The sequence below is a fragment of the Anolis sagrei genome, chromosome 1, assembly GCF_037176765.1.
Source record: "Anolis sagrei isolate rAnoSag1 chromosome 1, rAnoSag1.mat, whole genome shotgun sequence".
Taxonomy (NCBI): Eukaryota; Metazoa; Chordata; class Lepidosauria; order Squamata; family Dactyloidae; genus Anolis; species Anolis sagrei.
Genome location: NC_090021.1, coordinates 339,118,477 through 339,406,834, shown reverse-complemented (window position 1 = coordinate 339,406,834; position 288,358 = coordinate 339,118,477). Strand labels below are relative to the sequence as shown.

At 43.2% G+C, this 288,358-nt stretch overlaps 2 protein-coding genes across 6 annotated transcripts; both read left to right on the top strand.

Moving 5' to 3' along the window:
* The first annotated feature begins 18,856 nt into the window (after positions 1-18,856).
* DDHD1 (DDHD domain containing 1) lies at positions 18,857-83,894 on the top strand. Of its 2 annotated transcripts, XM_060753129.2 has the most exons (13): positions 18,857-19,821; positions 33,615-33,788; positions 47,641-47,742; positions 50,438-50,566; positions 55,640-55,787; positions 59,651-59,757; positions 61,886-61,992; positions 64,303-64,565; positions 68,022-68,097; positions 69,632-69,781; positions 75,304-75,556; positions 79,683-79,877; positions 83,698-83,894. In XM_060753129.2, exons 1-13 carry the CDS (start codon positions 19,047-19,049, stop codon positions 83,880-83,882), a joined length of 2,664 nt encoding a protein of 887 aa, XP_060609112.2. In that variant the 5' UTR covers positions 18,857-19,046; the 3' UTR covers positions 83,883-83,894. The 2 variants fall into 2 exon arrangements, with proteins under 2 accessions (XP_060609112.2, XP_060609121.2); XM_060753138.2 differs by lacking the exon at positions 47,641-47,742 and having other exon boundaries at positions 18,858-19,821.
* A 34,376-nt stretch (positions 83,895-118,270) lies between these two features.
* Positions 118,271-284,929, top strand: FERMT2 (FERM domain containing kindlin 2). 4 transcript variants are annotated; one of them, XM_067463116.1, is made up of 17 exons: positions 118,271-118,340; positions 125,970-126,138; positions 169,986-170,219; positions 218,818-218,952; positions 237,088-237,120; positions 238,199-238,424; positions 238,520-238,622; positions 241,207-241,314; positions 245,184-245,318; positions 248,611-248,660; positions 252,889-253,013; positions 258,949-259,055; positions 261,031-261,252; positions 276,973-276,993; positions 280,415-280,539; positions 280,760-280,901; positions 283,058-284,929. In XM_067463116.1, exons 2-17 carry the CDS (start codon positions 125,982-125,984, stop codon positions 283,229-283,231), a joined length of 2,097 nt encoding a protein of 698 aa, XP_067319217.1. In that variant the 5' UTR covers positions 118,271-118,340; positions 125,970-125,981; the 3' UTR covers positions 283,232-284,929. The 4 variants fall into 4 exon arrangements, with proteins under 4 accessions (XP_067319217.1, XP_067319220.1, XP_067319219.1 ...); XM_067463119.1 differs by lacking the exon at positions 237,088-237,120; XM_067463118.1 differs by lacking the exon at positions 276,973-276,993.
* The last annotated feature ends 3,429 nt before the right edge of the window (positions 284,930-288,358 follow it).

Sequence of the window (288,358 nt, the reverse complement as noted above, 5' to 3'; positions counted from 1 at the left end):
TGGATGGATGGCATCCTTGAAGTGACTGGCTTGACTCTGAAGGAGCTGGGGGAGGTGACGGCCGACAGGGAGCTCTGGCGTGAGCTGGTCCATGAAGTCATAAAGAGTCGAAAACGACTGAACGAATGAACAACAACATGTGAACAATTCTATTTATTTTAGGACGCATCTACCTTCATGACCGCATTTCTGTATACGAACCCACACAATCTCTTCGTTCATCTGGTGAGACCCTGCTCATGATCCCACCTGCTTCACAGGTGCGTTTGGTGGGAACGAGGGACAGGGCCTTCTCGGTGGTGGCCCCACGGCTCTGGAACTCCCTCCCCAAAGACATCAGTCAGGCCCCAACATTGGCAATCTTTAGAAGGAGCTTGAAAATGTGGCCCGCCTCATGTTTTAAAATGTGTTGTGTTATTATTGTATTGTTTTGCTTTTTATGAGTTATTTATTGTTTTGCTGTTGTTGTTTTCATGATGTTATTGGGCTTGGCCTCTTGTAAGCCGCACCGAGTCCTGCGGGAGATGGTAGTGGGGTATAAGAAAAAATAAATATATGTATTTATTTATTAATTTACCACACTTTTATCCCACCTTTTCAGCCCGAAGGCAACTCAGGGCGGCAATTAGATGACAAACACAAATAAATACATCGTTTAAACAGGTTAAATCACATAATAAAATGCATATAAAAACAATTTAAAACTATAAAAATCAATGACTTCCGGGTTTAAATCCATGCCCATTTGCATTGTTAAGCCATTCCATATTCGTTCGCAATACTGAGTTATTATTGTTTATTATTTGCATTTTCGGTTTTGTTTTATTTCATGTAAATGTTGTTTTGGGCTTGGCCTCATGTAAGCCGCATCAAGTCCCCATTGGGGAGATGGAGCGGGGTACAAATAAAGTTTATTATTATTATTATTATCTGGTTACAATGAGGTTCCAAAAGCTTGATCGAAGAGCCAGGTTTTTACTCTTTTCCTAAAGGTCAGGAGGGAGGGGGCTGATCTAATATCCCCAGGAAGGGAGTTACAGAGTCGAGGGGCCACCACTGAGAAGGCCCTGTCCCTCGTCCTCGCCAAGCAAGCATGTGAGACAGGCGTGATCAAGAGCAGGTCCTCCCCAGATGATCTTAAATTCCTGGTAGGTTCGTAAGGGGAGACACATTCGGATAAGTAAGTTGGGCCAGAACCATTTAGGGCTTTATAGGCTAAAGCCAGCACTTTGAATTGTGCCCAGTAGCAAATTGGGAGTCAGTGGAGCTGGCGCAACAGTGGAGTCGTATGCTCCCTGAGCGCTGCTCCTGTTAGTAGCCTGGCTGCCAACTGCTGGACCGTTTGAAGCTTCCGAACAGTCTTCAAAGGCAACCCCACATAGAGCACGTTGCAGTAGTCTATACAGGATGTAACCAGAGCATGGACTACCGCGGCCAAGTCAGACTTCTCAAGTTACAGGAGCAGCTGACACACAAATTTTAACTGTGCAAATGCTCCCCTGGCCACCGCCAAAACCTGGGGTTCCAGACTCAGTGATGAGTCCAGGATCACTCCCAAGCTGCGAACCTGCATCTTCAGGGGGAGTGTCACCCCATCCAACACAGGCTGTAACCCTATGCCCTGTTCAGCCTTATGACTCCAATGCAATTCTATGATCACCTTCCAGCAGAAATTATAAATTGCAAAACAATTAAGTCATAGCATAGGTGAGGATGCTATGTTGTGGTGGTGGTGGTTGTTATTCTCCTGCCTCTTCCTGAAGATCAAAGATGGGGAAACACCTCCAGCAGAAACAAACCATAGGGTTATACTGGAAGACTTAGAAAATTCTAGAGATGTGTTATCTCAGCAATTAAATACAGCAATTTCTTCTTCTTTTTTCAGGGGGATCCTGTGCCCTTAACCACTGTGAAAATGGAGGGTCAAGTGCACATATTAAAATCCACCAATAAATACTTTTGAAACTGCAATTTTAATCTAGGTGGGCTTATTGCAAGAGAGCTGATTTAAATAGCATCTCAAGCAGATCATTCCACAATTTGTGGGCGGCTGAAGAAAGTGCCCATTGGACATAACAGTGGACATTGGCTCATCAAAATAAACATCCCCAGAGGAATTGAGTGCATGAGGTTGATTATACAGAGAATGTGATTATATGGAGAAAAAGAAGTACATTTTGTATTTTGCTTGGAAACTTATTGGCAGCCAGAGGAGCGATTTTAATATAGGTATAATATGCTCACTCCTGGATGCTCCCATAATCAATACTGCCCTTTGAATATGAAGCAAAGAACTGCCAAGCTTTTGCTTTGCACTGATGTTTCCTATTTAAACTGGTCATCAAAGGCTCGAAAGTGTCCAGAAAAGGGTGGCCAAAATGGTCAAAGGTCTGGACACTGCAAGTCCTTCTGAGGAGGGGTTTCAAGAGCTGGGTGTTATAATTACAAACCTTTAGGAGCAATTGAATTCAACTCACAAGGAAATCTTGGAAATTTCTTTAATGCTAGATTACTACTATATAGCAACATTACAAATTTTAAAAATGCAGCCCTTTGTTTATATATATATATATATATATATATATATTGAAAGAATAGCAAGCAAAAATAAAAAAACAAATACTAATAGTTCAGTGACTAACAGAAACTGTATTATTATTATTATTATTATTATTATTATTTACGTCTGGTTTGTCACTCCATAAGGAGAGTCAAAGCGACTAACATTAAAAGCACTACAATGCTGGACAGTGAAATCCCTGATAAAGAAATATGGTTTTGGAGAGGGTTTCCAACAAATAATAGAACAAATATACTCAGAAAACAGGACTAAAGTCAAAATTAACAATTTGAGTACTGAACTTTTTAGTATTAAGTAAGGAGTAAAGCAGGGTTCCCAGATACTATTTATATTAGTTATGGAATTATTAGCCTCTGTGATAAGGAAAGAGAAGGAGATACATGGAATGGGTGAGGACAACAAAATCAAAATCAGCTTATTTGCAGATGATATGATTTTGACTGTCAAGAATCCAGATAGGGTACTAAATTGGATAAATCTACATTTAAAACAATTTGAAAAAGCATCATTATCTTCTCCAAGGAGGGAAAAGACAAAGAAAAAATAATGGACCTAAAGCATTACAATGCAATTTAAAACATACATATATTAAAACAGTATTAAACATAATTAATATGAAAACAATTCAAATTAAATCCATAAATATATATATACTCTTATCCTCTTTCCCCACACCCGTGAATCCACCACCTATGACTTCCAACACTACTCGATATGAATTTAATACCTATTAAAAGCCTACCCTTATATCTGTTTTATATCCTTGAGACTGCTTTAGAAGTGTACATTTGTCTTCCTTTCCAAATAGCCAAATGCCAGGGTCTATTTTTTAGCAAATTCTTCATTGTTTCGTCCTCAAAATTATTAGTTATCTTGGCCATTTGGAAAGATTCGAATAGTTTTTCTCTCCAGTCCTTTATAAGAAACTCTTTTCCCCCTTCCAAGATTTTTCTATTGTTAATCCCGCAGCAACAAAGCCATATTGGCAAATTTCTTTGGAAAGAATCCTAAAAGACACATTTCTGGGTTTTTCTTAACTAGATGGGCCTTGAAAGGCCCTTCCAAAGCCATGATCTGTTGTGTGAGACTCGCTCAGACCTTCTGCAACCTCATACGTTTCCTGCAATGCATTTGACGGCATCTGGATCTCCTAGCTTTCCTTCCGCTTACGTCTGCCATCCCACGGACCTCTTCCTTTCTGAGCCAGAGCAATGGAGGCCGGTTGGGTGGCTGCCCACCTTTCTGCTGGAAAGCCCCAGGCAAAGCAGCACAGTCACTCATTCCTGCCCACAATGTAAGTGAGTCACACATACACACTCATAGAGGATTATTAATGTGTGGTAAAGAAGAAACAGAAATCTGCTCCAACTGGGAAGGTTAGTTGTGTAACCCCTTGGCGTCCAATGATTTTAGGGATGGTTGGGAAGATGGTCCTGAACATCCTTAAGGTTCATAAATGGAGTCAGATACTAAACCAAGCTCAGCTGTTTAACTATATAATGCTGGAGGGATTCTGACTTCCACCCCAAACAAAGAATTAAAACAATTTTGCATAGAATTCTTATCAAAACGTTAAGTAGAAGCAAGTGCGTGAAAAAGGCATATATATATATATATCGGTGGTTTCTCAACCTTCCTAATGCCGTGACCCCTTAGTACAGGTCCTCATGTTGTGGTGACCCCCAACCATAATATTATTTTCGTTGCTACTTCACAACTGTAATTTTGCTATGAATGGTAATCTAAATATCTGATATGCAGGATGTATTTTCAGTTGCTGGACCAAATTTGTCACAAATACCCAATACTCCCAAATTTGAATACTGGTGAGGTTGGGGGTGATTGATTTGGTCATTTGGTAATGCTAGAGTTGCTGGGATTTATAGTTCACCTAAAATCAAAGAGCCTTCTGAACTCCACCAATGATGGAACTGAATCAAACTGGGCACACAGAATTCCCATGACCAAGAGAAAATACTGGGAAGGTCTGGTGGACATTGACCTTTCTGAAGTTGTAGTTCACCTCCATCCAGAGATCACTGTGGACTCAAGCAATTATGGATCTGGATCAAAGTTGGCACAAATACTCAATATGCCCAAATGTGAACACTGGTAGAGTTTGGAGAAAATAGACCTTGCCATTTGGGAGTTGTAATTGTTGGGATTTATAGTTCACCCACAATAAAATAGCATTCTGAACCCCACTGATAGAATTGGACCAAACTTTCCACACAGAACCCCCATGACCAACAGAAAATACTATGTTTTCTGATGGTCTTTGGCGACCCCTCTGACACCCCCTCGCGACCCCCATGGGGGTCCCGACCCCCAGGTTGAGAAACACTGATATATATATATAGGCTTGGTTGATCAAGAAAAAAATTGGTTCTAAACTCGTTTCATATCTAGGGGGTGCCCGCATTTCGAATCTGAGAGGATTTCCAAAATTTCAGATTTCAAACTTTCGATGTTTACGAAATTTTGTAAATACACGAATCGATTCGTTAATGGTGGACGCGATTGCGCAATACGTGAAAAAAACCTCCAAACGGGACGGGGGAACTTCTGAAGCTTCCCTCTCCCTCTGTTGTTGACTGGTGGTGTGATAAAACTAACAACAACTATATTATATTATATTATATTATATTATATTATATTATATTATATTATATTATATTATATTATATTATTATATTATATTATTGTATATTATATTATATTATTATAATTGTATATTATTATATTATATTATAATGTATTATATTATATATATTATATTATATTATTGAATATTATATTATATTATTATATTGTTATTATAACAACAAAAATAGCTAGAAGCACTAAATTCAGTGTATCTATCAAGAACTTAAAGTCTGTAGCAAACTGCTGTGCAAAAAACATAATTTAGCAAATAATCTGAATTATCCTGGGAAATTGTTGCAATCCAAAGCAGGAAACGAGGCCCTAAGATAACTATCCACCACACTTGACTGTGAAAAAACAATGGTTTTTATTGAAGAAAAATGGTTACAAAATAAAGGAAAAATGCAAAGTCAAAAGCCACAGCAAAATCAGCAAACATGAATGTCTATGAACAAGATCAAAACCCAAAGCCACACTGTAAAATACTGGAACCTGTTAGCAATCCACTAACCGTACTTGGTGTCCTAGAAATCTTTCAAGACGATGGCCAGGGAAACTGGGAGAACTGCCAAGATCTTCATCAATCTAAAACGATGCCTGAACTGAGAAAATCAGCCCGGCGGAAGGCACTTAAAGCCGAGGAATTGGTTTCGTGAAACGCCTCCCTGCTTTGAAGCCGTTGTTTGTTTTTCTTTTAATCTGGAAGACCTTCGCAAGCTGAGTGATTTACTCCTGTCTTGCCAGATCTGGCCCCATCTGTTCTCATTAAGGTTCCCAGAAGGGAGTGAAAGGTCATGGCTTCCCTCTGAGACATTCTCATGAACACTGGTACTTTCATTTTCCAAATCTACAGAAGTTTCTTCCTCGCTAATTTCAGGAGCATTGACATCAGGAAGTACATTTTCATTAGCATCAGTAAATATATTTTCATTAGCATCAGGAGGTACAAACAGAGAATCAGGTTCAAACTCAGGCTGAACCCCAACAGAAATAATCTGGGACAACAGAACGTTCAAGCAAACTGCTTTCAAATCACAATGCTAGAAAACACAAGTGAACAAGGTGGAAGCAAGGAAAAGCGTTCTCAAAAAACTGTCCCAAGTCAGAATGAGATGTCCATCCAAAAACAATCCGAAGTCAGAATGGAGTCAGCACTTACAGGAATCCAGTCTTTAAAACCCTTTAAAATGGCTTGTCTTAACCCAGCTAAACATCTTCCTGGCCCAGCAGCTTAAAAACTTGTAAAACTTGTTAAAAAAAATTAATAACTTTCGTAATTATTTTTCGAAAATAATTACAAAAAATGGGGAAATTGTTTTGATTCTTAATTACTCCTCACACTATTCCTGCATGGCTCAATATTGGATCGAAGCTAAATTAAATACGAATTCATAACGAGTTTAGAAACTAATGAACACGATCAACCAAGCCTTATATATATTAGGTTCTTGTGGGGTTTTTTGGGCTATAGGGTCATGTTCTAGAGGCATTTCTCCTGACGTTTCGCCTGCATAGATGCAGGCGAAACGTCAGGAGAAATGCCTCTAGAACATGGCCCTATAGCCCGAAAAAATCCACAAGAACCTAGTGATTCCAGCCATGAAAGCCTTCGACAATATATATATATATATTAGCCATCCCCTGCCACACATTGCTGTGGCCCTCAATAATGCTTCATGAACAAGGCAAAGGATTTCTCCATCAGCCACTGCCTGAAATCTTTACATTAAAAAGTAATTGCCATGGATTGAACCCAGGACCTTAATTTGTTCATCTCGGATAGCTAAGGAGAAGTGAAGGTTCTTCAAGGAATAATGAAGCCAACCCATATTTTGGTGGAGGATAATAGCCATGCTCTACATTAATTTGGAGGAAAGGAGGGGATATTCTCTGGCATGACGCTAAGAGAGGCTTTGTGAGAATCACCCACGTGCCATTTACCGACAAGCGCTGGGATCATTGTGTGGGCCACGGCAAAATGTTCCTTCACCCACATATGCTCTATTCTGGATCTTTCGGAAGGGAGGAGGGACGAGGAGGAGGAATATCACCATGGAATCCGAGCAAAAAACTCTCTTTGGCAAAGGCAAGACAAATCCTTCCTACATATTATCAAATGGGCTGCCTATTTATTTATTTATTTATTTGCATTATTTCTACCCCGCTCATATCAACCCAACGGCGACCTATCTTGCTGCTGTCATAAAATCATAGAGCCGGAAGGGACCCTAAAGGGCATCCAGTCCATCCCGATTCTGCCAGGCAGGAAAACACAATTAGAGCACTCCTGACAGATTTATTTATTTATTATTTATTTACTTCATTTGTATACCGCTATTCTCAGCCCTTAGGCGACTCATAGCGGTTAACAACAATCAAGCAAAGCAAAACAAAGCAAAGTAATCAAAGCAAAAATTCAATGCAGCATCAACAAGGTATTTAAAAACAATTAACACAGAAGCAGACTAAACAATTAAACAGTAGTAAACATTCAAGTGGCGTCTCATAACTAGAATCATGATCCAAACTCGTCATCCGTAGTTCCATTTTCTGAATTCATTGCACTGCGTATTCAAACGCCTGTTCAAATAACCAGGTTTTCACTTTTCTCCGGAATACCATCAATGAGGGAGCCAATCTAATGTCCATGGGAAGGGCATTCCACAGCCGAGGCGCCACCACCGAGAAGGCCCTGTCTCTCGTCCCCGCCAGCCGTGCCTGTGTTGCAGGCGGGATCGAGAGCAGGGCCTCCCCAGAAGATCTCAAAGTCCTATTGTGTTCGTAGGTGGAGATGCGATCGGATAGGTAACTTGGGCCAGATGGCCATCCAGATTTCCAGAAAAGGAGACCACTGGACTTCAACGCAACATGTTCCATATTTGAACATCTTTCACCATCAGGAAGTTCTTCCTAATGTTTAGGTGGGATACCTCTTTCCAGCAATGTGAATCAATGGCTCCATTATAGAAATGATATTAACATTTCATAGATGAAAATCTAGACATCTGAGTTTAGTCTAGATTCAAGTAGTCATTAATGAAGAAAGAGGCACAAGTGGGGAGAGGCTGCTGCAGCAGTTTGCTTTTGCCTGAGGCAAGGTTCCCCTCATTTTCCCTTGCTGAGTTCATTGATTAAGCCTGTAATTGGAACTCTGGGTTGCTGTGAGTTTTTCAGGCTGTATGGAATATTGTGTCCAATTCTGGGTACCACAATTCAAGAGAGATATTGACAAGCTGGAATGTGTCCAGAGGAGGGTGACTAAAATGATCAAGGGTCTGGAGAATAAGCCGTATGAGGAGTGGCCTAAGGAGCTGGGCATGTTTAGCCTGAAGAAGAGAAGGCTGAGAGGAGACATGATAGCCATGTATAAATATGTGAGGGGAAGTCATAGGAAAGAGAGAGCATGCTTGTTTTCTGCTGCCCTGGAGACTAGGATACGGAGCAATGACTTCAAACTACAGGAAAGGAGATTCCACCTAAACATGAGGAAGAACTTCCTGACTGTGAGAGCTGTTCAGCAGTGGAACTCTCTGCCCTGGAGTGTGGTGGAGGCTCCTTCTTTGGAGGCTTTGAAGCAGAGGCTGGATGGCCATCTGTCAGGGGTGCTTTGAATGCAATTTTCCTGCTTCTTGGCAGAATGGGGTTGGACTGAATGGCCCACAAGGTCTCTTCCAATTCTATGATTCCATGATGCTATATGACATTGTCCATGTGCTTGTGGATTCCAGGTCGGTTCATCAAGAGCTCAGACGACACATGAGTACGTAATCACAAGAGACAAAGAGTAAAACCATAAAACAAGAAATCCTTAAACATGAATCTTCTAAGCAAGGCTTCCATGAGACAAGAGCAAGAACTTAGCAGGAATCTGAAACGATGCTTCATCTGACTATATTTCCCATGCTTGGAACTTTATATCCTCTCGTTAAGCTATTCCAAGCACTCAGAAATTGGTTTCATTTTCCCTGAATGCCTCTCATCTTTATCTGTTGAAGCCTGGCAGAACGCCGAAGGCCTTGGTCAAGCTGTCTGTTTTGGCTAATTTCCACCTTCCTGTCTATATGCTCATTAGTTTCTGCAGGTGCTGAGTTGTTTTCAAGCCCCAAATCCTGGGAACGCTCTGGGAGCAATTCAGAGAATAAACCATCATCTCTATACCCTGTAGGAACATTCTCGTGGGAAACTACACTTTGAACAGGTGTCATTCTCTGTCATTCTCTGCATCAATATCATTGACCAAACCATTGCCATCTGGAACCTCATTAACACCATTCCCCACATCCGAAGCACCTTGATCTTGAAACACAATCACAGGCTGAACTCCAACAGACCTCACTACCTCTGAGGATGCTTGCCATAGATGCAGGTGAAACGTCAGGAGAGAATGCCTCTAGAACATGGCCATACAGCCCGGAAAAACCTACAACAACCCAGACCTGTTATAAATAAATACCTGTGAAGTCTGCCTTCATACCTGTGGGCTCCAATATCAATTGTGGGAGTAAATCCACCTTAATTTCAAGGAGAATTATGCAAGTCAATGAACCTGTTTTTAGGGAGCATCTTGTGTAACTCCTTTGCCATTTGGGCTAAAAACCTGGAGCAGACTCACTGCCATCAGAGCCACAAGAAATAGCAATTTCACTTCCAAAGAGCTAGCCCACCTGTGTCAGAAGACAGAGCACTAAGGAACCCGAATTGCCTTTGATTCAGAAAATGCTCCCCTCCCACCCATTTTCTTGCATTCCTTTATGGGCCCAGAATGCCCTTTCTTGCTATTACCATATTGAGTCTGTACTTTTGGACCTCTCCTGCCCTCTCCTGGGTGGAATAAGAAAATAAACCACGAAAATGAGCAATATCTCTCACAAACAGGAGAACTCCAGACAGCAAACAATCAAGAGCTAGTTAACACTTCCCAAACTGAGCCCTCCAGGCAACAGAGATCAGGCTACCTCTACACACATACTCTCGCTGATTGAGGGCGCTTCCAGACAGCACTTAATCACAGGTTTTTTTGTTGTTCTGTTGCTCCCTGTTGGCCGTGGCCACCCCCAGCTCCTTCAAGGTCAATCCAGTCACTTCAAGGATGCCATCCATTCATCTTACAATACTGTTTCCCATGTTGTTCAGCATATACATGAAGCCGCTGGGGGAGATCATCCAGAGTTTCGGGGTGCGGTGTCATCTGTACGCAGATGATGTCCAACTCTGTCACTCCTTCCAACCCGTTACTAAGGGGGCTGTCCAGGTCCTGAACCGGTGCTTGGCCCCTGTGACAGTCTGGATGAGGGTGAACAAATTGAAATTGAATCCAGACAAGACAGAGGTCCTCCTGGTAAGTTGCAAGGCCGAACAGGGCATAGGGTTACAGCCTGTGTTGGACGGGGTCACACTCCCCCTGAAGACACAGGTTCGCAGCTTGGGAGTGATCCTGGACTCATCGCTGAGCCTGGAACCTCAGGTCTCGGCTGTGGCCAGGGGAGCATTTGCACAGTTAAAACTTGTGCGCCAGCTGCGCCCGTACCTTGGGAAGTCTGACTTGGCCATGGTAGTCCACACTCTAGTTACATTCCGTATAAACTACTACTCTACGTGGGGTTGCCTTTGAAGATGGTCCGAAAGCTTCAACTAGTCCAACAAATGGCAGCCAGGTTGTTTACAGGAGCAGCGCTCAGGGAGCATACAACCCCCTTGTTGCGCCAGCTCCACTGGCTGCCAGTTTGCTACTGGGCCCAATTCAAAGTCCTGGCTTTGGCCTATAAAGCTCTAAATGGTTCTGGCCCAACTTACCTGTCTGAACATATCTCCCTTATGAACCACTGAGGACTTTAAGATCATCTGGGGAGGCCCTGCTTTCGGTCCCGCCTTCATCGCAAGCACGTTTGGCGGGGACGAGAGACAGGGCCTTCTCAGTAGTGGCCCCTCAGCTATGGAATGCCCTCCTAGGGAGATCAGATCTGCTCCCTCCCTCTTGACGTATCGGAGGCAAGTTAAAACGTGGCTATTCGAGCAAGCGTTTACAAATACAGAGTAGCTAATACGGGAAATCGAATGACCTGACAATGGAATTGGACAATGCTTAAGAATAATGAGATGCTGATGATGTCGCTTTTATTGTTTTTATGATGTCTTATACTGCTCAATGTTTTTTATCATGTTTTATGTATACTGATTTGGAAGACAATGATGCTGGGGAAAGGGGAAGGCAAAAGGAAGAGGGGCCGACCAAGGGCAAGGTGGATGGATGGCATCCTTGAAGTGACTGGACTGACCTTGAAGGAGCTGGGGGTGGTGACGGCCGACAGGGAGCTCTGGCGTGGGCTGGTCCATGAGGTCACGAAGAGTCGGAGACAACTGAACAAATGAACAACATACTGATTTGTTGGAAACCGCCTTGAGTTGCCAATTGGCTGAGAAAGGTGGTATACAAATACAGTAAATAGATAAATAAATAAAATCCAGAATCGATCTCTACAGTCACCTATGGACCCACCACCAAGGCCATACGCTCGGAAGGCAATTTGACTCATGGGCCATGAGGGATCGCCAATGACGATGTGGGATCAGTATCCACAATTTCATTTATCCACATCCAACAACATTCACCCTCTCTAGGTTTTGTCTATGTTCTTGGGCCAAAGTCCTTCGTTTCAATAGGATTGGCTATTATCCATGATTCTGCTAATGCACACAACGTCTAGGAATACAATCTTTGCTGATACAAGGGTTATACAGTATGCGTTTTCTTGGGCAGACTACTATCATACGGGAAATTAAACAATTCCCACCAGTCCACCCAATGCCATTCACAATTGTCCTTAATAATGATCTTATTTTCCATAAATGCCTCTCCGAATAACCCTTCCCAAATTGTGTCATCCGATGTGAAAGTAATTTAATCTTCATGCCTCGTAGTTTGCCTCCTGCTCCTTGGCTTGTGGCCAAACTAAATTCCTCCGTCTGCTTACTTTCGCCTGTTTCCAGTAGATGGCAATCGCACATCGGAGACATTCATCTGAGTCTGACGGAAAATTCTCTTGGTAAGAATATAATACATTTATTATTATTATTATTATTATTATTATTATAGTATTTTAATCCTTGTAGCATGTATTTCAAGATATTTTGTATTTTGTGATGGTGTGTTTCAATGTGTGTTATGGTGTATATTTTGTGGTGATGTGAGGAATTATTATTATTATGATTTGAAACATAACAATGTCCAGTTCTGGGCACCACAATTCAAGAGAGATATTGACAAGCTGGAATGTGTCCAGAGGAGGGCGACTAAAATGATCAAGGGTCTGGAGAACAAGCCCTATGAGGAGCGGCTTAAGTAGCTGGGCATGTTTAGCCTGAAAAAGAGAAGGCTGAGAGGAGATATGATAGCCATGTATAAATATGTGAGAGGAAGCCACAGGGAGGAGGAGGGAGCAAGCTTGTTTACTGCTTCCTTAGAGACTAGGACGCAATGGAACAATGGCTTCAAACTACAAGAGAGGAGATTCCATCTGAACATGAAGAAGAACTTCCTGACTGTGAGAGCCGTTCAGCAGTGGAACTCTCTGCCCCGGGGTGTGGTGGAGGCTCCTTCTTTGGAAGCTTTTAAACAGAGGCTGTATGGCCATCTGTCAGGGGTGATTTGAATGCAATATTCCTGCTTCTTGGCAGAATGGGGTTAGACTAGATGGCCCAGAAGGTCTCTTCCAACTCTTTGATTCTATGATTCTAAGAAGTTACCCCTCATTCATTTCATATCAGACTGAGCCACAGCAAAGCATTGTCAGGTTTAGCTAGTAAATGTATATGTTTCTCAACCTGGGGATCGGGACCCCTTGGGGATGGTCGCAAGGGGTTGTCAGAGGGGTCACCAAAGACCATCAGAAAACACAGTATTTTCCGTTGGTCATGGGGGTTCTGTGTGGGAAGTTTGGCCCAATTCTATCGTTGGTGGGGTTCAGAACGCTCTTTGATTGTAGGTGAGCTATAAATCCCAGCAATTACAAATCCGAAATGCCAAGGTCTATTTTCCCTAAACTACACCAGTGTTCACATTTGGGCATATTAAGCATTTGTGCCAAGTTTGGTCCAGATCCATCATTGTTTGAGTCCACAGTGCTCTGTGGATGGAGGTGAACTACAACTCCCAAACAAAAGGTCAATGCCCACCAAATCCTTCCAGTATTTTCTGTTTGTCAGGGGAGTTCTAACGCCAAGATTGGTTCAGTTCCATCATTGGTGGAGTTCATAATGTCCTTTGATTGTTGTTGTTCATTCGTTCAGTCGTCTCCGACTCTTCGTGACCTCATGGACCAGTCCACGCCAGAGCTCCCTGTCGGCCGTCACCACCCCCAGCTCCTTCAAGGTCAGTCCAGTCACTTCAAGGATGCCATCCATCCATCTTGCCCTTGGTCGGCCCCTCTTCCTTTTTCCTTCCACCTTTCCCAGCATCATAGTCTTCTCTAGGCTTTGCTGTCTCCTCATGATGTGGCCAAAGGACTTCAGCTTTGTCTCTAGTCTCCTTCCCTCCAATGAGCAGCCGGGCTTTATTCCCTGGAGGATGGACTGGTTGGATCTTCTCGCAGTCCAAGGCACTCTCAGCACTTTCCTCCAACACCACAGCTCAAAAGCATCTCTCTTCCTTCGCTCAGCCTTCCCGAAGGTCCAGATCTCACATCCGTAGGTGACTACAGGGAAGACCATGGCTTTGACTAGGCAATGGATCTTTGTTGCCAGTCTGATGTCTCTGCTCTTCACTATTTTATCGAGACTGGACATTGCTCTCCTCCCAAGAAGGAAGCGTCTTCTGATTTCCTGGCCACAGTCTGCGTCTGCTGTCATCTTTGCACCTAGAAATACAAAGTCTCCACGTTTTCTCCCTCTATTTCCCAGTTGTCAAACATTCTTGTTGCCATAATCTTGGTTTTTTTGACGTTTAGCTGCAACCCGGCTTTTGCGCTTTCTTCTTTCACCTTGATTAGAAGGCTCCTCAGCTCCCCCTCGCTTTCGGCCATCAGAGTGGTGTCATCTGCATATCTGAGGTTGTTAATGTTTCTTCCAGCAATTTTCACCCCAGCTTTGCATTCGTCAAGCCCTGCACATCCTCGCATGATGTGTTCTGCATACAAGTTGAATAGGTTGGGTGAGAGGATGCAGCCTTGCCATACGCCTTTCCCAATCTTGAACCAGTCTCCTGTTCCGTGGTCAGTTCTGACTGTGGCTCCTTGGTCCTTGTACAGATTCCTCAGGAGAGAGGGAAGGTGGCTTGGGATGCCCATCCCACCAAGAACTTGCCACAATTTATTATGATCCACACAGTCAAAGGCTTTAGAATAGTCAGTGAAGCCGAAGTAGATGTTTTTCTGAAACTCCCTGCCTTTCTCCATTATCCAGCGGATATTGGCAATCTGGTCTCTCGTTCCTCTGCCTTTTCTAAACATCTGGCAACTCTCGCTCCATGTATTGCTGGAGTCTTCCTTGCAGGTGAACTATAAATCCCAGCAATTACAAATCCGAAATGCCAAGGTCTATTTTCCCCAAACTCCACCAGTGTTCACATTTGGGCATATTAAGCATTGTGCCAAGTTTTGTCCAGATCCATCATTGTTTGAGTCCACAGTGCTCTGTGGATGAAGGTGAACTACAACTCCCAAACGCAAGGTCAATGCCCACCAAATCCTTCCAGTATTTTCTGTTGGTCATGGGAGTTCTGTGTGGCCAAGTTTGGTTCAATTCCATCATTGGTGGAGTTCATAATGTCCTTTGATTGTAGGTGAACTATACATCCCAGAAACTACAACTCCCAAATGACAAAATCAATCCCCTCCCTCCAACCCCACCAGTATTCAAATTTGGACTTATTGCGTATTTGTGCCAAATTTGGTCCAGTTGAAATGGCAGGGAAACAGGTTTTGAGGAAAGGAGAGATAATTACCAAGAGACATCCTTTCTGGAGATAGAAAAGAACGACTTTATTTCCAGCTGGAGACTCTGGTGGGACTAGTGTCCCAGAAGCAAAACCCAGAGCCCCGATCAAGGTGCGGACTGCCCTTTTATAGATTTCAGAATCAAGCAGACAAAGAACATACTAGTACATACATCTTCATACAATCATCATCATCCCTACGTCATCTAAGCATCATAAGAATATCAGGTTCCAACCTCCAACATGCAAAAAGCATGTCTGTGTGTCTTGCTGAAAAGCAAGCATGGAATGTCCCCCTCCTTCTTGCTTGTGCTTACATTCATCCATCAAAGGGGCCCTCTGACTTGTCAAGAGGCTTCTTACTTAGAGGGGGCTTTCTCGTACCAGCCTGTGTCTTATCTCTCTTCTGGAATGCATACCCCCCTTCCTCTTCAGCCCCTTTTGGAGACAAGCAGCTTGCTTGCTGTTAGCATTCTTGCTACACAAAGGGAACTAGATTTTCCTATACATTTCAGTGCTTGGAAGGTACATATGATTTTATGCATAGATCAATCAATAAATATCTATATTTTCCCAATACCTCCTCATCACAGTGAATGAAAATACATCCTGTGTATCATTCACATGACAATTCAGAACAGTTGGAAAATCACAATTATGAAGTAGCAACGAAAACAATGTTATGGTTGGGGGTCACCACAAATGAGGAACTGTATTATGGGGTCATGGCATTAGGAAGGTAGAGAAACACTGGTATATAAGGAGAACAGCCTTGTTAAATTGCTTCAGCAAAAATATAATGTCCTGTGGCATCAAGGTAAAGGTGTTTTGCAAGGGAGTTGTAGTTTTGCAAGGTCTTGAGCCTTCTCTGCCAAAGAGGGCTGGGGGCCTCATTAAACTACAACTCCCAGGATTCCATGGCATTAGAGCCATGGGAGTTTAAAGTGGTGGCAAAGTGCATTCAATCTCAGGCACTCTAAGAGGTTTTGGACTTCAACTCCCAGAATCCTCAGCCAATTTGGCTAATGAGCAGGCCTTCTGGGAACTGAAGTCCAAATTCCCTGGATGAGCAGTGCTTGGGAAAAGTCACAAGGGGCGGGCCTCACTCAGACTCCAACCCGTCAGGTTCTTCCAGACTACAACTCCCAGAAGCCTCCATCATTTTGGCCAATGAGCAGGCCTTCTGGGAACTGAAGTCCAAATTCTCTGGACGAACAGAGTCACAATGGCGACTCTAGCCTGTCAGACACTTTTGGACTTCAACTCCCAGAAGCCTCAGCCGCCTTGGCCAATGAGCAGGTCTTCTGGGAAATGAAGTCCAAACTACCTAGCTCAGAGGTTGGAAACGTCACAAAGGGCGGGCCTCACTCATCCTCTTTCAGACTTCAACTCCCAGAAGCCTCGGCTGCTTTGTCCAATGGGGAAGGCTCCTGGGAGCTGAAGTCCAACCCCTCAGAATCCACCAGGGCGGGCCTGCCTCCAAGAGAAGAGCCTTTGAAACGTCACAAAAGGGTATGCCTCACTCCGACTTCAACTCCCAGAAGCCTCGGCCGCTTTGACCAATGAGGAGGGCTCTTGGGAGCTGAAGTCCAACCCCACAGAAGCCACCAGGGCGGGCCTGCCTCCAAACTACCTACAAGAGCAGAGCTTGGGAAACGTCACAAAGGGCGTGCCTTACTCAGTCTGTTTCGGACTTCAACTCCCAGAAGCCTCGGCGTCTTTGACCAATGAGGAGGGCTCCTGGGAGCTGAAGTCCAACCCCTCAGAAGCCACCAGGGCGGGCCTGCCTCCAAACCATGTGGAAGGCCAGAGCCTGAGAAACGTCACAAGGGGCGTGCCTCACTCGTCTTTCGGACTTCAACTCCCAGAAGCCTCGGACTCTTTGTCCAATGGGAAGGGCTCCTGGGAGCTGAAGTTCCACCCCTCAGAAGCCACCAGGGCGGGTCTCCCTCCAAACCACCTAGGCCAGAGCCTGAAAAACGTCACAAAGGGCGGGCCTCACTCCACCTCTTTCAGACTTCAACTCCCAGAAGCCTCGGCCGTTGTGGCCAATGAGGAGGGCTCTTGGGAGCTGAAGTCCAACCCCTCAGAAGCCACAAGGGCGGGCCTGCCTAAGAGAAGAGCTTTGGAAACGTCACAAAGGATATGCCTCACTCCGAATTCAACTCCCAAAAGCCTCGGCCGTTGTGGCCAATGAAGAGGGTTCCTGGGAGCTGAAGTCCAACCCCACAGAAGTCACCAGGGCGGGCCTGCCTCCAAACCATGTGGAAGGCCAGAGCCTGGGAAACGTCACAAAGGGCGAGCCTCACTCATCCTCTTTCGGACTTCAACTCCCAGAGGCCTTGGCCACTTTGGCCAATGAGGAGGGCTCCTGGGAGCTGAAGTCCAACCCCTGAGAAGCTACCAGGGCGGGCCTGCCTAAGAGAAGAGCTTTGGAAACGTCACAAAGGGCGGGCCTCACTCCTCTTTCGGACTTCAACTCCCAGAAGCATCAGTCACTTTGGCCAATGAGCAAGCCTTCTGGGAAGTGAAGTCCAAGCCCCGTGGACGATCAGAGCTTGGGAAACGCCAATGGGGAAGGCTCCTGGGAGCTGAAGTCCAACCCCTCAGAATCCACCAGGGCGGGCCTGCCTAGGAGAAGAGCTTGGGGAACGTCACAAAGGGCGGGCCTCACTCCGCCTCTTTCAGACTTCAACTCCCAGAAGCCTCTGCCGTTGTGGCCAATGGGGAGGGCTCCTGGGAGCTGAAGTCCAACCAGGGCGGGCCTGCCTCCAAACCACCTAGGCCAGAGCTTGGGAAACGTCACAAAGGGCGGGCCTCACTCATCCTCTTTCGGACTTCAACTCCCAGAAGCCTCGGCCGTTGTGGCCAATGAGGAGGGCTCTTGGGAGCTGAAGTCCAACCCCTCAGAATCCACCAGGGCGGGCCTGCCTAAGAGAAGAGCTTTAGAAACGTCACAAAGTGTATGCCTCTTACGGACTTCAACTCCCAGAAGCCTCGGCCGCTGTGGCCAATGAGGAGGGCTCCTGGGAGCTGAAGTCCAACCTGGGCGGGCATGCCTCCAAACTACCTACAAGAGCAGAGCTTGGGAAACGTCACAAAGGGCGTGCCTCACTCAGCCTCTTTCGGACTTCAACTCCCAGAAGCCTCGGCCGCTTTGTCCAATGGGTAAGGCTCCTGGGAGCTGAAGTCCAACCCCTCAGAAGCCACCAGGGCGGGCCTGCCTAAGAGAATAGCTTGGGAAACGTCACAAAGGGGGGGCCTTACTCCGCCTCTTTCGGACTTCAACTCCCAGAAGCCTCGACCGCTTTGTCCAATGAGGAGGGCTCCTGGGAGCTGAAGTCCAACCCCTCAGAAGCCACCAGGGCGGGCCTGCCTAAGAGAAGAGCTTGGGAAACGTCACAAAGGGCGGGCCTCACTCAGCCTCTTTCGGACTTCAACTCCCAGAAGCCTCAGCCGTTGTGTCCAATGAGAAGGGCTCCTGGGAGCTGAAGTCCCACCCCTCAGAAGCCACAAGGGCGGGCCTGCCTCCAAACTACCTACTTATCCTCTTTCGGACTTCAACTCCCAGAAGCCTCGGCCGTTGTGGCCAATGAGGAGGGCTCTTGGGAGCTGAAGTCCAACCCCTCAGACGCCACCAGGGCGGGCCTGCCTAAGAGAAGAGCTTGGGAAACGTCACAAAGGGCGGGCCTCACTCCTCCTCTTTCGGACTCCAACTCCCAGAAGCCTCGGCCGCTGTGGCCAATGGGGAAGGCTCCTGGGAGCTGAAGTCCATTCCCTCAGAAGCCCGCTTTCCTCCGCCTCCGGCTCCATCCGCCGGGGAGGCCGAGCCGGCCGGCTTCGGAGTGGCGCGTCGGCCTGCTCCTCCTTCCCTCCTGACTCAGTGGCGGCATGGAGGGCCCGGAGGAGGCCGGCTTGGAGGAGAAAGAGGCGGCGGCGGCGACTAGGCCTCAACCGGGCCTGAGGCTGCACTTGCCCCTCCCGCCTCCCTTGCCGCCTCCCCCGCTGCTCCTCTCCCGGCGCCGGGCCCCTCCGCACCGGCACTCGTCTTCCCCTCAGGGCCGGCCTCGCCGCCGGAGCCGCCACCTCCTCCTCATGGACGGCGGCGGCGGGGGAGGCCCTCACCACCATCTCTTCCCCGAAGACGACTTGGAGGACGACGAGGAGGACGACGACGAGGAGGACGGCGAGGACGACGAGGCCGATGGGGGAGGCCTGGCCAGCAGCGAGAGCGCAGAGAGTGGCGGCGGTGGAGGTTTCTCCTCCTCGGCGGAGCCTCGCAAGCGGGCCCGCGGCACGACTTCCTCGGCGGGCTCCTCGTCGTCGCTAGGCCCGGGCCGGTGCTGCTACGAGGTGGTCCGCGAGCTGGGCCCCGAGGAGGTGCGCTGGTTCTACCGCGAGGAGCGCAAGAGCTGGAAGCCCTTCATCGGGTATGACTCGCTCCGCATCGAGCGCGCCCACCGGGGCATCCTCCTCCGGGAAGGGAGAGCCCAAGGAGAGGCCCACGAAGGGAGGGAAGAAGGAGAAGGGGAAGCAGAAGGAGAAGGAGGAGCAGACACGGAGAAAGAAGGAGCAGGAGGGGAGGCCCCCGAGCCCGTCTGCGTCCGAGGAGGGCTCTACGAGGTGGACGTCGCCAACGCAGAGTGCTACCCCGTCTACTGGAACCGTAAGTCCAAGAAGACAGACACCACCAGGAAAATACATTGTTATTATCATTATTATTGTAGTTCCTTTGTGAAAATGTCATGAGGACTTTGTCAAAAGTCTACTGGAAATGCAAGTCCAGAAATACATAATAATAATAATAATAATAATAACAACAACAACAAAACATTATTATTATTATTATTATTATTATGTATTTATTATTATTATTATTATTATTATTATTATTATTATTATTATGTATTTCTGGACTTACATTTCCAGTAGACTTCTGACAAGTCCCCACAACATTTTCACAAAGAAACTACAGTAATAATAATAACAACAACACCAACATTATTATTATTATTATTATTATTATTACTGTAGTTTCTTTGTGAAAATGTCATGGGGACTTGTCAGAAGTCTACTGGAAATGTAAGCCCAGGAATACATAATAATAATAATAATAACAACATTATTATTATTTATTTATTTATTAATTTACTTTGCTTCTATACCGCTGTATCTCAAGCCCGAAGGCGACTCACAGCGGTTCACAAACAGTAAAAACAGTAGAAACAGCAGTGGTTCCATACAACATATAACAATTGACTTAACACATTATCCATAAATTACCAATAAGCAATTACAATGCACAATTATTACAAAAAACAACCGTACCCAATCTTCTCATCATCCAAGCGTAGTCCAGGTTCGTCGTCCATTGTTCCATTCCTATGTTCCATTACCAGATTGCACTAAATTACTCAAACGCCTGCACAAACATCCAGGTCTTCACCTTTTTGCGGAATACCATTAGAGATGGTGCTAGTCTAATGTCCGTAGGAAGGGCGTTCCGCAGCCGAGGAGCCACCACCGAGAAGGCCCTATCTCTCGTCCCCGCCAGCCGAGCTTGAGAAGCAGGCGGGATCGAGAGCAGGGTCTCCCCGGAAGATCTCAAACTACTCGTGGGTTCATAGGCAGAGATGCGGTCAGATAGGTAGCTTGGGAATACATTATTATTATTATCATTATTGTAGTTTCCTTGTGAAAATGTCATGGGGACTTGTCAAAAGTCTATTGGAAATGTAAGTCCAGGAATACATAATGATGATAATAACAACAACAACATAGTTTCTTTGTGAAACTGTAATTGGGAATCTTGTCAAATAATGATGATGATTATGTAGTTTACTAGGTTCTTGTAGGTTTTTTCGGGCTATATGGCCATGTTCTAGAGGCATTTCTCCTGACGTTTCGCCTGCATCGATGGCAAGCATCCTCAGAGGTAGTGAGGCCTGTTGGAACTAGGAAAAAGGGTTTATATATCTGTGGAATGACCAGGGTGGGAAAAGGACTTTTGCCTGCTGGAGCTAGGTGCGAATGTTTCAACTGACCACCTTGATTAACATATAATTATTATTATTATTATTATTATTATTTATTAAACTTTATTTGTACCCCGCTAGCATCTCCCGAAGGATTCGATGCGGTTTACACAGGCCGAGGCCTCAACACACAACACAACAATACAATCTAAGCAAATCAAACAATTAAAAACAGAATAAAGCAAAATAAACAACAGGCACAATACACTAAACACAATAAAACTGGGCCGGGCCAGAGCAATGGGTACAAGATTAAAAGTGCTGGTGTGACAGGAGGTGTATATAGGGCTTCCAAGGCAAGTGCGATGTGCGATGTGCAACAATCATTGGTTCTAGTAAAGTGCTTATGGGACTTGGTAGTGGAGATTTCCTAATCAGGGAAGGCGCATCGGAAAAGCCAGGTCTTCAAGTTCTTTCTGAAGACAGCCAATGTAGGGGCCTGTCTAAGGTCTTTGGGTTATTATTATTATTATTATTATTATTATTATTGTAGTTTCTTTGTGAAAATGTCATGGGGACTTGTCAAAAGTCTACTGGAAATATAATAATAATAATAATAATAATAATAATAATAAATAAAAATAAATGTGTGACCACATCTCCGTCTACAAACCCACGCGTTCTCTTCGGTCATCTGGAGAGGCCCTGCTCGTGATCCCACCAGCATCGCAGGCACGCTTGGTGGGGACGCGGGACAGCGCCTTTTCCATAGTGGCCCCCCAACTCTGGAACACCCTCCCCAAAAACCTTAGACAGGCCCCTTCATTGGCTATCTTCAGAAAGAACTTAAAAACCTGGCTTTTCCGATGCGCCTTCCCAGATTAGGAAATCTCCACCACCAAGTCCCATAAGCACTTTATCAGAACCAATGATTGCTGCACATCACACTTGCCCTGGAAGCCCTTTATACACCTCCTGTCACATCAGCACTTTTAACCTTGTACCCATTGCTCTGGCCCGGCCCAGTTTTATTGTGTTTAGTGTATTGCGCTTGTTGTTTATTTTGCTTTATTCTGTTTTTAATTGTTTGATTTGCTTAGATTGTATTGTTGTGTTGTGTGTTGAGGCTTCGGCCTGTGTAAGCCGCATCGAATCCTTCGGGAGATGCTAGCGGGGTACAAATAAAGTTTAATAATAATAATAATAATTATTATTATTATTATTATTATTATTATACTGGAAATGTAAGCCCAGGAATACATAATAATAATAATAATAATAATAATAATAATAATAATAATAATAACATTATTATTATTATTATTATTATTATTACTATTATTGTAGTTTCTTTGTGAAAATGTCACGGGGACTTTGTCAAAAGTCTACTGGAAATGTAAGTCGAGGAATACATAATAATAATAACAACAACATATTATTATTTACACAACAATACTACACAGCAAACAAGATCACGATGCTGTTTTTTGTATTTGATCACACGTCTGATACTTCCCTTTCTTTTTTGAATCACCATGCTTCTTCATCAAGCAAGAAAACTGCACAAAATACAGACCTGAGACAAAGAGGTAGAAGAAGCCAAAATAGACTTGAGTTCCTTTTACACTGTACAATTATAGCCTATACAAGAGGGCCTTCTGGGTGGTGGACCCTCGACTCTGGAATTCACTTCCCAGGGACATTAGACATGCCCCAACATTGGCAGTCTTTAGGAGGAGCTTGAAAACGTGGTTGCTCCAGTGTGCCTTCCCAGAATAAGGAGAACTCTCAGCAATATGCCCTCAAAATGCACTTTAATACTGACTTAGGATGGATTGCGTTCCCTCGTTTTTCTCTGGAAAATCCTATCCCAGTTACATTTTACCTGTTCACGTCAGCATATTCTCAAATTTAATCTATTACATCTGGTCCAGCCATTTTTAATATGTCATTATTGATTGTTGTTTTTGTTATTGGATTTATATGATTTGTATTTTATTGATTGTTTATTAATGTTGTGTTATTGATGTTTGTTTGATGTACTTCGGGCTTGGCCTAATGTAAGCCGCACCGAGTCCCTTGGGGAGATGGTAGCGGGGTACAAATAAAGTTTATTATTATTATTGTTATTATTATTATTTTGATCCTATTGTAACTCTCATGGCTGCATCCTGTGGAATTCTAGGATATGTAGCTTGAGAAATCTGTCAAAAAGTTCCAAATTGCTAGACTGCAGATCTCAGGATTGCCGGGGTAGTATTTTTTGTCAGTTTTCTTTGTTTGTGGGAAGCATGTTCTTTTGGGGCTTCCCCTCCTAGAATCCCCCCAGCCAGTTTAACTGGACTTGGGGGGGGGGGGTTTATTCTTGAGCTGTCGCTTCCAGAATCCCCCAGCCTGTGTAGATGAGCTTGTGGAATGTTCTTTTCGGATTGTGAGTTCCTTAGGCAAAGTAAACTCAGAGGTGATTTTGCCAATTCCTTGTTTTGAAACATCGCCTACAGTCCCTGATATTTGTTGGCAATCTTTCTGGGCAGGAGGAATGTTCTTTTTGGACTGCCACTCCCAGAATGCTGGCAGGGAGTGGCAGTCCAAAAACACACCTTTCCCCACTTGCTAAAAGTTCTAGCTTTCTGCGTTTGGAGAGAAAGGAATCATTGATATTCTTGGCAGTAAGTCACATTACATTCTTGGGAAGGGGGTCTGACTTCCCACCCAGTCAAAAGGTCTAGGACAATTTGGCTGAATATCCATCTGAAGCCAGGTCTTCCTGTGTGTAATAAATTCTGGAAAGGAAACAATTCTCTCCCTCGCCCCAAATACAACCCAAAATTTATAATATTGGGGGGGAGGGTACCATCTAAAATGCAATAGCTTTATTTATACAGGAGCTCCCGGTGGCACAGTGGGTTAAAGCACTGAGCTGCTGAGTTTGTTGATCGAAAGGTTGCAGGTTCGATTCCGGGGAGCGGCGTGAGCTTCCGCTGTCAGCCCTAGCTTCTGCCAACCTAGCAGTTCGAAAACATGCAAATGTGAGTAGATCAATAGGTACCACTCCGGCGGGAAGGTAACAGCGCTCCATGCAGTCATGCCGGCCACATGACCTTGGAGGTGTCTACGGACAACGCTGGCTCTTCGGCTTAGAAATGGAGATGAGCACCACACCCCAGAGTCAGACATGACTGGGCTTAATGTCAGGGGACTACCTTTACCTTATTTATACAACATAACAACATCAACTTCAAAATGGTTGTGTAATTTTTCTGAGTCACCAGACTTTTTCATCAGTTGAGAAACTGCACAAATTAAAGAGCTGACACAAAGAGTTGGAAGAAGCCAAAATAGACTTGTGTTCCTTTTACACTATACAATTATAGCCCTTTGATCCTACTGTAACTCTCATGGCTGCATCCTGTGGATTTTTGGATTTGTAGCTTGAGAAATCTGGCAGAAAATTCCAACTCGCTAGACTGCATATCCTGGATTTCATAGGATGGAACCATGGGTGTATTGTCGAAGGCTTTCACGGCCGGAATCACTGTGTCGTTGTAGGTTTTTTCGGGCTATATGGCCATGGAAAGAACCATGGGTGCTTTCACAGTAGATAAAAATAGTGCTATGATTAGGGTACCATTCTAAAAAAAATCATGGATTTGTAGTTTAGAGCACTTAAAATCCTATCAAAGACTGAGTCAATCTACCTGTAATGTTGCTCACCTCTTTTTCTACCACTTTTCATTTGGGTTAACATCATATTTAGTATATGTTCGAAACACAACAGCCTCAGTTTCATCATCTCGATTTCTAGTGAAAGTCCATTCTTTGTTTGCTGTAAGCCCATTCATTTGTCTTTTTAACAGTTCATGAGATCCACAGAATTTTCTAGCAACACATTTCAAATGAGTTGATTTTCCACCTGTCATTTTTCTTCATTGTACAACTTTTACAAACATGCATAGAAGTCTTTCCAATATGATATGAATTTTCCTCATTAGAATCATAGAATCAAAGAGTTGGAAGAGACCTCATGGGCCATCCAGTGCAACCCCATTCTGCCAAGAAGCAGGAATATTGCATTCAAATCACCTCTGACAGATGGCCATCCAGCCTCTGTTTAAAAGCTTCCAAAGAATGAGCCTCCACCACACTCCGGGGCAGAGAGTTCCACTGCTGAATGGCTCTCACAGTCAGGAAGTTCTTCCTCATGTTCAGATGGAATCTCCTCTCTTGTAGTTTGAAGCCATTGTTCCATTGCGTCCTAGTCTCCAGGGAAGCAGAAAACAAGCTTGCTCCCTCCTCCTCCCTGTGGCTTCCTCTCACATATTTATATATCTCCTCTCAACCTTCTCTTCTTCAGGCTAAACATGCCCAGCTCCTTAAGCCGCTCCTCATAAGGCTTGTTCTCCAGACCCTTGATCATTTGAGTCGCCCTCCTCTGGACACATTCCAGCTTGTCAAGATCTCTCTTGAATTGTGGTGCCCAGAATTGGACACAATATTCCAGGTGTGGAATATTAATGTTCCTTTTACTCTTTTCTCATCCAGTGGGTCCTCAACATCTGCTGGAGAAGTCCCATCATGTACAACGGGTGATAAAATGGTGTCCCTTATATAAAATGGCAAAATAAGCATTGCTTATTGGAACTTTAAGGCCCATTTCAAGCCGTGGATACAGAATCCATGCATACATGAGGGTCAACTATACATTACATACTTTTCATAAGTTTTTTTTTTACTCTGTTGTTGTTGTTTATACATTGAGAGACACATGCTCCTACACTTCAGTAGCACATATGTAGGGTCATACAGGTGTGGCAAAGTTCTTTGCTTGCTCATTTTCAAGTAAGGCAGCCCCATTTTCCTGTAACCTAGTTCCTTGTTCCTCAAACATTCATCATTAGGCACCTATACAAACTCTTAGCTAGATATTACACAAGGAAGTCTTGCTCAGTTTTCCAACACCCGCAGTTCTATTTTTGCAAGGAAAAAGGGAGTGGTAGCAGAGAGAGACAAAGTTCTGTTCTGTATGTACAGAACCAGATGTGCTTGGTCTCTTATTTGTTTTCCCTCCTTTATTACTTCCATCCTGTAGTTTTAAAGAGTTGATTGTGCTTTCCTTATCACTTTCTTATTACCATTGCCTGCTATGGCCCTTGAAGACGGCCCGGAAGCTTCAGCTGGTCCAGCGCGCGGCAGCCATGTTACTAACTGGAGCGGGTGGCAGGGAGCACACAATGCCCTTGTTGTCCCAGCTCCACTGGCTGCCGATTTGCTACCAGACCCAATTCAAGGTGCTGGTTTTGGCCTACAAAGCCCTAAACGGTTCCGGCCCAAAATACCTTTCTGACCGCATCTTGGCCTACGAGCCCACGAGGACCTTGAGATCGTCTGGGGAGGCCCTTCTCTCGATCCCGCCTGCATCACAGGCACGGCTGGCGGGGACGAGGGAGAGGGCCTTCTCGGTGGTGGCCCCCCGGCTGTGGAACACTCTCCCGGCACACATCAGACAGGCGCCCTCCCTCATGTCCTTTCGAAAAAGCCTTAAGACCTGGCTGTTCGAGAGGGCATTTAATTAAGTGCTAAGCAACAACATTACAGTAATGAGAACTGGAATGGTACAAGGAAGATGAGACTGGCTATGATTCTACTAAGAGATGAAGCGGATTTTTGTGTAGTCTGTATTTGTTGTATTGTTATATGTTGTTGATACTGGCCTTTGTAACTGTCTTTTATGTGTACTGTACACCGCCATGAGTCGCCCGTAAGGGCTGAGAATGGCGGTTAATAAGTGCATCAAATAAATAAATAAATAAATAATTTAGGCTCCATCTACAATGACCATTTAATGCCATTTGAAGCTACTTTCAAACAACAGTGGCCAGACAACAAATTCCTGTAAAAACACGCAAAAGGAAGCCCTTAATATGTATCAGTGCTCTGTGGTTTATGTAATCACCATCTGGGCCTCAAACTAGTGCCAGGATTCCCTAGATGAGTGGTTCTCAACCTGGGGTCCCAGATGTTTTTGGCCTACAACTCCCAGAAATCCCAGCCAGTTGACCAGCTGTTAGGATTTCTGGGAGTTGAAGGCCAAAAACATCTGGGGACCCCAGGTTGAGAACCACTGACCTAGATAATCATTTGCACGGTGTATTCATTTCCTTCAATACTGGTTTGAAAATACATTAAATAGTCAGTGTAGATGGGGGCATTAAAGTGAATTAGATGACCTTTTATTTGAATTCAAGCCATGATAGGCAATGCAGAATCTTGTCGGTCAACTAAGATCAGGGCAGTGTGAGCACCATGCTAGGTTAATATGCTGCTGAAATGGAGTTACTCCTCAGCCTCATAACATTTAAGATAGAATATTCTAGTATTTGCACGTGCAGTCATATTTGGTTTGCAACATGTTTAAGGTTTGTGAAAAGACAAGTTAGTGTCATCAATCATCATGACAGGAGGAAAGGTGTACTGTACCATAGAAGGCTGTGCTGAATCCAGACCCCTCCCTGCCTTGGAATATAGGAAGTTACTTAAGAATATCTTCCTTCTGGTCTCACTCATTCTAGTAGTGTCCCTGCACCCAAGGAGCTTTAGATCTGGTTTACGCCTGGCTTCTCTTACCTGTACCTTGACCATTCTTTCTTTGCCTCTTCAGCCAGAAGATCTTATCTATAAGAGCATTTTTGGTAGCAGGCAGTTCTGTTGGCAGATCTCTGAGATCAGGTGGCAGAGGAGGGTTCTTTTTGCTTGCAGAGGAGGCTTCTGCATAATCTTCGAAGCCAATAGTTAGCCTATTTTTTATATAGGAGTCCATTGCCCAGCAGAAACAAGTTTTGCTGTTTCCAAATCACTGTGGTTTTTACTTAACGGTTTGTTTTTTTTAGGGGGTGGTTCTTCCTTTATTGGGGGTGGAAGCAAATAGATATAACATGGCCATATTCAGTCATTCAGCCATCTATCCTGTTTATGTATAAAGTGGTAGTCAGAGTCTTACTATGTTTGAAAAGAGCCATGGGACTCTTTTCCCTTTCATCTCTGATAACCCACCAATGCCTTTTGTGCACCTGCCATTTCCATAGGAATTCACTAGCTTCATAATTTCCATTTCTAGATTGGCCTTTATTAAATAAATACAGTGAAGGAAGATGTGTAATGTGTGTGTTCCAAAAGTAGAGGTGTGTTCTTTATGGTGTGTGCAAAGTTCTGCATCCAAAATGAGCTGGGGTGGAGGTAGGCATCTGGTTTCTAAACTTGATTGCAACTGAGAATATGGCATATAATACTCTACCACACAGAAGCCAAAAGAGCATTCCCAAGTTCCTAGGGATACATTTTTGTGCCTTATACAGTTCTTTATTTCTACACATGTTGGTACTCTTGGTGCTCTTCCCTTGTATTCAATTGCCATACTTTCCCCTATTGTTTTGGGAAAATCTGTTTGGAAAACTTGGATCTTGGAAGCCAAATACATGAAGCATAAGTGAAGAGAGTTTCCAGATATTCTAAATTTAATTTTTTTGAGACAGAGCACATATAGCCTTGGCAGTCCCCTTGCTTCCACTCCCACTTATAATTCGGATCTAGATAGTTGAGAATGTGGAACACAGGATATCCTTTTAGCAACAGGATAGTTGATGCCTTGGGTATTTGGATGGCATGGGTACATGGAGAAAGGAAGGGATAAGACAAATTATTTAAAATCTTGCTGCTGTAGTGAGTAGGCGTGGAGATAAAGCCATGCTTATCTGAAGAAGGAAGTCACCAATTTCAACCTTTCCTGTCTTCTCCCTTCTCCTTCCTTCTTACCCCCCATTCCTTAGTGACTTTTGCCTTCTCATTAAATGCATGTGGCAGATGTTTGAAATGGGCACATATGCTGCTAACTGAGGGATTTCTGAGGCTGGAAGTAGAAATTCCCAGATGCCAGCATCAAAAGTGGAATTGTACCAAGAAGGAAGGCGAGCATGTGATCTTGAGAAGATTAAGGGTGTTGACAGAAAGCATCCCATCAGTAATGAAGTTGTAGTGACCTGCTTACCTCGTGTGGTCGTGTCAGTTTACTGGACTGAAATCACAGCTGGCTCTTTGCCCTTTGATACTCTGTGGTAAGGCCACAACAAAGCACCTGGAATCTTATTTCCTCACAGCCTTTTTTGCCTAGTGGAAGATTTTTCTCTTCCCACTTGCATATTCCTATAACCAGGTAAAATAATCTACACAATGCTCCCACACACCCACTCCAAAGTACATTTGTATGGTATCCTGAAGGCATAGATCCCAAAGATTGTATATCATGATGCCATTTGTTAGGGTTGCATAGCTTCCTTTTCCTTCAGTGCATTTGCAAGGTCTTACTTTGAGATTGGTTCCACATGCTTTCTTGCTGCCTAGTACAAATTGTTCTCTATGAACATAGCTCTTTTTAAAAAAAAAAAACTTTTGGTTTGAGTTTGCATGAATTAGTCACCTCATCTAGGTCTGTTGAGGACTTTTCTGAGAACACCTCTAATGCCTGACTCAGGCTGAGTGACTTGCTCAAAGTCACCCAAAGGGATTTCTATGGCTGAGCAGGGATTCAAACCTTGGTCTTCATAGTCTAGCTCTCAGACAACCACACTGACGCACGTCGCACACATTTACTTTATCAAAACATACATGGTCAAGAGCACACGGCCAGGAACCTGGAGAGGTGGAGTAACAACCCATCCATCTGAACATGAGGAAGAACTTCCTGACTGTGAGAGCCGTTCAGCAGTGGAACTCTCTGCCCCGGAGTGTGGGGGAGGCTCCTTTTTTGGAAGCTTTTAAACAGGGGCTGGATGGCCATCTGTCAGGGTGATTTGAGTGCAGTGTTCCTGCTTCTTGGCAGGGGGTTGGACTGGATGGCCCATGAGGTCTCTTCCAACTCTTTGATTCTATGATTCTATAGTTGGACAGTCACTGTGTACGAAGCAATAATTATATGTTTCAGCTACTACTTCTTGTTACTCCACCTCTCCAGGTTCATGGCCATGTGCTCTTGACCATGTATGTTTGGATAAAGTAAATGCGTGCGACGTGCGTCAGTGTAGTTGTTTGAGAGTTGGACTATGAAGACCAAGGTTTGAATCCCTGCTTAGCCATAGAAATCCCTTTGGGTGACTTTGAGCAAGTCACTCAGCCTCAGAGGAATTCAAACACAAACCCTCTCTGAAACAATCCTGCCAAGAAAACCTAATGATAGGTTCTCCTTAGGGTTGCCATAAGTTGGAAATGACTGGAAGGCACACTAAACAACAAATTAATTTTTTTCTCTGGTAAAGGATTCAACATAAAAACTCCTTCTGTTGATGGCAATTAGTGCATCAAAGAAGTATTGGCCTTGAATGAATTATTAAAGGAACAAGCTAATGGAGAGGAAATAATGGGCAGTTTGAGAGAATGAGGGAATTGTGACATTTCTCCAGACTAGAACGTACTTCCTGCTGTTCATGTTGTTTTGTGGTGACATTTATTTTGCCACCACAAATGTCACCTCATGTGCTGAGATGAAATCAATGGAATGGAATTGTTTTGTTGAAAGGGAAAAAAATGGGAGTTAGGTGAGATAGTAATATATGATGGAAGGTATAAAATGTGCAAAAGAAGATTGACTTTGGACATGTCTTAGCCGGTGGAATCCTCCTCTGAAGATCTCTACCCAAGCAACCCTTAAGCCAGTGGTTCTCAACCTGTGGGTTCCCAGATGTTTTGGCCTTCAGCTCCCAGAAATCCTAATAGCTGGTAAACTAACTGGGATTTCTGGGAGTTGTAGGACAAAACACCTGGGGACCCACAGATTGAGAATCACTGCCTTAAGCAGTCACAGTCTATTTAGGGCACATAGCAACATCATATTGCAATATTGCAGCTGTAACCTAACCTGTGGTCCGATCCATGTAACTTACAGTATGATTTTATTTTTGTATTTAGTGAGAGATGTACTGAAAAAATTCAAAAAATGAGTACCAGAGGTCCATAAGTACTGGCTGGTATTGCGTTTGACACCCTTTCTCCAAACGTGTGCAGGTCAAGTTGGAAATTAATATGTGATGTGTGCCTCCCACATCCAGATGTCCTATTTAATCCTGGGATTTCAAATTTGATAGGTTTTGTGCTTTTCTTGCTTGGTTGCCCATCTGTGGATATGATAAATGCAGCTCTCCCTTTGCTTTGACAAGTATTTCTAATACTGGCTACTCTTGTTCCATTTCAGAATATTTTTTGTCTTCTATGTCACATTATGATCTTTTATGTACTTCCATGCAAGAAGGGAAGTATGAAAGAGAAATTATTTTCTAGGTGAAACATGAAGGTTTTTCTCTTCTGGGTTTGGTATAAATTCTTGTTACTGGCACAGTCAATCCTTGTAAGTGGAGACTTCCCTTCAGGATAACAGAGCAAACTCAGCTACAAATGAAGTAAATGGAATTTTATCTCTTAATTAAGGTGCTTTTACAAAAATGTAGCAAGGTTCTTTCTAAACGTCCCATAATAGCTTCCCTAAAGCAGAGTTGGCAAGTGTGTGAGTCTGTGTGTGTTTCCCTAATTAGTTACTATTAAAGGATTTGCTGATAAGGAACCATAAGGTTGGTGGAAAGGAGAAGTTAATAATATATCTTTTTACATTTCGAAATTGAAATTTAGTATATTATGTATGCAATAGACAGGAAGAGTACTAAGGTTTTTCATCCTCAGTCTTTATTATTTTTCAAGGGCGGTTTCCAGGCGGAAAGTGGCAAAATGCCATGATAAACAAACAAAACAAAACAATAAATAAAACGGCATCAGTATAAATGTATAATGATTACTTCTTGAAATTAGGAAAACAATATATTTTGATGTGTATAAAACTGGAAAATGTGACCTATGCAGGTTGTACTAGTGACAGAAGGAATCACTATGTTTTATAAGTATATTCCAAGGTTTAAAAATTGCAAGATGTAATTTCAACCATGAAGTTAATTTATTTATTTATTTATTTATTTACGGCACTTATATGCCGCTCTTCTCACCCCGAAGGAGACTCAGAGCGGCTTACAATATATATTTTCATACAATATATTATATTATTAGCATAGTACAATATCAGTATATATTACTATATTGCACTATACCATTATTTTAATGCATAAGTTACATTTTAAAAGTGCATAACCAAGGCCATTAATGCATAAGTTACATTTTAAAAGTGCATAACCAAGGTCTTGTCTATCACTTCACAATAGAATTCCTAATCTTAGTTGAGGATGTGTGCAGAAGTGTTATGGTGATAGCTGTATTTGAGGCCTGCTTTAGTAGAACTGGATTTGGAAGACATGTGGATAAACTGTGTCTGCGCATTTGTTCAATATAGAGCTGTTTTTTTTAAGTTTTTGCTATTTTTACAGACATTAAAAACCCCACAAATTGTTTACATTTTAAAGAAGTTACTGACTGTAAAAAATAGACGGAAGTGATCTGTTCTTGAAATTTAACCAAATTACCTGGCCTACAAGGTAGCCAGTTCTGTTTTTCTGGGCAACTTCTAAATGGAATCAGATACTTTAGAAATGCAGAGCCAGCCATCACTATGCAAACAATCTATGGCAGTGGTTCTCAACCTTCCTAATGCCGTGACCCCTTAGTACAGGTCCTCATGTTGTGGTGACCCCCAACCATAATGTTATTTTCATTGCTACTTCATAACTATAATCTTGCTACTGTTATGAATTGTAATGTAAATATCTGATATGCAGGATGTATTTTCAGTCACTGGACCAAATTTGGCACAAATATTCGATACGCCCAAAATTTGAATACTGGTGGGGTTGGGGGTGATTGATTTTGTCATTTGGTAATGCTGGAGTTGCTGGGATTTATAGTTCACCTTAAATCAAAGAACCTTCTGAACTCCATCAATGATGGAATTGAATCAAACATGGCACACAGAATTCCCATGACCAAGAGAAAATATTGGGAAGGTCTGGTAGACATTGACCTTGAGTTTTTGGAGTTGTAGTTCACCTATATCCAGACTGTGGACTCAAGCAATGATGGATCTGGATCAAACTTGGCACAAATAGTCAATATGCCCAAATGTGAACACTGGTAGAGTTTGGAGAAAATAGACCTTGTCATTTGGGAGTTGTAGTTGATGGGATTTATAGTTCACTCACAATGAAATAGCATTCTGAACCCCACCAATGATAGAATTGTACCAAACTTTCCACACAGAACCCCCATGACCAACAGAAAATACTGTTTTCTGATGGTCTTTGGCAACCCCTCTGACACCCCCTCGCAACCCCCACAGGGGTCCCGACCCCCAGGTTGAGAAACAGTGATCTATGGCATGGCAGCCAGACCTACTGAAGTTCAGTTGTCTCACACATATAGCACATGTTGCCCAAAACCATTATTTTATAATTTCACTAACTACTGTGCTAGATCTAAAATCATTGCATTCTTTTTTTCTTTTTAGAATCTGAAAAGATTCCTGTGATGCGTGGGCAGTGGTTTATTGATGGCACTTGGCAGCCCTTGGAAGAAGAGGAAAGCAATCTGATAGAACAGGAACATCTGAGTTGTTTCAAGGGACAGCAGATGCAAGAGAATTTTGACATGGACGTCTCAAAACCTTTAGACGGAAAAGAGGGTAAGCTATTGTTGCACAAAGAGACCTTGTTGCATGTGTCTCCCCTTCTTATCACACTCCTAATATTTGTATGCATGATTGGTGTTTTCTGCATGAGTAGCCATCACTTTCTTTAGTCTCTTGGTTTTTTTTAGGAACACGAGAGTCTGCCTTTTTCTTTGTCAGACAGACGCTCCATTTAGGTCTTTATTGACTCTACTGGTTGACAGTAATTTTCCAGAATTTTAGACAGAAGTCTTTACTTTCTCTCACTGGAGATGGCAGGGATTGAACCTGGAAGCTTTTGTACACAAAACACGTGCTTTGCATCTGTGCTATGGCCAGAGCTACAGTAAATGTGCTTGCTCAAAAAAATCTGAATATCCCTTTCACAGGTTATTTCATTTTCACACATACATAAACACATAACCGTATTATTTTGTGGATTTTTCCACAAAAAATATGTACTTTTTGAAAATCCTTCAAAATGCCTTTTTAAAAGCTCTTGAGTTTTGATGAGGAGAGATTACAAATCATTTTTTTCTGTTCAATTTGGGTCCATTCTAGATTAATAGTATTTTTGCACTTACATTGTTTCCTTTGAAATGCTTTGTTGTAGAATGAAGCGCTATTTTAAAATATGTGCATCATGAGTCTTGTCATAGCCGTCCTTCAGGTTTGAATTACTGTATATACTCAAGTATAAGCCTAGTTTTTCAGTTCTTTTTTAGGCTGAAAAAGTCTCCCCCAGCTTATACTCGAGTCAGTGTTATTTATGATTTTACTTTGTTGTTGTGGTTGTTGTTGTTACATTTATTATTTTATTATTGTTGTTGTTATTAAATTATTTTATTCTATTTATTATTGTTACATTTATTATTATACTCTATTATTATTATTATCATTATTATTTTACTCTATTTATTATTATTAGAGGACCTGTAAGCATATTTACATTGAAGAAGGTTAGAATAGTGGTTTAATCAGAATTGGACAGTCATATCTTGAATTACAGTTTTATGTAAATATTCAAAAACATTTAACCTACTAATGCCTAAATTAATATAATTTTATTGGTATCTATTTTTATTTTGAAATTTACTAGTAGCTGCTGCATTTCCCACCCTCGGCTTATACTCAAGTCAATACATTTTCCCAGTTTTTTGTGGTAAAATTAGGTGCCTCGGCTTATATTTGGGTCGGCTTATACTTGTTTATATTCAGTTCACAGGTTTGGGTCGGGAGGTAGTTTAGTAAACTGTTGATTGCTTGAAATTTAATTACAACCAAATATTCCATGGAGCCAAGAGTGATATTGTGCTGCTAGCAGCTCAGCTTTTTATAGATGTCAAGATGATGTCATAGGTTAGCAAGGACAGACGTGAAGATTTTTCACCTTTAGTCCCTCAGTAGCCAAGAACAAGCCTGGCAGGAAGCCAAAGCTGATTCCACCAGCCACTTGCTATAATTGCAGCTGTTCACAGTGACAGAAATATTCAGGTTGAAATAATGCATTTCAGTTCTCATGCAATCAAATGTGTTGAATTAGCTATGTTGTTTGGGTCATCTGCATTTGTTATCAGCCGGTGTGGGTGATGAAGGTATCTTTTTTTTTGTTCTTCTAAGAACAAATCCATTATTAAAAGGTACAGAGCCATTATTTAACAATTTGGTTGATCAGATCTCTCTTGACAATTCAAATGCCCAGCTCCAGAAGATTGTGTTAAACCCTTTGAAAATCACTATAATTGAGTAATTTATTTTGTGCAATAGAATCATAGAATCAAAGAGTTGGAAGAGACCTCATGGGCCATCCAGTCCAACTCCATTCTGCCAAGAAGCAGGAATATTGCATTCAAATCACCCCTGACAGATGGCCATCCAGCTTCTGTTTAAAAGCTTCCAAAGAAGGAGCCTCCACCACGCTCCGGGGCAGAGAGTTCCACTGCTGAACGGCTCTCACAGTCAAGAAGTTCTTCCTCATGTTCAGATGGAATCTCCTTTCTTGTAGTTTGAAGCCATTGTTTCGCGTCCTAGTCTCCAGGGAAGCAGAAAACAAGCTTTCTCCCTCCTCCCTGTGACTTCCTCTCACATATTTATACATGGCTATCATGTCTCCTCTCAGCCTTCTTTTCCTCAGGCTAAACATGCCCAGCTCCTTAAGCCGCTCTTCATAGGGCTTGTTCTCCTGACCCTTGATCATTTGAGTCGCCCTCCTCTGGATACATTCCAGCTTGTCAATATCTCTCTTCAATTGTGGTGCCCAGAATTGGACACAATATTCCAGGTGTGGTCTAACCAAAGCAGAATAGAGGGGTAGCATTAATTCCCTAGATCTAGACACTATGCTCCTATTGATGCAGGCCAAAAGCAAGGAAATTGGATCATACCATCCAAGCATAGTGAAATCTAGATCCAGTGCAGGACATGACTTCAGGCAGGACAGTCAGCCTAGTGGCTGAAGATTATCTCCATAGTTAGATTTAGTTTTATTTATTTATTTATTTATTTATTTATTACTTGCACTTATTAACCGCCGCTCTCAGCCCTAGGGCGACTCGTGGCGGTGAACAACAACATAGAAAAGACAGTTTACAATAATCAGGACAGTACACAACATTCTACCTCTACATAACATATACTTATACTAAAAATCCGCTTCGTCATATCATGGGGTCATAATCAGTCTCATAGTCGTGGTCCATTCCGGTCATCATATCCAATGATATAGCACTCAGTTGAAGGCCAGCTCGAAAAGCCATGTTTTCAGGCTCTTACGAAAGGCCATAAGGGAGGGCGCCTGTCTAACTTCAGCAGGGAGGGCGTTCCACAGCCGGGGGGCCACCACCGAGAAGGCCCGCTCTCTCGTCCCCGCCAGACGTGCCTGTGAGGCAGGCGGGACCGAGAGAAGGGCCTCCCCAGATGATCTCAAGGTCCTCGTGGGCTCGTAGGCCGAGATGCGGTCTGCAAGGTATTTTGGGCCGGAACCGTTTAGGGCTTTGTAGGATAACACCAGCACCTTAAATTGGGCCCGGTAGCAAATCGGCAGCCAGTGGAGCTGGGACAGCAGGGGCGTTGTATGCTCCCTACGCCCTGCTCCTGTTAACAACATGGCTGCCGCGCGCTGGACTAGCTGGAGCTTCCGGGCCGTCTTCAAGGGCAGCCCCACGTAGAGAGCGTTGCAGTAGTCGAGGCGGGATGTGACCAAAGCGTGTACCACTGTGGTATTCGACTAGATGAATTCTTAAGTGGTAAAACAGTGTATATGTGTCTTTACAGTCTTGAATTTCATGAACCATCTGATATTGGATGACACCAGCAATGCCACAATAATCTTTTGGAAAAAGAGGAAAAATAAGATTTGCCACTATTTTTCTTAGTTAAAATTTACATAGTTTGTTCTTTTGGAATATTGTCTTTGGAGTTTGTCTTCATAGTTCCAAAACATTTATTGGGAAGCTAGATTGTTCCCAATGGGTCTTTTATTCTAGCAAGTCTTCTTGAGAGTGCAGTCCTACACGTGAACCGTGTTCAAGTTTTAGCAGCTCCCAAAGGAAAGCCAGAGCCAAGACTGCATACGGATACATGGGGCAATGATGCTACAAAAGTTATCTTCTCCTGTTAAGATACTTGTGTAAGAGTGTGAATGGAAATTCACATCTTGGAAATTCTATGCTGCAACATAGATTTTGGGAAGGAAGTATTGATTTGAATTCATGCAGTTGAAACACTTTGGCCAGATTTTGTCCTCAGTCAGTTGTTTATTTATTTATCTGGCTTTTCCTTCCAGAAAACCCAGTTTTACCCCAGCATTGAGTTTGTTAACCTGAAAATTCAGCTTAACTGTCTATTCTATCTTGTAGAAGTACCATAGTGCATGGGAATAGCATTGGGGAAAAGTTGGCTATAATATGCAGGTATCACCAACATTTTGTACCCACTTAAGTGTGGAAGTTAAGTGTTGATTTTAATTACTGTATTTCAATATGAAGTCAATATAATTTATATTATAATGTAATACAATATACTACTACTACTACTACTACTACTAATAATAATAATAATAATAATAATAATAATGTTATTATAATTATATGTTTTATATTAGATGTAATATTACTAATAATATTACAATATAATGGTATAGTACAATATAGTAATATATAATACTGATATTATACTATGCTAATAATATAATGTATTATATGTGTATATATTATATATATCTTGTAAGCCGCTCTGAGTCCTCTTTGGGGTGAGAAGGACGGCATATAAATGAATAAATAAAATAAGTATATAGCCATGTAGTGTTATTAGGGTTGATTATTTGGCATGCCTGCTACTAGTTAGATCTGTTCTCAAAGATCTTAGCACAGATCTTTCCTTAACCCTACCAGCGTGTTCAGGGTATGATGATAGAATTTATCAGAACAAACTACAATTGGTTTAGTACAGCTGTCTTATTTTTCTTTTTAAGTTAATTTCATAGTATTATAAAGCTATATTTATTTTTGAGAGGGCTATATTTTTTTCAAAAATTAATTGTAGCTTATTGGTGATTCATTTGAGTGGTCTTAACTGGAGATTCTAGGTGACCTCTAGGGTTGTTTTCTCATTTTATGTTGTTCATCTAATCGACCCTTTCTAGGAACTCCACTCCTTTTCCCCCTTCTGAATATTGAGAGGCAGGTAAATTTTGATTGGAGCCCAGATACGACAGGGAAACCATGCTTGGTAGTTCTCAAAGTTTGTCCGGCCTAAGAGTGAAGGAGCAGCAGCCTGCTAAATTTATTTCTGTATTTAGTCATTTATATTTGTACTTTAGTCAGGTTCCAATACTTGCATATGCATCCTGCCCATCTTAGATTCACACAACAGCAGCTTAACATATTAGTCCTCTGTTTAAATCACATTAATCTGTGCTTTGTAACATAATCTTGGAAGTTTCCATATTGTGGCTTGTAGTTATTCCAGCTCTTGGACTGGATATGCCACTCAGTACTAGTTGCATGATTAAGAGAGTCCTTTTTGCTCTGTTGTAGACTTTCAGTATGAATTGATCACTGTGGGAACTTAATCCTAGGCTTTTGGCCTGATCTAGTGTGATCCTTTGTTTATATTTCTGAGTTCTTTTCTCTTGTCCCTGTGCTGTCTGCGGAAGCAATAAAAGTGTATGCTATGAGAGCTTTGAAAGAATTGGCAATTAAGTAAATCAGTATTTTTCAGGTGCAGGTTGTCTACATTCATTTGCAATTGTTTATAAATCTTTTCTGAAAATGCCATGGTTGTGGATGCTGTGAAAAGTAATTGTCTCTTGCTTTTGAGAATTCACCTACTCCGATTATTATTGAGTTTTCAATTTTTGCTGTTTCATTGCATTACTCCTAAGCTATTTATACCCATGCAGAGCCATAAAACAATTTGGAACATCAGTTCATATATTGGCATTTTTCTGATGCATAGTCTCAGAGTTTTTTGGTAGTATATTTCCTGGTTTTAAGGTCCAGATAATTTGGTACACCTCTAGTATAAAATAATTTTAGAAGGTGTGCTATATTTATATGATATATTTATCATCCTTTTCTGGCTTTTATTGTCTGTGATTCTATGAAGTTTATAGGAAAATCATTGCCCAGATTTGAATGTTTGTGGTGAATACACATTTTTTTTCCTAAAAGCTGTTTAAAATGAGAATCAAAATTATGTGTGTGGCCTCAAAATTCAAAATGTTATATTTAAAGTTCATTGGCTCCGGCTGAGGAAGCTGTTGGAAATGTTGTTTAAAATAAGGTTGAATTTTCACCTGTGGTTTTAATAGCTTAAACTCACAGGGTCATTTTTACCTCTTTACACTCAGATTTTGAAAGCCAGACCTTTAGAGGCCAGACAAAAATAACCACTTTTATTTATTTCATGTATTTATTTTGCAATGTGTGTGTGTTAAGTGGTGTATGCTGTTTTATTTCTACATATCCTTCTATCATTTTGTGAAAAACAAAAAAAAAAATACTATAAACACCATATCTGAAAAACACAAAATAATCCTCAGAAAGAGATATTTTTTTCTACTTTTGAATGCTTGTACTGTCTTTCCTTTCTGTAGCTGAGGCAGCCAGCATGAAATCTTTATATTCAAATACTTGAAATACTATTCTTTTTACCTCAAAACTGGGTCAGCTTCCAGATTTTCTTTTTAAAGGCTGATTTTGCCAGCTTTTTAAAAAGTCCCACAAAGCCTACACAGGTTTTGTTAACATTCCATTTCACCCGCGCTTTAGTCTTCCTAATAATTTGCCTTGGAGTCTATTTCTGACCATGGCTCACATTTTTATCATTTAATATGGACTCTCTAACAGAAGGCATTTGAGGCAGAAGTGGAAGCTGCAAAAGAAACCAGCCTCTTCCTTTGGCTAACGCTGCGCTCTGGCATCTGTCCAATGCCTTCCATCCTTCTCTGATCTATGTTCTACTCATTGTAGACAATCTCTTTCCCTCTTTGTTGTAAAATACATTAGTCATCAGTACAGCTTATTGATCTCTGTATGGATTTCTCTAGCAAGCTTTTGTAAATCTACCTGCTTCCTATTATTGCAGAATGAGAGCACTTACATTTGGTTTTCTAAAAAAGTGATATATTTCAGTATCACACAATTTCTCTGGGTATTCAGTATACCGTGTTACTAGAGAGTTCCTCTCTGAATTTTCTGGTACCAGCTGAGGGTCCATTATCCAAAATGACCTGGGTTGTTTTCCATAAAGCTTGTCATCTCCACCACCTCCTTTCCCTTCTCCTTTTTCAAGCACCCAGGTTTCTTCTGTAGCATATAGGATTTTGGGGAGCTGCTGTTACCTAGTTTCAGTTCCTGCACAAAATTCTGAAAATACATACCTAGATTGTTCAGAAAAGAGAATAACAGCAGTCCCCAAGTGACAAACAGGTGTGTAAGTCCCCAAGTTTGTAAACTGATAGTTACAAACAGGGGTGGGACAACAGGAAGTGAGTGAAATCTATCCCTGGGAAGGGAAATTAACTCCTGGAAAAGTTAATATCATGGGAAAAAGGAGTCTCCACCGAAGCTTTATCACCAGTCCTTGTTTCCACAACAAGCCAATTTTTTCAAAATCCAGTTATCATAGGCACAGAAGGTAAGGTGCAATCTCTTAACAGGGGCACAGACAGCAAAACAAACACCACATGGGTGTTAACTCTTCCCTGTGCTATCCAAAGCACATTTATCACACACACACACAACTGGAGTTACACTTAAAATGTACCTGTTCTGACTTACAAACATATTCAGTTCTACAGAACCTCTCTTGTTCCTAACTTGGAGACTGTGTGTACATAATGATAAGATTACCAGCAGTGAGGGGAGAGTAAATGGAGAAATTGTTTTCTCTTGCAAAATGGGACAACATGCTGTCAGACAGGAGAAATAATGGATAGTAGGTTTAAAACAAAGAAAATGCCATCAGTTTACAGGACTGGGTGGCACAAGATGCTTAAGCGAATCATTAAAGGCACAGAACTCTGTGGAAGATTATTTATGGATGACTTTATAGAAGGCTATTAAGATATTTATGCTGTGACTAGGTTCAAACAATGTTGTTGTTTCCAAATAGAAAGAATTCTGGTCTGACGGGAGGAGGGCCATTCCTCATCCTTTCTATCTTATTAGTAGCAGAGCAACCTCATCCATTTCCAGAAAGGAATCTCTTAACTATGCATTGATTTTTATATGCTGGAGGCAGATTGCACAATAGAAATCCATTGCCCTCTCCCCAACCCCACTACGTTGTATGAGCAGCATTGTTAACAAAAGATAGAGCCCAGTTTGTTCAGTACTGTGTCTTGGAATTGTTCCTGAAAAGCTGCTGTAGGAATCTGGAGCCATGGCATAAATGCATTCCTGGCAGTCCACCCACAGCACAGTGGTCCAAAGATGCATGAAATACAAATAATCCTATTATTTGTGCTTATTATTTGCACTTAAATGTGATTTACACATCAATATTCTTTTTTATTGCTCATCAGGCTTATAGCTCACCTTTCTCCCAAATGTGGAATGTGACAGCTCATAAAACTAAATAAAAGAGGAGAAAGCAAGATCAAATATTAGAATTGAAAACACAATTTAAAATGTCCTCCTTAACAGACCCTGTCCCCAGCAGCAGGTGAATTATCTAAACGCTTCTTTAGAATTTAAAAAAAAAAAAGGTTGCCCTACATGGGATTTGAAATAGAAGTTTCTAGGCGCAGTGGTTCTCAACCTGGGGTCCCCAGATGTTTTTGGCCTACAACTCCCAGAAATCCTAACAGCTGATAAACTGGCTGAGATTTCTGGGAGTTGTAGGCCAAAAACATCTGGGGACCCCAGGTTGAGAACCACTATTCTAGAGTCATCCCAATATTTCAAGACAGCAACATAAACATAAGCTAGCAAACCATCACTCATGTGTCATTGTATATTTGCAAAGAAAAAAAATTAGAATATGGCATTAAAAAAAACTGCTAAGTGTGCCCATCCTTTCTGCCCCCACACAGTATATAGCTAAGATTCTGCTAAGTCTCTGTAAGTATATGTAGAAGTTTCTATGTGAAATCCGATTGAAAAGAACATGTTCTTAATTTTTTGATAGAACTTCATATATATATTATGTCATAAATTGACTAGTTTTAAGAAACCACGACAGCGGGACTTAATTCTTCAGTGTTTTAACCTCCCACAAAGGCAAAATGCTTTAATTTGGACTACAATTAGCAGATTTTTATCTATACAGTACCTAGATATTTCCTCAGATGTTCCTGGATTTCTTGAGGATTCAGTGATTCAGCGCTCTCTGCCAAAAAAAATATGCTAAACTTGGGGTGGGGGGGGAGCAGCTTGGATCTCAAGGAAAATTAGTTTTCTGTTGATGATGGAGTTGAAATTTTATTGCCTGTTTTTTATTGCCCTTTTTCCTTGGTGTCCACTTGGCCAAAAAAGGAGACTGGCTTTCACCTACATTGAGATCCCCCTGGAAGAACTGGGCTATAATGGAAACAATATATGGCACAAAATATAGATTTTTCGTTTGTCTGCTGATCCAGTTACCAGTGGCCTTTTCTCCTGGCCAGAGTGTGGGATGGAAGGGGAAATTAGCAATACCTCTTAGTGGGTTGTTGTAGATTTTCCAGGCTATATGGACCTACAACAACCCAGTGATTCCGGCCACGAAAGCCTTCGACAATACAATACCTCTTAGGTTATCGGGCATATTGAGGCCATGTTTTAGAGCTGCGCCTTACTATATTTCCAGTACAGTTGTGTGCTTAAGTCTCTGCAAACTAAGAGGTACCAGATGACTTTTCTCAAGGTACCAGATGACTTTTCTTTTTTATGGCTTTTAACATCTTTTGCCTGATTAAGAAGCCACTGAGCTTCAAAAGCTTGCATGATATGCTTTGTCCATTTTGCTTGGCCAAGAAAGGTAATAGCTTTTTTGTGAATTGTGTATTTTGTTGTATTTTTCTGCATGGCCAACACAGCTATATCTGAATAGGTTTCATGTCGACCCCTTTGGACATTCTTAGTTCTAGAGACTTATCCAATACAGAAATCTGGTTGCAGTATGAGAGATTCAGTAGTGATGTTCTTTAGGTCATCATGACTTAAAAGAATATTATAAGTTTTGTTACATTTTGAAAATTAATCTTGACTCTACTGACTTCTCGGGATTGTAGATGGTATAAATCCCAAATCAACTCTTTTTAGTGGAAGATTAAAATAAGGCATTTCCCTTTTCATGCTCTAAAAATGGTTTTCAATTTAGATTGGTAACATTATATAACATCGGTGCCAAAACTATTCATTTTAAATACTTCTGTGCCACTTTAAGGACCAAAATCTTCTCAGAACAGCATGCATACAGTAAAAACAAGTGAACAGATCTCCTATCATCATAAAGCTATGTTACAATAAACAATCTAGTATTGAAATAGAAGCTATAATGGATATGAAGATAGGAAAAAGTGCAAGCATTGCATTGTTGTCACTATATAACGTTAAGAAATTGTAAAAAACAGAGAAAGATGCAATAGACAACATGTTAACTGCAGCAAGATTACTGATAGCAAGGAACTGGAAAGGTAAAATAAATATACCAATTAAAAATGGTATAAAGAGCTATGGAAACTAGAAATAAACGATAAATTGACATGTAGGTTAACAGTCAGGAAAGGGGTATGGAAGGAAAACTACTTTGATGAAGTTTGGGGAAAATTTATTGAGAACGGCTTAAAAGAAGAAGATGGGAAATTACTTCCACAAGAAGAAATTATATTTTGGAAAGAGAATGTAAATTGAAGTGGCTCGGAAGGGGGGGGGGGGCAGAGGTGAACAAAAAAAAGTATGCAAGATATATATACATATATAGTTGATGCAATGAATTGAGAATCGAATATAAGAGTATTGAAAGTATTGATGTATTTTAAGAACACCAATAAAATATATTTTAAAATACCAATCTAGTATTGAAAACCATAAATCAGTTAAAAACTGTGCCCAGTCTCTTACCAGCAATACAAATTATTTACAAAGCCACACCACCTACTTAGCAAAAGGTCAAGGGTTTGTACAATGAAGATATTAAAAGTTCACATAAAATCCAAGGAACAAAAAAATACAACAACATTTACAATCGCATTTTATACCTCTACTTACTGTCTCCTGCTCTCTCCCACATAAAGTTCCCTAGATAGGTGCCAGAGGTTCCCACTCAGGATGCACAGTAGGATTTTTCTCAGACCCTGACTATCAAATGTGCCAAAAATGGCTGTAAATAAAGGAAACCTGAAATGCCTTACACTGCTTTGCATGGGCATATAACACATACAGTTGGTCCATGGTTTAAGTAACCACATATTCAACCAATCACGGCTTGAAAATATTCAGGGCTGTGGGGGGATTCAAAAAAGCAGACCTTGATTTTGCTGTGTACAGCTTACTATGTCATTATATATAATGGAATTTGAACATCCTTGGGTTTGGGTACCTACGAGGGGTCCTGGGACCAAATTTCAGCGGATACCAAGGGCTAACTGTATTCTTTGAAGTGGAAAGCTGCCTTGGAAAATGTTGTTGTGTGGCTTCATATCATTTCTGACTTATAGCCATTTCTGACTTACAACCTTATCACAGGGTTTCCTGGAGATGATAGTGCATGACTTGCCTAAGCTTACTCAGTGGGTTTCCATGGCTAAGAGGAGAAGTGAACCCTGGTCTCCAGAGGCATAGTCCAACATTCAAAGCATCATATCATGCTAGCTTACTGCTTAAAAGACATCTGCTCCTTTGTTCAGTCTGGCACCATTCACCCCACCCTGTTTGCAGATTCTCTATATCCTCTTTGAGTTTCCTGTGTTACCTTGAACAGTGGGAGTTTACGACAATATCATCAGGTCTGAAGTTTCAGTGCCAGAAATGCAGAACAATCCCTTCTTTGATAAGAATTTCCTACATAGTTATGTTAACCCTTGGGTTAAATGATGGGGGGAAATTCCCTTGGGTACTGGCTAAGGACGTCTTCCTACTGATCTCACTGCAACTGTTGGTGTAATGAGGAGGGGGCAATTTCCTTCTCCTGTGCACCTGTCTGTATCTACTCACAGAAACTGCTCTGATGGCATGTAGGAAGGTAAAAGGAAAACATATTTCCACTTGTATAACTTTGGATTTCATCTGTTGATTGCTACAGCAGAATTTTCTCAAAGGTTTTGGGTAATCTCAGACCAAACTAGAGTTTATGAGGAAAAGGTGATGTTCTGGCTTTTTCTCTGCCCCAGAAGTATGGTAAACCTAGAAATAAGAGCCGAGGGGAAATATTGCAATATAATATATTTTTACCCTTTTACAGAGGAAAATATTGGGAATATGAAGATTGGCTTATTATTCAGCAGTGATCTAATAGCCTGTTATAGTTGGAACTAAAACAGGGTGAGCAACTTCCAAGAGAGCTCTGGAATCCCCTTTCCTAAGTTTTGCGGAGTAGGTAATTCTTTTTTCCACCCCTGGAAATTTCTACATAGCTGTGATCTGGCAGGCAGGCAGAAATGGCCAATCACACGGTCCCTACTTTGTCTACCTCAAATCTAAAGATGAACTGCTGTATTGTGAAAAAGTCAGAATTGACCTGCCCATAGGAGATTCCATATGTGTCTGCGTGATTTACCTGCCTGGCTATGCCTTGTTTTGAAAGAGCTCAGAGTAATAACTAAAGCAGTTTTAAGGTATAGCTTCCTCTGCAAACAAGTAGCTCCGATGCCCTTCTGTTTCAGGACAATCATACTTATTTTTCCCAGTAACCAAGGTCAAGTTTGCAATGAGAGTTGCAAAGCATGCAGTTGCCCAGTGAACAATTGGAATATTGTTTGCAAGGCACAATTGAAGAAGGATGAATCTGTGAAGACCCGCTGAATGTTGTATCTTAAGAGGGTCACCCACGTGTGCATGGAAAACCTGTCACTCTTCTCCCTCTTCCATCATTAGGTTAGAGGGCTATTTATTTTTGCTCCCCTCCTCTTCTGCCTTTCCTGCAGCTTTATGCTCTTTGAAGACAGCAGAGTTCAGAACATGACACACAAAACAAAATATGTATTGTTGAAGGCTTTCATGGCTGGAATCACTAGGTTCTTGTGGGTTTTTTCGGGCTATAGGGCCATGTTCTAGAGGCATTTCTCCTGACGTTTCGCCTGCATCTATGGCAAGCATCCTCACTACCTCTGAGGATGCTTGCCATAGATGCAGGCGAAACGTCAGGAGAAATGCCTCTAGAACATGGCCCTATAGCCCGAAAAAACCCACAAGAACCTAGTAAAACAAAATATATTGGTTTTCCCAAATGCTAGTGTTATGTGTTGTATGTCTGGAGACAGGGAATGTGCCACCATGTTTCTCTCTCTCTCTCTGAATGATCATGTGGCTGTTCTAGGGTGTTTTGTTTGTAATGGTTCCATCTTTAAGTCTCAAATAGGCTTGACTCCCGACTGACCTTGGTGGTGCTTATTGTTCTCCTGTTTCTTAGGTGGGGCACCGCAGCTTCCTCTTGATCCCTAACTTCCCACTTGTGAGATACCACAGCATTCATTCACCTTGTGATGTCCCTTTCCACACTGAACAGCACTGGCATCTGCCTGTAAGGGTAAGGTAAGTCCATCAAACCGCAGACAGTGATTTCAAGGGGTGTCACTTTTTTTTTCTTCAGTCTCCTCATTGAATGGCTTGGAAGCTATACAATGAGTATTGGAAACTTCACAGTGGACTTGCAGTTGCCTTTACAGGGAAACTCCAGTGCTGTTCAGGAATGGAAGGCTTGTTATAGACAATGCATGCTGGGGTGTTTCTTTCTTTCTTTTGTGAGGGTCTGAACAGCAGGCAACGTCTGCTGATCCAGTCACCAGTGGCCTTTTCTCTTGGCCAGAGAGTGGGATGGAAGGGGAAATTAGCAATACCTCTTAGGTTACCGGGCATTTCGAGGCCATGTTTTAGAGCTGCACATTACTATATTTCCAGTACAGTTGTGTGCTTAAGTCTCTGCAAACTAAGAGGTACCAGATAAGTCTGTTTCTCTTCCTGTTGCATGCCTGTTATTTTTCTGTGCTTTGCATTTAATCTTATTTTCACCATTAAGCATTTCATGGAATCGTATTGTCAATGAAACTACTAACAATTGACTTTCCCACAAAGCCAATGCCATTTGTCTCACTAAAATTTATTTGCTGTGTTTTTTTTCTATTACTTTCTATATTCATCCTTTATTTTAACTAGTGTTATGCAAATTCTGTTGATGCCCCTTTTCAAAATTTCACTTTGAAGCTCAGTGTTTTTGCTTTTAGTTATCTACCATCTCCCTCCCTTCTCCCTCCATTCTCTGTTCAAATGGAGAGGATATAAAGAGAATGCAGAGGCTGCAGGGCTTAAACGCAAACGGTCCGAAGGTACAGTACTTGCAGATTTGTCTTCTTCTCTTCTTCTGTAGGAAGCTTTCCATTGTAGCTAGCATCTTTGGTGTAGTGTTGTAGATAAGTACACTGCTTCCCTCTGCATGATGCTTACAACTCTTCTCTTCCAAAGTTGGGAAAGGAGGACAAAAGCATTGTGGAGCGCCATGAAATCATCAGTGCATTGCCATAGAGGAAATCATAGGTTGACAATGCTCTAATAAACGTGTACTAACAATCCATTAGGAATCTAAAACACTCCCTATATGTCTTATATGTTAGAAATGAAATGATCCCATTCTCTTGGGAATGCAGGACTGCTTTTAGAAACTTGGTCAGATTATTTTGCTCAAATTGCTTTGTCACATTGTTGTGTCTCAACCCCTTATTTCACTTTTTTTTTTTTACATAGAGTAATGAAATGAGCTATCAAATGCCTTGTGTGCATAGTATGAGACAATTTTATTTTTTGAAACTATTTATATCCGCTCTCTCTGCCTGATGTCAACTTCCTTTTAGGACTATATTTTAAAAAGAATACATTAATGGACTTTTAAAAAGATAATAGTGTGGTATTTATTTATTTTTATTTATCGTGTCAGTGCAACCAGTCGATTATATTACATTTCTAACAGAACAAAGCAAAAAAAAAAAGAGACAAAATACAAAAATTGTGAGTTTGGTAGTTGATTAATAGTGTGGTGAAGGATAAAGACACTGAAGGGACAGAGAGGGATGGGTATTGGTTGTTGGTCTTGCCTTACTAATAGACTTTGCAAAGTTTATTTCATTTGTTTTGTTTTGTTGTTTAGTTCATGAATATAAATAGTTGCACCCTCTTTGTGTGAAAGAAACAAGGAGTAGAATAGCTAGAAATTGTGTAGTGATTTTTAAAAAAATCTCTCAAAGTAGATGTCAAGACCTTTCTATCCTTTATCAATTGGCAATCTAATGAGATAGAATTTTGTGCATTGTTGCCACTGCTTGGGCATGTTTATTCTTGTGGCAGCCCTGCATTTGTCTTGAATTGCCTGGCATGTCCCTGATTTATCCATTAAGAAGCCCCCTTGTGATTAACCTGTCAAAAGGCAGATACCTGCAATCATAGAATCATAGAGTTGGAAGAGACCTCATGGGCCATCCAGTCCAACCCCCTGCCAAGAAACAGAAAAAAGCATTCAAAGCACCCCTGACAGATGGCCATCCAGCCTCTGTTTAAAAGCTTCCAAAGAAGGAGCCTCTACCACACTCTGTGGCGGAGAGTTCCACTGCTGAATGGCTCTCACAGTCAGGAAGTTCTTCCTAATGTTCAGATGGAATCTCCAATTTCTTCCTCATAGTCTCTCTGCACCACACATATAAGTTTTGCAGTTCTTCTGCTGCACACTTGGTTGGATAGCCAGTCATTTCTACTTTGCTACAGCCATTATGTCTCCACTTGGTGGGCTTATTTACCTCCTTGCTGGATAACACATACATAATGCTCAGACTAGTTGCTTAGTACTAATACACTTGTCCTTTGCTTGACTGTGATGTGGTTACAAATCCTTATCATTCATACCATTTCCAGCACTTGGCCACATAATAAACAAAAAGTCCTAGCAGCACAAGACAAGCATTCATTTAGAAATCTAGAAATGCAAATGCAGGTTTGGAATGGAGAAGCAGCAGGCAGGAAAGAAGTTTCTCCATTTCTTAACTCCACATTTACCTCCCTCCAAAACCTTTTCCTGAAAAAGAGGAATGAGCCAGCAGAGAGTTGTTTGTGTGTAAATATCTGTAACATCTAGTTCAGCACTCCATTAAACACGGTCTAAGTGTTAGACCTTTATCAGCATGTTCTGAGACTTGTTCACACAAGGCTGCCTTTCCATGCTCCGTCTTCTCTGCTTTTGCTCCAGAACCCTTCCACATAAGCCTTTCCTGTCTGCTACACAGATGAGTCATCTTGTTTCACTCTGTTCTGCTATGGAATTACTGCACTAGGCTATAAATATTTCAAGCACCTTGATGAAGGTACCAGATTTTTTAGAAATGCAGTCAGCCATGTGCGTCAAAAGAGATTTCCTGATTCTGTACAGTAATGCTTCCTCCAGACATTTACTTGGGAAGGAAAAGAAGGGAAATATCTGAATAGATCCTCCCTGGTTCTAAATTATTAAATGCACACCCCTGCTGAATGTAGACATTTGCCTGTTTAAAATACATAGTCTGCCTCTTTTGCTGCGTATTCTGCAAGCTCTTTCTAGTTCTGTCCATGTAATAACTGGACAAAAAGAGAGAGAACAGTGTTGACATATCATTAACTACATAAACTTAACTGTCGATTTTAACAATGATGATGTAGGATTGTGTTGAAAGGGTGAAGTGCAACATGAGAAAATCAAGCCGAACAAGGAAGTTTGTCTCACCTTTCCGGTTTCTGAGATTTTATCAGTCAAATCAGTCATTCAATATCAAAGATGGATCAACATTACCAGACTTGTAAGGGACCTTAGACACCCACTCAGTGTCCTTTAAGCTAGGATCTTTCAAATTACACTTGCAGGCAGCATGCAGATACATAGAATACACACAGCCACATGCTTGCTTTTGTGTCTTTTCCCTTCCTGGCTTCTTAATCTTCCTGGCTTTGTGAGAGGTCCTGTGTCACCTTCCTTTAACTAAAGACAGTATTTTTTTTTTGCTGCAGCCATTCATAGTTTGAAGCTGAGTCGCAACCATGTCGACTGGCACAGTGTGGATGAAGTGTATCTCTACAGTGATGCAACAACTTCTAAAATTGCAAGGACTGTCACACAGAAGCTGGGTTTTTCCAAAGGTAAGACTATTTACATTTTTGTGCATTTGACAAAACATTCTCATCCCCACCCCCCCCCCCCACCCCCCACCCCCAGTTTTTATTCTGTGTAGGAAATACTAGTCTATAGAGAATTTAGAACTTGTAACAGGTGTTTTTATGGCTCCGACCCAGCTTACTTATCCAAACGTATCTCTCTCTACGTTCCACCTTGTAATTTAAGATCTACTGGGGAGGCCCTGCTCTCGGTCCCACCAGCGTCTCAAATGCGTCTGGTGGGGATGAGGGACAGGGCCTTCTCAGTGGTGACCCCCCGCTTGTGGAATTCGCTCCCCAGCGAGATTAGATCGGCGTCCTCCCTCCTTACTTTTAGGAAAAAACTAAAGGCGTGGTTTTGGAGCCAGGTCTTTGGTTAGTGGGCACAGCAGCACTTTCGGCACTGAATTCGGACAATAGGATTGTTTGAAAATTGGAAATGGCTTTATGACCTGTGATTATGTGATCTGTTCTATGTGGTTATGTAATTTTAATTAATATCACCGTTTAATTGTTATGTAATGGATTTTATATTGCTGTTTTATATTGTTGTTTTGATGCTGTTGGCATTGAATAGTTGCCTGTGTTAGCCGCCCTGAGTCCCCCCTCGGGGATGAGAAGGGCGGGGTAGAAATTGTCTAAATAAATAAATAATAATAATAATAATAAATTTTATACACTATATGAAAGCTGTTAAAATAGGAGTTGGTTCCCCACCCAAAAAATGGACAATAACTGCTCTGTTTTTACACAATTTTTGTAGTTAAGTGGATTATGAAGCCGGAGACAAAAGGGGAAGTGCTGTGTATTTGTTCTGTGTATTTGTGTGTCATTGTTATTCCATGGAGGCCCCGGTGGCGCAGTGGGTCAAACCAGTGGTTCCCAACCTTTAGCTCCCCAGATGTTTTGGCCTTGAACTCCCAGAAATCCTAACAGCTGGTAAACTGCTCAAATTTCTGGGAGTTGTAGGCCAAAACACTTGGAGACCCACAGGTTGAGAACCACTGGGTCAAACCCTTGTGCTGGCAGGACTGCTAACCAAAAGGTTGGTGGTTCGAATCTGGGGAGCGGGGTGAGCTCCCTTCTGTAAGCTCCAGCTTCCCATGTGGTGACATGAGAGAAACCTCCCACAGGATGGTAAAACATCCAGGTGCCCCATGGGCAACGTCTTTGCAGGCAGCCAATTCTCTCACACCAGAAGGGATTTTCAGTTTCTCAAGTCACTCCTTACTTGGAAAAAAACTGTTATTCCACTGTAGTAAAGGTGTTTAATGTATGCCTATCTGTGTATGTTGTAATCCATTCTGTTTCCCCTGGGGAGATAGAGTGGAATATAAATAAATAAAGTATTATTATTATGTGAATATAAATAAAATATTATTATTATGTGAACTGTGTGAAAGTTGGCACCAGGCTAATATTGTCCTGTTCTCTTGAAGCTGTCTTGAATCAAATCAGGACTTTCTTTTTCTTGTAAGTGTTATTTACCGGTGCTGTTACATATATTTTAGTTTTTTTAGACTGCAGTGTTATCATCTGTTTTGAAAGCATACTTTTGAATTATATAAAACCTATTTATAAGCCACCCTGAGGATCAACCTTGTTAGGAAGACAGGAAAAGAATGTTAAAAACAACAAGCGAGAAAAGCTTTGAAAGAAAAGTGACTGCTGCTTGCTAGTTCTAACCTCTAATACGAACTCTGGCATGCTGTTTCTTGGCTGTCTTTAAACCATTCCTGAGGTGGTGTGAAAAAGACAGAGGGCCCATCTACACTGCCATATAATGCAGTGCATTGTATAGTCAGTGTAGACTCGTATGCTTTTGTTTAGTGTAGTTTTGTCCAACTCACAGCCTGTGGAACACATGTGACCCAGGACAGCTATGAATGCTGCAACAAAAAAATGGTAAACTTTCTTATAACATTGTAAGATTTTATTTATTTATATGCATTTTATTTTGTAACTCGATTACACAGTTCTCAAGCGTGAACTTTGTAGATTACAATGGAACAGAATGAACTAATTAGAGCATTCTAATGTCTACAAATATCGGAGTATTATCCACAGTTCACATTGTATTTGGAAACATTTTGGCCAGAAAAACAAAAAAAAACTGTTAACCAATAAAGTAAAGAAGAAGAGGGTTCTGTTGCAATGTCATTCATCAGCTATCTTAATAATAAGAATAGTAATAATTTATTTGTTACCTGCTTCCTGACTGTGAGAGCCGTTCAGCCGTGGAACTCTCTGCCCCAGAGTGTGGTGGAGACTCCTTCTTTGGAAGCTTTTAAACAGAGGCTGGATGGCCATCTGTCAGGGGTGATTTGAATGCAATATTCCTGCTTCTTGGCAGGGGGTTGGACTGGATGGCCCATGAGGTCTCTTCCAACTCTTTGATTCTATGCTTCTCCTTGTGGCTCAAGATAGGGTTCAGCATGTTAAAACAAAACACTATTAAAATACATATAACAAATATACACAGATAAAATACAAAAATATGGAATGCTTCATGAAGTGTTAGTGTATTTTATGTGCGGCCCAGACAGTTCTTCTTCCAGTGTAGCCCAGGAGGACAAAATATTGTTATGGTTTTATTTGGATTGTTATATTTTACTTTGCTCTTAATTTAATTTTGTTTTTGCTTTAATGAATTGTTTTACTTTTATGTCTTGTAAGCCACCCTAAGTCCCTTCGGGGAGATGGTGACGGGCTATAAGAATAAAGTAGTAGTAGTAGTAGTAGTTGTTGTTATTCTTGTTGTTGTTGTTGTTGTTGTTGTTGTTATGAACTGTGGTTTTGGAGGAAAATTCGGAGAGTGCCTTGGACCACAAGAAGATAAAATAATAAGATCAAACCAGTCCATCCTCCAGGAAATAAAGCCCGACTGCTCACTGGAGGGAAAGATATTAGAGGCAAAGATGAAGTACTTTGGGCACATAATGAGAAGACAGGAAACTTGTTGAGGAAAAGGGAAGGAAAAAGGAAGAGGGGCTGACCAAGGGCAAGGTGGATGGATGGTATCCTTGAAGGGTCTGGCTTGATCTTGAAGGTGCTGGGGGTAGCCACGGGTGACAGGGAGCTCTGGCATGGACTGGTCCAGGAGGTTATGAAGAGTCAGAAGCGACTGAATAAATAAACAACAACAACAACATTATTATTATTATTATTATTATTATTATTATTATTTAATAGTTCACTTCAATAGCACATGACACTATAAAGACACACCTATGGTCTGGTCTGGTTTGGATAATTATATCTCACTTTAGTAAATGAAGTGTGCATCTACACTGTAGAATTAATGCAGAATGACACCAATTTAACTGCCCTAGCTCAAGGGCTATATAGACTCATGGGAGATGTAGTTTGTGAAGATCTTTAACCATCCCTGCCAAAGAGTGCTGGTGCCTTGCCAAACTATCACTCCTACAATTCCATAGAACTGAGCCATGATAATCAAAGTGGTCTCAAACTATGTATTGTTGAGAGCTTTCATGGCCAGAATCACTGGGTTGTTGTAAGTTTTTCAGACTGTATTGCCATGTTCCAGAAGCATTCTCTCCTGGCGTTTCGCCTACATCTATGTAGACATCCTCAGAGGTTGTCACAACCTCTGAGGATGGCTACCATAGATGCAGGCGAAACGCTAGGAGAGAATGCTTCTGGAACATGGCCATACAGCCTGAAAAACTTACAACAACCCGCTGGTCTAATTTTCCAATGTAGATACCCCTTAGTCATAAATGAGTAATTTGGCCAGACACACAGCCTCTTTGCTCCTCTCTTTGATTGCTCATTGTGTTGATCTGGAAGTCTGTAATTGACTTCCAACTACCCAGCCTCAGAGACAGAGATATTTGTCAGAAATATGTATGGCTGCGGGCAAGTAATGTACAATTCCTCATAGGAGCAAACAACAGACCAAAAGAATAGTTGGAACTTATTAGAAACCAGCTGTCCCCTGCCACACGTTGCTGTGGCCCAGTCTGTTGATCTGGAAAATAAAGTAATGAGAAAGTGTTGGTTTCTAATATATGTAATTTCTTTCTGCTTGTGGGTAAACAGTATTTCTTGCTGTTTCTTTGTCAGTGTTGATGTGGAGAGAGTCTGGTTTGCCTACTCTGGAACATGCAAGATATCATTGTCCTTCTTTAAGGGTCACTTTGAAATCTATGATACTATATCTATATCTATGATACTATATCTCTATGGCTGGATGGCTCTTTGTTAGGAGGGCTTTGATTACATTTTCTTGCCCTGATGAAGGGAGTTAGATTGGATAGCCTTAAGTATTTTCTTTTGGTCATGGGGGTTCTGTGTGTGAAGTTTGCCCCGATTCTGTCCTTCATGGGGTTCAGAATGCTCTTTGATTGTAAGTGAACTGTGAATCCCAGTGACTACAACTTCCAAATGTCAAGGTCTATTTCCCCCAAACTCCATCTGTGTTCGTATTTGGGCGTATTGAGTGCTTGTGCCAAGTTTGGTCCACAGTGCTCTCTGGATGTAGGTGAACTACAACTCCCAAAATCAAGGCCCATGCCCACCAAATACTTTCAGTATTTTCTGTTGGTCATGGGAGTTCTGTGTGCCAAGTTTGGTTCAATTCCATCGTTGGTGGAGTTCAGAATGCTCTTTGATTGTAGGTGAACTGTAAATCCCAGAAACTACAACTCCCAAATGACTAAATCATAATTTTTTGAGTGATGGTCACTCTTTGTCTTGTGAGACGTTTTGCTGCCAAATTTGGTGTGATTTCATTCATTGGTTCTTTTGATTTTAAGGTACTCATTATGCACAGAGCATTTATAGATAGATAGATAGATAGATAGGTTTAGTTTAATCTGCATGAAGATGTAAATGACCAGTTTTACTGAGTTAGCCATTCAAATAAATCACCCTTTTCTAATAAGAGGTCTGTAAGAGTGAATGTGTGTGTGAAAGGGAATGTTCAAAAGCATCTCTGCCTGGTGACTTGTGGAAGAGACTCCTTAGCACAGAAAATAAAGGGAGAGAGGCCTTTTGAGCCTGAATTAAGCCATGCATATTGCTTTTTTACAGCTTCAAGCAGTGGAACAAGGCTTCATAGAGGCTACGTTGAAGAAGCCACGCTAGAGGACAAGCCATCGCCAACGACTCACATTGTGTTTGTTGTGCATGGCATCGGACAAAAAATGGACCAAGGAAGGATTATCAAAAACACTGCCATGTAAGTTCTTCGTTTCACAAAATACAAACAATGCGACAGATTCTCCTTGCAAACAGGCAACTCCTAAAGGCCCATTGAAAAAGAAAAGGCTTCACCTAATTATGAGTCACTTTATGATGTAACTTTCTGGTCTTGAAAACCCCATTCATACTCATAGTGCACAAAAATAATTTCGCATTTTTAAAAATGTGTTTTTGATTATGTTGTTCTATCCTAAGGGAGTTTTAAGGAAGTGCAACCTCCTTGGTTTTGAAAATCCAACTTGATTTTACCCAGAAGATCCTGACTCTTTAATTTTTAGCATAGCCATGCCCATATCCTAAATGCGGCCTTTCCGCATGATTGCCACATCATCATCATCACATGACAACCTTCTGTTTCTGACAGGTTTAGGAGTTCTATAGTTCATTGGCTGAAATCTCTCTTGACATTTATTTAAGGACTTGGCAATCTGAAGCAGCTAAACAAGAGACTCACTTCATGACTCCACACAGTTAAGATCACTAATTCAAGAGCATGATTGACAAAGACATCTTGTCCTTAACGGTGGAACACTTAAGCCTGCAATTATGCAGTACTCTGTCTAGGCTGAGAATGAAAGCTCTGGTTTTAACTTATCTGTGGGGCTTGGGCAGAAGCTGTGAAATGGGGATAAAATTTAAACCTTCAGCAATGAATGTCTTTAGAATTCCTGACTGGAGGGACCTCCTCTCATTGCAGTCAAAGAATTTCCCCAGAGACATGGTATATAGACACAGTCCACAAAAGAGACTCCTTTAGATGCGGTCTTTTAATCCTGGCAGTCTCACATTTTTGTGCCTTTGGAAATTCTGTTTGGGATTGTTGTTATATGTATTCAAGCTAACTCAAACTATTTATTTATCGTATCAGGAGCAACCAGACAGTTGTATTACATTTTTAATACAACATAGGGTCTGTAGTTTGCTCTTCTCCACACTCGCAAGTCGTGGTTTCCGCCTTGTAGCCCCATTTCTTGAGGTTGGCTCTGCATCTCGTGGTGCCAGAGTGCAGTCTGTTCAGCGCCTTCCAAGTCATCCAGTTTTCTGTGTGCCCAGGGGGGGGAGTCTCTCATTTGGTATCAGCCATTGATTGAGGTTCTGGGTTTGAGCCTGCCACTTTTGGACTCTTGCTTGCTGAGGTGTTCCAGCGAGTGTCTCTGTAGATCTTAGAAAGCTATTTCTTGATATAAGGCGTTGGCGTGCTGGCTGATATCTGAACTAGGGTGGGCCGGAGATGTCACTGCCTTGGCCCTTTCACTATTGGCTGCTACTTCCCGGCGGATGTCAGGTGGTGCAATACCGGCTAGACAGTGTAATTTCTCCAGTGGAGTAGGAGACCCCATAATAATGCGGCATGTCTCATTAAGAGCCACATCCACTATTTTAGCATGGTGAAATGTCCTCTACACTGGGCATGCATACTCAGCAGCGGAGTAGCAAAGCACAAGGGCAGATGTCTTCACTGTGTCTGGTTGTGATCCCCAGGTTGTGCCAGTCAGCTTTCGCATGATATTGTTTCTAGCGCTCACTTTTTGCTTGATGTTCAGGCAGTGCTTCTTGTAGGTCAGGGCACGGTCCAGAGTGACTCCCAGGTATTTGGGTGCGCTGCAATGCTCCAGTGGGTTTCTTTCCCAGGTAATCCTCAGAGCTCGGGATGCTTCTCTGTTCTTAAGGTGGAAAGCACATGTCTGTGTTTTAGATGTATTAGGGATCAGCTGGTTTTCCCTGTAGTAGGCGGTAAGAGCACCTAGAGTTCAGAGAGCTTCTGTTCAACCATCTCAAAGTTCCCTGCTTGAGCGGTAATGGCACGATCATCAGCATAGATGAAGCTCTCTGTCCCTCAAACTTATTACAACTCTATCCTGTGTTTTCTTTATAAGATTTGTTCCAAGGAAGTTTGCCATTATCTTCCTCTAATGCTGTTTATTTATCATGTCAGAAGCGAATTGAGGGTACAGTTGCAATTGATTCAAAAACACAAACAAAGCTTACAAACTTGGCGTGATACTAAATGTCCTTTGACCAATAGCTGGCCACTTGGAATGCCTCTGGTGTCACAGTGAAAAGGTCCTCCATTGTGCATGTGGCTGGGCTCAGGCTGCATTGTAATAGGTGGTCTGTGGTTTGCTCTTCTCCACACTCACATGTTGTTGATTTCGTTTTGTGGCCCCATTTCTTAAGGTTTGGACATTCTGTTCATCTCCTTCCAAATTGCAGAGTCTTTTGTGTGCCCAGGAGGGAGTCTCATTCAGTATCAGCCATGGATTGAGGCTCTGGGTTTTCACCTGCCACTTTTGGACTCTCGCTTGCTGAGGTGTTCCTGCAATTATCTCTGTAGGTCTTAGAAAGCTATTTCTTGATTTAAGGCATTGGCATGCTGGCTGATATCTGAACAGGAATGGGCTGGAGATATTACTGCCTTGGTCCTTTCATTATTGGCTTCTACTTCTCAACGGATGTCTGATGGCGCATTATTGATAAACAGTATAATTTCTGTAGTGGTGTGGGGCGTAGACATCCTGTGATAATGTGGCATGTCTCATTAAGAGCCACATCTACTGTTTCAACGTGGTGAGATGTCCTCTAATGCTTAAAGGGTATGAATTCCTCAAGTGGGTGACTGTGGCCAAACAGGGATTCAGAATCCTTTCTCCTGAAGTCCAGTCCAACCTTCAAACTGCTATACTGTGCTGGCTCTTCGTCTGGAATGCAGTGGCCTAAATAAAATTCCTTGAAGACATTGTGCCCTCTACCCTGTGTCCTTCCTGATTAGAAAGAGTTGCAGAATCTACATATATTCAGTGGCCTTGTGTACAATGCATATTGGCTTTCCTCATGACTGTGTCATAGGCCACACCTGCTTGTAACAAACTAGTCATGGAAACAATGGTCACTGGTACCAAAGAAGCATGATGCAGTAAAGAAGGAAGAATGTGGAAGACCCAAGAGCGTTAGCATAGTTAGTCGTTTGAGTGTAGGACTACAGTTCTGGAAATCAGGATTGAGATTTCCACTTGGCCATGAAACCTACTAGGTGACCTTGACCAAGCCATACAGACCCAGCCTCAGAGGAAGGCAATAGTAAACTTCTTCTGAGCAAATCATGCAATGAAAAAAAATGTTATAAGATCGCCTTCTAGTTGCCATAGATCAGAAAGCACTTGAAGGCACAGAACAACAAGATTGGGGAAAAAACTGTTCTTTGTAGTGTCTTTACTTCTAAAATGGTCTCAATAATCAGAACGCACTCTTAAATCTGTTGTGGGAGGCTTTCATGGCCGAAATCACTGGGTTGCTGTGTGTTTTCCGGGTTGTATGACCATGTTCCAGAAGCATTCTCTCCTGACGTAGTCCATGCAGCTACATAGGGACCACCAAACGCAGCAGCATTGCCCAAACACGGATCAAGGAACATAAAAGGCACTGCAGACTAATTCAGCCGGAGAAGTCAGCCATAGCAGAGCACCCAATGAACCAACCTGGACACAGCATAGTGTTTAAGAACACAGCAACCAACAGGATTTTGAAGCTGCAAGGCCATTAAAGGCTAATTAAGGTGGCCATTTGCAACATTCACACCTGCCTCAAGTAGACAAGGGTTTATAGATCTGTGAACATTCCACAGATCTATAAACCTCACTTGCATAGTTTCCAACAGACCCCTCAACCTCTGAGGATGCCTGCCATAGATGTGGGCAAAACATCAGGAGAGAATGCTTTTGGAACATGGCCATACAACCCAGAAAACTCACAGCAACCTACTCTTAATGTACTGAGCATGCTTGAACAATTCAGCAAAGAGATAATTTATTCAAATGTATGCTGTTATCCCCAATTTTCTAGGATGCGAGATACTGCAAGGAAAATAGAAGATAAATATTTTTCCAACCATGCAACGCACGTTGAGTTCCTTCCAGTTGAATGGAGATCCAAACTTGCACTTGATGGAGGTACTTTTTTGGTTGAAGACATTTATTTGAGCTACCAGATCAACGATGCTTCTATTTGGAAAATAGTGATCTTCATCATATATCTGACGGTAGCTTATAGACTTCCTTCTTTCAAGTTGACTTTTCCATCTCACCTGCCAGGGGGCCTCTGTGTATTACTAAAGGCTTCCTGGTCATTTTCTGGGTTCTTCTCTCAGTTAGCATGGGGTCTTTTAGTGCTATCCATTGCACTAAACTTGGGGGACCGCTTCTCCTCCTATCACAAGCCCTGAGATCATCAGAAGAGGCCCTTCTCTCGGTCCCACCACTGTCACAAGTACGGTGGATGGGAACGAGAGAGAGGGGGCCTTCTCAGTGGTGGCCCCACAGCTCTGGAACGCCCTCCCCAAAGAGGTGTGTTCGGTCCCGTCTTTATTTGCCTGTCACTCCCAGGTTGAAACCTTTTTATGGAAGCAGGCTGTGATGAATCCCTTAGCTTGGCAGGCTAGCTTAGGCCTAAGAGAGTGGGCCTGGCGAAGCCACAACATCCTTAAGGAAGGCTAGTTCCGGTTTTGGCTAGATTCCTAAGGGAGATTTTTGTGGGAGTTACTTTCAGAGATTCATTTCCTGAAGTAATTTTCTGTGTGGAAACTTTAAGACTTGTAACCTGGAAGTTTTTAAGATCTCAAACGTAACCACAAGCTTTGTATGCCAGATTTTTACTGAAACCATCAAGCATTTGTACCTGAAATATCCAAATCTGTTCAAATAAAGTTCTTGTTATTTTTATCAACTTACATTAGCCTCAGTGTGAGTGGTAAAAGTGTTATTCAAGTCAGCTTTTTACCAGCCTCTAAGGAAACTGGAGTAACACAGAGAGTTACTAAACAACCTCTCAATAGTACCTCAGCCTGTTCTTTAGTAATATGGTGGCAGCGGAAACCTTTTAAAGAATCATCATTTTTAAAGTCTCAGTTCCAGTGGTTCCCAGTTCCTAACTGTTAAATAGACAGTTGGTCCAACAACTATTCTCCCTCTATAATTTTGATGAGCTAATCTGGAGTGGTGTCATAATTTGGTAGGCTGCTGTGTGGTCATTATAATTTTAGTAAAGCAGCATTGGGACTTTTATTATCGAATAGAGTTCCCTATTTTTCCCCACGGATCATTATAATTTGAAGGAGCAGCGGTGCGATTCGTTATAATTTGGTAGTACATCGGGCTGGATCGTTATGCAGGCCTTGCCCAACAACCCACAATAATCAGGCTATTTTGGTCAGGCGAGGCTCACACAGCCAAAAATTTGGAGCTTCAAGACTTTCTAGTACAATGTTTTTAGGGCAACCTCAGTAGCCTGAGGCCCTGGGATTTTCAATGATAATGATAAATGTTGTTATTTTAATACTTATTTTATATGGTTTTGGTAATGTGTTTATGCAGTGTGTTGGTTTATTGTTTATATGTTTGGGTTGCGGGATGATGTTGTGTTTTTGTATCATGTAGTTTTTGTTTTTCACCATTTGTTTGCTGCTTTGAGTCCTACCTGTGGGAGAAAAACAGGATATAAATAAATAACTAAATAACTAATAAGCACACAACACCTAACTGAGATTAAAAATAGGAGAGAAAGATTGGGAATAGTGGGCAGGTTCAATGTATTGTCGAATGTTTTCATGTTGTAGGTTTTTTCGGGTTATATGGCCATGGTCTAGAGGCATTCTCTCCTGACGTTTCGCCTGCATCTATGGCAAGCATCCTCACTACCTCTGAGGATGCTTGCCATAGATGCAGGTGAAACGTCAGGAGAGAATGCCTCTAGACCATGGCTATATAGCCCGAAAAAACCTACAACAACCCAGTGATCAGGTTGTCTGCCTGCCTTCTAGAATAGATGGTCTTTTGTTGCTGACCTTCTTCCTGAGCAAATAACTGGAGTTTTCCTGGATGGTAATTTAAAAACCACTTGGAGGTGGGGGGAGTAAATAACTTGCTTGACTTTTTATCTCAGCACTTGTGAGATTTCTTTGGTCCCAGAGTGGTTTGTTCCTAAGAATGTGTACTCATGCTATCTTGAACTGTTGGTTTTAAGCACGTTCTAAAGTTTTATCACACCTCAGTCAAACACTTGTGTCTCCTGTCTTTACCTTAGATACTGTTGACTCTATTACTCCAGATAAAGTCCGTGGCTTAAGAGATATGCTTAACAGCAGTGCAATGGACATAATGTATTACACAAGCCCCCTCTACAGAGACGAGGTATGTATGAGTCTTTAAGGGTGTGCTTTCAAGTATGGCCAGGCTGGGTGTCCTTATTTAAACATAGTGATGTTTCTAAATCTCAAAACAGGGATTGGTCTTCAGTTCTCTTGCGTAGGAAAAAAGCAAAACCTAGTTGGTCCTGTATACACTTTCGATTGCGAGGTTTTATTTTTTTTATTTATAAAATAAAAATAAATGATATATAAATAATAATATAAATATAAATAATATATAAAATAAAAAATAATAAAAAATAAAATAAAATATAGATAGACCCTGGGATTCAGAACCACAAGAGGCAGTTTCAAGAAGTAATTAGAGTAAAGCATATCTAGCTTTCACAATCCAACAGCCTCACGTGACTTGAGGCATCCTAAGAAACTCCATTTACATTATGCAAACTTCCCAGAGGTTTCAGGACAGCAGTCACAACTGCTATTCTGCTGACGCAGGAGTATTTTAAAACGTTGCTTAATGGAGCCAACGCAGGGGTCAAGAAAGTGGGCCAAGGAGCACTTTGTAGATCATGAGATCGCAGTGTTTTATTTTCCCCCAACTGAGAAGCAATTGTTGGTTGCAGCAAAGAAATGCACAGCGGACAATGAGTCTGCGGCTCTGAGCTACTCCTGCTGCCACCCGCTGGGCGATGCAGTATGCTGCCTCTTTTATTTCTGTGCCAGATTATTATTATCAACATCATTATTTATGTATAAAGCATCACCAGTGTACATGACATCGTACAAGTAAAACAAATGCAAGATCCTCCACTTAGGCAGAAAAAAATGAAATGCAAAGCTTCAAAATAGGAGATGCCTAGTTCAGTAGCAGTACATGTGATAACGATCTTGGAGTCCTCGTGGACAACAAGTTAAACATGAGCCAACAATGTCATGCAGCAGCTAAAAAGGTCAATGGGATTTTGGCCTGCATAAATAGGAGTCTAGATCCAGGAAAGTCATCCTACCTATGCTCTATACCAGGGGTCCTCAAACTTTTTAAACAGAGGGAGCATAGTGCCTAGATCTAGGGAAGTAATGCTACCCCTCTATTCCGCTTTGGTTAGACCACACCTGGAATATTGTGTCCAATTCTGGACACCAAAATTCAAGAGAGATATTGACAAGCTGGAATGTGTCCAGAGGAGGACGACTAAAATGATCAAGGATCTGGAGAACAAGCCCTATGAGGAGCGGCTTAAGGAGCTGGGCATGTTTAGCCTGAAGAAGAGAAGGCTGAGAGGAGATATGATATATATGTGAGAGAGAAGCCACAGGGAGGAGGGAGCAAGCTTGTTTTCTGCATCCCTGGACGCAAGGGAACAATGGCTTCAAACTTCAAGAGAGGAGATTCCATCTGAACATGAGGAAGAACTTCCTGACTGTGACAGCCATTCAGCAGTGGAACTCTCTGCCCCGGAGTGTGGTGGAGGCTCCTTCTTTGGAAGCTTTTAAACAGGCTGGATGGCCATCTGTCAGGGGTGCTTTGAATGCAACATTCCTGCTTCTTGGCAGAATGGGGTTGGACTGGATGGCCCAGGAGGTCTCTTCCAACTCTTTGATTCTATGATTCTAGGGCCAGGTCACAGTCTCTCAAACTGTTGGAGGGTCGGATTATAATTTGAAAAAAAACATGAATTCCTATTCACACTGCACATATCTTATTTGTAGTGCAAAAGACACTTAAAACAATACAATATTTAAAATGAAGAACAATTTTAACAAATATAAACTTATCAGTATTTCAATGAGAAGTGTGGGCCTGCTTTTGAGATAGGATTGTTGTTGTTGTTTGCTTTCGAGTCGTTTCAGACTTAGGTTGCCCCTGAGCGAGGGCAGGGTAAATGACCTTGGAGGGCTGCATCTGGCCCCCGGGCCTTAGTTTGAGGACCCTTGCTCTATACCCATGTTATGTCAGCTCTGCTGGCTGCCAGTTCGCTACCGAGCACATTTCAAAGCGTTCTCAAGCTCCTCAACAATATGCAAAATATCAGAAATGTGCTCCATGACATGCAAGTGTGGAGAAGAGCAAACCACAGACAGGTTACTACAACACAACCTGAGCCCTGCCACATGCACAATGGAGGACCTTCTTAAAGCAACAACAGAGGCACTCCAAGTGGCCAGCTTCTGGTCAAAGGACATTTAATAGAATGCCAAGTTTGCAAACTTTGTGGGGGTGTTTTGTTTGTTTGTTTGTTTGTTTTAAATACAATGCAACTCTTTGGTTCGCTCCTGACATGATAAATAAATCAGAAATGTGCTTTCTCTCAACCCTCTCTCCAATTCCCTCCATCTTTTTTTTGAACAGCTTGTAAAAGGGCTTCAACAGGAGCTGAACCGTTTGTACAGCCTTTTTTGTTCTCGGAATCCAGAGTTCACGGAAAAGGGAGGAAAAGTGTCCATCGTGTCACATTCCTTGGGGTGTGTCATCACCTACGACATTATGACAGGGTGGAATCCGGTCAGACTCTATGAACAGTTGCTTGAGAAGGAATACGATGACCTTGAGGATACGTGGATGAGCTACGAGGAGCAGCATTTGCTAGAAGAGTTCTACTTAACCAAACAACGGTAAAAGGGTTGTTGTTTTTTTAATGTAGTGTGTGTAAACATATATACGAAATCAGAACTTTCTGGAGCATTTTTTTTCCTGAAGTTCAAGCTTGAGCTTATGTACCTGTGTTGTCCTTTACAATTTCAGGGGATGGGCTGGGGATTTCCTTTGAGAGCAGATTAACTCCTGCAGCAGTTCATCTTTCCCAGTTTTCTGCATACACCAGGCATGGGCAACCTTCAGCTCTCCAGGTGTATTGGATTTCAACTCCTACATCTCCTACCAGCCATAGGCTGTCAGAAATTGTAGAAGCTGAAGTCCAAAACACCTGAAGGGCCAAAGTCTGCCCATGCCTGCCCTGAGCTATGAAACCTAGAATGGCCTCCTCATTGCTTCTGTCAGCAGGCAAATACTTTATTCTTTTTTCAAGGACTTTCAAGAACTGTGTTGTTTTAATTGTATTGAGTTTTTTTCAAGACTTCCTCTCATTAGAATAGAATAACTTTATTGTCATTGTGCATTGTACAACGAAATTAAATGCTTTCCCTAGCACACATCGCAAAACAATACCCATCTCTTCACATTCCCACCCCTCCACATCACCTCCCAATGTGACATCAATGCAAAGCCATGGAGTTCAATATAGTTACAGCTCTGGGATAAAAGCTGTCTCTCAGTCTGTGTGTTCTTGCCTTTGTCACCCTGTACCATCTACCAGATGGTGGTAATTCAAAAAAAGAGAAAGTGCTGGGTGAGATGGATCCTTAAAAATGCTCTGAGTTTTCTTTAGGCTATGGGACCTATACAGTTCTTCTGAAGAGGGGAGAGGACAACCCATGATTCTCTGTACAGAAGTGGTGACCCTTTGGAGCACCTTCCTATCCATAGCCACTGTGCAGTTACATAATAATAATAATAATCATCATCATCATCTTTATTCCTACCCCGCCATCATCTCCCCAATGGGGACTCGGAGCGGCTTACATGGGGCCAAGCCCAGACTACCAGCAACGCGCTCTACGTGGGGTTGCCTTTGAAAACTGTTCAGATACTTCAGTTAGTCCAACGGGCAGCAGCTAGGTTAATCACCGGAGCGTCATACAGGGAACATACCACCCCTCTGTTATGTCAGCTCCACTGGCTGCCGATCCAGTTCCGAGCACAATTCAAAGTGCTGGTTTTGACCTATAAAATCCTATACGGCTCTGGCCCAGCGTACCTGTTCGAACGTATCTCCTTCTATGTCCCACGTCGGAGTTTAAGATCTTCTGGGGAGGCTCTGCTCTCGGCCCCGCCTCTATCACAAGTGAGGCTGGTAGGGATGAGGGACAGGGCCTTCTCAGTGGTGGCCCCTCACCTGTGGAATTTCCCCGGGGAAATTAGGTCATCAACATCCCTCCTCTCCTTAAAAAGGAAGCTGAAAACATGGATATGGAACCAGGCCTTTGGGTAATCTGGCAGACTGACAAGGTAATGATGACCAGAATTTGGAAAGGACTATGGTAATGCTGAATGGACTTACAGATTTTAGAACTTGGTGAACGTTTGGCCACTAGAGTGGCTTTTTAGTTGTTACTGTATTAATTGATTGTTTTTAACTATTGTGGCTATTGCTGTTATGTATTTTATCTGTTGAATTGTTGGCATCAAATTGTGCCGGTTGTAAGCCGCCCTGAGTCCCCCCCTCTGGGGGTTGAGAAGGGCGGGGTAGAAGTGCCCGAAATAAATAAATAAATGAAATACATAATACATAATACAGCAATAATATCAAAGCATATACAACAGACAACAACAACATTATCAAAATGACATTAAAATAATAATAATAAAATAATAGTAATAATAAAATAAAATAAAAATTCCAATAGACACAATCACGATAGAGATGACAATGGGCGGGCCACATATTCTGAATAAAAGACAATTAACAGACTATGATGAGATAAAATAGGAGCAGGACGTTTAAATGGAACTCATAAAACACACAGAGTTGTGGGACAGAACATCCTATTTGAAGGGCACGAACTCCATAGCCGAAAACGTTGAGGGGGTGTAAAATATCATGCTGTGCATCACCTACTCGCCAAAGGCGCAGCGAAAAAGCCAGGTTTTGAGGTTCTTTTTAAATGTTTCCCGTGAAGGGGCTTTCCTGATCTCCCCAGGTAAAGAGTTCCAAAGTTGGGGGGCCACAGGAGAGAAGTCTCTCTCCCTTGTGCCCACAAGATGAGCTTGTGAGATTGGTAGAAGCGAAACCATGTACAAAACTTACCAAACCTTATACAGATTCAGTTAGTTTGGACACTCTCCCTGTAGCACATTTCAAGGTCCTGTAGCGTGATTCCACTGGAAAGTGGCCATAGAATCAAACTGGAGGACCAGGTCTGAGTTTGATTCGGGGGGGGGGGGGGGGTGCTGAGTCTGGGTGAAAGAGGGTCTACTCTAGCAAACCTTTTGTATCGTTACCCCAATATCCCCATACATATGGGATATATTGAGAATGGTGATCAGATCATGATATTAATAAACAAAACAGTTTAAATAATGTACCAGTAAGGCCTTTTCGCGGACCACCATGAGAATTTGGGGGGGGGGGGGGGCTGAAGCACCTACAGCCCCCCCCCCCCCCCCGCGGCTACATGCCTGTGGAGGACCTAGAAATGCCTCAGATTAGAAAACCAGCTATTTGTATTCATATTCACAATTTCACCACTTTTACTAGGATCCTGTGCACCTAACACTTCAAATGTGGTGGTATTGCTGTAATAATAATAATACAAGGGGTATTTTTAAGTAAGGTTCGTTGGAACATAAGTATACAATGAAAGTTTATTTCAAAAAAAGTAAATTTATTTTCTGAAAGTACATACTTCACTCTATTTTTCGACATAGTTGCCAAGTTTGTTCAAACACTTATCATACCTCTGAACCAATTTTAAAATACCCTCTCCATAAAAACTTGCCGCCTGCTCCGATAACCAAGAGTTCACTGTAATCAAAGAAGGGCGACCGGAGCGGTCCTCATCATGGACGTTGTCACGGCCATCTTTGAATTGTCGTACCCACTTACGCACTTTGCTTTCACTCATAACAGTCTCACCGTACACTTCACAAATCTGTCGATGAATTTCTGCAGCAGGCAGGTTCCTTGCTGACAAAAACCGTATCACTGAGCGAACCTCACATGCGGAGGGTGAGTTGATAGTCTTAAACATTTTTAAAGCACAGAACAGAACCGTACAGGTTAGCTACAGAGTGGAAACTGAGCACAGTTGTTCCCGAGCCATGCCGGTACATGACACACACGCTCGTTGCGGTATGCGCGGGAACTACTAGTGTCTACAACAAAACAGACCTTACTTAAAAAATACCCCTTGTAGTTGTTTTTGAATATTACACTAACGTATATAAAGAGCTCTTAAACAACCAGTGGGATATTTGTCATGCATGTGTACTTTTTAATTTTATTTTTTTAGATTGAAGGAAATAGAAGAGAGATTGCATGGACTGAAGACCTCCACCATAGCTAAGACGCCTGCCTTAAAATTTAAGGTATGATAGAAATGCCCTTTCTGGCTCATAGCTGAGTTTAGGAGCGAATGAGATTTCAGTTCTTTTCCAGGCTCTACCTTCACCTCAGTTACACAAATCTCATCCAGTTTAGACCTTCTCAGGGTTGGTCTTCCTCCTTTTCCTACTGCTTCTACCATACCATGCATTATTTTTTCTAGTGAGTGCCATCTTCTTATAGCCAATGTATGCAGCTGTAGTGGTTCAGCCTGCACTTGTTCCATTGTCTGAGGTTTCAGTGCCTAATGCCCAAGATCCTGGGGCCCACAGGGGTCTGGAAATGGGGATTTTGGGCAAGAGAGTGTTGTTAGTCATGATGAAGCTGAGGATTCTGAGATGGTCAAGTCTGCAATAGATGTGCCAGTACAGACAGAGAAAGAGGCTGACAGTCTTGTGTTCGGTTTCCCAAGGGAGTCAAGGTCGGAATGTGAAAAGAATGTTTTGTCGAAGGCTTTCATGGCCGGAATAACTGGGTTGTTATAGGTTTTTTTGGGTTGTATGGCCATGGTTTAGAGGCATTCTCTCCTGACGTTTCGCCTGCATCTATGGCAAGCACCCTCAGAGGTAGTGAGGTCTGTTGGAACTAGGACAAAGGGTTTATATATCTGTGGAATGACCAGGGTGGGACAAAGAACTCTTGTCTGCTGGAGCTAGGTGTGAATGTTTCAACTGACCACCTTGATTAGCATATAATGGCTTGACAGTGCCTAGAGCAAACTTTTGTTGAGAGGTGATTAGATGTCCTTCTTAGTTTCCTCTCTGTTGTTGTAATTTTAGAGTTTTTTAATACTTTTAGCCAGATTTTGTTCATTTTCATGGTTTCCTCCTGTTGAACTTGTCCACATGCTTGTGTATTTCAGTGGCTTCTCTGTGTAGTCTGACATGGTGGTTGTGAGAGTGGTCCAGCATTTCTGTGTTCTCAAATAAAATGCTGGAGGAAACCATGAAAGGTTTGCTCTAGGCACTCTCAAGTCATTATATGCTAATCAAGGTGGTCAGTTGAAACATTCACACCTAGCTCCAGCAGACAAGAGTTCTTTGCCCCCCTTGGTCATTCCACAGATATATAAACCCTTTTCCCTAGTTCCAACAGACCTCACTACCTCTGAGGGTGCTTGCCATAGATGCAGGTGAAACGTCAGGAGAGAATGCCTCTAGACCATGTCCATACAGCCTGAAAAAACCTACAACAACCCAAAGAATTTTTTAATTGGGGATGCCTCTTTCGATAGAAGGAGTCAGATTTGACAACAAAGACATCTGGCTGGGGAGAGGCGCCGCTCTCATAGATTAATTGACAAGAGGGTTCCTCCTGAGTCTTCTCAAGGGAAAAGGCATGGGTTTTTGACTATATATGAGGGCAACTGAGATTGTGTGCTCAGATTGTGTCTTCAGAGGAACCAATGTTTGGTTTAAACCTGCCTTGTGTTCAGGTTTCTTATGCCTTGGATTTACATTCATGTTGATATTCCTGTATTTTCACTGTGTATTAATATCAAACTAAATGTCTCCTTAGGTTGAAAACTTTTTCTGCATGGGATCTCCCTTAGCAGTGTTTTTGGCCTTGCGCGGCATCCGCCCGGGGAACAGCGGAAGTCAAGATCACATTCTTCCCAGAACTATTTGTAACCGGTTGCTAAACATTTTTCATCCAACAGACCCAGTGGTAAGTGTTAGTGAAGTAACCAACCTTCCCCTCATAGTACTGGCCTTACCTTGGGGCAAAATCGGCAGCAACGGAGTTGTAGGCAGACGAGTCCCATCCATCCAGGTGTTCTTCTCTCTGTACAAGCTGCAGAGGAGCAAAGGGATTGCTTTGACCGATGTAGCACAGTAGGTTAAACTGCTATCTGCAGGAAATCTGATGGAAGGTTGGCAGTTCGAAGCCGCGAGTGGGAGTAAGCTCCCAACTGTCAGCCCTGGCTTCTGCCAACCTCATAGTTCAAAAGCATGCAATGCAAATAGATCAATAGGTAAATTGGGAAGGCCTAATTGGTGGGAAAGTAAAAGGGTGCCCCATATAGATATGCAGACATGTTGGCCCCACAGTCAGAGATGTCTATGGGTGAAGACGTGGCTGTGGAGTCAGGCCTTCGATGAATGAGGACCCTGGATGGAAGTTGATGTAGATCCATCTTAATAGGACGACTGACCACTGTAGTTTTATATATAGTGTTTTTAAAGTTGTTTTTGTAATTGTGATATATGATATTTTAATGAGTGTATATGTTTTTTATGGCTGGAAACCGGGATGAGTCCCTCAATGAGGTTGAGAAGCTCGGTATAGAAAACTGTGAAATAAATAAATAAATATGGACAACAGCATGGAAAAATTGAACAAGAGTACCTCCCCATGGCCGGAATTGAATATTCCAGATGCCAGAGATGGAAAAAGGGGGAAGGCCTTTACCTTTGTCTGTGTTGTATGTCGTTGTTCACTGTGTGTAAAAGGTATTGAATGTGTGTTTCATATGTATATTGTAATCCACTCTGAGTCCCTCCAGGAAGATAAAGCAGAATATAAATAAAGTGTATTATTATTTATTATTACAAACTATTTCCCTTCATAAAAAATTGCTGGAAGAAACATTAACAACCTTCGATATGCAGATGATACCACTTTGATGGCTCAAAGCGAGGAGGAGCTGAGGAGCCTTCTTACCAAGGTGAAAGAAGAAACTGCAAAAGCTGGGTTGCAGCTAAACATAAAAAAACAAGATTATGGCAACAAGAATGATTGATAACTGGCAAATAGAGGGAGAAAACGTGGAGGCCGTGACAGACTTTGTATTTCTAGGTGCAAAGATTACTGCAGGTGCAGACTGCAGCCAGGAAATCAGGAGACGCTTACTTCTTGGGAGGAGAGCAATGACTAACCTTGATAAAATAGTAAAGAATAGAGACATCACACTGGCAAGGAAGATCCGCATAGTTAAAGCAATGGTATTCCCCATAGTCACCTACGGATGTGAGAGCTGGACTATAAGGAAGACTGAGTGAAGGAAGAGAGATGCTTTTGAACCGTGGTGTTGGAGGAAAGTTCTCAGACTGCCTTGGACCACCAGAAGATCAACCTGTCCATACTTCAGGAAATAAAGCCCGACTGCTCATTGGAGGGATGGATAGTAGAGGCCAAGGTGAAGTACATTGCCCACATCATGAGAAGAAAGAAAAGCTTAGAGAAGACAATGATGCTGGAGGAAAAGGAAGGAAAAAGGAAGAGGGGCCAACCAAGGGCAAGATGGATGGATGGGATCCTTGAAGTGACTGGGTTGACCTTGAAGGAGCTGGGGGTGGTGACGGTTGACAGGGAGCTCTGGCATGGGCTGGTCCATGAGGTCACGAACAGTCAGAAACGACTGAACGAATGAACAACAACATCTCCCTTCATAGAGAAATAAAGGGATTGCTCGGGCATGGGCAAACTTTGGCCCTTCAGGTGTTTTGGACTTCAGCTCTCACAATTCCTAACAACCAGCAGGGAGTTGAAGTCCATGCCTGGGATCATTGCAGAACCCACCTCCTTTCATTTTGGCCAGGATTCCAAGGGGGAATGTCACAGTGGATTGAACCACTGCTTGCATTGGCACTCAGATCTGGCCGTGCTTGGGATTATTGCTAGATAACAGGTTGTGGAATATGGTCCATGTATCTCATGCCAGAATGTCATAGTAGCTTGAGCCCTTTCTTGCAGGTGGGGCACCTTGTGGTTAGATTTTCCACCTCATGTGCACTCAGATCTGAAGTCCTGGCCTTGCTTGAGAGTTTTGCTAAATAACAGATTACGGAAGATGGTTAATGACCATATGCCTGAGGAGGTCACCCAGACCGCCTGTGTGGACACAGGGGTGTGCGAGCATGTCACATCATGTGGCAGAGCTGCCTCCTGTTGGGAGGAAGAGAGACCTATATGTAGGAGAGTTCACAGCCCATTCCTTCCTGTGATTGACAGTGAGTGGGACGTGAGGGTCAACATTTGGCCTTCCCATCCTGTTCCAGGTGGGAGGCTGCCTTTGGGATTTTCAAAATTGTAGCAGGAGTGCTGTGCATTTCTATTTTTGTTAGTTTGCTTGTCCATGATCTTTGTGAATGTGTGCATTTTTGGTTCTATTGCATGGTACCACCCAGTTAACACAGCCAGCTGCAAAGTGACAAAATTATGTGTCTCCTTTGCTCAGGAATAGAAAGGGTATTTATTTGTCGTGTCAGGGCAACCAGTCAATTATATTACATTTCTAACAGAACAAAACAAACAGACAGACAGACAAAACACAAAATTTGCAAGTTTGGTAGTTGATTAAATGTCCTTTGACCAGTATCTGGCCACTTGGAGTGCTTCTGGTGTTGCTGCAAGAAGGTCCTCCCTTGTGCATGTGGCAGGGCTCAGGTTGCATCGCAGCAGGTGGTCAGTGGTTTGCTCTTCTCCACACTCGCATGTCGTGGATTCCACTTTGTAGCCCCATTTCTTGAGGTTGGCTCTGCATCTTGTGCCAGAGCGCAGTCTGTTCAGCGCCTTCCAAGTCGTCCAATCTTCTGTGTGCCCAGGGGGGAGTCTCTCATTTGGTATCAGCCATGGATTGAGGTTCTGAGTTTGAGCCTGCCACTTTTGGACTCTCGCTTGCTGAGGTGTTCCAGCGAGTGTCTCTCTAGATCTTACAAAACTACTTCTAGATTTAAGTCGTTGACGTGCTGGCTGATACCCAAACAGGGGATGAGCTGGAGTGATGTCTCTGCCTTGGTCCTTTCACTATTGGCTGCTACTTCCCGGCGGATGTCAGGTTGTACAATACCAGCTAAGCAGTATAATTTCTCCAGTGGTGTAGGGCGCAGACACCCTGTGATAATGCGGCATGTCTCACTAAGAGCCACATTTACTGTTTTAGTGTGGTGAGATGTGTTCCACACTGGGCATGCATACTCAGCAGCAGAGTAGCATAGCGCAAGGCAGATGTCAGCAAGAGTGAAAGTAGTCTGTCTGCTCTAGAAATGGCGGTGTGTTTCTTCACGCCTTAGTTTTTCTTCCAAGACCTTCTTCTGATTCCTTGCCCTGCCCTTTTCCAGCTGTGTGGAAATTGGTTGCAGAATGTGGCAAATACTGAATAGTTCTGATGTTTTCCAAAGGCTGTTAGGTGTTTGGTGGAAAATTATGTTTCATAAAACTTCAAAGATAGTAAATGCAGTGTCATTAGCTCTTATGATTAGGAAAATTCTGTAGCAAAGTTTCTTTGGATTTTTCCGAATATTAGGTAGTGATTTTTAAAATGCCAAATATAGGTCTGTCTAGAAACATTTCCTTGGTCCATCCTCATTTTTAGTACACCAATGACTACAACAATAATTTGGGAAGCAAGGATCATCCGACCACTACGATTCCTTGTCTCTGTTGAATATGTCACCCGTACCTCATGAAGGTGGATCTGACCAGGGTGGTCCATGCCTTAGTCACCTCTAGACTGGATTACTGTAATGCACTCTATGTGGGGCTGCCCTTGAAAACGGCTCGGAAATTCCAGATGATCCAACGGGCAGCAGCCAGGTTGTTAACCGGGGCTCCTTACAGGGAGCGGTCAACCCTCCTGTTTAAGGAGCTCCACTGGCTGCCATTCATTTTCCGGACCCAATTCAAGGTGCAGGTTCTCACCTACAAAGCCCTGAACGGTTTGGGACCCGCCTACCTTCGTGACCACATCTCTGTATATGAACCCACATGATCTCTTTGATCATCTGGAGAGGCACTGCTCTCGCTCCTACCTGCATCGCAAGCGCGATTGGTGGGGACGAGAGAGAGGGCCTACTTCGGTGGTGGCCCCTCGACTCTGGAACTCACTTCCTAAGGACATCAGGCGTGCCCCAACTCTGGCAGTCTTTAGGAGGAGCTTGAAGATGTGGTTGTTCCAGTGTGCCTTCCCAAAATAATGATCCCATAGTACGTTGTCCTCCAAAGCACTTTATATTGTTTTAGGTCTGTTTGTATGTTTCCACCATCACTTTTTCGTCCATGTCCAGCATTATTTTTAATTTTAACTACATTTGGCCTACCCATAGATTTTAAAGTGTGCTGTCCTATTGATAATGCTTATGTTATTGCTTTATTGTTTTGTTGTTTTTAATTGCTTGTATTGTTGTTGTTATTGCTTGTATTGTTGTATTTTGGGCTCAGCCTCATGTAAGCCACACCGAGTCCCCTGGGGAGATGGTAGCGGGGTATAAATAAAGTGTTGTTATTGTTATTATTATTGTTGTTATTCTATGTCACGCTGAAAACCTGAACTATTAGTATAGGAAATAAGTTGTCGTGAGTTTTCTGGGCTGTATGTCCATGCTACAGAAGCATTCTCTCCTGACGTTTCGCCTGCATCTATGGCAGGCATCCTCAGAGGTTGTGAGGTCTATGTATTGTCGAAGGCTTTCATGGCTGGAATCACTCAGTTCTTGTGGGTTTTTTCAGGCTATATGGCCATGTTCTAGAGGCATTTCTCCTGACGTTTCGCCTGCATCTATGGCAAGCATCCTCAGAGGTGAGGTCCTCACCTCTGGACCTCACCTCTGAGGATGCTTGCCATAGATGCAGGCAAAACGTCAGGAGAAATGCCTCTAGAACATGGCCATATAGCCCGAAAAAACCCACAAGAACGGTTGTGAGGTCTGTTGGAAACTAGGAAAATGGGGTTTATATAATAATAATAATAATAATAATAATAATAATAATAATAATAATAATAATAATAATAATCTTTATTTCTACCCCGCCACCATCTCCCCGATGGGGACTCGGAGTAGCTTACATGGGGCCAAGCCCGTACAACATAATACAGCAATAAAATCAAAGCATATACAACAGACAACAACAATATTATCAAGATGACATTTTAAAAAGTAAAATAAAATAAACATTCCAATAAACGCAATCACAGTAGTGATGACAATGGAATGTCCGGGGAGGGAGAAAGAGACCTTGTCAGTTTGAGGTAGTTGTGAATGTTACAATTGGCCAGCTTGATTAGCATTTAATAGCCTAGCAGTTTCAAGGTTTGGCTGGGGGAATCTTTTGTTGGGAGGTGATTAGCTGTTTCCTAACTTCAAAAGGAGAGTGTAAGTATCTGTCTAGCAAGAAAGAATGGGGTAACATGAAATAAATTATTTTTTGCCTTATCATCTAAGACATCTTTCTGGTTTTTTTACTTGCAGGCCTATAGACTAGAACCTTTAATTCTGAAGCATTATAGCAACATTTCTCCTGTCCAGATCCACTGGTACAACACCACGAACCCTCTACCTTACGAACACATGAAGCCAAGTCTCCTCAACCCGGCAAAAGATTCTACCTCAGCCCCGGAGAGTGAAGCTCTCCCGACGTTACCCAGCCCCACGACGTCCCCTGTCATGGCACGGCGGCACTATGGGGAGTCCATTACAAACATAGGCAAAGCAAGTATAATGGGTAACTATATTTGAAACCTTGACAGCTTGTGTTTATATGTAGCTATCTTATCTCTCTTACTAGTTGAGCTCTCCAGTTATGTATGCATGTCCTCATGCTCTGAAAATATATGTACTGTATTTACTAGAATCTAACGCTCACCTTTTTTGGCTAAATTATCTTGCAAAAATTAAGGTGAGCATTAGATTTGGGTAATGTGGACATCTTAGTTCTGAGCCAAAGCAATAGGGAAAGCTGCTCCAGGAGCAGCTGGAGCTTCAGTTTGAGGAATGTCATCTCCAATTTAATGGCCTGGGCTCACAGCTATGTAATCCTGGGATTGTAGTTTGGTGAGGCATCCACGCTCTTTGGCGGGAAAGGCTCAAGGTCTTGCAAAACTACCGTCCCCATGATTCCATGGCATTGAACTAAGGCAGTTAAAGTGCATTCATTCTACAGCATAGATGCATTCCAAGGTTGCTTTTCCATTGCAGAAAGCTTTGGTGTTCCAACACAGATGTTTTTAAAGAAGGATTTTAAAGCAGAAAGCAGTTTTAATAGCCAAATTACAAAGAGTGCATTACATTTGGTAGCAAATACTTTTTTTCGTTTCAGTGTTTTGAAAATTGAGGTGCGCATTAGATTCAATGGCACATTAGACTCGAGTAAATACTTCTAGTCTATCACATCTGGTGTCTTCTTCTGTCAGGAGTGTTTTCATTGTACTCTCTCATCCTCAGAGGAAGCCAAAGGCAAACCACCTGTGAGCAGTTCTTGCTAGCTTTTTTTTTTTTTTTTTTTTTTTTGTCATGTCAGGAACAACTTGAGAAACTGCAAGTTGCTTCTGGTGTGGGAGAATTGGCCGTCTGCAAGGACATTGCCCAGGGGGGACACCTGGATGATTTGATGTTTTATCATCCTTGTGGGAGGCTTCTCTCATGTCCCCGCATGAGGAGCTGGAGCTGATAGAGGGAGCTCATCTGCCTCTCTGCGGATTCGAACCTGTGACCTGTCAGTCCTCAGTCCTGCCAGCACAGGGGTTTAACCCACTGCGCCACCGGGGGCTCCTTCTTGCCAGTGAAGCCCCATGATGGGGTCAGGATAAGTCAGAAACAACTTCAAGGCACACAACAATAACAAGTGAAAGTCTCAGAACAAAGAGGTTGTTCACCTGTTAGTCGCCATCTGTAAACTCACACACCCTCCCCAGTGTCTCGTCCTTGTTTATTCTTACTGTGTTTCCACAATGCATTTGGGAATTGGAAAGGCTTCTGCCAAAAATGGTTGCAAAGGCACAGACTACCCGCTGTGTGTGGGTTCACAGATGACCGCTTGAGAAAGCACAGGCACAGGTCACCTGCTGACCACATGAACATTCAACCTCTGGTGGTACAACCTGCCAGCTCAATGTGGGTTCTCAGGGTGGCATTCTACTGAAACAACATCAAACAGTTTAAAACAATTCCAGATTTAAAAACACAGTGGCGTAATTTACAGTGGGATGAAAGGGTGTTAAGTAAACAAAACCTCAGAAAAGACTAAAACAATGAAAACCTTGTACACATACACTTTAAGAAGCAACAAGATTCAGACCCAAAGCTTTTAATAGGGATATATTCAGTGTTTTCATTTTAATGTTGAATACCTGGAAATATAATGAGAGGAGAAAGTCAGAAATGACCCCCCAGTGCAGGTAGTTTGAAAGCATTCCAGCTATATTTTGTGGCTCCAGCTCCATCCACAGGAGGGCAGCAGAGTCAGAAAAAAGGCCAAGTTCCTTCTTACATTTGAGTTTTTAGATTTGTTAAAAGTGAAGGTTTCTTGCCATTTTTAGATATCTATACATAGAATCATAGAATCAAAGAGTTGGAAGAGACCTCATGGGCCATCCAGTCCAACCCCATTCTGCCAAGAAGCAGGAATATTGCATTCAAATCACCCCTGACAAATGGCCATCCAGCCTCTGTTTAAAAGCTTCCAAAGAAGGAGCCTCCACCACACTCCGGGGCAGAGAGTTCCACTGCTGAACGGCTCTCACAGTCAGGAAGTTCTTCCTAATGTTCAGATGGAATCTCCTCTCTTGTAGTTTGAAGCCATTGTCCCATTGCGTCCTAGTCTCCAAGGAAGCAGAAAACAAGCTTGCTCCCTCCTCCCTGTGGCTTCCTCTCACATATTTATACATGGCTATCATATCTCCTCTCAGCCTTCTCTTCTTCAGGCTAAACATGCCCAGTTCCCTAAGCCGCTCCTCATAGGGCTTGTTCTCCAGACCCTTGATCATTTTAGTTGCCCTCCTCTGGACACATTCCAGCTTGTCAACATCACAAGAGGTAGTTTACTCAGGTTGCTTAGTAATGCTGTTAGTACTGGAATGGATGGGGGAGAGATGGGAGAATATCCACACAGCCATTGGAGTTAATATTCAAAGCAAGAAAATGCAGCCAGCATCAAAGATTTATTTGGGTTGTTGTAGGTTTTTTCGGGCTATATGGCCATGGTCTAGAGGCATTCTCTCCTGACGTTTCGCCTGCATCTATGGCAAGCATCCTCAGAGGTCACTTACCTCTGAGGATGCTTGCCATAGATTCAGGCGAAATGTCAGGAGAGAATGCCTCTAGACCATGGCCATATAGCCCGAAAAAAACCTACTACAACAACCCAGTGGTTCTGGCCATGAAAACCTTCGACAAAATATTTATTTATTATTTATTTATTTTAAACATTTATATTTCACCCTTCTCACTCCGAAGGGGGACTCAGGGCGGAGCACAGCATATACACCATTTAAAACTGTCCTAGTCATCCACGTAAAATCATTGGCCTGGTCATCTTTCCTATTGCCACTTTATTGCCCTGTCCTGAAAGCTTGGTCCCACAGCCAAGTTTTTACCATCCTTCTAAAGGACAGGAGGGAGGGTGCCAACCTGATTTCATCAGGAAGGGAGTTCCATAGCTGGGGAGCAATCACCAAGAAGGCCCTGTCTCTCGTCCCCACCAATCGTGCCTGTGACAATGGCAGGACGGAAAGAAAGGCCTCCCTGGAGGATCTTAATCTCCACAATGGTTCATAGGGGGAGATGTGTTTGGACAGGTAATTTGGATCTTTTGGAGGGGCCCTGCTCTCGGTCCCACCTCCTTCGCAATCGCGATTGGTGGGAACAAGGGACAGGGCCTTCTCGTTGGTGGCCCCTCAGCTCTGGAACTCCCTCCCGATGGAGATTAGATCTGCCCCTTCCCTCCTGACTTTTAGAAAGCTGGTAAAAACATGACTTTGAAATACTGCATTTGCAGAATGATGACTGAGTCAATAACTGCAGACCACACAGGCGGATGGCGATGAATTTATGATTTATTCTGACGAACTGACCTTTTGTAAATTGTATAACTGTATTTTAATGTATTTATGTACTATTGTATTATGATGTTTACTGTGGTTTATCTTATTGCATTTTAACCCTCTGCTGTTAGACGGCCTGAGTCCCTCTTCGGAGGTCGAGAAGACTGGGTTACAAAAGCTCGAAATAAATAATAAATAAAATAAATTTGGGCCAGGGCCATTTAGGGCTTTATAGGCCAAAGCCAGCACTTTGAATTGTGCCTGGTAGCAAACTGGCAGCCACTCGAGCTGGCACAACATGGGAGTTGTATGCTCCCTGTACGCCGCCCCAGTTATTAACCTGGCTGCCTCTTGTTGGACTATTTGAAGCTTACGAGCAGTCTTCAAAGGCAACCCCACGTAGAGTGCGTTGCAGTAGTCTATCCTAGATGTAATGAGAGCGTGCACCACCGTGGCCAAGTCTGCCTTCCCAAGGTACAACCAATAATAAAAATAAGGTCAACCAGGAAGGTCCAAGGGCCATTTTTCACCTGCCTTGCGCTCAGGGCTCTGCACCACCCTTTTATAAAAAATTCATTGTTTTGGGGGGGGTTTTGGGTACAGCAAAAATGTGGGTGCTTTTTTCTGGAAAAGAATAATGCCTATTAGAGGTGCAGAAAAACAGTCTGGCAGGACCATCAAGAAACTACAAAGGCAATTGGAGTTCTTATTTTTAGCTCCAGTTGTGCATGGATCCTCATGTGGAGGTTCTATGAGCTGTTTCCGCTTGCAGAACTGCAATTCCTCTTGTGTGGTGCTTCCCAAATGCAGGTGCTGCCAGCATTGGCAAAGGTCTCGGAGGGATGCTCTTCTCGAGATTTGGGCGCGCCACTGCTCCCACTGCGCAGGGACTGGAACCAGGCAAAGAAGGGACCGAAGTAGAGGAGAAGAAGTCCACCGTGAACCAAACAACGATCGGGACGCAGACCTTCCCCCATAGCAGCTCCGGCTTCCTGGACCCAACATGTAAGCAAGCTGTTTGGTCTGGCAACCTCCACGTTGCCAGTCTTGGCTTTACCTTTCACTCTGAAAGAAGGACAGTTTAAGTCTTTCAACAGAGTTTGGATGCTCACTTCTCAGAAATACTTCAACTATAGAATCATAGAATCCAAGAGTTGGAAGAGACCTCATGGGCCATCCAGTCCAACCCCATTCTGCCAAGAAGCAGGAATATTGCATTCAAATCACCCCTGACAGATGGCCATCCAGCCTCTGTTTAAAAGCTTCCAAAGAAGGAGCCTCCACCACACTCTGGGGCAGAGAGTTCCACTGCTGAACGGCTCTCACAGTCAGGAAGTTCTTCCTCATGTCAGGAAGTTCTTCCTCATGTTCAAATGTAGTTTGAAGCCATTGTTCCATCACGTCCTAGTCTCCAGGGAAGCAGAAAACAAGCTTGCTCCCTCCTCCCTGTGGCTTCCTCTCACATATTTATACATGGCTATCATGTATAATGTAGAATGGGGGATGCCTGGCTCGAGAGCAGTACGTGTTGTCCATGAGGACTCCAAAGATCTTGGAGTCCTCATGGACAACAAGTTAAACATGAGCCAACAATGTGATGTGGCAGCAAAAAAAGCCAATGGGATTTTGGCCTGCATCAATAGGAGCATAGTGTCTAGATCTAGGAAAGTCATGCTCCCCATGCTCTATTCTGTTTTGGTTAGACCACATCTGGAATATTGTGTCCAATTCTGGGCACCACAATTCAAGAGAGATATTGACAAGCTGGAATGTGTCCAGAGGAGGGCGGCTAAAATGATCAAGGGTCTGGAGAACAAGCCCTATGAGGAGCGGCTTAAGGAGCTGGGCATGTTTAACCTGAAGAAGAGAAGGCTGAGAGGAGATATGATAGCCATGTATAAATATGTGAGAGGAAGCCACAGGGAGGAGGGAGCAAGCTTGTTTTCTGCTTCCTTGGAGACTAGGACGTGGAACAATGGCTTCAAACTACAAGAGAGGAGATTCCATCTGAACATTAGGAAGAACTTCCTGACTGTGAGAGCCGTTCAGCAGTGGAACTCTCTGCCCCGGAGTGTGGTGGAGGCTCCTTCTTTGGAAGCTTTTAAACAGAGGCTGGATGGCCATCTGTCAGGGATGACTTGAATGCAATATTCCTGCTTCTTGGCAGGAGATTGGACTGGATGGCCCATGAGGTCTCTTCCAACTCTTTGATTCTATGATTCTATATCTCCTCTCAGCCTTCTTTTCTTCATGCTAAACATGCCCATATACATTACTGGACTGGCCAGGGGTTGGACTAAATGGCCATTGAGGTCCCTTTTGACTCCATTTGCTGCCCTCACAACCATTTAAATGTTTTTCCAGCCATGAAACCCTCTTTTCTGAACAACAGTGATGGTCTTCTGAGGGTAAAATGCGTCATTTGGGTAGTAGAGGAGGCCTGAGGTCCATATGTTTGCTGGACTTTACCCAATTGCAATTATTTGACTCTTAAGAAAACAGGAGCTTGTTTTAGGAATCCCAACTTTATTAATCAACTGGGAAAGGGAAGGCCTGATTTGGAGCAGCTGGGAGGGGAGGGAGCGAGAGCATCTTTCTGAGATGTGTGGAAGGCCCTGAGGATAAAAAAAAAATGTACCTCTAAGACAGTAGTTCTCAACCTGTGGGTCCCCAGATGTTTTGGCCTTCAACTCCCAAAAATCCTAACAGCTGGTAAACTGGCTGGGATTTCTGGGAGCTGTAGCCCCAAAACACCTGGGGACCCACAGGTTGAGAACCACTGCACTAAGAAATTTATTTGTTTACCTATTTGTTGCATGTGTATGCTGTCTTTCTCCCATAGTAGTGACACAAAGCAGCTTCAAAAAAAATCCACATATCCTCAGGCAAACCCAGTTGGCTTCCAAAATGCCTGTAAAAGAGAGGAATTATAGTGGAATGGTAGGCTTTAGTTGCAGTTCATTTAGCCATTCTCTTGCCAAGATTTAGTAACTCTTGTTTTTATGACTTGCTAATTTTTCCATAGTCTCCAAATGACCACAAACTTAGGCCCTCCCTCCAGCCAGTAGACTATTAGGAATGGGGGAGATTATGTCCAAAACAGCTGAAGGTCCAACGTTTGCCCTTGACTGCTTGATAAAAAAAGGAATGTGGTAGAGTAGTGTTTCTCAACCTTCCTAATTCCACAACCCCTTAATACAGGTTCTCAAGTTGTGGTGACCCCCAACCATAACATTATTTTCGTTGCTACTTCATAACTGTAATTTTGCTACTGTTGTATTTTTGTTCACTGGACCAAATTTGGCACAAATATCCTGTATGGCCAAATTTGAATACTGGTGAGGTTGGGATTGATTTTGTTATTTGGGAGTTGCGGTTGCTGGGATTTATAGTTCACCAACTATCAAAGAGGATTCTGAACTTCACCAATGATACATTAAGTCAGCTGCATTAAGATCACTACTGACTAAAAGGTCATGAGTTCGAAGCAAGCCCGGGTCGGAGTGAGCTTCCGACCAATTTGTGTAGCTTGCTGTCGACCTTTGCAGCCCAAAAGACAGTTGCATCTGTCAAGTAGGAAATTTAGATACCGCTTATGCGGGGAGGCTAATTTACGAGGCCATAAAAATCTCCAGTAAGCATGCAAAGAATGAGGAAGTACTTCATCAGTGTCACCAATGGACGGTATAGCAACAGCTCCTCTGGTGGCCAGAATACCCTCATGAAAAAAAGCTGGAATGTTAAATAGCCTCTGTGTGTCTGCCTATATGTATTGTGTGTCTATGGCATTGAATGTTTGCCATGTATATGTTCCCTGTAATCCGCCCTGAGTCCCCTGCGGGGTGAGAAGGACGGAATATAAATACTGTAAATAAATAAATAGGGGAGATGGTGGACAGGTATAAAAATAAAACATACCACCCCCCGCTACACCAGCTCCACTGGCTGCCGGTCCATCTCTGAGCCCAATTCAAAGTGCTGGTTTTGACCTATAAATCTCTATATGGTTCTGGCCCAGCTTACTTGTCCGAACGCATCCACCCCTATGTCCCACCTCGTAATCTAAGATCATCCGGGGAGGCCCTGCTCTCGCTCCCGTCAACATCACAGATGCGCCTGGCGGGGACGAGAGACAGGGCCTTCTCGGCTGTGGCCCCCCCGCCTATGGAGGGGGGGGTAAGATCCACTCCCTCCTGGCTTTTAGAAAAGAAATAAAATCATGGTTTTGGGACCTACTGCCTTTGGGCAGTAGAAGTAAATGTATGCAGCATTTCGGAAAGACAATGACTGGAACGGCAATCCGATAGACGAGACTGTTTTATTGTTTTAATTATTGTTTTATTGCTCATGGATATATTTTTAAATTTAATTTATGTCTAACTGTAGTGTATAATTGTAATTAGGTTCTTGTGGGGTTTTTTGGGCTGTATGGCCATGTTCTAGAGGCATTTTCTCCTGATGTTTCACCTGCATCTATGGCAAGCATCCTCAGAGGTAGTGAAGATGCTTGCCATAGATGCAGGCGAAACGTCAGGAGAAAATGCCTCTAGAACATGGCCATACAGCCCAAAAAAACCCACAAGAACCTAGTGATTCCAGCCATGAAAGCCTTCGACAATAATTGTAATTGTTTGTACTGGCATTGAATTTTTGCCATTGCTTATGTGTAAACCGCTTTGAGTCCCCCTCGGGGTGAGAAAAGCGGTATACAAATACTGTAAATAAATAACATTATAATGCTGGCCACGGGTTTCCTCGCTGGGAATGGTATTGTTCATTTGCAAAGCCTTGGATGCTGACCTGTCCTTCTCTCTTCCCTCCGCAGTGGAGCTAGAGCACAGGATTGACTTTGAGCTCAGGGAAGGCCTGGTGGAGAGCCGGTACTGGTCTGCCGTCACCTCGCACACCGCTTACTGGTCTTCTATGGACATTGCCCTCTTCCTCCTCACCTTCATGTACAAGCAGGAGCAAGAGGAGGACGGCATCAAGCCCCACTTAGACTCTGTTTGATTTTAGCTTGGGGGGTGGGGGGGAGGGAGGGGAGGGGGAGGCGAGGGGGGAGGATGACACTTGGCCAGCGGCAGGCACGGAGCGGTCTGTTTCCGAGGCACGGTGGTTTCAGGTTTAAATGCATGTCTGGATCTCTTCCTTCTGAGATTGTTTGCTCTTCGAGGCGCGTTTCCAGTCCTCTGCCAGTTGAGGCCTTCTTGAAAGAACGGCTCTCGGTTCCCGCTCGGTCGGCGGCGGACGAACAGACCAGAGGCAGTTGTTTCGGCATCCACGGTAGGGTTGGCACTGTTACAAATTAACCACAACTATTGTTTAACCGAGTTAATTTTTTTGTCCAAGCGCAGAGGTTAGTCCTCCTGAACGGAATTTGTTTTCGTTCTAAGAAAAATCCCCACACTCCTAAAACAGCCATGTTCCATGATGACCTAGACGGCAAAATGGGTCTCACCTTTCTGACCAAAGTCTGCTCCTCCTGAGTCCATTGGGATTACTCCTCTCAGGAAGGCAGCAGGCTCAAACAAAGCGTGTGCTAACACCACAACACTCCACCAGATACTAAAACTGGAAAGCAGGCATGAAGCAAATACTTTGAGATACTGTAATTATAATTTATTTTTTACCTCCGACTCACTGTCGCTTTGTTTTACTCCAGTCCGTGTCCTTTTTTCTACGGTTCCTCTCTCCTCCGTTGTTTTTTGTTTTGTTCTGTTTTTCTCCCGTTTGGGGTCGAGAAGACGTACGTTAAAGAACCACATTTCTTTTCTACAGTGTTAAAAACAGCTTTATTCCTCAGACGACATATCTTTGTACTATTCCAAAAGGAGCTATGGACACTGTGGCACACTTTTCAGTATTTTTTCATTAAAAATAAACCTTTGTGGACTCACACAAATAACCTTTGTTGTTGTATGTATTTTTCTTCCAAGGCTGTGTTCCCTGGGAGACCTGGAGTTTTCTTCGTGAAGTGTAAAATAGCTGCATTGGAATTAATTTTCAGTGGGGACAGAAACTGAGTCTGGAATCTATTACTTACTTAGGCGATTCCTCGTTGGACGAGTAAGATGGTCTTCCATTATGGATTTCCTTGTGGGTCCGTATGTGGCTGTGGAGCCCTATTCTTGCTCTGCATCTTCTTCCGCAGTGAGGGCATTGGTTTCCAGGTGGAAGGTGGTCCCGGTCGGGGTTGGCTTGACGCACCTTCCTCCTGGCACGTTTCACTCTTTCACCCTCCACTCGTGCCTCCTCAAATTCTGCAGCACTGCTGGTCACAGCTGACCTCCAGCTGGAGTGCTCAAGGGCCAGGGCTTCCCAGTTCTCAGTGTCTATGCCAGAGTTTTTAAGGTTGGCTTTGAGCCCATCTTTAAATCTCTTTTCCTGTCCACCAACGTTCCGTTTTCCGTTCTTAAGTTCGGAGTAGAGCAACTGCTTTGGGAGACGGTGGTCAGGCATCCGGACAACGTGGCCGGCCCAGCAGAGTTGATGTTGGAGGACCATCGCTTCAATGCTGGTGGTCTTTGCTTCTTCCAGCACACTGACGTTTGTCCGCTTGTCTTCCCAGGAGATTTGCAGGATTTTCCGGAGGCAGCGCTGATGGAAACGTTCCAGGAGCTGCATGTGACGTCTGTAGACAGTCCACGTCTCACAGGCATATAGCAGGGTTGGGAGGACAATAGCTTTATAAACAAGCACCTTGGTATCCCTACGGATGTCCCGGTCCTCAAACACTCTCTGCTTCTGGAATCTATACTTCCTCAGTCATCCATCTATTCTATATAAATAAAATGTAATGTTCGTTTGTGGGATTAACAGAACTCAAAAACCACTGGACGAATTGATACCAAATGTGGACAGCACACACCTAGCAATGTATGTCTGTAAAGAAGACCGTTTTAATGCCACCGAATGCCACCAAATGTGAAGGTGCGAGTGGTAAAACACCCACTGCCACCTAATCTATGAGGGAAGCCAGGCAACGATCAATATCAACCTTGGAGCTATTTTATAAAGGGACTGTTAATTACAGAAGGCTTTATTTATTTGATAGCGTAGCGTTTACTTTCCTGGCTTGACTTTACTATTACAGGCTGTTCAACTTAGGAGAAACTGTATCAGGCAAGGCTTGAGGAGAACAGTAACAAGTTTATTTTAACAGGAGTTTAACATGTTTAACTGTTTCTTCTCAAGAGGCACAAATCTTGATGGTTACATTGGAAAGGTTTCATGAGTAATCTCAGGCACAGACTTCAAAATGTTTCACAGCAGGCACAGCAGGCTTAAACCCAGCCAAACCTTGATTCTTAATTTAGAATCAACAACCCCCTGTAGCTCTCCCACTACCGGGTCCTTCTCTGCAACTACTTTGGTCACCAATTGATTCCCTGAATCCCCACCCTGAGATTCAGTCTTTCCTATAGCACACCGGCTACAGACACATTCCCTGAATCTCCACCCAGAGACTCAGTCCTCTCAGTAGCTCACTGGCGTACTGACTGACTTTTTAAAACAGCTGCCTCCTGACGAGGCAATTGGCTCCGCCCCTGTTGCTATGGCAACTCAGCTAACGCCAAGCCACCCTCTCCAACAAAACATAATCCTCCATACTTACCATCCCTAAACTACTGTTTAAATTACACATAACCAAAGGAATAAAATTTACACATCATCACAATGTCCTTCACTCAAAAAAATTGGATTTTGTCATTTGGGAGTTGTAGTTGCTGGGATTTATAGTTCACCTACAATCAAACAGCATTCTGAACCCCACCAACGATGGAATTGAACCAAACTTGGCACACAGTTCTCCCATGACCAACAGAAAATACTGGAAGGGTTCAGTGGGCAGTGTCCTTTGGTTTTGGAGTTGTAGTTCACCTACATCCAGAGATCACTGTGGACTCAAAACAGTGATGGCTCTGGACCAAACTCTACATGAGTACTCAATTTGCCCAAATGTGAACACTGATGGAGTTTGGGGGAAATAGAATCTTGACATTTGGGAGTTGTAGTTGCTGGGATTTGTAGTTCACCTACAATCAAACAGCATTCTGAACCCCACCAACGATGGAATTGAACCAAACTTGGCACACAGTTTTCCCATGACCAACAGAAAATACTGGAAGGGTTCAGTGGGCAGTGTCCTTTGGTTTTGGAGTTGTAGTTCACCTACATCCAGAGATCACTGTGGACTCAAACAGTGATGGCTCTGGACCAAACTCTACATGAGTACTCAATATGCCCAAATGTGAACACTGGTGGAGTTTGGGGAAAATAGAATCTTGACATTTGGGAGTTGTAGTTGCTGGGATTTGTAGTTCACCTACAATCACAGAGCATTCTGAAGCCCGCCAACAATAGAATTGGGTCAAACCTCCCACACAGAACCTCCATGACCACCAGAGTGGGCCACAGCAACGCGTGGCAGGGGACGGCTAGTAATAATAATAACACTGTATTTATATTCCGCCCTATCTCCCCAAGGGGACTCAGGGAAGATTGCATACAGGGCAAACATTCAATGCCGTTATTGAATAAACAATACAGAGACAGACAGAACAGAAAGGAGGTATGTTGTGTCAACATCCAGCTTTTTGGCACCTTGGAGGTTGTGCTCAAATTCAGCTATGCGGGGGGGGGGGGGGGGGGAGGGTGCTGTCACTCCATCCTCTATGACATAGAGTCATCAGAACTTCTTCCTTTCTTTTGTTCACTGGGCATTTTCTGATCTTTTCTCCTTATGGTATCGTAAAATACTTCCCTCACTTGTTTTAGCGGTATCTAGTTTCCCTACTTACAGCTCAAGCTGCTTAGGTCAACAGTGAGCTGGGCTGGCAGTCGGGAGCTCACACCAACCTGGGGTTTTGAACTGGCAACCTTTCAGTTGGTTTTATTTTATTTATCGTGTCATCAGCAACCATACCATTGTATTACAATTCTACCAGAGCAAAACAAACACACAGATTAAAAAGAAAAAGAAAAAAAAGTTGGTAGATCTTATCATTGCTGGTGATTTTCCAGCTGTGCTAAAGCCCGGCCCAAATTGAATGCAGAAATGAGCAACACTGAACCCTCGGTGGTGCAATGGGTTAAACCCTTGTGCCGGCAGGGGCTGTGACCAAAAGGTCAGCGGTTCAAACCTGGGGAGTAGGGTGAGCTCCAGCCTGTCAGCCCCAGCTTCCCATTCAGGGACATGAGAGAAGCCCCCCACAGAATGGCAAAGCATCCTGGCATCCCCTGGGCAACACCCTTGCAGGTAGCCAATTCTCTCATGCCAGAAACAACTTGCACGAAAAAAAAGTTTAGGACTCAATGCAACTAGAAAAATACTGGGCTGTATGGCCACGTTCCAGCAGCATTCTCTCCTGACGTTTCACCCACATCTACGGCAGGCATCCTCAGAGATGGTTTTAAGGTTTAAGTTGTATCGATTATCAGATGCATTTTGGACATGTAGTGAGTAATGGCAGCACTGTCCCGAAGCTGGATATCTGACCCAAAAAGGGCTGCTTGGAGAGCTAATTCTTCCTTATTATGTGCTGGAATGTTAAATGCTGCTGCTTTGTTTTTCATCTCTCTGGAATGCAAGCAGGCATCTCGCTTTTCTATCCCGAGTCATGAAATGGACTTAGAAAACAGACTCCATTGAAATCCATTCGTGATCTCTGTTTATCTCTGAACTCTGCCCTTCAGAAGAGCGCTTTTTTGTGGGATGGGATGGAGAGCAAAACTATTGCACTGTGGAATTTTTTTTTTCAAAAATGCAATAGCAGCACTTGAATGTATTTTGCAAGATTGATTGGCAAGATGGATGGGAGAACTGGGGAAGACCCAAGTTGAAGAGGTGTATGTTCGCTAAAGAATCATAGAATCAAAGAGTTGGAAGAGCCCTGATGGGCCATCCAGTCCAACCCCATTCTGCCAAGAAGCAGGAATATTGCATTCAAATCACCCCTGACAGATGGCCATCCAGCCTCTGTTTAAAAGCTTCCAAAGAAGGAGCCTCCACCACACTCAGGGGCAGAGAGTTCCACTGCTGAACGGCCCTCACAGTCAGGAAGTTCTTCCTCGTGTTCAGATGGACTCTCCTCTCTTGTAGTTTGAAGCCATTGTTCCATTGCGTCCTCGTCTCCAGGGAAGCAGAAAACAAGCTTTCTCCCTCCTCCTCCCTGTGGCTTCCTCCCACATATTTATACATGGCTATCATATCTCCTCTCAGCCTTCTCTTCTTCAGGCTAAACATGCCCAGCTCCTTAAGCTGCTCCTCATAGGGCTTGTTCTCCAGACCTTTTATCATTTTAGTCGCCCTCCTCTGGACACATTCCAGCTTGTCAATATCTCTCTTGAATTGTGGTGCCCAGAATTGGACACAATATTCCAGGTGTGGTCTAACCAAAGCAGAATAGAGCATGGGGAGCATGACTTCCTTAGATCTAGACACTATGCTCCTATTGATGCAGGCCAAAATCCCATTGGCTTTTTTTGCCGCCACATCACATTGTTGGCTCATGTTTAACTTGTTGTCCATGAGGACTCCAAGATCTTTTTCACACGTACTGCTCTCGAGCCAGGCCTCGTCCCACATTCTGTCTCTTTGCATTTCGTTTTTCCTGCCAAAGTGGAGTATCTTGCATTTGTCCCTGTTGAACTTCATTTTGTTAGTTTTGTCCTTTCATCTCTCTAATCTGTCAAGATCGTTTTGAATCCTGCTCCTGTCCTCTGGAGTCTTGCCTCTCTCTCCCAATTTGGTGTCGTCTGCAAACTTGATGATCCTGCCTTCTAACCCTTCTATGGCTTTGTTGTTCCCAAAGGTCGACTCTGGCATCAGTTTTCAGTGCCAGGCCTTACTCTCCAGGGATGTGTTATTTCCCCAACTTTATTCTCCATCTTCATCTCTATAGTACTTCATCTTGTTGGTGGGAAGCTTTCCACCGGAGTGGACAGATGGCAAGCTATTTAACCTCAGCAGACTGAAAGCCAAAACCAAGGTTACAACAACATCTGTTATAGAACTCCAGTATGCTGATGACAACGTCATCTATGCACATTCAGAAGAAGACCTACAAGCTTTTCGGAAAGCCTGTAAAACCGTTCTCTTCCGACAAGCTTTCGATGGGTGAATAACTCGGGACTATGTCTGTTCTTGTTTTATTGTATTTTAAAGTTAATTGTATTGTTTTAATCTACTGCTGTAAACCGCTCCGAGCCAAATTAGGAGTAGTGGTATACAAGTCAAATAAATAAATAAATAAATAAATAAATAAGCCACTCTAAACACGATCACAGAAGCATACGAGAAGCTTGGCCTGTAATTGAACATCGAGAAAACCAGTGTGCTCTTCCAGCAGTCACCAACCAGTCCCTCTCCAATGGCAGAAATACAGCTTAATGGTGTAACATTAGAAAATGTTGACCATTTCCGCTCCCTTGGCAGCCACCTCTCCACAAAAGTCAACTTTGACATTGAAATACAACACCGCCTGAGCTCTGCGAGTGCAGCATTTTTCCAAATGAAGCAGAGAGTGTTTGAGGACCGGGATATCCGTAGGGAAACCAAGATGCTTGTTTACAAAGCTATAGTCCTCCCAACACTATTGATGTATTGTTATATTGATGTAGTTGCCTTGGTTACTGTTTTAAATGCTAATGTTGTGCACTTTGTATACTGACTGGGCTGTAAACCGCTCTGAGTCTCCTATGGGCTGAGAGAGAGCGGTATACAAATGAAGTAAATAAATAAATAAATAAATAAACACTGCTATACGCCTGCAAAACGTGGACTATCTACAGACGTCACATGCAACTCCTAGAATGATTCCCTCAGCGCTGCCTCCGGAAAATCCTGCAAATCTCTTGGGAAGACAAGCGGAGAAATGTCAGCGTGCTGGAAGAAGCAAAGACCACCAGCATTGAAGCGACGGTCCTCCACCATCAACTCCGCTGGACCGGCCACGTTGTCCGGATGCCTGACCACCGTCTCCCAAAGCAGTTGCTCTACTCCGAACTTAAGAACGGAAAAAGGAATGTTGGTGGACAGGAAAAGAGATTGAAAGATGGGCTCAAAGCCAACCTTAAAAACTCTGGCATAGACACTGAGAACTGGGAAGCTCTGGCCCTTGAGCGCTCCAGCTGGAGGTCAGCTGTGTCCAGCAGTGCTGCATCCCTCCCCTCCTTTTGTAAGAGCTTGAAGACCTGGTGGTCTCAACAAGCCTTTGAGAATGACCAGTTTGAGCCCAGCCCCAAACATTGTTGAATATGGTCTTATTCTTCCTACCTATTACCCCGGTCATCCCTCCAATAGGCCCTGGAAATGAGCAGCCACAGACCCGTACCTGCTATTGCTGTTAACCTATTATAGCACTGTATTTAATTCCCAGTCCCCTCATATTTTGCATTTGCACTAGCCTTGGTCCGGCCTGAGCTCCAACAGGTTCGTGTTTTGTGGACTCGCTGTTTCATGGGTTTTTGCCTCCCAGTTTATGAAACATAGAATCATAGAATCAAAGAGTTGGAAGAGACCTCATAGGCCATCCAGTCCAACCCCCTGCCAAGAAGCAGGAATGTTGCATTCAATTCACCCCTGACAGATGGCCATCCAGCCTCTGCTTAAAAGCTTCCAAAGAAGGAGCCTCCACCACACTCCGGGGCAGAGAGTTCCACTGCTGAACGGCTCTCACAGTCAGGAAGTTCTTCCTCATGTTCAGATGGAATCTCCTTTCTTGTAGTTTGAAGCCATTGTTCCGCGTCCTAGTCTCCAGGGAAGCAGAAAACAAGCTTGCTCCCTCCTCCCTGTGGCTTCCTCTCACATATTTATACATGGCTATCATATCCCCTCTCAGCCTTCTCTTCTTCAGGCTAAACATGCCCAGCTCCTTAAGCCGCTCCTCATAGGGCTTGTTCTCCAGACCCTTGATCATTTTAGTCGCCCTCCTCTGGACACATTCCTGGTTGTCAATATCTCTCTTGAATTGTGGTGCCCAGAACTGGACACAATATTCCAGGTGTGGTCTAACCAGAGCAGAATAGAGCATGGGGAGCATTACTTCCCTAGATCTAGACACTATGTTCCTATTGATGCAGGCCAAAATCCCATTGGCTTTTTTTGCCGCCACATCACATTGTTGGCTCATGTTTAACTTGTTTTCCACGAGGACTCCAAGATCTTTTTCACACGTACTGCTCTCGAGCCAGGCATCGTCCCCCATTCTGTCTCTTTGCATTTCGTTTTTCCTGCCAAAGTGGAGTATCTTGCATTTGTCACTGTTGAACTTCATTTTGTTAGTTTTGGCCATTCATCTCTCTAATCTGTCAAGATTGTTTTGAATCCTGCTCCTGTCCTCTGGAGTATTGGCTCTCCCTCCCAATTTGGTGTCGTCTGCAAACTTGATGATCCTGCCTTCTAACCCTTCATCTAAGTCATTGACTGTAATAAAGTCTTGACTGTAATAATTATGTGCCTTGAAGGATGGTGGCTTCTCCCTATTTTGATAGCCTTGTTTTGGAAGTTCTTTCTTTAGGGTAAGGTCCAAATAGCAGGGAGTGCCATATACCAGATTTTTATGTGAGCGAGTATGCCTCTCCTGGCTCCATTTTGACCTGCCTCCAAATCCTTCTGCTGAGCAGCATGTCATCCTCAGCTAGAGGACCGACCAGGGCTGCTTCGATGCTTTCCTCTGATCCGCTTTTGTATTTATATGGCCAGGAAAGCCGCCTGTTTTATCTCTGCCCTTTAATAGAAGGCAGTGAGTCACGAGGCCTCGCTCCAACCCGGGTTTGGGCCAGAGGAACGTTCAGTGCATTGTCTTAGGAGCTCCTGGGTTTTTAATTAACTAAGGGAACGGCGCTTTCTCTTCCTGCTTATCACCCCCTCCCAAAAAAAACAACCCTTCTGATTCACCTTTAAAATACATTATCTGGTCAAGATGTATTTCTGCATCTTTTGTGTTCCAGCATTCTCTGGTTAAGCAATTTCCCTCCACTTTCCCTCCCTGGTAAATATTTGCTTCCAAAAACTATGGCTCTCCTGTAAATCATTTTCTGGCATGTGATCCTTGATCTAAAGTTGTGTTGAACTTTGTGGGTTTGTTCTGGTTAGTTAAACAATTCAAAGGGGTGCATTGCAGGCATGGGACTGACTTCACCATTTGCAAAGATGGAATATCTGAGTGTCTTTTTTGTTTAGGTATAAGAGCAAGTTCTTGGTGGGATGGGCATACCAAGCCACCTTGTCTCTCTCTGAGGAATCTGTATAAGGACCAAGTAGCAACAGTCTCCAGCAAAGGATCAACAAGGCAGCAGGAGATGATGGGATCCCAGCTGAACTGTTTAAAATCTTAAAAGATGATGCTGTCAAGGTGATGCATGCCATATGCCAGCAAATATGGAAAACACAAGAATGGCCATCAGACTGGAAAAAATCCACTTATATCCCCATACCAAAAAAGGGAAATGCGAAAGACTGCTCCAACTTCCGTACAGTGGCCCTTATTTCTCATCATGCCAGTAAGGTAATGCTCAAGATCCTTCAAGGAAGATTCCAGCAATGCATGGAGCGAGAGTTGCCAGATGTTCAAGCTGGGTTTAGAAAAGGCAGAGGAACGAGAGACCAGATTGCCAATATCTGGATGCTGGATAATGGAGAAAGGCAGGGAGTTTCAGAAAAACATCTACTTCTGCTTCTTGACTATTCTAAAGCCTTTGACTGTATGGATCATCATAAATTGTGGCAAGTCCTTGGTGGGATGGGCATCCCAAGCCCCCTTCCCTCTCTCCTGAGGAATCTGTACAAGGACCAAGGAGCAACAGTCAGAACTGACCACGGAACAACAGACTGGTTCAAGATTGGGAAAGGCGTACGGCAAGGCTGCATCCTCTCACCCAACCTTTTTAACTTGTATGCAGAACACATCATGCGATGTGCAGGGCTTGAGGAATGCAAGGCTGGGGTGAAAATTGCTGGAAGAAACATCAACAACCTTAGATATGCAGATGATACCATTTTGATGGCCGAAAGTGAGGAGGAGCTGAGGAGCCTTCTAATCAAGGTGAAAGAAGAAAGCGCAAAAGCTGGGTTGCAGTTCAACATAAAAAAAACCAAGATTATGGCAACAAGAATGATTGACAACTGGGAGATAGAGGGAGAAACCGTAGAGGCCATGACAGACTTTGTATTTCTAGGTGCAAAGATTACTGCAGATGCAGACTGTGGCCAGGAAATCAGAAGACGCTTCCTTCTTGGGAGGAGAGCAATGTCCAGTCTTGATAAAATAGTGAAGAGTAGAGACATCAGACTGGCAACCAAGATCCATTGCCTAGTCAAAGCCATGGTTTTCCCTGTAGTCACCTACGGATGTGAGAGCTGGACCTTAGGGAAGGCTGAGCGAAGGAAGAGAGATGCTTTTGAGCTGTGGTGTTGGAGGAAAGTGCTGAGAGTGCCTTGGACTGCGAGAAGATCCAACCAGTCCATCCTCCAGGAAATAAAGCCCGACTGCTCACTGGAGGGAAAGATACTAGAGACAAAGTTGAAGTACTTTGGTCACATCATGAGGAGACAGGAAAGCCTAGAGAAGACAATGATGCTGGGGAAAGTGGAAGGCAAAAGGAAGAGGGGCCGACCAAGGGCAAGATGGATGGATGGCATCCTTGAAGTGACTGGACTGACCTTGAGGGAGCCGGGGGTGGTAACGGCCGACAGGGAGCTCTGGCGTGGGCTGGTCCATGAGGTCACAAAGAGTCAGAGATGAATGAACGAATGAACAACAACATGCCTTGCCTTTGTCCCAGTTCAGGTCCCAGGGTGACAAATAAATATTGGGCTTCCTTTTCCTTTTGTTCAGGGAGAACAGAAAACATATGGGGAAAGGAGAAGGACAAAACGTTGATAATAATACTCACATGCTGACTGTAATTCAGCCCATAATGTCAGTGGGGGTCAATTATTCTTTGCAATTAAGCATCAAAATTTCTTTGGCTTCTCCGTTATGGAATGTTTTCCCAACTGTCTCATGTGCTTCCAAGTGATATTCATCAACTTCGAAAGGGAAGGGAATCTCACGTCAGGCTGAGGAGCCCTTGCAAGCCTTTGGATAGAACATTCTAGGAAAGAGAATCACACTAATCTTCTAGTTGGATTGAGCATTTTTAAGGCTGCTTGCTTGTTTTAAGATCTTCAGAAGAGGGTTTTTTTTTCCCTCTTACCTTAGGGTACATCTGCACAATGACACTACTTTGACTGTCATGGTTTAATAGTCTGGAATCTTGGGAATTACGGTTTTGCAGGTCTTTAGCTGCTGTGACTCAATACTGTGGAATGCTGAGATCTATTTTGGTGAAGCTAGATGATCAAGGGTCTGGAGAACAAGCCCTATGAGGAGCGGCTTAAGGAGCTTGGCATGTTTAGCCTGAAGAAGAGAAGGCTGAGAGGAGATATGATAGCCATGTATAAATATGTGAGAGGAAGCCACAGGGAGGAGGGAGCAAGCTTGTTTTCTGCTGCCCTGGAAACTAGGACGAGGAACAATGGCTTCAAACTACAAGAAAGGAGATTCCACCTGAACACGAGTAAGAACTTCCTGACTGTGAGAGCCGTTCAGCAGTGGAACTCTCTGTCCTAGAGTGTGGTGGAGGCTCATTCTCTGGAACCTTTTAAACAGAGGCTGGATGGTCATCTGTCAGGGATGCTTTGAATGGAATATTCCTGCTTCTTGGCAGAATGGGGTCGGACTGAATGGCCCATGAGGTCTCTTCCTACTCTAGGATTCTTAAGGTCCGTGTGGGCTCATAGGGGAGGATGCGGTCACAAAGCTAGGCAGGTCCTGAATGCTTCTGGAACATGTCCATACAGCCCAAAAAACTTACAACAACCCAGTGATTCCAGCCATGAAAGCCTTCGATGATACATTAGAATCATAGAATAGAATCATAGAATCAAAGAGTTGGAAGAGACCTCATGGGCCATCCAGTCCAACCCCATTCTGCCAAGAAGCAGGAATATTGCATTCAAATCACCCCTGACAGATGGCCATCCAGCCTCTGTTTCAAAGCTTCCAAAGAAGGAGTCTCCACCACACTCCGGGGCAGAGAGTTCCACTGCTGAACGGCTCTCACAGTCAGGAAGTTCTTCCTCATGTTCAGATGGAATCTCCTCTCTTGTAGTTTGAAGCCATTGTTCCATTGCGTCCTAGTCTCCAGGGAAGCAGAAAACAAGCTTGCTCCCTCCTCTCTGTGGCTTCCTCTCACATATTTATACATGACTATCATATCCCCTCTCAGCCTTCTCTTCTTCAGGCTAAACATGCCCAGCTCTTTTAGCCGCTCCTCATAGGGCTTGTTCTCCAGACTTTTTATCATAAATTCCATTGGTTGGAATTTATTCTGCAATTTGGACGCATTGCTCCATTGTGTCCTCATCTTGGGAGCAGCAGAAAACAAGCTTATTCCTCTTCAATGTGCCATTCTCTCGTGTTCTTTCAGTCTCAAAGTCTTATTGGAGATGTGTATGGGCTTCCCATCTAAGCACTAACCCCTCCAGGTCCTGCTTAGCTCCTGAAATGGGAGATGTGGTGTGTGTTCCCAGTGGCAGGGTGATGCCTCGCTTCTGCTGACGCTCCCTTCTAATCTGGCTGTTTATTTTACTGCTTTTCCATGAATGCTACTCTTCTCTCCGGCCTGGAGGAAAGGAGGGAGTCTGCTCCTTCCTTGGCCATCCGTCATTGAGGCGTGTGGAATTCCAGGGCCCTCTGTGCATTGTTTTGCTCTGCCCAGCGCAAGAATGGCTTCCATATGGTCCCTGGGCTGCCACTCCTTGCTGCTGATGTGGAAAGCGTTCCTCCTTGCGGTTTACGAGCCTCCTTGGCAGAAAGCGGGCCTTTCGAAAAGCCCACATCGTTGTTGTCGCAGTTCACAGCTCAGCGCATGCTTTGTGGCAAATTCAGACAGAAGATAAGGAGTGTTAGGGAAGGGAAGTGGCGTCATGCGTTCCCTGCTCCTGGGAAAGTCAGCTTCTGTTATATCTCCCTCGAAACGTATGCGCTCCATGCAGCCAATATCCTCCTTGCCCCAATTATGTGAATGCTGCAACTTGAGTCATGATCCAATTGCCACAACATTTGCACAATATATTCCACTATGTTACACAATTTTCATTCCTGGGTTATAAATGCCATTTCCTAATTGGTTCTGTCGTAAAGATATGGGAAAAGTTTATTAAACTGCAAGAACTTTCTTTTTGTGGGAGGGACATCCTGCACCACATTTTTCAATCTCATAGAGTGTCAACCAATTCGACATAGTTTGTGGCAGCCACAAAAAGTAAGTTTCTGGAGTAGGACAACTACTTTCAAAGTACAGCACAATTAAAATAACAGGAAATAACACTCTCCTGGTGTTCTCGTCCTTGCCAAACTTTTTCTTTCCTAAAGAAAGAGAGCATACTCTGTGTCTCTGCTTCTCTAAAAATGGGGTGTATCTTAGAGTTGTGGGTGATATATATATATATATATATATATATATATATATATATAGGTAAAGGTAATCCCCTGACATTAAGTCCAGTCATGTCTGACTCTGGGGTGTGGTGCTCATCTCCATTTCTAAGCCGAAGAGCCAGCGTTGTCCGTAGACACCTCCAAGGTCATGTGGCCAGCATGACTGCATGGAGCGCCGTTACTTTCCCGCCGGAGCGGTACCTATTGATCTACTCACATTTGCATGTTTTCGAACTGCTAGGTTGGCAGAAGCTAGGGCTGACAGCGGAAGCTCACGCCGCTCCCCGGAATCGAATCTGTGACCTTTCGACTAACAAGCTCAGCAGTTCAGTGCTTTAACCCACTGCGCCACTGGGGGCTCCATATATATATATAGAGAGAGAGAGAGAGAGAGAGCCTTTGAATCTGCAAGGCTTCGGATACAGAATAGGGGATGCCTGGCTTGAAAGCAATATGTGTGAAAAACATCAGGAGAGAATGCTTCTGGAACATGGCCAGACAGCCTGGAAAATTCACAGCAACCCAGTGATTCCAGCCATGCAAGCCTTCGACAAGATATATACCTGGCCACCTTTATTTGGCAAGACATGAGGCTGAGCATTAGATTTACATTACTACAAGATGATAAGGAAAGAAGAGGTTTGGGTGTCTTCAGTCTCAAAAAGCTTGCTGTTTGACATAGAATCATAGAATCAAAGAGTTGGAAGAGACCTCCTGGGCCATCCAGTCCAACCCCATTCTGCCAAGAAGCAGGAATATTGCATTCAAATCACCCCTGACAGATGGCCATCCAGCCTCTGTTTCAAAGCCTCCAAAGAAGGAGCCTCCACCACACTCTAGGGCAGAGAGTTCCACTGCTGAACAGCTCTCACAGTCAGGAAGTCCTTCCTCATGTTCAGATGGAATCTCCTCTCTTGTAGTTTGAAGCCATTGTTCCATTGCATCCTAGTCTCCAAGGAAGCAGAAAACAAGCTTGCTCCCTCCTCCCTGTAGCTTCCTCTCACATCTTTATACATTGCTATCATGTCTCCTCTCAGCCTTCTCTTCTGCAGGCTAAACATGCCCAACTCTTTAAGCCGCTCCTCATAGGGCTTGTTCTCCAGACCCTGGATCATTTGAGTCGCCCTCCTCTGGACACATTCCAGCTTAGAGTCAACATCTCCCTTCAATTGTGGTGCCCAGAATTGGACACAGTATTCCAGATGTGGTCTAACCAAGGCAGAATAGAGCATGGGGAGCATGACTTCCCTGGATCCATGCACTAGACTCCGATTGATGCAGGCCAAAATCCCATTGGCTTTTTTAGCTGCTGCATGACATTGTTGGCTCATGTTCACCTTCCTCCTCACAAGAACTCCAAGATCTTTTTCACACGTCCTGCTCTCGAGCCAGGCCTCGTCCCCAATTTTGTCTCTTTGCATTTCCTTTTTTCTGCCTAAGTGGAGTGTCTTGCATTTGTCCCCGTTGAACTTCATTTTGTTAGTTTTGGTCCATCATCTCTCTAATCTGTCAAGATCGTTTTGAATTCTCCTCCTGTCCTCTGGAGTATTGGCTATCCCCCCAATTTGGTGTCGTCTGCAAACTTGGTGATCTGGACCCTCTTCTCCAGCCTTCAGACTGGGTTGAAGGAATCTCAGGGCAAGAGCGCCGCCTCTTTGTCCTGAACGCATTGTGCTCAATGACCTCACAAAAACCTTCCGAAATCTGTGGCGAAGCTAGGTACTGACAGACGAAGCCGCGTTTCCTGCTTCTGAGGTCTGTGGTCTAACCGCAAGGCTCTTGTTCCTTTTCAAGCCACCTCCTTGAACAGAATCGTTGTTTGTGTTGCTTCTCCGTTGGTGCCAAAGTCCTGGGCCACGGCAGGTCAAAAGCGGCACGTTCCTTTGCTTTCTCATTCAGGAAAAAAGAAAGCAGGTGATTCAGTGTGCAAGGCTTCCCAAAGTCGGCCTGATCCCATCAAGGTGAACGCACATTTGAATCTCACTGATTCATAGAATCATAGAATCAAAGAGTTGGAAGAGACCTCCTGGGCCATCCAGTCCAACCCCATTCTGCCAAGAAGCAGGAATATTGCATTCAAATCACCCCCGACAGATGGCCATCCAGCCTCTGTTTCAAAGCTTCCAAAGAAGGAGCCTCCACCACACTCCGGGGGAGAGAGTTCCACTGATGAATGGCTTTCACCTCTCAGCCTTCTCTTCTTCAGGCTAAACATGCCCAGCTCCTTAAGCCGCTCCTCATAGGGCTTGTTCTCCAGACCCTTGATCATTTTAGTCGCCCTCCTCTGGACACATTCCAGCTTGTCAATATCTCTCTTGAATTGTGGTGCCCAGAATTGGACACAATATTCCACAATATTCATCTCAAGACTCAGAAAAGTTGCTTTTCGGGGACTATCGTTTCTAGTTTAACAACAATACTGGAAAGTTTATGAGCATGAGTACATTTAAAGTAGATCAGTGTTTCTCAACCTTCCTCATGCCACGACCCCTTAATACAGGTCCTCATTTGTGGTGACCCCCAACCACAACATTATTTTCGTTGCTACTTCATAACTGTGATTTTGCTACTGTCATGAATTGTCATGTAAATATCTGACATACAGGATGGATTTTCATTCACTGGACCAAATTTGGCACAAATACCTGATATGCCCAAATTTGAATCCTGGTGGGGTTGGGAGGGAGTGATTTTGTCATTCGGGAGTTGTAGTTGCTGGGATTTATAGTCAACTTACAGTCAGTGGCTTCAAACTACAAGAAAGGAGATTCCATCTGAACATGAGGAAGAACTTCCTGACTGTGAGAGCCGTTCAGCAGTGGAACTCTCTGCCCTGGAGTATGGTGGAGGCTCCTTCTTTGGAGGCTTTTAAACAGAGGCTGGATGGCCATCTATCGGGGGTGCTTTGAATGAATATTCCTGCTTCTTGGCAGAATGGGGTTGGACTGGATCGCCCATGAGGTCTCTTCCAACTCTAGGATTCTATGACATTTGAGAGTTGTAGCTGCTGGGATTTATAGTTCACCTACAATCAAAGAGCATTATGAGCTCCACCAGCATTGAAATTGAATCAGTCTTGATACACAGAACTCCCATGACCAACAAAAAAGGGTTTGGTGGAAATTGACCTTGAGTTTTGGAGTTGTAGTTCACCTACATCCAGAGAGCTGTGGACTCAAACAATGATGGATCTGGACCAAACTTGGCACGAATATGCCCAAATGTGAACACTGGTGGGGTTTGGAGAAAACAGACCTTGATATTTGGGAGTTGTCGTTGCTGGGATTTATAGTTCACTTAAAATTAAAGAGCATTCTGGACTCCATCAACGATAGAATTGAACCAAACTTGGAACACAGAACTCCCATGTCCAACAGAAAATACTGGAAGGATTTGATGGACATTGGCCTTGAGTTTTGGAGTTGTAGTTCACCTACATCCAGAGAGCTGTGGACTCAAACAATGATGGATCTGGACCAGACTTGGTGCGAATATGCCCAAATGTGAACACTGGTGGGGATTGGAGGAAACAGACTTTGACATTTGGGAGTTGTCATTGCTGGGATTTATAGTTCACCTACAATCAAAGAGCATTCTGAACTCCACCAGCATTGAAATTGAATCAGTCTCGACACACAGAATTCCCATGACCAACAGAAAAGGGTTTGGTGGGAACTGACCTTGAGTTTTGGAGTTGTAGTTCACCTACATCCAGAGAGCTGTAGACTCAAACAATGATAGATCTGGACCAAACTTTGCACGAATACTCAATATGCCCAAATGTGAACAGTGGTGGGGTTTGGGGAAAATAGACCTTGACATATGGGAGTTGTCATTGCTGGGATTTATAGTTTACCTACAATCAAAGAGCATTCTGAACTCCACCAGCATTGAAATGGGAACCCCAAAATGTCCTTGTTTCCTCCTCTGCCTTCTGTGGGATTCTGTCAAGAAAAGGAACTTTCTCCAACTGTGGTTCGTTTCAGTGGGAAGGAGGAAAGCTGCGCATATTTTGGGCTCCCTGCCCTTGGCTTCTGAAACAGGCTTTTCACAAAGGAAAGTGCCAGTCACACAATGTGCCTTTGTCTCCCTCCTAATTCACTTATTTAGATTTATAACGGGTTGGTCACATTGCGAAGAAAGGGCCTTTTTGCTCGGGCGAAAATCCACAAGTGGAGGCATAATGCACAATCTCATGGAGAACATTTCTGTAGGAGGACGAATGGGAAAAACTTTGGAGTCACAATGAGCCCACAGCCGACCGGATCCGTGATCACACCATTATCAACTTCCCCTGCAAACTACACATCCCAGATTTCTGAAGAATTGGGAGGCGAGGTTCATAACATCTGGAGAAGCAAGGTTTGAGAATCACTTGCCTTGAGTTTCATAGAATCATAGAATCAAAGAGTTGGAAGAGACCTCATGGGCCATCCAGTCCAACCCCATTCTGCCAAGAAGCAGGAATATTGCATTCAAAGCACCCCTGACAGATGGCCATCCAGCCTCTGTTTAAAAGCTTCCAAAGAAGGAGCCTCCACCACACTCCGGGGCAGAGAGTTCCACTGCTGAACGGCTCTCACACTCAGGAAGTTCTTCCTCATGTTCAGATGGAATCTCCTCTCTTGTAGTTTGAAGCCATTGTTCCTTGTCCTAATCTCCATTGAAGCAGTAAACAAGCTTGCTCCCTCCTCCCTGTGGCTTCCTTTCACATATGTATACATGGTTATCATATCTCCTCTCAGCCTTCTCTTCTTCAGGCTAAACATGCCCAGCTCCTTAAGCCGCTCCTCATAGGACTTGTTCTCCAGACCCTTGATCATTTTAGTCGCCCTCCTCTGGACACATTCCAGCTTGTCAATATCTCTCTTGAATTGTGGTGCCCAGAATTCCGGCCATGAAACCTTCTATAATACAATTTATTTATTTTTTGTCGTGTCAGGAGCATCCTGTTGTGAGAGAATTGGCCATCTGCAAGGACATTGCCCAGGGGATGCCTGGATGATTTTTGATATTTTATCATCCTTGTGGGAGGCTTCTCTCATGTCCCCGCATGAGGAGCTGGAGCTGATAGAGGGAGCTCATCCGCCTCCCCCTGGATTCGAACCTGCGACCTGACCTGTCAGTCTTCAGTCCTGCCGGCACAGGGGTTTAACCCACTACACCACTGGGGTCTCTGTATAATACAATAAGAATGTGCTTTTAATTTCCCTAACTACAAAATCTGTTTGGCTTTCCCATAAGAATTGACTCACTCGAAGTAAAACATGGACTAAAGGGTGACAATTGTGCACTTCTGCGCGTTGCAACACTGACCAGCGGATTGTGCAAATGAACAGAGGCAGCCATAGGTAATTTTCAATGGTAAGCAAACAGTATTTTGGCGTGCGCCCCCCCCCCCAACCAATCACTGATATATATTTTCTGTTCGTCGTGGGAGTTCTGTGTGCCATATTTGGTTCAATTCCATCATTCCATCAAGAAGAGAAGGCTGAGAGGAGATATGATAGCCATGTATAAATATGTGAGAGGAAGCCACAGGGAGGAGGGAGCAAGCTTGTTTTCTGCTTCCTTGGAGACTAGGACGCAATGGAACAATGGCTTCAAACTACAAGAGAGGAGATTCCATCTGAACATGAGGAAGAACTTCCTGACTGTGAGAGCCGTTCAGCAGTGGAACTCTCTGCCCCGGAGTGTGGTGGAGGCTCCTTCTTTGGAAGCTTTTAAGCAGAGGCTGGATGGCCATTTGTCAGGGGTGATTTGAATGCAATATTCCTGCTTCTTGGCAGGGGGTTGGACTGGATGGCCCATGAGGTCTCTTCCAACTCTTTGATTCTATGATTCTATGATTGGTGGAGATCAGAATGCTCTTTGATTGTAGGTGAACTATACATCCCAGTAACTACAATTGCTGCATTTGCTCCCTTGCCTGGCCCGCTTTGGGTCCAGAGGCGTGCCTGAAGACCCCGCCATGTGCACCAAAAGTCACCTCTTCTCCTGACTTTCTCCTCAGCCATTGGGACCAAGAGAGAGAGAGAGAGAGAGAGAGAGAGAGAGAGAGAGGTGGAGATGCCCACCTTTCCTGAAGTTAGGCACAAAAACAAAGGAGGGAGCGGAGGTGGGAGATACCTCCAGCCGGAGGGGCTCTCTCTCTCTCTCTCTCTCTCCCTTGGTCCCAATGGTTGAAGAGAAAATCAGGAGAAGAGGCGACTTTTGGTGCGCACCCAGGGGTCTTCAGACATACCTCCAGACCCGAAGCGGACCAGGCGTGGCGACTCCGCCCCTTGGCTCACCCGCGGATTGGGGAGAGGAGAGGAGGCGAGTGGAGCACTGGGGGATCGGGAAAGGGAGCCGGTCATGGGGAAGGGGTCAAACGCGGAGAACAATTGAGTGCTGGCTTTGCTCGCGCACCCGGTGACTGGGTGGAGCAGGAACGAGAGGGGCTAGGCGAGGCTCAAGGGCCCGGCCCGTTTGGGAAGTGTTGGGGTTCAGCCTGAGTTTGAACTTGAACCTGATTCTCTGTTTGTTCCTCCTGATGCTAATGAAAGTATATTTACTGATGCTAATGGAAATGTACCTTTTGATGCCAATGCTCCTGAAATTAGTGAGGAAGAAACTGCTGTAGGTTTGGAAAATGCCAATGTTCCTGAAATTAGTGAGGAAGGAACTTCTGTAGATTTGGAAAATGAAAGTACCAGTGTTCATGAGAATGTTTCAGAGGGAAGCCTTGACCTTTCCCTCCTTTCTGCATCTGTTAACTGTAATGACAACAGAAGGGGCCAAATTTGGGAAGACAGAAGTAAATCACTCAGTTTGCGTCGATCCTCCCGAATTAAAGAATTAAAAACATTGGCTTCAAAACAGAAGGGCGGTTCACGGAACCCATTCTTGAGTTTTAATTGCAATACGCCGAGCTGACTGTCTCAGTTCAGGCATCGTTTCAGAATTGATGAAGACCTTGGCAGTTCTCCCGGTTCCCTGGCCATCGTTTGAGAAGATTTCTAGGATATCAAGTACGGTTAGTGGATTGCTAACAGGTTCCAGTATTTCACAGTGAGGCTTTTGGTTTTGCTTTGTCCATTTAAATTCATGTTTGCTGATTTTGCTGTGGCTTTTGACTTGCATTTTTCCTTTATTTTGTAACCATTTTTCTTCAATAAAAAAGGATTGTTTTTCACAGCCAAGTGTGGTGGATAGTTATCTTAGGGCCTCGTTCCCTGCTCTGGATTGCAACAGGAAGAGGCAAGAAAGCTGAGGCTCCCCCCGGACTGCTAGGGCTGTTGTGAGCTGAGGGGGCGCTCCTCAAGTGGCGGTCGAGGGGCATTTACAGAGGCGCCTCTGCGCCCCTGCAAAAAAAAAAAGTGTTCTGCAACCGCTTACTTCGCGTAATGGACGAGCCACCCCTGCAAATGAATGAGAAATAATACAGTGCACACCTGGATACATACTTCAGAAGGATTCCGCATGCAAATTCTGCTTCCATGCACAAAAATGTCCCAAGGTATGCACAACAGGATTCCAGCCACGCTTCTATTTCCTTTTTCAGTTTGGTGTTAAAGCGAGTCAATGCAGATGGATCCTCTGGGATTTTTAAACATACACACGTGTAGCACACACAATGCATTCTTCTACACTTTTTTGGAGCTCGCAGTTGTCTGTTAGCAGATTTATTGGAAATTCCACCCTAAAATGTGAAGGCAAGGCTGGAAACCCAGGCGACGTGCGTCACGAGCGGCAAAGGAGCCGTGAGCTCTTCCCATTTGTTTGCAAGGGCGGCTTGGGTTGGATAGGCCCGCATGGCCAAATAAGGTCCCAAAGCAAAAGGGTTCAGGAGTCGACATAAATTACATCAGCCAGGCTTGGCCTTGCTTAGGCTCAGCTACCGGGTTGACAAGCCTCGTGGCGCTCTGCCTTTTCTCTCGGCCAGCTTAGCAAGGAAGAAAAAAGTTTCAAAGTTTGTTGCCTAGTGTTATTGGTAACTTTGCCAAAATATGATTACGGGACGGAGAAGACTGGAAACCTTTAGCGGCTGTTAGGAATGGTGGGAGTTGAAGTCCAAAACACCCGGAGGGCCCAAGTTTGCCCATGCTTGCGAAATAAGAGCCTCATTGGGCTGCCTGAACATCAAGCAAAACATTGGCAAGCCAAGTAATTGTGTGGAATATAAACCCACCGAGACCATTATTGAATGTTGAGTCAACACAGAAGTACTTCCTTAGGCGATCCCTCGTAGTCCGAAGATGATGCCTCTTTAAATTCTACAGCACTGCCGGTCACAGCTGACTTCCAGTTAGAGCGCTCAAGGGCCAGAGCTTCCGAGTTCTCTCTTGGTGTCTATGCCCGAGTTTATAAGGTTGGCTTTGAGCCCATCTTTCAATCTCTTTTCCTTCCCACCAACATTCCTTTTTCCATTTTTGAGTCCAGAGTAGAGTAACTGCTTTGGGAGACGGTGGTCGGGTATCCGGACAACGTGTCCTGGCAGTGGGTCCGTAGGTGACTGTGGAGCCCTATTCTTGATTTGCCTCTTCTCCCACATTGAGGGCATCGGTTTCCAGACAGAAGACGGTCCTGCTCGGGGTTGGCTTGACGTACCTTCTCTTGGCACGTTTCTCTCTTTCGCCGTCCATTTGTGCCTCAACTTCTACAGCACTGCTGGTCACAGCTGACCCCCAACTGGAGCGCTCAAGGACCAGGGTTTCCCAGTTCTCAGTGTCTATGCTCGTAGTCTGAGGATGATGGTCCTCCAAGTGCAGTATCCTGGCGGTGGGTCCAACTGGAGCGCTCAAGGGCCAGGGCTTTCAGTGTCTATGCCAGAGTTTTTAAGGTTGGCTTGGTAAATATGTAATTTACCAAGGTTTCAACAGCACAGTAGTGGCACCGTGATGACACATTAGCTGCCATAGCGCCTTCCTATGAAATTCTGGGATTTGTAGTTTGTCAAGGCATTGGTTTCACAAAACTATAAACCCCAGGATTCTTTCGGATAAGGCCACAATAATCAAGATGGCATTGAACTGCTATAATTGCGTTGTGTGAAAGAGAAGGTAGCATAGAAGGTAAAAATACATTGTTTTAGTGCTATAATAAACCCATGGAAATACAAGTATTTTTCCAGCCCTCTTGTTACACTATACACTCTTAAACCTTGGAAAGCCTTTAAAGAGAGAGAAGGTCGAAGATCAAAGAGAAATTGGAGGCAAAAGAGAAGATCTTGTTTTAATGTTCTGGGCAGGGAAAAGTTATTAAAGGAACAAGGCTGAACTGTTATGATTTAATTTCCTGCCTGTAAAACACACGCAAGTCATATGTTAATCATGCAAGGCTACTAAAATCTTCTTTATTCCAGTTATGCTGTTTTGTAGAAGCCTTTTCGGCATATCAACTGTGCAAACACCAAACCTGCGGAAGGGAGACTCGGGTTCTTCTGCCAGAACTGGACACAGGGCTATTGCCGTGATCTAGACTCTGGATTCCTTTGGATGCAGCCCAAATAATCACATTGGTGTTTTCAGCTGCTGCATCAGACTGTTGGCTCATGCTCAACTTGCTGTCCACAAAGACCCCAAGGTCTCTTTCACATGGGACACTGTTGTGGAGCTCACTCATTCTGTATCTGCGCACTTCATTTTTTTTCCTGCCTAAGCGAAGTATCCCACATGTCTCCTTGTAGAAATCATGAAATTATTCCATCTGAACATGAGGAAGAACTTCCTGACTGGGAGAGCCATTCAGCAGTGGAACTCTCTGCCCTGGAGTGTGGTGGAGGCTCCTTCTTTGGAAGCTTTTAAACAGAGGCTGGATGGGTACTTTGAATGCAGTATTCCTGCTTCTTGGCAGAATGGGGCTGATCTGACCGGGGTGGTCCATGCTTTGGTCACCTCTAGATTGGACTACTGTAATGTGCTCTACATGGGGCTGCCCTTGAAAACGGCTCGGAAATTCCAACTGGTCCAATGGTCAGCGGCCAGGCTGTTAACTGGCGCTCCATACAGAGAGAAGTCAACCCTCCTGTTTAAGGAGCTCCATTGGCTGGCGTTCATCTTCCGGTCCCAATTCAAGGTGCAGGTGCTCACCTACAAAGCCCTAAATGGTTTGGGACCCGCCTACCTGTATGACCGCATCTCCATATATGAACCCACGCGTACCCTTCAGTCATCTGGAGAGGCCCTGCTCACGATCCCACCTGCGTCGCAAGCGCGTTTGGTGGGGACGAGGGACAGGGCCTTCTCTGTGGTGCCCCCCCCCCCACTCTGGAACTCTCTCCCCAAGGACATCATACAAGCCCCAACATTGGCAATCTTTAGGAAGAGCCTGAAGACCTGGCTGTTCCAGTTTGCCTTTCCAGATTAGGAAACTCCTGGCATCATGTCCCAAATGCACTTTGTTAGAGACCAGCATTGTCTGCACATTGCACCTACCTCCAAAAAACCTCTACATACCTCCTGGTGTCATTGTTGTTAGTGTTTTATTGTTGTTGCTTGATGTTTTATTATTTGTTTATGAGTTTTACTGTTATATTTGTATGTTGTTGTTGTTGTAGGCGGCGTTGGCCTTTGTAAGCCACATCGAATCCTTCAGGAGATTTTGCGGGGTATAAATAAAGTTAATAGTAATAATAATAATAATAATAATAATAATAATAATAATAATATAGTTTATTGATGAAAAAATCCAAGTCTAAATAAAGAATAAGCATTGCCAAGTTCCAAAGATTAAAGTTAAATGCAGAATATAGTTCCAAAGATCTTCAGGTAAAAGCAGGAGACACAATCCTATTGGCAAAGTTCAAACCAGAGTCCCAGGTACAGGCGATGAAACAAATGCAAGAAATTCCAAGCGTACTGCTTTCCAGGCTAAGATTATTCCATGAAGCTTTCAGGCTAATAAGCTACGTTGAACTGACATTTCCCTTGGTTTGCAAGAAGCCTAAATACCTTTCTTTGGTATTTGGATTTGGGACCCATCTACCTTCGTGACTGCATTTCTGTATACAAACCCACACGATCTCTTCGTTCATCTGGTGAGGCCCTGCTCACGATCCCACCTGTTTCAGGTGGGGACGAGGGACAGGGCCTTCTCTGTGGTGGCCCTGCAACTCTGGAACTCCCTCCCCAGGGACATCAGGCAAGCCCCAACATTGGCCGTCTTTAGAAGGAGCTTGAAAACATGGATGTTCCAGTGTGCCTTCCCAGAATAAGGAATCCTAGCAATATGTCCTCGATGCACTTTATGAGAGATTTAGAACTGTCTGCACGTCCACCTCTCCCAAAACATTCCTCTTTTCCCCTTTAAACTTCCCAGCTTTTAACTTTTAAAACTTTCACATTTGGCCCTGCCTTATGTTTTTAAAATGTGTCATTATTGTATTGTTTTGCTTTTTTGAGTTATTTATTGTTTGCTGTTGTTGTTTTTATGATGTTGTTGGGCTCGGCCGAGTCTTGCAGGAGATGGTAGCGGGATATAAGAACAATAAATAAATAATAAATTTCTAACATGAAAACATTACATGAAATCATTGCGATGACCTTTCACCGAGCTGGCTTCTCGTCTGCCGGCCAAGCGAGAACTCCGCCTGACCCGGAGATCAAGACGAGCCTGCCGGATCAGGTCACTGTCAAGGCTTTCAGTACTTTTAGTAACAGCGTGGGAAGGAGGCGAATGCCTCCCCACCTGTTCGCTATCTCCTTCGTTAAAATTCCTTTCACGTGGGAACCGCTGCGTTGATGTTGACTCTGCACTGTCTGTGGAAGCCGCAGGCCCAGAGATCTGAGGCACAGAAAAAGAGTCAGGAGGCACTGAAAAAGAGCCAGGAATCTGAATCCCATCATCCCATCATCACAGAACATCTCAGCCACAACAGGCCCATGAGGTCTCTTCCAACTCTATGATTCTATGATTCAGCCATCTTATTTATTTGTCGTGTCAGGGCAACCAGTCAATTATATTACATTTCTAACAGAACAAAGCAAACAGACAGACAAAATAAAAAATTTGTGAGTTTGGTAGTTGGTTAAATGTCCTTTGACCAGTATATGGCCACTTGGAGTGCCTCTGGTGTTGCTGCAAGAAGGTCCTCCATGGTGCATGTAGCGGGGCTCAGGGTGCATTGCAGCAGGTGGTCAGTGTTTTGCTCTTCTCCACATCCGCATGTCGAGGATTCCACTTTGCAGCCCCATTTCTGAAGGTTGGCTCTGCATCTTGTGGTGCCAGAGCGCAGTCTGTTCAGTGCTTTCCAGGTCGCCCAGTCCTCTGTGTGCCCAGGAGGGAGTCTCTCATTTGGTATCAGCCATTGGTTGAGGTTCTGGGTTTGAGCCTGCCACTTTTGGACTCTCGCTTGCTGAGGTGTTCCAGCGAGTGTCCCTGTAGATCTTAGAAAACTGTTTCTAGATTTAAGTCGTTGATGTGCTGGCTGATACCCAAACAAGGGATGAGCTGGGGATGTCACTGCCTTAGTCCTTTCACTATTGGCTGCTACTTCCCGGCGGATGTCAGGTGGTGCAATACCAGCTAGATAGTGTAATTTCTCCAGTGGTGTAGGGCACAGGCACCCCGTGATAATTCAGCCATCAAAGTGGTGTCATCTGAATATCTAAGATTGGTAATGTTTCTTCCAGCAATGTTCACCCCAGCCTTGCATTTGTCAAGCCCTGCGCATTGCATGATGTGTTCTGCATAATGTATGGCATTAAATCCCCAGGGCATCAATGCTGGAAAGGATATTTTGGGATAGATTATCTCCTGGGGGACATTTATCCCAGAGGAGACCTTGATCCTGTCCCACCCTTGCTGCTGCAATGTCCTTGTTGTGCTCTCCACCGCTCCACTTTTGGTTGTGATCCAGTCTCTGTATTGTTGCAGCTGCTGGGTGACCCTTCTGTGTTGAGTCTGTGGCTTCGCTAATTGCCAGGAATGGCTGGCCGTATTCCCTGTGTCGCAGGGGAAGCATTGGCAGGACTCCTTCCTCACAACAGACAGTTTACCTGCAGGGCTGAGTCTCAGGTCAGGTTTCCGCTGGGAAGCTTTGAACCACAGAAAAGAAAGTCACTTGTCGTTTGAATCTGCCAGAATCTGGTGCTCCTTTTTTTCAAATTCAGAATTCGAAAGGTAGTTCTGCAAAAATGGCAAAGCTGTCACAAGATGCTTCTTGCGTATTGACAAATAAACCCTCATCCAACTGCACATTCCTTTCCACACTTGGAGCCTTGGTTTAATCAAGCGTTGTTATGAGATGAGGAACTGTGCATGAGGACACTGAGGCCACGTGGACTTAGATCGGTTCGTTAACTGTTCTCCTGGGTCATTCATGTAAACTGTTGGGGTTCAGCCTGAGTTTGAACTTGAACCTGATTCTCTGTTTGTTCCTCCTGATGCTAATGAAAGTATATTTACTGATGCTAATGAAAATGTACCTCTTGATGCCAATGTTCCTGAAATTAGTGAGGAAGAAACTGCTGTAGGTTTGGAAAATGCCAATGTTCCTGAAATTAGTGAGGAAGGAACTTCTGTAGATTTGGAAAATGAAAGTACCAGTGTTCATGAGAATGTTTCAGAGGGAAGCCATGACCTTTCACTCCCTTCTGCACCTGGGAACTTCAATGAGAACAGAAGGGGCCAGATTTGGCAAGACAGAAGCAAATCACTCAGCTTGCGAAGGTCTTCCCGATTAAAAGAAATACAAATAACGGCTTCAAAGCAGAGGGGCGGTTCACGGACCAATTCTTCGGCTTTAAGTGCCTTCCGCCGGGCTGACTTTCTCAGTTCAGGCATCGTTTCAGATTGATGAAGACCTTGGCAGTTCTCCCGGTTTCCCTGGCCATGGTCTTGAAAGATTTCTAGGATATCAAGTACGGTTAGTGGATTGCTAACAGGTTCCAGTATTTTACAGTGTGGCTTTGGGTTTTGCTTTGTCCATTTAAATTCATGTTTGCTGATTTTGCTGTGGCTTTTGACTTTGCATTTTTCCTTTATTTTGTAACCATTTTTCTTCAATAAAAAATGATTGTTTTTCACAGTCAAGTGTGGTGGGTAGTTATCTTAGGGCCTCGTTCCCTGCTCTGGATTGCAACATAAACTATCAATCGTCACAGTGCCATTCTGTTGTTGGTTTTCTGACACAACCATTGTGGTGTTGTTGCTCATTCATTCATACATTTTAACATATGTATTTTAAATAATGTTTCATAACGAGGAGAGATAGGTATAACATGCAACAACACCGCCATCAATAATTTCACATAATTTCCAGGTAGGACCATTGCTTTTGGTTGTTTTACTTGCCCAGGGGATGCCCGGATGTTTTGATGTTTTACCACTTTTGTGGGAGGCTTCTCTCATGTCCCCATGTGGGGAGCTGTAGCTGACAGAGGGAGCTCATTCACTCTCTTCCCAGATTTGAATCTGTGACCTGTTGGTCTTCAGTCCTGCCCGCACAAGGGTTTAACCCATTGTGCCACCGATGATACTAAGCATAAAAATAATAACAAAAATAACATTATAAAATAATTAAAGTTGGGCTATATATTAAATTTTTTAAACTTCATCTATATCTAAATGCTCTGTGCATAATGAGTTCCTTAAAAACAAAAGAACCAATGAACGAAATCACACCAAATTTGGCAACAAAATGTCTCACAACACAAGGAGTGACCATCACTCAAAAAGTATGAATTTGTCATTTGGGAGTTGTAGTTGCTGGGATTTATAGTTCACCTACAATCAAAGAGCATTCTGAACTCCACCAACGAGGGAATTGAACCAAAATTGGCACCAGAATTCCCATGACTAACAGACAACACTAGAAGGGTTTGGTGGGTATTGACATTGAGTTTGGGAGTTGTAGTTCACCTACATCCAGAGAGCACTGTGGACTCAAACAATGATGGATCTGGATCAAAGTTGGCACAAGCACTCAATATGCCCAAATATGAACACAGATGGAGTTTGGGGGAAATAGACCTTGACATTTGGGAGTTGTAGTCACTGGGATTCACAGTTCACCAAAGAGCATTCTGAACCCCACGAACGACAGAATTGGGGCAAACTTCCCACACTAAACCCCCATGACCATCAGAAAGTACTTAAGACCATCCAATCCAACTCCCTTCATCAGGGCAAGAAAACGTAATCAAAGTCCTCCTGACAAAGAGCCATCCAGCCATAGATATAGATAGATAGATAGATAGATAGATAGATAGATAGATAGATATGATTCACACACAGAGAGATATAGTATCATAGATTTGAAAGGGACCCCTAAAGAAGGACAATTATATGTCGCATGTTCCATAGTAGGCAAACTAGACAATCACCACATCAACATTGGCATAGAAACAACAAGGAATACTGTTTACCCACAAGCATAAAGGGATTACAAATATTAGAAACCATTACTTTATTTTCCAGATCACCAGACTGGGCCACAGCAATGCGTGGCAGGGGATGGCTAGTATATTCTAAAGCACAAGGAAACCGAAGGACAAGGCAATCCCTTCATGGGCCCCTTGATCACTTATTATTCTTAGAATCATAGAATCAAAGAGTTGGAAGAGACCTCCTGGGCCATCCAGTCCAACCCCATTCTGCCAAGAAGCAGGAATGTTGCATTCAAATCACCCCTGACAAATGGCCATCCAGCCTCTGCTTAAAAGCTTCCAAAGAAGGAGCCTCCACCACACTCCGGGGCAGAGAGTTCCACTGCTGAACGGCTCTCACAGTCAGGAAGTTCTTCCTCATGTTCAGATGGAATCTCCTCTCTTGTAGTTTGAAGCCATTGTTCCATTGCGTCCTAGTCTCCAAGGAAGCAGAAAACAAGCTTGCTCCCTCCTCCCTGTGGCTTCCTCTCACATATTTATACATGGCTATCATATCCCCTCTCAGCCTTCTCTTCTTCAGGCTAAACATGCCCAGCTCGTTAAGCCGCTCCTCATAGGGCTTGTTCTCCAGACCCTTGATCATTTTAGTCGCTCTCCTCTGGACACATTCCAGCTTGTCGATATCTCTCTTGAATTGTGGTGCCCAGAACTGGACACAATATTCCAGATAATGTGGTCTAACCAAGGCAGAATAGAGGGGGTAGCATTACTTCCCTAGATCTAGACACTATGCTCCTATTGATGCAGGCCAAAATCCCATTGGCTTTTTTCTTCCTCTGTGTGTGTGTGTATATATATATATGTATAATAGATACACGCACATATAATTTAGAAGGTATGTCTTTGGCAGAGTCCACTGCGTTTGGTTGTTTTACTTGTACAATGCCATATACATTGATGGCAACAAATTAAAAAATGCAATAATGCTAGAAATCATAATATAGACCGGGCTATAAATTAAAATTTAAACCCTGCTATTATCACATGAAAGAACACCGGATTTGATTGTTTAACATATAGATGGATGGCCCTAAATAAATAATACAGGCTAATAAAAGCTGAGCTATAAATTAAAAAGGAAACACCAACTCTTCTGAGGCGAGAGGAAAACGGAGGACAAAGCAAGCTCCCCAGCGACCCTTTGTTTCCTTATTATTTCTTTGTTGTGTGCGTGTGTGTGTGCCTATATAAAAGTGGTAGGACTTGTTGAGTGGTTTTACTTGTACAGCGGAGGGTGCTATCTATCCATGCTAGGCCCCTTCCACACAGCTATCTAGCCATCTTTCTATCTATGCTAGGCCCCTTCCACAAAGCCATCAATCAATCAGTCAATCAATGCTAGGCCCCTTCCGCACATTCATTCATCTATCTATCTATCCTGGGCCTCTTCTGCACAGCCAGCTATTTATCTATCTATCTATCTATCTATCTATCTATCTATCTATCTATCTATCTACCTACCTACCTACCTAGCTACCGTATCTATCTATCTATCCTAGGCTCCTTCCACACAGATATCTATCTATCCATCAATCTACTGTATCTATCTCTACATCTATTTATCTACCTACCTACCTACCTACCTACTCTATCTATCTATCTATCTATCCATCCATCCATCTATCCTAGGCTCCTTCCACACAGATATCTATCTATCCATCTATCTATCTACTGTATATATCTCTACATCTACCTACCTACCTACCGTATCTATCCATCCATCTATCCTAGGCTCTTTCCACACATCCATCTATCTATCTATCTATCTATCTATCTATCTATCTATCTATCTATCTATCTAACTATCTCTATATCTACCACGTCTATCTATCTCTTCATCTATCTATCCATCCTAGGCCCCTTCCACACAGATATCTATCTATCTATCTATCTATCTATCTATCTATCTATCTATCTATCTATCTATCCACCCATCCATCTACCTCTACATCTATTTATCTATCTACCTGCCTACCGTATCTATCTATCCACCCATCTATCTTAGGCTACTTCTACACAGATATCTATCTATCCATCCATCCATGTACCGTATCTATCTCTACATCTATTTATCTATCTACCTACCTACCGTATCTATCTATCCATCCATCCATCCATCCATCTACCGTATCTAACTATCTCTACATCTATTTATCTATCTACCTGCCTACCAGATCTATCTATCCATCCATCTATCCTAGGCTCTTTCCACACATCTATCTATCTATCTATCTCTCTATCTACCGCGTCTATCTATCTCTCCATTCTAGGCCCCTTCTACACAGATATCTATCTATCCATCTATTTATCTCGACATCTATTTATCTATCTACCTGCCTACCGTATCTATCTATCCATCCATCTATCCTAGGCTCTTTCCACACATCTATCTATCTATCTATCTATCTATCTATCTATCTATCTATCTATCTCTCCATCTATCTATCCATCCTAGGCCCCTTACAATAGATAGATAGATATCTGTGTGGAAGGAGCCTAGGATAGATGGATGGATGGATGGATGGATGGATGGATAGATAGATACGGGAGGTAGGTAGGTAGATGTAGAGATAGATACAGTAGATAGATCGATGGATGGATAGATAGATATGGTAGGTAGGTAGATAGATAAATAGATGTAGAGAGAGATACGGTAGATGGATGGATGGATATCTGTGATGGATGGATATCTGGATGGATGGATATCTTCCACACATCTATCTATCTATCTCTCTATCTACCGCATCTATCTATCTCTCCATTCTAGGCCCCTTCTACACAGATATCTATCTATCTATCTATCTATCTCTACATCTATTTATCTACCCTATCTATCTATCTATCCATCCATCCATCTTATCTATCTATCTTATCTATCTATCCATCCATCCATCTATCTTATCTATCTATCTTATCTATCTATCCATCCATCCATCCATCTTATCTATCTTATCTATCTATCCATCCATCCATCTTATCTATCTATCTTATCTATCTATCCATCCATCTATCTTATCTATCTATCTATCTATCTATCTATCTTATCTTATCTATCTATCTACCTATCCATCTTTCTATCTACCTATGCATCTATCTACCTATCTATCTATCTTCAAAAAGGGGGAAAGAACAGACTGTGGAAACTATCGAGGTATCTCCCTTCTAACCTCCGCTGGGAAAATCCTCGCAAGAATCCTTGCAAACCGCCTTCTGCCCCTCTCAGAAGACACCCTCCCAGAATCTCAGAATGGCTTCCGCCCCTCCAGAGGAACCGTGGATATGATCTTCACTGCACGACAGCTCCAAGAAAAATGCAGAGAACAAAACCAACCTCTGTACATGGCATTCATCGACCTTGCCAAGGCATTCGACACAGTGAATCGCAGCGCTCTCTGGACCATCCTCCAAAAAATCGGGTGCCCAAGCAAATTTGTGAACATCCTGCGGCTCCTCCATGATGACATGATGGCAACAGTCTTGGACAGCAATGGCTCCCAAAGTGACCCATTTAAAGTGGAATCCGGTGTCAAACAGGGATGTGTTATTGCCCCAACTCTATTCTCCATCTTCATTGCTATGATACTTCACCTTGTTGATGGGAAGCTTCCCACCGGAGTGGAAATAATCTATCGGACAGATGGCAAGCTATTCAACCTCAGCAGACTGAAAGCCAAAACCAAGGTTACAACAACAGCTGTTATAGAACTCCAGTATGCTGATGACAATGTCGTCTGTGCGCATTCAGAAGAAGATCTACAAGCCACTCTAAACACCTTCGCAGATGCATACGAGAAGCTCGGCCTGTCGCTGAACATTGAGAAAACCAAAGTGCTGTTCCAGCAGTCACCAGCCAATCCCTCTCCAATGCCAGTGATACAGCTTAATGGTGTAACATTAGAAAATGTTGACCATTTCCGCTACCTTGGCAGTCACCTCTCCACCAGTCAACATCGACGCCGAAATACAACACCGCCTGAGCTCTGCAAGTGCAGCATTTTCCAGAATGAAGCAGAGAGTGTTTGAGGACCGGGACATCCATAGGGATACCAAGGTGCTTGTCTATAAAGCTATTGTCCTCCCAACCCTGCTCTATGCCTGTGAGACGTGGACTGTCTACAGACGTCACATGCAGCTCCTGGAACGTTTCCATCAGCGCTGCCTCCGGAAAATCCTGCAAATCTCCTGGGAAGACAAGCGGACAAACGTCAGCGTGCTGGAAGAAGCAAAGACCACCAGCATTGAAGCGATGGTCCTCCAACATCAACTCCGCTGGGCCGGCCACGTTGTCCGGATGCCTGACTACCGTCTCCCAAAGCAGTTGCTCTACTCTGAACTCAAGAAAGGAAAATGGAATGTTGTTGGGCAGGAAAAGAGATTGAAAGATGGGCTCAAACCCAACCTTAAAAACTCTGGCATAGACGCTGAGAACTGGGAAGCCCTGGCCCTTGAGCGCTCCAGCTGGAGGTCAGCTGTGACCAGCAGTGCTGCAGAATTTGAGGAGGCACGAGTGGAGGGCGAAAGAGAGAAACGTGCCAGGAGGAAGGCGCGTCAAGCCAACCCCGACCGGGACCACCTTCCACCTGGAAACCAATGCCCTCACTGCGGAAGAAGATGCAGAGCAAGAATAGGGCTCCACAGCCACATACGGACCCACAGGGAAATCCATAATGGAAGACCATCTTAGTCGTCCAACGAGGGATCGCCTAAGTAAGTAAGTAAAGTAAGATCCATCCATCTACCTATCCATCCATCCATCCATCTATCTACCTATCCATCTATCTATCTACCTACCTACATATCTATCTACCTATCCATCCATCCATCTATCGATCCATCCATCTACCTATCCATCCATCCATCCATCCATCCATCTATCTATCTATCTATCTATCTATCTATCTATCTACCCATCCATCCATCTATCTATCCATCTATCTACCTATCCATCCATCCATCTATCTATCGATTGATCCATCTATCCATCCATCTATCTATCTATCCATCCATCTACCTATCCATCTATCTATCTATCTACCTACCTATCCATCCATCCATCCATCCATCCATCTATCTATCTATCCATCTACCTATCTATCTATCTATCTATCTATCTATCTATCCATTCATCTATCTATCCATCCATCCATCCACCCACCCACCCACCCACCTACCTACCTACCTATCCATCTATTCATGCATCTATCTATCTACCTACCTACCTACCTACCTACCTACCTATCTATCTATCTATCTATCTATCTATCTATCTATCTATCTATCCATCCATCCATCTACCTATCCATCTATCTTAAGAGCAGAGACTGGGCAAGCTTGTGTTCCCCTCAGGGAAGTTTTCCCGCCCTTTCTTCCTTCCTTCCTTTCTTTCCTCCTCCTCCTCCCCCTCCCCTCTGAGGAAAGGCGCGGAGACCCGGATGTTCCCTCCCTCCCTCCCTTTCAGGCGGAGAGGAGGGAAAGGGGGAGGAGAAGAAGGAGGAGGAGAAGGGGAGGGAAAGAAGGAAAGAAAGAAAGGGAGGGAGGGAGGAGGGTCCCGCCTTCTTCTTCTCCTGCTTCTCCTTCCATTCAGCGCTTGGAGGGAGAAGCGAGAAGAGGTAATACAGCGGGAGAGGGAGATAGATTTGTGTGTTTGTGTGTCTGAGGGGAATGAGGCCTAGTGTGGAGTTGAAGGCCTTCCAGGCCTGGCCCAACTTGGGCCTTCCCTCCAGGGGGTTTGGACTCCAACTCCCACAATTCCTAACAGCCGATAGGCTGTTAGGAATTGTGGGAGTTGGAGTCCAAACCCCCTGGAGGGAAGGCCCAAGTTGGGCCAGGCCTGCTATGGACTCAATGAGAGGAATACACTCCTCCTTTTGCTCCTCCTTTGACTTTCTCTCCTTCTTCCAATTCATTTTGGGACCCTCTCCTTTTGCTTTCACTCTCTATTTGCTTTCCCTTTCCTTTCTCTCCTTCCAATTCATTTTAGGACCCTCTAAGATGGGAAACCTATTTGGGGTCTTCCCCCCCTTTTATGATATGGACAATATGGAAGCCTCCCCCACCCCTTTAATGAGTGGGATATGTTTGTTATTGACCTTGCTAGGTTGGGAATTGTATGTGAAGAATATAGGTTTTTTTTCTCCTCCATTGTTTTCCCCACTTTTATTTTAATTTCCTTCCTTCTAAACTGTGGAATATTGTTTCTGAGGGGATTCATTTCTGGACCCTCTCCTCACAACCTCTTGCCATACATGTAGGCGAAATGTCAGGAGAGAATGCTTCTAGAACGTGGCCAAACTAATTTCCCTTTACTTTTTCTCCTTCTAAACTGTGGGATGTTATTTGTGGGGGATTTATTTTAGGACCCTCTCCATTGCTTTCACTCTTCTTCCTCTGCTGGGAAAACTTAATTTCCTCACAACCTCTTGCCATAGATATAGGCGAAACGTCAGGAGAGAATGCTTCTAGGGCATGGCCATATATAGCCCAAAAAACCTACAACAACCCAAACTAATTCCCCTTTACTTTCTCGCCTTCTAAACTTTGTAATATTATTTGTGGGGGATTTAACATCTTGCCATAGATGTAGGCGAAACGTCAGGAGAGAATGCTTCTAGAACGTGGCCATACAACCCAAAAAACCTACAACAACCCAAGCTAATTTCCCTGTACTTTCTCTCCTTCCAATTCATTTTAGGGCCCTCTACTTTGAAAATGTAATGTCCTCACAACCTCTTGCCATAGATATAGGCGAAATGTCAGGAGAGAATGCTTCTAGAATGTGGCCATATAGCCCAAAAAACCTACAACAACCCAAACTAATTTCCCTTCACTTTCTCTCCTTCTAAACTGTGGAATATTATTTGTGGGGGATTTATTTTAGGAACCTCTCCTTTGCTTTCACTCTTCCTCTGCTGGGAAAACTTAATTTCCTCACAACCTCTTGCCATAAGATGCAGGCGAAACGTCAGGAGAGAATGCTTCTAGAATGTGGCCATATAGCCCAAAAAACCTACAACAACCCAAACTAATTTCCCTTTATTTTCTCTCCTTCTAAACTGTGGAGTATTATTTGTGGGAGGATTCATTTCAGGACCCTCTCCTCACAACCACTTGCCATAGATGTAGGCAAAACGTCAGAAGAGAATGCTTCTAGGAGGTGGCCATATAGCCCCAAAAACTTACAACAACCCAAACTAATTTCCCTTTACTTTCTCTCCTTCCAGTTCATTTTAGGACCCTCTACTTTGACTTTCACTCTTGCCATAGATGTAGGCGAAACGTCAGGAGAGAATGCTTCTAGGACGTGTCCATATAGCCCAAAAAACCTACAACAACCCAAACTAATTTACCTTTATTTTCTTTCTTTCTAAACGGTGGAATATTGTTTCTGAGGGGATTCATTTCAGGACCCTCTCCTCACAAGCTCTTGCCATAGATGTAGGCGAAACGTCAGAAGAGAATGCCATAGACATGGCCATAGAGCCCAAAAAATCCACAACAACCCAAACTAATTTCCCTTTACTTTCTCTCCCTCCAATTCATTTTAGGACCCTCTCTTTTTGCTTTCACTCTAAGATGGGAAACCTATTTGGGGTTTTCTCCCCTTTTAAGATATGGAATGTATGAAGACAATATGGAAGCCCCTGCCCCTTTCTTAAGTTTATTATTATCATCATTATCAATTATTGTAATGGTGAATATAGAAAATGCATTGGTTAGGCAGATATTATTCTATTATTATTATTATTATTATTATTATTATTATTATTCTGTTGTTATTATTATTATTGATGGAAGATCTTAAAAATGACTTGGATAGGCAGCTAATATTATTATTACTACTAATAGTCATGGAGGACCTAGAAAATGCTTCAGAGACACGGGTATTATTATTATTAGCAGATACTTTTGCTATTGACTATTTTAGGCTGGGAACTCTATGTGATGAATATGGGGGTTTCCCCTCTACTTTCCCCACTTCCCTTTTATTTTCTCTCCTTCTAAGCTGTGGGATATTGTTTGTGGGGGAATTCCTTTTAGGGCCCTCTCTTTTGCTTTCACTCTTTCTCAGCTGGTAAACCTATTTGGGGTCTCCACCATTTTAGCCTATGGAATGAAATGACCCCCCCCCCCCCCATTTACTTTGCACCCTTCCAGGCTGTGATGTGTATGTGAGGATTGGAGTCTCTCTTTCTTCAGCCATAGAATGCATGAGGGGAGTATCCCTTTCTAAGCGGTGGGATGCATGTGCAAACATTAGGGAATTGTGTGGGGGGAATATCGACGACGAATTGGATCACGACTTTAGTTATGAGATGCATTGTGTTGTTTACTGTTGTGTCAATATTGTATATTATGCTCTTATGATTTTAAATTGTATATCATTGATTGATTTTTATCCTTGTTGTAAACTGCGTTGAGTCGCCTGTTGGGCTGAGAAACTGCGGTATACAAGTAAAGTAAAGTAAATAAATAAATATGGGAATGAACTATCCCCCTCCCTCATTTTAGGCCAGGGTGCCCCCCCCCCTTACTTTCACTTTACTATCTCTCCTAAGTTGTGGAATATTATATATATAGCTTCATCTTGGGACTCCCCCCCCCCCCTTGCTTTCACTCTTTGTAATCTGAGAAAGCTTTTTGGGGTCCCGTTCCCCCCTTTAAGGTGCCCCCAGTGGCGCAGTGGGTTAAAGCACTGAGCTGCTGAGCTTCTTGACCGAAAGGTCGCAGGTTCGATTCCGGAGAGCGGCGTGAGCGTCCACTGTCAGCACTAGCTTCTGCCAACCTAGCAGTTCGAAAACATGCAAATGTGAGTAGGTACTGCTCCGGCGGGAAGGTAACGACGCTCCATGCAGTCATGCCGGCCACATGACCTTGGAGGTGTCTATGGACAACGCTGGCTCTTCGGCTTAGAAATGGAGATGAGCACCACACCCCAGAGTCAGACATGACTGGACTTAATGTCAGGGGACAACCTTTACCTTTAACCTCCCCCCTTTAAGCTATGTCCCCCTTTACTTCAGGATGTATGAAGGGAATATGGGTGCAGTGTGCGCAGTGTGTTTATGCTTTCTGAGCTGTGAACCGTTTGTGGGGATGGGGCTCCATACTTGCCCCCCCCCCTATAGTTAGTGGAATATATTGGGGGATATGGAAGATTTTAATTAGGCCTGGGCCAACTTGGGCCTTTTCTCCAGGTGTTTTGGACTTTAACTTCTACAATTCCTAACTGCTGGTAGGCTGTTAGGAATTGTGGGAGTTGAAGTCCAAAACACCTGGAGGGCCCAAGTTGGCCCATGTCTGCTTTTAACAGCTGATATTAATTATGATTATTGGAAAGCTATATAAATGCATGTCTGTTGAAGAACAGACATTACAATAATACTTTGATTGTTTACAAATTCCATTTTATGTCAGGTGTTGTCCTTGCACAGCAATGTGCCGCTCACGTTGTCAAACCGCGCTCGCTTAAAGTTTCTCTTGCAGTTTTATCAGCACGAGTCTTATCATAATAATCGTGATACTATTGATGCTTGAATACATGTTTTGGAAAATAAATGCAGCTTTACCTTCAGAATTATTATAAGCTGTTAAGGGTGTGCAGACATGTATATGCAGACATGCACATTTGTAGGAGCTTCTTTTTTCCACCTTGGCCTCTCTTTTCAGTTTTAGTTCACCTATTTCTACATTCGTTCCACCAGAAATTGAGGATTCAGTTTGTTTGCCCTGTTTAGTTTTCAGCAGCCCTAGTTTTCTGTTTGCTGCTCTTGTCGGAAGGCCACCCCTTTCATCATTATCTTGGAGAAGAACGTGTGTGTTACCCTTCTTTCTCTTTCCCTTTCTTTCTTTCGACTTGTGCTTCACATCTCTAACTGTTGAGTAGTATTATCCATGTTCCTTTTGGAAATGTTTCATGTTTGTATTTTGCTTTGTATTGTGGTTGTTATTGCATGTATTGATGTTTTGTGGGCTCGCCTCATGTAAGCCGCACCGAGTCCCTTGGGAGATGGTAGCAGGGTATAAATAAAGTGTTATTATTATTATTATTATTATTATTATTATTATTGTAGATCCTTAACTCCTGCACAGTTAGCTTAGGCATTTAAAATAACAGGGGAACTCTTAAGACAAAGAAAGGGGCCAAATATTGTACCCTAAAGGCACCAGATCCTGTCTGATCTTGGAAGCTACATAGAGTCAGCTTTTGGCTATATTTGGAATTTTTTTCTGTGTCAGGAGGGACTTGAGAAACTGCAAGTTGCTTCTGTTGTGAGAGAATTGGCAATCTGCAAGGACGTTACCCGGATGTGTTACCATCCTGTGAGAGGCTTCTCTCATGTCCCTGCATGGGAATCATAGAATCAAAGAGTTGGAAGAGACCTCATGGGCTCCTTGCCAAGAAGCAGTAATATTGCCTTCAAAGCACCCCTGACAGATGGCCATCCAGCCTCTGTTTAAAAGCTTCCAAAGAAGGAGCCTCCACCACACTCCGGGGCAGAGAGTTCCACTGCTGAACGGCTCTCACAGGAAGTTCTTCCTCCTGTTCAGATGGAATCTCCTTTCTTGCAGTTTGAAGCCACTGTTCCTTGTCCTAATCTCCATGGAAGCAGTAAACAAGCTAGAGCTGACAGATTGGAGCTCACCCTGCTCCCTGGATTTGAACTGCTGACCTTTTAGTCAGCAGTCCTGCCGGCACGAGGGTTTAACCCATTGCTCCATCAAGGGAGACTGCCTATGAATCCCAGGCATTGTAGACTTTATTTCAGGCGAAGGACCTGGTAAAAGGCCCTCTCAATACTCCTTGCCTAAGAAAAACCTACGGATGTGAGAGCTGGACCTTAGGGAAGGCTGAGCAAAGGAAGATAGATGCTTTTGAGCTGTGGTGTTGGAGGAAAGTTCTGAGAGTGCCTTGGACTGCGAGGAGATCCAACCAGTCCATTTCTCAGGAAATAAAGCCCGACTGCTCACTGGAGGGAAGGAGACTGGAGACAAAGTTGAAGTCCTTTGGCCACATCATGAGGAGACAGCAAAGCCTAGAGAAGATGATGCTGGGGAAAGTGGAAGGCAAAAGGAAGAGGGGCCGACCAAGGGCAAGATGGATGGATGGCATCCTTGAAGTGACTGGACTGACCTTGAAGGAGCTGGGGGTGGTGACGGCCGACAGGGAGCTTTGGCGTGGGCTGGTCCATGAGGTCACGAAGAGTCGGAGACGACTAAACGAATGAACAACAACAACAAGAAAAACCTATGGAATTCACAGAGTTACCATAAGTTGGCAGACAACTTGAAGACACATACACAATATCTATAGCTTTAAATAGTAACGGGTTACATCACTACCGAATATTCCTAGCCTTAGAAAACCGTATGAGATTCATGGCCCTGCCATTATTTGACAGATGACTGAAACACAGCCACACAATAGGAGGTGTGTCATGTCTCTCTTGAGTGTCCAGATGAAAAGTGATAGCATGGAAAGTGAATGTGTCCGTTTGTGAGAAAGAGAGAAATGTATTCTCGTGCTGTAAGAACACGTGAAGTGGAAGCACCAGCCGTAGCTTCTTTGCAAAATATCTTAGGCCGAGCTGGGGCGAGATTCATGGGCCTGCCATAAATTGACAGATGACTGAAACACAGTCACACAATAGGAGCTTGCATGCTGGTTGCAAGCTATTAACCCTATTACAGGGAAAACCAGCTGATCCCCAACCCATCTAAAACACAGACATGTGCCTTTCATCTCAAGAACAGAGAAGCATCCCGAGCTCTGAAGATCACTTGGGAAGGAATCCCACTGGAGCATTGCAGCGCACCCAAATACCTGGGAGTCACTCTGGACCGTGCTGACCTACAATAAGCACTGCCTGAACATCAAGAAAAAGTGGGTGCTAGAAACAATATCATACGAAAGCTGACTGGCACAACCTGGGGATCACAACCAGACATCTGCCCTTGCGCTGTGCTACTCCGCTGCTGAGTATGCATGCCCAGTGTGGAACACATCTCACCACGCTAAAACAGTGGATGTGGCTCTTAATGAGACATGCCGCATTATCACGGGGTGTCTGTGCCCTACACTACTGGAGAAATTACACTGCTTAGCCGGTATCGCACCACCTGACATCCGCCGGGAAGTGGCAGCCAATAGTGAAAGGACCAAGGCAGAGACATCTACAGCTCATCCCCTGTTTGGGTATCAGCCAGCACGTCAACGACTTAAATCCAGACAAAAGATCTACAGAGACACTCGCTGGAACACCTCAGCAAGTGAGAATCCAAAAGTGGCAGGCTCAAACCCAGAACCTCAACCCATGGCTGACACCAAATGAGAGACTCCCCCCTGGGCACACAGAGGACAGGGCGACTTGGAAGGCGCTGAACAGACTGCGCTCTGGCACCACGAGATGCAGAGCCAATCTTCAGAAATGGGGTTACAAAGTGGAATCCTCGACATGTGAGTGCGGAGAGGAGCAAACCACTGACCACCTGCTGCAATGCAACCTGAGCCCTGCCACATGCACAATGGAGGACCTTCTTGCGGCAACATCAGAATCACTCCAAGTGGCCAGATACTGGTCAAAGGACATTTAATCAACTACCAAACTCACACATTTTGTATTTTCTCTGTTTGCTTTGTTCTCTTAGAAATGTAATATAATTGACTGGCTGCCCTGACACGAAATAAATAAAAATAAACACAATAGAAGGTGTGTTATGTCTCCCTTGAGTGTCCAGATGAAAAGTGATAGCATGGAAGGTGTATGTGTCCGTTTGTGAGAGAGAAACGTATTCTGGTGCTGTCAGAACACGTGAAGTGGGAGCACCAGCCGTAGCCTCTTTGCAAAATATCTTAGGCCGAGCTGGGGCTAAATAAGGTTTCAGCTTGCATTCCCTTCAGGCCTGCGTAGTACTTGTTGTTCTTGGGCAGCTGGAAATTTGCAGTCCGGCGCTGCCCTCCCCCATTAACGGCCTCACAAAGTTCTTTGTAAACTGAGCTGAGTTGGGAGCTCTCGGCCTTACTGTGTCTTCTTTGCAAGTTGATTTTAGCAAGCTTGTTTGCCCTCCCTGGATTTTGCTTCTTCCTGCCGCCTGCTCCTTTTTCCTGCCCCCCCCCAAGCCAAACCACTGTGATTTTCTTCACTCCCTCAGTTGGGAAGCAAGGGGAAGGGCTTGCGCACTGTGAGCGTGTAGCTTCTGCTTAGCGGATGAATGCCATTTCCTCTGCTCCTTGCTTGCAGGAAGGAGCAACGATGGCTCTGGACGGTATTCGGATGCCAGATGGCTGCTACGCGGACGGGACGTGGGAGCTCAACGTCCATGTCACAGACATGAACAGGGATGTAACTCTGAGGGTCACCGGGGAAGTCCACATCGGTGGTGTCATGCTGAAATTGGTGGAAAAACTTGGTAAGTTGCAACCGTGAGGGGAAGGTGTGGCCCTTGTTGTTGCTTTGGTGCTTCTCTTGACTGCTGGAAGGCCAAGGGGAGGTGTGGGTGGGAGTAAATTGCATATTTGCCCTGTGCATGGGAATGGTTTCAGGAACTCAAAGCTATTTTTAAATGTTCCTTTTTGTTAGGGAACAGCAGTCCTCATCAGGCAGCCCGCTAACCCCACCAGGCCTGCTGAATTTCCTGGGCTTTCTCCTTTAGCAGCTTGACATCATTCCCCCTGTGACTTTCTCTGCTTTGTGGGATGACTGATCATGTCTCTTTAAAATACTGTATTTGAACTCAGATTTGTTTAGTTTCCATAGGGATGGCCAATAATAGGGAGTCATCTGAAACAGTGATGCAGCAAACCAGAGAGGGGTTGATTTTTTGATCGTTCATATTGAGACAGAAATGATATTTGTCTTTCCATTTGGTGTGTCTATTTTCACTAATTGTTACCAGAGCTTCTTTCTCATTTATATAAAACACTAGCGGTCCCCTGCCACGCGTTGCTGTGGCCCAGTCTGGTGATATAGAAAATAAAGTAATTAGAAAGTGCTGGTTTCTAATATATGTAATGTCTTGATGCTTGTGGGTAAACAATATTTCTTGATGTTTCTTTGACAGTGTTGACGTAGAGATTGTCTAGTTTGCCCACTCTGGAACATGCAACATATAATTGTCCATCTTTAGGAGTCCCTTTCAAATCTATAATACTTTGTGTGTGTGAATTATATATATCTATCTATATCTATGGCTGGATGTCTCTCTGTCAGGAGGGCTTTGATTATGTTTTCTTGCCCTGGTGAAGGGAGTTGGACTGGATGACCTTAAGTATTTCCTGTTGGTCAAGGTCTATTTCCCCCCAAACTCCATCTGTGTTCATATTTGGGCATATGGAATATTTGTGCCAAGTTTGGTCCAGATCCATCATTGTTTGAGTCCACAGTGCTCTCTGGATGTAGGTGAACTAAAACTCCCAAACTCAAGTCAATGCTCACCAAACCCTTCTAGTATTTTCTGTTGGTCAGGAGGGTCCTATTTGCCAAGTTTGGTTCAATTCCATCGTTGGTGGAGTTCAGGATGCTCTTTGATTATAGGTGAACTATAAATCCCAGCAACTACAACTCTCTAATGACAAAATCATAATTTTTTGAGTGATGGTCACTCTTTATGTTGTGAGACGTTTTGTTGCCAAATTTGGTGTGATTTCGTTCATTGGTTCTTTTGTTTTTAAGGTACTCATTATGCACAGAGCATTTATATATATATAGATGAACAGCTGGATTCATAAACTAATGATTTCATCACATAAATTCTTAAATCTAAGTGCTCCCCTCTTAACTTAACTTAGGCTAGTGTTTCTCAACCTGGGGGTTGGGACCCCTGGAGGGGTCATGAGGGGGTGTCAGAGGGGTCACCAAAGACCATCAGAAAACAGTATTTTCTGTTGGTCATGGGGGTTCTGTGTGGGAAATTGGGCCCAATTCAATCATTGGTAGGGTTCAGAATGCTCTTTGATGGTAGGTGAACTATAAATCCCAGCAACAACAACTCCCAAATGTCAAGTTCTGTTTCCCCCAAACTCCACCAGTGTTCTCATTTGGGTATACTGAGAATCTGTGCCATGTTTGGTCCAGATCTATCATTGTTTGAGTCCACAGTGCTCTCTGGATGTAGGTGAACTACAATTCCAAAACTCAAGGTCAATGCCACCAAACACTTCCAGTATTTCCTGTTGGTCATGGGAGTTCTGTGTGGCAAGTTTGGTTCAATTCCATCGTTGATGGAGTTCAGAATGCTCTTTGATTGTAGGTGAACTATAAATCCCAGCAACTACAACTCCCACGGGATAAAATCAACCCCCAACCCCACCAGTATTCAAATTTGGACTTATTGGGTATTTGTGCCAAATTTGGTCCAGTAAATGAACGTACATCCTTCATACCAGGTATTTACATTACGATTCACAACAGCAGCAAAATGACAGTAATTTTATGTTTGGGGGGTCACCAAAACATGAGGAAGTGTATTAAGGGGTCATGGCATTAGGAAGGTTGAGAACCACTGACTTAGGCGATCCCTCGTCATCCAAGTAGGATTGTCCCCTAAGGTCGGTGTACTGGCGGTCGGTCTGTAGGTGACTGTGGAGCCCTATTCTTGATCTGCATGTTCTCCCGCAGAGAGAGCATTGGTTTCTAGGTGGAAGGCAGTCCCGGTCGGGGTTGGCTTGACATGCCTTCCTCTTGGCACATTTCTCTGTTTCGCCCTCCATTTGTGCCTCTTCAAATTCTACAGCACTGCGGGTCACAGCTGACCTCCAGCTGGAGCGCTCAAGGGCCAGAGCTTCCCAGTTCTCAGTGTCTATGCCACAGTTTTTAAGGTTGGCTTTGAGCCCATCTTTAAATCTCTTTTCCTGCCCACCAACATTACGTTTTCCATTCTTGAGTTCGGAGTAGAGCAACTGCTTTGGGAGACGGTGGTCGGGCATCCAGACAACATGACCGGTACAGCATAGTTGATGGCGGAGGACCATCACTTTAATGCTGGTGGTCTTTGCTTCATCCAGGACGCTGACATTTGCCCGCTTGGCTTCCCAAGAGATTTGCAGGGTGTTTCGGAGGCAACGCTGATGGAATCGTTCTAGGAGTTGCATGTGATGTCTGTAGACAGTCCACGTTTCGCAAACGTAGAGCAGGGTTGGGAGGACAATAGCTTTATAAACAAGAACCTTGGTATCCCTACGGATGTCTCGGTCCTCAAACACTCTCTGCTTCATTCGGAAAAATGCTGCACCCGCAGAGTTCAGGCGGTGTTGTATTTCAGTGTCAATGTTGACTTTTGTGGAGAGGTGGCTGCCAAGGGAGCGGAAATGGCTCCCCCTTTATTCTGCCTTGGTCAGACTACACCTGGAATAGTGTCCAGTTCTGGGCACCGCAATTGAAGGGAGATGTTGACTGTAAGCTGGAATTTGTCCAGAGAAAGAGGGTGACTCAAATGATCAAGGGTCTGGAGAACAAGCCTTATGAGGAGCGGCTTCAAGAGCTGGGCATGTTTAGCCCGCAGAAGAGAAGGGTGAAAGGAGACAGGATGAGGGCCAGGGATCAAGAGGTGAGGGGAAGTCATAGGGAGGAAAGGAGCAGGCTTAGGAAAGGAGCTGCCCTGGAGACTAGGACACGGAACAATGGCTTCAAACTACAGGAAAAGAGATTCCACCTAAATGAGGAAGACCTTCCTAACTGTGTGAGTGAGTTGTTCAGCAGTGGAACTCTCTGCCCTGGAGTGTGGTGGAGGCTCCTTCTTTGGAGGCTTTTAAGCAGAGGCTGGATGGCCATCTGTCAGGGTGTTTTGAATGCGATTTTTCTTCTTCTTGGCAGAATGCAGTTGGACTGTATGGCCCACGATGTCTCTTCCAACTCTGTGATTCTATAAGTTTTTATTTAGAATTAGCTGTACCTGCCACGCGTTGCTGTGGCCAACCTTCCCTCCTTCTTCTCCTCCTTCTTTCTTTCTCTTCTTCCTTCTTTCCCTTTTTTCTCTCTCCTTCCTTCCTTCTCTTCCTCTTCCCTTCTCCCTCTTTTCTTTCCCTTCCTCTTTCTTTCCTTTCTTCCTTCTCTATGTATTTTTGGACTGCAACTCCCAGTAGTCCTCCTGATCAATTTATCTACTTATCTATATCTAATCTATCTGTCTGGAGGATTGCTGGGAGTTGCAGTCCAGAAATAGGAAATTGGAAATATGCAGGGATTGGGATGCTTTCAAAAAGATCCAAGGAGAAGAAAGCTTCCATATTGGAAGCAGTGCATTTGGATCCTTCTCCTCTCCTCAAGGGCCTGGTCTAGGGGATGCTGCGAGCTGTAGTCCAAAAGAGAGTGTGGATATGCTATTGTGTATTTTGTTTGCCAGGGGGAGTCGTTTTTGTGTATGCGCTGTAGCATCTTTTTGCTTTTTTGGCTTTTAAAATCCCTTCCACTGTGTTTTGTATGAATGATGGTTACTTGTTGGCCTGGGAGGTGTCCAAATTTGGTGTCAATTCATCCAGTAGTTTTTGACTTATGTTAATCTCACAAACAAACATTTCCTTTTTATGTATATAGATCACAGCAGAATATAGGTTCAAAACTGCCTAGGTAGTTTAATGGAAGTTGCTTGTTGAAATGCTAGAGCACAAAACGGTTAATGGAGAAGTCTAGTTTTCTTTTTGTTATCATTTTTTCTTGTAGAAGAATTTCTTTGCAGGGCAGGGTTGAATGTGGAGCCCAAAGTATAATAGTCCAGTGAAAGTTCGTACTCAGATACCGACTGACCGTATAAACTTGTCCTTATACCTTGGATAATGTACTCTACATGGACAAGTTTCACATATAAAGCTCCTTTTTTTATCCTTTTGTGACAAATCAAATGAAATTGAAGCCAGCATGTAGGGGTGCTCATCTTATGATTTATGAATTGTTTAGTTATCTTTTTGTAGCCATGTCAGGTGCTTTAGTTGTCTTGTCCCGTGCATGCAGAGTTCATATCTAATGGTAGCATTATATATATATATTTGTAAATGTGAATGTTTCCCCCTGACATTAAGTCTAGTTGTGTGCCACTCTGGGGGTTGATGCTCATCTCAAGAAGAGCTGGCATTGTCCATAGATGCCTCCAAGGTCATGTGGCTGGCATGATTGCATGGAGCGCCATAATCTTCCTGCTCAAGTGGTACATACTGATCTATTTATTTATTTATTTATTTATTTATTAACTTTATTTGTACCCCGCTACCATCTCCCCAAGGGACTCGGTGCGGCTTACATGTGGCCGGGCCCAAACACAACAACAAAAGCAATAAAACATTAATACAAGCAATTAAAAAACATAGACAATAAAATACACAACATTGTCAAAAAAGCAACACATAATTAAAACAGAGGGAAGGCCAAATGTAGAGTTAAAATTGGAAATAATGCTGAGCCATAAATGAAAGGTGATACTAGTGTTTGTGGAGGGCATACAAGCAGACTCAGGGAAATGTAAAGTGCTTTGGAGGACAAAGTGCTATGGGATTCATTATTCCGGGAAGGCACACTGGAAGAGCCACGTCTTCAAGCTCCTCCTGAAGACTGCCAGGGTTGGGGCCTGTCTGATGTCTTTAGGGAGTGAGTTCCAGAGTTGAGGGGCCACCACCGAAAAGGCCCTCTCCCTCGTCCCCACCAAACGCGCCTGCAATGCTGGTGGGATCAAGAGCAGGGCCTCTCCGGAAGATCGAAGGGATCGTGTGGGTTCGTATACAGAGATGCGATCACGTAGGTAGGCGGATCCCAAACCATTCAGGGCTTTATAGGTTGGCAGAAGCTGGGCCTAATAGTGGTAGCTTGCCCTGCTCCCCAAATGTGAACCTCCAGACTTTCGGTCAGCAAGTTCAACAGCTCAGCAGTTTAACTCAGTTTTTTTGTAGCTGCAAAATAAATAAATAAATAAAAATCAGAAAATCTTTCATATTTTTAAAGTTTGAAACACATTTTCCAAAAATATAGAATAATTTGCCCTATGGATGATTGTTCCTTTGTGTTTTGGCTCATGAAATGTTCTGTTTGCACAAACTTTGACAAAGTGCCAAATGGAAGATCTGTGCCTGGTCTTGCAACGAATATTAAGACAATTTTGCAAGAATGTCTTGTTGTTGTGTCTAGCTAAGTTTTAATTAAACCAGCCGTTCTGTATTTCATAACTTCTGGCATTTTGAAAGGGCCCCACACTCTTGGTGCTGGCTGCCTCTCTCATTTAGACAAGTCTTTTTGAGAACAATGCTGCTGTGACTTGTATCGCAGTCCCAAAAGTGATTACACCTGCAGGAATACTTCCTTCCAGTTCAGCAGTCTTTCTGCTTGAGCTCTCCTGTAAATCTTGGTGACCAATTGTTGCGGAAGTTATTAACTTCTTACTGTGTATTTCAAGGGCTGTCACCTGTATGTTATCCACTGTAAGTCACAGAGGGTGTTGATATTCTAGCTATCTTAGACCCATATTAATAAATGCAGAATACAGAAGGGATATCGCAAGACACCCCTTAAGTCAGTGGGTCTCAACCTGTGGGTCCCCAGGTGTTTTGGCCTACAACTCCCAGAAATCCCAACCAGTTTACCAGCTGTTAGGATTTCTGTGAGTTGAAGGCCAAAACATCTGGGGACCCACAGGTTGAGAATCCCAGGTTTAACTGAAGGTGGGAAACGTGGCCTTATAGATATTGATGGACTGCATCTCTCCTCATCCCTGACATCGGTGTTATGACTAGAGGCGATGGGGGTTGTAGTTCAGTAACATCTAGAGAGCTATACAATTCCCACTTCTATCTTACCGGGATTGTGGCGCAGCTGCATTCAGATCACTCTGACCAAAAGGTCATGAGTTCGAAGCCAGCCCGGGTTGGAGTGGGTTTCCAACCAATTGTGTAGCCTGTTGTCGACCTTTGCAACCCGAAAGACAGTTGCATCTGTCAAGTAGGAAAATTAGGTACCACCTTAAAGTGTGGGGAGGCTAAATTAACTAATTTATGAGGCCGTAAAAAAGACTCCAGCAAAGCACTCCAGCAAAAAAGCATGCGGGGAATGCGGAAGTACTTAATCAGTGTCGCAGATGGCCAATGAAAGCGACAGCTCCCCTGGCGGCCAGAAAAAGTTAAATAGCCTCTGTGTATGTCTGTATATGTTGTATGTTAAAATTGGCATTGAATGTTTGCCATATATGTGTACACTGTAATCCACCCTGAGTCCCCTGCGGGGTGAGAAGGGCGGAATATAAATGCTATAAATAAATAAATAAATAAATAAATAAATACTCGACCCTAATGATGATGATGATGATGATGATGATAATAATAATAATAATAATTATTATTATTATTATTATATACTGTATATACTGTATATAAGCCGACCCTAATATAAGTTGAGGCACCTAATTTTACCACAAAAACTGGAAATACATATTGACTCGTATAAGCCGAGGGTGGGAAATGGAGCAGCTATTGTTAAATTTCAAAATAAAAATGGATACCGATAAAATTACATTAATTGAGGCATCCGTAGGTTAAATATTTTTGAATATTTACATAAAATTATAATTTAAGAAAGGACTGTTCAACTCTGATTAAACCACTCTAACCTTCTTCATTGTAAATGTGTTTACGTCTCCTTCCAATAATCATAGAGTAAAATAATAAATGTCATAAAAATAATAGTAGACTAAAATAATGGAAATGTAATAATAACAGTAATAGTAGAGTAAAATTATAAATGTAATAATAACAATAATAGAGTAAATAATAAATGTGATAATACAATGTTTTAACTAGGAGACGCTAATGATTTGTGTTTTTATTGATCTTGTTATGGTTTTATATTATATCTTAATGTTTTTAAATGTATTTTATGGTGTTGTGGGCATTGAATTGTTGCCTCTGTAAACCGCCTTGAGTCACCGGCGGGCTGAGAAGGACGGTATACAAATAGAGTAAATAAATAATACAGTAAAATGGGTTGTTGTAGGTTTTTTCGGGCTCCTTAGGAGAGAATGCCTCTAGAACATGGCCATATAGCCCGAAAAAACCTACAACAACCCAGTGATTCTGGCCATGAAAGCCTTCGATAATACAATAGAGTAAAATTATAAATGTAATAATACTGATAAAGAGTAAAATAATAAATATAATAATAGAGTAAAATTAAATGTAATAATAAGAGTAAAATAATGTAATATAATAGTAAAATAGAGTTTTTTGGGGGTTTTTTTGTCGTGTCAGGAGCGACTTGAGAAACTGCAAGTCGCTTCTGGTGTGAGAGAATTGGCCGTCTGCAAGGACGTTGCCCAGGGGACGCCCAGATGATTTGATGTTTTTATCATCCTTGTGGAAGGCTTCTTTCATGTCCCCGCATGAGGAGCTGGAGCTGATAGAGGGAGCTCATCTGCCTCTCCCCGGATTTGAACCTGCGACCTGTCGGTCTTCAGTCCTGCCAGCACAGGGGTTTAACCCACTGCGCCACTGGGGGCTCGTAAAATAGAGTAAAATTATGTAAATGTAAATATAATAATAAATAGAGTAAAATAATAATTATAATAATAATAATAACAGAGTAAAATAATAACATTGACTTGACTATAAGCTGAGGGGAGCTTTTTCAACCTACAAAAGGGCTGAAAAACTCTGCTTATACTCAAGTATATGCAATAATTAGACATGATACCTGCTTGGAGTATATTGTGCTATAATGGAAGTCTCATATTCCTCCTGAATACAAAGTGTTTTGCATAGGAGCAGCGCTGCTTGATATGTAATGCATAGTGATCTTGCACCAATATTTTCTTCATTTTGAGAAGCATGCTGCACTACAATTCTAAAGTTGCTGTGTGAGCGAAACATGCTGATGTTTATACAGTTGATAATCTCGTTTTTCCTTCCTTAATAGATTTGAGGTTGGCTGGTACACTAGCTCACACAAAAAATCCATACCAACTCCCCAGCCTACCTCTGGAGCTATATAAATGCTTCATTTGTTGGCTGGCTGTACATGTAGGTCAGGGTTGGGACATTTGGAAAAAGAAAAATCCTTCCTGTACAGAGATTTTGTACTGATGTAATAAGGAAGGGATAGCAGATATAAATAAATACTTGCTTCAAGAGGAAGCTTGTGTTTCCATGCTGGACTCTCGGCCTTGACGTGGCTTTCAGACTGTTGAGAATCAGCTTCAATAATATATTTTGTGCTCAGGTTATGAAAAGAATGGCTTGAGATGATTGCAGGCCTCAGCACTTCACGTTTTTAGATGCTGAACAAGTTTAAGGGCAGAAATGCCACTGTCTCCTCCATAATGAATAAGTCAGTAAGAAACATTACTTTAAGTGGTACTGATGCAGATTGTTTTCGTATATAATTTACTCAAGTATAGGATAGAATATGCTAGAGAAAGCCAGTTGATAATACTTTCTGTGGGGCTGAGTTTAATTGCCTTTCACAGGATAAAAGTTTACTTAAAGTTCAAATGTATATCTTGGAAGCCATTATAACTGTCTTATAAACTCATTTTAGAATTGGTTTGATAAATTAGAATATGTTTGATAATTTGTTTGACAGATTAGAGAGATGATGGGCCAAAACTAACAAAATGAAGTTCAACAGTGACAAATGCAAGATACTCCACTTTGGCAGGAAAAACAAAATGCAAAGAGACAGAATGGGGGACAATGCCTGGCTCGAGAGCAGTACGTGTGAAAAAGATCTTGGAGTCCTCGTGGACAACAAGTTAAACATGAGCCAACAATGTGATGTGGCGGCAAAAAAAGCCAATGGGATTTTGGCCTGCATCAATAGGAGCATAGTGTCTAGGTCCAGGGAAGTAATGCTACCCCTCTATTCTGCTCTGGTTAGACCACACCTGGAATATTGTGTCCAATTCTGGGCACCACAATTTAAGAGAGATATTGACAAGCTGGAATGTGTCCAGAGGCGGGCGACTCAAATAATCAAGGGTCTGGAGAACAAGCCCTATGAGGAGCGGCTTAAGGAGCTGGGCATGTTTAGCCTGAAGAAGAGAAGGCTGAGAGGGGATATGATAGCCATGTATAAATATGTGAGAGGAAGCCACAGGGAGGAGGGAGCAAGCTTGTTTACTGCTTCCTTGGAGACTAGGACGCAATGGAACAATGGCTTCAAACTACAAGAGAAGAGATTCCATCTGAACATGAGGAAGAACTTCCTGTGAGAGCCGTTCAGCAGTGGAACTCTCTGCCCCGGAGTGTGGTGGTGGCTCCTTCTTTGGAAGCTTTTAAACAGAGGCTGGATGGCCATCTGTCAGGGGTGATTTGAATGCAATTTTCCTGCTTCTTGGCAGGGGGTTGGACTGGATGGCCCATGAGGTCTCTTCCAACTCTTTGATTCTATGATTCTATGAAACCAGAAAAATAGGTTATACAAAAGTACATCTTCATTGGATAGAAGGAAAACATTTCTACTTACTGGTACTTTTCTACCAAACTGGGCAACGGGTCATATCCTTGAGCTCTGTTTTGCACAGCTGGGCAACCCCCACAACCTGACCACTCATCACTTTAGTTTGCTATCACCCAGGAATTCAAAAAAACCTGTGGATTGTGACTGTGCCTCAAATAACACAAGAACAAGCACACGCCTGAGACTACAGGCTTTGTAGCAGTGCTGCAGCAAAGTTTTCCTCCCTCTAGGCTTTCTCCATGTAGGGAAAAGTAACAGTAGAGCAAAACGGCATGCAAACCTTGTGTCTGTACAGTCATTCTTGCTGATGATGCTTAGATCTTGGCATTTTTTGCTTGCCTCATTTTCTCTTCTTGGCAAAAAAGAGGTGCAGATGAAGCTCACTGCTGTTGCTCTTGTTTGGAGATAATACTAGACATTCCTTCACTTTCTGCTGACATTCATTGCTCAGCATTGGGTTGGGAGGAAAGAAATCACCAATGTTTGATTAGAAATAACAGGGGATTCCACCCACTCCATACTCTTTTTCTAAATACAGGGTAAACCAAAAGTCACAAAAAGGTCTGAAGTTTTAATAATTTATTTAAAGTTATCAGATTTAATTTTTTTACAAGCAACGTAAATTTCCCCATATATATATATACATATACTGTATATCAGGGGTCCTCAAACTTTTCAAACAGAAGGCCAGGTCACAGTCCCTCAAACTGTTGGAGGGCCGGATTATAATTTGAAAAAACCCAAAAAAATATGAATGAATTCTTATGCACATACGTATCTTATTTGTAGTGCAAATAACACTTCAATACAATAATTAAAATAAAGAACAATTTTAACAAATATAAACTTATTAGTATTTCAATGGGAAGTATGGACCTAGTTTTGGCTGATGGGATAGGATTGTTGTTGTGTGCTTTCAAGTCATTTCAGACTTAGGTTGACCCTGAGCGAGGGCCGGGTAAATGACCTTTGAGGGCCGCATCCGGCCTCCGGACCTAAGTTTGAAGTTGTAGGCCAAAACACATGGGGACCCATAGGTTGAGAACCACTGCTATAGAAGGAGGACCTACAGCAGTGGTTCTCAACCTTTGGATCCCCAGATGTTTTGGCATTCAACTTCCAGAAATCCTAACAGATGGTAAACTGGCTGGGATTTCTGGGAGTTGTAGGCCAAGACACCTGGGCAACCACTGAGAACCACTGACGTACAGAAAGGTATTTTGAGGCATCTTTGGGTGTTTTGCAGGTCAAATTAAGCACATGTGGGCCAGATGTTCCTGTCTTTTGCCTTAATATACTAGTGCAATTACCTATGTTTAATAGCCCTTACAATTTTGTCATTTAATGTCCCAATCTGTGATTTCTTGCTAGCAGCAGTGCCCTTAACTATATCACTGGTGGCACATTCTGTGTAAATATTGCAGAATTTTCTAGGAATGGAGGTTGCTCCAGGTTTTCTTAAATTTGCCTTTGTGTCAGAGAGTAAATGTTGAAGTTAACTATAGGGTCTATCAAAAAAAGCAAACCTTTATACAGTCTAGTTAATATTTGCTATATATGTGTTAAAGAAAGGGGAAATGCTGTGTCTTCTTTGACAGCACAACTTGTGTCTTGCAAATAATAATAATATAATAATGCTTCATTTGGGGATTGTGGCGCAGCTGGCTGAGAGTCAGCTGCATTAAGATCACTCTGACCAAAAGGTCATGAGTTTGAAGCCAGCCTGGGTTGGAGTGGGCTTCCAACCGATTTTGTAGCCTGCTGTCGACCTTTGCAACCCGAAAGACAGTTGCATCTGTCAAGTAGGAAAATTAGGTACCACCTCGTGTGGGGAGGCTAAATTAACTAATTTATGAGGCCATAAAAAAGACTCCAGCAAAAGCATTCCAGCGAGGAAGCATGCGGGGAATGCAGAAGTACTTCATCAGTGTCGCAGATGGACGATGAAAGCGACAGCTCCCCTGGCAGCCAGAAAAAGTTAAATAGCCTCTGCGTATGTCTGTGTATGTTGTATGTCAAATTGGCATTGAATGTTTGCCATATTTGTGTACATTGTAATCCGCCCTGAGTCCCCTGCGGGGTGAGAAGGGCGGAATATAAATACTGTAAGTAAGTAAGTAAATAAATAAATAAATTTGTATTCCGCCTTATCGCCCTGAGGGACTCAGGGTGGATTCCAGCATATATAGACACAAAGGCAAGCATTCAGTGCCAAGAAACAATGATACACAGATAAAGGTAAAGGCTTCCCCTTTCATCTCCAGCTCTGGGGGTGGTTCTCATTTCTATTTCTAAGCCGAAGAGCTGGTGTTGTTCGTAGGCACCTCCTAGGTCATGTGGCTGACATGACTGCACTTACGTTCCCACCGAGGCAGTACCTATTGACCTACTTACATTTGCATGTTTTTGAACTGCTAGGCTGGCAGAGTCCTGCAGATTCGAATTGCCAACCTTCTGGTTAGCAAGTTCAGCAGCTTGGCAGTTTAACCTGTTGTGCCACCGCAGCCCAAATTGGAGTAAGCCACTGACCCTGAGCTGTTTTGGTGGTGGGCTGCTAAACGGCATCCCTCCTGTTGTAATGTAACAAGAGTCAGGAAGAGGATTGTGAATTACTTCAAACCTCATTCGTTAGGAATATTGTGGAGAGCAGAGGTCACTCACTCTGGACATTGCCCTCGTATTGTAGAAGCTCTGAGAGCACAGTGATCTACACTCAGCAGTCACCCCCTTAGATCACAGGTTTATGTTATGGATCACAGTTTGTTTCTTTTGCCCCAGAGAGTAATGGTAAAAATCTACCCAGGGATATTCCTTTTTTGTCCTCTTAAACTGTTTTGGTTCATTTGGTTCTTTTTCAGCAATACATACCTATTGCATTAGATCATGTTTGGGTTGAAATCTTCTCCACAGTCCAGACTAAAACAGTGAACTTTATAACAGGTCACTGAATGTAGGCCAGATTATGAAACTGTATATGTGTTTTGGTTTTAATTCAATTTCTTAACAGAAAAAACACAACATTGCTTCTACATAATAACAACAACAACTGGGGACTCAGAGCAGATTACAGTATAAACAGATCCCGGCAAATATTAAATGGGTTGTTGTAGGTTTTTTCGGGCTATATGGCCATATTCTAGAGGCATTCTCTCCTGACGTTTCGCCTGCATCTATGGCTAGCATCCTCAGAGGTAGTGAGGTCTGTTGGAACTAGGAAAATGGGTTTATATATCTGTGAAATGACCAGGGTGGGACAAAGGACTCTTGCCTGCTGGAGCTAGGTGTGAATGTATTGTCGAAGGCTTTCATGGCTGGAATCACTAGGTTCTTGTGGGTTTTTTCGGGCTATAGAGCCATGTTCTAGAGGCATTTCTCCTGACGTTTCGCCTGGAAACGTCAGGAGAAATGCCTCTAGAACATGGCTCTATAGGCGAAACGTCAGGAGAAATGCCTCTAGAACATGGCTCTATAGCCCGAAAAAACCCACAAGAACCTAGGTGTGAATGTTTCAACTGATCCCCTTGATTAGCATTTGATTGCCTGGCAGTGCCTGGAGCAATCTTTTGTTGAGAGGTGATTAGATGTCCTTGTTTGTTTCCTCTCTGTTGTTGTGCTGTTCTAATTTTAGAGTTTTTTAATACTGTTAGCCAGATTTTGTTCATTTTCATGGTTTCCTCCTATTAAATGCCTTATTACAAAAACAGGATTGATGTAACTAACAATACAATTTCTCTCAGGAACATTAATCTCTAGACATAAATCTAAAATATGAACATATATATTTTTAAAAGAGGCTTTCCTCCCTCCCTTTTGTCTGCTTCTCTATAGTTAAACATTTGTGTTTTTTGAAAATTACATTAAACTTCATCCAACTGACCTTTGAAAACAAACATTTGTGAATGTAAATTCTCTGAAAAGCCGTAGCCTCAGAGTTGTGCTTTTGCTCATCCTGTTTACCAGATTTTTCTGAAAAGCTTTGCAATGCTAATATGTGTTTGGAGTAGAAGTCCTCTGTGTGCATCTTCTCATTTAGTTCTCTAAACAACCCAGTATTACGGATTTATTCAGTTTACTAGAAGCATGCATCTATTTTTTGGAAGCTTAGGTTGTAATGCAGCAAAGGAAAACATGTGGTAATTCAGATGTTGAATTGCAAAAACAACCCAGCTTCCCATCTTCCATCATCATCAGTGAATAGTGCTAAACTTGCAGTCCAACATTATCTGGAGGGCTGTATGAGTAGCTCTATTTGAAATGAAAGTAAAATTGGATACTTATCATAGCCTGCTTGTTGCTTATAAGAATATGGAGTTGCAAGTATCAGCACATTTCTAAGTGCTTTTTGTAAACACAGAATCATTTATTTATTTATTTATTTATTTGTTGCATTTGTTGACCGCCGTTCTTAGCCCTAGGGCGACTCACGGCAGTGTACAACATATAAAAGGCAATTTACAAAAGGCAGTAACAAAAAACAACATATCCACAATACAACAGTTATATAGTTACACTAAATAATCCGCTCCGTCTCATAGTAGAATCGTAACCAATCTCATAATCCATATTCCGTTCCAGTCGTCTTTACCAAATTATTGTAGCACTTAATTAAATGCCTTCTCAAATAGCCATGTCTTTAGGCTTTTACGGAAAGACATAAGGGAGGGCGCCTGTCTGATGTCTACAGGGAGAGTGTTCCACAGCCGGGGGGCCACCACCGAGAAGGCCCTCTCTCTCGTCCCCGCCAGGCGTGCCTGTGAGGAGGGCGGGATCGAGAGAAGGGCCTCCCCAGATGATCTCAAGGCCCTCGTGGGCTCATAGGCCAAGATGCGGTCCGAAAGGTATTTTGGGCCGGAACCGTTTAGGGCTTTGTAGGCCAACACCAGCACCTTAAATTGGGCCCGGTAGCAGATCGGCAGCCAGTGGAGCTGGAATAACAAGGGCGTTGTGTGCTCCCTGCGTCCCGCTCCAGTTAGTAACATGGCTGCCGCGCGCTGGACTAGCTGAAGCTTCTGGGCCGTCTTCAAGGGCAGCCCCACATAGAGAGCGTTGCAGTAGTCAAGGCGGGATGTGACCAGAGCGTGTACCACCATGGCTAAGTCAGACTTCCCGAGGTACGGGCGCAGCTGATGCACGAGCCTAAGCTGTGCAAATGCTCCCCTGGTCACCGCTGAAACCTGGGGATCCAGGCTCAATGATGAATCCAGGATCACACCCAAGCTGCGAACCTGCGCCTTCAAGGGGAGTGCGACCCCATCCAGCACAGGCTGTAACCCTATACCCAGTTCGGCCTTGCGACTGACCAGGAGTACCTCTGTCTTGTCTGGATTTAATTTCAGTTTGTTCGCCCTCATCCAGACCATTACAGCGGCCAGGCACCAGTTCAGGACCTCGACAGCCTCCTTAGTAGCAGGTGGGAAGGAGTGACAGAGTTGGACATCATCTGCGTACAGATGACACCGCACCGTTTAGACTGAACTTTTAAAGAGTCATCAAATGCGCCAACACATAATTCCCAGCAACTTGGGTAGGTTTTTCAAGTTTAGACTCAATAATAGACAGATTAATGGTTCCAGAGACATCAGAGCCTCTAGACACAATTCTCTTTCCATTATGCAGTGTCATCTGTGGAATAAAAGTGAGTAAAAGTGTGGCTGCAAATAGGTAAAGCATCTCAGTATATGGCTGGCTAAGCTGTCAGACAGTCAGTGTACTGGCTGCCTGTTCAGTATCTGATGATTATAGGGAGCAAAATCACATTGTAGCACTATTTGTGTGTCTGATCTGTTACCCTGTGTGATTTGCTTCCAGTGTCTTGGGCAGAATCCTAGCAAGTTTGTTTCCAGTGTAACCAATTGTGATATTATTGTATTTGCTGTTATCTTCACATTGTTTCCAACTTGGTAACCCACAGGAAACTGTATTGTAGGGTTTCTTGGGGATGGGAATGTGTGACGTGCCCAGGTTTACCCAGTAGTCTCAACGGGTTGTAGCTCAACACTCAAACTACACCATGCTGGCTTTCAACTGATTTTATCCTTGTTTAATGTAGTACCAATGTAGTTGTATGCCTTCATAGAATCAAATCAAAGAATAAAAGAGTTGGAAGAGACCTGATGGGCCATCCAGTCCAACCCCATTCTGCCAAGAAGCAGGAATATTGCATTCAAATCACCCCTGACAGATGGCCATCCAGCCTCTGTTTAAAAGCTTCCAAAGAAGGAGAATCCACCGCACTCCGGGGCAGAGAGTTCCACTGCTGAACGGTCAGGAAGTTCGTCCTCTTGTTCAGATGGAATCTCCTTTCTTGTAATTTGAAGCCATTGTTCCGTGTCCTAGTCTCCAGGGAAGCAGAAAACAAGCTTGCTCCCTCCTCCCTGTGATTTCCTCTCACATATTTATACGTGGCTATCATATCTCCTCTCAGCCTTCTCTTCTTCAGGCTAAACATGCCCAGCTCCTTAAGCCACTCCTCATAGGGCTTGTTCTCCAGACCCTTGATCATTTTATTTGCCCTCCTCTGGACACATTCCAGCTTGTCAATATTGAATTGTGGTGCCCAGAATTGGACACAATATTCCAGGTGTGGTCTAGCCAAAGCAGAATAGAGGGGTAGCATTAGTTCCCTAGATCTAGACACTAGGCTCCTATTGATGCAGGCCAAAATCCCATTGGCTTTTTTTGCCGCCACATCACATTCCTGGCTCATGTTTAACTTGTTGTCCACGAGGACTCCCAAGATTTTTTTCACCTGTACTGCTCTCGAGCCAGGCGTCCCCCATTCTGTATCTTTGCATTTTGCTTTTCCTGCCCAAGTGGAGTATCTTGCATTTGTCCCTGTTGAACTTCATTTTGTTAGCTTTGGCCCATCTCTCTAATCTGTCAAGATCGTTTTGAATCCTGCCCCTGTCCTCTGGAGTATTAGCTATTCCTCCCTCCCAATTTGGTGTCGTCTGCAAACTTGATGATCCTGCCTTCTAACCCTTCATCTAAGTTATTAATAAAGATGTTGAACATCTTTGAACATGTCATTTCTGACTTATGATAAGCCCAAGGCAACCTACCATGCGATTTTCTTGGCAAGATGTGTTCAGGAGGGGTTTGCCTTTGCCTGAGGCTGACAGAAAGTGACTGGGAATTCAAACCATGTTCAATGCTCAAACCAATCATGCCACAATCTGGTGCAGGCATGTTTGTATTTCATGATGAAGTGGTTACAGAGAGGAAAGTAATGTATTGTCGAAGGCTTTCATGGCCGGAATCACTCAGTTCTTGTGGGTTTTTTCGGGCTATATGGCCATGTTCTAGAGGCATTTCTCCTGACGTTTCGCCTGCATCTATGGCAGGCATCCTCAGAGGGTGAGGTCTGGAGCTGGGAAAAAAGAGGGTTTATATATCTGTGGAAAGACCAGGGTGAGACAAAAGGCTTTTGTAAGATGGGCTAGGTGTGAATCTTTTCAATGACCACCTTGATTAGCATACAATGGGCTGACTGTGCCTGGAGCAAACTCTTAATGAAAGGGGATTAGATGTCCCTGCCTGTTTTTCTCTCTGTTGTTTTAATTTTAGAATTTTTTAAAACTGGTAGCCAAATTTTGTTCATTTTCATGGTTTCTTCCTTTCTGTTGAAATTGTCCACATGTTTGTGGATTTCAATGGCTTCTCTGTGTAGCCTGACATGGTGGTTGTGAGAGTGGTGGACCACTCTCACAACCACCATGTCAGGCTACACAGAGAAGCCATTGAAATCCACAAACATGTGGACAATTTCAACAGAAAGGAAGAAACCATGAAAATGAACAAAATTTGGCTACCAGTTTTAAAAAATTCTAAAATTAAAACAACAGAGAGAAAAACAGGCAGGGACATCTAATCCCCTTTCATTAAGAGTTTGCTCCAGGCACAGTCAGCCCATTGTATGCTAATCAAGGTGGTCATTGAAAAGATTCACACCTAGCCCATCTTACAAAAGCCTTTTGTCTCACCCTGGTCTTTCCACAGATATATAAACCCTCTTTTTTCCCAGCTCCAGACCTCACCCTCTGAGGATGCCTGCCATAGATGCAGGCGAAACGTCAGGAGAAATGCCTCTAGAACATGGCCATATAGCCCGAAAAAACCCACAAGAACTGAGGAAAGTAATGCTCAAAAACCTCCATCCCACTTGGGTGCAAGATGGGAAAAGTGACAACAGCTTTTTTCTGTTCTGCTTTGATGGTTGTCATTGAGCTGCATTTCTTCCATCCTTTTTGGGGAGACGCGGAAAAAATAAGATGAGTAATTATTTTGTGCTGTTGGTGGTGCTTTAATCTTTAACATATCAGATGTTTATTTATTGAACACAATTCCTACAAACAGAATAAAGTGTATTCTTTCGGCGCCTCTTTGTTTTTGACACTTTGATGTGAAGACACTTTGTTCAAGTTATATTTTTAGGAAGAAGCTTCTGAAATCTTTGGCATGAGCATTCATTTCTGGTCCCTTTCTTCTCTCCGCCCCGCCTGCCTTTAATGGAACACTTCTGGAAGGTTATGAATAAAACACTAAGGAAGTGCAACATTATTGATTTACCAGTTTGAGGGCAATTGAGGTTTTACTGTAATGGAGGGGAATGTTTGCACATTCATTGACTTGCATTTGTAATGAACCCTTTTTAAACAATTATGATGAAAATTATATACAAAAACAATGTGGCATATAATGTTGGCATTGCAGTTTTCCCATTCAGTGACCATTTGTTTTCAGTGAATAATAACTTTGTTTTCTCTGTCACTTTTAGAAATATTCTTCCATCATCCATGCTCATCCTTCCTGCTCCTTTTTAATTTGAGATTTCAGCTCATGTCTAGTGATATTTATATACAGGGAGATCTGCTACCAAATTTGAGCCTGCTTTCTTATTTTCCTCTCTGTTGAAATGCAAGAGGCTTTTCAAATTCCATTCTGTAAACCATTTGTGAAGTTTAATAGGAGGTCGCCATTTGCAAGCCCCTACAATGTTTTGCCTCTAGGGCTTGCAAATGTAAACAATCAGTTCTTCACTTCAGAGGAAGTCTCACTGAATATAGCTGGTTTTACCTGTGAGTAAATATGCATAGAAGCATGTTACTCAGTGAGCTACTTATGTTATCAAGAATGTGGTTAGCCAACAGTTGTTACTATATATTAGACATGGGCAAACTTTCTAACTAGGAGGCTTTATGGTTGGCCAGAGTGGGGTGGATGGGTGGGTTTGGAGGGGGTTCTCTTCAAGTCCCCTCACTGCCCTTTCCTCCTCTTCCTCTACTCTTTCCAAGGCAGAAAGTGAATGAAAGACAGGAAATGTTTGGATCCCGAAAGGGTTGGTCTTGGTCAGGATGAGATGGTGGATGGGAGAGAAAAAGTGTATCCATGAGACCCCATATTGCCTACTTCTGATATGGAATCCTAGGGCTGGAAGAGATCTCCAATGGCGATCCAGTCCAACCCCTGCTATGCAGGGAGGCACAGTCAAAGCACTCATAATAGACAGCCTCTGCTTATTTTATTTATCGTGTCAGGGCAACCAGTCAATTATATTACATTTCTAACAGAACAAAGCAAAAAAACAGACAAAATACAACATTTGTGAGTTTGGTAGTTGATTAAATGTTCTTTGACCAGTATCTGGCCACTTGGAGTGCTTCTGGTGTTGTTGCAAGAAGGTCCTCCATTGTGCATGTGGCAGGGCTCAGGTTGCATTGCAGCAGGTGGTCAGTGGTTTGCTCTTCTCCACACTCGCATGTCGAGGATTCCACTTTGTGGCCCCATTTCTGAAGGTTGGCTCTGCATCTTGTGGTGCCAGAGCGCAATCTGTTCAGCGCCTTCCAAGTCGCCCAGTCCTCTGTGTGCCCAGAGGAGAGTCTCTAATTTGGTATCAACCATTAGTTGAGGTTCTGGGTTTGAGCCTGCCACTTTTGGACTCTCGCTTGCTGAGGTGTTCCAGCGAGTGTCTCTATAGATCTTAGCCTCTGCTGAAAAGCCTCCAGAGAAGGAGACTACCACACTCCCAGGCAGCCTAGGCCGCTCTCCAACAGCTCTTACTTTCAGGAAATTCTTCCTAATCTTCTCAGTTGAATCTCTTTCCCTGCCATTTGAAACCATTGCTCCCTTGTGCTCTGGTCTCTAGAGCAGCAGAAAATCATTTTCTCCCTCCTCTTCAATGGGATATCCTTTTAAATCTTGAAACACAATAATAACAACAACAACAACAACAACTATTTGTACCCCGCTACCATCTCCCCAAGGGACTCGGTGCGGCTTACATGAGGCCGAGCCCACAATACATCAATACAAGCAATAACAACAACAATAAAACAATTAAAATAAAACTCATAAACAGTTCTCATGTTCCCTCTCTACCTTCTCTTCTTCAAGCTAAACTTCATCCAGGAGGAAAGGAGGAAGGAAAAAGAGAAGGAAGAAAGGGTAGAAGAAAAGGATGAAAGGAAGAAAAGGTTGAAGGGTTGGAGGGAGGGAGGGAGGAAAGAGAAGGAAGGAAAGACAAAAAAGGAAGTAAGGAAGGAAAAAGAGGGAGAGAGGGAAGGAGGAAAGAGGGAAGAAAGGACAAAAGGGTGGAATGGAAGGAAGGAGGTAGGGAGAAAGAGGGAGGGAAGGCAGAAGGAAAGAGAAGGAAGTAAAGGGTAGGATGGTGAGAGAGGAGGACCTGAGAAAAGAGCCCAAGGGGCCACCCCCCAGACCTGGGTTTGCCCATAACTGCTGTATAATGTATAGCAGGCTTCCTCTACTTGGTGCCCCCAGATATATTGACTATAATGTTAACACATCTTGAAACTGGTATGTTGGATAAAGCAGTGTGCTGTGCCTTCAAGTCCCTATTATGGTGATCCCATGAATTTCACACCAGTTTCTTAAGCAAAGAAATCTCAGGTGGTTTTGCCAGTGCCTTCCTCTGAAATAGAGCCAGGTTTTTTTGGCTGCTTCCCATTGAACTATTAACCAGGACTAACCCTGCTTTGCTTCCCAGAACAGGAAGGATCCCATCTCTTTACTTACGGATATTGTGTTCGAGCAGTGGTTCTCAACCTTCCTAATGCCGTGACCCCTTAATACAGTTCCTCATGTGTTGGTGACCCCCAACCAGAACATTATTTCCGTTGGTACTTCGTAATTGTAATTTTGCTACTGTTATGAATCGTAATGTCAATATCTGATATGCAGGATGTATTCTCATTCACTGGACCACATTTGACACAAATAACCAATATGCCCAAATTTGAAAACTGGTGGGGTTGGTGGGGGGGGGGGGTGTAATTCATTTTGTCATTTGGGAGTTGTAGTTGCTGGGATGTATAGTTAACCTATAATCAAAGAGCATTCTGAACTCCACCAACAACGGAGCTGAACCAAATTTGGCACACAGAACTCCCAAGACCAAAAGAAAGTACTGGAAGGGTTTGTTGGGCATTGATCTTGAGTTTGGGAGTTGTAGTTCTTCTACATCCAGAGAGCACTGTGGACTCAAACAATGATGGATCTGGACCAAACTTGGCACGAATATGCCCAAATGCAAACACTGGTGGAGTTTGGGGAAAATAGACCTTGACATTTGGGAGTTGTAGTTGCTGGGATTTATAGCACTTTGAACCTAGCCCAAAATGGACCTGCAGCAAACTTGGCACACTACTGTCATGGCCAACATTAACTACTGGTGGGGTTGCGGGGGGGGGGGGGGGACACACACGGACGGACGGACTGTTTTTTAATTCAGGGAGTTGTCATTCACCAACACCAAAAAGGATGAGGAGAGGAGGAAAGATCTTCAGCCTTCTCTGCCAAAAGGGTTCCTAAGACCATCAAAAATATGTGTTTTCTGATGGTCTTTGGTGACCCCTCTGAAACCCCCTCATGACCCCCATAGGGGTCCCGACCCCCAGGTTGAGAAACACTGTGTTAGAGCAACTTGGTTCTTAATGTAAACTCCATGGAATGTTGTTCTCCCAAACCTTATTGCAACTTTATGCATATATTTAGTGGGCTACATCAGGATAAGTGAAAAATATAACCACCTAAACTTGGGCTAAACCATGTGGTTTGAGACACATATGTCTAATGTAAACATCCTCTTTAAGACAATGCCTTCTTCTTGAGGAAGCACACAAATCCAGGATGGCCAGAATGCGTAAGCAAAGTAACAAATGCTATATGATAGCAAGCACAAGTCTTTAAATAAGATGGATGACTCTATGTGCTAAATATCTGTGAACATTCTTTTCGAACAGGAAGTGACATGCACCAAGTTTGGCACTTGCCTCATTCAGTTGGCAGGATTTGCTGCAAAACAAATCTCCCTGTTGACTCGCCCTTGAGCAAAAAGAGTGCCTTTGCTGTGCAATATTTAAAGTGACTTGGATTTTTTTTCCCCTGTGGAAGGTCACTTTTAAATAGCACTGGTTAAGTCTGCCCTTTCCTTTTGGATGTTAGGGGGGTAGGACGATAATCCTGAAACTTGGCAATCATGGAGGATGGGTTGTGAGCACGAGCAAGCGATGACAGAATTAGATTTGCTTCAACTGCTGTGGATTCCTCTTGGAGATGAGCATAAAGAAGTGGATGGTCATGCCAGTGGTTCTCTCTGAACACTGGTGGAAACAGCAGAAGATACTCTGACGTCTTGTTTGCTTCTTGTTCCTGCTGTCCAGTTGCTTTGACTTTTCGCAAACCTAACCTTCCAAAAGCTCTGGTCTTCCACAGTCTGCTCAGGTCTTGAAAACTCAGTACTATTCATACCATACTTAACTGTAGATTGTGCTTTTGGAGAATGACAATTCAACCCATCTGGCTGTCTTAGTCTACATCTGCCCTCAGAATAAAGCATCCTCCCCCCCTAAAATGGCTAAATCCCATGGTTCCTCCCTGTTGGGGGTCCTTTCCTACAGATGCACTTTTATCCCTATCTCACCCAGGGTTTTAACTTTTTAAACATTTTACCTCACACATTTGGCCTGCTCTCCGTGTCTGGTTTTAATATGCTGTTTTATATCATTGATTTTGTTATTTTATATTTTGTTATGATATATTTTGTTACTGTGTGTTTATTATATTGTATTATTTTGGGCTTGGCCTCATATTAGCCGCACCGAGCCCCCTTTGGGGAGATGGTAGTGGGTTATAAATAAAGCATTTTATTTATTTATGTATTTATTTATTTATTTATTTATTTATTTATTTATTTCGGGCACTCAGGGCGGCTTACAACCGGCACAATTCGATGCCAACAATTCCAAAGATAAAATACATAACAGCAATAACCACAATAGCTAAAACATTCAATTAATACAATAACAACTAAAAAGCCAATCTAGTGGCCAACGTTCACCGAGTTCTAAAATCCATAAGTCCATTCAGCATTACCATAGTCCTTTCCAGATTCTGGTCGTCATTACCTTGTCAGTCTGCCAGATTACCCAAAGGCCTGGTCCCATATCCATGTTTTCAGCTTCCTTCTGAAGGAGAGGAGAGATGTTAATGACCTAATTTCCCCATGAAGTGAATTCCACAGGCTAGGGGCCACCACTGAGAAGGCCCTGTCCCTCGTCCCTACCAGCCTCACTTGTGATAGAGGCAGGGCTGAGAGCAGGGCCTCTCCAGAAGATCTTAAACTCCGAGGTGGGACATAGAAGGAGATATGTTATTATTGAAACCTTTATAACGTGTACCTGAAAATGAATCGCATTCAGTAGAGTTTTTGTGTCTTCAGCTTGCCTGCCAATAGAAGGAGATACGTTATTATTGAAACCTTTATAACGTGTACCTGAAAATGAATCTCATTCAGTAGAGTTTTTGTGTCTTTGGCTTGCCTGCCAATTTATGGTACTCCCATGAATTTCATAGTTTCCTTAAGCAAGAAATATTGAGGTGTTTTTGCTAGTTCCTTCCTTTGAAATATCACCTGCAGCCACTTGGTCTTCATTGGTAGTCTCCTATCCAAAGTACTAACCAGGGGGACTCTGCTTAGCTTTCAAGATTAGACTGGCACCTTTAGGTTATTTAGGCCACTGGTCCTTGGCTATTGAGAGCACCCGGTGGCACAGTGGGTTAAACTGCTGAGCTTGTTGACAAAAAGGTCACAGGTTCAAATCCGGGGAGCGGCCTGAGCTTCCTCTGTCAGCCCCAGCTTCTACCAACCTAGCAGTTTGAAAACATGGAAATGTGAGTTGATCAATAGGTACCGCTCCGGTGGGAAGGTAACGGCGCTCCATGCAGTCATGCTGGCTACATGACCTTGGAGGTGTCGACGGACAACGCCGGCTCTTCGGTTTAGAAATGGAGATGAGCACGACACCCCAGAGTCGGACACGACTGGATTTATTGTCATGAGAAAACCTTTACCTACTTTGGCTATTGACACAGCTGTTTAAAAATGCTTAGTCTTCAAGATATATAGGCCTCAGAGTTTATTTTCATGTAAGATGTCTGAATTGTACCATCCAGTATATCTTATGTTGCTTTGACTTCTGGGAGTGTTATTTCCATGTGGTCCATTGTCTATGTATATATTATTTTTTAAATCCCCTTGTACAGGAGTTGATTATAAATTGTATGATTTTAACTGTATTTGTGTTTAGATTGGCTGCAGTAATGCTGGAGCGGCCATGGAGACCGATGCAGGAGAGAGGGAAGTGGGAGGAGCTTAGAGGGGAGAGTTTGAAAAAAACGACAGTTAAAAATCAGTTAGGGTTTAGGTTTAGAGGAGTGAGCAATCCGGGTTTAGGTTCAGAGGAGTCAGGAGTTAGGTTCAGAGGAGTCAGGAGTTAGGAGTTGGGAGAGAAGGAAAGGAAAGGTGGCGGAGTGACTTGTGAAGCAAAGCTTTGAGGCTTTGAAAAGCTGGGTTTGGCTATTGGAAGTTTCTCAGGCTAGTGCAGCCGAATGGTGAAACCTAGCTGGTATTCTTTTAGTCTAAGGAGAGGCTAAAGAATAGTTTAATTAGTATTTGATCTAGGGAGGGTCAAATAAGGGAAACATCCCTGTATTGAAACTTTGTCTGAAACAAGTGCTCTACGTCAGAAAGATACTGTGTTACTTGAAAGAATGAACTGTTAAAGTTACAAGTATTATTCCAAGTGCAACAAGGAGAAGTTACATCTTGCAACCACACACTGTGTACTTAATAAAATTGTTAACTTTTATTTGAAGATTGCCTCAGCTCCGTCTATTCTGTTTCCAAAGTGCCATTTCTCACAATATTACAACTTACCTCACGTGGTTGCAGAAACGCAGAGAAAAGTAACCAAATAAATCTACATTCTTCTCTCCAGTCACGCTAGAGTATATACAGTGTAATTACTACTAAGTTATTACTTTCTTAATAAAGGAGGAGGTGCAGTTGAACAGCCTCCCTTCCAACTTGATGATAAATTTGGTTCCTAATCGGCAACCTCCATTGCAAATTGGCCAGTTCTTTTTAAAATTGGGAACTGGGGTAAAATCTCCTGAATACTGGTTCCTTTCAAATTGGTGGCAACAATAATTCATCCCTCCGCTCCCTTGCTTCTTTTCACCCCTGTTTATTGAATAGCTTTCTTGGCATGTTTTCATCTCAGCTGTTTATTCAAAGCCTTTTCTGGTAGATTAGACTGATGACTTGTTTAACATCACTTATATCATATTTATTTTGTATTTGGCCTTTCTGCTGAGAGAGAACTCAAGGCAGCTTACAATAATTTTAAAAAGATTAAGCTAAACCACTCATATCAAAACCTTATGATAATAATAAATTTAAAATCTGCTTCAAATCAATTTAAAATACATTTAAAACATATTTAAAACACACTTTGCTGCTGTCAACTTGAATCTGGGTTTTCTATATCCAGACATAATCTTTCATTCAGTGTAAACGTCCACCCCGGCTTTGTCTTGCTTGATTTTTTTCTGGTTGTGGTCAGTGGTTAGAATGAAATTAGACCGTATTATTACTGTGTTATGATCAGGGACTCCCCCCTCCCCATACACACATTATATTTATAGGAGTGGTTGTTTTCGAAAAGCCATTCTAATTCATTACATTAAAGTATTTCCTCCATTGCCTCTCAGTCCATAAGGGCCCACGAGGCAATGAAGAGATAAAAACCAAATAAAACAGTCTGTTGCAGCATAAAAAGGAAAGGAAAAAGATGAAGAAATCCAGTAGCATCTTTAAAGACCAGCTGGTTTATTTCAACATGAGCTTTCATGACTATCACCCACTTCAAAGAGCCACCAGTAGCGCAATAAATTAAACCCTTGTGCTGTCAGGACTACTGACGAAAAGATTGGCAGTTTGAATCCAGGGAGCAGACTGAGCTCCTGTCTGTCAGCTCCAGCTTCCCATGTGGGGACATGAGAGAAGCCTCCCACACTATGGGCTTCCCCTGGGCAATGTTCTTGCAGACTGCCAATTCTCACACACCAGATGAGACTTGTAGTTTCTTAAGTTGCTCCTGACACAGAAAAAAAAAACATTTCAGATACTCAGGTGGGGATGGAAGACATCCACAGATAAACAGGAGAACAAGAGATTGGTGTTTGGGGTCAAAGTGTGATAGCGTTACAAAGGCACAAATTGTGACCCTTGTACTCTCCAAAGTTCACGGAGTTGTGTGAAATGAAATCTGGCAACAGTGTTCCTTGGGTAGGAAAGCAATACAAAAGCAGTACTTAAGTGAGATCAAAGAATTATGTTAAAAACCAGTGAAGAGGGAAATGAGTAGTATTTTGCCTTGAATTTTTTTTAGTTAAATGATATGTTCCTGTACAATGGGTTGTTGTAGGGTTTTTTGGGCTATATGGCCATGGTCTAGAGGCATTCTCTCCTGACGTTTCGCCTGCATCTATGGCAAGCATCCTCGGCGGTAGTGAGGTCTGTTGGAACTAGGAAAAAAGGTTTATATATCTGTGGAATGACCAGGGTGAGACAAAGGACTCTTGTCTGCTGGAGCTAGGTTTGGATGTTTCAACTGACCACCTTGATTAGCATATTTATTTACATTATTTCTATCCCGCCCATTTCAGCCCGAAGGCGACTCAGGGCGGTATACACAGTTGGCACAATTCAATGCCGAAACAAAATACATACATTGATAAAGCAAAAACATTCAGTGCAATTAAACATAAACGACAGTGCATAATAATAATTTAAAAAGAAACTATGTCCTCTGTTCAAATCTTGATCCATTTACATTGTCTTGGCCGTTCCTGGGTCAATTTCCAACTCTAGTTTGTCTGTTTACTCCGGGGTTCTGAATGCTTGATCAAAGAGCCAAGTTTTTACTCTTTTTCGGAAAGTCGGGAGGGAGGAGGCTGATCTAATATCCCTGGGGAGGGAGTTCCACAGCCGGGGAGCCACCACAGAGAAGGCCCTGTCTTTCGTCCCCACCAGATGTGCCTGTGAAGCAGGTGGGATCGAGAACAGGGCCTCCCCAGACGATCTTAGGTTCCTGGGGGGTTCGTAGGGAGAGATGCGTTCAGATAGATAGACTGAGCCAGAACCATTTAGGGCTTTATAGGCGTTATAATGGCCGGACAGTGCCTGGAGCAAACTTTTGTTGAGAGGTGATTAGATGTCCTTGTTTGTTTCCTCTCTGTTGTTGTGCTGTTGTAATTTTAGAGTTTTTTTTTAATACTGGTAGCCAGATTTTGTTCATTTTCATGGTTTCCTCCTTTCTGTTGAAATTGTCCACATGCTTCTTGTGGATTTCAATGGCTTCTCTGTGTAGTCTGACATGGTGGTTGTGAGAGTGGTCCAGCACTTCTGTGTCCAGGTTGGTTCATCAGGTGCTTTGCTATAGCTGTACAACACCTTTGGGTTTAAAAAGATTGCCTCTCTGCCCCACTTACTTAGATTAATCAAAGAGATTGGACTAAACAATACACTGTTTTTGTTTGCTGTAAGACATGTATCATAACAGTCACTCTTTTCTTAACCTTTTCCCTTTAAATCATTAATAGTTACTACACAAACGTATGCGTATTTTGATAAAAGTCTAAATGTAGCCTTTTCCTTTCTTTTTTGGCAGACCATATGTCTATGTTTTGAAAATCTAATTTCAGACTATTCAGGAGTGATCTCAAACTGAACCAAAGAGGACAAAGGATATTATCAGGGAGAATTCCCACAGATATCAGTTGTCTCTTGTTATCAGCCCCGTTTGCACTTAGTTCTGTTTACTTCCCAAGTGGCCAGTTCTGATTATCTTTCTAACTTCCAATTAAGTGCCTCTGTAGAACCAAATAATCTTGTAGCCTTCCTTGTAGCAAGAAGGTCGAGGGTCAATCTCGATAGTCGCTGGAAGACATTGCTAGCAGCTGCATCTTTTTCAGTTCTCTGCAGTAAACATTCTCTGATTACTTTTCTATGCTCACTTGACAGTACAAAAGAAAAAAAAGTGTATGACTGCTGGCAATAACTTCCAAGTATCACTTAGTTTGCTTCTTTAAAAAATGGGACTGGGAGGCAATTGGTCTGGGAAGATTTCTGTCTCCAGAGCCATTTGAAATCTATTGCTTGTTATAGCAAAGGAAGGAAACTGTAGGGTTATAGTTAGACCATCCCAAATCAGCCGCTTCCTCTTCAGACTTGGTGTTATGATTTCTAAAAGAAGATCACTCACTTCTGCATCCATATATAATATCCCTTTACTGAAGTTTCTGTATTTCTTTTCTAGTTTGTTGTAACTGGGAACTGTTTCCAAAGCTCTAGCCACATCTCTATCTGTCTATCTACTGTATATACTCGAGTATAAGCCTAGTTTTTCAGCCATTTTTTTAGGCTGAAAAAGTCCCGCTTGGCTTATATTCGAGTCAACGTTATTTATTATTTTACCCTGTTAGAAATACATAATAAATGTATTGTTGTTGTTGTTATTACATTGATCATTATATTTTATTATTGTTTTTATTATATTTATTATTTTACTCTATTATTACTGTTATTACATTTCCATTATTTTATTCTATTATTATTATTATTATTATTAGTAGTAGTAGTAGTAGTATTACATTTGTTATTTTACTCTATTTTTATTGGAAGGTTATGCAAGCACGTTTACATTGAAGGAAGTTAGAATAATGGTTTAATCAGAGTTCCACAGTCTTATCTTAAATTATAGTTTTATGTAAATATTCAAAACATTTAAGCTACTGATGCCTCAATTAATGTAATTGTATTGTATCGATTTTTATTTTGAAATTTACCAGTAACTGCTGCATTTTCTGCTCTCGACTTATACTCGAGTCAGTACGTTTTTCCCAGTTTTTTGTGGTAAAATTTGGTGCCTCGGCTTATATTCGGGTCGGTTTATACTCGAGTATATACGGTATCTATCTATCTAGTGTTACTTCCATGAAGTTTAGTATGGAGGGCTTACAATGACATGATTGCCATCCAGACTCTGATTAGAAGCCTCCAAAGAAGGAGCCTCCACCATACTCCGGGGCAGAGAGTTCCACTGCTGAACAGCTCTCTCTCTCAGTCAGGAAATTCTTCCTCATGTTCAGGTGGAATTTCCTTCCCTATAGATTGAAACCATTGGTCTGCATCCTAGTCTCCAGAGCAGTAGAAAACAAGCCTGCTCCCTCCTCCTTATGACTTCCCCTCACATACTTATACATGGTCCTCATCATGTCTCCTCTCAGTGTTCTCTTCTTCAGGCTAAACATACCCAGCTCTTGAAGCCGCTCCTCATAGGGCTTGTTCTCCAGACCCTTGAGCATGCTTTGAATGCGATTTTCCTGCTACTTGGCAAAAAGACTTCCCAGAATGATTCTCAACTCAATGATTCTATGACATCATCGGTGAAGAGAAAAAGCTTAATGCATCCAGAGTTCAGTGTACCTGATAGGCAACAGCTATTTAGTCACATATGCAAAATAAAATAATTGTCAATATAAATAGTAGTTATGTGTCTTCACTTTTTCTTGCAAGATTTATTCAGAGGAAGCTTGCCATTGCCTTCCTCTAAAGCTGAGAAGGTATGACCTGTTCAGTAGAATTCTATGGCTTTGAACCATTATGTCCCAGACATGTTCAACCCAAACTATCACACCACACGGTCTTTCCCCAAAAATATACCACCAAAAATGTTTTCTTACAATAGGACCCTCCACCAGGCAATAGATATGAATTCTTCCTGATCTCATTGGCTATGTTGTGTGAAGAGCTGAAATTCAGCTCAAGTATCGCATTCCTGTTCAAAAAAAGGTTATCTAGCTTACAGGTATAATTGTACAGGATATCTCTGATACATAATACCTCCTTTCCTGGAAACTGTTATCAGTTGAACTGTAAGCCACCTAGCATAGTTTCATCTTTCTGCTTGGAGAATAGGATTCCACCAAGTGAAGATAGAAGTGATTGCAATGGAAAGGTAGTTGTAGTCCTCTATTCACGGCAGAGAGAGTTCATGGTAAGCCTGTTGAGGTTTTCCTCCTCAAACTTTTAAGGAGAGATGGTTGCAAACAGGAGTTAATTTGATAAGTATTTATTCTCAAATGGGTCATAGGCTTGTAATATACTTTAACCTTGTTGCCTTAAGGCAGGTAAAGGCAGTATGGAGTGAGATACCTCGGGGAGATAGGGAGGAATACAAATGAAGTTTTATTATTATTATGGAGTGAAAAACTCATACTTAAAATACTACAGAAAACCTGTTCAGAGACTTCTGCTCATGGATCTTAAAATACTTGTTCTGAGTTTTTAAAGACTTAATGTCTAAGACCTTAGCATCTAATCTAAGACCTTAGCATCGAATACAATTATGGTGTATGCATGTGGATGAGTAATATATTTCATGATGCAGCAGCTTTAAAAAGCCAACATGAGTCTAGGCTGCATTAATAGGAGTCTAGTGCCTAGATCAGTGTTTCTCAACCTGGGGGTCGGGACCCTTGAGGGGGTCGCAAGGGGGTGTCAGAGGGGTCGCCAAAGACTATCAGAAAACAGGACTTTCTGTTGGTCATGGGGGTTCTGTGCGGGAAGTTTGGCTCAATTCTACCGTTAGTAGGGTTCAGAATGTTCTTTGATTTTAGGTGAACTATAAATCCCAGCAACTACAACTCCCAAATGTCAAGGTCTATTTCCCCCAAACTCCACCAGTGTTCACATTTGGATGTATTGAGTATCCATGCCAAGTTTGGTCCAGATCCATCATTATTTGAGTCCACAGTGCTCTCTGGAGGTAGGTGAACTACAACTTCAAAGCTGAAGGTCAATGCCCACCAAACCCTTCCAGTAGTTTCTGTTGATCATGGGAGTCCTGTGTGCCACATTTGGTTCAATTCCATCGTTGGTGGAGTTCATAATGCTCTTTGATTGTAGGTGAACTATAAATCCCAGCAACAACTCCCAAATGACAAAATCGACCCCTCCCAACCCCACCAGTATTAAAATTTGGGCATATTGGATATTTGTGGCAAAAATGGTCCAGTGGTTGAAAATACATCCTGCATATCGGATATTTGCATGACGATTCATAACAGTAGCAAAATTGCAGTTATGAAGCAGCAATGGAAATAATTTTATGGTTGGGGGTCAGCACAAAATGAGGAGTTGTGTTAAGGGGTCGCAGAATTCGGAAGGTTGAGAAACAGTGGCCTAGATCGAGGTAAATAATGGTCCAGTTCTATTCTGTGTTGATCAGACCTCACAACGAATAATCCTGTGCCTGGGCAAACAGGTCAAGAAGGAGATGGAGAAGCTGGAAGGGGTTCAGAGAAGGGTCACCAAAATGGTCAAAAGTTTGAAAACCATAAATTCCTTGAAGGAATCGTTTGGGGAGCTAGGTATGTTAAGCTTGGAGAAGAGAAGGCTAAGAGGAGATGTGACAGCCTTAGGTTCTTGTGGGTTTTTTCGGGCTATAGAGCCATGTTCTAGAGGCATTTTTCCTGACGTTTCGCCTGCATCTATGGCAAGCTTCCTCAGAGGTTGTGAGGTCTGTTGGAAGTAGGAAAAATGGGTTTATATATCTGTGGAATGGCTGGGGTGGGGCAAGGAGCTCTTCCCTGCTGCAGTTAGGTGTGAATGTTTAGCTGATCACCTTCATTAGCATTTGAAGGCCTGCCTGAGCCTGGGAAAATCTGTTGCTGGGAGGTGTTAATCTGTGCCTGGTTTTTTCCTCTCTGTTGTTTAGCTGTTATAATTTTAGAGTTTTTTTTAATACTGGTAGCCAGATTTTGTTCATTTTCATGGTCTCTTCCTTTCTGTTGAAATTGTCCACATGCTTGTGGATTTCAATGGCTTCTCTGTGTAGTCTGACATGGTGGTTGTTGGAGTGGTCCAGCATTTCTGTGTTCTCAAATAATATGCTGTGTCCAGGTTGGTTCCTCAGGTGCTCTGCTATGGCTGACTTCTCTGGTTGAAGGAGTCTGCAGTGCCTTTCATGTTCCTTGATGCGTGTCTGGGCACTGCGTTTGGTGGTCCCTATGTAGACTTGTACACAGGATGCTTGCCATAGATGCAGGCGAAACGTCAGGAGAAATGCCTCTAGAACATGGCCCTATAGCCCGAAAAAACCCACAAGAACCTAGTGATTCCAGCCATGAAAGCCTTCGACAATACATTGTGATAGCCTTGTTTACATATTTGAAATTATGTCCCACCGAGAAGAGGGCAAGCTTGTTTTCTCCTGCTCTGGAGATTAGGACATGGGTCAATGGACATACTGCAGAAGACGTTTCACCTGAACATTAGGAAGAACTTCCTGTGAGATCTGTTTGGCAGTAGGATATGATGCCTCAGAATGTTGTGGAGACCCCTTCTCTGAAGATTTTAAATCAGGGGCTGAATGGTCGTTAGTTTGGAGGGCTTTGATTGTGTGTTCCTGTGTGGCAGAATGGGGTTGGGTTGGATGGCTCTTGAGGTCTCTTCCAACTTTATGATTCTGCTGATATTGGAAATTAGGTAAGGACTTAGAGGGAAAGGTTATGCAGATGAGGTATGCATAGCTTTGGTTTGAAGACACTTCACTTTGTAGAAATGGAAGAGCATTTCACACGGTCACATTCTTCATTGAACTGTAGCTTTGAAGGAGCTTTTGAGGACATGCTTGCAAAGGCAGCATTAAAGGAGTCTGGCATTGATGCCATTTGCAAAGTCATGATTGGCAATCATCACATCTGAATGTAAGGGAGAAGATCTCGTGCTTGTCAACAGATATGGAGTAATCCTTGTGGCAATCCTCCAGGAGCACTTTGCATCACTTGGTCTGAGTCACTAGAAATCAGGGGGCTCTGCTACAGAGGCATATTCACTTTACCTTACAGGACATCTTGATAATTGCTTAGGGCCTAAAAATGCCATGGAGATGTGAGATTAACGGGGAAGTGTCCTTTGGTGAGTATCCAGACATATATTTAAAACTACAGTGGTCAGTCGTCATACTAAAATCGGATATACACCGTCTTCCATCCAGATCATTGTCTCGTTCTTCGAAAGCCTGCCTCCATAACCACGACTTGCCTCCATAACCACCTATTTATTTATTTGAGTTTTTTCACTTTCATAAAATTCCTGGGCCCCTAATCCCTGCACATGTGGAGGGCTGACTATAATTTAAAAGATGTATTTAAAATTGAAGAGGTTAACCATCCTAACCTCTATCAGTTCTCTAAGCCTTTAGAAGAATCATAGAATCATAGAATCAAAGAGTTGGAAGAGACCTCATGGGCCATCCAGTCCAACCCCCTGCCAAGAAGCAGGAATATTGCATTCAAATCACCCCTGACAGATGGCCATCCAGCCTCTGCTTAAAAGCTTCCAAAGAAGGAGCCTCCACCACACTCCGGGGCAGAGAGTTCCACTGCTGAACGGCTCTCACAGTCAGGAAGTTCTTCCTAATGTTCAGATGGAATCTCCTCTTACTTAGTTGATTATACTCTACCAACGTTACTGTTGCATGTGTTGTTCCACCTTTTTCCTGAGTCTGGTAGGTTTCTCTGTTTGCAAACCTTCATCTGTTATCTGAGTTCACTGAAATTATAAATCATGTCGTGTGCCCTCCTGAAAGGAGTACTGGGAGGGAAATCTTTACTCTGTACCTTTGAGTCAACATGCCTTTTGATCAAGAACACTAACCTCGCTCACTTAGCAAGAGACTGAGCGGAATGTTTCTCTAGAAGTCCATGTTCCCTCTCCTTGTGCATAAGTTATGCAGCCATGGCTAACAGTATAATCTTTGCTGGTTTGTAGCTAAGCCTTTTTCCTTTTTGGTACTGTCAGCTGCTAGAGCGTTTTGAATAGTTGCCAGGTCTTGCCTGGTTTCTACCCTGTAACTCTTTGTAGGTACAGGAAAAGGCTTTTAAGCATCCATTTATTGGCCCAGTGCAGACATAGGACTGCTGATCTTCTAGCTGGTGGTTAAGAAATCACAAACCGGGGCTTTGGCTGAATTGCATTTCCCGCTTTCTTCCCTTAACTAGTTTAGTGTTACATCTTCAATTGTTATTTAAAATCAAAATTGGCACCAGGTTCACCAGCTCAGGTTAAGTTGTTTTTGCCATTGTTGTTGTTCATTCGTTCAGTCGTCTCCGACTCTTTGTGACCTCATGGACCAGCCCACGCCAGAGCTCCCTGTCGGCCGTCACCACCCCCAGCTCCTTCAAGGTCAGTCCAGTCACTTCAAGGATGCCATCCATCCATCTTGCCCTTGGTCGGCCCCTCTTCCTTTTTCCTTCCACTTTCCCCAGCTTAATTGTCTTCTCTAGGCTTTCCTGTCTCCTCATGATGTTGCCAAAGTACTTCAACTTTGTCTCTAGTCTCCTTCCCTCCAGTGAGCAGTCGGGCTTTCTTTCCTGGAGGATGGACTGGTTGGATCTTCTCGCAGTCCAAGGCACTCTCAGAACTTTCCTCCAACACCACAACTCAAAAGCATCTATCTTCCTTCGCTCAGCCTTCCCTAAGGTCCAGCTCTCACATCTGTAGGTAACTACAGGGAATACGATGGTGGCTAGAAATATTAAAGTTCTTTAAGAAAATTCAGTCCTAGAGATGCTGTTCTAACAAAGTGAACAACATTGGGAAAAATAGACATCTGTCAGCCTTTCATGGTGAAAGTTATTCCCCATTCTCCTGGAGCTGTTCCTTTGGATTGGATTAGCCTTTGGAAAAATGTAGGGATAATAGAGAACCGCAAAGGGAAGTGAGCATACTATGAGCGTATTTGCATTTTCAGGTTGAAATCAGCTCTGGATTTTATAGCCTACATAGGAGTTACTATTGTCTAACAGTATTGGAAGAGGCTGGGAATCAGCCATCAGTTAGAGGAGCCCCCGGCGGTGGTGCAGTGGGTTAAACCCCTGTGCCGGCAGGACTGAAGACCGACAGATCACAGGTTCGAATCCGAGGAGAGGTGGATGAGCTCCCTCTATCAGCTCCAGCTCCTCATATGGGGACATGAGAGAAGCCTCCCACAAGGATGATAAAAACATCAAAATCATCCGGGTGTCCCCTGGGCAACGTCCTTGCGGACAGCCAATTCTCTCACACCAGAAGCGACTTGCAGTTTCTCAAGTCGCTCCTGACACGACAAAAAAAAAAGCCATCTCATTGTTGTGGAACTGCAGATCCCACCATGCACCATTGGCTGTGGATGTTGGAGGTTGCAGTCCAACATTAGGAAGGCTACACAGCTTTCTTCTTGGCTATAGAAGATTGTCTTAGGGCAATCTAGCAATGTGGGGAGGACTACACTTGTGTGTGTGTGTGTGAAGAGCAACTTGAGAAACTGCAAGTCGCTTCTGGTGTGAGAGAATTGGCCGCCTGCAAGGACTACACTATATTCATCAGTCTTTGGTAAAACTGCTTACTGTATATTTTTATGGGTGAATTTTGTCTAAAGTAGTTTTCTAAAAGAGAAAATAGTTCAAATGTGCATTTTCTTTCATTGTTTTTCCAAAATTAAGGATTTTAAAAAATTATTACTCCCAGGATTGGGGGGAAAATGGTGAAAAAGTCCCCCGCTGAACTTTCCAGGGCTTTACATCTGTAGAGCGGTAGTGCATACACCTGTTGGTCAGTTGTTACTGTTTTGGTGAATGATGGAAGATTTATGGTGCAGTTATAATATGGATATTAAAAGGGAACAAATTAGAAAATTCAGATCAGAGAAAGTAAGAGGAAGGGACACAAAGTCTGGCAGTCACAACTGAGAGCGTGTCAGAGATACCGTATATACTCAAGTATAAGCCGACTCGAATATAAGCCGAGGCACCTAATTTTACCACAAAAAACTGGGAAAACATATTGACTCGAGTATAAGCTGAGGGTGGAAAATACAGCTGCTACGGGTAAATTTCAGAATAAAAATAAATACCAATAATTGAGGCTCCAGGAGGTGAAATGTTTTTGAATATTTACATAAAACTGTAATTTGAGATAAGACTGCCCAACTCTGATTAAATCATTATTTTAACCTTCTTCATTGTAAATATACTTGCACATCCCTCCAACAATAATGAGAATAAAATAATAAATGTAATAATAATAATATAATAATAATATAATAATGGAAATGCAATAATAACAGTAATAATAGAGCAAAATAATACATGTAAAAATAGAGTAAAATAATAAATGCAATAATAATAAATTATAATAAATGTAATAATAATAATAATAGGGTAAATACTGTAAATGTAATAATAATAAAAAAAGTAAAATAATATATGAAATAAAAAATAATACTAATTACAGAATAAAATAATAAATAACCTTGACTCGAGTATAAGCTGAGGGGAGCTTTTTCAGCCTAAAAAAGGGGCTGAAAAACTAGGCTTATACTCGAGTATATACAGTATATCTTTGGTCCACTGCAGACAGAAGTCTCACATAATCTTGGGTTTTGTTTTGATTTTTTAAAATGATTTTTTCCCCAAACTTCTCATGATGGTGGCAATGCCAGAGGGTATTATAATCTTTAATCAGTCACCAACAAGAAGCTGTTTAATAATGCAAATGGCTTCTTCTGTCTCTTAAGTCCACCCTGAACATTTTTTCAGAGTAGTGAAAGTTTGGACCAGAGTCCACTTTAATCATTCGACAGGATTTCGCTGAGAGCAGCCAAGACTTCGTTGCAAGCTGCATGCTTTTCTATATTTGGTTTTGTTTAATTTGATGATAGAATGCCTTGCTGTTTGGAACCATTGCTTCTTCTGCTCTCTATTCATATTAAATCAACAAAGTTTGCTTCTTTTTCTCCTTAAAGGCGAGGCGTTTTTTAATGATGCAGATGTAAATCTCTCTTAAATGTCAGATTCTGTAGATGTGTCATTTTCCTGTCCCCCCCCCCCCCCCCCCAACAACTCAGATTACGGATTTTTCAAACAGTTCTGAGAATGTTCTGTGCTGGGCATTCCAGTCTTATGACCTTAATTTATCTGCTGTGATATGCAAAGCCTTCATCATAACAGCTGCTGGTTTCCTTTGGTTGGTAAAAGGAGTACAGGGAAATCCTGTAACATTTGATCATAAAAGTACTCGTACTCCAAAAAAGCAGTGTTCTGTCACAAATGAGTGGGTATCTGCCTTCAAGTTATCCGTCGATTTATGGCAACTGATTGAATTTTATGGTGTCTTCATATTGCAAGGAATACTCAAAGGTGAATGTTCTTGTTATCCCGAAACATTGTCTGCAGATCTTGATGGTCTCCCATATATGTGCTAACCAAAGTTGAGCCTGCTTAGTTTCTAAGATTAGACAGATCTGATGTCTTTACAGCAGGGATGTCAAACTCGATTTTATTTATTGTGTCAGTGCAACCAGTCGATTATATTACATTTCTAACAGAACAAAGCAAAAAAAAAAAACCCAGACAAAATACAAAATTTGTGAGTTGGTAGTTGATTAAATGTCCTTTGACCAGTACCTGGCCACTTGGAGTGCCTCTGGTGTTGCTGCAAGGAGGTCCTCCCTTGTGCATGTGGCAGGGCTCAGGTTGCATTGCAGCAGGTGGTCAGTGGTTTGCTCTTCTCCACACTCACATGTTGTGGATTCCACTTTGTAGCCCCATTTCTTGAGGTTGGCTCTGCATCTCGTGGTGCCAGAGCGCAGTCTGTTCAGCACCTTTCAAGTCGCCCAGTCTTCTGTGTGCCCAGGGGGGAGTCTCTCATTTGGTATCTCCCATGGATTGAGGTTCTGGGTTTGAGCCTGCCACTTTTGGACTCTCATTGGCTGAGGTGTTCCAGCGAGTGTCTCTGTAGATCTTAGAAAACTATTTCTAGATTTAAGTCATTGACGTGCTGGCTGATACCAAAACAGGCGATGAGCTGGAGATGTCTCTGCCTTGGTTATTTCACTATTGGCTGCTACTTCCCAGCGAATGTCAGATGGTGCAATACCGGCTAAGCAGTGTAATTTCTCCAGTGGTGTAGGGCGCATACACCCCGTGATAATGCGGCATGTCTCATTAAGAACCATATCCACTGTTTTAGTGTGGTGAGATGTGTTCCACACTGGGCATGCATACTCAGCAGCATACTCTGCTGCTGAGTCAAACTTGATGGCCACATCTACCTTATGCTTTTTCATTGATGGCCACATTAGTCTTATGATTGTTTTCAAAGGGTCATTGAATCAATGGATGGAGAGTCCATGGATACAGAGGGCCAACTATAATTGTTTTACCTGGTGGCCTGTGCTCTTTAGTTTGTACCCAGTTTGGGTTCCCAGATGTTATTGAATGACAGCCCCATCACTTTTGATAGTCTGCCATGTGGACTGGGGATACTGGGAACTGCAACCCAATAGCACTTGTGGCTCTGTGGAAATTTATTATTGATTTATTTCATATACTTGTACCCCGCCCTTCTCACCCCTGAGGGGGGACTCAGGGCGGCCTCACAGCAAACACCATTTGGTGCCATCATAATGATAAGAACAAACAACAAATTCATTAAAACAAAACATTAAATAAACAGTTGTTAAAATGCGCCAATTCATTGCCACTTCGAAATTGCTTATGTCTTCTTCATACAAGCCGCTGTTCAATGGTCAAATGCAAGGTTCCACAGCCAAGTCTTGAGTTTTCTTCTAAAGGACAGGAGGGAGGTGGCCAGTCTGAGGAGGGAATTCCACAGACGGGGAGCCACTGTTGAGAAGGCCCTGTCTCTCGTCTCCACCAATCGACGGTGGTGGGATCGAGAACAGGGCCTCTCCAGATGATCTTAAACTTCGTGAGGATTCATAACAAGGAGATACATTCAAACATGTAGTCTGGGCCAGAACCATTTAGAGCTTTAAAGGTTAAAACCAGCACTTTGAATTGTGCTCGAAACCAGATTGGCAAGCAGTGGAGCTGGCGTAACAGAGGAGTTGTATGCTCCCTATATTCCGCTCCGGTGAGCAACCTTACTGCTGACCATTGAACTAATTGAAGTTTCCGGGCAGTCTTCAAAAGCAGCCCCACACAGAGGGCATTGCAGTAGTCTAATCGGGATGTAATGTGACTACTGCAATGCCCTCTACGTGGGGCTGCCTTTGAAGAATGCCCAGAAACTTCAATTAGTAGTCTAATCAGAATGTAACAAGAGCGTGAAGGAGCCCCCGGTGACGCAGTGGATTAAATCCCTATGCCGGCAGGACAAGTCCGACAGGTCACAGGTTCGAATCCTGGGAGAGGTGGATGAGCTCCCTCTACCAGCTCCAGCTCCTCATGCGGGGACATGAGAGAAGCCTCCCATAAGGATGATAAAAACATCAAATCATCCGGATGTCCCCTGGGCAACGTCCTTGCAGACGGCCAATTCTCTCACACCAGAAGCGACTTGCAGTTTCTCAAGTCTCTCCTGACACGACAAAAAAAAAAAAAAAAGAGTGTGGACCACCGTGGTCAAGTCAGACTTCTCAAGGTATGGGCGCAGCTAGTGCACAAGTTTTAATTGTGGTTCCAGGCTCAGCAATGAATCAGGATCACTCCCAAGCTGCGAACCTGCGTTTTCAGGAGGAGTGTTACCCCGGTCAGATACAGGCTGTAACCTAATTGTTTGGAAAGGTTAAAGGACTTTTAACCTCAGTTATCTTATCTATAAGCCTTGTATATCAATTGAAACCCTACTGTCCTGACTCAACAGAATAAACTGTGTCTTCCAGATTATCACAACTCCCATCATTTTTAGTCAGGAGGTCTCATGATGTAATGTTGAGGAATACAGGAGTTGCGGTCCAGCATCTGGAGGGACACATAAAAGGACATGGCCTGCCAGATTCAGCCTGCAGACCTTGAGTTTGGCACATGTGCTAATAATTAGGGTATTTAAGCCACTGCTTCTTGGCTAATGAATACATATCTTTTTAAAAAAAAAAACTGTTTGACAACATTCCAAAATCTGTGCTAGGTTTAAGGTGACTTCTGTGACCTTCACATACAAATCTAGGAAACATGCATAATTATTTGCTTGATTCTATTTTTGTTTATCAACTAAAATCAAATGCATGTTCCAAAGCACTGCAGGTCTTCTATATAGCCAGTCTTTGGCTTCCAAGATTCCAGCAGAACTATTCATGTATTTCCCAAGAACATATTCACACGCATCATGTTTAGAAACATCTTTCTGTAAGAAAAGCGAAATATCTCTTTAAGCTAGCCAAAAATTCTGTGTTCATGTGGTAGTGCAGTATACATTTAGCTTTGCTCCGGATCATAGTCATAAAATTGGAAAAGACCCAGAGAGTCATTCAGTCTAAACCTCTGCCATGTAGGAACATTCAGTCCAAGCACTCCTGGCAGATGGCCATCCATTCTCTGCTGAAAACTCTCCAGGGAAGGAGAATCACCCATAGTTCCAAGCAACCTATTCCACTGTCAAACACAGGCATGGGCAAACTGTATGTCCTTAGGAATTGTGGGAGTTGAAGTCCAAAACACCTGAAGAGCTGAATTTTGAATGCTGTCTAATATTCTGAAGAGATTATTGCCTTTGGGTTGCTGTAGGTTTTTCCGGGCTATATGGCCATGTTCTGGAGGCAAATTTTCTCCTGACGTTTCGCCTGCATCTATGGCAAGCATCCTCAGAGATAGTGAGGTCTGTTGGAAGTAGGAAAAATGGGTTTATATATCTGTGGAATGACCAGGGTGAGACAAAGGACTTTTGTTTGCTGGGGCTAGCTGTGAATGTTTCAGTTGATCACCTTGATTTGCATTCAATGGCTTGGAAGCGCTTGGGGGGAATCTTTTGTTGAGAGCGATTTTATGTGCCTGTTTGTTTCCCCTCTGTTGTTTTGCTGTTGTAATTTTTGAGTTTTTTAATACTGGTAGCCAGATTTTGGTCATTTTCATTGTTTCTTCCTTTCTGTTGAAATTGTCCACATGTTTGTGGATTTCAATGGCTTCTCTGTGTAGCCTGACATGGTGGTTGTGAGAGTGGTCCAGCACTACTGTGTTCTCAAATAATATGCTGTGTCCAGGTTGGTTCATCAGGTGCTCTGCTATGGCTGCTATGGCTTATTGCCTTTGCTTGCCATCGCTCCACTGTAAACGAATTAAGACTCCTTTGGAGACAATTATAAAAATCAGTCGTCTCCAGTTTTATCTCTGTTGGGAAAATTACCCCGCTCTTCACCCAGAATGGCTCAAGGAGTGACTCACAATGACCAGTCATGAGATTTCCTCTGCTCAATTTATGCTCTAAAGGCAAAGCACAAAAGATACATTTGAAAAAGATACCTGATAAATGTAATAAATAATGAGAAGAAGGAGGGAAGAAGGAATTGTGTGTGTGTGTCATGCGTCCTTTAAGAAGTAGCATGGATATATATGTATGTATATGAGTATTTTGTGTATTTTGGTCTTATAGCATCCCTAAGGGAAACCTGGGACAGTGTTTTCTTGGCAAAATTTGTCCAGAGGGGTTTGCCTTGGGCCTCCTCTGAGGCTTACTTGCTTACTTACTTACTGAGGCGATCCCTCGTAGTCTGAGGATGATGGTCCTCCAAGGTTCTGTCAGTGGGTCCGTAGGTGACTGGAGCCCAATTCTTGATCTGGGTCTTTTCCCGCAGTGAGGGCATTGGTTTCCAGGTGGAAGGCAGTCCTGGTCGGGGTTGGCTTGACGCACCTTCCTCTTGGCACGTTTCTCTTTCGTCCTCCATTCGTGCCTCTTCAAACTTCACAGCACTGCTGGTCACAGCTGACCTCCAGGGCTTCCCAGTTCTCAGTGTCTATGCCAGAGCTTTTAAGGTTGGCTATGAGCCCATCTTTAAATCTCTTTTCCTGTCCACCAACGTTCCATTTTCCGTTCTGAGTAGAGCAACTGCTTTGGGAGACGGTGGTCGGGCATCCGGACAATGTGGCCGGTCCAGCAGAGTTGATGGCAGAGGACCATCGTTTCAATGCTGGTGGTCTTTGCTTCTTCCAGGACGTTGACATTTGTCGGCTTGTCTTCCCAAAAGATTTGCAGGATTTTCCAGAGGCAGCACTGATGGTATTGTTCCAGGAGTTGCTTGTGACGTCTGTAGATAGTCCACGTCTCACAGGCGTATAGCAGGGTTGGGAGGACAATAGCTTTATAAACTGCGGATGTCCCGGTCCTCAAACACTCTCTGCTTCATTTGGAAAAAGGCTGCACTCGCAGAGCTCAGGCGGTGTTGAATTTCAATGTCAATGTTGACTTTTGTGGAGAGGTGGCTGCCAAGGTAGTGGAAATGGTCAACATTTTCTAATGTTGAGGCTGAGAGAGTGTGATTTGCTCAAGTGACCGAGTGGGCTTCCGTATCCATAGCCAACATAACACTGAATTTTAATAACATTTTGGGGCCCATTGAAACATTCCGTTGTTAATATGGCCCCATATTAACACCCATAAACAGTATCTAAAAGACACACTGTTAGGATTCTTTTAGTAATTGTAGACATTCAGTTCCGCTCCTTTCTGGTATAAGAATTGGGGAGGGAGGGTGACCCAGTGGTTGTGAAGCTCTCTTCCAGATGTTTTCCACCAGACCCTGTAAGACAAGCTTCCAACAAGCCTTATGTTGGTCTCTTTCTATTTTTCCCTGGGAGTATTTTTGTGCTGCTTAGTTATAAGTGTTTCTGAACTGTTTATTTCCCCTCTTTTCAATCATCATGGCATCCTTTGGTTCTTTGTTGGGAGAACTGCATTTGTTGTTGTTGTTCATTCGTTCAGTCGTCTCCGACTCTTCGTGACCTCATGGACCAGCCCACACCAGAGCTCCCTGTCAGCCGTCACTACCCCCAGCTCCTTCAAAGTCAGTCCAGTCACTTCAAGGATGCCATCCATCCATCTTGCCCTTGGTCGGCCCCTCTTCCTTTTCCTTCCACTTTCCCCAGCATCATTGTCTTCTCTAGGCTTTGCTGTCTCCTCATGATGTGGCCAAAGTACTTCAACTTTGTCTCTAGTATCCTTCCCTCCAATGAGCAGTCAGGCTTTCTTTCCTGGAGGATGGACTGGTTGGATCTTCTCGCAGTCCAAGGCACTCTCAGAACTTTCCTCCAACACCACAGTTCAAAAGCATCTATCTTCCTTCGCTCAGCCTTCCCTGCATTTACTAAGTGGGAATATCTCGATTCTGAAATGCCCTCCCAAAAAAAGTCATGGATGCTGGCTCTTTTCCATTATATACGAGTTCATAGTGTTTTTGTTTTTCTCGGCATTTTAAACTGCTTATGCTATTTGCCTACTTTTTATTACATCAATGTTTTGGAATAGGTTTTAACGTCATATTTAATTACGGCCCTTGAGATGTAATAATGGAAGTCTACTCCCCGTAGTTTAATATTGTTGTTTTCTTAAAAACTGGTGCTTCTTTTAAAAATGGAGTGGATTGAAGTTGTTGCACATTTGGCTTGGTTCCTAATCTTGTATCATTGCTTCCCCAGATGTCAAGAAAGATTGGTCTGACCACGCTTTGTGGTGGGAAAAGAAGAAAACCTGGCTCCTTAAAACTCACTGGACCTTGGATAAGTATGGAATACAGGCCGATGCGAAACTACAGTTCACCCCTCAGCACAAACTGCTCCGGCTCCAGCTTCCCAACATGAAGTACGTGAAGGTGAAAGTCAACTTCTCTGACAGAGTCTTCAAAGCTGTGTCTGACATCTGCAAGACCTTCAGTGAGTATCCGTTGCCTGCGGGGCAGCCAAGCAGAGCCTTTTCTTATGAGAAACATCCAGATTCAGTAGCTCTTGATATTTGCTCTGTAACCTTTCAAGTTATTTACAGCATCAGCCTTATAGCAAGGAAAGATTAGCCTATCTCCCTCTGGGGTAATTATTCAGCTTCTTAAACAGCCTGGTGTCACAAGGAGCAGTTGCAAAAATGTGGAAAAATAGGTTTCAATTAAACTAGCAACCAGTGGAAATGTGTGTGGAGTAGCAGTACAACTGCTTTATGTCTCTGCACTTATTCTTGCCTTTTGCTTCCAAGCATTGATAGTCTTTGACTTTTGATAATTGGAAACTTTGAGCCCTTCTAGATAGGCCCCATATCCCAGGATCTGATCCCAGGTTTTCTGCTTTAAACTAGATTATATTAGTCCGCACTGTCAGGGCTGGGCATGAAATGTACTCGCACTTAGTGCTGATGTGAAAGATATAAGATCCCCTGGTAAAATTAGGGGTGTTTCCAAGCAGGAAGCAAGGGGCTTTGATTTTTAATGTTGCTTCCCTTTGTTCTTTTTGCTGGTTTGTGATTTGTTTTGTCTTTATTCTTCGATGTGTTTACTTCTCTTGGTTGGGAACCAGCTTTTACTAACAGTTGACACTAACAGGTTTATGAGGCATTTTTGGTTGGGATTGCTATTGTGTAGGAAAGAGATCTATCTCCCTCACTACATTGCTCTGTTTCTGATTTAAAATAGTCCACTACCACATCACACCAGGCTGCTAATTAATGGACACCTGAATATCTTTTCTAACAAAGTTTTAAACCTGGAAATAGAAGAGATACCAATTTAATTGAAGTAATATATTACTCTTCTCTACTTTTTATTTATTTTTATTGTGCCCTGGCAAGAAGGTTTTACTTGCCAGAAGTCCAATTCTTTCTTCTGTGCTTTAGTGAATAGCATTGACCAGTGCTAGCTATCTATGCTTTGTGTCCTCACACTGCCACAGAGGCAGATTCTGGGCATATTTGGTAAGTGAATCTGCTTCCATGATGCCCTCAATTCTGTAGGGACAAGATGAGTGATCAACACATGGTCCAAGGTCCAAGAATGGCCCATGTAATGTTTAAAATGGAAGGAAAAAGGAAGACAGCCCGACCAAGGGCAAGATGGATGGGTGGCATCCATGAAGTGACTGGATTGACCTCGAAGGAGCTGGGGATGGTGACAGCCGACAGGGAGCTCTGGCATGGGGTGGTCCATGAGGTCACAAAGAGTTGGAAACAACTGAACGAATGAACAACAACAAAACAATATTTAAACTGAAATCTGCTGTAGCATTTCATTAGCAAGATTTTACACCAGTTCTACTCACAAGGTTGCTCTCTGCACCAGTGTTGATCCCACTCAAGTTTCCAACAAAGTAAGAAACAGCTGTTCACAGTAGTCTTGTATGAAAATCAATAACAATCGGCATCAACATTAGGTGTTCTTGAAAGATACTTAACAAACTAGTGTGTTATTTCTGAGAGTTGGTGGCCCAGACAGTCGAAGGGCCGAAGTTTGAGGGTGCCTGCCCTAAAAGGACCAGATCTTGTCTGATCTTCGAAGCAAAACTGAAGTATTATTATTATTATTATTATTATGTTTATTTATACCCCACTTTTTCTCTCCACACGGAGACTCAAAGCAGCTACTTGCCTAAGAAAACCCTATAAAATTCATAGGGTCACTGTAAGTCGACAAAAAGCAACAAATAGCGCAACAGATTAATTTTGCTGTGAGCAAGAAAAATGGATTACATTTTTTAAAAGAAAGAGGCACCTTTCAAACTCTTTTCTAGAGGCTATAGTTGCAGATAAGATTAAAACTGTAATAGAATGACATTTGAAATTTCCATCATGCCCTTATTTCGGATGTTGCCATTTTTTCAGCCAAGCATCCTGATTTAATCTTATAGGATTAGAGCCCTCCCCTTTTCTTGTCTATTTCTATACTTGGGGTCTTCTGATAGTTGCTGTCAGCATCACACGGGCTTCCTTATTCAAAGCCAGTTCTAAAAGGAAATCTAAATTGGAGCCCGCAACCGGAATCTGCAACTTGATCTTTGTCATGATACATCTTTCGCTTTATGAAATAAAAATGTTTTACTTTTGGCTGACCTATTTTTGTCAAGAGGCAGGAAGTCATCTATTATTTGGTCAAGTCTGAGAGCAATATTTCCAAATTAGAAATCTTCCTTGCACTTTTGATCTTTCTAAAAAAAAATCCCGGAGTAATTTAATAATAAAAGTTACGCAACAGTATGTTGTGTAACTTGATGTAAAAAAAAAACAAAACTATCCATTCAATACACTTGAAAGTATTGTTCATTGTCAAAGCTGAAATACTGTAATACAAACACAAACTCTGACAAGTAGTACAAAATTGCATTTTATTAAAACGCTTATTTCAGGCTCTTTAGTTTCTTCTGATTTTAACACTTAACAGGACTAAATAAATCCACTCCAAATAAAAATGTCTTAAAACTTTCTAGTTTTCATTTGAGAAAAGTGCATGAATGGCCAAAGGAGGGAAGTGGTTTTGAAGACCTGGAATGTATCCAGAGGAGGGCGACTAAAATGATCAAGGGTCTGGAGAACAAGCCCTATGAGGAGCGGCTTAAGGAGCTGGGCGTGTTTAGCCTGAAGAAGAGAAGGCTGAGAGGAGATATGATAGCCATGTATGAGAGGAAGCCACAGGGAGGAGGGAGCAAGCTTGTTTTCTGCTTCCTTGGAGACTAGGACGCGGAACAATGGCTTCAAACTACAAGAGAGGAGATTCCATCTGAACATGAGGAAGAACTTCCTGACTGCGAGAGCCGTTCAGCAGAGGAACTCTCTGCCCCGGAGTGTGGTGGAGGCTCCTTCTTTGGAAGCTTTTAAACAGAGGCTGGATGGCCATATGTCAGGGGTGATTAGAATGCAATATTCCTGCTTCTTGGCAGAATGGGGTTGGACTGGATGGCCCATGAGGTCTCTTCCAACTCTTTGATTCTACGAGTCTATGACCCTAAGCATAACATGAAAGCCATGTATACATATGTGAGGGGAAGTCATATGGAGGAGGAAGGAGACAAGGCCCTGGAGACAAGGATGCAATGGAGCAATGGCTTCAAACTACAGAAAAGAACATGAAGAAGAACTTCCTTAATGTGAGAGCTGTTCAGCAGTGAAACTCCCTGCCTCGGAGTGTGGTGGAGGCTCCTTCTTTGGAGGCTTTTAAGCAGACTTTGGATGGCCATATGCTGGGGGTGCTTTGAATGCAATGTTCCTGCTTCTTGGTGGATTGGGGTTGAACTGGATGGCCCACAAGGTCTTTTCCAGCTCTATGATTCTAGGATTCTAACCCTTTCACTGTTGTGAATGCAACTCAATGGTGCCATTACTCAGATGCAACCAGTTGAGCTGGGATAGTCATGAGACACATTGTAGAAGGGTGGATTGTGAACTTTAAATAGATTTTTCTGAGGCCCTTCTCTGAATACCCTCTCATGGGAGGTGAAGCATATGGTGTCAGAAGCTTTCTTTGGTGTTGATGCCATGTCTGCCCTTCCCTAAGCCACGGAAGGCCATGGCAAACCCCCACTGGACAAATCTTGCCAAGATAATCCCACGATAAGGTTGCCATAACTCAGAAATTATTTGAAGGCGGCGCAACAACAAAGAAGTTCACCTTGTCCCTTTGCCATGCAAAATATTCACTTTGTTGACCCTTTCATTTTATCAGCAGTTAGATTTGAGAATGGCTTCCATAGGCTGCTGTGTTTGCATTCATTTCCATAATATTATGTCTTATTATTTCAATCATGCATGACTTGAAAAATAAAATATCAGAAAAGCAAAATGAGATTCTTATCTGTTGAAGGAATAGGTGGTCAGGGGTCAGGGGAGCTTTTGCACAATTAAAACTTGTGCGCCAGCTGTGCCCGTACCTTGGGAAGTCTGACTTGGCCACGGTGGTCCATGCTCTGGTTACATCCAATTTAGATTACTGCAACGCTTTCTACGTGGGGTTGCCTCTGAAGACTGCCCGGAAGCTCCAACTAGTCCAACGAGCGGCAGCCAGATTACTAACAGGAGCGGGATACAGGGAGCATACTACTCCTCTGTTGCGCCAGCTCCACTGGCTGCCAGTTAGCTTCCGAGCACAATTCAAAGTGCTGGTGTTAACCTATAAATCCCTAAACGACTCCGGCCCAGTTTACCTGTCCAAACGGATTCTCCCCTATGAACCATCAAGATTGTTAAGATCGTCTGGAGGGGCCCTGCTCTCGATCCCACAAGCCTCGCAGGTGCGCCTGGTGGGGACGAGGGACAGGGCCTTCTCAGTGGTGGCCCCTCGGCTCTGGAACTTCCTCCCACTGGAGATTAGAACTGCCCCTTCTCTTCTGACTTTTAGAAAACAGGTGAAAACCTGGCTCTAGAAACTGGCATTTGACGAGTGAGTCAATAACTCGTGGCTATATGGATGGATGGTGATGAACAACGATTTTATTATGTCGACTTGGCCATTGTAATTATATGATTGTATTTTTGGTATTTTAATGTGTTAGTGTATTATGGAATGTGATGTTTCTAAACGATTGCTTGTGATATTATTGTTGGAAACCAGCCTGAGTCCCTCCACGGAGGTAAGAAGACAGGTATACAAAAGTTATAAATAGATAGATAGATAGATAGATAGATAGATAGATAGATAGATAGATACATGCCTTAAGATAAGACATAACCAGTGCAGACTTCAGGGTATGAATGGGATAATGTCCATGTGACTTGACTTGTTGGAAAACCTGGATTTGTCAAAGAAAGGGGAATTATAGCGTTTGTCAGCAGTCAGACGATAAAAACAGCCTTGTTTAGTAATCCAGTACACATTTGACAGGAGAGGGATAGGGTCCAAAAAGCCAACACCTGTGCATAATTGGAGATTTTAACCCTTTGCTCCCTGCCTTTTTCTTGCCCATCCCTGCAGTGTGATAGGCTTTCATGACTCTTCTGAAACACTGCTTTGTCGAAGGACGTGAGAAAGTCCCAAATGTAGAAAATAGATGTTGCTTGGACCAGAAATAGTTTCCCAGCTGTTTAAATCAAATACTTTTCCAGCCCTGCCTCTGAGGCTGTTCCTGTTGAGGACAGAGGCCGTAACAAACAAGGGAGATGTTGAAATGAGCCCAAGGTGTCTGTGAGAGATATTCACACACTTGCATCCAGATAATATTTTGGGATGCAACATCCAGAATTTTGGCAAGAAAGGTGCTAGGTGAAAATGCACTTAGCAGTGTTATGATTTGGCAAGAGAAGAAGCAAGTTCCTCAGAGGTTATCATTCTTGGGTGTTTCTTGTGTCCTTGGAGAACTGGCTTGGTGAAAGGTTGAGGGGATAGATTTCAGATCCTGTTACATCCTGTTTTGTAAAATTCCTTTATTCACTTATTCTTCATATGTCATCAAGGCTAAAATCTGTTCTGTGAGGAAAAACCTTTATGAAAAATATGTAATGTACACTTAATTCAAGGATGGGAAGCCTCGACGGTCCAGCAAATAAAGCTGGATGGCCTTTCCCATTGTTATCTATATCAGTGGTTCTCCACCTGTGGCCCGTGGACTACCAGTGGTCCACAAGAACAAAAATATGACCAGCGGCCTCACTAATAATACACCGTTTCCACAAAACCACGCATCAATGAGAGCAACTAGTCTTTTGAAACCCACTTATAGTGTCGAGGCAATGGATGTTGAGTGGGAGAGGCTGGCTATCCATGAAAGATTACTTCCACCACATCAGCTCTAGATTATTAAATATGGTTTTCTGTGTGTGAGCCGATGCTGATTACTAGATAACATATGCTCTGCATCAGAAACTAGAGCTGATATGGGTCTATCCAATGATTTTTTCTGAATCGGCACCTCAATTTTTTTTTCCATGTCAGGAGCAACTTGAGAAACTGCAGGTCGCTTCTGGTGTGAGAGAATTGGCCATCTGCAAGGACGTTGCCCAGGGAACGGCCGGATATTTTGATGTGTTACCATCCTTGTGTATAAATATGTGAGAGGAAGCCACAGGGAGGAGGGAGCAAGCTTGTTTTCTGCTTCCTTGGAGACTAGGACGCGGAACAATGGCTTCAAACTACAAGAGAGGAGATTCCATCTGAATATGAGGAAGAACTTCCTGACTGTGAGAGCTGTTCAGCAGTGGAACTCTCTGCCTCGGAGTGTGGTGGAGGCTCCTTCTTTGGAAGCTTTTAAACAGAGGCTGGATGGCCATCTGTCAGGGGTGATTTGAATACAACATTCCTGCTTCTTGGCAGGGGGTTGGACTGGATGGCCCAGGAGGTCTCTTTCAACTCTTTGATTCTATGATTCTGTGATTTGTAGGAAGCTTTTTTCATGTCCCTGCATGGGGAGCTGGAGCTGACAGAAGGAGCTCATCCACGCTCTCCCAGATTTGAACCTGCGACCTATTGGTCTTCAATCCTGCCAGCACAAGGGTTTAACCAAAAAACCAAACTGGATCTAAAGTTGACCAAAAACTGAATCATAACCCTTTTAGTACTAATGTTGGAGAGTGGTCCTGGTCAAAGTGGTTCCTGGTCGAAAAAAGGTTGGGAACTACTGATCTGTATTGGTTGTGGCTGAGACCTGAAGAGTTGTGTGATTTTTGCTCCTGGTATAAATATAACTTTCTTCAGAGAAAACTAGATTCCTTTATTATTATTATTATTTTGGGAAAGTAATCTGAATAATTTTTTTGAGAGAAAGGGAAAGGAGGTCATTGCCACTATTTCACCTGCTCTTTGATGCTTTTTGTGTTCCTGTGTCAATTCCTTGGATGGCTAGAGGGAAAAGATGCGTAATGAAAGGGCTGTTACTCTGTGAGTAGGAATAAATAGATGTCACCAATTGTATAGTCTTGGCCCCTAGTTTTTAAAAAGTAGGAAAGTGAACTCCTGGAAGTATTATGGGAAAATACATATTTTAAAAAAGTTGAACTATTACTCTGTTATAGGCATAATTCATAATTCAGTTCCAGGAGAAAGTAGCAGATTTTCTTGGGCTCTCCAGTACAAATTCTGGGCACCACAATTGAAGAGAGATATTGACAAGCTGGAATGTGTCCCGAGGAGGGTGACTAAAATGATCAAGGGTCTAGAGAACAAGCCCTATGAGGAGCGGCTTAAGGAGCTGGGCATGTTTAGCCTGAAGAAGAGAAGGCTGAGAGTCGACATGATAACCATGGATAAATATGTGAGAGGAAGTCACAGGGAGGAGGGAGCAAGCTTGTTTTCTGCTTCCCTGGAGACTAGGATGCGGAACAATGGCTTCAAACTACAAGAAAGGAGATTCCATCTGAACATGAGGAAAAACTTCCTGACTGTGAGAGCTGTTCAGCAGTGGAACTCTCTGCCCTGGAGTGTGGTGGAGGCTCCTTCTTTGGAAGCTTTTAAACAGAGGCTGGATGGCCATCTTTCAGGTGTTCTATGAATGCAATATTCCTGCTTCTTGGCAGAATGGGGTTGGACTGGAAGGCCCATGAGGTCTCTTCTAACTCAGTGATTCCTAGATTCTTTGAAAGCATGCAAGGGCCAAGATTTTAATCATAGAATCATAGAATCAAAGAGTTGGAGGAGACCTCATGGGCCATCCAGTCCAACCCCATTCTGCCAAGAAGCAGGAACATTGCGCTCAAATCACCCCTGACAGATGGCCATCCAGCCCCTATTTAAAAGCTTCCAAAGAAGGAGCCTCCACCACACTCCGGGGCAGAGAGTTCCACTGCTGAACGGCTCTCACAGTCAGGAAGTTCTTCCTCATGTTCAGATGGAATCTCCTCTCTTGTAGTTTGAAGCCATTTCTCCATTGCGTCCTAGTCTCCAAGGAAGCAGAAAACAAGCTTGCTCCCTCCTCCCTGTGGCTTCCTCTCACATATTTATTAGGCCTGTTTGATCAAGAAAAAATTTGTTTCTAAAATCGATTTGCAATTGGGGTGTTTTTTTGTTTCGATATTTAAAATATTTACAAAACTTTCCAAAAAAATGTTTTGTTATTTACGAAATTTCGTAAATATTTACAAAACATTTTAGAAACAAATTTTTTCTTGATCAAACAGGCCTAAGATAAACTGAAACTCCATTTGCCTAGTTTCCAACAGACCTCTGAGGATGCCTGCCATAGATGTGGGCAAAATGTCAGGAGAGAATGCTTCTGGAACATGGTCATACATACAGCCCTGAAAACTCACAGGCAAAAGAGCCTGAAAACTCACAGCAAGAGCGCCATCCGATCAGCTCCGGCTCCTGCTCCCTCCTCCTCCTCCTCCTCCCAGCTGTGTTGCTCGCGCCGCCCCTTCACCCCGCCCGCCCCATTTACTGCTGGGGTGCTTGGGAGCGCCGGATTGGCTCCCAGGCACCAGCAGCACAGCAGCCTCCATCCCATTAACGAGACGAGCTGAAGCTCGTAAAAAAAATGGGGCTGCTGTTTCGATATTTTTAAACCCTTCTGGGTTTGAAAATATGTTTTGAAATCGCGTCGGATATGGTAAAAATAATGATTAAATTACAAAATAACGAATTAACGAACTAAAACGGACAGGCCTAATATTTATACATGGCTATCATATCTCTTCTCAGCCTTCTCTTCTTTAGGCTGAACATGCCCAGCTCCTTAAGCCGCTCCTCATAGGGCTTGATCTCTAGACACTTGATCATTTTAGCCACCCTCCTCTGGACACATTCCAGCTTGTCCTTTTGATGTCACACCTTTATCCTCTTATCTGCTACAACATTGTGGTGGTTTGTGGTCTGGTGATGGTCCGTGAGGCATCAGATCCCAGCCCTTGGCAAATGTCCAGGGGAGGAGGAAAGAGCTCTATTAGGCACTGGTTAGGAAGAAAACCCCGCAATTGCCATTTCCCTGCATCCTATAGCCAGGCCAATGCTATAGTAATGTATGAGTTGCTTTGCTATGAGCCTTAGCATAACTTTTGAGATGGTTTTTCCAGATGTCATTCCCCCTCTTCCCAAAAAAGCTTGGTTTTTTAAAACCCTCTTGTCTTCGCTCAGCAGGCTCCTTTCTAGCAAAGAACGGCAGGAAATACTAGCTAATAGTTTCCCACTGGGATTAAGACTCCTCCTAGTGTGTTGGCCCAGTTCCCACATGCTTCACCAGAGAGGACCTCCCTCCCTCTCTCTTTCCTTAAGTGGGAGAAGAATAGGGACCCTTTATAAAATGAGTGTGTGGAATTGGAAAAGCAGAAAGTGATCGCTTTCTCATTGTGCTTGGTGCTTAGTCTCACCCTTTATTTGCACCATAATCATAGCCTTCAGTTGCAGTTACTAGGACTTGTGGTCTATTGTCTGCCGTTGAGTATTGCTTTTATTGCTCTGAAACAGGGAAACAGAACACCATGAAATTTATGAATGGAGTGGCTTTCTAATTTTAACAATAGCATTATAGAATGAATCATGCTGATGGCAAGTAATCAAGGAGATGGTGCTCGAGTGCCATATTTTCCTTCTGTGTTTTTCTGTTTGTTCCCCGCCATTAAGTGATGTTCCAGACTTCCGCCCCTTAAAGCTGAATTTGTAATGCGTTTATGGGCTTGAATGTTTCCCAGGTTGACAGTATTTCTGAGCAGTGCAAAAAAAATTCCTCCCGCCTCTTTATTGTTACGATTGTAGGACTGAGTGGTATAGAATTTGAGTGATATTTATTTATCGTGTCATCCGCAACCAGAACATTGTATTACATTTCTAACAGAACAAAACAAACAAACAGATTAAAAAAGCACAAATTTTGCAAACTTGGTAGTTGATTAAATGTCCCTTGACCAGTATCTGGCCACTTGGATTGCCTCTGGTGTTGCCGCAAGAAGGTCCTCCATCGTGCATGTAGCAGGGTTCAGGTTGCATTGAAGCAGGTGGTCTGTGGTTTGCTCTTCTCCACACTCGCATGTCGTGGATTCAACTTTGTAACCCCATTTCTTAAGATTGGCTCTGCATCTCGTGGTGCCAGAGCGCAGTCTGTTTAGTTCCCTCCAAGTCGCTCAGTCTTCTGTGTGCCCAGGGGGGAGTTTCTCATCTGGTATCACCCACGGATTGAGGTGCTGGGTTTGAGCCTGCCACTTTTGGACTCTCGCTTGCTGAGGTGTTCCAGCGAGTGTCTCTGTAGATCTAAGAAAACTATTTCTAGATTTAAGTCGTTGATGTGCTGGCTGATACCCAAACAGGGGATGAGCTGGAGATGTCTCTGCCTTGGTCCTTTCACTATTGGCTGCTACTTCCCGGCGGATGTCAGGTGGTGCAATACCGGCTAAGCTCTGTAATTTCTCCAGTGGTGTAGGGCACAGACACCCCGTGATAATGCGGCATGTCTCATTAAGAGCCACATCCACTGTTTTAGCGTGGTGAGATGTGTTCCACACTGGGCATGCATACTCAGCAGCAGAGTAGCACAGCGCAAGGGCAGATGTCTTCACTGTATCTGGTTGTGATCCCCAGGTTGTGCCAGTCAGCTTTCGTATTATATTGTTTCTAGCGCCCACTTTTTGCTTGATGTTCAGGCAGTGCTTCTTGTAGGTCAGGACACGGTCCAGAGTGACTCCCAGGTATTTGGGTGTGCTGCAATGCTCCAGTGGGATTCCTTCCCAGGTCATCCTCAGAACTCAGGATGCATGTCTCGGGATGCTGGTCCAAAAGCAAGGCGCTGGCTGTTGGAGCTGATTTATCTAAACTGCAAAGGTGAAATACGCCAACATTTGTATCTTTCCTCCTTTGCATCTCTCTCTTTACTCTTTTCCTTGTATGTCAGAGCCCTCCTAGGACAGCCCATTTTGAACTAAAATCTCCTTTGCTACAAATCTGATAACCAAAACCACCTTGTTTGCATTTTTAAAAACCCATGAAATCCTTCTCGTGAACTTATTGGGCCATAATCATTTACAAGACAGCCGTCTGAACCACAGTTTCCTCTTTCGTCCTGAGAGAAAGGATGTTTATTCTTAGCAGCAGCTGTTGCAGGACTTCAGAGAATCTGAATAGTTGTGAGATGCATTGCTTTGTGGAACCCAGAGTAAAAATAGGATGATGGGCTGCTTGTCTTTGGGGTGAAGAGGAATGCCTTTGTGGGCTTTTCCATAGCATAAAGAAAAGGGTGTGTCTCTGTCCTTCACCAGAATAGACAGTTGTCATTGAAAAACAAGGGGTGCACAGGGTTCATTGTCATGATGCTGAGAGCAGCTGCCAGTGGCATGCCTTGTTGGGATCTCAGTGTTGCCAAAAGGGAGGGAGAGGCACACATCAACATCAAGGCATTCTTATCACTTTGAAACAAGTGCGCACACACCAAGATAGCATATAGCTAGGGGCCTTTATCACCTGGCATAGGGCCGCTGCTTGGCTTGAGCAGCCACCTAATCTGCCTTTGTCAGCCTAAGTGACTTCCTTGGTTGGCTGGTTGATTGATTATTATTTGCTGAGTTGTGTTTATGTTCTGCTTCTTTGCCAACGAACTCCAGGTAGAGTGCATGGTTCTCCCTTCTTTATCTTCATGACAGTCCTGCAAAGTAGATAAAACTGAAAATGAAAATAAATGGCACAGCATCGCCCAGTAGGTTTCACAGTTTCAAACAGAACTAGAACATGGACTCCTGAAATCCCAGGCTACTGCTTTTAGTGTTCTTGCCATACATCAAGGGAACCACTGACCGCATAGGGAAGCTGATGAGGAAACACAATATAGAAACCATCTACAGACCCACCATGAAAATCCAACAAATTCTGCGTTCAGCAAAGGACAAGAGGGATCCTCTCACCTTTGCAGGAGTCTACCGTATACCATGCAGCTGTGGACAAGTCTACATAGGGACCACCAAACGCAACAGCATTGCCCAGACACGCATCAAGGAACATGAAAGGCACTGCAGACTCCTTCAACCAGAGAAGTCAGCCATAGCAGAGCACCTGATGAACCAACCTATACACAGCATTTTATTTGAGAACACAGAAATAATGCTGGACCACTCTCACAACCACCATGTCAGGCTACACAGAGAAGCCATTGAAATCAACAAGCATGTGGACAATTTCAACAGAAAGGCGGAAACCATGAAAATGAATGGCTACCAATATTTTAAAAAAACTCTAAAATTACAACAGCAAAACAACAGAGAGTAAACAATCAGGCACATCTAATCACCTCTCTACAAAAGATTCCCCCAGGCACTGCCAAGCCATCAAATGCTAATTAAGGTAGTCAGTTGAAACATTCACACCTAGCTCCAGCAGACAAGAGTCCTTTGTCTCACCCTGGTCATTCCACAGATATATAAACCCTTTTTTTCCTTGTTCCAACAGACCTCACTACCTCTGAGGATGCTTGCCATAGATGCAGGCGAAACGTCAGGAGAGAATGCCTCTAGACCATGGCCATATAGCCCAAAAAAACCTACAACAACCTAGTGATTCCGGCCATGAAAGCCTTCGACAATGCTACTGCTTTTAACTATTATGTTATGTCTCGATCTTTTTTGCACTGCAGAGAATGTTGGAAAATTGTAGAAATGAGATGATTTTCTAGTATTAAAACAATATCTGTAAACTGAGAAAATAATTCTTGTTTTGACCAGTGAAATCTAATGTTGTTAGATATCTGTGTTTATGCACATTTCTGGAAGCTTTGAAAGTATGCAAACAGATAAATTAATGAAAGTATGTGAAGCAGATAAATGATCTCATGCCAAACTGTGAAATGCACCAGTAATCCTCTGTGACAAAATGTTTAAGTGGGGCAAAACAGGCAGAGTTCTGCCAACATACTGCTTCAGCCTCCTCTAAAGGAGTGTGTTGTAAACCTATGCAATTACAGCCTTCTTTGATACAAGTGTTTTTTGAAGGGGTAGAGCATGGCAGCCTCAATATAGCTGTTAGGCTGCATATCCCTTGTAATACAGAAGGCTCACACACCAGAACACTGGTTGCTTTGTTAGTCAGTGAAAGCTGGAGACTGTAGAAGCCTGGATTATATAGTGTACTCTAGACAAAGGCCACTGGTTGATGCATTTTTATTAGCAAGGCTCTGGAACTTGAACGTTTGGGGGCTAGAAGTTGCTTTATTCATTTATTAATGGAGGGTGGCGGCAGCAGGGAGCAAAGTGTTTTGATCTTTCCATTTAAGGAGAGAAGGAAAAGAAGATCTCTTCTTGGCGATACAAAGGTCTCTCATCACTGGGTGCAAGAGAACTCCTTGTTCCTCAGTAGTTCAATAGCCCATAGCAGACTCTTGGAGTGTTTCTTGGACGAGCCTTTTGGTGCCCATCAACTAGAACAGTGCTGAGCAGAAGAATGACGGGTGTAACTCCCTCCTTTCCACACCATTAGCTTTGTTAGCAAAAGTTGACTGGAATTACAATGGGACAAATTCGGGATTGCATCTAGCACCCCTGAAGGAGATGATATGATTTTTTTGTCGTGTCAGGAGCAACTTGAGAAACTGCAAGTCGCTTCTGGTATGAGAGAATTGGCCATCTGCAAGGACATTGCCCAGGGGACGCCTGGATGATTTGATACTTTTATCATCCTTGTGGGAGGCTTCTCTCATGTCCCCACATGAGGAGCTGGAGTTGATAGAGGGAGCTCATCCGCCTCTCCCCAGATTCAAACCTGCGACCTGTCGGTCTTCAGTCCTGCCGGCACAGGGGTTTAACACACTGCGCCACCAGTGACTCCTGATGACATGATGAAATGATTTGATGGACCTTTTCTCTAAATGAAGGAGTCCCCAGTGGCACAGTGGGTTAAAGCGCTGAGCTGCTGAACTTGCTGACCGACAGCTCGCAGGTTCAAATCCAGGGAGCGGCGTGAACCCTTGCTATTAGCCGCAGCTTTTACCAATCTAGCAGTTACAAAACATGCAAATGTGAGTAGATCAATAGGTACCACTCCGGTGGGAAGGCAATAGCACTCCATGAAGTCATGCTGACCATGTGACCTTGGAGGTGTCTTCGGACAATGCTGGCTCTTCAGCTTAGAAATGAAGATGAGCACCAACCCTCAGAGTTGGACACGACTGTACTTAATGTCAGGGGAAAACATTCTCTGAATGGCACTGATCGGAAGTGGGGGAAAGTGCGTCCTGTGGACCACACAGGGGCCTCTCCAGGGTCGGTTTTGTGGATTTGCAAATATATATGGGTTCCAAATTCCTCCAAATGTATTGTAAGGGATGTATGGTTCATTTTACCATGTTTGGAGGACTGCCTTGAATTGCCGATAAGGCTCAGAAAGGCAGTATACAAGTATAGTAAATAAATCCCACAGTGCTAAAATATTTTTGAAAAGGTTTTTACAAATTTTATTTTGCCTCCAAATGGTTCAAAAGAGGGTGTAGGAGGTGGATTCCCACCACATTTCACAGGACCTCAGGCCAGATTAGGTCCAGGAAAGGCCTTTTTTGAAATCCCAAAATATGATGAAAATCATAGAATCAAAGAGTTGGAAGAGACCTCATGGGCCATCCAGTCCAACCCCCTTCCAAGAAGCAGGAATATTGCATTCAAATCACCCCTGACAGATGGCCATCCAGCCTCTGTTTAAAAGCTTCCAAAGAAGGAGCCTCCGCCACACTCCGGGGCAGAGAGTTCCACTGCTGAACGGCTCTCTCTCTCATGTTCAGGTGGAATCTCCTTTCTTGTAGTTTGAAGCCATTGTTCCGCATCCTAGTCTCCAGGGAAGCAGAAAACAAGGTTGCTCCCTCCGTATACCCTCAAAAGGTGTTTGGGGCATTTTAATTTAGTTTTTCTTTTTTGCAAGAACAGATGAAGCCCTCCAAGATATTCTCAGACTTTATCTAAGAAGTTCCCCCAGGCTACCACAGTTGCCCACCCTTGGCAAAGGGGAAAATATGGGGCAATGCCTGGCCCATTTCTCTCTAGTCTGGCCTTGTTTTCTATTATTTATTTATTTCAGGCACTTCTACCCCGCCCTTCTCACCCCGGGGGAGGGGGGGGGGGCTCAGACCGGCTTACAAAGGCACAATTTGATGCCGGCATCAATACAACTAGGTGGGCAATTCCTATTTTCCCAGTCAGAGATAGTAATATTTGTGTTGTGTTTGGAGGATACCAAACTTTTTTACTTTGCTTAAAAGTAAAAAAATATGACATTCTTTCTTCAAGGCTGTCATCAAAAAGAGAGAGACAGCTTGAAGACACACAGCAAAAACTAATAATATAGATGCCAACTTAACATTGGGAGAATGGTTTTAATCAGGCGTACAGATTTTATTCTCCAGCGCAAGTTGTGTACCTTATAATTGTTGGGTTTTGTGATGGCCACAATTGCAGCTGTCTTATCTGTGAAGAATTGTGTCAAGTTTCCCTTTACATTATATAATGCCTTTATGCCAGTCCACGTGGTCAGATCAACACACAATGTTTGGCACAAGGAAACCTGCCTGACAGATAATAATGGTGTCTCCACAGGGACTAATTTTCTAATATTGTCTTCTAACTATAAATATAATCTGGCAATAAAGTCAGTTTCTCAGGCAAGTTGTGGGAACTCCATTGCTGGGTTTTTAAGAAGCTACTTCTTTACAAGCATAGTTTGAAACCAAAATACCTAAATTTCATACATTGCAATAAAAAGACATCTATTTAGCACTTGAATTTCTAACTCTTGATAGATATTTATACTATATACACTTACAAAACTAGAATATTTACTACCTTCAGAATATTTGTGCTAACAGAACTTTGCCTTGCCTCTTTGATCAGCAATGGTGGCATAGGTCTTAATTTTTACGGAAATCCAGCTGGGAGAAAGTGACGTTGAATAAATAGTCTTAATTAATCTTATTGATATTTGACCATTCTTCCAAAGCAGAAGCCAAAATGGCTCATGAAAGGAACAAACACAAATCCAATAACAGTTTAAAAGAGAACAATTCTATGCTAAAACAGTATAGAGTTTTTTAAAAGGTATGCGAGAGTAATAAATAAATAAATGCAGGAGACAGCCCACTAAGAAGCCACCTTGAAAAAAAAAATACATATGAAAGGTATGCTTAAACAAATTGATAGTTTAATGGTTTTCATCGATAGTTATATATTATTTTAGATATGTGATGTATTTTACATTTATGTGAGGCATTGAATTTTGCCATTTACTGTGCTGTGAACCGCGTTATTATTATTATTATTATTATTATTATTATTATTATTATTAATGCACTTGTATACCGCTAATATCTCAGCCTAAATCGGCGACTCATTGCGGTTTACAACATTTAAAAAACAATATTCAGTTAAAAGCATAAAACACATATACAGTACAAATTATTGGGCCACCAATAACAATCCTATGCATCTCATAACTGGAATCGTAATCCAAAATTCATCGTCCGTGTATAACCAATCCTTAGTCATCACAATTCGTTACAACGGATTAACCGAATGCTTGTTTAAACATCCATGTCTTCAATCTTTTCCGAAACACCATCAGCGAAGGGGCTGATCGTACCTCTATGGGGAGGGTGTTCCAAAGCCGGGGGGCCACCACCGAGAAGGCCCTATCTCTCGTCCCCGCCAGCCGAGCTTGAGAAGCAGGCGGGATCGAGAGCAGGGTCTCCCCGGAAGATCTCAAACTCCTGGTGGGTTCATAGGCAGAGATGCAGTCAGATAGGTAGCTTGGGCCGTTGGGTCCCCCCAGGGGCGAGAAAAGCAATAGAAATAAATAAATAAATGTGTGTGTATCGATTGTGTGGTTTAATAATTGGTTTAATGTTTAGATGTTTTATTATTTTAATTTATATGTTTATTTTATTGTATGTTCTGTATATGTGGTAATGAATTATTGCCAATTTGTAAGCTGCTCTGAGTCTCCTTCGGGGTCAGAAGCGTGGGGGTATAACTATAGTGCGTGTGTGTGTCTGTCTATATGTCTGCCTCTCTCTCTCTCTCTCTCTCTCTCTCTCTCTCTCTATCTGCCTACTGGCATAAGGAAAGTAGAGAGGAACTTACTTAGGCAATCCCTCGTTTTCCAAGGAGGATTGTCTTCCAGTATTCTTGCGGGTCCGTATGTGGCTGTGGAGCCCTATTCTTGACCTGCATCTTCTTCCGCAGTGAGAGCATTGGTTTCCAGGTGGAAGGCAGTCTCGGTCGGGGTTGGCTTGACGTTCCTCTTGGCACGCTTCTCCCTTTTGCCCTCCATTCGTGCCTCTTCAAATTCTGCAGCACTGCTGGTCACAGCTGACCTCCAGCGGGAGCGCTCAAGGGCCAGGGCTTCCCAGTTTTCAGTGTCTATGCCAGAGTTTTTAAAGTTGGCTTTGAGCCCATCTTTAAATCTCTTTTCCTGTCCACCAACATTCCGTTTTCCATTCTTGAGTTCGAAGTAGAGCAACTGCTTTGGGAGACGGTGGTCGGGCATCCGGAAAACGTGGCCGGTCCAGCGGAGTTGATGGCGGAGCACCATCGCTTCAGTGCTGGTGGTCTTTGCTTCTTCCATCATGCTGACATTTGTCTGCCTGTCTTCCCAAGAGATTTGCAGGATTTTCCGGAGGCAGCGCTGATGGAATCATTCCAGGAGTTGCATGTGACATCTGTAGACAGTCCACGTCTCACAGGCATATAGCAGGTTTGGGAGGACAATAGCTCTATAAACAAGCGCCTTGGTATCCCTACAGATGTCCTGATCCTCAAACACTCTCTGCTTCATTTGGAAAAATGCTGCGCTCGCAGAGCTCAGGCGGTGTTGTATTTTTCAACTCTAATCTCTTATAGAAAGGAATTTTAGATGGTAGAAGTAGTCCCTGGGAAGACCACACCAAGAGAGTCTGTGATCATATCAGCATCGAGAAAAATCCCTCCTGTTTTAAGATTATGACAAGTTTGTCTTATGATATATGATACGTCAGAGAGCCCAAATGTATTTCGTCTGCTATATGATTTTGTTTTGCTGAAGGTGCTTTTATATTGGTGTCTTTTCAAGTTGTTTCTTACCTCTAAGGACTATATCATGGCAAGATTTGTTAATGGTTGAGGGGCTTGACATGGCCTTTCTCTTAGGTCGAGAGAGTTCCACTTATTTATTTATTTATTTACAGTATTTATATTCTGCCCTTCTCACCCCTCAGTGGACTCAGGGCGGATTACAATGAAAACCTATATGGCAAACATTCGAATGCCAATTTTGACATACAACGTATACAGACATACACAGAGGCTATTTAACTTTTTCTGGCCGCCAGGGGAGCTGTCGCTTTGATCGTCCATCTGCGACACTGATGAAGTACTTCCGCATTCCCCGCATGCTTTTTGCTGGAGTGCTTTGCTGGAGTCTTTTTTTATGGCCTCATAAATCTGTTAATTTAGCCTCCTCACACAAGGTGGTACCTAATTTTCCTACTTGACAGATGCAACTGTCTTTTGGGTTGCAAAGGTCGACAACAGGCTACACAATTGGTTGGAAGCTCACTCCAACCCAGGCTGGCTTCGAACTCATGACCTTTTGGTCAGAGTGATCTTAATGCAGCTGACACTCAGCCAGCTGCGCCCCAATCCCCGTTCTCTGGATGCCACTTTTTCAAGGGCATCCAGAGAACGGTTTCTATGGCAGAATGGGGATTTCAACACAGATTTTCCAGAGTCCTAGGTCAGCATTGAAATCATTATACTCTACTGGCTCTCTTATGTATACCAGACACTATATAAACATATAATGGTATCTTGATTAGATGGCGATTCAAGCAATGGGATGCATTATCCAAGGCATTCACTGCAAAGTCTGTTGCTTCCTTTGTTTGGGAGGTCTCTGGCATACAGATGGTTGTTGGTCAGCTGCCTTCTGATTTTTTTTAATCGTGTCAGAAGCAGATTGAAAATATATTGCAAGTCACCTCTGGTGTGAGATAACTGACTGTCTGCAAGGAAGTTGCCCAGAGGACGGTTGTGGGAGACTTCTCTCATGTCCCTACATGGGTAGCTGGGGCTGACAGATGGGATCTCACTCCACCTTGTGTGACTGGAGCAGAACATACAACTCTGCATCTGTATGCTTGTCTGCAATGCCCTACCTTATGTACAGAGGAAGAGTTGTTGGAGGCTACAGACAGTGCTGTTGCTGTTGCCCAGTTTTGGTCAAAAGATATTTAGCCACTTGTGCTCCTTCTATTTTTTATCAGTTTTATACTTATTTATGCAATGCTTTTGATACAAAATAAATAAATCTTGTGGATTCGAACCACCAACCTTCAGGTCAGCAGTTCAGCCGGCACAAGGATTTAACCCATTGCGCAACCGTGGCTTCTTTTCTGGAATAAATGTGTGCAAATCACTTCATGAGAATCCTTAGATGGCAGCAGCAAAGCAATACGATGTGATGGTTTGAGCCCTTATGTTGAGTCCTTTCAGGTCTTAGTCGAAAAATGTGGGCAGAATTTTCTCCTTTGGGGAAAGGAAGTCTCTATTTTTTGAAGTGAGCCAGTTTACAATTCTGATAACAATACACTTGGTTAGTATATTGGCAACCTGGTTTCAAAAGCATGGGCAAACACTAAGACCATTGGACTGCCATGAGCATAGCCTGAATGGAGAGAAATGAGATAAAACTGAAGCAGCCAAATGCAACAGCAGCAGCTACAACAATGATGTCAACAAGTGTGATGGTGATGACAATTGCAGTGATATTCTATGATAGATTAAATTAATGTTTGGGTTCCTCAAGAAATTTTATATTGCAAAGTGTGGCTCAACAGAAAGGAGGAAACCATGAAAATGAACAAAATCTGGCTACCAGTATTAAAAAACTCTAAAATTACAAGAGCACAACAACAGAGAGGAAACAAACAAGGACATCTAATCACCTCTCAACAAAAGTTTGCTCTAGGCAATGTCAGGCCATTATATGCTAATCAAGGTGGTCAGTTGAAACATTCACACCTAGCTCTAGCAGACAAGAGCCCTTTGTCTCACCCTGGTCATTCCACAGATATATAAACCCTTTTTCCTAGTTCCAACAGACCTCACTACCTCTGAGGATGCTTGCCATAGATGCAGGCGAAACGTCAGGAGAGAATGCCTGTAGACCATGGCCATATAGCCCGAAAAAACCTACAACAAACCAGTGATTCCGACCATGAAAGCCTTCGACAATACAAAGTGTGGTATGTTGGTGTCTTACACACAGATTTGATAACTTTACTCAGTGAATGTAAAATTAACTATATCATTGATGGTCAAGTAGTATGAATATCATTCCCAAAGACTTCCGGAGTCTTTAATTTAAGAAATTGATAATATTTTATTGGTGTATTATGGAAAACACTGAAAAAAAACATCCTTTGTGGTGGACATCTCCTGCAAAGGTTGCTGCTATCTAGTCTATAGGTCTGTTTTGCACACTTTTTTTTAAAAGGAAGGGTTCATTCAGGACAGAATGTCCTCTGGCACTTATAGTCCTATCTAAAAATTTCCACCCCGGTGGCTGCCAGAAAATCATTCACTTTAAAGAGATGATTTGTGCTCATGGTTCTAAACATTAGGTGACAAATTAGTCTTTATTTTGATAGATGCAAAAATAGTGTGGGGAGCAGACAGGAAAAATTCCTAGCCTCTTATACGTGGTGACATGATAATATGAAACTGCCTAAAAGATAATTTGAAACAGGTTACTTTTGTGCAGTCTTTCAAATTTAGAATATTTTAATGGCAGGTTGAGGAAAGGGGGGAAATAAAATATGCAAGCATTCCTAAAGTGTCCAGCTTCTGCTTTGGCTCTAGCACAAGCGGCTGCTGTCTCTATGGCCAGATATTTTTAAAATATTTTTAACACAGAGCTGATAAACAATGAAATTGGACTGTAGTGGGGAGCACCTGGCTGAAGAAAGAAATATAGAGGTCTAGAGAGGAAAAATGTAAAATTGGGAAATTCAGGAAAGTTTACTCCATTTTCCTGAAGATTCCACTTGATTGGATGAAGGGGAAGGAGAGAAAATCTCAAATTTTCAGATATTTAAATTACTCATTTTAAGTGAAACTGTATGTATACTGTACCTCCTGCCACTCAGTCAGGGATTTTGGATTACCAACACTAAATTTTGTTGTTGTTGTTTTACTGACACAAAAACATAGTATGTCACACAGCAAACAGGATCTATATGCTGGATTTCGTATCACAAAATCACAAGTCGAACACTTCCCAAGTGTCTAAGACTGTGTGATGTATTTTCGAATGATGTGTGCAGATCCAAGTCAGGTGGCCTTTTGCAGTTGACAGATCGTGATTTTGTCAATGTTTACTGTTTTCAAATGCCAGCTGAGGTCTTTTGGCCCATGTTTATTGTTTCAAAATGCCGGCTGAGATCTTTTGGCGTGGCACCCAGTGTGTCGATGACCACTGGGACCACCTGGACTGATTTATGTCAGAGCCTTTGCAGTTCGATTTTGAGGTTCTGATCACAGCTGAGTTTTTCCTGTTGTTTTTTCTCAATGTGACTGTCATTTTTCTTTTCCACTATTGTGATGTCTGGCGTATTGTGTTCCAAAACTTTGTCAGTCTGGATTCAAAAGTCCCACAGGATTTTTGAGTGTTTAGTTTCTACTGTCTTTACTACTGGCAGGTGGTACTTGTGACATAAGTTCCAATGAACCATTTGTTGTTGTTGTTTATTTTTATCCCTCTCTTCTCCTATGAATGGGACTCAAAGCGGCAAATAAATAAATAATAAATAAATAAGGCAACTACATAGTACAGGAAACCATAATACCACCCGCCCAACATATAAGCAGTAAATCAAAACATTGCATAAACCACAAGTTACAGAAATATAAATAAACATAACAATAATGACATATATCATTATCATTAAAATTCCTGCACCTCAGGGCACTGAGGTTGTCTTGACAAGTTAGAACTTTAAACATTAAACTAAATGACTCAGATCTCCAAGTCTTTGGCCATGTGAGTCTTGTCTGGCTGAGATATCTTCTATTGTGTGTTGTCGTGGAAGACCTGCTTCCATAAAAAGGTCTTCCACCTGGGAGCGGAAGGCCAATAACGAAGGGGCCGAACATACCTCTTTGGGGAGGGAGTTGAAGAGCTGTGGGACCACCACCGAGAAAGCCCTCTCTCTCGCTACCATCAACCGTACTTGTGATGGTGGTGGGACCAAGAGGAGGGCCTCTCCTGATGACCTCAGGGATTGTGTGGGCTGGTTGGAGGAGATGTGGTCCCTCAAATAAGCTGGGCCAGCACCTTTATAGGCTATGACCAGCACCTTGAATTACACCCAGAAACAAACTGGTGGATATATTAGGTGTCCCCATACATTATTATGTTGCCATGCCTTGGATCCTCATTGTGATGAAATGCTGTCTCTATACACATAATGAATAGCAGCTGACCTGATTTAAATATGGCTGTGCTGATGTGTAACTGCCAATATATGTTGTGTGTCTGTTTTCCCTACACATCAGGCCTGCACATATCGAATCTAGCCACAACAAAAAGAAAGCCAGCTATAAAAGGAGATCTGCTTTAAATTGGGTGTTTCTTGCCCAGAATGGGAATGTTCCTGTAGCACTTTGGTTTTCCTGTCTTTGGCTTGCGTATCAAGGGCCTTGGCTGCTCTGATAATCCTTGGGGTGCTTCCCTTAAAACAATTCCGCTTCTCTCGTGTCTGCCGTCTGCAGACACAAAAGTCATGATCCATTTGTTGCCTTTGTTCCAGAGTCTTCACAGATCAAAGTTTAAATGTCATTTGGATAGTAGGTCACACTTGCGTATGTCCTTGCCACAATTTAGGATTAAATATACCTTTAATTAGTCATGGCTATAAATACGACAATAGGTGCATTGTTCCCAGAGAGAATGCCATTCAGAATAGAATGAGATTACTTGCTTCTGAATGGAATTTTTAGCTCCTTTGGACAGGAGCTGTCTTCATAGACTTGTCAGCAGCCTATGATACTGTGAACCACCGCCTCCTCCTGAGAAAAATGTATAATATCACAAAGGACTACCACCTCACCTGCCTCATAGGAAACCTGCTACAAAACAGGAGCTTTTTTGTTGAGTTTCAGGGCCAGAGAAGCAGATGGCGGAAACAGAAGAACGGCCTGCCTCAGGGATGCGTGCATGCTCCATCAGTGTTCAACATCTACACAAATGACCAGCCACTGCCAGAATCATAGAATCATAGAATCAAAGAGTTGGAAGAGACCTCATGGGCCATCCAGTCCAACCCCCTGCCAAGAAGCAGGAATATTGCATTCAAATCACCCCTGACAGATGGCCATCCAGCCTCTGCTTAAAAGCTTCCAAAGAAGGAGCCTCCACCACACTCCAGGGCAGAGAGTTCCACTGCTGAACGGCTCTCACAGTCAGGAAGTTCTTGCTAATGTTCAGATGGAATCTCCTCTCTTGTAGTTTGAAGCCATTGCTCCATTGCATCCTAGTCTCCAGGGCAGCAGAAAGCAAGCTTGCTCCCTCCTCCCGATGACTTCCTCTCACATCTTTCTACATGGCTATCATGTCTCCTCTCAGCCTTCTCTTCATCAGGCTATACACGCCCAACTCTTAAAGCTGCTCCTCATAGGGTTTGTTCTCCAGACACTTGATCCTTTGAGTCGCCCTCCTCTGTACGCATTCCTGCTTGTCAATTGCAGTGCCCAGAATTAGACCCAGTGTGGTTCCAGGTGTGATCTGACCAAGGCAGAATAGAGGGGTAGCATGATTTCCATGGATCTAGATACTAAACTCCTATTTATGAAAGCCAAAATCCCATTGGCTTTTTTAGCTGCCACATGGCATTGTTGGCTCATGTTCCCTTTCATCCCCATGAGGATTCCAGGCTCTTTTTCACACATACTGCTGTCGAGCCAGGCATCGTCCCCCATTCTGTACCTTTGCATTTCATTTGTTCTGCCCGAGTATCTTGCATTTTTCCCTGTTGAGCTTCATTTGCCATGTACATTTCTGAAAATCTTCCCTGGAAGTCAAATGCAGTTGAACTGAAATACGTGATGGGAAAGACAGTTGGATGGTGGGTTCTAAGTCTGGTTTAAATCTTGCGTTATTCAAATAAACAAAGCTTTATTCTGTTCATATTTTATTGAAGTATTTGTAAATATTTCAAAATATGAAAACAGAGTAGCATGCAGTTTCTCCACATTTTTAAAGATAGCAGTAGAGGCGCCAAAATTACTACCTCATTAATTTTGCTCACTTCAAAGGGGTAGGAAGACTGTGTGGATAGTTACCTAAGTTAGTTTTGATAATTTGATTAGTTGAATTAATTAATTAGAGTTTTATTGTCAGATTTGAGTTATCATGGTATGCATCCTACTTTGTCATTTTGACTTGTATTTGTTCATCCATGAAAAATTCTTCATTTTGGAAAATTTTCCACCCTGTGTTCATAGAATCAAAGAGTTGGAAGAGACCTCATGGGCCATCTAGTCCAACCCCCTGCCAAGAAGCAGGAATATTGCATTCAAATCACCTCTGACAGATGGCCATCCAGCCTCTGTTTAAAAGCTTCCAAAGAAGGAGCCTCCACCACAATCCGGGGCAGAGAGTTCCACTGCTGAACGGCTCTCACAGTCAGGAAGCAGATAACAAATAAATTATTACTATTCTTATTATTAAGATAACTGATGAATGACATTGCAACACAACCCTCTTCTTCTTTACTTTATTGGTTAACAGTTTTTTTTTGTTTCTTCTGGCCAAAATGTTTACAAAGCTTCCAAAGAAGGAGCCTCCACCACAATCCGGGGCAGAGAGTTCCACTGCTGAACGGCTCTCACAGTCAGGAAGTTCTTCCTCGTGTTCAGATGGAATCTCCTCTCTTGTAGTTTGAAGCCATTGTCCCATTGCGTCCTAGTCTCCAGGGAAGCAGAAAACAAGCTTGCTCCCTCCTCCCTGTGGCTTCCTCTCACATATTTATACATGGCTCTCATATCTCCTCTCATCCTTCTCTTCTTCAGGCTAAACATGCCCAGCTCCTTAAGCCGCTCCTCATAGGGCTTGTTCTCCAGACTCTTGATCATTTTAGTCGCCCTCCTCTGGACACATTCCAGCCTGTCAATATCTCTCTTGAATTGTGGTGCCCAGAATTGGACACAGTATTCCAGGTGTGGTCTAACCAAAGCGGAATAGAGGGGTAGCATGACTTCCCTAGATTACTAATAGCAGACCTAATGAAACCATGCATTAAGAGTCTAAAAATATTAAATAATAAATAAATAGGTGACCTTTAAGGTATCACAGGATTCTTTGGCGTTTGAAAACTGCAGAGACTTTTCCATTCTTTGGTGACTAATAATCTCTTAACCTGCATATTTTCCATCTGTATTTGAATTGTTTTCAAACCAATGCAGAACATTCTTTAAAAAATGTATAGTCTTTCCATGTAGACTATTAGATTTTTGGCAGAGGAAGCAATTTCATGGCTTGCAGAGTCTTCTTTCCCCTCCTTTTCTTCTTTCTGACTGTTTTTATGTCTTCAGTATGTTGGGATAGTTCCAATTAGTCCTGCTTCCCAAAAGCTCATTGGCATTGCAACAAATCCTCCCCTGGAAAAAAAGATGCCTTTGCAAATTGCTGCTTCAGCTTTGATGAGAATAGGGAAGCTGAGCCTTGCTTCAAATGTATATTTTAAACACCTGCCAAATGCATATATCTGGAGTGAAACATGCAAACGACATTCTTCTGTGGTGTATAATGCTGGTTAAACTGATGGAGGACAAATTAACCTTCTCCCAGTTCTAATAAAAAGTAGGTTCTTGTAGCATGAATTGCATTGTAAATGTCAAACGCGACTTCAGTATAAACACATGTAAAATGATGTATGTTGGGGCAAAACATCTTAAATCCTCAGAAAGACTGAATGGGTCTGAATTGGAGAAAGGACTTAAACATGTGAAGCTGAAAGAAAACGCTGATCCCTTTGTGCAGCAGCTGTGCAATACCATGAATCCCATATTAAACATAGTTATGAAAAGAATAAAGACAGCCAGGGTCCTAATGCCTTTGCCCAGTTTTTTGGGATTGTCACATATTAAAGATTTGCTGTTGTTGTTCATTCGTTCAGTCGTCTCCGACTCTACGTGACCTCATGGACCAGCCCACGCCAGAGCTCCCTGTCGGCCGTCACCACCCCCAGCTCCTTCAAGGTCAGTCCAGTCACTTCAAGGATGCCATCCATCCATCTTGCCCTTGGTCGGCCCCTCTTCCTTTTGCCTTCCACTTTCCCCAGCATAATTGTCTTCTCTAGGCTTTGCTGTCTCCTCATGATGTGGCCAAAGGACTTCCACTTTGTCTCTAGTCTCCTTCCCTCCAGTGAGCAGCCAGGCTTTATTTCCTGAGGATGGACTGGTTGGATCTTCTCGCAGTCCAAGGCACTCTCAGAACTTTCCTACAACACCACAGCTCAAAAGCATCTCTCTTCCTTCGCTCAGCCTTCCCTAAGGTCCCGCTCTCATATCCGTAGGTTACTACAGGGAATACCATGGCTCTATTAAAGATTACATACACTTATACCTGCATTATGCTTAAAATTAATTTTTGGAACTGGAAAAGGACCAACCAAATTATGGTATTTATACGAAACTAATGTGCCATCAAGCCAAATGTGCACCTCAATTTTCAAAACCCTGAAACAAAAAAAATGCTGCCAAATGTCATGCGGAGCGGCCCAAAGTGCGCGCATTACGGTTGCTGCCTGCTTAGGATTCCTTCTTTTAAAACAAAAGTGTTCAAACACCAAAGTTTCCAGCAATGGAAAAGAAACCCCTTGGGATGCATTTATGCTGTAGAATGAATCCACTTTAACTGCCTTGACTTAATGTTATGAAATCATGTAATTTTCCAAGGTCTTTATCTTTCTCTGCCAAAGAATGCTGATTCTTCACCAAGCTACAAATCCCAGGATTGCATAGCATTGAGCCATGACAGTTAAATTAAAGATGACGGCCCTCAAAGAGGAGCTCCAGGTACCCCTGAAGCACTACAATTACCGTATTACGCGAATCTAGTGCACACCCTAATTTCAGTAAGGTAATTAAGCCAAAAAAGGCGAGCATTAGATTTGAATAAATACGTTAATCATGGGGCTGGAGCAGTTTGCCTAAAATGATTATGCATGCCAAGAGTACTGATACATGTGCAGCATTGCTGCTCTTCATTTAAGGGGCCAAGGAGAATGAGGTGCTTTGTGGCAGGAACAAGTTCCTGTATTGTCGAAGGCTTTCATGGCTGGAATCATTGGGTTGTTGTGGGTTTTTTCAGGCTATATGGCCATGTTCTAGAGGCATTTTCTCCTGACGTTTCGCCTGCATCTATGGCAAGCATCCTCAGAGGTAGTGAAGTCTGTTGGAACTAGGAAAGTGGGTTTAGATATCTGTGAAATGACTATGGTGGGACAAAGGACTGTTGTCTGTTGGAGCTAGGTGTGAATATTTCAGCTGACTAGCTTGATTAGCATTTGATGGCCTGGCAGTGCCAACAGAAAGGAGGAAACCATGAAAATGAACAAAATCTAGCTACCAGTATTAAAAAAAACCTCTAAAATTACAACAGCAAAACAACAGAGGGGAAACAATCAGGCACATCTAATCACCTCTCAACAAAAGATTGCCCCAGGCACTGCCAGGCCATCAAATGCTAATCAAGGTGGCCAGTTGCTAATCAAGGTGACCAAAACAATCAAACCTCATCTGTGATCTTTTGTTGGTGTTTGGTCATATTCAGAATATGTGGTTGTTTTAAATCCCTATTTCCCTCAAAGATTGGCTTATTTTTAATTCACTTGCATAAAACTTTAATTCAGGTGGAGCATTGTCAGTTTCCAGTAGTTATCAAATTCGAGCTGTGAGTCTCGTCTGAGGTTTCTTTGTTTTTAATGGGGATGTGTAACAGTTTTTTTATAGTTAATGATTCACTGGAGCCAGACAGCAGTGAGAAATATCCCCAGATCTTTGTTGCATTTCATTTTTAATGGAATTGATTCTGTTCTGATGTGGTTTCCCCAAATATTCCTGTGAACTAAAGCTTCTCTGTGTGGCCATGCAGGTTTTGTTATTGGAAGCGATGGCTTCCCGGCACCCAAATATTGAAATACTTTTCTGAACTAGTAGAAGAGAAGGAAGTAACAATCCCAGCAGCTGGTATTTTGTCCTTCTCATTTAAAAAAGAAACTTTTGGAAACACAGAAAAAGTGTTTTCTTTAGGAAAAGTGAACGTGTCCCATCTATAGAGTAATATTTTGTTTTTTCATCAATAGGTACTGGATACAAATACTCTTCATATCTAAACTATGGATGGAATTGACATAATTTGGAGGGTTATACTGTTCATTTACAAGTCTCTTCTGCTGTTTTTCTCCTCTGCATGTGTTGTCACTTATTAGGCATGCGAAAAATGTGTCAGTATAATCCTTAAGAGCATGTGTTGTGCATTTCAGTATTTAGCTAGCTATGCTCATTGGAGATTAGCTCATTAGAAAGTCTTTGTTTGGTATGTTATGTATAGAAACTTGTGACTCCATCGTTTATTTGCAAGATAAGGAATACAATATTTGTATTACGATCCCTGTGTATTAAAGATTTACGTCTCTCTGTACTGAAAAGTGTGGGATTTTTACGTATGATTAACTCAAGGTGAACAGAAGATGGTACTCCCTCGGAAATATTGTGGGGTTACCAGCGAACTTGGTGGCCAGGACAGTTTATTCTGCCTGTTCTAGCTACAGTGAATCTTGGCGATCCAAATATGTAAAATCAGTCCTACTCCAATGTCAGATAATTCCAAGAATTTGAATTAATCATGTCGGATCCAAATGCTGGGTATCTTCGTTATTACTTGCACTACATCCAAACAGCTGAGGAAAGTATCATAGAATCGTAGAATCAAGAGTTGGAAGAGACCTCATGGGCCATCCAGTCCAACTGCCTGCCAAGAAGCAGGAATATTGCATTCAAATCACCCCTCACAGATGGCCATCCAGCCTCTGTTTAAAAGCTTCCAAAGAAGGAGCCTCCACCACACTCCGGGGCTGAACGGCTCTCACAGTCAGGAAGTTCTTCCTCATGTTCAGATGGAATCTCCTCTCTTGTAGTTTGAAGTCATTGTTCCATTGCATCCTAGTCTCCAGGGAAGCAGAAAACAAGCTTGCTCCCTCCTCCCTGTGGCTTCCTTTCACATATTTATACATGGCTATCATGTCTCCTCTCATCCTTCTCTTCTTCAGGCTAAACATGCCCAGCTCCTTAAGCCGCTCCTCATAGGGCTTGTTCTCCAGACCCTTGATCATTTTAGTCACCCTTCTCTGGACACATTCCAGCTTGTCAATATCTCTCTTCAATTGTAGTGCCCAGAATTGGACACACTATTCCAGGTGTGGTCTAACCAAAGCAGAATAGAGCATGTGGAGCATGGCTTCCCTAGATCTAGACACTATGCTCCTCTTGATGCAGGCCAAAATCCCATTGGCTTTTTTTTTTGCCGCCATATCACATTGTTGGCTCATGTTTAACTTGTTGTCCACGAGGACTCCAAGATCTTTTTCACACGTACTGCTCTCGAGCCAGGCATTGTCCCCCATTCTGTATCTTTGCATTTCGTTTTTTCTGCCAAAGTGGAGTATCTTGCATTTGTCCCTGTTGAACTTCATTTTGTTAGTTTTGGCCCATCTCTCTAATCTGTCAAGATCGTTTTGAATTCTGCTCCTGTCCTCTGGAGTATTGGCTATCCCTCCCAATTTGGTGTCGTTTGCAAAGAGATGCTTTTCTTGAGTGACTCCTGTTTCCTGGCTTGTGAGGCATAGACTTGGAAAGGAGTCATTAAAGGCACATAAATGAGTCTTTTTCTCTTACTGGACAGGATGTTTGATCTATTTCTTAGTTTTGACCACAAAAGCCAAACCTTTAGTCCAACATTATTATTAGGCAATGAGGTATATCAGAGTGGTATACGAAGAGTTACTGTATGAAAGTATGAAAATATATGAAAGTATGAGAAGCTCTTGTGTATGTCTCAAGGCCAAATAACCGTAAAAAGGTGTTAAAATATTACAAACATCATGATGGGACCCCCAAGCATCATACACACACAGAAGTAATGATCAAAGGCAGCTGAGAAAACAGGCGGCACATGAAATCCAAAGATACGAAAATGAGAGATAGGCAAACCAAGGCTGCAGAGACCACAATGCAGTGAAATGAGGTCTGGAGTGAAAATAAAACAGACGAAGATTCATTTTGAAAATATTAGCAGATGGTGATGAAAATATTGTGCAGATAGGCAGATTATTTTCTCAGCTGTGTGATGTGCATCAACATCTGAAACATGCTTCCCCATTAAATGATTGAAGGAGGGAGTTCATTTTGGTCAATCCAGAGGCTTTGTGTTTGCTTTCATCTGTTCCATGTGGAGGAGATTCACTTTCCTCTCCAGGAAAAGAACTAGTGGTAGCTGAGGGAACATCTATGGTCAAAAACTCTTGGGAAATTGCTTCCCTTCTGTGGCTAACTTGAGTTGCCTTTGCTTCCAATACCAGGCATTGAGTCCACCCAGATGTTGCAGTAAGAACTCTACTTCCCATCAGGCAGAATTCAGCTGAAGGATCAGGATTCATAGAGGACGCTCTGTGTCCTATATTGTGATTCTATGGTGACTTCAGTGGAAGCTTACTATAGAGTAGGCATGGGCAAACTCTGGCCCTCCAGGTGTTTTGGACTTCAACTCCCACAAGTCCTAACAGCTTGTTGACTGTTAGGAATTGTGGGAGTTGAAGTCCAAAACACCTGGAGGGCCAGAGTTTGCCCACACCTTCTATATACTTGGCCATGGTGGTCCATGCTCTCGTCACATCTAGGTTAGATTACCTCAACTCCCTCTAAGTGGGGTTGCCTTTGAAGACTGCTCGGAAGCTTCAAATAGTCCAGCGAGAGGCAGCCAGGTTAATAACTGGAGCGGCGTTCTTACTTACTTACTTACTTAGGCGATCCCTCGTTGGACGAGTAAGATGGTCTTCCATCATGGGTTTCCTTGTGGGTCCGCATGTGGCTGTGGAGCCCTATTCTTGCTCTGCATCTTCTTCCGCAGTGAGGGCATTGGTTTCCAGGTGGAAGGCGGTCCCGGTCGGGGTTGGCTTGACGCGCCTTCCTCCTGGCACGTTTCTCTCTTTCACCCTCCACTCGTGCCTCCTCGAATTCTGCAGCACTGCTGGTCACAGCTGACCTCCAGCTGGAGCGCTCAAGGGCCAGGGCCTCCCAGTTCTCAGTGTCTATGCCAGAGTTTTTAAGGTTGGCTTTGAGCCCATCTTTAAATCTCTTTTCCTGTCCACCAACATTCCGTTTTCCGTTCTTGAGTTCGGAGTAGAGCAACTGCTTTGGGAGACGGTGGTCAGGCATCCGGACAACGTGGCCTGTCCAGCGGAGTTGATGTTGGAGGACCATTGCTTCGATGCTGGTGGTCTTTGCTTCCTCTAGCACGCTGACGTTTGTCCGCTTGTCTTCCCAGGAGATTTGCAGGATTTTCCGGAGGCAGCGCTGATGGAATCGTTCCAGGAGCTGCATGTGACGTCTGTAGACAGTCCACGTCTCACAGGCATATAGCAGGGTTGGGAGGACAATAGCTTTATAGACAAGCACCTTGGTCTCCCTACGGATGTCCCGGTCCTCAAACACTCTCTGCTTCATTCTGGAAAATGCTGCACTGGCAGAGCTCAGGCGGTGTTGTATTTCGGCGTCGATGTTGACTTTGGTGGAGAGGTGGCTGCCAAGGTAGCGGAAATGGTCGACATTTTCTAATGTTACGCCATTAAGCTGTATCTCTGGCATTGGAGAGGGGGCGGCTGGTGACTGCTGGAACAGCACTTTGGTTTTCTCGATGTTCAGTGACAGGCCAAGCTTGGTGTATGCTTCTGCAAAGGTGTTGAGAGTGGCTTGTAGATCTTCTTCTGTATGCGCACAGACGACATTGTCATCAGCATACTGGAGTTCTATAACAGATGTTGTTGTGACCTTGGTTTTGGCTTTCAGTCTGCTGAGGTTAAATAGCTTGCCGTCTGTCCGATAGATGATTTCCACTCCGGTGGGAAGCTTCCCATCAACAAGGTGTAGTATCATGGCGATGAAGATGGAGAATAAAGTTGGGGCAATAACACATCCCTGTTTGACACCCGATTCCACCTTAAATGGGTCACTTTGGGAGCCATTGCTATCCAAGACTGTTGCCATCATGTCATCGTGGAGGAGCCGCAGGATGTTCACAAATTTGCTTGGGCACCCGATTTTTTGGAGGATGGTCCAGAGAGCGCTGCGATTCACTGTGTCGAATGCCTTTGCAAGGTCGATGAATGCCATGTACAGAGGTTGGTTTTGTTCCCTGCATTTTTCTTGGAGTTGTCGTGCAGTGAAGATCATGTCCACAGTTCCTCTGGAGGGGCGGAAGCCGTTCTGGGATTCTGGGAGGGTGTCTTCTGAGAGGGGCAGAAGGCGGGATGTTTCACTAGATCATTCCTGATGGCCTTTGAAGCGGCGTTCAGGGAGCACACAACTCCCATGTTACGCCAGCTCCACTGGCTGCCCATTTGCTACCGGACACAATTCAAAGTGCTGGCTTTCTCCTGTAAAGCCCTAAACGGCCCCAGCCCAATTTACCTGTCCGAACACATATACCCATATGAACCACCGTGGAGATTAAGATCTTCTGGGGAGGCCCTGCTCTTAGTCCCACCACCATCACAGGCTCCACTGGCTGCCGTTTATTTTCCGAGCCCAATTTAAGATGAGGAGGAACAAGCTGAAGATCAATCCCAACAAGACAGAGGTCCTCCTGGTCGATCGCAAACCTGATTGGGGTATAGGGTGGCCACCTGTGTTGGACAGGGTTACACTTCCCCTGAAGCCACAGGTCCGCAGTTTGGGAGTCCTCTTGGATTCATCGCTTACGCTTGAGGCTCAGGCATCGTCGGTGTCCGGGAGGGCTTTTGCACAATTGAGACTCGTGCACCAACTGCAACCATACCTCGTAAACGCTGATCTGGCCAGGGTGGTCCATGCCTTGGTCACCTCTAGATTGGACTACAGTAATGCACTCTACATGGGGCTGCCCTTGAAAACGGCTAAGAAATTTCAACTGGTCCAACGGGCAGCAGCTAGGATGTTAACTGGGGCTCCTTACAGAGAGAGGTCAACCCTCCTGTTCAAGGAGCTCCACTGCTGTTCATTCGTTCAGTCATCTCCGACTCTTCGTGACCTCATGGACCAGCCCACGCCAGAGCTCCCTATCGGCCGTTACCACCCCCAACTCCCTCAAGGTCAGTCCAGTCACTTCAAGGATGCCATCCATCCATCTTGCCCTTGGTCAGCCCCTCTTCCTTTTGCCTTCCACTTTCCCCAGCATAATTGTCTTCTCTAGGCTTTCCTGTCTCCTCATGATGTGGCCAAAGTACTTCAACTTTGTCTCTAGTATCTTTCCCTCCAGTGAGCTGTCGGGCTTTATTTCCTGGAGGATGGACTGGTTGGATCTTCTCGCAGTCCAAGGCACTCTCAGCACTTTCCTCCAGCACCACAGCTCAAAAGCATCGATCTTCCTTCGCTCAGCCTTCCCTAAGGTCCAGCTCTCACATCCGTAGGTGACTACAGGGAATACCATGGCTTTGACTAGGCAGATCTTTGTTGCCAGTCTGATGTCTCTACTCTTGACTATTTTATCGAGATTGGACATTGCTCTCCTCCCAAGAAGGAAGCGTCTTCTGATTTCCTGGCTACAGTCTGCATCTGCAGTAATCTTTGCGCCTAGAAATACAAAATCTGTCACGGCCTCCACATCTTCTCCCTCTATTTTCCAGTTGTCAATCATTCTTGTTGCCATAATCTTGGTTTTTTTGACGTTTAGCTGCAACCCGGCTTTTGCGCTTTCTTCTTTCACCTTGATTAGAAGGCTCCTCAGCTCCTCCTTGCTTTCGGCCATCAGAGTGGTGTCATCTGCATATCTGAGGTTGTTAATGTTTCTTCCAGCAATTTTCACCCCAGCTTTGCATTCATCCAGCCCCACACATCGCATGATGTGTTCTGCATACAAGTTAAAAAGGTTGGGTGAGAGGATGCAGCCTTGCCGTACGCCTTTCCCAATCTTGAACCAGCCAGCTCCACTGGCTGCCGTTTATTTTCCGAGCCCAATTTAAGGTGCAGGTGCTTACCTACAAAGCCCTAAATGGTTTGGGACCATCCTACCCGCATCTCCGTTTATGAACCCACGCGCTCACTTCATTCATCCGGAGAGGCCCTGCTCGTGATTCCGCCTGTGTCGCAGGCGCGGCTGTTGGGGGCACGAGACAGGGCCTTTTCTGTGGTGGCCCTCCGACTCTGGAACTCCCTCCCCAAAGATCTTAGACAGGCCCCTATGTTGGCAGTCTTTAGAAAGAACTTGAAGACCTGGCTGTTCCGATGTGCCTTTCCAGAATAGGAAAACTCCAACAACAAGTCCCAGAAGCACTTTATTAGAAATTAAGATTGCTGGCACACTGCACTTACCCTATAATCCTTACATATCACCTGTCACATCAGCACTTTTAATCTGTACCCATACACTGGCCTGGCCCAGTTTTATTGTGTCCTGGTGTATTGTTTATTGCTTGTTGTTTAATATTGCTTTACTGTTTTAATTTGCTTTAGGTTGTGTATTGTTACGTTGTGTTTTGAGGCCTTGGCCTTTGTAAGCCGCATCGAGTCCTTCGGGAGATGCTAGCGGGGTACAAATAAAGTTAATAATAATAATAATAATAATTTTGTGGGGACAAGAGACAGGGCCTTCTCGGTAATTGCCCCTCGGCTATGGAACTCCCTTCCCAATGACATCAGGTCAGCCCCCTCCCTCTTGTCCTTTAGAAGGATAATAAAAACATGGCTGTGGGACCGAGCCTTTGGGACTGTGCAATGAGGCAGCGATAGGAACCCTTAGTATGCCAACCAAATTTGATATGGCTGTTGAGACAGTTTTAACTAGTTGATTTTAACGTCGAGATATGTGATTTTAATGCTTTTGTATGTGTATGGTCTAATGTTTCGGCATTGAATGTTTGCCGTTTATATGTTGTGCTCCGCCCTGAGTCCCCATTGGGGTAAGAAGGGCAGAATATAAATGCAATCAATAAATAAATATAGAATCATAGAATCAAAGAGTTGGAAGAGACCTCATGGACCATCCAGTCCAACCCCATTCTGCCAAGAAGCAGGAATATTGCATTCAAATCACCCCTGACAGATGGCCATCCAGCCTCTGTTTAAAAGCTTCCAAAGAAGGAGCCTCCACCACACTCCGGGGCAGAGAGTTCCACTGCTGAACGGCTCTCACAGTCAGGAAGTTCTTCCTCATGTTCAGATGGAATCTCCTCTCTTGTAGTTTGAAGCCATTATTCCATTGCGTCCTAGTCTCCAAGGAAGCAGAAAACAAGCTTGCTCCCTCCTCCCTGTGGCTTCCTCTCACATATTTATACATGGCTATCATGTCTCCTCTCAGCCTTCTCTTCTTCAGGCTAAACATGCCCAGCTCCTTAAGCCGCTCCTCATAGGGCTTGTTCTCCAGACCCTTGATCATTTTAGTCGCCCTCCTTTGGACACATTTCAGCTTGTCAATATCTCTCTTGAATTGTGGTGTCACGCTAAAGGTCCTACAAAGATATTTTCTGAGATTCCTGTGTGTATTGTATTACACTGTGTTGTGCTGTGTTGTATTTTGGGGTTTTCAGTTCTGCAGGAGCTCAATGCCCTTAACTTCATGATATTGAATTCCTGCAGGGGAGACTTTAGTTGTGTCCTAAAATTAAAACACTTCCTGAGAGATTTATAAACTTCATTGCAGTCTATGAAAATGACATGGAAGAAAATTAAACTTTAACAAAAGTTCTTCAGTTAGTGAATCATAGAATCATAAAATCAAAGAGTTGGAAGAGACCTCATGGGCCATCCAGTCCAACCCCATTCTGCCAAGAAGCATCAATATTGCATTCAAATCACCCCTGACAGATGGTCATCCAGCCCCTGTTTAAAAGCTTCCAAAGAAGGGGCCTCCACCACACTCCGGGGCAGAGAGTTCCACTGCTGAACGGCTCTCACAGTCAGGAAGTTCTTCCTCATGTTCAGATGGAATCTCCTCTCTTGTAGTTTGAAGCCATTGCTCCACTGCGTCCTAGTCTCCAGGGAAGCAGAAAACAAGCTTGCTCCCTCCTCCCTGTGGCTTCCTCTCACATATTTATACATGGCTATCATATCTCCTCTCAGCCTTCTCTTCTTCAGGCTAAACATGCCCAGCTCCTTAAGCCGCTCCTCATAGGGCTTGTTCTCCAGACCCTTGATCATTTTAGTCGCCCTCCTCTGGACACATTCCAGCTTGTCAATATCTCTCTTGAATTGTGGTGTCACGCTAAAGGTCCTACAAAGATATTTTCTGAGATTCCTGTGTGTATTGTATTACACTGTGTTGTGCTGTGTTGTATTTTGGGGTTTTCACTTCTGCAGGAGCTCAATGCCCTTAACTTCATGATATTGAATTCCTGCAGGGGCGACTTTAGTTGTGTCCTAAAATTAAAACACTTCCTGAGAGATTTGTAAACTTCATTGCAGTCTATGAAAATGACATGGAAGAAAATTAAACTTTAACAAAAGGGAGGGGGTTAGCTTTTCATTCAAGTTCTTCAGTTAGTGAACGATGTGAGGATGCTAGCATTATTTAAAACTTGCTTCTGAAGGAATGCGCTTTCTCTGTTTTTGTTCTTGAAGTTAAATCTCACAAACCTTTTAGAGTCTGTTCACTTCCCCAGAGTTAGTCATTGCAGCTGAAATGGTATTTCTCTCACTCGCTGGTCCAAGTGCCTTCTGGTCAAAAGATGTTTGTACAGTTGGTTTTAAAAAGAGCAAACCTATCTTCAGAACCCTACTTTTGCTGCAGCCCATAATCATGCATGCAACCTGTATTGTATGTCTTTGCATTCAGCTGCTAGAGTAATTGGAAAGTGGGGCATGCGTTGCCATCTGGTTGTCTTTAAATCCCTGGAATGTCTCTGCTTTAGCTACAGAAACTAAACAGCAGACATGCCAAGTCCATCTCTTTATTCAAAACATGTTTTGGGAACCTTTTTGGAAAGCTTTATGAATCATACGTGTGGGAGCCGGAATGGGGGAGTTGATTCCTCTCATTTTATTGAGTGGTTATAAAGGGCTTCAGTAAAGCATGCAATATGAACCAGTTGGGGCTTCTTTATTCCCATGGATTAGAGCACCGTCGCAACACAGAGCTCTTCTCAGAAGAACCCAAGGCTTGAACATCCTCCAGCATTATGATCCAACCTGTTTGCATTGCAAGAGCTTGGAAAGGTTATTTTTGAGTGTCCCTCTTTCCTTAGTATGGTTATAAATGGCATTCTACCACTTGCAATAGTTGGCTGAGTATAATCTGAAGATGGCATGGCATAAATAGCTCAAGCTGCATGGAAAAACCACATTGAAAAGCATAAGGAAATAAAGGACCTTCTGGATTAAGTTTGTGCCAAAGGAGAGATTCAAAATGAGATTTTCCTGACTTACTAATCAGTCTCCTAACCAATAAACTCAGTACAACTCGCCTATCTTCAGCAATATCCTCTTCAATTTACTGTGGAAACAGAGAATGATGGTCAGTAGTGAACTCTGTTGAAACAAAGGCTTTCACTGAAGGTTACTATACATTTGCTATAGACCCTCTCTAGGATTTTGCTTGGCCCTCCAATGTGGTAGAGAAATCACACTGGCAATGAAGATCTGCATAGTCAAAGCCATGGTCTTCCCCGTAGTAACCTATGGATGTGAGAGCTGACCCATAAGGAAGGCTGAGAGAAGGAAGATAGATGCTTTTGAACTGTCGTGTTGAAGGAAAAATCTGAGAGTGCCTTGGACCGCGAGAAGATCCAACTAGTCCGTCCTTCAAGAAATAAAGCCCACCAATCTTTGAAGGGAAGGAGATGACAGCCAAAGATGAAGTACTTTGGCCACATAATGAGAAGACAGGAAAGCTTAGAGAAGACAATGATGCTGGAGAAAATGGAAGGAAAAAGGAAGAGGGGCTGACCAAGGGCAAGGTGGATGGATGGTATCCTTGAAGTGACTGGCTTGACTCTGAAGGAGCTGGGGGTGGTGATGGCTGACAGGCTCTACTACTTCAACCAGAGAAGTCAGACATATCAGAGCACCTGATGAACCAACCTGGACACAGCATATTATTTGAGAACACAAAAATGCTGAACCACTCTAACAACTACAATGTCAGACTACACAGAGAAGCCATTGATATCCACAAGCACGTGGACAATTTCAACAGAAAGGAGGAAACCATTAAAATGAACAAAATCTGGCTACCAGTATTAAAAAACTCTAAAATTACAACAGCAAAACAACAGAGGGAAAATAATCAGGGACATCTAATCACCTCTCAACAAAAGATTGCCCCAGGCACTGCCAGGCCATCAAATGCTAATCAAGGTGGTCAGTTGAAACATTCACACCTAGCTCCAACAGACAAGTGTTCTTTGTCCCACCCTGGTCATTCCACAGATATAAAAACCCATTTTCCTAGTTCCAACAGACCTCACTACCTCTGAGGATGCTTGCCATAGATGCAGGCGAAACGTCAGGAGAGAATGCCTCTAGAACAATGGTTGGCTCGTTTAACTAGCGATGGGATTCCAGTATAACAACTGAAATATAGTTCATATAAGAAATATCTTTCAGTAGTCTGAGCAAACAGAGGTGATGATAATAAGGGTGGTGACTACATGTGGACAAATATTATTTTGAGGAAAATGAGAGCATATGTTTTCATTTCAAAGAGATAAGCGCAACCTCCTCTGATAACTCTAGCAGGAGCCTACATTTGAAAGGCCAATAAAAGACCACCCCCTCCCTCAATTTTGGCCTCCTTTCAGAAGCCTAGTTTGGCTTCCGTCCCAATTCCTGACAGCCTCATTCTGTCACTTTAATAAAAATGGAAACCTTTCTTGCCCTAGAAATGAACACTGGCTTCCTTGTAGTAAGGGCTACTGACTGGCGGTAAGCTATAAATAAGACAGTCATGAATACGTTAGATGAGAAACCATAGTAATGGAAATATACGCCTGAACAAAAGGAGCTTCAGGGATATTGTGGAATATGCATGTCATAGAGAAAGTAGATGGGGAAATGTCTCCGTTTCATATTAGAGTCTTCCAAGGAAGTGAGGTGATGGGAAAAAAGGGGGGGGTGGAGAGGGGGGGGGAATGCAGAGCACATTACTATGGTATTCATTATGACATGCTGTAACAGTGGCCACTTATATGGATGGCTTCCACAAGAATTTAAGACAAATCCTTGGACCTTGGCAGTGACAATTAATCATAGAAACTGCATATTATGCCTTATACTGGAAGCAGCATGAATCCCACAATCAGTTGTTGTAGAACGTGATCCTGTCTTGTAGGCTTCCTAGATGCAAATGTTTGTCTGCTGGGTTCTTAGTGTAGTTCTTCATAAGTGGGTTTATGTTCTTAATCTATGCTGTTTGTGTGCAAGTGGTGATTTATCCACATCAGAAACCACATCAGAAGTTGTCAAGCCGTGTAGATGCTCTGCCCATTTCCAACCTTAACCCACCATTTGTCTTGACAAACCCCATATGTGTTATCTCTACCCATACCTGGTGTAGATTTTCTTGTTGTTGTTGTTCATTCGTTCAGTCGTCTCCAACTCTTCGTGACCTCATGGACCAGCCCACAGCAGAGCTCCCTGTCGGCCGTCACCACCCCCAGCTCGTTCAAGGTCAGTCCAGTCACTTCAAGGATGCCAGCCATCCATCTTGCCCTTGGTTGGCCCCTCTTCCTTTTACCTTCCACTTTCCACATCATAATTGTCTTCTCTAGAATTTCCTGTCTCCTCATGATGTGGCTAATGTACTTCAACTTTGTCTCTAATATCCTTCCCGCCAATGACCTGTTGGACTTTATTTCCTGGAGGATGGACTGGTTGGATCTTCTCGCAGTCCAAGGCACTCTCAGCACTTTCCTCCAGCACCACAGTTCAAAAGCATCTCTCTTCCTTCGCTCAGCCTGTGGTCCAGCTCTCACATCCGTAGGTGACTATGGGGAATACCATTGCTTTAACTATATGTAGAGTATTTATTTTCCAACAGCAATGAGGGGGAAAAGGAAGAGTCCTGAGGCCAGGAATTGTGAGAGTTGAAGTCCAAAACACCTGGAGGGCCAAAGTTTGCCCATGCTAGGTCTAGAGTCCGGATGATGGAAGAGGGTGACTTATGTGACTCTTCTTGGAAGTCTGTGATGTACTTCACACACTGCTCTGCTTCAGTTTACTGGCCCCATGTTCAGGACGATGGGTGACAGACAAACAAAGGCAGATATATCACTCCGAGAGGAGACATTTTAAAAACCAATGCAGAAATGTGCTTGCTGTTCTGCTGTCAACCTCACATGGTGCGTTACAAGATTCCATATGAGTTCGGATGTTTACATAAAACAGCACAGACCTCCTTGGCTGCAACAGGATGGCCCTTGCCTGTGTGGCTGCGGTTCCTATATTAAGAGTGTAGGCCCTGGGTACAGAGGCTTCCCGACTATTATGAGACTAAAACTGAAATCATTCCTTTGCATTTGGCTGTGCTGGCTTAGGAACCTGGAGTCCGAAATGCCTCACATTCCTCATCCAGTGTTGCCTGATATTCTGGGCCACAGGTCCTCCTTCCACAGATTCCATGTGTTTCAGAGCACTCTGGGAGCCTATGGCCACCGCTGTATATATCTAGCAATCTTTCTGTTTGGGGATTTTGGCTCAAGGAAATAATTAGTAGCTTTGGTTGGACCACACCTGGAATATTGTGTCCAATTCTAGGCACCACAATTCAAGAGAGATATTGACAAGCTGGAATGTGTCCAGAGGAGGGCGACTAAAATGATCAAGGGTCTGGAGAACAGCCCTATGAGGAGCGGCTTAAGGAGCTGGGCATGTTTAGCCTGCAGAAGAGAAGGCTGAGAGGAGATATGATAGCCATGTATAAATATGTGAGAGGAAGCCACAGGGAGGAGGGAGCAAGCTTGTTTTCTACTTCCTTGGAGACTAGGACGCGGAACAATGGCTTCAAAATACAAGAGAGGAAATTCCATCTGAACATGAGGAAGAACTTCCTGACTGTGAGAGCCGTTCAGCAGTGGAACTCTCTGCCCCGGAGTGTGGTGGAGGCTCCTTCTTTGGAAGCTTTTAAACAGAGGCTGGATGGCCATCTGTCAGGGGTGATTTGAATGCAATATTCCTGCTTCTTGGCAGAATGGGGTTGGACTGGATGGCCCAGGAGGTCTCTTCCAACTCTAGGATTCTAGGATTCTTGTACTTGTTGGTAAATCAGGCTCTAATAACAATGAGTGTGTTGGAGTGCAGAATGCCTCATGTTTGGCTGCTCCTTATTTAAACTTATCCTTAGAGGTAGATGTGGGGATGTTTTAGTATTTTTAATGTATCTCTCTCATGAGTTAAGGCTCTTAGAGTCCAAGATAAGCTCATCATAACACTATCTCCTGATGGTTTTTCAATTACATTTATAGAAACCCTATGAAGTTTATGAGGTCCAGTAGTCAAAATGTGTTCACGCACACATATATACACGTGAATCTCTGCTTGTCCTTTCTCAGATTAACCCAGAAGAAATCACATTTAGGAGTTTTACATGGTTCAAACTGGACATTATGTTTCACACTACCTAAAATCCATTAAGAAGGGAATTCAGGGTTGTGTTCCATCAATGAAAGAACAAGATTATCTGACGATAGTGAGACCGCAGACGGGTGGATTGCATCAACGGAAAAATTTCACCTCCTTTTTTTGCAAAACATTCCCTGTGCTCCTATTAGGGTTATCTTAGGTGAAATTAGAGTTATCTCAGGTGAAGTTGTGTAAGAAAATGCTGGTATGACACTGCAGAAGATAATGTAAGAGAGAGAAAAAAGAAAGAGCTCTCTTGGCTTGGAAAGTTGATAGGCCTTTACAACCTTGGCTCATTATCGTGGTCAGAATAATGCACCCAGTATGTAATCAAGCAAAGAGCCCTGGAAGTGAGATTTGTCCTAGTTGATGAAACCAGGTTTCTGCAACCTATTACTGTAGTCTCCCTAATCATCATAAATTGGCTCAGCCTATTGCAGATTCTTCCACATCAATTAGTTACGCGAGTGGAGAAAATCCAAGTGCCTACCTTGGGAGAGTGACGCCTTGCTGAAATGAAGGGAAATTTCCTTTGTCATTTGATGCTTACTCCATTGAAGCACTTAGCCAACAAATCAATCTTTCCAACAATGACAATGGTTCCTTTAGGGATGGACAAAATGCAGCCTAAGGACCACTTCAAGAGACCCCCCAGAACTCAAGGTTTTGACATTTAGAAAATCACCTCCAAATGCTCCTGTGTTTGAAAGAGTGTGTTCTGGAACGGGGGTTCCAGGGGCTCCAAATTTGTGTTTTGCACTGAGTGTTTGTTCATAGTCCTAAGTTGCAGGGACTTTGCAGATAGGTGGCTTCCTTTGGCTGCATTCATAGGGCAAGCCACCTGCCAATTATAGTTAGGATCCCTGGTCCCGCCCCCTTTTTGCCTTTTGTAGGGAAGGGGCCATTTTTCAGTTAGTCACAACAAGGGAAGCCAAGGCAGAGGATGCGTACAGACGTTCCTCCTGTGCAAAGGCTTCGTCTTTTAAGACTTCCTGGAGAAGAACAGATTAAAGGCCTCTACAGATTCCCAAATGGTTCCAGGGAACAGCTTCACAGCCCTGAGGACCTCCAGAGGGAATAACAGCTCTTCATCTTCAGCTAAGTGATTTCAAGTCTGGTGGTACATCTGTTCGGTTCTGAGACGCAGTTCAGCCAGTAGCAGACTCAAACCGGTCAGGTTTAAGTTCACAGCAGCCTGGGAGGAGTTTTAAAGGGGAATTTTTTCTGTTAAACAAAGTTTCTTGAAGATAGTGCCTGTTTCCTGTAAACAAGACTGCAAGAGCCAATACACTATTTAGAAAACTTACCATTCCTGCTTGTTCATTAATAAAGACTGTTGTATTTAAGCTTAAGTCTCCTAAAGCCTGTTTAATAGGGAAAATTCCTTTAAAGGTTCTTTCTCGGGCCCCCGGGCTTCCCGCTGGATGCAAGCCTTGCATGCTCTCTTAGAAGCATTTAATTTCAGCTCCAGCGGCGACAGAACGGAGTGAAAAGGGGCTTAATCCAATAATGAACATCCTTAGGAGTTTTTTGACTGTGTGTGTCTTTCCTGTGTTTGGAATAACTGGTCTGGTCCTTTATTTTCCTGGTGCTACCCATATAACAGATATTTGTGACTCGTGTGTCTTGATGAGCGCAGGCGGCTTTCTGGGCATGGCATGGACGCTTCCTGCCACCACAACACAGCATGGTTGTTATGTTATATCCATCTCCACAGGCTGAAGGAACAAGACAACCATACAAGGAGATGCACATATATACACGGCAGTGATTTTTCCTTCATCCTTGGGTGTACATTTGCCAATTACACGCCTTTGCTAAAATACCACTTTGTACTCTGCGTTTATTCCATTGCCAATGAAAGTGAGAAAGGATTTGCTCACCTCGTATCCTCAGTGCGATGAAACATCCTCTTTTCTTTCTTTCTTTTTTCTACAATGGTATAAAAATTCAATGGATGGGAAATATATTTTTTTCCATGAGATGGAGGAAATCAACTAACTTTAATTACTTCTGCAGAAGTCATAATTCCATGGGAATTCTTCTCTAAATATCATTTCAGTCTGCTTTCCAGAGTGAGTGAGGCTCACTAATAATAATAGATTGCCAATCTTGTGGGTGTTTGGCAATATTGTGTGTGGCAATAGTTTGCAATATTGTGTGTGTGTGAATTTCATAGGGTTTTTTTAAGGCAAGCAAACCCCAGAGATGGTTTGTTTATTTATTTATTTAACTTGTATATCGCTACTCCCAATTTGGCTCGGGGCGGTTTACAGAAATAGATTAAAAACAATACAATTAGCTTTAAAACAACCATAACAATAACAATAGGTAGCAAGGACAGACGTAGCCCGGGTTGTTCATCCATCAAAAGCTTGCCGGAAAAGAAAAGTTTTACAGGCTTTCCAAAAATCAAATAAGTCTCGAATGGTTCGAGTTTCAACCGGCAAGGCATTCCAGAAATAAGGGGCTACGATCGAGAAGGCTCTATGCCTAGTAGATGACAAATGATAGGTCTAGATGTTAGGGACTGCAAGCAAATTTTGGTCTTCAGACCGGAGTAATCTCTGGGGTTGGTAGGGGGATAAGCGGGCCCTCAGGTACGCCAGCCCCAGACCATATAAGGCCTTAAAGGTTAGTACCAGCACCTTGAAAGTGACCCGGTACTCAATCAGTAGCCAGTGCAGCTGTTGGATAATTTTCCAGTTCCTTCCTCTGGAATATAGGGTATTAGTGCTTGATAATTGTGGAGATTTCCCATTCAAGTCCTTGAGTAAGAAAGGAGAAGTGGAGTTAATTGCTGGAATATTCTTTTTCTTTTGTGACTACTTGATGTTCACAGGAGGGTAGCGAGATAAATAGTGTTCATTAATATCTATCTTCTATCTATAAATCTTCTATACGCATAATAAAAGTGAAAATATGTATGTGTGTCTGTGGCTGGAGTGTCCACTTACACAGACAAGCTCCTGCTCCACAAACAGCTATAGTTATGGTGTCTTATTGATCTTGTTATGGTTTTATATTATATGTTAATGTTTTTATAGTGTTGTTGGGCATTGAATTGTTGCTTCTGTAAACCGCCTTGAGTCGCCTGCGGGCTGAGAAGGGCGATATACAAATATAATAAATAAATAAATAAATAAATAAATAGTTCCTATCACTCAGGAGACACCAAAGGCCCTCCCTCCAATGACATTGCAGGTTATAGTGAGCATCCGGAACATGTCCAAGAGCCATGCAAGTGTCCTCCACCAACACCATACTGCCCACCACCCCCGTGAAGACTTTCATACGGGGACAAGTTCTTATGTGTTTCCTCCACCACAGATATCCCAGTGTTTCTGACTCCATTGGTGTGGAATTTGCATGACCCCACCCACTGCCTCTCCCATAACCCTTTCCTATTGTTTTTATTAAACTGCTGTCTCTTGTTATTAGTCATGGTGGGCATACTGCTTTACATATCAGAGAATAATAATAATAATAATAATAATAATAATAATAATAATAATTGTCGAAGGCTTTCATGGCTGGAATCACTAGGTTCTTGCGGGTTTTTTCGGGCTATAGGGCCATGTTCTAGAGGCATTTCTCCTGACGTTTCACCTGCATCTATGGCAAGCATCCTCAGAGGTAGTGAGGTCTGTTGGAAATAGGACAATGGGTTTATATATCTGTGGAATGGCTGGGGTGGGGCAAAGAGCTCTTCTCTGCTAGAGGTAGGTGTGAATGTTTCAGCTGACCACCTTCATTAGCATTTGAAGGCCTGCCTGAGCCTGGGAAAACCTTTTGTTGAGAGGTGTTGAGATATGCCTGGTTGTTTCATCTCTGCTGTTATGCTGTTGTAATTTTAGAGTTTTTAATACTGGTAGCCAGATTTTGTTCATTTTCATGGTCTCTTCCTTTCTGTTGAAATTGTCCACATGCTTCTTGTGGATTTCAATGGCTTCTCTGTGTAGTCTGACCTGGTGGTTGTTGGTGTGGTCCAGCATTTCTGTGTTCTCAAATAATATGCTGTGTCCAGGCTGGTTCATCAGGTGCTCTGCTATGGCTGACTTCTCTGGTTGAAGGAGTCTGCAGTGCCTTTCATGTTCCTTGATTCGTGTTTGGGCGCTGCGTTTGTATTATGTGTATTATGGTAAAAATGGCTATTAGGATGAGGATGAAATGGAAGTCTGAGGTCGTCCCAGAACAGCAAACACGGAATGAAAGATTTAATATGTCAAAAGGGTTCTGGCTGCAGTGGTTTAGGAAACACTCTCACTGAAGCAATGGATATGCGGAGAAGGACTGGAGGAGAGAGACATGCCTTAAAACAGAGCTCTCAGGGAAGCCGTTCCAGGTGGATGCATTCCAAATTAATCTGTGCCTCTGGCTGGGATCTGGCACTTCTTTAAAAACGAAGATTAAGCAGAAAGCCAGGCAACTCTTCTTCTCGTTCCTCTTTTGCTGCCAATGGAATTCTGGATTTCTGTTTCAAATCCCTTCTGATTTGAATTTAAACAAGCAAAAACAAAGTGTGGTGGCGCATGGAAGGCAGAGAAAGCTAGTGTGGCATGCAGCTTCCACGGCACACTTATTTCTTAATACTATTTGTATGCTATTCAAAGGAAGCATGCAAATACCAGGTAGATATGATAACAGAATCAGCAGAGTGGGGAAGTCGAGGAGGTGGGGAACGCCACCCATAAAGGTTAAAGGCATTCATGGTGTAATGGTTCATCCCGAGTCGTCCTGCATTTTCCTTGTGGTTCTGCCTCTGCCCCCAATTCAAACTGGAGAAGAGTATTGAAAAGAAGCAAGGGAGCGGAGGGATGATTTACTGTTGCCACCAATTTGAAAGGAACCAGTATTCAGGAGATTTTACCCCAGTTCCCAATTTTAAAAGAACTGGCCAATTTGCAATGGAGGTTGCCGATTAGGAACCAAATTTACCATCAAGTTGGAAGGGAGGCTGTTCAATTGCACCTCCTCCTTTATTAAGAAAGTAATAACTTAGTAGTAATTACACTGTATATACTGTAGCGTGACTGGAGAGAAGAATGTAGTTTTGTTTGGTTACTTTTCCCTGCGTTTCTGCCACCACGTGAGGTAAGTTGTAATATTTTGAGAAATGGCACTTTGGACACAGAATAGACGGAGCTGAGGCAATCTTCAAATAAAAGTTAACAATTTTATTAAGTACACAGCGTGTGGTTGCAAGACGTAACTTTTCCTTGTTGCACTTGGAATAATACTTGTAACTTTAACAGTTCATTCTTTCAAGTAACACAGTATCTTTCTGACGTAGAGCACTTGTTTCAGACAAAGTTTCAATACAGGGATGTTTCCCTTGTTTGATCCTCCCTAGATCAAATACTAAGTAAACTATTCTTTAGCCTCTCCTTAGACTAAAAGAATACCAGCTCTGTTTCACCATTCGGCTGCACTAGCCTGAGAAACTTCCAATAGCCAAACTCAGCTTTTCAAAGCCTCAAAGCTTTGCTTCACAAGTCACTCCACCACCTTTCCTTTCCTTCTCTCCCAACTCCAAACTCCTCACTCCTCTGAACCTAACTCCTCTAAACCTAAACCCTAACTGATTTTTAACTGTCGTTTTTTTCAAACTCTCCCCTCTAAGCTCCTCCCACTTCCCTCTCTCCTGCATCGGTCTCCATGGCAACGCACATGGAGGACTCCTCTGACTTAGGCCGCTCCAGCATTACTGCAGCCAATCTAAACACAAATACAGTTAAAATCATACAATTTATAATCAACTCCTGTACAAGTATAGTTCCCATTAATATGGATACCTTTTGTCAGGATCTTGTCCTCAGTCCTTTTTATCTTGCCATATACCCCATTTATTTATTTATGCTATTATATCCTGCCTTTCTCAGCCCGAAATCGACTCAAGGCAGTTTACAATGGAAAAAACCATTAAAAACATAAATCAAGCATCTTCTTAGTAAACTCATTTTCCAGTCGCACCATCTAAGCCAATGATGGACAACGAATTCACTATGACAACTGACCATTGTTATTATGTGATTGCATTTTGCTGTTATAACTTTTTAATTGAATATATTATATGATGTTTTTAATGATTGTTTTGTGATTTTATTGCTGGAAACCGGCCCGAGTCCCCCGATAGAGGGGAGAAGACCGGTATACAAAATTGCTAAATAAATAAATTCCGTAGTTCCATACTTACCTATTACGCTGCATTTGTGAAAGCTTGTGCATATCCAATGTGGGTTCTGTATTACACGGTGCTATAATATTTATCAGCTATCAAGTTATGGTAATAATAATAATAATAATAATAATAATAATAATAATAATAATAAATAGAGCAAAATAATAAGAGTAAAAATGTAAATTTAATATTAATAATTATAATATAATATTATAATTATAATAAAAACAGTAATAATAATAAAACAGTAAAAATAATAAATGTAGTAGTAGTAATAATAATAACAATAGGAAAAACTCAGCTGTTATTAGGACCTCATAATTGAACTGCAGAAATTCTGTCATAAACCAGTACAGGTGGTCCCAGTGGTCATTGGCATACTGGGTGCAGTGCCAAAAGATCTCAGTCGCCTTTTGAAAACAATAAACATTGACATAAACATTTACCGGCTGTTAGGAATTGTGGGAGTTGAAGTCCAGAACACCTGAAGGGCCAGAGCTTGCCCATGCCTGCTTTATATAACTTTTGTCAACAAGGGTTTATCTCTCCACTCCTTTTAATTCTTGGTAGTAACTACTCCCAAAATGTAATTTGCTTTTGTTCTTTCCTAGACATCAGACATCCAGAGGAGCTCTCCCTCTTGAGGAAGCCTAGAGACCCAACGAAGAAGAAAAAGAAAAAGCTGGACGATCAGTATGAAGACGAGACGCTGGAGCTGGAAGGGCCGCTCATCACCCCAGGATCAGGTGGAGCCCATATTATGCCTTTAATGGGCTAAGAGGGTGGGGTTCCGGAAGGGAAAGGCGAAAGTGACACTGAGAGAAGGGAGAGAGATCTCAAAAGTGAAACTGGAGTAGATGCTAACAGGAATGATGTCCTGTCACACCTAATCTCTTGATGGCTGTGGAGGAAATGGCATTGCTACTCAAGCACCCGAGAGCCGTATAATATTTAGTAATGATAGCATTTGGCTTCTATTCCCCCGGCTTCGCAGTTAAGACCATGGCACTGTGTCAAGAGCTCCTTTGAACACTGAGCCTGATGCGTGTTGTCATCTGGCCTTCTACTAAGACTCTTAGATGAATTGGTTAAGACTCAGTGTGTCAAACATGGGGACACATCTGTGTGTACATTCCTCACCCACCCATCCCCATCTGTGTATCACTTCTTTGCTTAAAAGAGTGGGTGATAACTTCTTTATGTGCAAAAATGCTTTTTATCAGTTCTGAATAATGGGGCAACTGTCTTTACAAGCATTTAAATGACTCATAGAAAACTTCCCTCTTTTGAGTTCATCTTTCTTATTTAATTGCAAATTGCACTTTTTCCCATATATTAAAAATAGCTTTGTAATCTTTGCCTTCTTTGCATGCCTACACATACGGTTTCTGCTGTGGTTGGTTTCGAAACTAGACATTAGAGTGTATACTTCAAAATATATCAGGCATTGAGCATGAAAATGGAGCACTTCCAAGCCTTGCAGATATTTTGAGAACTATTTGGGATATAGCCACCCTGTTGTTTGCTTGTGAAGTCTACAATAGTAAAGGAAGTTATTTGTGTGTGTGATGGCCATAAGTCACCATTCTGTTGTCTAGACGCTTCAGAATTTGACAGCCTTGTGCCTGTGTTGTGTGTGTGTTTATATGTGAAGGAGACAGAAAGCACATTTCTCTGGGAAGCTCCAGCTTTCTCTTTGAAAAAATCGAGTCTTTGTTTTTGGTAAAAGACTCCTACTCTGCCTTCTCTTGTTTTTTGAGCAAATGTATTTTCCCCAAGTCTCATCTGTTTGCTTTTTGTGAAATTAATGGGGTTAAACAGTGAGATTTCAGAAGAATCTTGTGTTTTTGAGGCCAAGCTATACCTCTGCCTTGTACATAAACATTAGTCTGTCATCGTGATCCATTTGCCATTGGGAAGTGGCCGTTCCCCTCATTTGCTCATTGGACACCCTGTCTCACGCATGTCCAAAATATCTATTTACAGCATTTATATTCCTCCCTTCTCACCCCGAAGGGGACTCAGGGTGGATCACAGAACACATACACGGCATACATTCAATGCTGTTAAACAGAACAGACAACAAATAGAGGTATTATGCTGACCCTTTGGCGTCTGGAGGTTGTGCCTGATTCCGGCCACAGGGGGGTGCTGTCACTCCATCCTCTATGACGAAACAGGTTAAAACCAGAAGGGAATGAATTCCATCAAGAATCCCCGTAACAGCAAAAGACGCACTAATATTGGGCTTCCCAAAACTATAGGTAACAACTGGCCATTGCCACGCTAGAACATCCTAAATTACATTACTATTAATATTTTGTAAGTTAAACTGAATTGATTCTTATCCTGTGAAATTCCTTTGCTTTCATGATATTTCCTATACTATTATACGTTTCTATCCATCTTATTGAACCACTTACCCTTTAATTAGCTCACATATCGGCCTCCTCCCCCCTCCAGAATTAGTTGGTTGTTGCTTGATGCTTGTTTGTTATTGTTCTGCTTTTAATTGCATATTGCCTGGGCTTGGCCCCATGTAAGCTGCCCCGAGTCCCCTCGGGGAGATGGAGGTGGCGTAGAAAAATAAACTTCTTGGGTTGTTGTAGATTTTTTCAGGCTATCGCCATGTTCTAGAGCAGGGGTCCTCAAACTAAGGCCCGGGGGCTGGATACGGCCCTCCAAGGACATTTACCCGGCCCTCGCTCAGGTCAAACTATGTCTGAAATGACTTAAAAGCTCACAACAACAACAATCCTATCTCATCAGCCAAAAGCCGACCCACACTTCTCATTGAAATACTAGTAAGTTTATATTTGTAAAAATTGTTCTTCATTTTAATTATTGCATTCTTTTAAAGTGTTTTTGCACTAAAAATAAGATATATGCACTGTGCATAGGGATTCATTCCTGTTTTTTCAAATTATAATCCGGCCCTCCAACAGTTTGAGGAACTGTGACCTGGCCCTCTGTTTAAAAAGTTTGAGAACCCCTGTTCTAGAGGCATTCTCTCCTGATGTTTCGCCTGCATCTATGGCAAGCATCCTCAGAGGTAGTGAGGTCTTTTCCTAGTTCCAACAGACCTCACTACCTCTGAGGATGCTTGCCATAGATGCAGGCGAAACGTCAGGAGAGCATGCCTCTAGACAATGGCCATATAGCCAGAAAAAACCTACAACAACCCAGTGATTCTGGCCATGAAAGTCTTCGACAATACAAACTACTACTACCACTTCTCCTCCTCCTCCTCCTCCTCCTCCTCCTCCTTCTTCTTGGAAAAGGTACCAGACGCAGCAAAAGTATATGCTACTCAAGACCTTGATACCATCAATGCTATGTTAAATTTGATTTGATATGGTTTATTTATTTGTTTGTTTGTTTGTTTGTTTGTCTGTCATTTCAGGAGCGAACCAAACTGTTGTATTGCATTCAAACAAACAAAACCATTGTATTACATGTCTAACAGAACAAAACAAACAAACAGATAAAAAAAACCACAAAGTTTGCAAATGTGGCATTCTATTAAATACCCTTTGACCAGTAGCTGGCCACTTGGAGTGACTCTGGTGTTGCTATAAGAAGGTCCTCCCTTGTGCATGTGGCAGCGCTCAGGTTGCATTGCAGCAGGTGGTCAGTGGTTTGCTCTTCTCCACACTTGCATGTTGTGGATTCCACTTTGTAGTCCCCTTTCCTAAGGTTGGCTCTGCATCTCATGGTGTCAGAGTGCATGATATGATGCATTACAGAAAACCAGTGTCACACATTGTGACGTTGTTTTGGCGCAATAGTTGTGCTTTATCACTTGCCAACACAGTAGCTGTTAGGGCCATGCCTATATCTAGTACAAGGAATCAGTTGGGAGTTCTTGGAAAAACTCTCAGCTTGGATCCGTCCGTCCTGCCAAAACTTCCCCTCTAATTTTAGGGGGTCTTGGCTTGAGAAGGAATGGCATCTCAGCAGCAGGAAGTACTAGATGGCGTCCAAGGCTTGGAAGTGCAGAAAGGGCATATTGGATCTGGTCTCAAGGACCCTCCTTGGAGACCTCTCTGACCAGATCATTTTACCTGTGAAAACATGCCTGGTAGTTTAATGTCTAGCACGTCTTTTCCTGTCTGTCTCCTTTCTGAAAGGCCAGTCTCCTCTTTCCAAATGTCAACAAGAGGTGTCATGTACCTACCCATCTAATACATTCTGGCTCCCTATTGATGCTTGTTGTGGGTAACCAAATGTGTGAGTCTGCTGTTGTAAACCTTCTTTCCAGAGAGTTCTCACTGTCAAAATCAGTTGAAAAGATCTCGGCCATAAGCAAGTTTCAAGTGTTATTGTTTCCCAAATATTTCCCAGTGTTTTCTGAATGTACATATTTAAAGACCTGTGGGATAAGGGCCGCGCATAGTTTCCTGAAAGCTTGATCTTAAAATATTCTCTCTCCCCCCCCCCTTGCTGTTTTCAGTCTTTTATAGTGTTTGTGTGCACATGCATGCCTTCATCCCTGTCAACTTATGGCAACCCCATGGGTTTTGTAGGGTTTTTAAGTCTCTTCTACTGTGTTTTTCAGTGTTTTTATGAGTGATGGTCACTTGTTGGCCTGATAGGTGTATTGTGTCCAAATTTGGTGTCAATTCTTCCAGTGGTTTTTGATTTATGTTAATTCCACAAACGAACATTACATGTTTATTTATATACTAGCCGTCCCCGGTCACGCGTTGCTGTGGCCCACATGGGGGTTCTGTGTGGGAGGTTTGGCCCAATTCTATCGTTGGTGGGGTTCAGAATGCTCTGTGATTGTAGGTGAACTATAAATCCCAGCAACTACAACTCCCAAATGACAAAATCATTTTTTTTTGAGTGAAGGACATACATTGGGTTGTTAGGTGTCTTGTGTCCAAATTTGGTGTCAGTTCATCCAGTGGTTTTTGAGTTATGTTAATCCCACAAACGAACATTATGTTTTTATTTATATAGATTAGTGTATTTTATGTAAATTTCTGTCATAGAATCATAGAGTTGGAAGTTATCACAAGGAAGACACATTCAAAGCCCTCCCGAAAGATGGTCATAGAATCATAGAATCAAAGAGTTGTAAGAGACCTCATGGGCCATCTAGTCCAACCCACTGCCAAGAAGCAGGAATATTGCATTCAAATCACCCCTGACAGATGGCCATCCAGCCTCTGTTTTGCTCAAAAACTACCTGAGAGGGAGATTGAGCTGGACTCTGAGGAAGCAGCATAATCTACTGCCAAATAGCTCTTATAGTTAGGAAGTTTTTCCTGATGTTCAGATTATATAATTGTGGAAGAGCTGGTTATAAATAAATACTGTATTTATTTATTTACTTCTAATGCATATCATGCCGTTCTGTTTGGGTCATCTATCACATAAGACCTATCCAGAAAATATGAACTAGCATTATTTTTTCAGAATGCTTGCAATATAAGCCCTACCCCCAAAATAAACCCCACTTTAGATCGTCAGCCAGACGGATGCATTTATCGGTAGTATATTTGTTGCAACATGCAATGAACATATTAAATTATAAAATAATAATGTTCATATATAATTGAATATAAATAGATAATATTATTGACATAATTGTCACGACAGTGTTTTAAAAGAAGATGGCATAACTGTATTTAATAGATGTAGATTTTTGTACATGCATAAATGTACAAAATGTGAAAAAATAAGACATCCCCTGAAAATAAGTCATAATACACCCAGTGGTGCAATGGGTTAAACCAGCTGAGCTGCTAAACTTGCTGACCAAAAAGTCGGCAGTTCGAATCTAGGGAGCGGGGTAAGCTGCCACTGTTAGCCACAGCTTCTGCCAACCTAGCAGTTTGAAAGTATTCTAATGTGAGTAGATAAATAGAAACTGCTCCTGCAGGAAGGTAAGGATGTTCCATGCAGTCATGCTGGCCATATGACCTTGGAGGCATCTGTGGACAACGCTGGCTCTTTGGCTTAGACATTGAGATGAGCACCACCACCCCCAATAGTTGGACACGACTAGACTTCATGTCAGGGAAAACCTTTACCTTTACTTTACTACATTTTTTTGAACAAAATTAATATGGCCATGTGTAATTTTCAGGGGAATACGGGTATTACAATTTGCTTTCCTTAGTTTGAGACAGGCCACATGGTTTTGGTATAACATGATGTTTCACAGAGTTGTCCTGCTATAGACATTAGTGCAATCCTTCTCAACTTTCTGTTACTACAATTCGTAGATTCTTGCTGTAAAAAGCATTAAAGATTTGGCAGAGGAGAATAACAAATGTTTTTTCTGCAACTTACCTCTGGAACGCTCTCTCCTCCTGGTTTTCCAGAGTATTCCATATACAGTCTCATGTTCGTATAAACATTTCATTTAAAGATAGTAATTTGGCCGCCCGTGCTAACCAAAGACATTTGCCCATGATTCATTTCCAAAAAATGTTCTTGACATTTGTTTTGCATTTTGTGAGTGAGTACCAACTCAAAACTTAAAACTATACTTTTTTCTGGCTTGTGTGGCTAAGTGGTTTAGGAGCTTCCTGGTGAAGCTTGCAATCAGTTCAAATCCTGGAAGGGCTTTTCCTTTCCAGGCAGGGACTGTGGCCTTTTAATGGAGCACCTGCCCTGAACACTCCACCTATTAGCCTGAATGCCATAAAAATTATCACATTACTTCCAGTGTGCCCAAACTAGACAGTGGTGCACAAGCTCTGATCTAGGTGGGTTGAATGAAAAGTAATGCCTCCACCTTCATTACTTGGGTTTGGATGGGAATATTTTAATAAATCAAACACAGAAATAATCCTTAGCATGTGCTCTTTAACTACCACTATTCACTTTTCCACATAATCACCAGACAATTGGATACATTTCTGGAGAGGGCAAATTACAACTAGGTACAACGCAGAAGTTTATGCATTTATTTATTTACTATGTTTATATACTGCCTTTCTCACCCCTGGGGGGCAGGGGGACTTTACAACATACTAATGGCAAAAATTAAATGCCAACATAAATGTAGACAGAAAATGTAACAAAACACTGACATATAACTATACATTAAAATTATTAAAACCATTAAACATAAAGAACATTTAAGCATGAAGGCACAGCATTAAAAACATCCTGATATAAATATGAAAATCACATGATCCAAATAACGTATGTATGTATATTGTGCAAAGAAAGGGAATGAACATTGTGGCTTCTTTAACTTTCTGCCCAAGAAATCTTTACATGACCCTGAGTGTATGCGTATATAAAATAGGTATAAAAATCAAACATTTACTGATAACAAATCAACCTTTTGCAAGACTTGCTGAACAGGCTATTTTTTCTTTTTTTATGAAGTACAGCTGAAGCATTTTCTGTAGAGCAGTGTGGTTCCCAGCCTGTGGTCCATGGACCACCAGTGGTCCGCAAGTACTAAAATATGGTCCGCGGCCTTACCATTACTACACCGTTGCAATGAGAGTGACCGGTCTCACGAAACACTCTTATAGTGCCGAGGCTTATGAAATATGGTTTGGGCGAGCAGATGGCGACTACTGGATGACGTATCTTCTGTATGAGAAACTAGAGCTGATGTTTGATGACCTGGATGTTTGTGCAGGCGTTTGAGTAACTGTAGTGCAATTCAGGTAATTTGAACATAGGAACGGAACAATGGACGACGAATTTGGATCACGTTTTGGATGATGAGGCGATCGGGGGTGGGTTTTTTGTGATAACTGTATTGATGTTGTTAATTGCTAGTAATAGAATTGTATAGTTTAATTGTCATGATATATTGATTGCTGTTGTTTTTAGTGTCTTGTTGTTTACTGTCTGGAAACCGCTGTGAGTCGCCCTCGGGCTTGAGATACGGTGGTATACAAGAATAGTAAATAAATAAATAAATGTGGTCTATCCAATTCAATGTATTGTCGAAGGCTTTCATGGCCGGAATCCCTGGGTTTTTGTAGGTTTTTCTGGGCTGTATGGCCATGTTCTAGAGGCATTTTCTCCTGACGTTTCACCTGCATCCTCAGAGGTAGTGAGGTGAGGATGCTTGCCATAGATGCAGGCGAAACGTCAGGAGAAAATGTCTCTAGAACATGGCCATATAGCCTGGAAAACCTACAACAACCCAACTATCCAATTCAGTTTTCTGAATCAGCACCCCAAATAACCAAATCAAATCTAAAGTTGACCAAAAATTGATTTGTAACCCTTTTGGTACTAATGTTGGAGAGTGGTCTCTGGTCAAGTGGTCTCTGATCAACAAAAGGTTGGAAACAGGTGCTGTAGAGTCTACTGTAAGCAATGCAGGTTGTTTCTAATAGATTTGTTTAATGTCTAGGTAGTGTTCAGAATCCTTTTCCTGCTGCCAAATTTTCCATGACCTTAACATTGATCTAAGGGGACCTCATTTGGGGTTGGGACCCACAGGTTAAGAAACAGTAGATAATTATTTGTACAATTTGAGTCGCCTGCAGTTTGTGGAAGTGCGTGATTGTTGTTCTGGGCTGATCCCACTGCACATAACTTTGAAGCAGGGACAATATGGAGAAGACACTTATCAGCTGGGAGCGGATGTGTCAGTTTGAGGACGGGGAAGAATCTTGGCTGTTTTTTAAGAGATGAAAAATAATTGCTACTACTGGAACTGAAAAAAAAAACAGAATTAAAATTAATGGCCATGTCCTTGCAGACCACACAAGAATTCTAGCGCTTGTTGCCTGTCCTCCCCGCCTTAATATGTTCTAATCAAATGTTCCGAATGCTGTTTACTAAGTGTGTTTCTGGTTCTGTTTGATTGTTTGGCCATGCCTGGAATTCTTTGACCTCCTTGATGATAATATGAGGGTTTTAAGTGCAGAGATAACCAGTGGCCCAGGATTTCCCAACTCCATATCGCTAGAGGTCCTTGCAAGGATCCTTCTGTCCAAGGGCCGCCCTGTACCCTCCTCCTACTCCCTCCTTCAGTTTTCCTGTTTACTGTGGCTTTTTCTAGCTGTTCTGCCCCAAGGATTGGATCAGCTGATTTTGAGAAGGGAGTAACCCAGCAGTTAGGCTTTGCCCTCGGTCTTCTCTTGCCCTTGGCTTTCCTCCACAAAAAAAAACAGAATTGTAAATAAATTGTCAAGAGCGCCTTTGCCCTTTTGTCAAAGAATATGAGAGGCAAAAAAGAAGCCTCTTTCCCCACAATTGTTGTGAAATGTGAAGTGCATGGAAGGATTTCGTGATAAGCATGTCTTGAGTTCGGCTTGCGCAGTGGCAATAAGGTTTATCTCAACTGAGTTCCAGTAAGGGCCACTTTTAGTTCTTAGTTAAGGAATTATTTGACAAAAATTAGCTCTAGCAGTGATGATGATGGAATTCAGTCATGGAAAAAACACCTAGACAGAAGGACCTGCATCAATAGGAGCATAGTGTCTAGGTCCAGGGAAGTAATGCTACCTCTCTATTCTGCTTTGGTTAGACCACACCTGGAATATTGTGTCCAATTCTGGGCACCACAATTCAAGAGAGATATTGACAAGCTGGAATGTGTCCAGAGGAGGGCGACTCAAATGATCAAGGGTCTGGAGAACAAGCCCTATGAGGAGCGGCTTAAGGAGCTGGGCATGTTTAGCCTGAAAAAGAGAAGGCTGAGAGGAGATATGATAGCCATGGATCAAGAGGTGAGGGAAAGTCATAGGGAGGAGGGAGCAAGCTTGTTTTCTGCTTCCCTGGAGACTAGGACGCAATGGAACAATGGCTTCAAACTACAAGAAAGGAGATTCCATCTGAACATAAGGAACTTCCTGACTGTGAGAGCCGTTCAGCAGTGGAACTCTCTGCCCCGGAGCGTGGTGGAGGCTCCTTCTTTGGAAGCTTTTAAACAGAGGCTGGATGGCCATCTGTCAGGGGTGATTTGAATGCAATATTCCTGCTTCTTGGCAGGGGGTTGGACTGGATGGCCCAGGAGGTCTCTTCCAACTCTTTGATTCTATGACCTTGTTCTAGAAGAGGCATGGACAAACTTCAGCCCTCCTGGTGTTTTGGACTTCAACACCCACAATTCCTAATAGGTAGGGCCAAGGTTGGAGGTCCAAGGTTGGCCCATGCCTTTGACCTCCTTGATGAGGTTGGCCCATGCCTGTTCTAGAAGAATGCATTGTTTTTCCCTCCAAAAATGTTTACTCCATGTATCTATCTGCTTTTTAGACCCTTGAAGAATTGCACATGAATGTTCAAAACTTTTCTGTCATGGTTGGACCTTCAGGGAATGCAAAGGCAGGTTTCATGCCTGAACATTTCATTTTGTCACAAGTCATCACGCACTGCTCCTTCTCTATATCCCTCTCACGAAATAAATGCAGGTATAATTCAAGGCTGCATGGTGGATTGGTTTATATTTGTTATTAATGTGCATTGCAAAAATATAATGCTGAAGCAGCTGGCTTCCTTTCATTCCAATGCACTTTGTTTGCTGGTAGTTGTATTCCAGTTGTCATTGTCCTTCAGGCCCCACGGCTATCAAGCATCTGTCCTGACACAAGCATAAATCTGAATTCTGCTTAAAATTCAGCTGTTGTAGAAAAAGGTGGTTTTTTTTATTCCTCTGAATGAAAAAGTACATAATTTCTCTATCTTGACATTGCTATTGAGAGTAGGAGATTGAGAACAGCATAAAAAGGGAGAGTTAAATGTAAGTCAGTCTTTTCTGATGGTAAAATAACAAAAATGGCAGGCAGGTCGGCTAAGCCAAATGCTTTTCAGGCTGGTAATGAGTATTGATTTATGTGCAAAATTGATTTAAGCTGCCTGTATTGTTTTGTATGCATATGCTCATACACCAAACACCACTTACGGATGCACAAGTTCTTTTCATTATGATGAATTCTTCTTGAGTGCTGAATTTTATTCTTTCCTGACAGTACAAATCTGTCTTTCAGAACGTCTGTTTATCCACCCATCGCTCCCTTTTGTAGTTGTCCTCCTCCATGTCTAAGCGGGACACAGTAATGGCTTTTTTCCCAACACTGCATAATAAAGAGATTTGAGACATATTAATATTTCTGCAGAAATATCAAATAATAATTATAATTTAGAAGAAATGGGAGCGTATTTAACTTTTGATAACTAAATTGAATTTTAGCTAGTCTCTAAAATCCTCTGTTTTCATAGAATCATGGAATCACAGAATCCTAGAGTTGGAAGAGACCTCATGGGCCATCCAGTCCAACCCCATTCTGCCAAGAAGCAGGAATATTGCATTCAAATCACCTCTGACAGATGGCCATCCAGCCTCTGTTTAAAAGCTTCCAAAGAAGGAGCCTCCACCACACTCTGGGGCAGAGAGTTCCACTGCTGAATGGCTCTCACAGTCAGGAAATTCTTCCTCATATTCAGACGGAATCTCCTTTCTTTTTGTTCCACTGATCAACAAACACTGAGCCATAAATGGGCTCCCAGTGACCATTGCTTTCATAGTGGGTATGCTTAGCATGGGGCTTTCAGAAAGTTATCTTAAGCCTGGCATCCTATCATCCATGGTAACTTTGGCTCTTTAAAGAGAATGAGGGATTGCAAAGCTCTCATTGATGTTGTATGCTGGATGTTCATGAATGTATACAATTGGGAAGTAGCATGGAGGACCACCAAGTCCAAACGCCTACTCAATGCAGGATCTACAACTAGAGCAGTGGCTCTCAAACTGGTCCTCCAGGTGTTTCAGGGTTCAATTCCCAACTGGACTGACTGTCGGATTTGCAGAGCTGAGGGTCCAAAGCTTATGGAGAAACAAAGATTGGAAAACACTTCTCTGGATCATCAATCCTCTAGGTGATGTGGGCTTCAACGTCCAGAAGTTCATGCCAGCTTGGACATCAATTGGAAATTCTGGGAGATGAAGTCCAAAACACCTGGAAGACCAAAGTTTGGGAATCACTGACTTAGGGAATCCCTGGCAAAAAGCTGCTTAGCCTCTTTTGGGAGACCTCCAGTGAAGGAGAAGCCACCACCTCTCTGGGCCATTGATCCTGTTGCCAAATTGCTCTCACTCTCAATAAGTTTTTTCTGAAGTTTGGCTGAAGTTACCTTCCCATAATATGGAACCATTGTTGTTGTTCATTCGTTCAGTCGTTTTGGACTCTTCGTGACTTCATGGACCAGCACACGCCAGAGCTCCCTGTCGGTTGTCACCACCCCCAGCTCCTTCAAGGTCAATCCAGTCACTTCAAGGATGCCATCCACCCATCTTGCCGTTGGTCGGCCCCTCTTCCTTTTTCCTTCCATTTTTCCCAGCATAATTGTCTTCTCTAAGCTTTCCTTTCTTCTCATGATGTGGCCAAAGTACTTCATCTTGGCCTCTACTATTCTTCTCTCCAATGAGCAGTCGGGCTTTATTTCTTGAAATATGGACTGGTTGGATCTTCTCGCTGTCCAAGGCACTCTCAGCACTTTCCTCCAACACCACAGCTCAAAAGCATCTCTCTTCCTTCGCTCAGCCTTCCCTATGGTCCAGCTCTCACATCCGTAGGTGACTATGGGGAATATACCATTGCTTTAACTATGCGGATCTTCGTTGCCAGCGTGATGTCTCTACTCTTCACTATTTTATTGAGACTGGTCCTTGCTCTCCTCCCCAGAAGTAAGCATCTCCTGATTTCCTGTCTGCGGTCTGCGTCTGCAGTAATCTTTGCACCTAGAAATACAAAGTCTGTCACTGCATCCATGTTTTCTCCCTCTATTTCCCAGTTGTCAATCAATCTTGTTGCCATAATCTTGTTGTTTTTTTTTATGTTGCACTGCAACCCAGCTTTTGCGCTTTCTTCTTTCACCTTGATTAGAAGGTTCCTCAGCTCCTCCTCACTTTCGGCCATCAAAGTGGTGTCATCTGCATATCTAAAGTTGTTAATGTTTCTTCCAGCAATTTTCACCCCAGCCTTGCATTCCTCAAGCCCCGCACATCACATGATGTGTTCTGAATACAAGTTGAATAGGTTGGGTAAGAGTATGCAGCCTTGCCATACGCCTTTCCCAATCCTGAACCAGTTTGTTGTTCCGTGGTCAGTTCTTACTGTTGCTACTTGGTCCTTATACAGATTCCTCAGGAGAGCCATTAGACCAGTGGTTCTCAACCTGTGGGTCCCCAGGTGTTTTGGACTACAACTCTCAGAAATCCCAGCCAGTTTACCAGCTGTTAGGATTTCTGGGAGTTGAAGGCCAAAAACATCTGGGGACCCCAGGTTGAGAACCACTGCATTAGACCTAGCTTTACCCTCTGAGGGAGTAGGGAACAACCCTAGAGGTGTTTAAAGAGTTGCATCATGCCACTCCCCAGTCTTTTCTACCCATGCACAACTCCTTCAACCACTCCTCCATCCTTGAGTGATAGTACTTCTTTGCACCATCCACTTAATTGTCTCGTTTTGTTGTTGTGGGTCTTCAAATCAAACCCAAGGCAAAGGAATCACAGGGCTTTCTTGGCAAATGTATTCAGAGGAGTTTGCCTTTTCCTCCCTTTGAGGCTGAGAGAGTGTGACTTGCCCAAGATCACCCAATGGGTTTCCGTGGCCATGCAGGGATTAGGCACCTCGTCCACTCCAGCACGATGGACCATAATTGGCTTCCTAATGGTTGCCTTGTGGGGCTGATTAGGTTTGCATGTAAAAATGGAGCTTCTTAGTCATTTTAGACTAAGTAGAATGCGGATGGATGATTAGCAAATGGAGTCGAGGGGCACCCAGAGGTTAACTGCATATAAATTATATTTCAGCACCATTTAATGATATGTGCAAGAAGTCAGCTGTCTAGATTTTTTTTGCTTTGTGCTTTTAATAAGCCCCCTGGATTCTCTTCTGCAAACAGAATAGTTTTCTTTATTTAAGAAAGGTTTAACGATAGTATTAGTCTTGGAATGGTCTCTCTGGACAACATGTTAGAGGAAAACAGCGGGCTGCTTTCCGCACCGGCTTAATTCTGGATGCATTGAAATTTGGCATGCTATCGACTCGAATGGAAGCAAAACAAATACGTCTGGATCCCTGGCTTCCAAACCACTACCACCTTATAGTAATTCAACACAGAATGGTAATAGTGAGGCCAAATATTCTAAAACTCTTAAGAATGAGAGCACGCCTCGCAAACAGCCCTGGGTGGCAAGAGGTTGTAAGAAACTCACCGCAAAGCAGTTGTGCAATTAAGGACTCTATTTCTGCGCTATTTTAAGAAATGTGGGTTTTGAGGCCGTGGAGCCACACGCTCCGCTGAGACCCAGCCGGCCTGTTTATTTCTGGAAGTTCAGCCAAGAGATGGAAAATGTTTTGTTTCAGATGTTCATTTTTCTCATGCTGTGACTTTATCGATTTGATTTTGTGCAGAGAGTTTGGGGTAAATATACAGCGTTCATATCATGAAGTGAAAAGTCATGTTTGGGTTGGTTCTCTCCACTTGCTTTACCAGACTGGTCGATCATTTCGATAATGCTCTTCCAAATTAGGATGCAATTTTGGTTCTCTTTATTAGATTTGAAGGAAGATACATAGCTCTTAGGATCAGGCATCCCTCACACATGGTTGTTTTTGTTTTGTTCTGTTTTTTAATGTCATTGAGCGACTTGAGAAACTGCAAGTTGCTTCTGGTGTGAGAGAATTGGCCGTCTGCAAGAACGTTGCCCAGGGGATGCATGGATGTTTTACCATCCTTTGGGAGGCTTCTCTCATATTTTACCATCCTGTGGGAGGCTTCTCTCATATTTTACCATCCTGTGGGAGGCTTCTCTCATATTTTACCATCCTGTAGGAGGCTTCTCTCATATTTTATCATACTGTGGGAGGCTTCTCTCTTTTTTTACCATCCTGTGGGGGGCTTCTCTAATATTTTGCCATCCTGTGGGAGGCTTCTCTCATATTTTACCATCCTGTGGGAGACTTCTCTCATATTTTACCATCCTGTGGGAGGCTTCTCTCATATTTTACCATCCTGTGGGAGGCTTCTCTCATATTTTACCATCCTGTGGGAGGCTTCTCTCATATTTTACCATCCTGTGGAGGGCTTCTCTCATATTTTACCATCCCGTGGGGGGCTTCTCTCATATTTTACCATCCTGTGGAGGGCTTCTCTCATATTTTACCATCCTGTGGGGGGCTTCTCTCATATTTTACCATCCTGTGGGAGGCTTCTTTCATGACCCTGTATGGAGTCTTTTTTGTCTAAATGCACTTAATTGTTTTTGCTTTTGTATTGTATTGATGGCATCGAATTGTGCCGATATGTAGACCACCCTGAGTCGCCTGCGGGCTGATATGGGAGTGAAATAAATAAATAAATAAAATACCCCACTCCCTGGATTCAAACAACTGGCACAAAGGTTTAACCCATTGTGCTACTGGAGGCTCCTTCACACATGGTGACTTGGAAGGAACCCAAAGGTCTATGGAGCCCCAATGAAAGAAGTAATTAGTGCAGTCATCTTTGGATGAGTTATGCATCAGACCCAATAGAACTGAATTTTGATCTTCATTGTTCTAATTGCTATGCTTGTTATGTTAAAAAGGAAGAGTCATCTGTCCAGCTAGGATGTTGTTTCTTTGCAGAATTCTTTCTGCTGTGCTAACTTGTTATTGCTTTAATGTGGAAGCTAGCCATTGCACACAACTCCCTGTGAGAAACTGGATTTCAATACATAGCAAAATGACTCTATTTAGGCAATCCCTCGTTGTCCAAGTAGGATAGTCTTCCAAGATCAGTGTACTGGTGGGTCCGTAGGTGTCTGTGGAGCCCTATTCTTGACCTGCATCTTCTCCCGCAGTGAGGGCATTAGTTTCCAGGTGGAAGGCAGTCCTGGACAAGGTTGGCTTGACGTGTCTTCCCCTTGGCACATTTCTCTCTTTCGCCCTCCATTCATGCCTCTTCAAATTCTACAGCACTGCTGGTCACAGCTGGCCTCCAGCTGGAGCACTCAAGGACCAGGGCTTCCCAGTTCTCAGTGTCTATGCCAAAGTTTTTAAGGTTGGCTTTGAGCCCATCTTTAAATCTCTTTTCCTGTCCACCAACATTCTGTAAACCTTATGCAAGCAATAATAAGATGTGTTACTCTATACGATTTATAAATGGAGAAATAAACTTGTACATGGATGGTCACTCGAAAAGCTGTAGATATAGGTAAGCAATTCATCTTCACCAGAAGTCAGTCAAAAAACTCTCTGAGCAAATTTTTAATTATACATGCCATTGGCGGACTCTTGTATTAATATGTATTATGTTGTGGACCCATTGTGTGGGTCTAATCCTCTGCTAATGGATTAGAATTTGTGGCTACAATTCATTCCGCAGATTCAATTTCCTTATCACAAGGATCACAATCTATAGATCCCTTACCGTGTTTCCAGTAAGGTTGAAATATTCTGTGGCTGATTTGGGGGAATTGCAGTTTCTAATGTCAGATTGGTGTCCATTACTCCTCTTACGTAGAGGCTATCCTATTTGTCTAATGTAGAGGAGCATGACTGGTATAGGATGGCATGTATCTCATATTGGAGGAGGAGTGAGTAAATAAATCTGCAATGTTGTGAATGATGCTATTTGCCCCTGGAAAATTCCTCCTAGAGTAGTTGCGGGAACAGAGTTGGCTTCTGGATTTGTGGCTTGGCTTTGTCCTTGCATTACCATCTACATTATGTATTACGTTGTAAATGGGTAAGATTAGGAGGCTGTCTGTAGGGAAATAAAGGGCTGCATGCCAGAGATTGTGAGATAACTCTCTTAACTCTTAAGAATTAGTTGTTGTCCATTGAAAATGTGATTTTTCTTCTTTTCCCTCTTCCCTTTTGTGCTGCAACGTAACTGGTTACTCCTTTGAAAACTTTCATTGAAGTGTTGCAATCTTTAATCTTTGGATCGAATTAAGATGCCCAGACTCCAAGGCCTTCCAAAAAGCATGGGATACCTATGTACATACAAATGTGGCAAATGGAAAATGCTGTGTAAGACTCTTTCAATGAAATCTGTGTTTTCCTACATGAGAAAACATGTTCCTTAAAAATGTATTCTTGGTGTCTTAACTCCAGTAAAAATCAAGGATATAGGCAAACTCTCTTCTAGCCAATTCTGGAGGAACTGTGTAGCATTAGGTACACGCTTCCACATATGATGGAGCTGACTCAATATTATGAAATTTAGCCAAAAAAAAGTTATTTAGGGGAAAATATTTTTAATAGGTCAAATTGCAAAAAAATACCCTTTTGAATAAAAAAGAATAAAACTTCTCTCCATATTTCATGTAGCATTAAATCATAACAATCAGTTAATACATTATTTTGGTTTTATATTCAAAACTGGAAAAAATGGACTATTCCTCTCTCTCTCTCTCTCTCTCTATGTATATATATATATGAAATCGTATTTAGGAAAAAGTTGACATCTGTGGTACAAGATAATTGAAATATTCAGTCAAAACAATGTTTCTTTTCATCATGGTTTCCTTTTATTAAATTGACCAATAAAGATGGGAAGCTTCCATTCTGCGACCGTACCTTGGGAAGTCTGACTTGGCCACGGTAGTCCACGCTCTGGTTACATCCCGCCTTGATTACTGCAACGCTCTCTACGTGGGGTTGCCTTTGAAGACGGCTCGGAAGCTCCAACTAGTCCAACGGGCGGCAGCCATGGTACTAACAGGAGCAGGGCGCAGGGAGCATACAACTCCTCTGCTGTACCAGCTCCACTGGCTGCCGATTAGCTACCGGGCCCAATTCAAAGTGCTGGCATTGGCCTTTAAAGCCCTAAACGGTTCTGGCCCAACATATCTATCCGAACGTATCTCGGCCTATCAGCCCACCAGGACCCTAAGATCTTCGGGAGAGGCCCTTCTCTCCATCCCGCCTGCTTCACAGGTGCGGCTGGCGGGAACGAGAGACAGGGCCTTTTCTGTGGTGGCCCCGCGGCTTTGGAATGCCCTCCCTATAGAGATAAGATCAGCCTCCTCGCTGATAGTATTTCGGAAAAAACTCAAGACATGGATGTTTGAGCAAGCATTTGGCTAATCCGATGCGATGAAATCTCTGATCAAGGACTGGCAATCACAGACAACGAAATTGGATTATGATTTTAATTTAAGAGATGCATTGGTTCTGTATTGGTGGCCCAATACTGTGTATTGTATATGTATGTGTTTTATATTTTTAATTGGAATATTGTTGTTTTTAAATGTTGTAAACCGCAATGAGTCGCCGTTTTAGGCTGAGATATTAGCGGTATATAAGTGTACTAAATAAATTAAAATAAAATAAATAAAAATAAATTCTACTACAGTCGTATTTGGTCCTATGCTTTTGTTGAATGTTGAATTTATAATCATTTTATCATGCTGCAAACTAATTGACCAAAGATTTCATTAAATCTTGAAAAATCTTACTTTTGGGGAGAATAATATGCAATTCTTGGTGGATTTCAGGTTTGTTCTCTTTTTTAAAAAGAGTTATATTAACAATGTCATATGGTTTGTTTGTATTGGTTTGTTGAATTTATATCTCCCAATATTATAACAAGTTAATTCAGACATTTTCTACAAGACGTTTTATTCAGATGCCCCTCTCCCCATGTTTAGATTTCTGCTAATTTGTGTTATTATGCATTACCTACCGACTGTTAGGAATTGTGAGAGTTGCAGTCCAAAACACCCGGAGGGAGGGCCGAAGTTGGCCTATGCCGGCTATATAAAAACTGGATAGTACATTAAATAAATGACATAAAACAGGTAACTTGCCACAAAAAGCACATGCCATATTGCTTTATTTCATCCTTTGCTGCTCTGTCTCTCTGCCCGTTTTTTTCTCCCACCGATTCACTCTTTATTTCTATTTCCTTACTGGCCTTACCTTCTCACTTCCTTTCTTTCCTCTCTGTAGGCTCTGATGTTCTTTACATTGGTCCAGTCAAAGGTGAGCCCTGTCTGGGTAGGACTTTCTCTCTTCCTTTGTGATTTTCTTTTCTTTTTTTTTCTGTTTCTTTTCTTTTATTTATTTATTTTGCTTGCTTTCCTTCCTTTCTCATCTCTATGGAGCTAAAAGTCTTCTTGCAGCAGAGCCTTTTTTCATACCTTTTCCCTGCTCCTTCTCCCACATTGGCATTCTCTAGGCATTCATCGCAAAGGGCAAGCCCTGAGCCTTAAGTTCCAATTTGGCAAGTATTTAATCTGAAGCGATGTTGGAATACACATAAAGTTTATTTGGACATTTTGTCTGAAGTGCGGGATTAAAAGAGCATATTTTGTGCATTCTTGCATTCTGCATGCCTGACGTAATGTGCAGAGTTCATTCCTGGAAATCTCTGCAATCCAGTGGCAATTTGGAGATGCAGATGTCTCCTTTATGTGTTGTTTAAAACAGAAATCTGATGTTTCTGTTTCTCTGCTGAATCAGATGAAATCTGGAGGGGCTGTGGTAGCACAGTGGGTTAAACCACTAGCTGCAGAAAACTTGTTGACCAGAAGATTAGCAGTTCAAAGCTGTGGGTCAGGGTGAGCTCCCGCTGTTATCCCTAGCTCTTGCCAACCTAGCAGTTTGAAAACATGTAATGTGAGTAGATCAATAGGTACTGCCTCGGCAGGAAGGTAAAAGCATGCAGCCATGCTGGCAAACACAACCAGGAAGGTCTACCAACAACAGGCTCCTTGGCATGGGAAAATGGAACAAGAGCACCTCCCCATGTCCAGAGTTGAGCATTGCCTCCAGATGCCGGAGATGGAAAGGGAAACCTTTGCCTTTGTTTGTGTATTGTATGTCATTGTTTCTGTATATATGTGTATACTGTACTCTGCTCTGAGTCCCCTTGGGGAGATAGAGCGGAATATAAATAAAGTGTATTGTTATTATTATTATTATTATTATTATTATTATCCTTGTCTTGGTCACCATTCCCTAAAAATGCTGAGTTGTGGGACTCCATAATTTGAAAAACCTCATTCTGTCTCCAGTGAACCAAACTTCTATTCTAACCCTGTGTTTCTCTCCTCTTTAGGGAGCATTTATTCAAGCCCAGGGCTTTACAGCAAAACCATGACCCCAACCTACGATTCTCACGATGGGAGCCCCTTGTCTCCCACCTCGGCGTGGTTCGGGGACAGCGCTTTGTCAGAAGGGAATCCAGGCATCCTTGCCGTCAGCCAGCCCATCACGTCCCCAGAAATCTTAGCCAAGATGTATAAGCCACAGACGCTTCTGGACAAGGCCAAGATCAACCAAGGGTAGGCCTTCTTGAGAGTTTATTTTAGCAGCTTGACGTTTTAAACAATGTTGTTCTGCAATGGCTGAGCCAGCTCTCGCTGCTTTGTGTTGGTAGGTGGCTCGATTCTTCCAGGTCCCTCATGGAGCAAGATGTGAAGGAGAACGAAGCCTTGCTTCTCCGGTTCAAGTACCACAGCTTCTTTGATTTGAATCCTAAGGTATATATTATCTGTAGTGGTGCGTGATAGAATATGATCTTTGTATTTTGCATGTATCGCAAATTCTTATCAGAGTAGTTCAGCAACAATAGCCAAAGTGCATTACACTTCTTAATAATGCATAGACCTGAACTGGAAACAGAATGTGCTGTACATCTTATAGGCACATCTGGTTTGTGTTTAGGCCGTTGAAGGCGGTAGATAATAACATCTTAGAAATGATGCTGCAAAGGCTCCTAGCCCAGCCTCCCTCCTCTGCAGTGTAGGAATGATGCCCACAAACTTCCTTTTAAAGCAGATTTGGGCAAACTTGGGCCCTTCAGGTGTTTTGGACTTCAACCCCTACAATTCCTGACAGGAGCCCCCAGTGGCGCAGTGGGTTAAACCCCTGTGCCGGCAGGACTTAAGACCGACAGGTTGCAGGTTCGAATCCGGGGAGAGGCGGATGAGCTCCCTCTATCAGCTCCAGCTCCTCATGCGGGGACATGAGAGAAGCCTCCCACAAGGAGGGAGATCAGGCACCACTTATTTATTTGTTTGTTTGTTTCATATACTTATACCCCACCTGTCTTGCCCCTGAGGGGGGACTCAGGCCTTCCTTCTCACCGCTCCCACCTATGCTAATGAAGTATGTGATACAGCAATAGAAAAGGTATCCCCCAGGAAATTTGTACAGGCAGTTCCCACCGCAAGAAATCTGATGAGATTTCACAAAGTTATATAATGTATAATAAATAAGTCTCCTCTTGTTGATTTCTGACAGCCGCTACTCTGAAAAAGGCTGCTAGTCATAGTTAAAATAAAAATGCTAACTGAATAACAACAACAACAACTTTATTTTTATACCCTGCCTCCATCTCCCTGGAAGGACTCACACCTGGAATATTGTGTCCAATTCTGGCCACCACAATTGAAGAGAGATATTGACAAGCTGGAATGTGTCCAGAGGAGGGTGACTAAAATGATCAAGGGTCTGGAGAACAAGCCCTATGAGGAGAGGCTTAAAGAGCTGGGCATGTTTCTTGGCAGGGCGTTGGACTGGATGGCCCATGAGGTCTCTTCCAACTCTATGATTCTATGTTTAGCCTGAAGAAGAGGAGGCTGAGAGGAGATATGATAGCCATGTATAAATATGTGAGAGGAAGTCACAGGGAGGGGGGAGGAAGCTTGTTTTCTGCTTCCCTGGAGACTAGGACACAATGGAGCAATGGCTTCAAACTACAAGAAAGGAGATTCCATCTGAACATTAGGAAGAACTTCCTGACTGTGAGAGCCGTTCAGCAGTGGAACTCTCTGCCCCAGAGTGTGGTGGAGGCTCCTTCTTTGGAAACTTTTAAACAGAGGCTGGATGGCCATCTGTTAGGTCTGCTTTGAATGGAATTTTCCTGCTTCTTGGCAGAATGGGGTTGGACTGGATGGCCCAGGAGGTCTCTTCCAACTCTTTGATTCTATGATTCTAGGGTGGCTAACAAAGGGACAAGGCCGAAAAACACAGATTAAAACATAGCACAATAAGATAAAATCAAAATAAAATTAACATATCACAACAACTCAACATATTTTTATTTATTTATTTCCAGCATTTCTACCCCGTCCTTCTCAGCCCCTAGGGGGGGACTCAACATAACATAATAGCAATCCCACATCACAGTATCACATCACTGTGCTTCAAACATTGAGCATATCAACTTTTAAAACCAGAAAAGCTGGCACAAGAATTGAATGTGTGTTCCTCCATGCCAGGGAGTGGAGTAGATGGCCATTGTGGTCTCATCTAACAAATGTTACATATGTGGCTTAAAAACAGTACCCAAGATTTTCCCAGGCTCAGCCAGGCCTTCAAATGCTAATGAAGGTGGTCAGTTGAAACATTCACACCTAGCTCCAGCAGGGAAGAGCTCTTTGCCCCACGCCAGCCATTCCACAGATATATAAACCCATTGTCCTAATTCCAACAGACCTCACTACCTCTGAGGATGCTTGCCATAGATGCAGGCGAAATGTCAGGAGAGAATGCCTCTAGAACATGGCCCTATAGCCTGAAAAAACCCACAAGAACCAAGTACCCAAGATTGTCATGTGGGAGGACGGACCTACTCATGTTTGCATTCTGTAAATAAAGAATAGCTGTAAATCAACCATCACCACAAAAAGTTGGAATACTTTAATTCCAAGAAACTTAAAATGTAATTTTTGGGGCGGGAAGTACCATAACAACTCAACATTGATGCACACAGCTTAACTGAGAACAAGATTTGTAACCACAAGATTGGGAAACAAGTAGTTGGGCGAAGAGATTTGTCTTGAGTTGTCTTTGTATTGTAGTAGTGAAACTCAAGACTCGACTATTGAGATTCTTAGATGTCATATCTCCAAGTGGGCAAGAAGCTTCGTATCTCACAGGCTTGGCCCTTCTGGGCAATTGAACAAATGCTGTTATTTCAAAATTGGCACAGTGTTTGCCCAGGGAGCAGAAATCGAGGCTTTCAACAGGCTTACAAGATAATTTGTCTGGGGTCATTTCTCAATTACAAAAAGGTCTTTGGCAGGATTCTGTACCAACGCTTTGATTATGTCCTGACAGTACGATGCCATCAGAATCAACCAGCTGTATGAACAGTCCAAATGGGCTATTCTCTTGGAAGAAATAGAATGCACAGAGGAGGAGATGATGATGTTTGCAGCATTACAGGTAAGCGGTGCGTCCCAATCTCTTTTTAACTTGTTGGTTTCACTATCATAATAGATCTTTTGCCCCCGGAAACTGCTGGAGTCTTTGACAAACAGAATTTTGTGTTGCCTCAAAGTTTCTTAGAAGCTAGAATAGTTTGTTCAGACAAGTCTTGGCTTGCTTCCCATTTCTGCAGAATGCGCCTGGACCTTTTTAGGTAATTTAAAACAGAGTAGACTCCTTGCTATGTCTCGTGCTAAAAGCTTTCATTTTCAGATACAAGTCTGTATACATCTTTACTTTTTGTTGGCTTTTCAACAAATTGTGAGTGCATCAGGCACTGTGAACTCCAAGAATCTGACTCTCTGGTTCTCTTAAGTAGCTGGTGATAATCTCAGAGTTTCTCAGAAATGCCTTTCTTTCTCTTCTTTCTGCTATTTTCCTGGGAAAGGAGAGCAGAGTGTAAAGTGCCAAACTTGGTGCACCTATAAACACTATACTTATACATCGCAGTTTTTCTATGATATACGGTGTCCCTAACATCTCCCTTCATTTTTAAACAATGCTTATTTCATCCCAGCAGTTAAAGATCTCATACCGACCTACCTTTGCTATTCCTCAATTAATTTTTTTTATTATCATTCCTGGTTTCAGGTGTCGATATAGAACAGTGAGCAGAAATCTTGCTTACTCAAATGCCTTCTTCATAGTCACAAAGTGATGATTCTGAGACATTTTGAAAACTATTTTTCTTTTCATGGTATAATAGGCATTTTTTTTATTCAACTGTGTAGTCCAGCCTTTGATTGTGCCTGTACCTGATCTCACTGGGGATGCTGGGCCTGTTAGGCAGTCAGGGGATTCTAGGCCTGCAGACCAGCAAGAGAATCAGGAGATTTTAAGCCCTGCGTATGAGAGCTCTCTGACCAAAGGAGGCCACATTCCAGAGAGGTAGTTCCCTAGAGATGCAAGGTCAGAGGCAGAAATGAGCTCAGGAGAAGAAGCTGCAAGGGAGGAAGATGCAACTCCAGGTGGACAGGCTAATGAGCAGCAGTTAGATAGGAGATTGATGTTCTGTCGACATAGAGTTTCTCATGAGGCAGTTTGAAGGTCAAGTCACTTATCAGCTTTTGAAGGGAAACGACATGGGTTTCTGTCTATATTAGAGACACCAGCAATCATTTCCTCAGTCCAGCCAGCGTTGATTTTGGAGTATAGAACTCTTGCCTATTTGAGTCTTTCAAGAGATCTCTTTAATGTATTGTCAAAGGCTTTTATGGCCGGAATCACTGGGTTGTTGTCGGTTTTTTCAGGCTGTATGGCCATGGTCTAGAGACATTCTCTCCTGACGTTTCGTCTGCATCTATGGCAAGCATCCTCAGAGGTAGTGAGGTCTGTTGGAACTAGGAAAAGGGTTTATATATCTGTGGAATGACCAGGGTGAGGCAAGTGAGTCTGCTGGAGCTAAGTGTGAATGTTTCAACTCTGAGGATGCTTGTCATAGATGCAGGCGAAACGTCAGGAGAGAATGCCTCTGGATCATGGCCATAGAGCCTGAAAAAACCTACAACAACCCAAGAGATCTTTTGTTTGAGGTTTTCTTGTGTTCATGTTTCATGTCTCAAACTCCTGAGGTCTGTTCCTGTGTCACATGTTTGGATTTATCCTGCTTTTGTATTCCTAGTTTTTGATCCATTTCATGAACTCTGACCTTTGAGGATTATTCCTGTTTTTTGGACATTAATTGTTACACTATTTTGCCGGATTGCTTTTTATATATATTCTTCAATAAACTACTTTGTTATTTTACCTTGGACTGGATTGTATAATTAAGTACAAAGGTGATTTCCAGCCTTGGAGTGCAACAGTGGGATGTTTTTTTTTATATTTTACCAGAGATAATTACATAGTTGGTTGCTTCCTTGTCCTTTCACTCAGAACCTCTCATATAATTAGAGCTATTGATCAGGAAAAATTGAGGAATGTGGGAAGATTTGTCATTGTGAAGATTGCCTTCTGCAGCTCTTTCTGGTCAATATATCTAACATAAATCACAATACCATTATCTGCTGAGAGAAGGATTCGTATATCATGGAAATAAGCCTTTCATGTTAATATAAAGGAGCCTAGCTATTCAGGCCCACTTCTCCATTTTAGCATGATTTCTCTGAGATGAGAAAAAGCAACCAGAAGTGGATTGTTGTGCCATAATGTCCTCTGAAACATGTAAACCAAGAAAAATGTCTGCACCTGTACCACAATCTCCATCTTCTGCATATAAAATACATTTGGTCATTTGGGCCCGGTCCTGTTCAACATCTTTATTAATGACTTAGATGAAGGGTTAGAAGGCATGATCATCAAGTTTGCAGATGACACCAAATTGGGAGAGATAGCCAATACTCCAGAGGACAGGAGCAGGATTCAAAACGATCTTGACAGATTAGAGAGATGAAGGGCCAAAACTAGCAAAATGAAGTTCAACAGGGACAAATGCAAGATACTCCACTTTAGCAGGAAAAACGAAATGCAGAGATACAGAATGGGGGACAATGCCTGGCTCGAGAGCAGTACATGTGAAAAAGATCTTGGAGTCCTCGTGGACAGGAAGGTAAACATGAGCCAACAATGTGATGTGGCGGCAAAAAAAGCCAATGGGATTTTGGCCTGCATCAATAGGAGCCTAGTGTCTAGATCTAGGGAAGTCATGCTCCCCATGCTCTATTCTGCTCTGGTTAGACCACACCTGGAATATTGTGTCCAATTCTGGGCACCACAATTCAAGAGAGATATTGACAAGCTGGAATGTGTCCAGAGGAGGGCGACTCAAATGATCAAGGGTCTGGAGAACAAGCCCTATGAGGAGCGGCTTAAGGAACTGGGCATGTTTAGCCTGAAGAAGAGAAGGCTGAGAGGAGATATGATAGCCATGTATAAATATGTGAGAGGAAGCTACAGGGAGGAGGGAGCAAGCTTGTTTTCTGCTTCCTTGGAGACTAGACGCGGAACAATGGCTTCAAACTACAAGAGAGGAGATTTCATCTGAACATGAGGAAGAACTTCCTGACTGTGAGAGCCGTTCAGCAGTGGAACTCTCTGCCCCGGAGTGTGGTGGAGGCTCCTTCTTTGGAAGCTTTTAAACAGAGGCTGGATGGCCATCTGTCAGGGGTGATTTGAATGCAATATTCCTGCTTCTTGGCAGAATGGATGGCCCATGAGGTCTCTTCCAACTCTTTGATTCTATGATTCTATGATTTGGTCATTTATGATATAACGCTAACAGTGCTCGCAGTTATGCCGACCACATGACCTTGGAGGCATATACGGGCAACACCGGCTCTTCGGCTTAGAAATGGAGATGAGCACCAACCCCCAGAGTCGGACCCGACTGGACTTAATATCAGGGGAAAACCTTTATCTATGATATAACTCAGAGGCCTGTGGGCTTCCAGGTTCTGTTGAATTAAGGTTCCCATCATCCTTGTCCTTTGGTCCTAGTAGATGGAGCTAAAGGGGTTTGGACCCCAGTAAGCATATACAGGCTTTTAAAAATAAAGTCAAAACAGTAAAATTCATTAAAAGACCCTGTACAAATCCTAAAAATAGCACCACATAACACTGAAATCTTATCGCAGACTTTTTGTAGGCTTTGTATTCAGAAGAAATTCAACATAGGCTTAATCACTCCAACACCAAGCCGTGCTTCATTCCAAAGCACCTCCCTTACTTTCCTTTTATTCCACATTAAATGGGGAGATGTTTTGGCCATTGAACTGGAATACACATTATCTATCTTTAGTAAATGTAGTTCAACTCATAATGCTATTTGTTTGGGTCTTTTTTTTCCCTTTTGTTAGTGACCCTCCTGGTTTTCAATTACTTTCTTTCAGTACCACATCAATAAGCTATCAATCATGTCATCAGAAAATCACTTAAACAACAGCGACAAAGAAGTGGATGAAGTGGATGCTGCGCTTTCCGACCTGGAGATTACCCTTGAAGGCGGGAAGACCTCCACGATTCTGGTAAGACCTGAAAGTGGGAATGCAGGCTTGCCCTGAAGAGACAGTCCTCTATCAAAGTGGTGAGGTGAACAGTGTGGAAGGATGTATCAATTAGGCAATAGTGAATCTGGCAAGTGGATGAGCTCAGTTCTAAAAGGAACTGGGGGATTGACCAGGATCGATGCTACTAGAAAAGGAGAGAGGTAGTTACTGTCAAAATGCTCACTCCCTATTGCTAGGTAGTTCCAAATGATGCCCTTCGCAGGTGCAGCTAAGCTATTTGTGTGTGTTCACAGGTGACCTTTCAAAGAACCACAGTTACGACAAACAACCTTTTCTTTTGTATTGTCGAAGGCTTTCATGGCCGGAATCACTGGGTTGTTGTAGGATTTTTGGGCTATATGGCCATGTTCTAAAGGCATTCTCTCCTGACGTTTCGCCTGCATCTATGGCAAGCATCCTCAGAGGTAGTGAGGTCTGTTGGAACGAGGAAAATGGGTTTATATATCTGTGGAATGTCCAGGATGGGAGAAAGAACTCTTGTCTGTTGGAGCTAGGTATGAATGTTTCAACTGGCCACCTTGATGAGCATTTGATGGCACCAACAAGCCACACCAAACAATTGTCAGACCATCAAATGCTAATCAAGGTGGTCAGTTGAGACATTCCCACCTAGCTCCAGCAGACAAGAGTCCTTTGTCCCACCCTGGTCATTCCACAGATATATAAACCCTTTTTCCTAGTTCCAACAGACCTCACTACCTCTGAGGATGCTTGCCATAGATGCAGGTGAAACGTCAGGAGAGAATGCCTTTAGAACATGGCCATATAGCCCGAAAAAACCTACAACAACCCAACCTTTTCTTTTCTTTTCAGGGTGATAGGCCATTGTGGAAGTGCAGTCCTTAGTGATGTTAGACTGATCTCAACCAAACATCATGGCTCCTCTTATTATTTTAAAGAGGATCTTATCCAGAGAGTTGACAGAGTAATGGATTCAGTGTTGAGCTTACTGGCCTCTTTCCTTGCCTTACTATCTACTGAGCGAATAGATGCAATACCACTATCTGTCTATAGTGCAGATGTTCAACACTGAGCAGGCAGCATATCCCTTTAGCAAGCTATTATAGTGACCCGAAGTGCCGTTTGCATAATGGTTACATTTTATGCTTATTTTAGTTAAGAAAAAGTATGCAACCATTATGTGAAGAAAAAAATGAGTATTCGATTTGCTGATTTCTGTTGTTGTCCTTTTATCTGGTAAAGGAGGAAGAGGAGGGTGATTCCAAGCCCCAAATTGTTGTGTTCATTATACCATGCAACAATCATGCAAGAAATGCTAGAAGCCAATTTTTTAACTTGAAAACAGAGGGGTGCGACTGTTACGTGGTAGCGACTATTAGGCGATGAAATGCAGTAATTTATTGAGGATCTCTCATTTCATCCCAGTGATACAAAAGTAAAGACTCAGCTGAGCAATTTGTGGCAGAATTCACACTTGTCTCAGAAATGAGACCAGACCAGGCATGGACACTGATGGCCACTCAATGTACCTACTGTGCTTGGGAGAGGGCCAATCATGCTTCATCTGCCAATCCTTCAGCTCTCAGGCCTGCAAAAATAGGGAGATCCACCTAAAGGCCCTGTTATACACATATGAGCAGGCTTTTCAGGGCTTTTGTGTTTCTGCCAGGGCTCAGACAGAATGAACCCTGGCATTTCTCTTGATGTGAGTGAAACCTATGGCCCTCCTGGGCAAGACTCATTGCAGACGTTGAGGACTCCTCTGCTAGAAATGTGTGCATATTTGGACAGATGGAGAAAGGAAAATATCTGTTGGCTAAGCAAAGCAAAGCTCTGTGTGTGACTCAGTGGCATTCCTTTCTCTGCCTGTGATGCAAGGGGCGCTGAAATCTGCATCCATTCAGCTCTGCAGTCCCAGAGGTTGCCCTCATTAGTTAGCCATGGCAGGACCCTCCTGGTCTGGACTTCTGGTTTCTCTGCAACTGAAAGCGAACACGAAACATTTGTTGCCAAATGGGTTAGAGCTCAAAACACGGCTGCAGTCCTTCATTGCAAGCAAAATTCATTTTTTAAGATAGACGTGAGGAAAGTGTGACTCTCCTGATGTTGGAGACCAACCCCTACCATCCCTCAACATTGAGTATGTCAGCTAGGACTAATAGGAATTGCTGTCTAAGAACAGCTGGAAGACCACACGCCTCCTTTAAGAGTGCCTCTTTTTTAGAGGGGTTGTGACAGACATTAATTTGATTTATTGTGTACTTTATTCAGTGTGTTTGCACCCTACCTTCCTCAGGGATTCAGGGTGGCTCACCAGACTCGCCTAAAAACATGTCTGAGTTAATGGTAATGTATAGTTAAACTAATTGGACAATTAAAATAGCAGCTGAATTTTAAAATACTTTTAAAACATAGCAGAGGTGGTCATGCAGTAATCTTATTCTCCCCATTAAGACTTCAACACCCAATCTGTCACCAAAAGCTTGTTTGATTGAAAAAGCCTCTATCAGCAAAAGGAAAACAGACTTCTTTCAAGGGAAGTTCCACAATATGGGAGCAGCCACAGAAAGGCCTGATTTTGTGTTGCTATGAAAGAGAAGCAAGAGAAGGTCACCTTATAAATATGGAAGTATGTACTGTAAGGCAAAAGCCATGGTATTCCCTGTAGTAACCTACGGATGTGAGAGCTGGACCGTAGGGAAGGCTGAGCGAAGGAAGAGAGATGCTTTTGAACTGTGGTGCTGGAGGAAAGTGCTGAGAGTGCCTTGGACTGTGAGAAGATCCAACCAGTCCATCCTCCAGGAAATAAAGACCGACTGCTCATTGGAGGGAAGGAGACTAGAGACAAAGTTGAAGTACTTTGGCCACATCATGAGGAGACAGGAAAGCCTAGAGAAGACAATTATGCTGGGGAAAGTGGAAGGTAAAAGGAAGAGGGGCCGACCAAGGGCAAGATGGATGGATGGCATCCTTGAAGTGACTGGACTGACCTTGAAGGAGCTGGGGGTGGTGACGGCCGACAGGGAGCTCTGGCGTGGGCTGGTCCATGAGGTCACGAAGAGTCGGAGACGACCGAACGAATGAACAACAACAACACTGTAAGGCAAAGGAGTCTGCTTCAGTTTGGAAAGAGTTTTCTCCTCCTTTACACGGGCTACATATTTTGGGGGCAAGTTTGCAACTATATTAACCCCCTTGAATTGTTCCCAAAGAAATTTTGAACCCCCCTGCTTCTTTCAGTTCTTGATTCTGGTGGATGAAATGTTAACAGCTGCCCTCTTTTCCACAGGGAGACATCACTTCCATCCCAGAGCTGGCGGACTACATTAAAGTATTCAAGTAAGTATACCTGGAAATGCTGAAGATGGGTGGCAAAAAAGAATGATATACGAGGGGTATTTTTTAAGTAAGGTCTGTTTGAACATAAGTACACAATGGAAGTTTATTTCAAAAAAGTAAATTTATTTTCAGAAAGTACATACTTCACTCTATTTTTCGACATAGTTGCCAAGTTTGTTCAAACACTTATCATACCTCTGAACCAATTTTAAAATACCCTCTTCATAAAAACTTGCCGCCTGCTCCGATAACCAAGAGTTCACTGTAATCAAAGAAGGGCGACCGGAGCAGTCCTCATCATGGACGTTGTCACGGCCATCTTTGAAGTGTCGTACCCACTTACGTACTTTGCTTTCACTCATAACGGTATTACCGTACACTTCAGAAATCTGCCAATGAATTTCTGCAGCAGGCAGGTTCCTTGCTGACAAAAACCGTCTCACTGAGCGAACCTCACATGCGGAGGGTGAGTTGATAGTCTTAAACATTTTTAAAGTACAGAACAGAACTTTACAGGTTAGCTACAGAGTGGAAACTGAGCACAGTTGTTCCCGAGGCATGCCGGTACACGACGCATGCGTTCGTTGCGGTATGTGCGCGAACTACTAGTGTCTACAACAAAAACGGACCTTACTTAAAAAATACCCCTCGTATCTTAAATGAATTCTGGTATTAGTCATTTTGAAGCCATTTTAATATAATTGTATCATGGTTGCTTTTAGAGTATATGTTGTAGTCTTTTACTCCTGTTTTAGTTTACTATGTCTTAATTGGTTTTTTATTATTTTCACCCCAATGCTTAATTCTTTGTTGTAAATTTACTGGGCATTATCTTGAATTATTTTGATGTGTTTGTATTCATTTTAGGCATTGAATGTTTGCCTTTTGTTTAGTGTCTGTAAACTACCTTGAGTCCCTTCGGGGAGAGAGGGCAGTCTAGAAATAAAATATTATTATTATTATTATTATTATTATTATTATTATCATCATCATCATCATCATTATACTGACACAAAAATACAATCTATCACAGCAAACAAGATCTATATGCTGGATTTCGTATCACAAATGGCCAATCAAATAGCTTAAGACATGTACAGGCAAACTTGGTCCATCCAAGTGTTTTGGACTTCCACAATTCCTAACAGACTGTAGGGCTGTTAGGAATTGTGGGAGTTGAAGTCCAAAACACCAAGTTTGCCCATGCTTGGTTTAAGAAGAACTTGATTAACAAGATTGTTTTGAGATGTTTCTTCAGGTAATGAAAGATTAGCTCAGGTCCTCTCCTTCCTCAAATGTCAATTGGGGGATCAAAAATATTTCCAGATTTCTGTTCCCTTGATAAGCCTCCTTGTCTATCCTAAAATTAGTGTGTTACATAGTTTGAAAATATTGCTTAAGTGCCTTTCATGGGCTTCAAGGCCACAGAGATGGATCGTAAACATGACTCCAGACAATCTGCTCTGAGGTGCCAAAAAATACCAGCTTTAGGCTAGATGTGCTATTCCTTATTCAGATTTATTTTGATATTTTTGTTTAAAAAAAGACTTTTTATTTAAGGAAAAAAGAAAAGAACAGAGCATTATCTTGGATCAGAAAATGTGGAAACTGGAAACAGTTGTGTCTGGGCTTTGACTAATGCTTTGGCAGCCTTCACTGTCTATTGCAAAGTAATGGCCCCAAAGCTTAAGGCTATGACAGGCATTCTTGAGTCAGTACAGATCCAGCAGGAAGGAAAGGTAGAGCAGCTGTTGCAAAGGAATGGCCTAGAAGACTGGGCCTGGTTGTCAGAGCCATAGACAATTCACTAAAAAGCCCCCTAAAAAGTCCCTTTGCCATGTATTCTAGGAAACCATTTCTCTCCTCTTCTTATACTGTATTATGAGAGGAAGGAGGGGCAGGTTTGGCTTCCCGCTTGTTCCCGGCCACTTCCTTTTCCTATTCAATTGCATTACGCCATCTGAAACGTGCCAGTTTGAAAGTGGAAAAGAATGGTGTGAAGGGGATGTCAGATAAGGACAGGAACCGGAGTCTGATTTCCAGCCCTCTATGAAATGAGGAAGAATATAGAGTGTATTAGATTCCATTTGGGAAACTGAGGCCACCACCTTCTTTCTCTTTAAGGCAGTCTCAAAGGTCTCTTTGCATACTCATTCTTTTTCAGGGCCTTTAAGGGGAAAGGTATGCAATCAGGCATGGGCAAACTTCAATAGGTTGTTGTGTCCAGAGGAGGGTGACTAAAATGATCAAGGGCCTGGAGAACAAGCCCTATGAAGAGCAGCTTAAAGAGCTGGGCATGTTTAGCCTGAAGAAGAGAAGGCTGAGAGAAGATAAGATTGCCATGTATAAATATGTGAGAGGAAGTCACAGGGAGGAGGGAGCAAGCTTGTTTTCTGCTTCCCTGGAGACTAGGACACGGAATAATGGCTTCAAACTACAAGAAAGGAAATTCCATCCGAACATGAGGAAGAACTTCCTGAATGTGAGAGCTGTTCAGCAGTGGAACTCTCTGCCTCAGAGTATGGTGGAGGCTCCTTCTTTGGAAGCTTTTAAACAGAGGCTGGCTGGCCATCTGTTAGGGATGCTTTGAATGCAATATTCCTGCTTCTTGGCAGGGGGTTGGACTGGATGGCCCATGAGGTCTCTTCCAACTCTGTGATTCTATGATTCTAAGGCATGGGGATTGTGTGCCATGAGAATGCTATTTGATTGTAGATGAACTATAAATCCCAGCAACAACAACTCCCAAATGTCAAGGTCTATTTTCCCCAAACTCCACCAGTGTTCACATTTGGGCATATTGAGTATTTGTGCCAAGTTTGGTCCAGATCTCATTCTTTGAGTCTGCAATGCTCTCTGGATGTAAGTGAACTGCAACACCAAAACTCAAGGTCTGGATGGCCCATGGTGTCTCTATGGTCTCTATGATTCTAGGAGTTGTGGGCGTTGAAGTCCAAAACATCTAGAGGGCTGAAGTTTGCCTGTGCCTAGTACACACTGTCCAAGAGTTAAAACAGAAAATAAGCTGCAAAACCTTCATGAATATTCTGTTGACTCATAAGCACAATAAGCCTTCCACCTCTTGTAAACACCAAGCTTCCTGTCCTCCAAGGAAAACTTCTCTGTATTGATTTATTGCTCCAACAAGAGTTTTGGAGCTCATTCTAGGATCTTGCAGCCATTGGTTTACTTATTTATTAAAAAAATAATATTTTCATTAACATATAAAGAGAATGTGTGTGTGTGTGTGTGTGTATAAGCTGTCCCCTGCCACACGTTGCTGTGGCCCAGTTTGGTGACCTGGCTTGGGCCCTCCTAAGTTGGTTTCTCATATATGTAATTTCTTTATGCCTGTGGGTAAATAATCTTGTTGTTTCTTGTCGTTTCTTTGCCAGTGTTGATGTGGATATTGTCTGGTTTGCCTATTCTGGAGCATGCAACATATAATTGTCCTTCTATAGGGGTCCCTTTCAACTCTATGCTACTATATCTGTGTGTGTGTGAATCATATCTATATCTATGGCTGGATGGCTCTTTGTCAGGAGGGTTTTGATTATGTATAATTGCTCTGGTGAAGGATATTGGACTGGATGGCCTTAAGTATTTTCTGTTGGTCATGGGGGTTCTGTCTGGGAAGTTTGGATCTATTCTGTCGTTTGTGGGGGTCAGAATGCTCTTTGATTGTAGGTGAACTATAAATCCCAGTAACTACAACTCCCAAATGACAAAATCAATTTTTGAGTGATGGTCACTCCTAAGGGTCAGTAGGTGTCTTGTGTCCAAATTTGGTTTCAATTTGCTCAGTGGTTTTTGAGTTATGTTAATCCCACAAATGTACATGACATTTTTATTGATTGAGAGAGAGAGAGAGATACACACACATGCACGTATGTCATAGGGAGAAGGGAGCAAGCTTGTTTTTGCTGTCCTGGAAACTAGGATGAGGAACAATGGTTTCAAACTACAGGAAAGGAGATTGAACATGAGAAAGAACTTCCTAATTGTGAGAGCTGTTCAGCAGTGGAACTCCCTGCCCTGGAGTGTGGGGTGGCTCCTTTGGAGGCTTTTAAACAGAGGCTGAATTTCCAGGGGTGCTTTGAATGCTGTTTTCCTGCTTCTTGGCAGAATGGGGTTGGACTGGACGAGGTCTCTTCCAATTCTATGATTCTATATACGGTATATATTGAGTGAAGGGGAGTGTAGCTAATCCTCCCAATCTTCTTCACAGGCCGAAGAAGTTGACCCTGAAGGGTTACAAACAGTATTGGTGCACCTTCAAAGATACCTCCATCTCCTGTTACAAGAGCAAAGAGGAATCCAACGGCACTCCGGCTCACCAGATGAACTTGAGAGGTAAGCTTTTATATGGGAAGCAGTCACCGTTAATTGATCCTTTTTGGCTTTGTTTTCATTCTGCAGACCTTGGGTGATGTGGTAGAGGTGCCCTCATGCTGACTACCATAAGATGGGCAGGAGGACACCCTGTAGTCCAGCATAAGATCCATGGGGGAAGCTTTCGCAAATGCCAGATGATAAGAATTTACTTGTTTTTGGAATAGAAGATATTGCAGATGGCATTTCTTTATGTGATAGAGAATGTGTGTAACAATACTCTCTCCCTCCACATCCCTGGTGATACATTGGATTCCTTTGTAGGTTTAATTTACTAACAAAACTCCGTAACCTACGTATCATAGGTTGCGGTGAGTTTTCCGGACTGTCTAGCCATGTTCCAGAAGCATTCTCTCCTGACGTTTCGCCCACATCTATAGCAGGCATCTTCAGAGGTTGAGGGGTCTGTTGGAAACTAGGAAAATGGGGTTTATATATCTGTGGGATGATGTCCAGGATGGGAGAAATAACTCTTGTCTGCTTGAGGCATGTGTGAATGTTGCAATTAGCCACCTTGATTAGCATTGAATAGCTTTGCAGCTTCAGAAGGAGCTGCAGAGGATCCAACTTCTTGTCAAGCCAGCATTTGGATGGGAAGATATCTCTAAATTAAAACCCATTTATGTTTGAATGCTCACCTTAATTATGTATGTATATTTGGTTGGGATGTGTGTATTATAATACTGTATTATAATGGCATACAATATACTATTAATAATAATAATATGGTATTATAATTATATTAAATGTAATATTACTAATAATATTACTGTATAATGTTTTAGTACAATGTAATATATAATATTAATATTTTCCTATGGTAATAATATGACATATTGTATTTACTTTTTATTTGTAAGTCACTCTGAGTCCCCTTCGGAGTGAGAAGGGCAGCATATAAATGTCATAAATAAATAAATAAAATAAACTAGGTTGTTGTAGGTTTTTTCGGGCTGTATAGCCATGGTCTAGAGGCTTTTCTTCTGACGTTGCGCCTGCATCTATGGCAAGCATCCTCAGAGGTAGTGAGGTCTGTTGGAACTAGGAAAAAGGGTTTATATATCTGTGGAATGACCAGGGTGGGACAAAGGAGTCTTGTCTTCTGGAGCTAGGTGTGAATGTTTCAGCTGACCACCTTGATTAGCATATAATGGCCTGACATTGCCTAGAGCAAACTTTTGTTGAGAGGTGATTAGATGTCCTTGTTTGTTTCCTCTCTGTTGTTGTGCTGTTGTAATTTTAGAGTTTTTTAATACTGGTCGCCAGATTTTGTTCATTATCATGGTTTCCTCCTTTCTGTTGAAATTGTCCACATGCTTGTGTATTTCAATGGCTTCTCTGTGTAGTCTGACATGGTGGTTGTTGGTGTGGTCCAGCATTTCTGTGTTCTCAAATAATATGCTGTGTCCAGGTTGGTTCATGAGGTGCTCTGCTATGGCTGATTTCTCTGGTTGAAGGAGTCTGCAGTGCCTTTCATGTTCCTTGATCCGTGTCTGGTCAATGCTGCGTTTGGTGGTCCCTATGTAGACTTGACCCACCAAGAAAATCCAACAAATGCTACGTTCAGCAAAGGACAAGAGGGATCCTCTCACTTCTGCAGGAGTCTCCCGTGTACCATGCAGCTGTGGACAAGTCTACAGAGGGACCACCAAACGCAGCATTGGCCAAATAAACAAGGACATCTAATCACCTCTCAACAAAAGTTTGCTCTAGGCAATGTCAGGCCATTATATGCTAATCAAGGTGGTCAGTTGAAACATTCACACCTAGCTCCAGCAGACAAGAGCCCTTTGTCCCACCCTGGTCATTCCACAGATGTATAAACCCTTTTTCCTAGTTCCAACAGACCTCACTACCTCTGAGGATGCTTGCCATAGATGCAGGCGAAATGTCAGGAGAGAATACCTCTAGAACATGGTCATATAGCCCGAAAAAACCTACAACAACCCAGTGATTCCGGCCATGAAAGCCTTCGACAATACAAATAAAATAAACTTGGCTGCTTCCTGCCTGGGGGAATCCTTTGTTGGGAGGTGCTAGCTGACCCTGATTGTGCAACAGACAAGAGTTCTTTCTCCCACCCTGGATATTTCACCGATATAGGTAGGTTTTCCCCTGACACGACTGGACTTAGTCGTGTCTGACTCTGGGGGTTGGTGCTTATCTCGATTTCTAAGCCAAAGAGCCGGCGTTGTCCGTAGACACCTCCAAGGTCATGTGACCTGCTTGACTGCATGGAACGCCATTACCTTCCCGCCAGAGCGGTACCTATTGATCTACTCACAGAAGCTGAGGCTGACAGCAGATTCAAACCTGCAACTTTTTGGTCAACAAGTTTAGCAGCTCAGCGGTTTAACCCACTGTGCCACCGAGGGCCCCACAGATATATAAACCTTAATTGCCTAGTTTCCAACAGACCTCCTTCTCTTCTAGTTTCCCCTTCTTTATTCTGCCGTATTCAAAATAGGATCGGCAAGGAATTTAAGCTGCATCTGACATTCTCGAAGGCTGTTCAGCATTTAAATATCCCATTTTGCCGGTTGTGAAGTGACAGCCGCTCCTCCTCGCACCCTTTCTTCTTCCTCCCTCCCGTCCGTGCCTCTGAGGCAGAAGTGTGGAGGCTGCCAGATGACCTCAGCTTCTAGCCATGAGGATGTGAGCCGGGGAAGGGAAGGAAGCATGGAATGCCTTTTTGGGAGCTTTTTGAAACAGAGCTGCTGCTGACTGGGTTTGCAAAGAATTCCTTCTGCAGGAGGAGCTGAAACAGGGCTGAAAGGGCTTCCAAGAAAATCGAGTTCCCTTTCAATTTAACGGCACGGTTCTTGCTTTCTCCAGAGGTCTGCTCTCAAAAGCTTTGGCCATGTTTATTCACACCACACAAGAGAGATTTCTTTCCCCTCCCATTTCGGTAGCCATCGAAAAGGCTGAATTAGATCAGGAAGATGCGTCAAGCGGAAGAGAAACAGAACAGTTGTGTTGCATTATCTTTGTTTTTCTTGGGGATTCTGTCAGATGAAACCATTAAACCGAGCCCACTGAAACAACTAAATCGCACAATGTGTTTAGAATCCCAACAGCTTTGGCGAGACGACATATCTGTGCTTGTCTGGTTTGAATAATTTATGCAAAAGTATGTCTCGTTGATTTAATTGGAATCAGGCTGTTAGGAGCATAAAGATAAACTTTATCCAAGTGAACTTTGTTAGGCGAGTGGGCTTATTAACAAAAGACCCTCCTCATAAATGCACAGCAGAGTAACTTACCACCAGCAGCATGACACAAAACCAGTAAACCAAAAGGGATAAAAAGAACAAAAAATACCCACACCAATGTTATCTCTTCCTTAGGAGGCTTTTATTTATATAAATAAACATGTAATGTTCAATGTATAGTCGAAGGCTTTCATGGCCGGAATCACTGGGTTGTTGTAGGTTTTTTCAGGTTATATGGCCATGGTCTAGAGGCATTCTCTCCTGACGTTTTGCCTGCATCTATGGCAAGCATCCTCAGAGGTAGCGAGGTCTGTTGGAACTAGGAAAAAGGGTTTATATATCTGTGGAATGACCAGAGTGAGACAAAGGACTCTTGTCTGCCGGAGCTAGGTGTGAATGTTTCAACTGACCACCTTGATTAGCATATAATGGCTTGACAGTGCCTGGAGCAATCTTTTGTTGAGAGGTGATTAGATGTCCTTGTTTGTTTCCTCTCTGTTGTTGTGCTGTTGTAATTTTAGAGTTTTTTAGTACTGGTAGCTAGATATTGTTCATTTTCATGGTTTCTTCCTTTCTGTTGAAATTGTCCACATGCTTGTGTATTTCAATGGCTTCTCTGTGTAGTCTGACATGGTGGTTGTGAGAGTGGTCCAGCATTTCTGTGTTCTCAAATAACATGCTACCTCTGAGGATGCTTGCCATAGATGCAGGCGAAACGTCAGGAAAGAATACCTCTAGACCATGGCCATATAGCCCGAAAAAACCTACAACAATCCAATGTAATGTTCGTTTGTGGGAGTAACATAACTCAAAAACCACTGGACAAATTGACACCAAATTTAGACACAATACACCTATCAGGTCAAGTGCCCATCACTCATAAAACACTGAACAACAGAAAGGACTTAAAAACAAAAAAAAAATACATTACAACGCATGCGCAAACCCACATATATACACCTATAGACAAATACACACATATACACACACAAAACACATATACACAGACTGGGACAGCAATGCATGGCAGGGGACAGCTAGTAGCAAAATAATATGGTTGCACTATTTACAAGAACAAGGTTTCTTTAACACAAATAAAGTTCTTTATACTTCCTTCTTTGCTTCCACGCTGGGCTTCTTTCTCATGCAGATAAAAAGCTTCACTCTCACAGAGCCTCCTCTCACACTAGACTTACACAGGAGATTCATACCATAGCCTTTTACACACAGTAGCCTTCACACTGGAGCTTTACACACAATCTGGGGCTTCTCTCATAGAAGCCTTCTCACACCAGGCCTCTCACACACTGAGGCCTACCTCACACTGAGGCCTAATAACACTGAGGCGTGCTAAGCTACCGGCACACCTACTTATATTGAATTGCAGCTTTTGCAGAGTCATTGAATCCATTTAACCCTTTCGGTGTTTGACTCACATTTTTGTAATTCAAGATACCTAGTTAATTTTTAATATTTCCGACAAACTTTACCTACAGTCTCTAAAATAGTGTTCAAACAAATGCAGTTCTATGGTCATATAAAGTGTGTATGCATATGCTCTTGTACGCATGGGTTGGCTGTTAGTAATTGGGAGTTGAAGTCCAAAACACTTGGAGAGCTGAAGTTTGCCCATGCTTGCTGTAAACCCCCAGAAACATGTGGCTGACCATACAAATAACATTACAGACGAGGAGGGCAGTCCATTTCCTACCTAGACCTTGTAGCTCTTCACAACTGCTGCTTTTCCATTCCACCCAAAATCCATTCCATTTGCTGCCTCTGTGTCCAGATGGAGGTCATTGCATCCTTGAAGTCCCTCATTCTGAGGAGTGTCTTAAAGAAGTGCAAAATCTAGGACAACCCCTTACGAACCACTGAGGACTTTAAGATCATCTGGGGAGGCCCTGCTCTCGGTCCCGCCTTCGTCACAAGCACGTTTGGCAGGGACGAGAGACAGGGCCTTCTCTGTGGTGGCCCCTCGGCTATGGAACGCCCTCCCTAGGGATATCAGATCTGCTCCCTCCCTCCCTTAAAGAAACCGCCTTGGGTCTGTTTAGCCTGCAGAAGGGAAGGTTAGGAGGAGGCATAAATATGTGAAAGGATGTCCTATCTATCTATCTATCTATCTATCTATCTATCTATCTATTTACTGTATTTGTATACTGCCTTTCTCAGCCAATTGCAACTCAAGGCGGTTTCCAACAAATCAGTATACATAAAACATAATAGATAAAAAACATTAAACAGTATAAGACATCACAAAAGCAATAAAAACAACATCATCAGCGTCTCGTTATTCTCAAGCATTGTCCAATTCCATTGTCGGGTCATTCGATTTCCTATATTAGCTACTCTCTAGTTGTAAACGCTTGCTCAAATAGCCACGTTTTAACTTGCCTCCGAAACATCAAGAGGGAGGGAGCAGATCTGATCTCCTTAGGGAGGGCGTTCCATAGCTGAGGGGCCACCACGGAGAAGGCCCTGTCCCTCGTCCCCGCCAAATGTGCTTGTGACGAAGGCAGGACCGAGAGCAGGGCCTCCCCAGATGATCCTAAAGTACTCAGAGGTTCGTAAGGGGTTGTCCTAGATTTCCTAGCGATACTGGAACAATTGCAATCTATACAGCACAGCTAAAGATTTATGCGAAGGATAAAATTCCTCATGTATTTTTTTTTTCATCACAGGATGTGAAGTGACTCCTGATGTCAACATCTCGGGCCAGAAGTTCAACATAAAACTCTTGATTCCAGTTGCTGAGGGCATGAATGAAATTTGGCTCCGCTGTGATAACGTAAGTTGATTGAATTCTGGCTCTACACATGTTCAGTGGCGCAGAGAGACATGCACTTGGTCACTGCATTTCTCTCCTGAGGTCTTCACAAACCTGAAACTACCTGTGCACATTTTATTGTGAAGCAAAAGCGAGGAAGTGGAATGGAGGGCAGTTGCAAAAATAAGTTGGGAGGCTCTGTTTTGGTTCATGGCACTCTTAGCTTTCATTAAATCATAGAATCAAAGACTTAATAGAATTGGAAGAGACCACATGGGCAATCTAGTCCAACCCTCTGCCAAGCCAGAAAAGCACAATCAAAGTACTCCTGACAGATGGCCATCCAGCATCGGTCTGGATGAGGGCGAACAAATTGAAATTGAATCCAGACAAGACAGAGGTACTCCTGGTCAGTTGCAAGGCCGAACAGGGCATAGGGTTACAGCCTGTGTTGGATGGGGCCGCACTCCCCCTGAAGACGCAGGTTCGCAGCTTGGGTGTGACCCTGGACTCATCGCTGAGCCTGGAACCCCAGGTTTCAGCGGTGACCAGAGGAGCGTTTGCACAGCTAAAGCTTGTGCGCCAGCTGCGCCCGTATCTTGGAAAGTCTGACTTGGCCATGGTAGTCCACGCTCTGGTTACATCCCGTTTAGACTACTGCAACGCTCTCTACGTGGGGCTGCCTTTGAAGACAGCTCGGAAGCTCCAACTAGTCCAACGCTCAGCAGCCATGATTTTAACAGGAGCGGAGCGCAGGGAGCATACAACCCCCCTGTTGCGCCAACTCCACTGGCTACCGATCTGCTACCGGGCTGAATTCAAAGTGCTGGCGTTGGCCTTTAAAGCCCTAAACGGTTCCAGCCCAAGCTACCTATCTGACCGCATCTCTGCCTATGAACCCACCAGGACTTTGAGATCTTCCGGGGAGACCCTGCTCTCGATCCCGCCTGCTTCTCAAGCTCGGCTGGCGGGGACGAGAGATAGGGCCTTCTCGGTGGTGGCTCCTCGGCTGTGGAACGCCCTTCCTACGGACATTAGACTAGCACCATCTCTAATGGTATTCCGCAAAAAGGTGAAGACCTGGCTGTTTGAGTAGGCGTTTGAATAATTAGTGCAATGATTGGTTAATGAACACTGGAATGGAACAATGGATGACGAATCTGGAACATGTTTTTGATGACGAGACGACAGTGAATGGGTATTGTAGTAACTGTTTATTAATTGTGTAATGTGTTAGGTTGTTAACTGTTTCTATACTGTAGCACTGAATTTTTGCTGTTCGTATTTGTTGTGAACCGCTGTGAGTTGCCTTCGGGCTGAGAACAGCGGTATAGAAGTAAGGTAAATAAATAAATAAATAAATAAAAGTTTCCAAGGAAGGAGCTTCCACCAGGCTCCGAGGCAGAGAGTTCCCCTGCTTAGAGTGAGGAAGTTCTTCCTAATGTTCAGGTTGAATCTCCTTTCCTGTAATTTGAACCCATGGCTCCATTGGAGCCTAGTTTCCAGGACAGCAGAAGGGAAGCCTGCTCCCTCCTCCTTATGGCATTAGAAATAACATTGACTAATAATTGAAGAGGATCCTGTTAGTTCTGTAAGGGTATTGTACTATTTTTGTCCCTTTTAACTTTTTTTGTGAAAAGAAATAAAAATTTCACAATGGAATATGTGGGAGTTAAAGTGACTGCATACATAGCTTGCCCAGACTCACAGTCATTTGCGCTATGTGAGCATTTTATATGTCTCCCATGTGTTGCAATATATTCAGGTTTTGTGTTTTATGGAATTATTGACAATAGGATACAGCAGGCATGGGCAAACTTGGGCCCTCCCTCCAGGTGTTTTGGACTCCAACTCCCACAATTCCTAACAGCCGGTAGGCTGTTAGGAATTGTGGGAGTTGGAGTCCAAAACACCTGGAGGGAGAGCCCAAGTTTGCCCCTGCGTGGGGTGAAGTAAAACAAATCCCACGGAGTTACTCATATTTTCCAATTTGCAGGAAAAGCAGTATGCGCACTGGATGGCAGCTTGCCGGCTGGCCTCCAAGGGCAAGACCATGGCCGACAGCTCCTACAACTTGGAAGTCCAGAACATCTTGTCCTTCCTGAAGATGCAGCACCTGAACCCCGACCCTCAGATCATCAGCGAGCAGGTCACAACGGACATCAACCCTGAGTGTTTGGTTTCCCCGAGGTACCTGAAGAAGTATAAGAACAAGCAGGTAATGAGCTGGGAGCCGAATTTTGGGTGGAAGGTCTTGAAAATAAGTATGGATGTGTAGTTTGGGAATGGATGGGGATGAGCGTCATATCAACAAGGCAGAAGTGTGCACTTTGGTTTGCGGATCATGCTAAAGGGATTTTTCATCTTATTGCAGTATCCATGGGTAATGAAATAAGTGTTGTGTATTCAAAGTCACAGTCTGTCATTCTTCCAGCACATTCATGAGCGGATCACTAAAGTTCTTCGGCAGGGAAGACAGAGTGACAGCACCTGCTGAAAAACTTTAGTTGGTAAACTTCCTCCATGATTGAATCGCCGCCATTTTCTGGCATTTCCTTATGGGAGCCTAAATATCTCTTTGAAAGCGGTACCTATTGATCTACTCACTATTGCTGTTTTCAGTCTGCTAGGTTGGCAGGAGCTGGACTGAAGGCCAGGAGCTCACCCTGACCCAGGTTTCGAACTGTCAACCTTCTGATTGGCCAGATTTACTGCAGCTGGCAGTGCTAAAGCCTGTGCTAAAGCCTGGCCCTGTGCAAAGTAATATTGAGGTTCAATGTATTGTCAACAGCTTTCATGGCCGGAATCGCTGGGCTGCTATGAGTTTTTCGGGCTGTCTGGCCATGTCCCAGCAGCATTCTCTCCTGATGTTTTGCCTGCATCTATGGCAGGCATCCTCAGAGGTTGTGAGATCTGGCTGGATGACCATGTTCCAGCAGCATTTTCTTCTGACGTTTCACCTACATCTATGGTAGGCATCCTCAGAAGTTGTGAGATCTGGCTGGATGACCATATTCCAGTAGCATTTTCTTCTATGACAGGCATCCTCAGAGGTTGTGAGATCTGGCTGGATGACCATGTTCCAGCAGCATTTTCTTCTGATGTTTCGTCTGCATCTATGGCAGGCATCCTTAGAGGTTGTGAGATCTGGCTGGATGACCATGTTCCAGTAGCATTCTCTCCTGACATTTTGCCTGCATCTGTGGCAGGCATGCTCAGAGGTTGTGAGATCTGGCTGGATGACCATGTTCTAGTAAAATTTTCTTCTGACTTTTCATCTGCATCTATGGCAGGCACCCTCAGAGGTTGTGAGATCTGGCTGGATGACCATGTTCCAGTAGCATTTTCTTCTGGTGTTTCACCTACAACTATGGCAGGCATCCTCAGAGATTGTGAGATCTGGCTACATGACCATGTTCCAGCAGCATTTTCTTCTGACGTTTCACCTACATCCATGGCAGGCATCCTCAGAGGTTGTGAGATCTGGCTGGATGACCATATTCCAGTAGCATTTTCTTCTGACTTTTCATCTGCATCTATGGCAGGCATCCCTTAGAGGTTGCGAGATCTGGCTGGACGACCATGTTCCAGTAGCATTCTCTGCTAACATTTTGCCTGTATCTATGGCAGGCATGCTCAGAGGTTGTGAGATCTGGCTGGATGACCATGTTCCAGTAGCATTTTCTTCTGATGTTTCACTTACATCTATGGCAGGCATCCTCAGGGGTTGTGAGATCTGGCTGGATGACCATGTTCCAGTAGCATTTTCCTCTGACATTTCGTCTGCATCTATGGCAGGCATCCTTAGAGGTTGTGAGATCTGGCTGGATGACCATGTTCTAGTAGCATTTTCTTCTGACGTTTCGCCTACATCCATGGCAGGCATCCTCAGAAGTTGTGAGGATCTCACAACTTCTGAGGATCCCTGCCATAGATGCAGGCGAAACATCAGAAGAGAATGCTTCTGGGACATGGACATACAGCCCGGAAAACTCACAGCAACCCAATATTGAGCTTTCTTCTGCCCTTTCGTTACAATGCCTCATTGTTACTTTGATCTTTCAGGCTCAGCCACCTGAACTTGTGGAGTCAACAGTCTTTCTTGTTTTGTTCAGGGTTTGTCTTTGTTAAAGTGACCAAACTTGGCAATTACCTGAAGGGAGCCGCAGGGGAGAGGGAGCGAGATTTCTGAACAATATGTTCAAAAGACGATATGTTCAACTCCTATTCCTTATAATTTCATTAGAACGAGACTGACTGTCGTGGACATTGGCAAGGAGCAGAAACAAGTCATATCTATTTATTACGTAGCTTTGGAGAAAATTGAGCAGCAGGATAAGCTGCGCCATGTGCCTGGCCTCCATTGCAAACTGACACTGTGGTTAATTATTAGGCAAAGGACATGTATTGCTTTGCGAAGGCTATCTGTTAACGAAGAAACTCCTCTTGAGGCTGATTTTCCAAAACAGTAAACACAAACCACAGTTTTAAAGCTTAGGAAGCCAATCCTTAATAGGAAAAAAACCTACACGTTCAGCAAAATTAATTAATTAATTAATACACTTTATTTATATTCTGCTCTTCTCCCGTAGAGCACTCAGAGTGGATTACAGCATTTATAATATATATAGGCAAACATTCAATGCCTTTACAATCATATACAGTGAGACACACAAACAAAGGCAGAGGCTTCTCCTTTCATTTCCAGCTTCTGGAGGCCATGCTTATCTCTGGCTCTGGGAAGGTGCTTTTCTCCATTTTCAAGCCAAAGAGTCTGCTTTCTCACCTCCTGGTTGTGTGGCCAGCAAGATTGCTTGAAGCGTCTCTTGCCTTTTCCCACCAAAACAGTACCTATATATCTACTCATATTCGCATGTTTTCAAACTGCTAGGTTGGCAGGAACTGGAGCTGTAAGATGGGAGCTCACACTGCCTTGTGGATTTGAACTGCCAACCTTCAGGTCAGCAGTTCAGCAGCACAAGGGTCTAACCATTGCACCACCACGGCTCCTAAACACACACACACAGTAAATATTTGGATATCAATAGCCCACACTCTCTCTCACACACACAGAATAAATATTCAGGCATCAATAGCCTACACACACACACACACACACGGGTAAATATTCAGACATAAGTAGCCTACACACACACACACACACGGTAAATATTCAGACATCAATAGCCTGCACACACACACACGGGTAAATATACAAACATCATTAGCCATGGCTATTCAGACATCAGTAGCCTACGCCCAACCACTCACACACACGGGTAAATATTCAGACATCAGTAGCCTACACCTACCCACTCACACACACACGGGTAAATATTTGACATCAATAGCCTACACACACACACACACACACACACACACACGGGTAAATATTCAGGCATTGGTAGCCTACACCCACACCCACACACACACGCGGGTAAATATTTAGGCATCAATAGCCACGGCTATTCAGACATCAGTAGCCTACACCCACCCACACACTCACACACACGTACACACAGGTAAATATTCAGACATCAATAGCCTGCACACATACACGGGTAAATATTCAAACATCAATAGCCACGGCTATTCAGACATCAGTAGCCTACACCCACCCACTCTCTCTCTCACACACACACACACACGGGTTGTAAAGAGGGAGCATTCCAATGCTACCGAATATCACCAATTTGTGATAGATTGCCACACCACTGACACCAATTTGTAAAAGTATCCCACTCTCTCCTGCCTGCACTGGATTTCTTTTACTGTGGTTAGCAACACTGGCCAATCTGCGAAGGTATTCCACCTAATACTGTTTAAATCTCCAAAGGTTTGCTAATTTATAAAAGGTGTAGATAATTATAGATGTAATTCAGGTAACTGCCACCAACGGGATGCCGATGAGAACTGGTTCCCAGACGCAGATATATGGAGATGACACTGTCTTCAAACAAAAGTTAATAAGTTTATTTTGAACAAAGCGTATGGTTGCAGGCTGTTGGTAAACTTGGAAATACTTTGAGAACTTTACATGTAACTTGGTTGCAATACAGTTCACACTTCTGGATGATACAACTTGTAATTGACTTTTACTGTGGTGAAGCACTTTCTTAAACAATGTTTCCTGAGGTGAATAGCCTTCCTGTTTGATCCTTCCGTGATCAAACCCCAGATCTCTAGTTCATTTCTAACTAGTGATCTAAACAAGCTTCTCTTAGTCCTCTCTAACTAATGAAACTAATTAGGTTTCCCCTTCAGCCTTCCTAAACTGAAGAAACCTCTGACTATTCACAAACACTGCTTCTCTACTTCCCACTCTCTCTCTCTCAACTGCTAACTCCGACTCCAAAACCCTAACTAACTGAACATAAACTGTCGTTTTTCAAACTCTCCCCTCTAAGCTCCTCCCACTTCTCTCTCTAGCCTACATCGTCTCCATGGCAACGCACACCTCTCAGTTAGGCCGCTCCAGCAAAGTGCAGCCAATCTAAACACAAATACAGTTAAAATCATACAATTTATAATCAACTTCTGTACACGGGTAAATATTCAGACATCAGTAGCCTACACCCACCCACACACTCACTCACACACACACACACACACACGGTAAATATTCAGGCATCAATAGCCACAGCTATTCAGACATCAGTAGCCTACACCCACTTTCTCTCTCTCTCTCTCTCTCTCTCTCACACACACACACACACACACACACACACACACACACGGTAAATATTCAGGCATCAATAACCTACACACACCCACACGTGCACACACAAAAATTCAGATATCAATAGCCAAGGCTCATCTCAGTTTGGCAGTTCATAAACTGAACAACAATCAGAGATAACAGTGCTCTTTCAGGGGCCTTCTGTAGCAGGTTTGGGCAAACTTCGACCCTCCGGGTGTTTTGGACTTCAACTCCCACAATTCCTAACAGCCAAGGGCTCTTTGCTTGATTACATACTGGATGCATTATTTTCACCATGATAATGAGCCAAGGTTGTAAAGACCTGTCAATTTTCCAGCCAAGAGGGTTTTCTTTCCTCCCTCCTCCATTATCTTCTGCAGCGTCATTCCGGCATTTTCTTACACAATGAATTTCACCTAAGATAACCCTAATGAGAGCACAGGGCATGTTTTGCAAAAGTAGGAAGTGAAATTTTTCAGTGAACGCAATCCATTCAGTCTGCGGTCTCACTATCGTCAGATAATCTTGTTCTTTAAAGGACGGAGTGCAACCTTGAATGCCCTTCTTAATAGTTTTTAGGTAGTGTGAAACCTAATGTCCAGTTTGAGTCAGGTAGAACTCCTAAATGTGATTCCTTCTGAACTTTCCGGATTACTCTGAAAAAGGACAAGTAGGAATCTCATTGCTAAACAGAGTTTAATGTGTCTATCTATATAAATAAAAATGTAATGTTCGTTTGTGGGATTAACATAACTCAAAAACAACTGGACGAATTGCTACCAAATTTGGCCACAAGACACCTAACAACCCAAGGAGGGACCATCACTCAAAAAATTGATTTTGTCATTTGGGAGTTGTAGTTGCTGGGATTTATAGTTCACCTACAATCAAAGAACATTCTGAGCTCCATCAATGATGGAACTGAGCTAAACGTGGCACACAGGACTCCCATGACCAACAGAAACACTAGAAGGGTTGGTGGGCATCTGGAGAGGCCCTGCTCACAATCCCACCTGCATCGCAAGCGCGTTTGGTGGGGACAAGGGACAGGGCCTTCTCTGTGGTGGCCCCCCGACTCTGGAACTCTCTTCCCAAGGACATCAGACAAGCCCCAATGTTGGCAATCTTTAGGAAGAGCCTGAAGACCTAGCTGTTCCAGTGCGCCTTTCCAGATTAGGAAACTCCTGGCATCATGTCCCAAATGCACCTTGTTAGAGACCAGGATTGTCTGCACATTGGCGGGCATTGACCTTGAGTTTGGGAATTGTAGTTCACTTACATCCAGAGAACACTGGGGACTCAAACTGTGATGGAATTGGACCAAACTTGGCAAAAATATTCCATATCCCTAAATATGAACACAGATGAAGTTTGGGGGAAATAGACCTTGACATTTGGGAGTTGTAGTTACTGGGATTTATAGTTCACCTACAATCAAAGAGCATTCTGAACCCCACCAACGATGGAATTGAACCAAACATGGCACACTGGACTCCCATGGTCAACAGAAAACATTAGAAGGGTTTGGTGGGCATTGACCTTGAGTTTTGGAGTTGTAGTTCACCTACATCCAGAGAGCACTGTGGACTCAAACAACGATGGATCTGGACCAAACTTGACACTAATATTCCATATGCCCAAATATGAACCCAGATGGAGTTTGGGGGAAATAGACCTTGACATTTGGGATTTATAATTACTGGGATTTATAGTTCACCTACAACCAAAGAGCATTCTGAATCCCACCAATGAGAGAATTGGGGCAAACTTCCCACACAGAATCCCCATGACCAACAGGAAATACTTAAGTCCATCCAGTCCAACTCCCTTCACCGGGGCAAGAAAACGTAAACAAAGCCCTCCTGACAAAGTGCCATCCAGCCATAGATATAGATATAGTATCATACATTTGAAAGGGACCCCTAAAGAAGGACAATAATATGTTCAATTTTTTCAGAGAAGGAACAACAAGAAGTACTGTTTATCCACAAGCACAAAGAAATTACATATATTAGAAACAAACACTTTCTCATTACTTTATTTTCGAGATCACCAGACTGGGCCACAGCAATGCATGGCAGGGGATGGCTAAGTACGTATATATATGTGTGCATTTTGAGTAGCAGACACCATAGATTTCATAGGGTTTCCATATACGTGATTTTAAAACCACCAGAATATATATATATTTATTATGAGTTTGTCCTGAGCCTTAACTCAAGGGAGTGATGCATTAAAAATACTAAAATACTCCCACAACTATATTTAAGCATTAGTTTGAGTAAGGAGCAGCCAAACATCCCGTGGCATCCTGCATTCTAACACAGTTGTTGTTCTAAGAACCTCTGGGGATTAGAGCCTGCTTTATCGACAAATATGTTCATTTAGTAATGATTTCCTTGAGGCAAAACCTCCAAACAGAAGGATTGCTAAATATACGGCGCTGGCCACAGGCTCCCAGAGTGCTCTGACCCAAGTGATTTAAAGTGGAATATGTGGAAAGTGGAGTTGTGGTCCAGAATATCGGGCAACACTGGATTACGAATGTGTGGCATTTTGGGCTGGCTACCCATAAGTGGGGGGCTGCACCTGAAGTTTATGAACCCTTTCCAATTATTACCACCATCATCATCATTATTATTGGGTAGCTGTGAGTTTTCAAGGCTGTATAGCCGTGTTCCAGTAGCATTCTCTCCTGACGTTTCGCCTGCCTCTCCGGCAGTCATCCTCGGAGGTTGTGAGGTCTGTTGGAAACTAGGCAAGAGGGGTTTATATATCTGGAATGTCCAGGATGGAAGAAAGAACTCTTGTCTGCTTGAGGCAGGTGTGAATGTTGTAAATGGTCACCTTGATTAGCACTGGCCTTGTAGCTTCAAAGCCTGGCTGCTTCCTGCCTGCGGGAGTCATTTGTTGGGAGGTGTTAGCTGGCCGTGATTGTTTCGTGTCAGGAATTCCCCTGTTTTGTGTGTGTGTGTTCCTCTTTATTTACCGTCCTTATTTTAGTGGGGTTTTTTTTTTAATAACCAGGTTTTGTTCATTTTCATGATTTTGTCTTTTCTGTTGAAATTGTCCACATGCTTGTGGATTTCAGTGGCTTCTCTGTGTAGTCTGACATTATGGTTGTGGGAGTGGTCCAGCATTTCTGTGTTCTCAAATCATATGCTGTGTCCAGGTTGGTTCATCATGGTTGACTTCTCAGGTTAAATTAGTCTGCAGTGCCTTTCATGCTCCTTGATTCGTGGCTGTGCAATGATTCACCTGGGGGGATCCTTCGTTGGGAGGTGTTAGCTGGCCCTGATTGTTTCATATCAGGAAATCACCTGTCTTCTGAGCAATGATTCATCTGGGGGGATCCTTCATTGGGAGGTGTTAGCTGGCCCTGATTGTTTCATATCAGGAAATCACCTGTCTTCTGAGCAATGATTCACCTGGGGGGATCCTTCATTGGGAGGTGTTAGCTGGCCCTGGTTGTTTCATATCAGGAAATCACCTGTCTTCTGAGCAATGATTCACCTGGGGGGATCCTTCATTGGGAGGTGTTAGCTGGCCCTGGTTGTTTCATATCAGGAAATCACCTGTCTTCTGAGCAATGATTCACCTGGGGGGATCCTTCATTGGGAGGTGTTAGCTGGCCCTGGTTGTTTCATATCAGGAAATCACCTGTCTTCTGAGCAATGATTCACCTGGGGGGATCCTTCATTGGGAGGTGTTAGCTGGCCCTGATTGTTTCATATCAGGAAATCACCTGTCTTCTGAGCAATGATTCACCTGGGGGGATCCTTCATTGGGAGGTGTTAGCTGGCCCTGATTGTTTCATATCAGGAAATCACCTGTCTTCTGAGCAATGATTCACCTGGGGGGATCCTTCATTGGGAGGTGTTAGCTGGCCCTGATTGTTTCATATCAGGAAATCACCTGTCTTCTGAGCAATGATTCACCTGGGGGGATCCTTCATTGGGAGGTGTTAGCTGGCCCTGGTTGTTTCATATCAGGAAATCACCTGTCTTCTGAGCAATGATTCACCTGGGGGGATCCTTCGTTGGGAGGTGTTAGCTGGCCCTGATTGTTTCATATCAGGAAATCACCTGTCTTCTGAGCTTTGTTCTTAATTTACTGTCCTGCTTTTTTTTTTCCCACACAGAACCCCCTTGACCAACAGAAAATACTGTGTTTTCTTATGGTCTTTGGCCACCCCTCTGACACTCCCTCGTGACCCCCCCCCCCAGGGGTCCCAATCCCCCAGTTTGAGAAATGCTGAAAGTCGTAGGATTTTATTGTTCCTTCTGCCGTCCCTTGTCTCAAGCACGCAGAACTTAGAATCAGAATGGGATTAGTGAGGACCAGTGTTTCGGTACAAACCTTAGAACTTTTGTACATTGGATGAGATAGTTAAAAATATTGATACTAATGACATAAGGCAGGTCTTACAGCTTGGACAGAGCGGCAGAAATTTGTGAAAATGATTGGCAGATCTTTGGAGTTATCTAGACAATTGCTGAAGGACTTTTCTGCTGTTCTTGAATTGCAGTTCCATTAGGTTCTTGTGGGGTTTTTTGGGCTATATGGCCATGTTCTAGAGGCATTTTCTCCTGACGTTTCACCTGCATCTATGGCAAGCATCCTCAGAGGTAGTTCCATTGTTTGAACTCTGAATACTTGAATGGGTTGGTGTCCATAGAAGTGGATCAGAAGAGGGGTTTTTTTACAGGCATGAGAGGTCTCTGTTGGTGCTTTTGGACCTCTGTGTTGGTGTATTGAACTCAGGTGAGGGCAAACTTTTGGCCCTCCAGGTGTTTTGGACTTCAACTCCCCACAATTCCTAACAGCCGGTAGGCTGTTAGGAATTGTGGGAGTTGAAGTCCAAAACACCTGGAGGGCCAAAAGTTTGCCCATGCCTGAGCTCAATACACCAAATGCATTCAAAACAGCATTAAAGACCAACCTCGTCCAGATTGTTTTTAAATGTCAATTTTTCAAATTACGAATCGATTGTTTTTCATGTGTATGCTATTTTTACAAATGTTATGCTCTCCTAACCAATTATGTATTTAGAATTGGTATTTATGTTTTTAATGATGTTGTTTGTCTATTTGTTGCTGTATGTTAATCTGTTGTTCCTCGCCTCGATCCAAAGGGAACAGGTGGCCAAGAAATTGAGACGGGGCAAAGACAGTGGAATTTCCCATTTGATAGCCTTTTTTAATTAACTCTTTGGGGAAAAAAAGAGCATCATGTCCAATGCAGTAGGCGTACTTTATTCTGTGCATGGGAACAAAATGGAATATTTTTGAAGCAGTGGCAATTAGGACATGCAAGAAGGTTTGGGACTAAACAGAAAGCATTGCAAATTACAGTTGTCCCTCCACATTAGCAGTTTTGATTTTTGCAGATTTAATTATTCATCTGTTTGATTGCAAATATTCCCTCCAGGTCCTCAAAGTGTGACTATTTGGTCAATCTCTGTTGTGCAAATGGTCAGAAATACAGCTTTCTAGTGTGACCATAGGAGCCCCCGGTAGCTCAGTGGGCTAAAGCACTGAGCTTGTTGATCGAAAGGTCGCAGGTTCGATTCCGGGGAGCGGCGTGAGCTTCCGCTGTCAGCCCTAGCTTCTGCCAACCTAGCAGTTCGAAAACATGCAAATGTGAGTAGATCAATAGGTACCGCTCCGGCGGGAAGGTAACGGTGCTCCATGCAGTCATGCCGGCCACATGACCTTGGAGGTGTCTACGGACAACGCCGGCTCTTCGGCTTAGAAATGGAGATGAGCACCACACCCCAGAGTCAGACATGACTGGACTTAATGTCAGGGGATAACCTTTACCTTTACCTAGTGTGATCATATTTATTGCATTGTCAAAAAGATTTCATGGCCGGAATCATTTGGGTGTTGTGTGATTTCCAGGCTGTGTTCTAGCAGCATTTTGTCCTGATATTTTTCCTGCCCAGAAATCACAAAACATCCGAATATATCTATTACCCGCCTCTCCTTATGGCTTAAGGAAGGGGTCCTCAAACTAAGGCCTAGAGGCCAGATATGGCCCTCCAAGGTCATTTACCCGGTCCTTGCTCAGGGTCAACCTAAGTCTGAAACGACTTGAAAGCACACAACAACAACAACAACAACAACAACAATCCTATCCCATCAGCCGAAAGCAGGCCCACACTTCCCACTGAAATACTAATAACTTTATATTTATTAGAATTGTTGTTCATTTTAATTATTATATTGTTTTTAAGTGGGTTTTTTGCACTACAAATAAGATATGTGTAGTGTACATAGGAATTCATTCATAGTTTTTATTTTTCAAATGATAATCCGGCCCTCCAATAGTTTGGGGGACTGTGACCTGGCCCTCTGTTTAAAAAGTTTGAGGATCCCTGGCTTGAGGGAAAAAGCAAAAGTGGAATCCTGTTTGAGAAGTTACTCCTGCCATTTAGGAATCCCACAAGTATTCTCCTTATACTCTTAGGTTGGGGCTTCTGCTTTGGCAGATCTGATTCTTGCCCAGGATCACTGAATGCCGAAGGGAGGAATGCAAGAAAGGGTTGCCTTCGTGGAATTTGCAGAATGCAGACAGGGAATAGTTGGGTGCAGCAAAAACATTTCTTGCTTCTGAGGTAGCAGCCCATCTGTAGGAGTCTGTAGGATCTGTCCACCGGCAGAGATAAACCCCATCACATGTTCACGCCTGGCATGGGCCAGGAAATCAGATTTGTTTCTTCACAATCAGAAGCCTGTGTCTTATGATCGAAACAGATATAGCAAGCTCCAGAGAGTGACTCTTAGCAAAGCATATCTGCCCTCGGCTGGTGGGATGTCCACTGGAAAGTTATTTTTTGGCATGGAAAGGCGATTTAGGATTGGACCTACCCTATAGAGGTAAAGATGGAAGGTTTCCCTTGACGTTACGTCTAGTTGAGTCCAACTCTAGAGGGTGGTACTCATCTCCATTTCTAAGCTGAAGAGCCAGCCTTGTCCGGAGACACCTCCAAGGTCATGTGGCCAGCGGGACTGCATAGAGCACTATTACCTTCCCGCCAAGGTGGTACCTATTGATCTACTCACATTTGCATGCTTTCAAACTGCTATGTTGGCAGAGGCTAGGGCTGTGGGAGCTCACCCTGCTCCCCGGATTCAAACGGCCAACTTTTTGGTCAGCAAGTTTAGCAGCTAAGCTGGTTTAACCCATTGCACCACTGGGTGTATTATGACTTATTTTCAGAGGATATCTTATTTTTTTCACATTTTGTACCTTTATGCATGTACAAAAATCTACATCTGTTAAAGACAGTTGTGCCATCTTCTTCTGAAACACTGTCATGACAATTATGTCAATAATTTATCTATTTATATTCAAAGTTCAGCTCAGCAGTTTAACCTGCTGTGCCACAGGGACTCCAACTGTATATACCTGTGTATGCATTAACCTCACTTATAAATTTCGGGGGGCAAAATTATGGATGTGGATCTGACCCATGGAAAGTCAAGGATTATTCCACAGAAAGGGAATGCACCAAAGCCATCTCAAAGGAGCAACCTCCCCCTCACTATAGTTTGCCATGACATCCATAGAATAGAATAGAATAATAGAATCAAAGAGTTGGAAGAGACCTCATGGGCCATCCAGTCCAACCCCATTCTGCCAAGAAGCAGGAATATTGCATTCAAATCACCCCTGACAGATGGGCATCCAGCCTCTGTTTAAAAGCCTCCAAAGAAGGAGCCTCCACCACACTCCGGGGCAGAGAGTTCCACTGCTGAACGGCTCTCACAGTAAGGAAGTTCTTCCTCATGTTCAGATGGAATCTCCTCTCTTGTAGTTTGAAGCCATTGTTCCACGTCCTGGTCTTCAGGGAAGCAGAAAACAAGCTTGCTCCCTCCTCCTCCCTGTGGCTTCCTCGCACATATTTATACATGGCTATCATATCTCCTCTCAGCCTTCTCTTCTTCAGGCTAAACATGCCCAGCTCCTTAAGCCGCTCCTCATAGGGCTTGTTCTCCAGACCCTTGATCATTTTAGTCACCCTCTTCTGGACACATTCCAGCTTGTCAATATCTCTCTTGAATTGTGGTGCCCAGAATTGGACAGTTTGCCATAACGTCCATAGAATAGACTAGAATAGAATAACTTCATTGTCATTGTATTACAAATTTAATTGTTCTCCCCAGCACACATCACAAAAACAACACGCTCATTGAAAAACAATAGCAAAATGAGCTGCAGGATGATGTCCCTCCTGCAAGTTTTTGCAGTTTGATAAACTTCTCACATGTCATTATGCTAGAAACAATTAGGAAATGACATTTATAAATCAGGAACGAAAATCGTGTAATTCACAGGGATCTGGAATCTTTATCATCACGTTGTGGTAGAAGCTTTTCATGATCCGGTATTGTGTTGGTTTGTGAAGGCAGAGAGAAGAGAGCAAGACTGTAATTTGAGGGAAAGGGACACATCACCAGAGCAAAGCTGGAAATGAGTTAAATAGATGTCTTTAATGTCCCGTAAGACTTCATCTCTGTGGTTCCTTTTTCTTATTTGGTTGCTATAGCAAGCGAAAACAGCCCCACCCTTGACTTGAAACAACTTAGTAATTGCGCTTCACTTACTCTGCACTATTTTTGCCTGAAAATTTAGGAAATTAATGACAGTTCAATTTGAGCTTTCAGCAAACTCTTTCTTCCTATTTTGCATTTTATAGTCATTTATTAGCAGACTGTTTCATCATTTCCCTATTTATTTATCGTGTCAGAAGCGAGTTGAGGCTACAATCTCTACATATAAATATGCTCTGTGCATAATGAGTACCTTAAAAACAAAAGAACCAATGAACGAAATCACTCAAAAAATTATGATTTTGTCATTTGGGAGTTGTAGTTGCTGGGATTTATAGTTCACCTACAATCAAAGAGCATTCTGAACCCCTACACCCAGAGATCACTGTGGACTCAAACAATGATAGATCTGGACCAAACTTGGTACGAATACTCAAGATGCCCAAATGTGAACACTGGTGGAGTTTGGGGAAACTAGAATCTTGACATTTGGGAGTTGTGGTTGCTGGGATTTATAGTTCACCTACAATCAAAGAGCATTCTGAACCCCTACATCCAGAGATCACTGTGGACTCAAACAATGATGGATCTGGACCAAATTTGGTACGAATACTCAAGATGCCCAAATGTGAACACTGGTGGAGTTTGGGGAAACTAGAATCTTGACATTTGGGAGTTGTGGTTGCTGGGATTTATAGTTCACCTACAATCAAAGAGCATTCTGAACCCCTACATCCAGAGATCACTGTGGACTCAAACAATGATGGATCTGGACCAAATTTGGTACGAATACACAAAATGCCCAAATGTGAACACTGGTGGAGTTTGGGGAAACTAGAATCTTGATATTTGGGAGTTGTGGTTGCTGGGATTTATAGTTCACCTACAATCAAAGAGCATTCTGAACCCCACCAAGGATGGAATTGAACCAATCTTGGCGTTATAACTCCCATGACCAACAGAAAATACTGAAAGGGTTTGGTGGGCATTGACCTTAAGTTTTGGAGTTGTAGTTCACCTGCATCCAGAGAGCACTGTGGACTCAATGTGGACGCACTGTGATGGAGCTGGACCAAACTTCGCATGGATACTCAATATGCCCAAATGTGAACACTGGTGGAGTTTGTGGAAAATAGAACTTGACATTTGAGAGTTGTGGTTGCTGGGATTTATAGTACACCTACCTTCAAAGAGCATTTTGAACCCCACCAATGATAGAATTGGGCCAAACTTCCCACACAGAACCCCCATGACCAACAGAAAAAACTGTGTTTTCTGATGGTCTTTGACGACCCCTCTGACACCCCCTCGCAACCCCCCCCCCCCCCCCCGGGATCCCGACCCCCAGGTTTCCTGACCAACAGAAAATACTGTATTGTCGAAGGCTTTCATGGCTGGAATCACTGGGTTGTTGTAGGTTTTTTGGGTTATATGGCCATGTTCTAGAAGCATTCTCACAACCTCTGAGGAAGCTTGCCATAGATGCAGGCAAAACGTCAGGAGAGAATGCTTCTAGAACATGTCCATATAGCCTGAAAAAACCTACAACAACCTGGAAAATACTGTGTTTCCTGAGGGACTTTGGCGACCCCTCTGACACCCCAAGTTGAGAACTGCTGTAGTAGGTGATGTGTGGTTTGCTCTTCTCCACACTCTCATGTTGTGGACTCCACTTTGTAGTAGTCCATTTCTTAAGGTTGGCTCTGCACCTCGTGGTGCCAGATCGCAACCTGTTCAGCACTTTTCAGATCGTCCACTCTTATGTGTGCTCAGGAGGGAGTTTCTCATACAGTCTCAGCCACGGATTGAGGTTCCGGGTTTTCACCTGCCACTTTTGGACTCTCACTTACTGAGATGTTCCTGCGAGTATCTCTGTAGATCTTAAGAAGATGTGTCTTGATTTAAGGTGTTGGCGTGCTGGCTGATATCCGAACAAAGGATGGGCCGGAGATGTCAGTGCTTTGGTCCTTTCACTATTGGCTGCTACTTGCAGCATCATTTCTCTACATTTTGGGAAGAGGAATAAAAAAGATCAACAAACAAATGGGCATAAAAATGCCAAACAAGGAGAAAAGGGGGTTTCTCCCTTCCCATAATAATAACTCAATTTAAGGGAAACTTGAGAAGTGTCTAGATTTTGCAGTCGGTTGAAAAGGAAAACTGAAAAACCACTTCTAATGGTGGTCAGTTGAAACATTCACCCCCTAGCCCCAGCAGACAAGAGTCCTTTGTCCCACCCTGGTCATTCCACTGATATATAAACCCTTTTTCCTAGTTCCAACAGACCTCACTTCCTCTGAGGATGCTTGCCATAGATGCAGGCAAAATGTCAGGAGAGAATGCCTCTAGAACATGGCTATATAGCCCGAAAAAACCTACAACAACCCAGTGATTCTGGCCATGAAAGCCTTCGACAATACACTTCTGATTATATTCTGCCATTCAGAACTTTTTTGGCTCACCTTTTGCTCCATCATTCATGATCTTTTTTTAATGTCGTGCTGGTTTTCTTGAAGGTTTTGGAGTTTCATTTGCTGATTTTTGTTCTGTTTCAAATGGTTTGAACTATTGTTCGTACTGATCATTTTCCCATTTTCCTTCTTTTGGTCTCATTTGCCATATTTCTCAATTGCTTTTTTGTCTGCTTCCTTTTCTTTCCTTTGCGTTTGTCCTCCTGCAGCTAGGCCATATCAGAGACCTGGTAAGTGAGAGACAGCAAACAAGCGCTTGAGAGTTTGCCTTGTTGCCAGTCAATGTTAAAATAAGGGCAAGAGATGCACGCCGCTGAATTGAGTTTGTCATGTTTTGAGGCCTGGATGCTTTTGTGTAATTTTCTTTAATGTCCCAAATTAACACTATGTAACAAAATTTGAAAAAAAAAATCTGCTCCTGCTTTTAAAGTGTTGTTTTCTGTTTAATTATGAGGTCTGTTTAATTATGATTTGAATGAAAAGTAATGCCTCCACCTTCAAAACTCTTCCACAAAAGATTACTCCAGGCACTGCCAGGCAATCAAATGCTAATCAAGGTGGTCAGTTGAAACATTCACAGCTAGCTCCAGCAGGCAAGAGTCCTTTGTCCCACCCTGGTCATTCCACAGATATATAAACATGTTTTCCTAGTTCCAACAGACCTCACTACCTCTGAGGATGCTTGCCATAGATGCAGGCGAAACGTCAGGAGAAATGCCTCTAGAACATGGCCATATAGCCCGAAAAAACCTACAACAACCCAGTGATTCTGGCCATGAAAGCCTTCGACAATACATGGTTTTCATGTCCTTTCTCAGCCTTCCCTTCTCCCAAGCTGGACAGACACAGCTCCCAAAGCCAAACAGAACTGGACCTTTGGCCCTTTTGGTGGTCCTTCTCTGGACACATTTCATCTTGTCCATCTCCTTCTGGAATTGCTTTGCCCAGAACTGGATGCAGGGTTATTATTCCTGGTAAAGAGATCCCACCAAAGCAGGATGGATTGAGACTATCACCCTTTCCAGGTACTGTTTATAAATTACACAAAGCAGCCAGAGCCAGTATCTTCGATGGGGCACAAGTTCTGGAATGTGGACACTGCCCTTTGCCGGCCTTGAAGGTTTGCAGCTTGAATGGGGGAACCGCATGACCACATCCACATCTTTTTGATCAAGGAGGGATTCATCTACAGCAGGGATGACCCAACTTCGGCCCTCCCTCCAGGTGTTTTGGACTTCAACTCCCACAATTCCTAACAGCCTACCGGCTGTTAGGAATTGTGGGAGTTGAAGTCCAAAACACCTGGAGGGAGGGCCAAAGTTGGCCCAGGCCTGCTATATAAGGATTTAGGTCGTCATGAATTAATCCTATTCCAGTGCTTCATAAATAAGAATATTGTTTTTTATTCTGTCTCTTTCTCTGCTCTATTTGTAGCATGAAAGTTTGATTTAATCTGCCGCAGCACATAAATAACTTGCTTGGCCTGGTTGAAGATTGAACACCTTTAACATACATCATTTGTGCGGACGTTGGCATTTTTTATTTGTTGTTTTGCAATTGGTTCCTTCAACTGTTTTCAATCCTTTTTGTGTCATTGGTTTTCAAAACTTTTATCTGCTGTGAGTGTTTGTGTTTTAACACTTGGAAGACACCTTGAGTCTAAAAGTAGAGGAAAAGCATGATGATGGTGATGATGATGACGACGACTAATACTACTATTACTACTACTATTCATATCTGATGTTGAACCTCCTCCATAATCAGTTCAAAGTTGTTAAAACACATTTTGTATTTGAAACCAGGGACTTCCCCAGAGATTGCCTACATATTTAGATTTTTTTTCCACATCTGAAAGGGCTAGAAGTGTGTTTGTTTTCAAAGTAGCTAAGAGATCCAGGAAATGAGATTCTTCTATTTTGGGAGGAATATGTTTATTAATATTTGTGCATTTTTCCCTTGAAAAATAGCTGATGTTGTTGTGCTCCACCCGTTTGGGGATTATTACACTTAGGAGCATTAAATCATCTCCAGTTCAGCAGTGCTTCTAATTTATTTATTTTTTAAATTTCGTGTCAGGAGTGACTTGAGAAACACTGCAAGTCGCTTCTGGTGTGGGAGAATTGGCCGTCTGCAAGGACATTGCCCAGAGGACGCCCGGATGTTTTTGATGTTTTACCATCCTTGTGGGAGGCTTCTCTCACATCCCCGCATGGGGAGCTGGAGCTGACAGAGGGAGCTCATCCGTGCTCTCCCCAGATTCGAACCTCCAACCTGTCAGTCTTCAGTCCTGCTGGCACAAGGGTTTAACCCATTGCATCACCAGGGGCTCCAGTGCTTCTAATAAGAGGAAGCGACTCCTTTCCTCTTCCATAACTTACTCATATTAATTTACTTTAATTCTTATTCCACCTTGATCTCTCATTATAGAGACTTTGAGTTGCTTTGAGTCTCCTTCAGGAAAGATAAAGCAGGGTATAAATAATAATATTTATTTATTTCTGCCCCTCCCATATCAGCCCGAAGGCGACTCAGAGCAGCATATGCAGTCGGCACAATTCGATGCCATAAAAATACATACATTGATAAACAAAAAGAACCATTATAGTGCATTTAAACATAAAGACAGTGCATAATAACAATTTTAAAAACAGAAAACTATGTCTTCTCGTTCAAGTCCTTATCCGTTCCATCGTCTTGGGACGTTCCTGGGTCATTTGTCTATTTATTCAAAGGTTCCAAATGCTTGCTCAAAGAGCCAAGTTTTTACTCTTTTCCGAAAGGTCAGGAGGGAGGGGGCTAATCTAATATCCCTAGGCAGGGAGTTCCACAGGTGAGGGGCCACCACAGAGAAGGCCCTGTCTCTCGTCCCCGCCAGACGTGCTTGCGAAGCAGGCGGGATCGAGAGCACGGCCTCCTCCAACGATCTCAGGTTCCTGGAGGGTTCGTAGGAAGAGATAATAATAATAATAATAATAATAATAATATAACAACAACAACAACTAGTAATAATAGTGAGCCAAGACAGGATCATAAATAAATACGTATCTAGATTTCAGGTGGGGCAAACAACCAAGACTTCAGTCCACAGTTTCACACAAAAGCAGTGGCCGAAATCAATATTGCCATTTAAAAGAAAACTCAGGCACTGTTTCAGATACAAGTGTAGTATTACAAAAAGTGCAGCTGCTGTTGTTTAACCTTTCTTATTTATCTCCTAGTGTAAATAACCAGCATTGCCTAGATTAGCCTTTTTCTGAGCTGTGGTTTTTGCCTCCTGGTAGTCATCATGCTGGGCCTTTTCTACAGGATGTCATTTTCTCCCTTTTAGGTAGCATTTGCAACTCTATGCTACCCTCTTGTGGTTGAACCCAAGTACTACATGTGTATCATTTTGGGGGGCTCTGGACCCAAAACTGGGTGGGTTTTGTAGTTGAAAGCACACAATTATTTTAAGTTGGGTAACAAAGTGTCTATGCACCAGAGTTGAGCCACATCCATTAAGCCACGGAAGAGCATTTGTGGGTCAAACAAACTAACGTATTTCAACTTTCTATATAGAGATTTCCCCCTCTTTGTTTTCTTTCCTACAGCATCCCAAACATATGGCACTTGCCTCATGTCTCGTTGTCTCTCTTCCCCAAAACCTCACAGATCACGGCCCGGATCTTGGAGGCCCATCAAAACGTGGCCCAGATGAGCCTCATTGAAGCCAAGATGAGATTCATACAAGCCTGGCAGTCCCTACCGGAGTTCGGCATCACCCACTTCATTGCAAGGTCCGTACCATTCATCCATGCATCCATTTGACAGTGGAACATGCTGCCACCTGGGAGTCTGGTGGAGTGTCCTCTGGAAGTTTTAAAGCAGAATCTGGATGGCCATCTGTCGGGAGGGATTGGGTGGTGTCTTCCTGCCTGGCTGAAGTGGGTTGGACTAGATGGCCCTCTTTGGGATCTCTTCCAAGTCTCATAATTCTGAAAATATGGAATATTTTAGGTTCCAAGGGGGCAAGAAGGAGGAGCTGATTGGGATCGCCTACAACCGGCTCATCCGGATGGATGCCAGCACCAGCGATGCCATCAAGACGTGGCGGTTCAGCAACATGAAGCAGTGGAACGTCAACTGGGAAATCAAAATGGTGAGTAGGTGTGTTCCCAAAGCATTCGGTGCCAGCTAAACACCCAGGATACTACATTGCGGCATTTCCTAACTGGTTGCAAGCTGTCCAGATGTGCTGGGATGCAGCAATTTGGGGCGTTAACATCTGGAACCCACCGAAGGGAAGAAGGATAAACCATTGACTCCCTCTTTCTTTCTGTTTCAAGTCCATGTTTGCAACCTTTCCACTTTCAAAACAATGGTAATATTCAAGTGCTTTCAAGCAGAATTCCTGGGTTTTCCTTCAGGCTGCTTTGGGTGAATCTCATCAGCATGTGCAATCTGGAACTTATTTGTTTGTTTAATTATTTATTTACAGTATTTCTATTCCACCCTTCCCAGATTAGGAAGACCTTTTTGGAGAGTGGCCTAGGCTGCTCGAGAGTGTGGTGGAGTCTCCTTCTCTGGAGGCTTTTCCGCATAAGCTGTTTATTGGGAGTGTTGTGATTGTGCCTTCCTGCATGGCAGGGGGTTGGACTGGATGGACCTTGGGGGTCTCTTCCAGATCTAGGATTCTATATCAGGAGTAGGCAGTACAGTATATCTAATGGATATACTTCTTCTCCCCCATCCACCATCTCATCCTGACCAAGACCAATCCTTTCAGGATCCAAACATTTCCCGTCTTTTCTTCACTTTCTGCGTCCAAAAGAGAAGAGGAATAATAATAATAATAATAATAATAATAATAATAATAATACTTTATTTATACCCCGCTCCATCTCCCCCAGGGGGACTCAGTGCGGCTGACATGAGGTCACGTCCATCAATACAATACAACAAAATAACACAAAAACATAGTAGAACCAAGCAAAATTCATAAAATGCAAAATCAAAATAATATACAAAGGGAAGAGCCCACTCCTTCCTGGCCCATCCACCCTGCTTCGGCTTGCTATTTATTTATTTATTTATTTTTATTTATTTATTTAACTTGTATAGCGCTACTCCCAATTTGGCTTGGAGCGGTTTACAGAAATAGATTAAAACAATACAATTAGCTTTAAAACAACCATAACAATAACAATAGGTAGCAAGGACAAACATAGCCCAGGTTGTTCACCCATCAAAAGCTTGCCGGAAAAGAAAAGTTTTACAGGCTTTCCGAAAAGCAAATAAGTCTCGAATGGTTCAAGTTTCCACTGGCAAGGCATTCCATAAATAAGGGGCCACGATTGAGAAGGCTCTATGCCTAATAGATGACAAATGATAGGTCCGGATGTTAGGGACTGCAAGCAAATTTTGGTCTTCAGACCAGAGTAATCTCTGGGGTTGGTAGGGGGATAAGCGGGCCCTCAGGTACGCCGGCCCCAGACCATATAAGGCCTTAAAGGTTAATACCAGCACCTTGAAAGTGATCCGGTACTCAATCGGTAGCCAGTGCAGCTGTTAGAGAATTGGGGTGATATGACACCTCGCCGGCACCCCGGTGAGAAGACGAGCCGTCACATTTTGCACCAGCTTCAGTTTCCGGATCACTGACAAAGGAAGGCCAATGTAGAGGGTGCTACAGTAGTCAAGCCTCGAGATGATCGTCGCCTGGATCACAGTAGCCATAGCAGTCCCCAAGTTAGAAAGTTTGTGGGCAATCCAGTCCAACCCTGTTCTGCCAAGAAGCAGGGCAATCGCATTCAAAGCACCCCCGACAGAGGGCCATCCAGCTTCTGCTTAAAAGTCTCCAAAGAAGCCTCCACCACACTCCAGGGCAGAGAGTTCCCCTGCTGAACAGCTCTCACAGGAAGTTCTTCCTCATGTTCAGGTGGAATCTCCTTTCTTTTCTGTAGTTTGAAGCCATTGCTTCATTGTGTCCTAGTCTCCAGGGAAGCAGAAAGGAAGCTTGCTCCCTCCTCCTGATGACTTCCTCTCACATATTATACATGGCCATCATCATGTCTCCTCTCAGCCTTCTCTTCTTCAGGCTAAATTTGCCCAGCTCTGTAAGCCACTCCTCATAGGATTTGTTTATGCCTGTTTTGGACTGTTGCAGAATTTTGTTTGGACGCGGGTAAAGAAAGCAGACTGACAGCACAAGTTGTCTTTTGGCCAAGAGCATTGGTGGTTCAGTGGTAGAATTCTCTCCTGCTACCTAGGAGGCCTGGGTGCACCTTTTGAAAGTATCCCAATCTTGCCTTTCAGGTGACGGTGGAGTTTGCCGACGAGGTCCGCGTGTCCTTCATCTGCACCGAAGTGGATTGCAAGGTGGTGCACGAGTTCATCGGCGGCTACATCTTCCTCTCGACGCGGGCCAAGGACCAGAACGAGAGCCTAGACGAGGAGATGTTTTACAAACTGACCAGCGGCTGGGTGTGAGCCGGAGAGACATTATTGTGCAGCGCTGACGTCAAACTCAAAATGGCCATATTAATATTTAACTTCAAAAGCTGTTATTTGAAATATGCTGCTTAATCAAGTTAAGCTTGAAGTGTATCATTTTATTTCCTCCTCCTTTCTTTTCAAAACAAACAAACAAATCGTGGAAACCTCTGCCTTAGCAGACGGGTCCGTATGTGCTTTCGAACACACTTTTGTGCTTGAACGAGATAATAATAATAATACTACGGACCGTTCGCTTGTGCCTCTTGAGCGAAGGAGCGGACGATCAGGTCGACCGTTTCTCGCCGTCGTAAGCTAACCAAAACTGACGAAATAACCCTTAAGCCATTTAGACTCTTAAAGAAACCCAGGGCCTAGTCTATATGAAGTCTATTTATCATGTTTAATGCATGTTTTGTGAGGGTTTTTTTTTAATCAGATAGATATATATATATTGCAAAGTGGACAGTCCCGTGTGTGCAATTAGCCCTTCGGTGTGCAATTAGGAAGGGCTTTTGCACGGACTGCTTCCTGTTGCGCAGCCATGGTGCTCAGTGGATGATGATGATGTCCCTTTGTTTTCCGCACTACATATCCCAGACCCTTTACGGGAGGAGGAGCCTGGCGCTTTGACTGAAGCAATCATGCGTGGCCTTAGAAAAATACTAAAATACTCCTTCGTTTCAAGGTTTTATGACTCTAAAGCAGGTAAGGGCCAACTTGGGCCCTGGAGGTGTGTTGGACTACAACTCCCATCATTCCTAACAGCCTCAGGCCCCTTCCTTTTCCCCCTCAGCCGCTTAAGCGGCTGAGGGGGAAAAGGAAAGGGCCTGAGGCTGTTAGGAATGATGGGAGTTGTAGTCCAACACACATCCAAGGCCCAAATTGTCCCCGTACCCGCTCTAAACTTTCCATTTGATAACCCTTTCTATATTGTGCGCGTCCGCCTCTCTCTTTCTCGATCCTTTCGTCTCCGATTTTATTTTTTAACACCGTATTGTATTACCGAAACACCTTTTAGTATTCACCAGCATAGCCACTTCTGTGTACCTAATAAGACGATTATGCAAAAACTTTTTTTCAATACGATATGAAGTTAAAGGTCTATGAAGTAAGTATAAGGAACTTTTTGTGCGCGCGTGTGTGTGTAACTAATGTAAAAAAAAACAAACACAAATTTTATAATAAAAATAAAGTGTACAGGTTTTTTTTTTCTTTTCTTTCACAAGCCAAAGTAGGAGCAGCGGTAGGATCGACCGACCGGCCCGACCGTTCTTGGCCTTAATTAATTCAGTCTTGTGGGGTTTTGTTTTTAATCTTAAGTTAAAATTCCTGATTATTATTATTAGGTCATAGCTGAACCCAGAAGCCCTTAATGAGGGAACTCAGTTGCCTGGATGGAGTTGGGATTTCCCACCCAAGAAAACCGCTCACCCAGTGGTTCTCAACCTGGGGTCCCCAGATGTTTTTGGCCTACAACTCCCAAAAATCCCAGCCAGTTTAGGATTTCTGGGAGTTGAAAGCCAAAAACATCTGAGAACCACTGCGCTCGCCCTATTATAACAGCCAGGGAGACCTCAACCCGCCCAAAGCCAAGGCAGAAAGCAGTATTGTGTTCCCTCGCCTGTGAGAGAATGACTTATGTACAAATGCATTGTATTGTATTTTAAAATAAAGGTCGGATCTTTTATTTAACATGCCCGGTTCTTCTTGTCCTGCTTCATAAAATATCCTATAAGGCAGTGGTTCTCAGCCTTCCTAATGCTGCGACCCCTTTATTAATGACTTCAGTGGTTCTCAACCTGGATCCCCAGATGTTTTTGGCCTTCAACTCCCAGAAATCCTAACAGCTGGTAAACTGGCTGAGATTTCTAGGAGTTGTAGGCCAGAAACATCTGGGGACCCCAGGTTGAGAACCACTGACTTAGATTTATTTTGTCGTGTCAGAGCAGCCAGTCCATTATATTATATTTCTAACAGAACAAAGCAAAAAAAACCCAGAAAAATACGAAATTTGTGAGTTTGGTAGTTGATTAAATGTCCTTTGACCAGTATCTGGCCACTTGGAGTGCCTCTGGTGTTGCCGCAAGAAGGTCCTCCATTGTGCATGTGGCAGGGCTCAGGTTGCATTGCAGCAGGTGGTCAGTGGTTTGCTCTTCTCCACACTCGCATGTTGAGGATTCCACTTTGTGGCCTCATTTCTGAAGGTTGGCTCTGCATCTCGTGGTTCAGGCCTTCCAAGTCACCCAGTCTTCTGTGTGCCCCGGGGGGAGTCTCTCATTTGGTATCAGCCATGGGTTGAGGTTCTGGGTTTGAGCCTGCCACTTTTGGACTCTCGCTTGCTGAAGTGTTCCGGCGAGTGTCTCTGTAGATCTAAGAAAACTATGTCTTGATTTAAGTTGTTGACGTGCTGGCTGATACCCAAACAGGGGATGAGCTGGAGATGTCTCTGCCTTGGTCCTTTCACTATTGGCTGCTACTTCCCGGCGGATGTCAGGTGGTGCAATACCGGCTAAGCAGTGTAGTTTCTCCAGTGGTGTAGGGCGCAGACACCCCGTGATAATGCGGCATGTCTCATTCAGAGCCACATCCACTGTTTTAGCGTGGTGAGATGTGTTTCATACTGGGCATGCATACTCAGCAGCAGAGTAGCACAGCGCAAGGGCAGATGTCTTCACTCTGTCTGGTTGTGATCCCCAAGTTGTGCCAGCCAGCTTTCGTATGATATTGTTTCTAGCACCCACTTTTTGCTTGATGTTCAGGCAGTGCTTCTTGTAGGACAGAACACGGTCCAGAGTAACTCCCAGGTATTTGGGTGCGCTGCAATGCTCCAGTGGGATTCCTTCCCAGGTGATCTTCAGAGCTCGGGATGCTTGTCTGTTCTTGAGATGAAAGGTTGAGGTTCTGGGTTTGAGCCTGCCACTTTTGGACTCTTGCTTGCTGGGGTGTTCCAGCAAGTGTCTCTGTAGATCTTAGAAAACTATGTCGTTGACGTGCTGGCTGATACCCAAACGGGATGAGCTGTTTTAGATGGGTTAGGGATCAGCTGGTTTTCCCTGTAATAGGCAGTAAGAGCACCTAGAGCTTCTGTTTGGCTACTGTTATGAATCGTAACATCATGAGGAGACAAAGCTTAGAGAAGACAATGATGCTGGGGAAAATGGAAGGAAAAAGGAAGAGGGGCCGACCAAGGGCAAGATGGATGAATGGCATCCTTGAAGTGACTGGATTGACCTTGAAGGAGCTGGGGGTGGTGACGGCCGACAGGGAGCTCTGGCCTGGGCTGGTCCCTGAAGTCATGAAGAGTTGGAAACGACTAAACGAATTAACAAAAACAACATGAATCGTAATGTAAATATCTGATATTCAGGATGTCTTAGCCTTCATTTAGCAAACTGTTCCCCCGTTTCTCTGAGTTGCTTTCCTGAGTCCCCTTTCTGACTCCCAAAGTTAATAACAATGATAATAATAATAATCTATATAAATTGAGTCTCCTACCTAGTAATGTTAACACTGATGATACGAGTAGTAGAGGAGGGAAGAGAGGTGCTCAAAGTTTGGATGAGGAGCAACAAAGAGAGTAAGGGAGATATTCATGTCTCCTACAGATGATGACTCATTTGAGGGTTGCTCAGAAGGAGAAATGGAGGAGGAAGGAGATGAAAGCAGGGATGTAATGTTCGTTTGTGGGATTAACAGAACTCAAAAACCACTGGGGGAATTGACACCAAATTTGGACACAAGACACTCTGGCCGTTTTCTGATCAAGACCAAGACTTCCCTCCTTTCCATTCATTCCAGGCTAAATCTAAATGCAAGCACGTCCTTCTCTTTCTCTCGTATCCACTCACTTCCTTGCAAGAGGGAGCAGCTGATGTATTCTAAGCAGACCGATATAACCCAAAGCCAATACCAAACCGCTCCGTGTGCTTGTTGTGTTTTGCATTTCTGAGACAATCCAGCAACACAGGAAGTCAGCTCCACGGAAGAGGTTTTGGTGCATCTCTTCTTCTTAATCTTTTGACTGTAATAGTATTTTCCCAGCGCCGTTCGGTCCTAAGTGTCCCGAAGTCAATGCTAATCACATCTGGGGGATAAATCGTGCTGTTCCACAAGCCGGGCTGCAAATGTTTAGGGCTAAACGTTGTCTTTGTGGCCTTTCGCAATTGGGAAAGTAATGTAATCTGAAAACAAAGTGATAGGACAGTTTGCAAATATTTTTTTCTGGTAGGAAGACAATCTCAGAGGAGTTCTGGATGAAATCTTTATCTGGACACAAACTCTACTGCTACTTCTTTCCGTAAAACCACGTTTGCTGTGAATGAGGCTGTGTGATTGAACAATAAAAGCAACCAAACTTCTAATTTTGGTGGAAAAGCTCCTCTCTCTATCTCCTCCTTCTGGAAATGGCCACCAAACCTAGTCAGTCGCCTCAAGGGCCTTCCCAAGTAGCCTAGAATTGGAAGAGTCACCAAAGGCCATCTAGTCCAACCTCCTCCTAAGCCAAAGCACTCCCAACAAACAGATGGCCATCCAGCCTTTGCTTAAAGATCTCTCCAGAGAAGGTGACTCCAACCGGACTCATATTCCACTGCCTAATAGCTTTGAATGTCAGTAAGTTATTCCTAAGATTGAAGTGGGATTTCTTTTCCTATCGTAAAAGGCTTTCGTGGCTGGAATCACTGGGTTGTTGTGTGTTTTTCAGGCAGTCTGACCATGTCCCAGTAGCATTCTCTCCTGATGTTTCACCTCCATCTATGGCAGGCATCTTCAGAGGTTGTGAGGTCTGTTGGAAACTGGGCAGGTGAAGTTTACATACATATTTACATACGTAAATGGGGTTTATATGTCTGTTGGGTGTTCAGAATGGGAGAAGGAACTCTTGTCTGTTTGAGGTAGGTGTGAATATAGCAGTTAGCCACCTTGATTAGCATTTAATGGCCTAGCAGTTTTCAAGCTCTGGCTTCTTACTGCCTGCAGACTAACTCAATCAGAGAAGTCAGCCATAGCAGAGCACCTAATGAACCAACCTGGACACAGCATATTATTTGAGAACACAGAAATGCTGGACCACTCTCACAACAACCACCATGTCAGGCTACACAGAGAAGCCATTGAAATCCA

Bases quoted from the DNA above. Each gene is read 5' to 3' on its own strand.
- FERMT2 (XM_067463116.1), top strand. From the start codon at position 125,982: ATGGCTCTGGACGGTATTCGGATGCCAGATGGCTGCTACGCGGACGGG. The intron at 170,220-218,817 runs GTGAGTATCCGT...GTTCTTTCCTAG, and splicing joins TGACATCTGCAAGACCTTCA to ACATCAGACATCCAGAGGAG. The intron at 253,014-258,948 runs GTAAGCTTTTAT...TTTTCATCACAG, and splicing joins TCACCAGATGAACTTGAGAG to GATGTGAAGTGACTCCTGAT.
- DDHD1 (XM_060753129.2), top strand. From the start codon at position 19,047: ATGGAGGGCCCGGAGGAGGCCGGCTTGGAGGAGAAAGAGGCGGCGGCG. The intron at 69,782-75,303 runs GTAAGTGTTAGT...TTTTACTTGCAG, and splicing joins TTCATCCAACAGACCCAGTG to GCCTATAGACTAGAACCTTT. The intron at 75,557-79,682 runs GTAACTATATTT...TCCCAAATGCAG, and splicing joins AGGCAAAGCAAGTATAATGG to GTGCTGCCAGCATTGGCAAA.